General features: G+C 46.9%; 3 protein-coding genes and 3 pseudogenes across 5 annotated transcripts; all 6 read left to right on the top strand.

Moving 5' to 3' along the window:
- Window positions 1–6,160: 6,160 nt before the first annotated feature.
- KDM4A (lysine demethylase 4A) lies at window positions 6,161–50,600 on the top strand. Of its 2 annotated transcripts, none has more exons than XM_008151249.3 (22): window positions 6,161–6,219; window positions 9,016–9,193; window positions 9,866–10,041; window positions 13,036–13,150; window positions 15,259–15,452; window positions 17,527–17,576; window positions 18,309–18,412; window positions 19,260–19,397; window positions 20,328–20,575; window positions 21,826–22,025; window positions 23,107–23,489; window positions 32,885–33,005; window positions 37,228–37,409; window positions 39,129–39,333; window positions 40,022–40,098; window positions 40,732–40,787; window positions 42,418–42,526; window positions 42,878–43,063; window positions 45,096–45,266; window positions 48,915–49,034; window positions 49,312–49,404; window positions 49,539–50,600. In XM_008151249.3, exons 2-22 carry the CDS (start codon window positions 9,056–9,058, stop codon window positions 49,677–49,679), a joined length of 3,207 nt encoding a protein of 1,068 aa, XP_008149471.2. In that variant the 5' UTR covers window positions 6,161–6,219; window positions 9,016–9,055; the 3' UTR covers window positions 49,680–50,600. The 2 variants fall into 2 exon arrangements, with proteins under 2 accessions (XP_008149471.2, XP_028016005.2); XM_028160204.2 differs by lacking the exon at window positions 6,161–6,219 and adding an exon at window positions 6,435–6,498.
- LOC114235069 (U6 spliceosomal RNA) lies at window positions 21,115–21,214 on the top strand (annotated as a pseudogene).
- Window positions 50,601–52,701: 2,101 nt separating the features above from the next.
- On the top strand, window positions 52,702–214,975 carry ST3GAL3 (ST3 beta-galactoside alpha-2,3-sialyltransferase 3). Of its 2 annotated transcripts, XM_008151240.3 has the most exons (12): window positions 52,702–52,901; window positions 72,368–72,512; window positions 117,193–117,240; window positions 130,812–130,854; window positions 150,501–150,593; window positions 189,756–189,850; window positions 191,030–191,093; window positions 191,973–192,068; window positions 192,359–192,545; window positions 210,086–210,232; window positions 210,436–210,582; window positions 213,939–214,975. In XM_008151240.3, exons 2-12 carry the CDS (start codon window positions 72,398–72,400, stop codon window positions 214,026–214,028), a joined length of 1,125 nt encoding a protein of 374 aa, XP_008149462.2. In that variant the 5' UTR covers window positions 52,702–52,901; window positions 72,368–72,397; the 3' UTR covers window positions 214,029–214,975. The 2 variants fall into 2 exon arrangements, with proteins under 2 accessions (XP_008149462.2, XP_008149463.2); XM_008151241.3 differs by lacking the exon at window positions 117,193–117,240.
- On the top strand, window positions 65,805–69,066 carry LOC103294914 (GTP-binding nuclear protein Ran-like; annotated as a pseudogene).
- On the top strand, window positions 95,717–96,391 carry LOC103294815 (60S ribosomal protein L15-like; annotated as a pseudogene).
- Window positions 214,976–219,271: 4,296 nt separating the features above from the next.
- On the top strand, window positions 219,272–220,926 carry ARTN (artemin). The gene is made up of 3 exons (XM_054721158.1): window positions 219,272–219,354; window positions 219,686–219,824; window positions 219,903–220,926. Exons 1-3 carry the CDS (start codon window positions 219,295–219,297, stop codon window positions 220,382–220,384), a joined length of 681 nt encoding a protein of 226 aa, XP_054577133.1. The 5' UTR covers window positions 219,272–219,294; the 3' UTR covers window positions 220,385–220,926.
- Window positions 220,927–227,913: the final 6,987 nt, after the last annotated feature.

The following is a 227,913-nucleotide window of genomic DNA, read 5'->3' as shown; positions in this document are numbered from 1 at the left end:
CCAGTCCTAATTATCCAAACAAGAGAAATGAAAACATACATTTACACTAAGACTTGCACATAAATGCTGATAGGAGCTCTGTTCATAATAGCAAACATGTAGAAACAACCCAAATGTCAATCAATACTACAATGGGATACTATTCAACATTAAAAATAAATGAAATACTGATGCATGAGTAACTCAAAAATATTATGTTAAGTGAAGAAAAGCCAGACACAAAACAGCACACATTGTATGGTTCTATTTTTATGAAATGCCCAGAAAAGGTACATCCATATAGACAGAAAGGAGGTGAATGGCTGCTGGGGGCTGGGAGTGGGAACAGAGAGTGATTGTAATTGGGCACAAGGGATCTTGTCCAGGTGATGGAAATGTTCTAAAACTGGATTGGGTGATGGTTGCATGACTTGGTAAATTATTTAAAATCATTACATTAGCCCTGGCCAGGTAGCTCAATTAGTTGGAGTATCGTCCAGATGCATCAAGTTTGCAGGTTCGATCCCTGATTGGGGCGCATATAAGAATCAAACAACAATGCCCTGGCCCATTGCTCATTGGTTACAGCATCCGCCCACGGACAGAGGGGTCTTATGTTAGATTCCCGGCCAAGGGCATGTACATCGGTTGCAGGTTCAATCCTGGCCCCAGCCAGGGCATGTGTGGGAGTCAACCCATTGGTGTGTCTCTCTCACATTAATGTTTCTCTCTATATTTCTCTCCCTCCCTTCCACTCTTTAAAAATCAATGGAGCCCGGCCAGCGTGGCTCAGTGGTTGAACATCAACTTATGAACCAGGAGGTCCTGGTTCAATTCCCGGTCAGGGCACATGCCCGGGTTGCGGGCTTGATCCCCAGTGTGGGGTGTGCAGGAGGCAACCTATCAATGATTCTTTCTCATAATTGATGTTTCAATCTCTCTCTCCCTCTCCCTTCCTCTCTGAAATCAATAACATAATTTTTTTTTAATTAAAAAAATAAAAATCAATGGAAAAAATATCTTGGGGTGAGGATTAAAAAAAAAAAAAAAGACTCAACCAACCAATGAATACATAAATGAGTGGAACAGCAAATCAATTTTCCTCTCTCTCTCTCATCAATTGAAAAATAATTACAGTATACCCTTAAAATGGACCACTTTTATGGTATGTAAATTATACCTCAATAAAGTTGTTTTTATAAAAAGAAAAATGTTAATGACAATGTAAACACCTTTTGTGTATATAAAGTATTTAGTATAATATCTGGAACATAAAATGGCTGAGCACATATAGTTAACTTTGAAAGCCAGAAATATTGCCTTTTTTAAAAAATTATTTTTATTGATTTTAGAGAGGAAGGGAGAGGGATAGAGAGAGATAGAAACATCAATGATGAGAGAGAATCATTGATCAGCTGCCTCCTGCACGCCCCCTACTGGGGATCGAGCCCACAACCCAGGCATGTGCCCTTGGCCGTAATCGAACCTGGGACCCTTCAGTCCACAGACCGACTCTCTATCCACTGAGCCAAACTGGCTAGGGCAGGAATATTGCCTTTATAATTACTGATGTAATGTTTACTGTGTGCGGGGTGCTGGATCAAGGGAAGCTCCAGGAAAGCATCCTTGAGGTAGGAGCATGGCATGAGCTTTATGACATAATGACAGGGTTTTATCTCCAAATCCTGCCACCATTGCTAACAAGTCACTCTAAAAGGTGTTCTCCCCTGTTTTTTTCTTTCATAGCAAGCACAGCTGTTGTGGTTTTCTTTCTTCTTCTTCTTCTTCTTTTTTTTTTTAATATATTTTTATTGATTTCAGAGAGGAAGGGAGAGGGAGAGAGAGATAGAAATATCAATGATGAGAGAGAACCATTAATTGGCCGCCCCCCTGCACACCCCCCACTGTGGATCGAGCCTGCAACCGGGCATTTGCCCTTGACTAGAATCGAACCCGGACCCTTCAGTCTGCAGGCTGATGCTCTACTCACTGAGCCAAACCAGCTAGGGCTGTTGTGGTTTTCTTCATGTGCTTGAGCACTTGTTTCAGGTCTGTCCCCCTCGCTAGATTGTAAACGCCATGAAGGCAGGGAAGGGACTGCTCCGCTCCTTCGGTGACGGTGGGCAGGTGCTCCTGATACGGTTCCTTTCTTCCTCATCCCCATGAACGTGGACAGGATGCCAGGAGCTGCAGCAATCACCCTACAACCAGGAGGTGCATACATGAGGGCCAAAGCCAGGTTGTGAAGTATGATGGAGAAAGCGGGAAGGAGCCTGTATCTTTGGTGCCTTCGGTAAACACTGAGACCTGCCAATAAATGTCCCCCTTCAGACTTCTTATTACATGGAAAAATAATGTTATGTTCGTTCAAGCCACTGTTGCCCGGGTTATTTCCGGCAATGAAACACATTTTTACATGATACTGCCAATAAGACTGATGTGATACTCTGGAGAGATTTTGTCCAGTGAAGGAAGATAGGCATGCAAACAAACCACATGTTCGTAAAACACTTCCTTTGTGGAACTCAAAGATGAGGTAATAGACCCATGAAGGAGTTCCTAGTTGTATACTGGTTTCTGGCTTACTGGTAGGTGATTGGGTGGGTGGCTGCCCCACTAACTGAGATAGGAAACGTAGGCGGTGGAATTCACTTGTGAGGCAGAGAGTAGTTCTTCATTGGGCACGTGAGTTTTAGGTACTTGACTCCAGGGGGAGGAGTCTAAACTTAGGAGGATCTATGGATCTGAACTGCTGGCGTATAGAATGGGCGTCATCAGTGTGCACATGAGTGGAGCAGAGTGAACGTGTATTGAGCTCTTGCTTCAAACTTTATGCTAAGTGCTTTGTATCATTACCATCATCATCACCATCATCACCATCATCATCCAGCAGTGCAACTAACATTTACTAAGCACTTACTACATGCCAGTTCAATGTCAAAGTGCTTTGCCTGCATTATCCCATTTAATTCTCACAACCAAGACAGGGAAGTACTGTTCAGGTTTACTTATTAGATAGCTGAGGATTGGAGAAATGAAGTAACTTGACCTTAGGTGATACTGCAGTGAGTTGTGAAACTAGAAACACCTAAGGAGACTTTGCAGAATGAGAGAAGAGGACAAAGGACACAGAGAGCATCAATGTGATTTTCTTTCTTTTTAAAAGAATTTAAAATAAAATTATTAATTTTGTAAGTAATTTAAAAATTAAGGTATCATGTTATGTACACTTACATATTCAAAGAATATTTATTTTAAAATATATGTATATATTTTATTGATTTCAGAGAGGAAGGGAGAGGGGAGAGAGACAGAAACATCAATGATGAGATAGAAGCATTGATTGGCTGCTTCCTGCAAGCCCTACAACCTGGGCATGTGCCCCGACCAGGAATCCAACCATGACCTGCTGGTTCATAGGTCCACACTCAACCACTGAGCCATGCCAGCTGGGCTCAAATAATTTTTACAATGTGAACACACCAGTGTAATAACCAACATCCAGATTAAGAAATAGTACAGTACCGACACCCCAGAAGCACTATTTATGCTCCCCAGGCTTCCCTTCTCTTTGTCACCTACCCAAAGGTAACCACAACTTTGACTTTTTGCTTTGAACATCAACATTTAAGGAGTGGAAAAGGAAAGCTGAGCGTAAAAAGGTAACTGAGAGCCCAGCCGGCATGGCTCAGTGGTTGAGCGTCCACCTGTGAACCAGGAGGTCACACTTCAATTCCTATTGGGGCACACGCCTGGGTTGCAGGCTTGATCCCTAGTATGGGGCGTGCAGGAGGCAGCCAATTAATGGTTCTCTCTCATCATTGATATTTCTATTTCTCTCTCCCTCTCCCTTCCTCTCTGAAATCAATAAAAAAAATTTTTTTTTTTTTAAAAAAGGTAACAGATAAACTGGTCAGAAATGGGAGGATATCAAGAGAACTTAATCTAAACTCCACCTATCACGCACACACCAGTTGAAGGCTGGTGATACAAAGTAGCACTGATTTTAGAAAACCCTCTTTGGCAGCAGCAGGAAATGTAACAAGATGATCACGAAGTAGATGGTAGTGGCAGCAGTGCTAGTTTTACCAGTATACCCATGTGCAGGACAGTGGAGTCTGTGAAGCGAGATGAATCTTGTGCTTGGTGGCAGCAGCAAGGACAGTGGTGGGTGATGATTTGGTGCTATTTTCCTCATGATGTAGGCACCAAGTTGGGTTCTTCAGACTTAGCGATTTTGTGAGCTATCCAACATAATCTATTTTTTTAAAAAATCCTCACCAAGGGTATTTTTCTCCATTGATTTTTTTTTAGAGACAGTGGAAGGGAGGGGAGAGATAGAGAAACACTGGTGTGAGAGAGACGATTCTTTGCCTCCCGCAAGCGACCAGGCTGGGAAACCTGCAACTCAGGTACGTGCCCTTGACCAGGAATCGAACCCATGACACTTTAGTCTGCAGGCTGATGCTCTAACCATTGAGCAACCGGTAGAGCCCCAACATAATCTATAATAACAAAAGTGTAATATGCTAATTAGACCGGACCTTCCAGACGTCCTTCCAGACGTCCTTCCAGACAAAGCAGGGGCTGCGAGGGCAAGGCAAGCTGCGAGGCTGAGGGGGCCAAGCCCTTTGCAACAATTTCATGCATTGGGCCTCTAGTCTAATATATTACCTTAATAGGTCAAGAGAGAAAAACCTTAGAATTGTGAAAAACGACTGGTTGACTACCTAACAGTCATTTCCTTGTTTTTCTGAAAACAAGGGAGGAGGGAAACATGGGATATATTATGATTGGTCCAAATCCATTGCATTGTATGTAATACCATCCTTTTTGCCAGCATATATTAGCTCTCATCTACATAACAATCTTGCAAGGGTACTATTATCTTTTCCATTTTACTGATAGGAAATCCCAGACTCAGAGGATCACTGGTTTGGAACACAAATCTGACTCCATAGCTCTCTCATTTAAAAAAAAAATATTTTATTGATTTTTTACAGAGAGGGAGAGGAGTGGAGAGTTAGAAACATCAATGAAAGAGAAAGATAAGCCGCCTCCTGCACACTCCCTTCTGGGGATGTACCTGCAACCAAGATACATGCCCTTGTCTGGAATCAAACCTGGGACCCTTCACCCTGGGACCCTTCAGTCCGAAGGCGGAAGCTCTATCCACCGTGCTAAACTGGTTAGGGCTGACTCCATTGCTCTTTCCAGCGCACTACAGTATTACTCATCTATGGATAATTTTGTACACTTTTTGACTGGTTGTGGGTATTCTACTTTTCTATTTGACCCATCAAAGCGTCACGTACGCCTCCTTCCCCATCAATCTGGGAGCTCCTCGATTAAGGTGCTTCACTCACTACCCCTCAGGAACTGCTCCTGAAGACTTCTAGGAATCTCCTCCCCCCCTCTAACCCCGCGTGTCTAAAGACTCCCAGGATCTCTTCCCCAAGAGCTGCTCCTAATGACCCCCAAATCCTCGCTCACTGGGGAACTGCTTTTTAATGACTCTTAAGGACATCGCCCCTTAGGACTGTCCTAATAACCCGCAGAGCTTCTTCCCATTCAGGAACTGCTCTCTTCAAGACGTGTCAGGGTGTGCCAGCGAATGAGGGGGTTCCCAGAGCACCGGACTTTCGGTTTTAAAACCGAGACATCCCGGGCAAATTAGGACAAGTTGGTCACCTTCTCAGGAACTCCTTGACCTCGGAAGCGGCCCCTTAAGGGCTCCCAGCAAGCACCCTTCTACCTGAGGCAAGGGTCTTCCAAAAGCCTCTGCCCACCCTTTCGTGAGCAGCACCCTACAGGAACCTCCTCGCCCTTCCCCGGCCCGACTACCCCATTCCTGGGCGCTCGCCCCTTTGCATCCTGATTAGCTACGGGCGGCCGGGAGCCTGCCTATGATAGGCCAGCTCCGCTCTTAGCCGAGATGCTCAGTGGCCGCGGTCCCGAGTGGGGCCGCGTTTCCTCCTGGCAACAGCCCGAGCGGGTGCTCATAGGCAGAGCCGATTGAAACGCCCAGACTTTGGGGCGCTTGCAGCGCGTGCCCATTGGTTGTTTGAAGGCTTAGAGTGGCCCTCGGATTGGTTCACTTTGTGGGGCGCTGTGCGGCTGCGCCGAGGCCGACTTTAGGGGAGGCGGAGCTTCGTTCCTCGCTAGAAGGAAAAGCAGCGAGATCGGCTGGTGGCGACGGCAGAAGCCGGGTCTGAGCCCTGCCGGGCCGGTGGGCTTTCGGTGAGAGCCGTAAGGTTTCGGGATCTTTTTAGAGTTGTGGCAGCTGTGGCCTTGACCGTGAGATCCGGTGGGGGAGGGGGGGAGGAGGGAGTGATGGGCACGGTTCTCACCCAATGGGAGCAGGAGCTTCTGAAATGCACCCTGGGATTGGTTCTTTCCAATTTCTTAGGGCCAATGGCCGTCGGGAAGGGGGGCGGGTGTACTGGGCAGTATTTTCTTCCTGCGGCCGGGCCCCCCTCGCCTGGGCGGCGGGGCCAGGAGGGGCTGGGCCTCTGCACGGTGAGGTTTGGGGATCTTGGGAGCGATACCCGCGGGAGCTGCTGAGTGGGGAGGGGGCGGGAGTTTGGAGTGGTTCTTAGCAAGAGCTACCTTTACGGAGTGGCTAAGTACCGGGCCTAGTGCTTAGCATTTTGCTTGCATCATCTGAGTTAATCACAGCAACCCTGCCAGCAAGGAGGTTGGGATCCCCTTCTTACAGTGGGGAAACTGAGGCTCTGGCACCTCACACCAGCCAAGGTCACACAGCTAGTAGATGGCAGAGACCGGATCTGGAGTCCGAGTTGCGTTGACTCCGGAGCGGTGCTCTTGAACCGCCAGGCTTTGTTGCTGGATGGGAGCAGGAAGGTGTTAGGGAACAGGAGCTTTCCCCAGGGGATAGGTTGGGGGAAGGGAATCCGAGGGTTGAAGAAAGGAAATGGGCAACAGGGGGTGAGGGCGAGGAAATCAGTTATTCAAGTTACTGAGTGCCTGCTCTGTGCGTGCATTGTTCTAGGTTCGAGGCATACAGAAATGAGTGAGTCCAGAGGCGATGGGCCACACTGGGGATGGGCCTTAACACTGTTTTCACGTGATTGTGTGTTTTGTTGAAATTTGCAAAAGTAAGGCATTTTGTATACTTTTTAAAAGAGAGGGTCTTCAAAATTGAGTAAACTTCAGGTTCCTCTACCATTGGATCCGCCCTTCTAATGGGTTTAGTCTAGGTGGAGATTATTATTATGTAGGCAGCATAGAGCGATGGAGGAGCACCCAGGAGTACATTACCGCACTGTGGGCGAATTTCCTGGTATGTAAATCAGGGATAATAGTATACTGCCATGCAAAGGTTTGGCAAGGTACGTGAAGAGCAAATGGAAGCCGGATAGGTGGGGGGGGGGGGGGGGGAAGAAGGAGGGAGGGGTTTGAGTTGTCTTCTCTCTTACCTTAGACACTTCTGCTCCATGCTGTCTCCAGTCTTTCACTAGATTGCTGGCAGGTTGGAGGCAGTTTCCTCACTTCTGAGCTCTCTGGCTCCCAAGGGCACTCTTCGAGCTGAACTGCCATGGCTTTGGGGCCCAGATTGGGGGAGTTCTAGAATTTCCTTTTGCTTCTTAACTGGCTCGTTTGAGCTGATATGCTTGGTCCTTATTCAGTTGTAATAGCCTTTTGTAGTGCCTGGTAATGGGGATGTACCCACTTAGCTGGAGGCTTCATCTAAAAACAAAGTATTTCCCCTTTTCTAGTCAGTTATGAAGTTTGCCCTGTGTTGCCAGTTTATTGCCTGTTTAAATTTTGTCCTTTGAGTTCTGGGTACAGTGCGATTACACCGGTCTCTAGCTTGACTTCATTAAGTACTGCTGAAACTGCATTTTGGTTTAGATATAGTTTTAAAAATCATAGTTCATGCTACTAATATCAGAGAACTTTTTTAAAAAAAACTTTTAAAAATTTTATTTATTGATTTGAGTGAGAAACATTGGTTTGTTGTTCCACTTATTTATATATTCATTGGTTGCTTCTTATATGTGCCCTGACCGGAGATGTATCAGGATGATACTCTAACCAGCCCCAGCCAGGGCTCAAAGTACTTTAATTACATTAAACTTTATTTTGTAATCTTGTAACTAAGTAACTTTTTTAAGGAATCTATAATCCTATTTTAAAGCTGTACCTGAGAAGGGAGCCAGCCCATAGGTTGCTTTTTAAATCTGGTTATAATAGATTATACTTAATACTCTGAAAAGCATTTAGCAAGGTGTGTATAAGGGAGCCACTTGAAAAGATAAGGGTAAAATATGGGCGGGGCGGCCGTACTGTTAGATAGGACCAACAATCAGATAGTTACCATTTCACTTTATTAGCTTAAACAGTGTCTCCATTTAAATAAGATTTGAATACATGCAATGTTGATACATCAGGTTCTTTTTTTTTTTTTTAATGTATTTTATTGATTTTTTACAGAGAGGAAGGGAGAGGGAGAGAGAGTTAGAAACATCCATGAGAGAGAAACATCGATCAGCTGCCTCCTGCACAACTCCTACTGGGGATGTGCCCGCAACCAAGGCACATGCCCTTCACCGGAATCGAACCTGGGACCGTTCAGTCCACAGGCCGACGCTCTATCCACTGAGCCAAACCCGTCAGGGCCACAGGTTCTTTTAAGCAGAGCTTTGTCTATCTGTATTTCTGGTTCATTTAAATAATGTATCTAGAGGCAGATTCCAGGTGTGAAGTCTTTTTTTTTTATCTTCACCCTAGGATATGTGTTGTTGTTTTTCTTCATTGATTCTAGAGAGGGAGGAACATTGATGTGAGTGAGAAACAGTGATAGGTTGCCTCCCCTTTGCACCCTGACTGGTAATTGAACCCAAGACCCTTTCGGTGCACGGGGACATGCTCTAACCACTGAGCACACGTGCCAGGGCCAGGTGTGAGGTCTTAATACTTCAGAATTTCTAAGTTATCGTTTACTGTTTTCAGCACTGACATTCCCAGCATTTAATTTTAATTGCAACTTTATGCTCTTACGCATTTCTTCAGATTCCCGTCTGACCAAAGTGACCTCAAAAAAGGAGGGAAAATGGCTTCTGAATCTGAAACGCTGAATCCCAGCGCTCGGATAATGACCTTTTACCCGACTATGGAGGAGTTCCGGAACTTCAGTCGATACATTGCCTACATTGAATCCCAAGGAGCTCATCGGGCTGGGCTGGCCAAGGTGAGGGGATGGGCTTGTTCGGCAGTGGCTTCTGTGACAGGGCAGCAGAAGGCTTCCTGAGTGAATGTTGGAAGAACCGAGTTTTACGAAAGCCAGGCAGGGTGATGAGCTGAGCGCGCTGTCCTATTTGCAAGTTAATTGCTTTCGTTAGCATCTGAAGCATTTCTTTCAGGGAGGGGGAGAGCTGCCTGGAATCTGTGAAAGGGCCGCTCAGAGCCGGCGTGTCAGGGCCACTGCGGTGGTGCCCCCCCTCTGGTGGAGATGGTGCTTGAGTGTGTTTATCTGTCATTGAGTGCTTATGCCATTGAACTTCCCTGTTCTCATTTCACTCTCAGCCAGCACTCTGGTAGTAATTGGGCTTCCCGTGTGGACGCTCTGTTCAATGAGAGAGAATCAGCTCTTCAACCTCCTCTCTTGGTGCCCAGATAAGACACTGAGGCTGAGAAACAAGTATTACTTACCTTAGTGCATGGCCACCAGGCAGCTAGTCGGTGGCAGAACTGGATCAAGGTTAGCATGACAGTGTGACTTGCTGCATTTGGGTGCGCGTGGTTAAAGCAAAGTAACTTTCTAGTAAAATGGACTGTTAATGTTGGATAGCAGCCTACACACTCCCTGGACGCTGACCAGCTCGCCAGGTGTCTGACCCGTCTCTGTCTGTGTTCCCTACAGGTTGTTCCTCCTAAGGAGTGGAAGCCTCGAGCGTCCTATGATGACATTGACGATCTGGTCATTCCTGCTCCCATCCAGCAGCTGGTGACCGGGCAGTCTGGGCTCTTCACTCAGTACAACATACAGAAGAAAGCCATGACTGTTCGAGAGTTCCGCAAGATAGCCAATAGCGATAAGTGAGTGGAAACACGTTTCTCCCTTTATCTGTCCTAGTGTCTAGTACTTAACGTCTCCTCACAGCCGTCTTCAACACCGCTGCTGTCCGGCTGGAGACCAGTGTCCCAGCTCCATCTAGCTTCTGTCTCCCTTTCTGACCTTTTACTGGAAGCATCTCCTCCTCTCAGTACTGTGTCACGGTCTACACTTGTCCATATTCTCACATCAAGTAATCCCATTGTTTTTCCTTCAAAAGTAGAACCATTTTCTGACTCCCGGTAAGTTGCAGGTTTCCCAAGGAGAACGCTGGAGTTGGTTCAAAAGGAGCTTTTGCCAGATGTATTGATATCACTTGCTTATCTAAAAGTGGCCTCAGTGGTTTAATCTCTTCCTTCTGGGTCCTTCTGTCTTTAATCATGCTCAAAATCCTCCCTACCCATAAAACTGCTATCTCCTTTCCACTTTTTGTTTGTTTGTTTGTTGTTAATGCTCACCCAAGGACATTTCCCCATTGATTTTTAAAGAGAATGGAATGGAGGGGGAGAGGCAGAGAGAGAAATACTGATGTGAGAGAGACACATCTATTGGTTGCTTCCTGTGCCCTGACCAGGACCGGGGATCGAGCCTGCAACCCAGGTACATGCCCTTGACTGAAATCGAACCCGGAACCCTTCAGTTGACGCTCTGTCCACTGAGCCAAACGGGCCACGGCTTCTTTCCACTTTGACATTAACAGGATGTGAATGAACTGCCAAGCTAGTTGCTGTTTTCTGACTCCATTCCTCCTCCTGTGTACATTCTTGTCTGTGTTAGAAACGTCTTTCTTTGTGTAGGCCTGCTGTTTGTCAGTTGGTTTTGTAACGTTTAGCTCTCATTTGATCTCAGCGAATGAATTTTGTCTTCCCCTCATCCGCTCTCACTGCTCTTTCTTAATCCTTTTCCTTGGATCTTCTCCCTTCCCGTGCCACTCCATAATTTTGAGTTTCCACAAGGGATTCCTTCCTTTCCCCTTGCGTTTTCTCCTGAGCCGTATGGATCTACGCATGTCTGATTTCAGCCAGTCAGACATGTTGTGCCTTCGCTGTGAACGAGCCCAGAGCTGGATCTGAAGCTTGCCAGTCTTCACGCTTTGGGGACGTGACTTCATGCGCTTTATCATCTCTCTCTCACATCAGATGTCACTCTTTCTATTTCTACGCTTTGCCTTCTTTTCCATTGGCTTATCACGATTCTAAAATATGGTCTTCCAGTTTTATTGACAGCTTCACGCTTGAACATCTACTAGGATAGTGCTGGCCAGCTGCTGTGTACTGTGATAATTTATGTGCAAGCATGTTGAAGAAGCGTGACATGCTCTTGGACGGAAGGCTGTGTCACCCTGTGTCTGATTTCTATCTGTGCAGTGTGTCTGTGGGCTGGCGGCACCAAGCACACCTGCTTTCTGTTTCACATGGGCTTCAGCCTCCTGTGCCTGTCTTCTCTCCTTGTCAACATATGGTAGGCCTTTTCTCCCTTCACAATACCGCCTTTCTTTTTGAATGAACCGTTCCGGGTCTTTTCTTTTCATCTGAAATACAACAAAGTCTTACCCTTGATGGCTGTCTGCATGGTCAGCAGAACCCAGTGGGTGAAAATCTAAATTTATAAAGCAGATCAGTTGGAGGTGGAAAAGTTATTTATATTTAAAAGGGAACTTCAGAGGTCTAAACATTATTATTCACTAGGTTGGCATTGACATGTAAGCCAGTATTGAAAGTAAGATTTGTTTTTCCTCACTCATCCCGTTATCTCCAGACAATTTCATTTTGGTCTCTGCTTCCACTCTTTATCCACTCACGATATGTTTTTGCCATTCCAGTTATAACGTGCGTTTTCAAATACCTTTTTAAAATTGCTGTGTAATCATTTTTAAGTGGCTTTGAACTGTTTCGTTTGTAAGCACGGTTATTGGTTGAATGTTGGCCGCTGCATTGGGTGCTGGAAGTGCGGCCATAACGGTCCACTCCAGCCTCCGGGGGCCGCCTCCGTCACAGACGTGCAGGGAAGCGAGCCGTGGCAAGGCCTCCGCTCTCCCCAGGCTGTTGGGTTTTGGTTGTCTGTGGATATGCAGTTGACCTTGATCAATGTAGGATGGGGCGTCAACTCCCCATCCTCTCCCCACCCGGTAAAGTCAAATTTGCCTATACCTTTTGACTCCCCCAAATCTTAACTACTAATAAATAGCCTCCTGTTGACCGGAAGTCTTATGGGTAACATAAATAGTCTATTAACACATTTTGTATATGTATTGTATACTTTATTCTTTTTTAAAAAAAATATATTTTATTGATTTTTTACAGAGAGGAAGGGAGAGGGATAGAGAGTTAGAAACATCGATGAGAGAGAAACATCGATCAGCTGCCTCCTGCACACCCCCTACTGGGGATGTGCCCGCAACCAAGGTACATGCCCTTGACTGGAATCAAACCTGGGACCTTTCAGTCCGCAGGCCGACGCTCTATCCACCGAGCCAAACCGGTTATGGCTGTATACTGTATTCTTATAACAATAAGTAAGCTAGAGAAAAGAAAATCATAAGGAAGAGAAAATACATTTACAGAGAAGTAACCCGCATGTAAGTGGGCCTGCACAGGTCCAACCCGTGTTGTTCACGGGTCAGCTGTATAGGGATTTGCGGTTCTTGGATCTCACACATTTGTAAGCTATTTTCTCCATGAGTGGCCAGGCCACTTCTGATTCTGGCGGGGTGTGTAGCTTTAGTCGATTCTCTCCAAAGACCTGAAGATGCCATGCTTCTTAAGGAAGGTGCGCTTCTGTCTTCATGCAGTCACCTTCCGTGTCCCAGAGCTCGTGGAAGGGATATTGGGGGAGGTACTGTCTTAAAGCCTTGAAGGCCGAGGTTGTGTCATATTTGTCTGAAATACCTTGCTGTTTCTGGAATAGGAGATTGTGTCTTGTGCTGTTCGAGAATTTAGTCCCTTCTAAGTGGTTAACACTTCTTTTACCTTTGAAAGGTACTGTACCCCACGCTACAGTGAGTTTGAAGAGCTTGAACGGAAATACTGGAAAAATCTCACTTTCAATCCCCCGATCTATGGTGCAGACGTGAACGGCACTCTCTACGAAAAGGTGAGACTCTCCGGCAACTCCCTGTGCTGCATTTTTTTTTTTTTTTTAATATTTTTATTGAGGTATTATATGTGTACATATCTTACTATTACCCCCCCCCACCCCACACCCACACATGCCCTCCCCCCCCCAGAGTTTTGCGTCCATTGTTTATGCTTATATGCATGCATACAAGTCCTTCGTTTGATTTCATAACTCCCCCACCTTTCCCAAACTTTCCCCCTGTACTTTGAAAGTCTGTTTGATGCTTTACTGTCTCTGTATCTATCTTTTTGTTCACCATTTTATAATGTTCTTTACTATCCCTAAATGAGTGAGATCATGTGGTATTTTTCTTTCATTGACTGGCTTATTTCACTTAGCATAATGTTCTCCAATTCCATCCAGGTTGCTGCAAATGATGAGAATTCCTTCTTTTTTATGGCAGCATAGTATTCCATTGTGTAGATGTACCATAGTTTTCTGATCCAGTCATCTGCTGACGGGCACCTAGGCTGTTTCCAAATCTTAGCTATTGTAAATTGTGCTGCTATGAACATAGTGGTGCATATATCCTTTCTGATTGGTGTTTCTAGTTTCTTCGGATATATTCCCAGGAGTGGGATTACTGGGTCAAATGGGAGATCCATTTTCAGTTTTTTGAGGAAACTCCATACTGTTCTCCACAGTGGCTGCACCAGTCTGCATTCCCACCAGCAGTATGTGCTGCATTTTTGTAATTTTGGAATGTAATGACATTTGTATCTGCCCAGCGCGCAGTAGGCCCCTAAAAGCTGCTTGCTGAATGGGTGCAGTGATCCACCACCAGCTGACGTGCTGTGCTCGCTTCATTGGGGGTAGTTTTGCACGTGACTGCCTGTTACTTCTCCCACGCGACATGTGAATCGGGTGATGTGGTGTTCTTTGCAAGGGCTGTTAGAATCGTCTGTGGGTGGTAGCTGATGAGTTCTTGAAAGGGTGGGATCACAGTAAATGAATTGTTGGGGGAGAGGCAGTGTGGTTTCGGCAGAAAAAAGATCACTGACTATAATCTAAGAAAAGTAATATATATTTAAGAAGTGAAACTTAGATTTTCAGAACCAGCAAAGAAGATTCTGTAGCAAAAGCTGTTTTTTTAAGAAATATATTTTATTGATTTTTCACAGAGAGAGGAAGAGAGAGGGACAGAGAGTTAGAAACATCGATGAGAGAAGAACATCAATCAGCTGCCTCCTGCACACCCCCCACAGGGGATGTGCCCACAAACCAACGTACATGCCCTTGGCCAGAATCAAACCTGGGACCCTTCAGTCCGCAGTCCGGCGCTCTATCCACTGAGCCAAATCAGTCAGGGCTGTAGCAAAAGCTGTTTTAACCAGTTGCACTGGCTTGGGATGTAAAAGGAAGGAATGTTTGGAAGTTTTTTTTGGATGATTAAAAATTTTGTAGCACATTTTCAAGGATTATCACTCAGATGAATTCCAGTGTTTTTGTAAATTATTGGAAGGAAGGGGTTTAGAAAGTGGATTCCAAGTTTGTTGATGAGTGTTTTTGGGTGGTGGGGAAGGGAAGGGAAGATGCTATAAGGACCTGGGGTGGGGAGACACAAGCAGGGAATAATAATCCATAACGTGCCATGGGAGGTGGGCGCCTCGCTGACCGTCACGACTCAGAAAAGGACTTGGGTGACACTTTTTACCGAAAACACTGCTCAGTGGAAAGTGGGGCTAGAAAAGTCACAGACTGATCTAGTTCATTCTCATGTTTGGTATTTTTTATGGTGTAAGAGTTTTTTTTTTTCCTATTTTGACATAAGTTTCTTTAGCTTCAGTTCAAAACTCTTTATTGTGGGGTTTAGAACAGGTGGCTGTCACCTCTTTTATCCATCTTTCATAGACGAGTGCGCACCGAGTGGTGTTTGTCCTTCAGAGGTACCACGGCACCGTTTCCCGGGGTGGCGGGAAAAGTGGGCGAGGGATGCTGTGGTCTTCATGGCCCTGCTGTTTTGACATTATTCCACCTCTGTGTTAGAGGTGCCAGCTCACCTGGGACCTGCTCCGTGATGTGTAGGTTCGGAGCCTCGGTCTATAGTCACTGTCACTTGCCCTGGACTGTCGTTTCCTTTGCAGCATGTGGACGAGTGGAACATTGGCCGGCTGCGAACGATCCTGGACTTGGTGGAAACGGAGAGTGGGATCACCATCGAGGGTGTGAACACGCCGTACCTGTACTTCGGCATGTGGAAGACATCCTTCGCCTGGCACACGGAGGACATGGACCTGTACAGCATCAACTACCTGCACTTCGGGGAGCCCAAGTCCTGGTACAGTCAGCCTGCAGCACTGGAGCTTCTCGGGAGGGAGGGGGCTTCTCGGCTCTCCTGTGCCCAGGAAACGCCTCCAGAGCTTGTTAAAACGCAGACTCGGGTTCAGTAGGCTTGGGGTGGGAGTGGCATTTTACATTTTAAACAGACTTCCAAGTGGTGGGATGCTGCTGGAGCTCTGGTGCTCAGACCGCCTTGTGAGTAGCAGGCTCCAGAGGGCAGGGCACTTGGTACCACTGCGTGCAAGTGTGCGTTGGCTGAGTGACTGCGAGCCACGGAGGCTGTTCCCACCTCTCCCACCGCTTTCCGGTTTCTTTTTCTGAGCAGGCCCGAGGCATTGCTTAGAGGCAGACTTCCAAGGCTAGAGTCCCGCCTTCAGACGAGAGAAAGCTTTCTTTCCCTCGTGGGAAAAAATATTTGGTGAGCAGCAGTGTGTGCTTAACGCAAGAGGGGATGCAAGGCTACTCAGCAGATGCTTCCTGCTCTCCAGGGTGTCCTTAGTCTAGTTGGGGAGACAAAGATGAGTTCTCTCTTCTCCCCCTCCGCTGGCCCCTCACTCCGGCTCAGCACTCAGTGAAGGTGCTGCATTGCACAGCAGTGAATAAGGCAGGTGAGGTAGCTCCCCTCGAGGACAGGAGATGCGAAGTGTGAGGAAATAGCACGGGGTGAGGAGAGCTCTGATGGGAGACGGTGGATGCTGTAGGTCCGTGTGGGGAGGGCCCATGAGGGGTGGTGATCAGAGCGGTTGTCCCTGAAGGAGGTGACAATGAAGCTGAGACCTAGCAAATGAGAAAGAAGTAGCTGGGTAGCTGGGTGGGACAGTGGTGGGTTCAGGAGAAGGGAGGCTGAGGGAAGTGTGTCTAAGTGGTTGGAAGACCCGTGCAAAGATCCTGAGTTGAGAGACAGCACGATGTCTTGAGTGAACTAGAGGAAGTGCGTAGTGGTTTGGGTGCCGGGTTCTACGATGGAAGTGAGTGAGGAGGCCAGAGGAGCAGCAGGGGCCAGGCCAGGAGGAGTCATGGACACTGGAGCCATCTTCCTGCCCTTTTCCAGCATCTAAAGCCACATCCCTTCCCAGGGGTTTTCCTTTCTTCCTTCAGATACTTTTGAGTTTCTAATCTGGGGGCAAAATTTGTTGACCTACCGCCCCATTCCCTTCCTTCGGTGGCCAGAGGTGGACACTCTGTCCGTGTAGCTCTTGTGTCTTCACCGCGTTGACGCCCAAGTTCGCCGAGAATGGGTTTCTGTTCTCACGTCGAGAGCAGGCTTCCTGGTTGTCACACACCCTCTTCAGGTCCGCAGGTGGGACCTCCAGAGGTCCGCGTGCAAGGCGGCCCACGGTGCTTTCAGGGACAGACGTTCCTCCGCTCCTCGTCTGTGTTGTTTCATAATGAAGCTTTCGGGAAGTTTTCGTTGTGGAATAATCTTTAGACTTGATTATAAAGGTTAAAAGAGACTTACTGTGCGTTTCAGGATATAAAAGTTTAGCAAAAGTTTTGACTAGTCTTACATGGTTTTTTGGCCCTTTTTTTTTTATGAGGAGCACTTTCTGTGGTGTCTGGATGGAGGAGTAACTACTGGGTAATCAGTATAAATGGAGAAAACAGCAGATATGGGGCCAGGTCTAATCCATTTTTGCCTTGTTTTCCATTCTTTATCCTGTCACTGTTAGGCCATCAGGTCTGCCAGGAGCACTTTAATGCCATCCTTCTTTCATTTCATTTCATTTCATTTCATTTCATTTCATTTCATTTCACTTCATTTCACTTCATTTCATTTCTGACGTCATAAAGGAGAGCAACATTGAGTGCACACCTAAATCCTGGCTCACAGTAAACATTCAGCACTGTCTCATTAATGAATCTAAAGGAGGAATTCACTCACACTTCTCTGTGGGCTCCCCACTGCTCTGCCCAAACTGTCTAGTTTTTCATTTCTCCAGCTTTCTCTCTCGTTTCTGTAGTTGGGAGGTTGAGGAACCTGATACCTTTGAGCTGTTTTGAGAGTGGGAACGAGCCCCTTCCGCTCCTGCCCTGTCCTCTGCTCAGCGTCCAATGCTTTTATGTGATTGCAGGTACTCCGTTCCCCCTGAGCACGGGAAGCGGTTGGAGCGCCTCGCCAAAGGTACTGTGTCTCCTCCACGGCTGGCTCAGCCCCTCCTGTGAGCTGTGCTCATTGCTCTGACGCGTCCATTCTCTGTGGTCAGATCCCCCCTGTCCTTTCTCAGGCCTGCAGGGGGGGTGGTAAGCCAGACTGCCAGGTTGGTTATCCTAATGGAGCAACTCAAAGCAGAGCCTTTCCCCACTTGGTCCTGGGAAGGGACTCAGTAATTCCTTCTTAGTCTGTCTTTGCCTCGGTTTTATCAAGCATGGATTTATTTGACCGGAGATTCATATTGGGTCTCATTCTTCTGCCAGAAACCCAAACGTTAAAGTCAGGATTGAATTATTTAATGCTTTGACTCTTTTAAGTGGACCTTGATAGATTTATTCCTCCAGAGAGCCCGTTTCAGGAGAGCGTGGGTAGTCTGTTCTGTAGTAGATGTGTTACTAACAAAAGACTGAGGAGGCAGCTGAATGGAGAAAGGTCCGAAAGCGTTTTAAAGCTCTTTATCAGAAAAGCGGCTGCCTGGGTCATCTCAGTCCCCCAGACGATTTCATTACCCACGTGACGGCCTCTGGGAGAGCACAGAGGTTCATCGTAGAGTCTTAGAGCTGGGCTGGAGCTGAAGGGTCCGTAGAGATCACCTTGGTGCTTTATCCCCTTATGGTCCAGACGAGATGCACAGGGGCAGGATGCTGGGTTACAGAGCTCGTGGGGAGCACTGCTCACTTGTGCCTATTTTCAATTAAACAGGCTTTTTCCCAGGAAGTGCTCAAAGCTGTGAGGCTTTTCTCCGCCATAAGATGACCTTGATTTCCCCTTTAATGCTGAAGAAATACGGAATTCCCTTCGACAAGGTGAGCTGATTTTACCTATGGAAGTCCTTAGCCTCACGCGGAATCCACCCTTTCTGGTCTGTGTTTCACAGAGGAGCTTTATTCTAGTTCATTGCCCTGTGCCAGGTGTGGGCCAAAGCTAACATGTATAACAACACTTTGATATCAGGGTGTTAAAGGTGGGACTGCTCTACCTTCCCGGGACCAGACGAGAGTGAAATCCCCGTGAACAGAGTTCCTCTGGAACATCGGTCGGCAAACTCATTAGTCAACAGAGCCAAATATCAACAGTACAACAATTGAAATTTCTTTAGAGAGCCAAATTTTTTAAACTTAAACCTCTTCTAGCGCCACTTCAAAATAGACTCGCCCAGGCCGTGGTATTTTTTTTTTTTTTAAATATATTTTATTGATTTTTTACAGAGAGGAAGTGAGAAGGATAGAGAGTTAGAAACATCCATCAGCTGCCTCCTGCACGCCGCCCACTGGGGACGTGCCTGCAACCAAGGTACATGCCCTTGACCGGAATCGAACCTGGGACCCTTCAGTCCGCAGGCCGACGCTCTATCCACTGAGCCACACCGGTCAGGGCAGGCCGTGGTATTTTGTGGAAGAGCCACACTCAGTGGGCCAAAGAGCCGCAGTTTGCCGACCACTGCTCTGGAAGAATGGTTATTATAGCCATTGCGTTCTAATATGATACGTTAGGGCTTTGCATTTAGTAGAAGACACCAAGGCCCCAGTGGTTTTATGGCTTATCCTTGGCCATTCAGCTAAGTCGAGGCAGAGCTGGAGCTCAGAGGGCCCGTTCTGCGGACTCCTGCAGTTCGATGCAGCTGCTTCAAGTCTGCTCTTTGCTCTCGTTCAGGTCACTCAGGAAGCTGGAGAGTTTATGATCACATTTCCTTATGGCTACCACGCCGGCTTTAACCACGGCTTCAACTGTGCGGAGTCTACCAATTTTGCTACGCGGCGGTGGATTGAGTATGGCAAACAGGCAGTGCTGGTGAGTCTGCTCGGCCTCTCTGTCCCTCTCTGCCTAAAAATGTCTGGCTCTGGTTAGGTGCACTGGCTGGTGGTTAGGACTTTTCTTTGAACTCCTGGAATTCAGAAACCAAGTGGCTGGGAATGTGCAAAAGTGCCCAACATCTTGCGTTCGTTAAAAATTTGTTCAGGCCCTGGCTGGTTTGGCTCAGTGGATAGAGCGTCGGCCTGCGGTTCAAAGGGTCCCAGGTTCGATTCCAGTCAAGGGTACATGCCCAGGGTTGTGGGCTCGATCCCCAGTAGGGGGGGGGGGGGGGGGCGTGCAGGAGGCAGCCAATCAATGATTATCTCTCATCATTGATGTTTCTATCTCTCTCTTCCTCTCCCTTCCTCTCTGAAATCAATAAAAAATATTTAAAAGAAAAAAGAAATTTGTTCAGATTCGGGATGTATAAAGTGAGGTTTTCGTGCTTCAGTCCATTGATCATTCAAACCACACCCACACACATTGATACTCTGGCTTCAGCCACTCGGGGATTTCTCTGTTGAGAAGTTCGGAGGGGTTTATTTTTACTTGAGGGAAGCAGAGGGCTGGACCTTTGATTGGGAGTAGACTCGCTTGTGTGGTCCTGGCCTTGGATAGATATCAACAGGAAGGTGGCTGTTGACCACCTGGGGTCTGAGTGCTGAGCTTCCCATCGATCGGTTCTCATGCATCCTTGTAGTGCCTGGTGGACTGCCCAGCGCCATGCATCCTCCGCCCTTGTTCCCGGCTTCCCTCCCTGTCTGAAGCTCTGCAAGGACAACATGCCTTCACCCTCTGAGCCCAAAACAGTTTGGCTTTAAACTGTCTTGGACCTTTGTCCACCTGGAGGGAGGAGACGGGATATGGGGGTCAGGTGGGGGCAGGTGAAGGGTGCTCACCTAGGGCTCTTCTGGTTACTTGCGACAGTGCTCCTGTAGAAAGGATATGGTGAAGATCTCCATGGACGTGTTTGTGAGGAAGTTCCAGCCAGAAAGGTACAAACTTTGGAAAGCTGGGAAGGACAGCACGGTCATCGACCATACTCTGCCCACGCCAGAAGCCGCCGAGTTTCTTAAGGAGAGTGAACTGCCTCCAAGGGCCACGAGTGAGGAGGAGTGCCCAGAGGAGGACATGGAAGGAGTCGAGGATGGCGAGGAGGGCCACCTGCGGAGAAGGTAAGGCAGCAGCCCGCGGGGCCCCGCTGTTTGAGGGAGGGACGTGTAGGCCCCTGCGGAGAGGCTGTTTCTAAGGAGGGTGTTTGAGCCACAGGTGAGGGAATTTTCTTCTGGGTAAGGGCTCCAGCCTCCTCAGAGGGAGGGCATTCAGGCCGCCCTGGTGGCTGTTCCCAGGAACCATAGCATCCGTTGGTGCGCCTGTGGTAGGCTGGAGCGAGGGTCACACACGTGCCGGGGCACAGCTCCCTCTGGGCCAGAGAAGTCCCAATTTCTCATCTGCATCATGAGAGCTTTTTTAAAAATAGATTTGTATTGATTTCAGAGAGGAAGGGAGAAGGAGAGAGAGATGGAAACATCAGTGATGAGAGGGAATCATTGATTGCCTGCTTCCTGCATGGACTCCTGTTGGGGATTGGACCTGCAACCCGGCATGTGCCCTGACCGGGAATCGAACCCTGACCTCCTGGTTCATAGGTTCGATGCTCAACCCCTGAGCCACACTGGCCGGGCATGAGAGCTTTTTAAAAAAGGAGAGTGTGGTGCTCGCTACGGCAGCACACACACTAAAATTGGGAAGTTTAATTAGCGTGTCCCCTGCGCAAGGATGACATGCAAATTTGTGAAGCGGTTCATGTTAAAAAAAAAGAAAAAAGAGCGTGTGGTAGTGGAAATAAGATTCCTGGCCTTATCAGTGTTTGAGCCAGAGGATCTGTCTCCTAAGGATCGTTTATCCTAGGCCAGTGGTCGGCAAACCGCAGCTCGCGAGCCACATGCGGCTCTTTGGCCCCTTGAGTGTGGCTCTTCCACAAAATACCACGGCCTGGGCGAGTCTATTTTGAGGAAGTGGCGTTGGAAGAAGTTTAAGTTTAAAAAATTTGGCTCTCAAAAGAAATTTCAATCGTTGTACTGTTGATATTTGGCTCTGTTGACTAATGAGTTTGCCGACCACTGTCCTAGGCCGTGTGGGGAAGAAAGGAGAGACATTGATGGGCTCTTACTTTATGCCAGGCGCTTTCGGGTACTCGGCCTACCTTTTCTTAAGCCTCATGGTGGGTGGTGATATCCCTGTTTTCCATTTGATGGGACGGCTCAGAGGCGAAGTCCTTCGTCTCGGGGCCCACAAATGGGGTACTGTAGTGTGAAGCAGGCCTGATGGCTCTGGGGGGCTCGTTTTTTGGGTTGTGTGTGGATGTGTTTGTGTACGTGGATATCTACGTGGGCCCTTAAACAGCTTCCTCTCCTCCTTGCAGCCTCGCTAAGCACCGTATAGGGACAAAGAGGCACCGAGTTTGTCTTGAAATTCCGCAGGAGGTCAGTCAGAGCGAGCTCTTCCCCAAGGAGGAGCTGAGTTCCGGCCAGTACGACCTGACGGCGTGCCAGGCTGCGCTCGCGCCCGTGAGGCCCACCCACAGCTCTGTGCGGCCGGTGGAGGACGGCCTCCCCTTCCCAGGTCAGCTGGTTACTGTGTTCTGTTCTGTGTCGATGCCATGCTGAGTGCTGGATAACAAATAAGAAAAAGCGGGGAGACAGGTCTGAGTGTGAGGAGCACTTTGGTTAGGAACACACCGGGCAGGTGAGGAACGTAGGGGAAAGGCCCCCCCTCCCTTTGCCCGGTGAGGGGTCCAGGAGACCCTGAAGGTTTTGGAGAAGTGACGATGAACCAAAGGGGACAAGGTCAGTAGGAATTTTCCAGGCAGAGTTGGTGACATCAAAGGGCATCCCCAAGAGGCTCAGCGGGGGGAAGGCATGGAGCTGTGAAAGGACGGAGCTGTTTGGGGAGCTGGTAGTGATTTCCTGCATTTGAACATGGGGGCGGAAGACAGGTGTGTTACCAGGAAATGAGCTAGAGAAATAGAAGCGAGAGGATGTAGGGACCGCCTGCCATCTTAGCTTGGCTCACTCGGAGGCCCGAGGAGCCATTTGTATTTTAGGGGGGAGTGGGGTGGTCACAGTGCCCTAGAGCAGCCGTCGCCAACCTTTCGGACCTCACGGACCACCAGTGGGCCGCGGACCTCCGGTTGCCGACCGCAGTTCTAGAGCCGGCCCTCGGGTGGATGGCTGTGAGGGCAGATTGGTTGGGGACGGGCTGTGTCAGTGTCCAGTCAGGCTTGACAGCACTTTGTCGGTACCTCTGCTGAGAGCCAGACAGCTCGATGGACTCGACCTGGGTCTGGGCTGCCTTCATTCAGGTTGTCCAGCCTGGGGGGCTAGGTCTCTCCTGGGCTCAGGCCCTCGTTTCCTGCCAGCCTTCTGCGGACATGGCAGCTGTCACGGACCGAGTGTCTGCCGCGTGTGCCAGGCTGTGCTCCGTCTTACACGGAACCCTGGTAGCACCGTGCATCAGAGAGGATGAAACTGGAGGCCCAGAGAGGATGAGCAGGCCCTCATCACGCAGGGACCCTGTGGGAGACAGCCGGGGTTCAAGGCCAGGCCTCACCCTGCCCCTGTTCTCTGTGTTTTGTCACCGCCTTCCTCGAAGTTCAGATGTGCGGGAGGAAGTTGGCTCTGTCCAATGTGTATGTGTGTTGCAGATTATTCTGACTCGACTGAAGTCAAATTTGAAGAGCTTAAAAACGTCAAACTAGAAGAGGAGGAGGAGGAGGAGGAAGAGGAGGAGGAGGAAGCAGCGGCTGCCTTGGATCTTTCTGTGAATCCTGCCTCTATAGGGGGACGCCTTGTCTTTTCCGGTCCCCAAAAGAAATCCTCTTCCAGCCTGGCCTCCAGTTCATCACAGGATTCTATTTCTTCCGATTCAGAGACCAGTGAGCCCCTGTCCTGCCAAGGCAAAGGGCAGATGGGAGTTCTCACTGCGCACAGCTTTGCCAGAGAGGACGGCAGGGTCGCTGCCGGAGAGCCGTGCACGCGGAAGAAAAGGAGCGCCTCCAGAAGTATCAGCGAGCGGGAGCTGGCGGAGGTAGGGCGGCCTGGAAGGGACCCTGTGTGTGTGTGGGGCGGGGGAAGGGGGGGTGCAGCGGTGTCCTGGATGGCAGGAGTAACCTTCGGGTGGACCTCCAGTCTGCCGTGGTGTGGAGTGGAAAGCCAGGTGACGTTGGCTCACTTCCAGAAAGGAGTTCCTTTCTCTTATCTCTGTGTGACTGTTGTTCCAAAGAATTGCACTGCAGCCTCCGGGACCGTGGCGGATCAGCATCCTCGGACCCTCCTTGCCTTAGAGGTTCAAGGGTTAGGGTGGCAGTGATTGCAGCCCAAATATTTGAGGGTGGGGAATGATGGCCTTTCTTGTTCTAAAATTCAAGTTTTTCCCCCTTAAAAATTATGTCTGCCCTGTAGACTCCCATGAGAATTCCCCCTCCACTCCTTCCCCCCCCACATGATTCTTCATCTCCCAGAATTACCTTGTTGATAGAGTATCCTTTTGGAGCCTGGGATGAATCCCCAAAGCCATCCATGGGACATTTGTTCAGGCTTCCTCCTGGACCACTCTTGGAGGGTCTGAGTGGGATAGAGCAGAGCTGGGCTGGATGCGGCTGGGCTCACACCTACCCAAGTACCTGCTCTTCCTCCCCAGCCTCATAGCTTCTGTGGGTCAAGTTGCAGCCTTGGGTGGAGGGGGGTGGACAGAAGTCAGTGCAGAAGGTCTCCTTTATTCCCCATCCCCTTACCTTATCTTGGAGAATTTGTCTGTTAAAAGTTGTAATTATGAAACATTTCTAAAGTATATTCAGCTCGAATACCATCACAAGCCCCCTATGTATATTCATTGTCTACACATTAACATTTGGCCCACTGGCTTTATCTCTTTGGCTGAAGTACTAACAGTCCGTATTAAAATCCCTCTCTGGTGCCCTTTTGTGGTTGGTTTGTCCCCTTGCCTTTAACATCCATGTAGTTGTCTTTCTGCTGTCTCTGAATCTCGGGGTTCAGTGTCTGTAGACTTTTTCCAGGGGCCCCCTCCCTCCTCCTCGCAGTGGGTGCAGGCTCCTGAGCCCATGCCGCCTCCCCTCCTCCTCATGGCCTCTGATTGCTGCTCTCTGCCTCTGTATGGCAGCTCCCACAAGAGAGGGCTTTTCAGCTTGGAAGCTGGAATCCCTCACATTCCCGTTGCCGCATCCGAGCCATTCTTCCTTCACAAAGCTCTGTGCTCTCTCGTTCATCCTGCTGTCACACCACAGGTCCCGCCATCTTGGCTTCCTTGCCTTCAGTTGCAATCACAACCATAAAAGCAGCTAACAATAGCAAGGACTTCCTGTATGCGGAATACTTCCTATGCATTGCTTAGACTAGCGGTCGTGACTGCTGGTTTCAGGAAACCTTTGGAGCAGCGGTCGCCAACCGGTGGTCCATGGACCACTGGTGGTCCGTGAGGTTCGAAAGGTTGGCAACCTGTGGCTCAGACTATGTATCACTGCTTAATTAATCTAACCACAGGGGGGAGCCCATAAGTAACACCCATCTTTTTTTCTTATTATTTTTATTTATTGATTTTGAAGGAGAGAGAGAGAAACATCTCTTTGTTGTTCCACCCACTCATGCATTCATCGGTTGACTTGTATGTGCCCTTGACCAGGGATCGAACCCACACCCTTGGTGTCTCGGGACAGTGCTCTAACCAACGGAGCTACCTGGCCAGGGCAACACCTGTCTTTTTCCTCCCAAATTACGAACCAGTTAAGTAGTGGGTATAGAAGTGTGGCAGTGGGAGCTCTGAGTGTCGCTTCATTACCAGTTGAAATGATTGAGGAACGTGGGTTTTAACCGGTGGCCAAATGGCCCTGCTGCTCCTTTGCCCTCAGGGAGACCCATCGCCTCCCTGGTCGCCGGCCGTCCTGGAGGACGCAGGCCCGCTCGTTGGGCAGAGTGTTTCCCACTCGTCCCCCAGGTGTCGTGGACGCCGACCAGAAGGCACTCCTGCCAAAGGCAGATCCCAGCTGAGCGATGCTCACTAATATCCCAGAGCTGGGAGGAAAGCCAGGGTCCCCCCCCCCCCCCCCCCGGGGGAAGTATGCCGGGGAAGGAGGCTGCTCCAGCATGCCTCTCTCTTGGACCCCTGCTCAAGAACCATTGCGTGCCTTCCTGCCTCCTTTGGTTTCTGTATCAGCTTCTTAGCTGTGGTGTGATGGTGACACCCTTCTCCACTCCACACCAGCCGTCTCTCCTCTGCCTGCCTCCCCTTGATGTGCTGGGATCTTTGAACAACTTCACCTTCTCTAAAAATTCCTTGGCTGCCTACCTCCTCGCTTTACTCTATCGCCGTTATGGCATGCCTACGCTGGGCTAGGACCGTGCCTTCCAGGAGCTCACAGTCTAGCTGAGTGGACAGATGGGAACAAATAATCCTGATACTCAGTGATCCGTGATGTGGCACAGGCAGAGGAGTTAACAGCCTGCCTGGGGTTGGGGTGAGGTGTTCAGGGACATTGCCGAGAAGGAAGCGTTTTAGGCCTGAGGCGGGCAGGGTGTGCCAGGTGGGCAGAAGGAAATTGGAGAGGGAATCTGGGAGAGGAGAGTGTCCTCCGTGGCGGTGGTAGCTCATGCCAAGGTCAGAGTGTGGTGGGGAGGCCTACGTGGTTCCATTTGCCTCAGGCATATGGGACTGGAGATGCCAGTGAGGGGTGAGTCAGGACCCAGGTCAGGGAGGTTCTGCTGTGTGAAGCAATCTGACCTCAGAGTTGTGTGTGGGAGCAGTGGGAGGTTTTCCGCCATGTGGTTTTGGAGATTGAAGATTTCTATAGTACATTTTAAAAATACATTTTTATTGATTTCAGAGAGGAAGGGAGAGTGAGATAGAAACATCAATGATGACAAAGAGTCATTGATTAGCTGCTCCTGCACGTCCCCCACTGGGGATTGAGCCCACAACCTGGGCATGTGCCCTGACTGGGAATCGAATTGTGACCTCCTGGTTCATAGGTCGACGCTCAACCACTGAGCCACGCTGGCTGGGCTCCATAGTACATTTTTTAAATGCACAAAGATGTGTACAGAATAATAGTGAATGCCGAAACCGGTTTGGCTCAGTGGATAGAGCGTCGGCCTGCGGACTCAAGGGTCCCACGTTCGATTCTGGTCAAGGGCATGTACCTTGGTTGCGGGCACATCCCCAGTGGGGGGTGTGCAGGAGGCAGCTGATCGATGTTTCTCTCTCATCGATGTTTCTAACTCTATCCCTCTCCCTTCCTCTCTGTAAAAAATCAATAAAATATATTAAAAAAAAAAAAAGAATAATAGTGAACCCACAAATTCTCATCATCTGGGTCTGACAGTTCTCAATATCTTGTCACTTTTGCTTCATCTATTTTTTTTTTATTTGCTGAAGTATTTTAAAGCAAATTCGAGATATCATGTCATTTCCCCCTACTTCAGTGTGTATGTCTAAAAAATATGGATATTTTATTATTTTTATTTATTTATTTACTAGAGGCCCCGTGCACGAAATTCATGCATGGAGGGCGGGGTCCCTCAACCTGGTCTGTACCCTCTTGCAGTCTGGGAGCCCTTGGAGGATGTCCGACTGCTGGCTTAGGCCCGCTCCCCGTCAGTTGGATATTCTTAGCGTGGCGGGAGAGGCTCCCACCGCCGCTGCTGCACTAGCCAGCCGTAAACCTGGCTTCTGGCTGAGTGGTGCTCCCCCTTGGGAGTGCACTGACCACCAGGGGGCAGGTCCTGCATTGAGTGTCTGCCCCCTGGTGGTCAGTGTGCGTCATAGCAACCAGTTGTTCTGCCATTCCGTCAATTTGCATATTAGCCTTTTATTATATAGGGTTTTTTTGTTAATCCTCACCTGAGGATATTTTTCCATTGATTTTCAGAGAGAGTAGAAGGGAGGGAGAAAGAGAGAGAAACATGATGTGAGAGAGACACATCGATTGGTTACCTCCCTCATGCATCCTGACCTGGGTGGAGATTGAGCCTGCAACTGAGGTATGTGCCCTTGACCAGAACTGAACCCGGGAACCTTCAGTTTGAGGGCTAATGCTCTATCCACTGATCCAAACCAACTAGGGCCAAAATATGGATATTTTCTTAATCCCTATGCCATTATTACACCCAACAACATTACAAAAGTTCTTTAGCATCAGCTAATACCCACTCCATAATTAAATTTTCCGAATTGTTTAAACATTTACTTTATGGTAGGTTTGTTTGAGTCAAGATTTAACCTAGTCTTACACGTTACATTTGTTTATTATGTCTCTTAAGTCTGTGTTAATCTAGTGAAGTGTCCCCCTCCCTTTTTCCTACCATTGACTTACTCGAGACGTTGCTAGTTCTTTAGATTGTCCAGTGAAGAGGTTTTAAAGCTCTCTCCTGATGTTTTAGAAGATCATTTTGGAATCAGTATAAAGCTCTTTTGAGGGAAACAAGGCAAAATTAGAAATTGAAGGTGGAATCATGGATTATTTTCACTTCCTACATTTATGAATTGCTTGAATATTTTTGTGACTAACATGTTATTTTTACAGTCCAATACTTCTACTTCAGGAAAGGAGGAATAAGGATTTGCAATAGGGAAACCAATTTGGAGTCTGTTCCTGAAAGCAGGATGGGGAGGACCGGAGCCGTGGGGTGGAGGAAAGGATGGGAGTAGGAGGTGGCCTGGAGCTGCTCAGAAGGGAAGAGCCCAGGACTGGGCGCTGGCTGAGGGAGAGGGCAGGCCGGGCTTGACTTGGGGTTCTGGCCTGAGTTACTGGATGGATGGGGGTGCATCAGTGGAAGACAGAGGTTACAAGGAAAGTGAAGGGATACATGGATGTGACTCAGGAGGTGACTTCCGTCTGGGGCATGTGGAGTGTGACCTGCTTGTGAGGCAGGCTGTGGAGGTGTGCACACACCGATCTGAAGCTAAGGAGGGGTCCTTAGGTTTGGGAGTCACCGAGTGGGTGTCAGTGGGCGTGGAAGAGCTCTTGTGTGAAACGGGAGGACCAGTTTTCACAGCGTGGGTGGAGCTGGAGGCCCAGGCCGAAGGGGATGAGAACAGCCAGAGGTTTTGAAGAACTAGGAGAGACTTAGTGTGTGTGTCCAGAGCCAAGGGGGGAGAAAGATTGAAGACAGTGGGAGCTGTGGCCAAGCTTGCCTGTGGTGGAGGAGGAGCTGGAGCAGGGTGGGGGGTTGGGGGAGGGACCAGATCCTTCAGGTCTGAGCTGGAGGGCGGGAGTGGGGCCTCCATCCAGCACAGGTGGAGACAGGAGGGGGTGGCTGAGGTTAGGTTAATTTGTTTTGTAATTGTGATAAAATACTGTGTCCATGACATAAAAATCTTCTCATTTTAACCAGTTTTTAGTGCACAGTTCGGTGGACTTAGCTGCATTCACAGTGCGGTGCAGCTGTCACCGGCTGCAGATGGCCTCGAGGTTGGAGGGACAGGGAGTTGCCTCCACGGGTCTCCTGGGACCGGCAGATACCTTCCTTTGCTCACGGGGCCCAGCCCTTTGCAAAAGCCACTTCCCTTTCATTCTCCTTTGAATCCCTGTAACACGTGACTTCTTTTTCTGACGGGCTTGGTCTCAGTTCAGTTATCGTAGGTTGGGGAGGAAGATAAGCTTCCAGGAGCCAGGCCCTGGGCCACATTCAGCTTTGCTTCCTGAGGGCTTGGCCCATGAGCCTCTGTAGGCGCGGCAGGAAGGGATGGAAGTTGAGTTTTAGAGGCGCTGCCGTGCACATTCATTGACCGGGTGGGATGGGGGCTGACAGTCAAGCTAGGGCAGAAGCTGAGGCACTTTGCCTGGCCCTAGAGAGTTCTCCTAACAGGGCGTCTATATTTGGAAACAGCTGGATTTGTAAGAGCACCCTTGTGTACCCCCCTCCTTTAACCACCCCCCAAGGCATAATCTGGGCCTCTTGGTAATCAGTTTGTGTGCCACGTCTTATGTCAAGGGCCCTGGTAAAAGCGCCTTGATGACTGACTACTGTACGGAAGCACCGAAGCCTTAGGGGTTTCATTAAAGAGCACACTAGGCCACAGCAAGTGCTGGCTGTGAGGGTTCTCGTTAGTGGTCCCCAAACAGGAGAGAACAGCTGGTCCTTCTCTGTAAGGAACATTGACCTTGACCCTGGGTGCCCAATGTTAGAAGGAGGCACAGAGGACGGGGGTGGGGGGTGGGGGGAAGGGGTGGCTTGAGCTCCAGCTCTCATGGGGCAGGGGCCTGGCAGACCCTACATGCTCTCCCCTCCATCCTCACACGGAGCCCATGGGGCGGCACTCCTCACCCCCATTTTATCAGCGGCTTGCTACTTGCCTGAGCTCACTCAGCGGGTTGGTTAAATGGGGCTTTCTGCGTGAAGGAGGGAGTTGAGGAGTCCCAGCACGTTGCCTGGAGAGGCCACCCTGTGAGGAAGGGTGTGGATGCCGTGAGGCCGCCGGAGCTTTTAACCCTAAGATGACCTTGGAATTGGAATAGACCCGACTGCTTGAGTCTGAGGCAGCTTGATGGTAGTGGGAAGGGCACAGACTTGAGACTGGGGCACCAGGCCTCCCTCTGGCTGGGTCCTCGGCTCCTGGAGGTAGGAGGTGACGTCTCACCTGTCTCTGCATGGCCACGTCACCAAGCGTGTGTGCTGGGTACGGAGGCGCTGGGTGTGCAGGAGGCCCCGAAAACACGTGAAGAAAGGCGTCCTCCTCCTCTCCCAAAGCTGCACTCCGGGTTCTTCATCCAGCCCCTCCTCTTCCTCCAGTGCTTGGACCTACGAAGGGATCTGTCTTCACCTCCCACCCCTTATTTGTTTCCTGTTGCTGCTTTAACAACCACAAACTTCAACAACACAGATTTATCTAGTTGTTCAGTTTAGAAGTCTGAGATGGGCCTCACTGTGCAAAGTCAAGGTGTCCGCAGGGCTGCGGCCCCGGCCCTTCCTTCCTGCCGGCTCTCCTGCCGGCTCTCGGTAGAGCCGGGTCCTTGCCCCGTCCCGCTGCTACAGCCCGCCCACACTTCCCTGGCCTGCGCCCTCTTCCACCGTCAAAGGCAGCAGCTTCCGGCCAGGTTTCTCCGTCACTCCACTGACACGGACTCTTCGTTATTAAGCATGTTTGATTGTGTTGGGCCCGCCTGGGTAACCCAGGGTTATCTCACTACTTCCAGGTCATCTAATTAGCAGCCTTAACAATCCTTTGTCATGTTAACACTTTCACCAGGATTAGGGCTGGCCATTTTGGGGGGATCATTCCTGATACCTCTCCTTTCACAAACTTCTCTCTGCCTGTAAGACCTTACTCACATAGCCCCTATCCTAAAATATCATTGGAGGAAATTTCCTACCCAAGCTGTGATCTCATCCCTCCCCTGGATCCTCCAAAATAGCCTCTAGGATGTATTTACTCCTTAGTTCCTCACTCTTTCTGCTGGAATTTCTCTCTCAAAAAAGTTCTCCCCTCCCCCTCCCAGGCCATTGGCCACTTCCTGCTCAGTAGTTCTGTGTTCTTTGACCCTGCGGATTTTCCCTGCTGGCAGCCCTCCCCCTTGCTTTGTGTTCCTCTTACCCACCTACTTCCAAATCTTTCTTTTCTTCCTTCCTTCCTGTCCTGGAAGGCTTGGTCTCCCATCCGTTTATCTTCCATTGAGAATCTTCTCCACTCCCGCAATCCCCGTGAATGTGTTAACATGACAAAGGATTGTTAAGGTTGCTAATTAGATGCTGAGGATTCCCAGATCCGTAGCTCTTACTCTGGCCTCCTTTCCGAACTTGTCTCAATTCTTTTGTTAAGTCTCTGTTGCCAAATGAAGGACCCACAGATAGAGGCTGTATGAACCCCGTGCAGTCAGTTTAACTTGGCCTGTGCAACCCCCCTCCCCCCCCCCGCATCCACGTGAGTTCTCTTCAGTTTCCCCCTTGGTGACTCAGGCTAGGAATCCCCACCACCTCTGGTTCCTTTGCTCTTATTCCTTTACTTCTAGTCTCTGCACTTCGCAGTTTAGGCCTGTTGTCTAGGCGGTTTTCAAAGTGGGGAATACAGGAAGATTAATGGGGTGCAGGAATAAGAGCATGGAACTTAAAAAATCCTTTTACAGTCTATTTTTCTTTTAAAAGTGCATAAGTACCTTAGTGTATATAATTCATTAGTAAATATACATAGGTTTGGGGTGCGGGTCCCTAAGTTTTTTATTTTTATGATAGCACTATCAAATTTGAGTATGGGTTTTCCAGTTTGTTTTAGCCAAAGAACCCTTAAAAGTCTGATCATCTGAGACACGGACATCAGTGGGAAGAGGTCCCTAACGGCCTCACTCTTCCAGCACATTCCTGCACACGGATGGGCATCACTCCTGCATGCAGGGATCGCATTCTGTTAGACCGTTTCCCCACATCTTGCTCCTTTCTTGGGCAGGCCTTTGCACTCGGTCATCTCAGTGAATATTTGTCTAAAACTTGCCCGTTAAATGTATGTGTGGGAGCGCAGGCTCTCTCTGTTCTGTTTGGATGTGGCCTGCTCAGAGTTTTTCCTGACATTCCAAGCGTGGTTCTTAAGTCCGGGGGTTCTGTGCCGTCACAGGGGCGTCTGCAGGCCCTGGCCTCCGCGGTGGCTCTGCAGCGCTGTCCCCTCTCGGCTGCACGTGGGTGTTCCTCACAGTTGCAAGGTGGCCCTCTTCCAGGCCTCACTGGATTTCCTTGCTTAATAGGTTTTGCTTTAACCCCGTGTCTCCTAATGTCAGCATAACCCAGTTTTATAAACATGTGGATTAGAAAGAAACTCTTATGTGCTATTACTGACTCGGCCCTATACGTCTTAAACCTCACCACATTCGCTCTGGCTTTATGTAAATGCAGCGTTAAATCCACCTTTCCCTTTGCAGCGAGGCCAGAATTTAAGATGTGCTCTCTGTCCTGGCTCATGTTCTCTCTCCCCTGGAGAAAGAGGAATGAATGGCGTTAGCTAGAGCTGAGGTCTCCACAGTGCATTTCTTGACAGGCCTCTTTTACTGGGTCAGCTGCTCCTCACCCTTTTAAATGTCCTCTAGCCTTTCACACCTAGGTGGTCAGCTGCGTGGCACTTTGTAACAGGTGCTGCTGGCCTTCGGTCCAAGGAGAGGGGTCCCTGGGTTTCTCTGGGGCTCATGACAGTGAGCTTAGGGGCTGGAGTAGGTTTATTTTTGGTACATTGGTTTCGGGCTGCCAAGGAACCACACTTACTATGTAGAAATGTTGCCGCAGAGTGTTCACGTAATCCTAGTTTAGACTAGTTTGCATCCAGGCACCGTCCTTTTGTTTTTCTAAGACAGGTGTTTTCTGTGTTTGGTTTTCTGTTTTTGTGTGTTTCTCTGTGCCTGCTCTTTCCCTCGGCTTTCATTGTAAGACTGACTTCTGCTGTGTCCCTCAGTGGAGGCAAGACCCATTTGATTTCTTCTGTGGTTTGCCCAGGTTGCGAATGAATACATGTTTTCCCTGGAGGAGAATAAGAAGTCCAAGGGCCGGCGTCAGCCCTTGAGCAAGCTCCCCCGCCACCACCCGCTTGTGTTGCAGGATTGCGGCAGTGATGACGGTAAGTGTTGTCTTCTCTCTTCACCAGGAGGAAAGCAGCTCACCGCATGAGGGCTTGGTCTCACAGGTCATCGGGAGGCCAAGCTGAGGGCCGAGGGGGGGCCTTTGGCTTAGCTCTTCCTCCACATAGTCCATAAAGAGGGCAGGGTTTCATATGGTACCTAATTTATTAAGCGTTTGAAGCATTTTAAGCAGAAGAGTGACATGGTCACATATACAGGAGAAAGATTGCTCCGAGTGCTTGCATGTTGAGAATGGCTTTGAGAGGAGCAGATGGGCTCCTGTCGTGGTCTCTGTGAGATTTGAGGGTCTGAAGGGGACGGTGGAAGTAGGCATGGGGGGAGGGGATGTAATGATGTGGGGATAAAGTCCGCTGGATTTGGCGATTGGATGTGGAGCTGTGAAGGTGGTAGGAGGGGAGAGGCAGGAGTTGAGTGCTTCCCTGGTTTCTAGCTGGGGTTGGGTTCGGACACCTCTAATCAGTGTCTGGAGGATGTAGACTTGGGGTTGTGTGGAGCTGGCCACTCAGGGAGAGGTACAGAGGGCAGTGAGCAGAGGCTGGGGTTCGGAGGACAGAGGAGGAAGAGGAGCCTGTGAGGGAGACAGAGGGGAGTAGGTGGGGACGTGGGGAACCCGGAAGTGTGTTGTTGGAGCGCAGGGAGTGGTTGTCCCTGTGCTGCCTGGAGCCCAGAGGTCCAGCAGGATTAGTGCTGATGAGCCCCTGTCTGTGAGCAGGCCCCCTGTCACTCCTGACTGATGCCAGACCCTTTCCTACTCTGTCCTGTCCTGTCCTTCCTCGTGCCACGGGCTGGGTGGGAAGGCCCAGGGCCTTACCAGCCTTCGGTACAGGCCCCACGTGTCCTTTTTGGTCTAATGTCAGTCCCATCTCGACGGCTTTCCTTGGTAGAAGGGTCCTGATAAGCGGGGTGGGGAAAGTGTCTTGAGATCCTATAGTCAGAAATAGGCCGGACCTTGAGCCAGAGTCTTAGGAAATCCTCTGGTCTCCCCCTCGCCCCGTGGGGGCCTCAGGTTCTCCGGGTGGCAACAGCCTCGCTTCATAATTTCCCCCCAGTGTTCTAACGCAGTACAGGTTGTGGAGGAACAGAAAAGTTATAAGGAGGACAAGAAAATGACCCTGTAAAGGTCATTTTACTGGATACTGAACATTGTAAAGCGTTAATCTTACTGACTTTTCTGGTCAGATATTATGTCCGTGTATGTCTTTATAATAACGTAATTGAGATCATAATATACAGCCCCCCAACTTTTTATAATAAACATTTCAAATGTAGAAAAGTTGAAAGAATAAAAACACGTGCCCGCCTCCTGTATTCAATAGCTGTTACCATTGTGCCGTAATTGCTTGTCCCATTTGCATTGTTGATATGCGTATTACATACATATTCGCCATATTGCTGAAAAGTAAGTTGTAGTCATAGAGCCACTTCACCTAAAATACACTGACAGCTTCTGCTAAGAAGGCTTGTCTCCTATATAAACACTACTGTTAGCACACCTGGGAAAATAGGCACTAATTCCATAATATCCGCCAGTCCTCAGTCCATCTTCATTTTCCTCGGCCTATCCCAAAAATGTGTGTGTGTGTGTTTTTTAAATATATTTTATTGATTTTTTACAGAGAGGAATAGAGAGTTAGAAACATCGATGAGAGAGAAACATCGATCAGCTGCCTCCTGCACACCCCTCACTGGGGATGTGCCCGCGACCAAGGTACATCCCCTTGACCGGAATCGAACCTGGGACCTTTCAGTCCGCAGGCCGACGCTCTATCCACTGAGCCAAACCGGTCAGGGCCCAAAAATGTGCTTTCTAGCTTTCCCCCTTTAAACCAGCACAAACCAAACTAGGGTCACACGTTTGGAAGTTGTGTTTCTTTAGTCTCTTTTAGCCTGGTGTGCCCCTCCCCACTTACATTTTTTTTCATGTGAGGCATCACAGTCAGTGAAATGCACACATCTTAACCGTACAACTCAGTGAAGTTCATATACGTAAACCGTAAACTTTTGAATCCTGCAGTTTTCACATAACACAGTGAACATTTCTCTACATCATTGAATATTCACCAATGGGACGATTTTTGGCCACTTGATGGTTTTGTAAACAGAGCAGATGTCGGTGCGGTAGCTTTTCTCTTGTGATCGTGAGGCTGTTCTGTTTCTTTGGTCCTTTCTCGGTCACTCTTACTTTGGCCAGGAAGCAGAAAATACCTATGCTTTGGGTTGACACCATGGTTCCTGGCTGGGCCCGAGGACGGGGCTCCTGGGGTTGACTTGAATTGTCTCCCTGGGCCTCACTTTGCTACCATTTGCTCCTTCCCTGAGGTCCCACGCGTGGCAGCTGCCAGATCCCTGCAAATTCAACACGAATGTAAAGGTGGCCTAGATGGCGACTCATCTGCACTGAGCCCTGAGCCGGAACTGCAGAGGGAGCAGATAGAGGGCACCTAGTGCACCGGGTACCAGAGGGCCCTTGGGCTGCTCCGCCCGGGTCTCCAGGGCCTCTTGGAAAGCACTTCTGTCCGGGAAGAACCGAGAAGGCCCTCGGAGGGGCTGTCGCTGGGGATTGGTGTCCCACGCAGGGGAGGCGTAGTGATCCCATGAGGCGCCTCCTGTGGGGCTGGCACAGCCGGGCTCCTGTCGGGTGCTCCCCACGGGGACCTTTTTTTGAACGCTTGTCAAAGAGGGGCATCCCGATGATAGTTTCTCATACTTCCCTCACTTGGGGGAGCACATGGAGAAACACTGGGCATCAGTTTATTTGAATTTGCTGCTGCTTCTGGCCATGATTGCCCTCATTCAGCATAATGTTAGAGTTATGGGCTTCCCTTACCTTCTTTTTTGTTTGTTTTTAAATAATATTTTTATTGATTTCAGAGAGGAAGGGAGAGAGAGGGAGAGGAGAGAGAAAGAGAAGGAAACATCAGTGATGAGAGAGAATCATTGATCGGCTGCCTCCTGCACACCCCACACTGGGGATCGAGCCCGCAACCTGGGCATGTGCCCTTGATAGGAATTGAACCCGAGACCCTTCAGTCCACAGGCTGACGCTCTATCCATTGAGCCAAACCGGCTAGGGCTCCTTACCTTCTTGACTTTATTTCTCCTGGGAGCTAGTGCGCTGTGCCATCTTCTCTCGATCATTTGGGGGAACTGGAAAGTGTGCAGCTTGTTCTGTGAGCAGTTTTTTTGTGTTCCATTCAGCCGTGTGACCCTTTCTTTTGGGAAGGTGTGCCCAGAGGGGATTTCCTTTGTAGGCTGTACTGAGGCCCGCTGAAGTATATGCTCTGCTGTCTGGAGTAATGGAGAGCTATGCCTTGTTATCTAGACGGGGGGGTGTGAGGGACCAGACAGTAAGTATTTCCGGCTTGGTGGGCCTCATGTCTCTGTCACATGTTCTGTTTTTCACCCAACCCTTTGAAAATGCAAAAACAATTCTTTTTTTTTTTTATAGAAACAAAGGTGATTTTGTAATTAGAAAAGAAATAAGCCTTGTTTTTAATACAACACCACCATTTGTGAGCACAAACAATTCTCAGCTCCCTGAGTGGGCTGGGTTTGGTCCCTTGCCAGCCGCTGGTCTAGACTCAGATGTTACATCCTGCAGCTGGGACAAGGCTCCATCTTGGACACACTCTGCCTTCCTCGGAGGCAGAGCCCGCAGTGGCTGGTGAGCCCCGTCCAGAAAAGGCAGATATCCCACTGACCTTTCCAGAGGGAGCTGGAAGGTTCTGGCCAAAGGCAATGATCTAAGCCCTCAAGCCTTGGCACTTCCCTGTTGTGTTTTATCCTTGTTTCCCTTCAGTGCAACTAAAGAGAAAACCTGAAAGGTAAGGGCTCAACATGCTGACATTGGAGGCAGCGAGTAACACGGTTTCTAGGCAGCGTTTCACTCCACTGCCCTTGGACAGAGGGGCTGAGTGCTGGCAGCCGTTAGGGGCGGGGAGAGCAGGCCGGACTTCTGCGCCAGGCAGGAGAGCAGAGACCCTGAGTGGTTCTGGCCAGAGAAAGGGCTGCTGCAGGCAGGGCTCCCCGCACCGTCGCCCAGGTATTGACAGTTTATTGAAAATCACTTCTGCCCTTTGCCTTTATCACCGTAGGCTCTTGGGTTTAGTCCAAACCTGGGACCAAGAGTCCTGGCTGAGCTCATCTGCTCCCCAGGCAGAGCCCTGGATGTGCTAACTCCTGCTCTGCTTCCTTCCCTAGAGACATCTGAGCAGCTGACCCCCGAGGAGGAGGCTGAGGAGACAGAGGCCTGGGCCAAGCCCCTGAGCCAACTATGGCAGAACCGACCCCCGAACTTTGAGGCCGAAAAGGAATTCAATGAGACCATGGCCCAGCAGGCCCCTCACTGCTCTGTCTGTATGATCTTTCAGACTTACCATCAGGTGAGCCCACGCCATCCTCTCTGTTTGCCGAGGACCGGCAGTCAGAGGGAAGCTAGGTTCAGTTGTGGGTACAGAGCTTTGTCACTGGTCGCCTTGGGAAGGCACGCGTTGCTGGTGTTCTCTGCCCCGTCCACGTGCTGGTGGTCATCCTTCGCGGGCAGATAACCCCACAATGCGAGTCTTCATCGGAGAAGAGCTGATGACGGGGTTTAGGCTTGGGGGTGCCCCTTGCACGCACCCTGTTTGCAGAGGAATCTGCTCTTTTGTCATCATTCTAGTCAGTGAGTGTTCCTTCCAGATGGTTTGTAGTCCTGACCAGTCAGCCTGGGGGATGAATGTTTCTCTACTATAGTCTGGATTTCAGATGAAAAGCCAGATCCTCTTCTTTCCTGTCCCATCTCCACGGTGGATATTGGCAGCCGTGAAAAGGAACTTGGGAGGGTAGGAGCAGAGGCTTATGGGGGAGAGGGGCTGGGAAGGTGCGGAGGCTGCGCTCGGCTGTGCCCCTCCCGCTCCTGGGCATTGGATGGCGTCACCATTGTGGGTCTCTTTGGGTCTAGCTCTCGGAGGCCGGGAAGGCATCCACAGCAGCATGTCCCAGGTGACCAGCTCAGTGTCAGCTGTGACCTGCCCAGGGTGGCATGTACATGGCCAGTCTTCCGATGGTGGTTAAAGTGGCATGGCTGCCGCTGAGCCTGGCAGGGTGCCAGGTTCATGCTTGCCAAAGAATGGAACTTCAGACCCAACACATTTTGTTGTTTTTTTTAAAATATATTTTTATTGGTTTCAGAGTGGAAGGGAGAGGGAGAGAGAGAGATAGAAACATTAGTGATGAGAAAGAATCATTGATTGTCCTCTTGGGGATCGAGCTTGCAACCCATGCATGTGCCCTTGACTGGAATGGAACCCAGGACCCTTCAGTCCATAGGCCAACGCTCTATCCACTGAGCCAAACCAGCCAGGGCAAACCAACACATTTCGGATTGAACTCGCTGCTTCTTTCCATTGACGAAAAGCAGGACAAAAGGTCTACGTGTGCCCTTGTCTGTGAGGTGACGTGAAAGGCCTGGCTGTACTGTCAGCAGATCTGCCGAGTGCGGCTCAGTTTCATGAGTGGCGTAGGCTTAGGGTTGACGTGTTTCTGGGTGCCATCCCTGCAGTGGGGGTGATGGTGCCACCACCCAGCGGCAGAGCCGGCGGATCTTTGTAGTCGGGATGTTTGCCGAGAGGAGTACGCGGGCATAATGATTTTCTGAAGGGGCCCCCAGGCGGGAATCGCAGGTTTCCCGGCAGCAGGTCCTGAGGACAAGGACCACCCGGGGAAATCAGCGCTGGCCCGTAGGGAGCACCTGCTCTGGGTGAGCTCCCTGGGTGGGCCGCTGTGCGGTGCAGCTCATAGGGGAGCCCGCAGTGGCAGCCTTGCTAACATCTCGGTGCGTTTTATTACCACTTGGTTTGGGAAGATTGAAATCCCAGTTGCTTCTTACCTCGCTCCCGTTTCCCAGTTGTTCCCGAGGGGCCCTTGTTCGGTGCTGCTGAGAGAAATTGAATTTGAGTCATTAGAGGTAACTTCAATTAGCAGCTCGGGGATAATGGCTGCGCACCCGGGAGCCGCAGCCATAGTCACATCAGGGAGGGAGCCAGCTTCCTGCTGAGGGAGCAGGTGGAGGCCCAGCGCGCAGGCATGTTCACTGAGGTGTGCTCTCGCTCTCTCCGCAGGTTGAGTTTGGAGGCCTCAGTCAGAACTGTGCAGATGCTCCAGATCTGGCCCCCCAGAAGCAGAGGACCAAGCCACTGATTCCAGAAATGTGCTTCACCACGACTGGCTGTAGCACGGACATCAACCTTTCCACCCCTTACCTCGAGGAGGATGGCACCAGCATCCTAGTTTCCTGCAAGAAGTGCAGTGTCCGGGTCCACGCCAGTGAGTGCCTCACCTTTTCCCTGTGTCCGGTCCCGGGGGCGTGGGCCTGCTCATCGGAAGTCCTTGCCCCCATTGGCTTCTCCCCCAGCCTCCCCGTGGCCTCCCCAGTCCCCCAGTCTCCCAGAGCAAAGATTGCTTATGTGTCCTTGGGGAGTTGGTTATGATTAAGTTTTTTGTTTTAATATATTTTATTGATTTTTTTTTTTACAGAGAGGAAGGGAGAGGGAGAGAGAGTTAGAAACATCGATGAGAGAGAAACATCAATCAGCTGCCTCCTGCACAGCCCCCACTGGGGATGTGCCCGCAACCAAGGCACATGCCCTTGACTGGAATCGAACCTGGGACCCTTCAGTCCGCAGACCGACGCTCTATCCACTGAGCCAAACCAGCTAGGGCTGTTATGATTGAGTTTTGAGTTTCATGTGACTCCACGTCTGTGCTTTCACAGCCGGCTCTGTGCTGGCCTCTTGGTTCACTTACTAGGAGGGGTTTGTCCTCACTAGGTGTTGGAACCAGTGAACCTATAGTTTCTGACCTTTCGAGGCTAACCTAGCGGCCTTGCTGGAATTCAGGGGTTTCTGTAAAATCTGGTTGTAGCTTTGGGACGTGCTGTATAGAACAGAGTCGCAAATCTTCATTCTGACTCAGGCCTCTGGGTTTCATTTGCTCACCTCGATCTCCCTGTCAGGTTGCTATGGCGTCCCCCCCGCCAAGGCTTCTGAAGACTGGATGTGTTCTCGATGTTCAGCCAACGCCCTGGAGGAGGTGAGTGCGCCCACACTGTTCCTCTCTTCCCTGTGAGACGTGGAGCTCGCTCAGGGCCAGACTTACTTCCTGTGGACTTCCTATCCCCAGCCGCCTGCACGGGGCCTGGGACGCAGCCATGTTAGAGTGAGGGTTCTCAGAATAAATCGCCGTGACAGTGAGATGGGTGCTGCCCACGCATGGCAGGGCCTGGGTGCTCTGTGGTGTCAGGACCAAGTAGAGGTCCTCCTGTGGACGAGCCCTAATCCCCTTTAAAGAACTTAGCCACTGGGTTGGAGCACCAGAATGGGGCTTGGATGGTTCATTTTCTAGCTTTCTCTTCATCACCCCTCCCCGCCCACCCCAAACCTGGCAGTACCCACATAAGAGACAGTCAGAACCCCACAGTGCCTCTGGTTTGAACAGGGTGTCCTTCGTGACTTTGTTTATAGTTGTTATTAACAGTAACAGCGAAGAGGATTATGTTAAGTCAAGCGAATACTTGGTGCACTTTAGCCCCAGTGGCCTCTCTGCCTTCACATTTGGCTGCTGGCTTATGCGGGGGCTACAGCTGCCCAAAGCTAGTCGAGGGGGGAGCAGATCGGGGGCTAATGAGTTGGTGGTAACCATACTCCTCCCCTCCCTTCTTGGCAGGACTGCTGTTTATGCTCATTACGAGGAGGAGCCCTGCAGAGAGCAAATGACGACAGGTGAGTTGCGAGCAGAGCCTGAAACGTGCCGTTCCGAAGCAGCGTGCAAGGCACTCGGGCAGTGGCTGCTCCTCAAAATGACTGGTGAGGATTGGGCAAGCACATTGTTTGGAGCTGGAGTAGCATCTCCAAGACTTGATTTAAAATGAGATGCCAGGGGGAGTCAAGAAGTCCCCTTTCCACGTCCATCTTCCCACGTGAGGAAGAGCTGTGAGCCACGCCGCCTTTGCAGGCGCTAAGATGGGCGCTGGAGGCTGTGAGGATCCTGCTGAGATGGTTGCAGGGCTTTGTGGGCTGGAAGTGAGGGCAGTTATTTTGTTGTGGCCGGGCCCGTGCGGAGGTGCCCCAGCCATGGCCAGTGAGCACTTCCCACAGGCCAGCTCTCCCGGCCTCAGACCTCCTGTTCAGAATGAGGGCGAGTGTCCTTAAGGAGGAGCGGGGGACATGGAGGAGAGCTCAGCCAAGACGACTCACTCCTGAACCAAACCTACAGACCTTTCTGGCCTTAGCCCGGAGCTGGGCTTCTCGCTGTCAGGAGCCCATTTCCACTGAGCTGAGTCTTCGTGCTTGCTCTTCGCTTACTTGTTCTGAGGTGACCGGGGTTTGGAACACACAGGTTGCTGGGCAGCCAGTGCTCAATACCCTGCTTCTAGCTAAAATCCTGTGGAAACTGGGAGCCACATTCTGTCCAGCCTCCTGCCGCACAGGAGCCGCCTTCGTGCTGTTCCGATGGACGCTACTCTGCTTGCTGCTCCCACTCCTTCAAAGGCACTTGCTGACATTACTTGAGGTCATCGTGTTCCTCACAATTGCAAGATAGCGCTACTAAAGTCCTTCCGTATTTGGAGTGGAAATGGCTCTGCTGGACATTGCACCTTTACTTTATAATCCTTGTTCGGCCCTGAAAGGCCATGCAAAAAAAATCTGTTCCCACATAATAGCCCTGTAATAGAGCAGGCAGCTCTGGTAGTCCCAACCACCACTGTCTGTGGTAGGTTTCCACCTGGCTGGTTGTAAGTGCTTTCACCATCTCCGTTCTCATCTTCGGGCATGGCAGTTTCCTGTCATGTCCAGAACTTACTTCACCCTCTGAGGATGTCCGTTGCACAGACCTGTCGAGTAAGTGGGTGCTTGGGCCAGACCTTAAAGAGTGAGTCTGCTGTGGATGAAGGAAGCAGAAGGGAGAGGTCATGTCAGCCCAGGGGCGGGTTTGAGCAAAGGCTGCAGGGGAAAGCTGTGAGTACCGGCAGATGGGGGCACAGTTGGAGATAATTTGAGGACGCACCCAGGTCTTAAAGTAAAGGAGGTGCAGATAGAGCTCTCTAATTTATTCTCACTTCCCCAAACCTGCCACACTCAGTTAGCTCTGCTCACTGTGCAACAGATTGAGAGCGAGCTGGTGCTGGGAGAAGTGCAGCCCTGTGCTAACCCAGGGCAGTGTGGGGGCCGCTTTCCACACTCATGGTGGAGACGCTGTGCTGCTTACCTCACTGGGTCCCAGGAACTTGCTGGTGGAGGTAGCGGTCACGTTGGGTAAGGACGGAAGCACCATCTGCGGGCCAGCCTGAGGTGAGAAGGCCACAGGGCGCTGGAGCCAGACGCGACTGAGGTGGCCTTTCCCTTTTGGCAGGTGGGTCCATGTCTCATGTGCCGTGGCAATCCTGGAAGCGAGGTTTGTCAACATTGCAGCAAGAAGTCCAGTGGACGTGAGCAAAATTCCCCTGCCGCGCTTCAAGCTGGTAAGGAAGTCAAGAGGGGCCTGCAGACTCTTCATCCTTACTCCGTTTATTAGTCACTGAGCACTTGGCCAGCCTTTACCCCTTGGTGATTTTATTCTATTTTTTTATTATTATTTTTTAAAAATTTTTTATACCCCTTGGTTTTGACCAGGGTTTGCGATACTCACCCTGTGGTTAAAGTACTTGATGAGGACACCTAGAATCAGACATGAGATCAAGAGGGTGTGTGTGCCCCCCTGTTTGGGAAGGAGGTTGACTCCCGCTGGCCTGGCGCTGCATTTGGGTCGGGGAAAGCTAGAGGAGACTTCAATGCTACTTCCTGGAATCACCGGCTTGCTCCCTGTGTTGTAGAAATGTGTCTTCTGTAAGAAGCGGAGGAAAAGAACTGCCGGCTGCTGTGTGCAGTGTTCTCACGGCCGTTGCCCAACTGCCTTCCACGTGAGCTGCGCCCAGGCTGCAGGAGTGATGATGCAGCCGGATGACTGGCCTTTTGTCGTCTTCATTACCTGCTTTCGGCACAGGATTCCTAATTTGGAGGTGAGGGAAGGTGCCATTCCAGAATCCTCTTGACAGTTCCCAGGATCGTTTTCTCTGCAGGCTGCTCACTTATGGTGTCAGCAGATATCCCTCACGCATTATGTTTTATGAAGAGTGCTAATGAGTGAGGCATTAAGGGATGGCCCCCGTCCATCTCTACTCCCTGCCTGGCACTTCCTAATTCAGTGGCACCAAACTGCTTGTGGTTGATTTCGTTCTGATCATCTGTTTACTTGTTTGTCTCTCCTCCAAGATAAACTCCTTGAGGTCCATATTTTATTAATCCGAGTGTCCCTACTACTTAACACAGTGTCAGGGACATAGCGGAAGCCCTGTAATGTGAACATACAGTGGAGATTTTGAACTTCTCTGAATGTTGAAGCTCAGAGAAAGGTACATGTAATTTCAGCTAGAGGAGTTTCATGGAAGGGTTTGGGTAGAAAGTAGTATTTGAAGTGGGTCTTAAACAATAAGTAGTAATTGGGAGTAGGAGGGCATTCCAGGCTTCAGAAACAGAACAGATAAGTCTCGGAAGAATGAACATGTAAGACTGGCCCTGAGATCCTGGCGGGGACGATACTGAAGGGCAAGCAGCTCCGTAGGGTGAATGCTGTACTCTGTAATGCCATTAGACAAGGAGTTTTCCAATATTATGATTTTGAGTTGCATTTTAAAAATTTGTCAGTCTGGTGGATTGAAGGAATAATAAGACTTTGAGTCAGGGAGATCAGTTAGCCTGGGAGAGACATGAGGTCTGAAATGGGAACATATAGGTAGAGCTTTGGGGTCACATCTAACCCTTTCCCCTCTACTGAAGTCCTTACTGGCTGACTGGGTTCTTGTCTTTCATAGAAGTATCGTTCTGAGCATGAATGGTGGTCTGTGTTTAGTTAGGGGCTTAGGAAGATGGAAAAATAGTTGATGTAAGAATGAGACTCTGGAGGTAGCATTGAGTCCTGGCTCTGGGAGGGAAGTAGAAGTTTTGTTGTGAAACAGGGCAGTGATTTTGTGATTATCAGTCGCACTTCACATCCTTAAATGGGTGGCCTTAGACTGCTGATGCTATGAGGAAACGGGGGTACTGTTGAGTATTTCTTTTATTAATTCATTCTTCACATATTTATTGGGCATCTACTACATGTCAGGAAACAAGTAAATTTATAGTATATCAGATGGGAGATGTATGATGGATAAAAATGAGGCAGGATAAGGGGAATGGAAGAGAAGGTCATGAGGAATGGTAGCAACAAGTCGACATTTGGATGTGAGGGAACAGCGTGCATATAACTGGGAAATAGCATTTCAGGTAGAGGGAACAGCAGTGCAGAAACCCCAAGGTGGAACATGCTTGGCACGTGTGCTCAAAGAACAGCAGGAAGACCAGCTTGGGCAGTGCATGGGCAGTTTGGGTAGGAGTGGACACGAGGCCACAGGTGCTCTGTGAGCCCATTTACGTCAGAGACAAGTTGAGAATGAGAAGGGTGATGTGCGGGTCCCAGAGTTGGCCGGGCACTTGCAATGGAGAGCCACTTGTCGTGTGCAGCTGGGGGCATCCAGGGAAATGCAGTGTTTGTGCCCTCGCTGCAAGGAACGAGCTAGTGCTAAGGTCTGCGTGGAGCACTGTCGGGGGGCCCTGGGCCTCGGATCACCTGTTGAATGCCTACACTGATGTGTGCTTAAGTTGTGTGTGTTAGTAGGTGCTATTTGGTCAGTTCCTGTCAACAAATAGGGAAGTCACAAGAGTCTGTTCAGGGAGTTTGGGGTAAGACAGTATGGTATGAGGGTAGTTGTGGACTAGGAACTAGAAAGGAGCTACTTTTATACAAGAAAATACGATATTAGTCTCTTCCATTGTCCTAGCTGGGGTGTAGATATCTGGAAAGACCAGTTTCAACTCCCATCTCTTACTCCTTTTTACTATTTCATTCCTTTGTTATCTTTCCCTGGTAAAGAGGGACCAGTTGATTTTGGGCCCCCTTTGCCAGACCTGTCAAGTCCATGTGGGAGTAACTCAAGCATGTTTTTTTTCCAGCGTGCCAAGGGGGCCTTGCAGAGCATCACCGCCGGCCAGAAGGTCATAAGCAAGCACAAGAACGGCCGCTTCTACCAGTGTGAGGTGGTCAGGCTCACCACTGAGACCTTCTATGAAGTCAACTTTGATGATGGCTCCTTCAGCGACAATCTCTATCCTGAGGACATAGTGGTAACTTCTGAAGGGAGCTTCTTGGGCAGTTTGGGACCCGGGTATTTCTAGGTCTGGCTGGGCAGCTGGTTGTGGGCCTTCCTTTTCTAGTCAAGCCCATGGTTTCATCAGTTGGACCCAGAACAAAAAAGCCTTTGTACTGTACTGGTCTTTCCATGCAAATGAAGTTGTCTGCTGCTGGGGTAGGAGCTACCTCTAGCACAGAGGTGGGATGTCTGGCCTGCGGGCCATATAAGGCCTGTGAAATCATTTGGTCTGGGCCTGCCAAGGCTTCAGAGGTGAGGTAATTAAATGTTGGACCAAGTATAGCAGGCTAATTTTAAAAAATATATATATTTTATTGATTTTTTACAGAGGAAGGGAGAGGGAGAGAGAGTTTGAAACATCGATGAGAGAGAAGCATCGATCAGCTGCCTCCTGTACACCCCCTACTGGGGATGTGCCCGCACCCAAGGTACATGCCCTTGACCGAAATCGAACCTGGGACCCTTGAGTCCGCAGGCCGATGCTCTATCCACTGAGCCAAACCGGTTAGGGCACAGGCTAATTTTTTAAGTTGATGATTTTGTAGTGAATGATATAAATATCCAAATGGCCCTTGGCAGAAAAGGTTCCCTGCACCTGTTCTAGGAGCTCACAGGAATCTGCATTTTCTGCATTTCTCTGAAACATGCTTGTATTTCAGTCTAAACTATCCTTGAAGGCATTCTACTGCCGTGAGGGGGCCCAGGCTTTGGGATCAGGCCCACGTTCATGAACCAGAACCATTGCTCAGTAGCTGTGTGGATTTGGGAGAATTACCCAGCTAGCTCTCTCTTTTTTATTTTTTTTTTAAATAAATACTTTCATTGATTTCAGAGAGGAAGGAAGAGGGAGAGATAGAAATATCAATGATGAGAGAGAATCATCGATCTGCTGCCTCCTGCATGCCCCCGACTGGGGATGGAACCCGAAATCATGTACTCTGATCAGGAATTGAACTGTGACCTCCTGGTTTATAAGGTTGACGCTCAACCACTGAGCCACATCTACTGGGCAGCTTTTGGTTTTTTACAGCAGAAGGTTTGGGGCTAAGCAGAAACTGCTTGGAGACACCTCTGGCCTGCTTATCTCATCAACACCTGAGACACCAGCCCTGCCTGGGCCCAATCCTAGCTTTCCTGGCTCCGTGTCAGGACTTGGTTCAGGTTTCCCCTCCCCCTGCCTTGCTTTTTCAGGTGTTAAACTAAGCATCAAGGTAGTGGGACTGAGCCACTTCTTTTAACAAACCCGGTATTTTCCCCGTTTATGCCACATTAACAATTCAGTACTAAAAGCACATTCATTCATTAGTTATAACAAGGTAGTAAAGATGATAGTAACAGTGTTTATGGAAATAAAATAGGTATGGTTTATTAAGCTCTCCAATGTGCCAGGCAGTATGCTAAGTGCTTTACGTCAAGTATTTCTGTCACCTCTCATACCAGCTCTGAGAAGTGGGTGGTATTATCTCTAATTTACAGAACATTGATCTTGGGATTCTCCTCTACAAGTTACTGAGGACCTCATAGAACTTGTGTTTTGTGAGTTATGTCGATCAATATTTACTCTATTAGAAATTACAATCGAGGTTAATTGATTTGAAATAATCCACTATTAATGAAAAATAATTTCCTTTTATTTTATTTATTTTTTAAAAGCTTATCTTTATTGTTGAGGGTATAAATAACTTCCTTTTAAAACAAAAATATTAGGAAGAATGCCATTTTTCTATAATTTTACAAATATCTTTAATGTCATATCTTCAGTCTGTTGCAATTTATTGTTTTGGTTAAAATATATGAAGAAAATTTAGTCTTGCAGACAAATGTAATTGGAAAGGGGAGGAGTATTTTAATAGCCTTTCAGATAATTGAATCTGAAAGCAGGTCAGTGAACTTTGCATGCCTGTTACATTAAAGTCTATTGGTCTGTCTGTAGAATGGATCTGAGAATGGCTCTCTCACCTGTGCATGATTTTATAACATTATACATATTGGAGCAATGGGCTGTGCAGACCTTTCTAACGTTAAATGTTCTTATACACTATGAAAATCACATTCATTTGTATAAGTAATCTCAGAAAAATCTTTAAATTTTGGGAAACTTCAAGCTCAAGTTGGTGATGTAACTTTCCTGAAATCCTAATTTGTGTTTGAAAGCTTCGATTTTTGTCATTGGCAATACTTGATACTGTCAGTTGTTTTCTTTGAAGTGGCAGGTTCACTTCATTCTTTTTTTTTTAAAGTTAGCATTTAAAAAAAAATGTATTTTATTGATTTTTTACAGAGAGGAAAGGCGAGGGAGAGAGAGTTAGAAACATTGATGAGAGAGGAACATCAATCAGCTGCCTCCTACACGCCCCCCACTGGAGATGTGCCCACAACCAAGGTACATGCCCTTGACCGGAATCGAACCTGGGACCCTTGAGTCCGCAGGCTGATGCTCTATCCACTGAGCCAAACCAGTTAGGGCTCACTTCATTCATTTTCAAGACTAGAGGCCCGGTTTATGAAATTCATGCACGGGGGGTGGGGTGGTGGTGGGGTCCCCTCAGCCAAGCCTGCACCCTCTCCAATCTGGGACTCCTTCAGGGATGTACGACTGTTGGTTTAGGCCCAATCCTGGGGATTGAGCCTAAACCGGCAGTCGGACATCCCTTTTACAACCCTGGACTGCTGGCTCCTAATCGCTCACCTGCCTGCCTGCCTGCCTGCCTGGTCGCCCCTAACTGCCCCCCACTGCTGGCCAGGTCATCCCCTACTGCCCTCTCCCTGCAGGCCTGGTTGCTCCTAACTGCCCCCCCTGCTAGCCTGGTCACCTCCAACTGCTCTCCTCTACCAGCCTGGTCACCCCCAACTGCCCTCCTCTGCCGGCCTAGTCGCCCCTAGCTGCCCCCCACTGCTGGCCTGATTGCCCCCAACTGCCCCCCCCCCAGTCGGCTTGGTCGCCCCAAACTGCACCCCCCTGCCAGGCTGGTTGCCCCTAACTGCCCCCCCCCCCCCCGCCGGCCTGGTCGCCCTTAACTGTCCCCTCTGCCAGCCTGGTCACCCCCAACTGCCCCCCCTGCTGGCCTGGTCGCCCCAACTGCCCCCCCCCTGCCAGCCTGGTCGCCCCTCATGGCCCTCCCGCTGGCCTGGTCGCCCCACGCAGCCTGCTGTTCAGTCGTTTGGTCGTCCCTTACTAACCCCCTGTCAGCCTGGTCGCCCCACGCAGCCTGCTTGTTCAGTTGTTTGGTTGTTCCTCACTAACACCCCTGCTGGCCTGGTTGTAGGCAGCCATCTTGTGAGGGTGTGAGGGTTAATTTGCATATTACTTCTTTATTATATAGGATGTCTGCCAATACCCAAGTCTAAATATGTTTGTAACCGTATCCATAGTTAGTTGCTCTGTCATTTTTTCAAGTAAAGCTTATGTTCCATGCAAAAAGCAGCTGCTTCAACTCACAACTCAAACAATTACACAGTATTTTCCCTGACGACCATCATCATGCCTCGGCATGAGCAAGTGCCTTGAGTATTTCCACAGGAGCAGGAATTCGTCCTGGTTCATTCTTTCCTGAGGTAGATGGTGGTTACCACTGTGCTCACATGGACATCCTCTCACTCTTTTCTCTTCCTGTTCCCTCAGAGTCAGGATTGTCTCCAGTTGGGTCCTCCTGCTGAAGGGGAAGTGGTTCAAGTGCGGTGGACAGATGGCCAAGTCTATGGAGCCAAGTTCGTGGCCTCCCACCCCATCCAGATGTACCAGGTAGCCAGAGGTTTGGGGGTTGGGAGAGTACCTGATTAATTCAGTGTTTCCTCTCGGGCCAGAGGTGTGTCTTTGCTCTTTGGAGAGCTAAGGGAGTCCGGAACAACCCTTTCAGAGCTAGGGGCTGCCCTGTGTCCAGTCTGCCAGCTGTGGCTTCAAACATGGCAGACCTTCAGGGTTCTGATTTCTTCCTATGACTACAGGAAGTGGCCAGTGTGCATGGTGGCCCAGAGAGAGAGTCAGGGATATCTTAGCAAAGTCTGTGTTTCCTTGGTAGGTGGAGTTTGAGGATGGCTCACAGCTTGTGGTTAAGAGAGATGATGTATACACGCTGGATGAAGAGCTTCCCAAGAGAGTCAAGTCTAGACTGGTGAGTGTGTTCTGTGTGCCCTGGGTTCCTGACTGGGAGGAAGGGAACAAGGCAAGGATGTGTCCCCCTTTTTTTTTTCCTTCTCATGGTGGTTGGCCACAAAGTGCTCATTTGGCTTGCCTATTCTTCTGTAGTCAGTAGCCTCAGACATGCGCTTCAACGAGATTTTCACGGAGAAGGAGGTTAAACAGGAAAAGAAACGGCAGCGAGTTATCAACTCAAGATACCGGGAAGATTACATTGAGCCTGCACTATACCGGGCCATCATGGAGTAGGTGCTTCCAGGAGCCAAGAGATTCCCAGCCACCAAGGCGAGAACACTCTGGAGGCTCCACAGCACAGCAGACCCTTCGAACTCTGAAGTCTCTAAAATGAAGTTGTAAAATGCAAAGGAATGAAATAACCAACCCCATCATCTTCTCACCCCACCCTCATCGCGTTCACCTCTAGTGAAAGGATAAGCCGTTCTTGGACTTGTGGCAGCAGCCGCTGAGCGCCCACGGAGGGGCTGAGCACGGGAATGCTGTGGCTGCATGGTCTCTAATGGGGTCGACTACGCTAGCTGGACTGGTTGCCCTGTTCTTGGCCTAGAACTTAGTTTCCTAATGATCACCTGCACCCACTAGGAAGAGGTGCCGGTGCTTGCCCCCCCGTCCCTTCCCCCTTTTGTATTTATGTGTGTGTGTGTGTGTGTGTGTGTGTGTGTGTGTGTGTGTTTGGTCTGTACCAGCTTTTGCCAGCCCCTGGCCTTTACTTCCTTCCTTTGCCTATCCAGGGCAAACAAAATGTGAAATTCTGCCCTCAGCTGAGCTGAATAAGGGCCCCTGGGGTTGGCTGGAGATGGTTGTGGCGTCTGTCCCTTGAACTGCCTCCAGGGAATGCTGGCAAAGCTGCAGTGTTGAGATACTAAGGAGCTAAGGCCACCTCTTCGTCCCATCTTGAAGAAGAGAGGGGTAACATGAGTGTGTGCCCACATCTCTCTAGACACAGGGCCCCTGTGGCACAGTATTAGAGGGTGTGGGTAGGGAATACCATGCAGGAGGATCTTAATGATGGGAGCAGGCAGAGCCTGGTGGTGATTCAACAGAAAATTGCAATCAGTGTGGGAGCTGGGAGGGTTAAGATGAATTGGGGCCACTGGTGGCCAGGGGCAAGTTTGCCCCTGGTCTGGGAATGGGAGGGAGTGGATATGGGGGGTGGGGTGGGACTGGGGGGCAACACTGAAGGGGTTAAACAGGATTTTGCTCCTCATGAATTTGTTTGCCTGGGCCCAGGATTGGAGGGCTTCACATCTGTACCCTGTGTATACAAGAATCAGATTTATAATATTTCCCTGGTTTTTGTTACTTATGAACGCTATAAACCAAATTATTTTGAAAACTGGTGCATCACCTTGTCCTTAGCAATAAAATGTCTTGAGCAGAGGATTGGCTGTGTCTGCCCCCAGGAGCCCGAGTGGCCCAGGGTCAGGCTGGGGGTGTGACTAGAGGCGTGGCTCTGGCGCAGGGCCCGGTATTGAGAAGACTCGGTGTGGAAAGATCTACGAGGCTGCCCTGAAGATGGGTTCCTTGACAAGTTCAGGTGCTGTATGTAGCGTGGTGGGACGGGGAGCAGAGGCACCTGGCCTCGAGTGCCCGTTGTTGCCCCTGCTTTAGAGGCTGGAAGGAGGGGTGATAAAGGGAAGACCAGACCACCAGTCAGCCTGTACAACTGAATTTGATCTCCCACTTCTGGCTCATTTCATTGAGCCGGTCAAGTTCATCCCAGAATCTCTGTTCCATACAAATTGTGGAGCCAGCTTGAACGGGAGTACATTTCAGGTGCCAGAAGAGCAAGGGACTTGACCCCCAGAGGAGTCCCAGGGGGTCTTGAAGCTGCTCCGAGCTGTCTGGTTGTTGAGAAGCTTCCCTGCAGGAAGACCTAGACCCGGTGCCTGGTGGGCCCCTGAGGTCCAGGTGGACAGGGCTAGCACAGCAGCAGGCCAGGGAGGCGCCGGGGAATGGGTGCAGGACCTGGGCACAGCACAGCTGCTCCAGTCGGTCCCTGGGTGGCCTCTCCGTTCCACGGCCCTGTCCAGGTGCAGGAGAGGCGTGGGTCAACTCAACAATTAGTGCTTCGGAGGTGGCTGCTTCCTGGTGTGTCATTCTGGGGGGCGGAGCAGCAGGTTTCAGACACTTATTCTATGCCAGCTCCCCTCCTGGGGCCAAGAAAGGGAGGTTGGGTTTTTGTGCAGCACGCACTGATTCCCGGGGGTCACTGGGTAAGATGGCAGAGGCAGGCCTTAGTGGGTTGGTGAGCTGTGCCTTCGGAGGAGAGGAACACCCCTCCTCCCCCCCCAGACTTGGCCGGGTCCCACCACCTCCACGACCCGCCTTCCTTAGAGCACCTGCATAGCTGGGATTCTTGATCTTCACCCAGCGGAGTTCTTATCTATTTTTCTAGAAAGTTGATGCCTTTTATTTTGGTCAGCCTGGGAACGACGGGAAAACAAACGTTTAAAGAGTTAATGAGAGTTTATTTAGATCACACACAAGCCGCAGTTCGGAACTCCCTCACTGTGCCAGCCTGTCAGGCAGGCGGCTGCTCGAGGCCTGTTTGCCAGGGCAGACTGCCCTCCTGTTAGGATATTTGGGTTGGCAACCAAGGATTGCAGCCGGACCCGTGCCTCTTCCCACCTGCTGGGCGGAGGGAGTGGAGGGGGAGAGAGCCAGGACCCCCGGAGCTGCAAAGGCTAAACGGCGGAGTGGTCCCGTCCCCGGACACATCTTTTTTTGCCAGGCTCTGAAATTGATGGGACTGAAGCGCAGCTTGGGAACCCCGTCCACTCTCACCCCACAGGATGGGGCAGGGTCGCCCAGTCCCTGGAGGTGCAAAGCCTTTGGGCCTCGGGAAACCCAGTGGCAGCGTTCCTCTGCCTGGAACGCCCGCGGCCGCCCGGCTGCGCCCACCGCACGGGTGAAGGAGCAGGCCCCGGGGAGGCTGGGTCGTGCCGGAGGACAGCGGGCCCTGCGGGCACCGGGACGCGCGCCTCTGGGCAGTGAAGCCGGGCGAGAAGGCACCCTCCGGCGGGACGTGCTGCTGAGCGCGCACGGCGGCCCCGCGGCACCCCCCGCAGCCCCGCACCGCCCGCAGCCCCAGGCCCCGAGGAGGGAGGGGGGGGGCGGGCCGGGAAACTCGGGGCTCCCGTGCCATTGGGCCACTCGTGCCCGTGCCTGCCCACCACCCTGCCTCCGCGCGCCGATTGGCCGCGGACGCCGACTCCCGGCGAGGCGCTGAGGCGGAGAGCGGGATTGGTGGTCCCGCCGTCCCCGGGTCGCGGCCGCGCGCTCCGCCCGGCGCTGCGTCCCCACTATGGCGGCGCCCATGCCGCCCACCGTGTCCTGGGCGCCCTCCGGGGTCCCCCGCGGCTGCCGCCGCCGCCGCCTCCGCCGTCGCCTCCGCCTTCCCGCCCGCGTCGGGCCGGGCGCCGCCTCTCCGCTGCCGTCCTCTCCGCTGCGGTAAGGGCCCGTCCTGCGTGTGTCGGGGCGCCGCCGCCGCCGCAGCTAACGGTCACCGAGCTCCCCGCTCTCCCCTCCCCCGCGTCCCCGGGCCGGGCCGGGCGCGGAGCCGCGCGCGCTAACGCTGGGGAATAATGGGGTCCGGCTGGGGCTGGGGGTGCGGGCAGGAAGACCAGTCCCTGGGCGACCTCCCCTGGGCAGGGGCAGGGGCTGCCGGGCCTGCGGGAGAGGACGGCTGGACCCAGACCGAATGGCCTGAGGTCATCTGCGCTCGGACCCCGCCGCGCCGCGCCGCGCCGCGCACCTTGGCGCGGAGGGAGGACCCGGCCAGGCGGGCCCCGGCCGTGGGAAGAGGAAGGGAAAGCGCGGGGCAGCCTGAGCGGGCAGCGGCGGCGGACGGCGCTCACTGCCCTCCCGGCTCCAGGTGTTTACTAGTCGGGGGCCGGGGCCAGTGTGATCGGCAAAGTACGCCTCTCTGGCTTCCTTCCCTCCCGACGCTTCTCCCTGCTGTGTTTTCGCTCACGCTTGCAGGAGGAAATGTCTTGGTGATGAGGTTTGGTTAGGATAGTGCCCCACGAATATTTTGGATTCCTTTTTGCAGCAGTGCTGTTTTTATAATTCCTTAATAAACTTCATTTACATGGGTGTTCCGCTGACATGAGGAGGGAGTGAAACGCAATTGAATCATTGTAGTTAATTGAGAGAGGGACCAGGGGAGGCAGCTGTTACTTTGTTAAAACACACACACACACACACACACACACACACACACACACCACTTTCCTATGGATACACCTTGAATGATCTATACCAGCGATTTTCAGTCAGTGTGGCGGCAAGAATTTTTAAAACATGCAGTAACTCACTATTTAGTCAGGGGTACTGACCTCTTTTTCCCTTAGCTTGTAAAATAACAAAGGACATCAGCCAACACAAAAATAGCTATCCGGTGTGAATGAATCAAAATTTCACCATTTTTTTTTTTTTGTCTGATCAGCAGAAAATATAACATTTTCTGGTATGCCCCAGAATTTTAGTAGTTAGTTTATGTGTGCCATGAGATGAAAAGGTTGAAAATTCATAATCTCTCTCTCTATATATATACTTTGGCTAGTTGAACAGGAAGGTGGGGAAAATGCACTTATTAGGATTCTGAAAGTACAATAATCATCATGGAAAAGTAGGTTATTTCTAGGTCATAATCACCCTGGAGTGATGGTCACTGAACTGTGGTATACCTTCAAGTCAAAAGGATTAAAAGGAAGCTGGCACAAAAATTTATGACAAAAGGATATTTTCAAAGAATCTCTTAAGGCAATATAGCAGCTCTTAAGATGAAAGATTCTTAACTGAAGGACATTTTGAAGTATTTAGTGATGAATCTCTCCATTTCACATGTCACATGAGGAAATAAGATGTGCATATTCTTAGAAACTAATTGGTTTTGGATGATCCATAGTGTCTGTTGAGTATATATTGGGTGCAAAGCAATACAGATGTGGGGAACTCAAGACTTATTCTAGTGGGCCTATAAGTTGTGGGAATAAAGAGCACACTGGAAATTGGTTAACTAATGATATGGTCTCTAGAATTCTGAGGCAGTGGATACTATACGACTGCAGGAAAAGGAGTTCAGTTGAGCATGAGTGGGAAGGCCTGGGTGGTTGATGTGGAAGGAGAAGTGAGGAAATGAGAAAGCGAGGATGGTAGAGGATGGTAAGGGATGGTAAAGGCGGCAGGGCAGAACCTGGAATGCTTGTGGTGGTTCCAGGGAGTTGCCTGTTGGAAAAAGCAGGCTGTAAGATAGTATCAAATCAAGAAGCAACTAAGCAACTTTTCCGCCCTGGCGGGTTTGGCTCAGTGGATAGAGCGTCGGCCTGCGGACTGAGGGGTCCCAGGTTCGGTTCCGGTCAGGGGCATGTGCCTTGGTTGCGGGCGCATCCCCGGTGGGAGGTGTGCGGGAGGCGGCTGATCGATGTTTCTCTCTCATCAGTGTTTCTAGCTCTGTCTCTCTCTCTTCCTCTCTGTAAAATAATCAATAAAATACATATATTTTTAAAAAGAAGCAACTTTTCCTAGATGGAGCAAAGGATAAACAGGCAGTCGTTCCGTCAGAAGACACTGCAGCCAGCCATTAGAAAAGAGGCACAGCAACACCTCATTAACCTCAGCTGTGTGTGTTTTCTCCCCCTGGGTTCAGCTGGTTGCTGGGTCTTCTTTTCTTTTCTTACTCTCACCCGAGGGTATTTTTCCATTGATTTTTAGAGAGAGTGGAAGGGAGGGGGAGAGACAGACAGAGAGAAACATCAATGTGAGAGAGACACATTGATTGGTTGCCTCCTGAGCCTGCAACCAAGGTACGTGCCCTTGACCGGAATCGAACCCAGAACCCTTCAGTCCATAGGCTGACGCTCTATCCATTGAGCCAAACCAGCTGGGACGCAGAGTCTTGTGATACTGCCTCTGCACTATTTCTGGCATCTGCTTCTTTCTGTTCCTACTCTCATCACGCTGAGTTAGGGCCTTTGATATACCATTCTATTGAATTACTGCAGAAACCCCCTAACATTTTTTTCTTTCCTCCCATTCATCTTGTGTACCATCGCTTTCGGATATCTCACTTCCCTAGCCAAGGTTTAATGGCTCTTTACTGTCTGTTGAATTGAACACAGACCCAGCCTGGCGTGGGCAGTATGGGCAAATCCATTTTTTGCCATTGCCTTAGATTTCATTATGTTTTCCAGATCAGTGGAACTGTTTGCTCTTTGTGCTCTGTATCTTTGCTCATGTTGCTTTTTCTATCTTAAATGACCCCCCTTCAATCTCTGGTTGTTGGTTCTCACTCATGTTTCAGGCCATTTGATAAGAAATTTCCTTTGAAACCTTTCTGTACTCTTCTCCCCATCTCGATGGGACTTGTCTCTTGTTTAAACCATTACAACACCAGAGTCTGCCATTTTTGGCACAGTTGCCAATCCCAGACTGAAGTTCTTTCAAGACATGGGTTGTCTTCTTTCTCATCTAGCACAGTGTTTTGTACATAGTAGGTGCTGGGCAAATATATTTTATATTGAATATAGCTTTGAACCAGGATGGCTGCAAGGAAATATTCTTTGTGCCAACAATATATTCATCACAAAATCTGCACATAAAGTGACTTGCGTGAGAGAACTGCTTACCGAGAGATCTGGTGTATTGGTTTGGAGCCTGGGTTAGGCTGCGTTAACAAAAACCCTCAAGACTTCAGCGGCTTAACAGAATAAGAGTGGACTTCTCTTCCAGTCCACATGTCCAACACGAGTGCACAGGGAGCGCTGCTCCTCAGTCGCTCGGACCCGGGCTGGTGGAAACTCCATTTGACATGATATTTCCACGATAATTTTGATCGACGGAAAGATGGTGCTCAGGGTAGCTGGCTTTTAAAGTTTCTGTCCCAAAGTGGCATTCACGTTTCATTGGCTGACATGGCCATGCCTAACTTTAGATTTAAATTATTATTATTTTTTTTTTTTAATTTTATTGATTTTTACAGAGAGGAAGGGAGAGGGATAGAGAGCTAGAAACATCGATCAGCTGCCTCCTGCACACTCCCCACTGGGGATGTGCCTGCAACCAAGGTACATGCCCTTGCCGGAATCGAACCTGGGACCCTTCAGTCCGCAGGCCGGCAGGGGGGCGGTGGGGGGGGGGGGGGTGCCGGGAGAAAGAGAAACATCAATTTGACATTGATTTGTTGTGCCTTGACCAGGAATCAAACCCACAACCTTGGGATGATGCTCTGTCCATCTGAGCTACTTGGCTAGGGCTGGCCATGCCTAACTTTAAAAAAGCACATGGAGTTGCAGTCTTAGCATGTGCTTGGGAAGCAAAGAGGCGGAAATGGTTTGTGAATAGCACAAAGGACTATTACATCTCTATGAGTATCATGGCTCATAGAAGATTAGAGGTAGCAAAAGCAGATGGGCTACTAGAGACAAACTTTGACAATAGCAAGAAATAATAGCTCAACTAACGAGGCATGGGCCTGAGGGTGGATTGGGAACTCCATTATGAGCGTTATAAGTGCTCACAGGATACCAGGGCCATCTATTCTTTCCCAGCGCAGTCATTCCTAAGGGGACACTGTGTCACAGCATCCTCAGGAATGAACACAGGAATGGTCATGAGGCATCCAAAAAAGTTAAATTCCATTTAAGATATTCAACTTAAGAAGCCAGGCCAGGCTGGTGTGGTTCAGTTGTTGAGCGATGATCCATGAAACAAGAGATTGCTGGTTTGATTCCCGGTCAGGGCATATGCCTGGGCTGTGGGCTCCATCCCCATTAGGGGGTGTGCAGGAGGCAGCTGATTGATGATGTTTCTCATGATGTTTCTACCTCTCTATACATCTCCCTTCCTCTCTCTCTAAAAATCAAATAATAATAATTAAAAAAAAGCCAGGAGGTGTGTAATAACTTGAGATAAATTTTCACTTGAATGGTTAATATGAAAAGGAATCTTACTTCAACCTTATTGGTTTAACGGGGTTCAATTGAGTCTATCAAACTCTGATAATTGGGGAGGAGATTTCACTTTTGATGAAGAAGAGAAGCATAGAGTGCTCTTTGGAGCCTTGGTTCAGGAGATAAGGCCTGTTTTTTTTGTTTTTAAAAAAATATATATTTTATTGATTTTTTTACAGAGAGGAAGGGAGAGGGATAGAGAGTCGGAAACATCGATGAGAGAGAAACATCGATCAGCTGCCTCCTGCACACTCCCCACGGGGGATGTGCCTGCAACCAAGGTACATGCCCTTGAGTGGAATCAAACCTGGGACCCTTCAGTCCGCCGGCCAATGCTCTATACACCGAGCCAAACCGGTTAGGCAAGGCCTGGTTTGAAATCTTGGCTCTGCCACTCATTGTCTGACATTGAGCAAGTGTCTTATCCTTGAGCCCGAGTTTCCTTATCAATGAAATGCCTATAGCAGTTAGGAGGATTCAGTGAGTTTGTTTATGTAAAGTGCTTCACACAGTACCTGGCTCAGAGTAGGCACTCATGATCATGCTTATTATCATCAGCGGCAGCAGCAGGATTTGAAGAAACTGAGAAATCAGGTAAGGCGACTCCGGGGATGTAGGGAAAAGTTTCCCCCACGGCTTCCTACCGTTTTCCCCTTTCTTGGGTAGCATTCTTGCCATCTATCATACTTTACATAGTTGTATATATGTTTGTGTCTCCCACTAGACTAGGCACTCCTGTCATCCCACAAATATTTATTGAACACGAGTTCTGTGCTAGGCTTGGTCCTGGCATGATAAACATGAAAGGTATGTCCCTGGCCTCAAAGACCCTATAGTGTGGTGGAACCAGAAGCCAGTAAAGTAGCAGTTAGCATATGTTGTAATAAGGGTGTTTGTGGGTCCTGTGGGAATCTCCTGTATTCACACTGGGAATATAAATAATGGTTTTCCCGAAGTTCACACCTAACCTCAGTCTTGAAGAATCACTAGTTATTAGCTAGGTGGATGTGGGTTTAAAAGGCTTTTCAGACAGGAAACAATGTACGCAGTGGCCTAGATACAGAAAAGAGTGACTGCATCCTGAAGATGCTTGAATGGTAAGAGATCAGGCTATGTTTGGGGAGTGTGTGGAGGCTGCAGAAGTCAGATTGTGAAGGCTTTGTAAGTCCTGGAGTTACAGCTCTGTGTTGCAGATGATCAGGAGCCACTTGAAGGATTCAAAGGTAGGAAATTACTTTATCAGCTTTACCTTTTCAGAAGATTACTGCACGTGAAGGAAGCAGAGTAGCGAATATCCTACTTCCCTGACATGGGAAGTTCTGAGGTTTGCAACCATAGTACCATGCCTCCTACACAAGAGTCATAAAATATTTATGTATGAGGAGAGATTAGAATGAGGTGAGACTGGCGGGAAGGATACCAGTTAGGCTGCTGCAATAACATGAGGACTGTGTCCATGTCCTTCCTAGGACTAGAAGAGAGGACTATACACTGAGTGGCCAGATTATTATGACCACCTGACGTTTGTAGGCAAATTAGCCGTACACTGCATCGTATGGGATATGGAAGCCGAAGGCCTGTTCGAACACCTTTGCTGTCTGCAGTTATCAAGATAAAACGTCTCCAATTCGCACAGGAACACAAGGATTGGACATGCGAGCATTGGAAAAAAGTCATGTGGTCCGATGAATCACGTTTCCAGTTGCATCATGCAGATGGCAGAGTGAGAATTTTGCGGAAACAGCATGAAACCATGCATCCCACATGCATGAGTACAACCCTTCAAGCTGGTGGGGGCAGTGTTATGGTTTGGGACATGTTTTCCTGGCATGACTTGGGCCCTTTAATTCGTGTGGAACAACGTCGGAATAGCACAACATACCTAAGTATCATTGCTGATCAAGTTCATCCTATCATGTTGATGGCGTATCCCAATGGAGATGGCTTCTTCCAACAAGGCAATGCGCCATGCCACGGTGCTCGTATTGTGCAGGAGTGGTTTCAAGAACGTGAGGGAGACTATCCTGCTTAGGTGGCCCCCACAATCACCAGATCTCAATCCAATTGAGCATTTGTGGGACGAAGTTAAAAGAGCCATCAGGCAGCTGGTTCCACAACCCTCAAATCTCACAGAACTGGACAGTGCTATTCATCAGGCATGGTGTCAGATTCCTCACATCACCTTTCAACATCTCATGGAGTCAATGCCAAGAAGAATCGCCGCAGTATTGAAGGCAAAAGGTGGCCCAACAAAGTACTGATGGGTGGTCATAATAATCTGACCACTCAGTGTGTGTGTGTGTGTGTGTGTGTGTGTGTGTGTATGTATGTATGTGTGAGTATGCGCCTTCTTGCAATCCGGGACCCTTTGGGGGATGTCGGAGAGCTGGTTTCAGCCCGATCCTGTAGGCCAGGCCAAGGAACCCCATTGGTGCACGAATTCGTGCACCGGGCTTCTAGTACCTCTTATAATAAAAAACCTGGTACTGCCAAAACCGGTGTGGCTCTGTGGATAGAGCGTCGGCCTGCGGACTCAAGGGTCCCGGATTCGATTCCCGGTCAAGGGCATGTACCTTGGTTGTGGGCACATCCCCAGTGGGGGGCGTGCAGGAAGCAGCTGGTCAATGTTTCTCTCTCATCGATGTTTCTAGCTCTCTCTCCCTCTCCCTTCCTCTCTGTAAAAAATCAATAAAATATATTTAAAAAAAAAACACAAAAAAACACACCTGGTACTGTGCTATTAGACACATAAAGTGCTATGCTATTAGACACATAAGGTACCTCTTATAATAAAAGTACTAGCTTTAGGATTCCTAATGTTTAGTATATTACCTGGTTCATAATAAGTGATCATTAGCCTTAAATCCCACCACCTAGAGATAACCACTGCCAACATTATTGTTTTATTTATACATCTTAAGTGATTGACGATGCTGGTTTGGGAGTGTTAGGCATGAGGGAATTATTCTGAGATTGAGAAGAGAAGAATTGATGTGAATATCATACCAACTTAAACATTCTTTAATTGCTAATAGATTGCATATGGCTCTTCAGCTGTCCCAGCCCTCACTCAGAAGTCCCACATGCATGTGTGCAAACACTTGTGACACTGATGTTATTATGTGCTCACGGCTTGGGCTGCTAAAATGTATGCACTTTTCCTTCAGCCTGTCGTCATTGTTATTGTTGCCTGCCTCCCCCTGAAATGTTGCTCCTCCTCAGTCTTCTGAACGTGTTTTTAAAGATGATAATGGGGTTTTAATTTAGATTTGTTCTCCATTAGGTTCCTCCCTGGTCATCCAGGCTGATAGGAATTCCTCCTCTCTGAACTCCTGTACAACCTAATTTATGTTATTCTGATTGAATGTCATCTACTGCCTTATTATTTGTCTACATGTCAGTAAATTTCCCTTTTTCTTGATGTCAGTTTTCTTACAGAACAATGGAAAGATGGCATGTAATGTATTCTTAACATGACTTGAAAAGCCACTGAAACCTTGTGTTTGAAATATGTTAAACATAGGTTAGAAAATTCAGTTACTAAGTTTTAAAGTGTATATCAGTCATTCTCAGACTTCTTGGTCTCAGGACTCCTTTACAAATTAAAAAATTATTCAAGACTCCAAAGAGCTTTCATTTTTGTAGGTTTGTCTATTGATATTTAATGTCCCAAAATTACTGAGAAAATTTTAAATCACAAGAATACACAAGCACACACTACACTCCATTAGCCTCTGGAAAACTCTGCTGGACCCTTGTGAGAGAATGAGAGTGAACATGGCCAATACTGCCTGGTAATTATTATGAAAATGGTTTTAAACCTGTGGACTCACTGAAAGGGTTTTGGGGTCTTGGATCACAGTTTGAAAACTGGCATTCAGATGTGAGAGTTTTTATTTTATTATTTTTTAAAAATTGATTTTAAAGAGAGAGGAAGAAGGGCAGGAGAGAGAGAGAGAGAGAGAGAGAGAGAGAGAGAGAGAGAGAGAGAGAGAGAGAGAAAGAAACAGAGAAACAGAGAAACATCAATTGGTTACCTCCTGTACACACCCCAAACGGGTATCGAACCCGAAACCTATGTATGTGTCCTGACCAGGAATCAAACCCGCCACCCTTTGGTGTGTGGGATGATGCTCCAACCAACTGAGCCACCTGGCAGGGCAGATCTGAGAGTTGTTATGTGTGGTTCAAACAAAAAAACTCTTTTACATCTTTTTGGCAACGAAAACCTAAGGATAGAAAAATTGACACATTTTCAAAATGCACCCAACATAATTTATTTTTTTAAAGTTTCCACCTTTTGTTAAGACCTCCTTTATTTTGAAAGGACAGATATGTGTATTTTTGGAATATCTGCTAGGTACATCTTTCTAATAGACGTTTGTCATCCCAGAAGAGTTCATTGAACTTGAATCACTAGTATTTTTGTAAGAGAAAAATATACAAATGCTCTTTTTAAAAAAAATTTCTTTATTGATTAAAGTGTTACATAAGTGTCCTTATTCCCCCATTACCCCCCCATCCCCCCACTCATGCCCTCACCTCCCTGTTGTCCGTGTCCTTGGTTAGGCTTATATGCATGCATACAAGTCCTTTGGTTGATCTCTCCCCCTTCTCCCCACTCTCCCCTACCTTACAAATGCTCTTTAAGTTCCAGAAATCTTATATACACTTGACCAGATGATAACCAGAGAACTTCTTTGAGGTGCAAGAGTTTCATGGTTGCTCACCATCTCATTGTCAAGTTTAGTTGTCATCTTATTAAAAAGATCCATCTTCTTCTGAAACTGACCACATTGATGTCATTTTGTGGCACATGAACTGCACTGCATCACAACACAAATGGGTGATGGCACCACTGCCCCCATGCTGTGGAGCTTTCACACTTCCTGAACCCCATGTGCCACAAGACAGGTGACATAGGGATTGTGTGAGGAGGCCAGTGTCAATAAAGTTCATAAACAAGAGTTCTGGTATTTTCTTTTTTAAAAAATAATTCTTTACTGTTGAAAGTATTCCATATGTCCCCCTTTCCCCCCGCCTCATGAACCCCTTACAGTGTGCCCGCCCCAGGCCTTCAGCACCCTATTCTGTGTGTCCATGGGTTATGCATACATGCATACAAGTTCTTTGGTTGATTACCTTCCGCCCTCCCACCCTCCCCTGCCTTCCCTCTGAGATTCCGCACTCTGTTCCATGCTCCCATGTCTCTGGATCCACTCAGTTCATCAGTTTATTTTGTTACTTACTAGTAGATTCTACATACGAGTGCGATCATGTAATACTTGTCTTTCTCTAACTGACTTAATTTCACTTAGCTGGTATTTTCTTTTGCTACCATGGTGAATCATTTTGAGTCCCCTTTGAGATATACAGTTGGCTTGCTCTATCTGTGGATTCCATCAACAGAGGATCAAACATTGAGGGAGGGGGGAGTGAAGTGTTATGTTGTTGCTGACATGTACTATGTAGTTACGCCTAGATAGTTGAGTCTGTACTGAACATGCACAGACTTTTTTCTTGTCATTATTCCCTAAGCAATACAGTATAACAACTATTTACATAGCATATACAGTGCATTAGGTATTAAAAAAATTTGGGGTGATTTAAAGTATATGTGGGAATGTGCATAGGTTATATGCAAATACTAAGCCGTTTTAGGTAAGGGACTTGGGCATCCACAGAATCTTGGGGCTGTACATCCTTTGTGAAGGCGAAGGGCCTAGGCTGTTACAGTAGTGTCTTCTTGTTCTGCCTGCGCCTTCTCCAGGCTGCCCTCCATATTGTTACTTGAGTGACCTTTCTAAAATGCAGATCTGACTAGGTCATTTCTCTACTTAATCCCTTACGTGGTTCTTCACTGCCAGTGGGATACATTTCAGACCCCCTTAGCATGGCATCCAAGGCCTTTCCTACCCTTTTGCTGCTTCGTCTTCTTTGCTGAAGCTTTTCCTAAACCTCACAGTTACTAATTTCCACCATCTCCTAATGCCTGTACCTTGTTTATACTTTAGCTGCATGCATCACACTGTGTTCCCACTGCTGTACTCAGGTGCATAACAATGGCTTCCGCCTGCACTGATAAGACGGCATAGCTTCCAGCATAATTCAGTATAATTATTCTGCAATATTAATTTCTTTCCCTGCTTTAAAAAAAAAAAGATAATGGGCAGATAAACAATATGGAACTACTACCTAGGTCTAAGACATCTAAAGTCTCAGAGAAATAATCGCAATGAAAGGGAACATTTATGTCATATTTTCTTATGATATATTTCACACATCCAAGAACAGAACAATATGGTGATACCTATCATTAAATCTTAATATTCCTATTGTGTCAGTTTTTTATATTTTATTGTTTTTTTACAGAGAGGAAGGGAGAGGGATAGAGAGTTAGAAACACCGATGATAGAGAAACATCGATCAGCTGCCTCCTGCACACCCCCTACTGGGGATGTGCCCGCAACCAAGGTACATGCCCTTGACCAGAATCGAACCTGGGACCCCTCAGTCCTCAGGCTGACGCTCTATCCACTGAGCCAAACCGGCCAGGGCTGTGTCAGTTTTTTAAAAAAGAAATAGAATATTACATTTCTAGCAAATGCCTCTTGTGTATTTCCTGCCAGTCTCCTCCCTGTTTCAACCAGAGAATACGCTGTGTTGAATTTAAAGTGTTAAATTTTCACATGTGTTCTTATGCTTTTGCTACATGTGTGTCCATATACAGTACATAGCAGAGGTTGGCCAGCTGGCCTGCAGGCTGTATTGGAACACAGCCATGCCCACCGTTTCAGTATTGCTATTGACTGCTCTCATGCTACAATTTTCTGCTTCTAGTTTTCTGGATATATTGCCATCTCCCTTTAACACGAGCCATCCTTTTATTTCATTTGGCCTGGAAAAGGAAGCTTATCTTTTCTAACATTCCAGTTAAATTTTCTCAAGACCGATTGCATTCAGCATTTTAAATCTTTCACATAGAAGTCACCTTTCTCCAATTAAAAAATAGTATGTCTAGAGCCCTTATCCTCTGAACACCATTAAAAAAATAAAAAAAATCCAATAAAACCAAACCTTAACAGCTCTTATTCAGAAAAGTTTTTTTGTTTTTGGTTAAAAAACCCCACAACCCACACAAAATGAAAACTAAAGGTTTTGTTCCCTTGGACTTTTATTCCCCCCCCCCCCCCCCAGGCTTTTTCTTAGTACTTCTAAAGGGAGCGTCTGATCAGGGACAAAATATTTTTCAGCTTTTCTGTCTTCTATTTTTTAATACATTTTCTTTTGTTGTTTTCAGAGAGAAAAGGAGAGGGAGAGAGAGATAGAAACGTCAATGATGAAAGAGAATCTATCCGCTGCCTCCTGCATGCCCACACTAGAGATTGAGCCCATAACCCAGGCATGTGCCCTGACCGGTAATCAAACTGTAACCTCCTGGTTCGTAGGTCGATGCTCAACCACTGAACCACACCGTCCATGCCTGCCTTCTCTTTTTTAAACCTTGGTAGATGTCTGAGTTCTAGTTAGAAAGTTACTGACTGCCCATATTACAGGCGTCTGCGTCCAATCAGGAGAAAGAAACCACATGGTACTTTGAGCAGGTAAAGTGTAAGAATTATTAGCTATAACAGAATTGGAGCAACACGAGACAGGCTGATAAGAAATAAAGAATTAAGCACATAGGAAGATGCCCAACATCATTAGCCATCAGAGGGATGCAAAGCAAAACCACAATGAGATGCTTGCCCCTCTGCCCATCTCTATCCATTTTTGCATATCTTTTTTGGTTCCATTTGCTTGATTCTGTTTTTCAGATACCAGTTATGCTTATGCTGGGTCTCCTATGACTGCCATTGCTACATGATTTTTGGGGTTTGTTTTGGCATTCCTTTTAAATTTATTTTTCATGTTATCTTGCTCTTTTTTTTTTTTTAAATCCAGCATGGCCTTCATGACTCGTATTTCCAGCAATGTCCACTTTGCTCTCTTCCATTGAAGGTTTTGTTCACTTTTATGAGGGCTAATGGAATTTTATTTTTAAAATGTTGTTTTACTGGTTTTCCCCTGAGCTCTGCCTTTAATCTCTCTCTGCTCTCAGTTTGCTCTTGGCTTATAGAGCCGTTTGGGAGTAGGCCAGCTGGGAGGATCTTCGTTAATGACCTTTATCTGTTCTGTGACAAAATTTTTTTCACTTAAGTGGTCTTCATCTACCATGTTCCTCCTTCCCCTTCCCCATTCCTTTTTTTCACTTTTGTTGCAGTATTTTTGTTTAAATCCTGTACTGATTCCTTTTTACTACTGTTCTGATAAACTCTTGCCTCTTCAAATGAAAAATGTTATATAACTGAAGCCAGGGTCATTTGGATTTTGAATTCTGGCTCTGCCATTTACTAGCACTATGACCTTAGGTAAGATAATTTGACCTTTCTGTGCCTCAGTTTCTTCTCTATATAATGGGAATGATAACTTCATAGGATTGTTGAGACGATTCAGTGAGTTAAATCATACAAAACTCTTAGAACTGTGTAGTTGGTTCCCAGTAATATATGAATATGAGCCGTATGAATTATTTTATCCCTTACATTGACTTGCAATTAGAAAACGCACAGTTCTTCTGCATAGGATAATTTAATATATTGCATATTAATTAACTACTTAAATCTGCTTAGTCATGCAAAAAGTCTGAATAGGAGGTGTGCATTCAACAAAAATGTTATTAAAAAATTGATGAGCTTTTCAGTAACTTGTTTGGGAAGCTGGATAATAAATAGTACGTAATAACTTCTAATTAGCTTGCCTCAAAAATATTCACAGGAGACATGCTCAGGAAATACTTTGTGGTTTTTGCTCTGTGTAATTTTATTATAATTGAGTTCATATCCATTATGGCTGATATTTGAAAGTTGGCAAAATTCTGACATTTCAGACAAAAAGTTGTTGCCTGGTATAATTCTGGAAAAAAAAATGAACAAACAAAACCACAAACCATATTGTAGGATGTTTTAGAAATGACAGGAGTTTGGTGAGTTTGTTTCAGTGAGTTCAAATTTTAATTAGTTTTCTTTTTATGGTTAATTAAAATAACCTAGCTTTATGTACCTTATTGCCTTTTTACCTTTTTTGTGCATACTATTACTGACTGACTATTCGGTCAGTGAACAGATAAATTTTTTTTTTCTTTTTTTTTTTTTTAATATATTTCTTATTGATTTATTACAGTGAGGAAGAGAGAGGGATAGAGAGTTGAAACATCAATGAGAGAGAAACATCGACCAGCTGCCTCTTGCATACCCCCTACTGGGGATGTGTACATGCCCTTGACGGAATCGAACCCGGGACCTCTCAGTCCGCAGGCCGACACTCTATTCATTGAGCCAAACCGGTTTCGGCGAACAGATAATTTTTGAATACCTAGCAGTGATACAATAGACATGTTTCCTGCCTGGACTAGCCAGAATATAAATGTTTAACAAATACTCATCTATATATATAAAAGCCTAAGTGACCATCTGACCAGTAACTATAATGCACACTGACCATCAGAGGTTAGACGCTCAGTGCAGGAGCAGAAACCACAGGCATGGAAACATGGAACAGACTGATGAATCTCAGAGGGAGGGGGCGAGGGAAGAGATTAACCAAAGATCTTATATGCACACGTATAGGCCCGGTGTGAAACCAAACTTTTCTCTACATTTAAAATTTACATACATATAAATTTTATATATATACATAGACATACACAAAGTATACCTTTAGTATATATTACTTTTTGGAATGTGTACAAACTAAATTATGTCTACATTGGGCCATATAATTAGAAGTTTATTTAATTTTAAACACACTGTTGCTATGCATTAGATGCTATGCTATTAAATGCAGATGATTCACAGACCTAAGTTATGGATTCTGCTTTTAAACTGTACACTAATTCTTTGCAAAGACACAAATAAACATTTTTGATAAATGCTACGACAGGTAAGCATGGGGTGTTATGGGAGCACACACGGCCAAAGGAAGGGCTATATTGAAGGAAAGCAGGTTAGACCGAACAGCGTCCTGGGAGGTGGCTCGGCATCGCCCGGCAAAGAAAACAGAGAAAGGGCTCTTGGCCCCATGCGGTAGCTCTTCTCACCGTTTCAGCTGCCAGTCGGAAGCCAGGTCAGATCGTGTTGGGTTGAAGAGTGAACAGGAAGTGAGAAGACCGACAACGCCTAGGGCAGGGGTCTGAGTGTTTGATTGTCTTAGTGCCCTCTGTGCCTTGCACAATCTCTTTCACTGGTGTTTGTGGCATTCGTTTTGGACCGAAGAGAGACACCACCTCTGAGATTAGATGAATTTGTGAGGAGAAGCTGAGTCCAGATTGCTGTGTTCCTTGTGCTTGCTGAGGAGAGCCTCCAGTGAGCAGCCGCCCCTCGTTACCTGTGTGCCTTTATGGCGGTGCAAGGAGGCCGAGTGCATCCCCCCAGCCGGAAAAATCCTCAGCACCGATCTGTTAGCCTTTCAGGTTTTATTCTAGTCTATTTTTAGTTGAGTGTCTGATACTTGTATCTTAACATTATTAAAATATTTTCAAGATGGTTCTAGAAGTGACATCACCAGGGCCGCCCAAAGAAATCCCAAGTTCAGCTCAAACTTGCATTGGTTGGTGACGGTGGGACTGGGAAAATGACCTGCGTGAGACATCACCTGACTGGTGAATGAGAGAAGAAGTATGTAGCCACCCTGGGTATGGAGGTGCACTCTCTCGTGTTCCACACGGGCAGAGGGCCTATGAGTTCGATATGTGGAACACGGCCGGCCAGGAGAAGGTCAGGGGACGGCGAGACAGCTACAGCATCCAAGCCCAGTGTGCCGTTATAACGTTGGATGTAACTTCGAGTTACTCAGAAGAATGTGCCTGACTGGCCCAGCGATCTGGTCGGGTGTGTGAGAACATCCCCAGCGTGTTGTGTGGCACCAAAGTGGACATCAAGCACAGGAAAGTTAAGGCGAAACCAATTGTCTTCCACCCAAAGAAGAACCTTCAGTGCTACGGCGTTCCTGCCAAAGTAGCTACAACTTTGGAAAGCCCTTCGAAGGGCTGGAAAAGGAATCGGAGACCCTCGCTTGGCGTTTGTCGCCACGCCTGCTCTTTCCCCTCCAGAGGTTGTCAGGGACCCAGCGCTGGCAGCGCAGAGTGAGCACGAGCTAGAGGTTGCTCAGGCCACCGCGCTCCCGGACGAAGAGGACGACCTGTGAGGAAGGGAAGCTGGAGCCCAGCGTCAGAAGTCTGGTTTTATTGGCAACTGTCCTGTGATGTCAGTGGTGCCGCGTGTTTGCCACTTGGTCATGTAGCTAAGCAGGGCCTGTGCTTGATCTTCGGGATGCCACAAGAGACGAGTGGGCTTCAGCGTGAAGGTGGCAGTTGGAAATACCTTCACTGTTCGGACCTGCGTATTTAGCTGTATTGGAACGCAGTTGTTTCCTTATAAGAACGCTGCAGTCGCATCACAGTGCTCAGCGGTGAAGGCTTGTTTGTTACTGTCATTCCCGTTCCCTTTCGTTTAGAATCAGAATAAAGTTGTATTTCAAATATCTAAAAAAAATACATATTTTCATAAACATCCAAAGTGGCTACATAATCTCTTATTTGGTTTGAATTTTATTCGAACATTTCTTTGAGCATTTAGTTTAAAAACATTTTTCTTTTTTAACTTTTATTTTAAAAATAATTTTAGACTTAAAAAAGTTGCAAAAATATTACAAAGCACTTCCACATATCATACCTTCAGCTAGTTTATGGTAGTGTCTCTCGGAGTTCTCCATTGTAAAGTTAACTTTTTCCCTCGCTGTAATTAATAAGTATCTTGTGGGGAGATCCTTTAAGACTATACTATATACGAGCCCATTTCTCAAAGTTTTACCCACTAATGTTAGCATCCTTGGCTTTTTTTTTTTTTAGCTGAATTATTACTAAAATGGTTGCTAAATGGTGACTTTTCTAATGACGTTATTCCTTCTGCTTTCATTACTTGACCTTCCACTGTAAAGGAGAGTTCTCTCCTCTCCACATTTATTACATTCTTGGTTAGTGGGTTAATGCTCCTCGAGCTGGCTTCTTTTTCCGTTTTACATGTCCTCACTCTGAGCATTTTCCCACTTTCAGGCACAACAGTTGGTTTTGCTATCTGGTAAAGCAAATCCTCATCTCATTATTTTCACTTAAAAAAATTATTGGCTCCTCTTGGGCATGAAGTATTTGGATTAATTTTAGATTTAAAAAATAGTCATGGATTTTGACTGGAGTTAGACTGAATTTATAGAGAACTGACATTTCAGGAGAACTGACATATTTCCATGATTGAATCTTCTCACTTAAGGAGCCTGTTTTATCTCTGTATTTATTTGGATCTTTTATGTCCTTTGGTGAAAATCTTGCCCATTCCCTCCTAAGTTTATTTTTCGATATTTTATAGATTTTGTTGCCATCATGAATGGAATTTTTCCTCCTTAACATTTTCTAATTGGTTATTGCTGGTACAGTTTTTAAGAAGCTTTTGATTTAATCTTATAATCACCTACTTTCTATTAGTTATAATGTTTTTACAGTCGATTCTCTTGTTTCTAGGTAGACAGATATGTAACCTGCCAGTGATAACTTTTTATCACTTCATTTATAATATTTATACATAATTTCTTCTTTGTATGTCATCTCGTGGCTATGATATCTGAGTGTGGGTGGGGAGGGGTGGTCCTGGGAATTCTTTTTGATTGATGTTCCATTTAAGGGGAGGATCAAAGAATGTGCAACAGGTGAAGCAGGTGGTGGAGAATGTATTCCAGACAGGCCCAGGGGAGAGGAGCCGTACGACAATGTTCAATGAATAGATAGAAAGGCTAGAGCAGAGGACACAGACGAGGTTGGGAGAAGCAAGAGATGGCTGGAGAGTAAATGGGGGCACAGTCTGAAGCTGCTGGATTCTGAGAGCAATTACTTCATTCTAAAGGCAATGAGAATTTAATGAAAGGGATGGTAGGTAGAATGGCCCCCCAAAGATGTTCATGCCTTAATCCCCAGAATCTGTAAATATGTTACCTTAATGGCAAAAAGGACTTTGCAGATAAAATTAAGGCTATGGATCTTAAAATTGGGGGAGGAAATTATCCTGGATTATTTGTTTGTTTGTTTATGGTTAATCCTCACCCAAGGATATTTTTCCATTGATTTTTTAAAAAATATATATATATTTTTGCCCTGACTAGTTTGGCTCAGTGGATAGAGCATCGGCCTGTAGACTGAAGGGTCCCAGGTTCGATTCCGGTCAAGGGCATGTACCTTGGTTGTGGACACATCCCCAGTAGGGGGTGTTCAGGAGGCAGCTGATCGATGTTTCTCTCTCATGGATGTTTCTAACTCTCTATCCATCATTTCCCTTCCTCTCTGTAAAAAATCAATAAAATATATTTAGAAAATATTTTTATTGCTTTCAGAAAGGAAGGGAGAGGGCGAGAGAGAGAGAAACATCAATGATGAAAGAGAATCATTTATCGGTTGCCTCCTGCATGCCCCCTACTGGGGATCAAGCCTGCAACCCAGGCATGTGCCCTTGACCAGAATCAAACCCAGTCCGCAGACCGACACTCTATCCACTGAGTCAAACCAGCTAGGACTCCATTGATTTTTAAAGAGAGTGGAAGGGAAGGGGAGAGACAGAGAACGAGAACCATTGATGTGAGAGAGACACATCGACTGGTTGCCTCCCTCATGTGCCCCAACTGGGGCCAGGGATCAGGGATTGAACAGTAGACCCTTCATTCTGCATGTGCTCATATGCCCTATCCACTGAGCGTCCTCAGGCCGACGTTCTAGCCACTGAGCCGTACCAACTAGGGCACGGATTATTTATTTTTTAATTGACTTTAGAGAGAGGAAGGGAGAGAAGAAACATCGATGTAAGAAACATTGATCGGCTGCCTCCTGCATGCACCCCGACCAGGGATCAAACTGGGATTGAACCCGCAACCTAGATATATGCCCTGAATAGAATTGAACCCAAAACCTTTTGGTGTACGCGCCAACCAACTGAACCACTCCGGCCAGGGCTACCTTGGATTATTCAAGTGGGCCCAATCTAATCACATGAGCTGGAAAAGCAAAAAAAGTTTATCTGCCTGGTGGTAGAAGGGGAAGTTGGAGAGATTCAGAGTCAGAGGAACTTAACCTACCATGGCTGAAAGGGACCACATGGAAAACATGAGAAGGAACACAAGAGCAAGACTGTCTTACCACCGGCAAGGAAACGGGGACCTCGGCCCTTCAGCGGCAAGGAACTGAAGTCGGCCAACAGCCTGAATGAACCTGGAAACAGTTGCATCTCTTGTCTTCAGAAAGCCCGGCCGACTACTTGGTTTTGGCCTTGTGGGACTCTATGCAGAGGACCCAGCTACAAAACTCAGAGAAAATAAATTTGTGTTATTTTAAGCTGCTAAATGTGTGGTACTTTGTAATAGCAGCAGCAGAATACTGAAGGGTTTAGGTAGGGAAGTAACGTCAAATTTTGTGTTAACAGACTACCGCTGTGCTATGTGGGAAATGAGATTTGGGAGAACGCAAATTTGGAGGCGGGGAAACTTGTTCTTGGGAAGTAGTGGTAGCAAGGATGGAGGATCGTGATGGTGGGGAGGGGATCTGATTTGATACTTATTTGGGAGATTGGAATTACCAGAATTTGGTCATTGATTGGATGTCAGGAATGAGGAAGAGACAGGACACAGATGACTGCTGAGTGACTGGCGAAGCTGTTCTAGACACGGATGAGCAGATGGGAACCTGCCGTGTCATGAACTTATTGGTAATTCCAGGTTCTTCGTTTGAAAACTCTTCTATAAATACTTATTTCAAGGTACAGTATACCAGTAAGATGATTGCTTTTTCTTTCAAGACCTAAATTGGTTTTATTTTGTGGTTTTGTTTTTTAGGTCATGTAGGAAGTTGTAAATCATGTGAAGATGGGACTCTTGGTGTTTGTGCGCAACCTGCTGCTAGCCCTCTGCCTTTTCCTGGTGCTGGGGTTTTTGTATTACTCTGCGTGGAAGCTGCATTTACTCCGGTGGGAGGACTCCAGTAAGTATGGTCACTCCAGCCTATCCCCGGAAAAGCCTGCTGCAGATCAGCGATGGGGTTTTCATGTAGCTGCTGAGTTCTCAGATTCTTCAGAGATGGGCAGTGAGAGTCAACTGACCATTTCTGGGATTTAGGCTTAGAAGTTGACTACTTTTGTTACTGTAAGTTAAGAACTTAGAAAAAAAAACAAAAACAACAACAACTGCATGCCATGGCAAACTCTTATATGAACCCAGTGGAAAAGTGCTATTTTTCAACAAAAACTAAAACTGTACTAGTACTTCTAGTCCTTGAATGTTTTTTTTTGTTTTTAATTACTATAGTGTATTGCTGCTCCCATTTGCCATTTTATTGCCTTAGCGCTTGGTAGTGAAGTTGGTTTTCTTTTGCCCTTAAAACTTCATCTTTATATTTTCCTTGGATTTTTCAATGTAATATTATCTTTGTTTTATTTTCCTAAAGAAATTCTGTCTGCTTAGTCTTTGCAGCCTTTGCAGGTCCCGAACTTGTGCTGGCTTTCCAGCCGATAACTCCTAATCTCTTTCTTCCATTTGTACCTCAGGCCTCATGTGTCACCCAGCATGTTCTGTTTACCTGCCTGAACCCTTCGGACTGGGTTCCACTTCACCTAGTGTTGCCTTGTTGTGGTTGTAGGCTTGCAGTTGAAGGCCTGTACTGAGCAACACCAGCTTTGCACATTCTCTTTTCGAACACGAGTAGTTTTCCTTTTGGTTCTTTGGTCTGAAGGCTTGTTGCAGGAAATACCAGGTAGTCTGTTCTGATTCCTAGTGAATGTCTCTTCTCTAAAGTAGTTTTATTTTCCCAATAAAAGTGTAGAATTCACTTGAGAGTAGAGTTGGCCTCTCAATGTGAGGTTAAAATGCTAGAATGAGTTGGAAGAGGCACCTGACAGTTGGCCTCGTGCTGAGACCTTAACATGGGAACTATACCTATGAAGTAGTTCACTTATGTCTGAAGCAGTTGCAAGCCAGTTTTTAAAATACAGTGTTATATCTTCAGTGTGTTATATGGAATGTTTAAGTGCCTCTTAACCGCTTAGCTTATAATTACCAGGAATTACTTTGTGTTTCCGGAGTTTACTTAAATTTGTGTCCCAACTTATTTTTAAAATCAAGGAGACTATCCAAAATAAGGAGTATTTATATCACTTCAGTGCAAAAGTCTGGGGTTAGAGGCATTGTCTGGAGCCATAATGGATAAATTAATCTGTATCCATAAAATAGATGGAAACATGTGCAAGGGATGGGGGTCTCCATTTCCGATAAGAGCTACTGACCTGTAGAAGACATAATCAAGGATTAGATAATATTTTACTAGAGAAGTTAAGAAAGATACTAACTTTATGGAAGACCTATTGTTTGTCAGGTCTCATACATTTAATTTTATTTAATTTACTTCTTACTATAACCATATGAATATGCTGTCATTATCTCTATTTTCCAGTTGAGCAACTGAAGTATTTAGTTTCATTAGTTTATTTAAGTTACACAGTTAATAGCTGTTGGAATTTGTCAAATGCTTTTTCTGCATCTATTGTTATGATTATATGTTTTCATCCTTTAATTTGTTTATGTGGTGTATCACATTAATTGATTTGTGGATATTGAACCAATCTTGCATCCCAGGAATAAATTCCACTTGATTGTGGTATATGATCTTTTTAATGTATTGCTGAATTAAGTTTGCTGATATTTTGTTGAGGAGTTTTGATCTATGTTCATCAGGGATATTGGCCTATAATTTTCTTTTTTTGTAGTGTCTTTGTCTTTGTTATCAGGGTAATGCTGGCCTCATAAAATGATTTTGGTAGCCTTTTCTCTTCTTTAATATTTTGGAATAGTTTGAGGAAAGGTTTTTTTGTGTGTGTGTGTTTGTTTTTTTTTAGAGACAGTAGGAGGGAGGAAGGAAAGGGTGGGGGGGAGGGGGAGAGAGAGAGAGAGAGAGATTGGTTGCTTCCCACACATGCCCCAACTCAGGGGCAGGGATGAGCCTGCAACAAAGGTATGTTCCCTTGACCAGGAAATGAACCCAGGACCCTTCAGTCCATGGGCCAATGCTCTAACCACGTGAGAAGGATAGGTATTAATTTTTCATTGAACGCTTGGTAAAATTGACTTGTGAAGCCATCTAGTCCAGGACCCTTATTTGTTGGGAGTTTTGATTACTGATTTGATTTTTTAATAATTATTCATCTGTTCAGATATTCTGTTTCTTTCTCATTCAGTCTTGGAAAATTGTACAGTCCTAGAAACTTACCCATTTCTTCCACATTGTCCGATGTGTTGTCATATAATTGTTCGTAGTATTTTTTTTATAATGCTTTGTTTTCTGTGGTGTTGATTGTCATTTCTCTTTCATTTCTGATTTTACATATTTGGGCTCTTTTTTTTCTTGATGAGTCTAATTAAAGGTTTATCAATCTTGTTTATCTTTTCAAAGAACCTGTTCTTTGTTTCATTGATCTTTCCTATTGTTTTTAAGTCTCTCTCTTGTTTTTGCCCCACTATGATTTTTATTATTACTTTCCACTTACTTTGGGTTTTGTTTGTTCTTCTTTTTACTATAGTTCCTTTATATGGAAGGTGAGATTTTTATTTTTAGATTTTTCTTGTTTCTCAAGGTGGTAGGTCTGTATTGCTATGAATTTCTCTCTTACAGCTGCTTTGGTTGTGTCCTATAGATTTTTGAGATCGTGTTTTCAGTTTCGTTTGTCTCAAGGTATGTTTATTTTCCTCTTTGATCTCATTTTTAATCTATTCATTGTTTAGTAGCTTGTTATTTAGCCTCTATGTGTTTTTGTGTTTTTCTATTTTCTTCTTATGGTTGATTTCTAGTATCATCATTGTGATCAAAGAAGATACTTGATAGATTTTAGTCTTTTTAAATTTATTGAGACTTGTTTTGCAGCCTAACATGTGGTCTGTCCTGGAAAATGTTTCTGTGCACTTGAAAAGAAGGTATACTAGTATTCTGTTGCTTTTGGGTGAAATGCTCTAAAAGTATCTATTAAGTCCATTTGATCTAATGTGTCATTTAAGACTGCTCTTTCCTTAATTTTCTCCTGGATGATCTATCCATTGATGTCAGTGGGGTGTTACTGTCAATCTCTTCCTTTGTTTGTCAGTGTTTACTTTATATATTTAACTGTTCCTACATTGAGTGCATAGTCAAAACAAATGTTTTACAACAGATTGAATTAGAAACTGGTGAAAATCCAGATTTCTTTTATTAACTTGTAAATTAAAGAGATTTGCAGAAATGTAAAACTACACTTTTCCTACTTTTTCTGTTTTAGAAAAGTTATTTTTTCTATTGTTAATTTTAAATGAATTCATACTTTTAAAATATTTTAATATTATAAATAATAATATAATCATTCATCCACATACACAAACACTCTTTGGAGTCCTTAGTAAGTTTTAAGAGTGTGAAAGGGTCTGATATAAAAAATTTAAAACCACTGTATTCTTGAGTCTTCAAAAAAGTGGAGTTCAGGGATTGGGGGACTTACAGAAGTGAGAGTGTTTAGGGATTGGTTGACCTTTAGCTGTGGATTCCCAATTACATGAATAAGGCTGCTGTTGAGTAGGATGACTTTCAGAACCGCAGTCATTGAAGTGAAGCTGTTGCTGATTGTCTGGTGTTCAGAAGCATGTATAATGGTATGAAGCTGTTGTTGATTGATTTGGTTGGGTTTTAAGTAGTTCTGGTGGTTACTTTTTGCTATAGGAAAAAAACAATCAATACTCTTTTTTTATGGTTAGCAACCTTTTATTCTCAATGGAAAAGATGGGAAAGAATAGAAGGCATAACCCTTATAATTCAACAATAAAAAGACAATCCAATTTTTAAAGTGGGCAAAGGACCTGGATAGCCATTTCTCCAACAAAAATGTACAAATGGTCAATAAGCACATGAAAAGATGTCCAACATCATTAGTCACTAGGGAAATGCAAATTTGCAATGAGATACCACTTAACACCCACTAGAATGGTTATAATAAAAATGACAGATAATAACAAGTGTTGGCGAGGATGTAGAGAAATTGGAGCCCTTATACCCTGATCGTGGGAATGTAAAATGGCGTAGCCATTTTATTTTTTATTTTTAACTATATTATATTGATTTTTTTGGTCAGATTGGCAAGAAGTGTATTTTTTGGTGTGCTGCAGAATTTTAGTAGTTTATGTGTACTGTGAGATGAAAAAGGTTGAAGATCGCTGGTCTATACAATGGGATGTTATTCACCAATAAAAATGAATGAGATACTGATGTCCTACAATATGAATGAAGCTTGAAAACATTATGCTAAGTGAAAGAAGCTAGTCACAAAGGACCATATATTGTATGAAATGTTCAAAATAGGCAAATCTGTAGAGACAGTAGATTCCTGGTCATTTAGGACTGGTGGGCTAGAAGGGAGAAATTAAAGGGTATAGGATGGTTCTTTAAAAAAAAAAAAATTATTGATTTTTTTTACAGAGAGGAAGGGAAAGGGATAGAGAGTTAGAAACATCCATGAGAGAGAAACATCGATCAGCTGCCTCCTGCACACCCCCTAATGGGATGTGCCCACAACCAAGGGTACATGCCCTTGACCGGAATTGAACTTGGGACCCTTCAGTCCGTAGGCCGGCGCTCTGTCCACTGAGCCAAACCGGTCAGGGCGGTTCTTCTTTAACTATTATTTGCCAAGGCCACGTCAGGGTGTGCCATCAGGCAGGCCGTGGGAGGAGTGCCTCTTCTGGAAGTATACAACTTGAGCAGTTCATTTCCTGTTGGTGGGGGTTTGAGACTGGGAATTCTGTTAAGATTTAATAGTCACAGGCTATTGCTGGCTGGGTATGAAATTTCTTTGGCTCTATAGTTTTATTAAAACCTAAGAGGCTCACTGTAAAAAGATTTTTTTTTTAGATAATTGTGAAATATGAATGTGGACTGAGCTAAGAAGTTACTAACTTCGTTAGATAAGATAACGCTATTGGGATCATGGAAGGAAATGTATTTTATAATTATGACCGGAGGAACTATTTAGGGATTGAACAGCATGATGTCAGGGACTTGTTAAAACTATGTAGCCGCCCTACCCGGTTTGGCTCGGTGGATAGAGCATCGGCCTGCAGACTGAAGGGTCCCAGGTTCGATTCCAGTCAAGGGCACATGCCTGGGTTGCGGGCTCGATCCCCAGTGGGGGTCGTGCAGGAGGCAGCCAATCAATGATTCTCTCTCGTCATTGATGTTTCTATCTCTCTCTCCCTCTTCTTTCCTCTCTGAAATCAATAAAAATATATTAAAAAAACAAAACAAAACAAAACAAAACACTATGTAGCCAAAAAACAGAGAAGGAGAAAGAAAGAGGGGCCAGGGAATGCAGGAATAAAATCAGGAAGCCAGTAGCAAAATGTTTTGCATAATTGTTTAATCTGTAGGACAGGGTTCATTACACTCTTCTCTTTACTTTTGTATAGTTAGAAAACTTTCATTAAAAAAAAGTAAAATCAAACAAAAATTTTTCCTACATGACTAACCACAGCTGCTAAAGATCATATTTAGACTCTGATCTTTTACTTATTCACCTCTGCTCCATACTTCCCTCTAGCTCTTGAATTAATTTGTGGCTACTTTCCAAAACCTTTTGAAATAGTAGGCCAGGGTGGGAGACAGTACTTTTTTATTTTTCATTTATTGACTTTTGAGAGAGAGAGAGGAACATCTGTTTGTTGTTTCACTTATTTGTGCATTCATTGGTTGATTCTTGTATGTGCCTTGAGCAGGGATTGAACCCACAACCTTGGTGTTCGGGACGACGCTTTAACCAACCTGAGCTATCTAGCCAGGGCGAGACAATACTTTCTTCTTTAAAAAAAAAAAAAAATTTTTTTTTAAATTGATTTTAGGGAGAGCAAGGGAGAGAGAGAGAAACATCGATGTGAGGGAGAAACATCAAGCGGTTGCCTCCTGCATGCGACCTGACTAGGGTTTGAACCTGCAGCCTGAGTATGTGCCCTGACTTTTTGGTGTACAGGATGATATCCAACCAACTGAGCCACACTGGCCAGGGCAGATAGTACTTTTAATCTGATCTCCTCCTTTGGGTTCACTCCAATTGTCAGCAAATAACTATTGGTGGAAAATGTTTTGGCCACAATTTTATCTCCTGTGATGGTTGCTGCTTGGAGGTACCCCCTTAAAACTTCTTCAATTTGGGGTGGAAATGCTATCCTATATAATAAAAGCCTAATATGCAAATCAACCAAATGGAGGAATGACCGGTCACTAAGAGGCGCACTGACCACCAGGGGGCAGAAGCTCCATGCAGGAGCTGCCCCCAGCCCACAGGCCCCAGGTCAGCCAAGGCAGGTGCCAGAGGGGGCCCCCCCAATTGCCCTGCCGGTCATCCCACAGATGGGCCCTGATTGCTGGCCAGGCCTAGGGACCCTACCTGTGCATGAATTTTGTGCACCGGGCCTCTAGTCATATAAAAAGGCGGGAAGTCTTGTATATGTGTGTTCATATTTGTACATACACAGGCATATGTATTGTATATGTATTTGCACACATGTATATAACATAACTCTGGAAGCATAATACCCAGAAATAATAACTTTGGTTGTCTTCAAGGAAAAAAACTGATAGCTTGGAGAGAACATACAGGATTAAAGAGGACAAGGACCAAATCTTTGGGAGCTACCATCTAAGGGGTGAGCAGCAGCCGAAATCGGTTTGGCTCCGTGGATAGAGCATCGGTCTGTGGACTGAAAGGTCCCAGGTTCGATTCCGGTCAAGGGCATGTACATTGGTTGCGGGCACATCCCCGGTAGGGGGTGTGTAGGAGGCAGCTGGTTGATGTTTCTCATCGATGTTTCTAGCTCTCTATCCCTCTCCCTTCCTCTCTGTAAAAAATCAATAAAATATATTAAAAAAAAAAAAGGGGTGAGCAGCATGTGGTCACTCCTTCGAAGTCACCCTGAATAAACAGTGGTTCTTAAACTTTAAAAAAATATATTTTTATTAATTTCAGAAAGGAAGAGAGAAATGAAAACATCAATGGTAAGAGAGAATCATTGATTGGCTGCCTCCTGCATGTCCCACACTGGGGATCGAACCTGCAACCCAAGCATGTGCCCTTGACCGGAATCAAACCCAGGACCCTTCAGTCCGCAGACCGATGCTCTATCCACTGAGCCAAACTGGCTAGGGCTGGTTATTATTCTTTTTTTTTTTTAATATTTTTATTGAGGTATTATATGTGTACATATCTTACTATTACCCCCCCACCCCACACCCACACATGCCCTCCCCCCCAGAGTTTTGCGTCCATTGTTTATGCTTATATGCATGCATACAAGTCCTTCGTTTGATTTCATGGTTATTATTCTTTATTATCATTGCAGAATACTGACTTTTTTCTCTGAGCTCCAGTATTCTTATTCTTATTATGAGCTTTCTTATTATCAGCAATAGTTGGCACAGAAAAGTGGAAAAATCAGATTTTTAAAAAATATATATTTTATTGATTTTTTTTACGGAGAGGAAGAGAGAGGGATAGAGAGTTAGATACATCTATGAGAGAGAAACATCATTAGCTGCCTCTTGCACACCCCCTACTGGGGATGTGCCAGCAACCAAGGTACATGCCCTTGACCGGAATCGAACCCGGGACCCTTGAGTCCGCAGGCCGATGCTCTATCCACTGAGCCAAACCGGTTTCGGCGAAAAATCAGATTTTTACGTTATTAAATTTACTCCATTTTGAGCCAATCACAGTTGCCTCCTGCTGTTTTGGTGTGACTGCCAAGTGCCTTTATATGGTATTTTAGCTTTTTAATGGAGCTTTGCTATGTAGCAGTCTCATGGAGCCACAAGAGGGCAGAAGAACCTTTGGATTGCCACAGGACAGGCTGTGCTGCGTTTCTTCCTTCTGGCAAAGTCGTGTATGGGATTGTTCTTTAACTCATTCATTAAACCATGTGCACCTATATCTGTCATCAGTGGAAGCAATAGAGAGGTGAAGGAGAGAATACAGATTTTGGAATTACATACAGGGCGTCCCAAAAAATGAATACACACTTTAACAGCTGACAGCTCAATTTCGAAAATGAAATGTATTTTAATGAACATTGCCTTTATAATTATTCAAAGTGTTTGTACACTTTTTGGGGGGACACCCTAATACTGCCTCTTGCTCTCTCTCCACTATTGTAAATTATTTAGTGAACTAGTTATAGTACTTGAACTCTCTCAGAGCTTAAATATGCAAGACATAATGCAATATGCAAAACATACCAGAGAGTTGCTTTTGGAGTAAACTTGTTCTGACTTTGAGTCCTAGTCTGTGACTTGGTAATTTATTTATTCTTTGAATCTGAGTTTTATCACCTGCAGAACGAGTTAAAGATTTAATGAGTGAATGCATGTAAAGCTTTTAGCACTGTGTTGTGGTGAGCACTCAAGAAGTAACTGCCCTAATTATAATACCAGGTACCAGCACAGATAAATAATAGATCCTCAGTAATTTTTGTTACCTGGCTCTTTGTTATATACTTAACTAGAGGCCCAGTGCACGAAATTTATGCAGGGGTGGGGCGTCCCTCAGCCCGACCTGCACCCTTTCCAAGCCAGGAGCCCTTGGGGGATGTCCGACTGCCTCTCACAACCTGGGACTGCTGGCTCCTAAATGCTCACCTGCATTGCTCCTAACCACTTCTGCCTGCCTGCCTGATCGCCCCTAACCACTTCTGCCTGCCGGCCTGATCGCCCCTAACTGCTCCCCTGCTGGCCTGATTGCCCCTAACTGCCTCTGCCTTGCCCCGCACCCAGGACCCAGGATTCCCTCCTCCGGCCGGTCGCAGGCACCTGGGACCCGGGCTTCCCTCCCTCTGGCCGGCCGCAGGCACCCAGGATCCGGGCCAGCCGCAGCTTCAGGGGACCGGGACTGCAGTGCAGGTGGCTTGTCCCTCTCCTGAGCCGCAGGTGCTGGCACCCAGGACCGCAGGGAGGGCAGTTTGTCCCTCTCCTGGGCCACAGCCCCAGCCACTGGTGTCCGGGACCGTGTGGCGGGCGGCTTGTTCCTCTCCCGGGCCACAGGCACAGGTGCAGCCGCTGGTGCCCGGGACCGCGGGGCGTGCAGCTTGTCCCTCTCCTGGGCCACAGCGTGGCTGGTCCCCATTCCTCTCTTGCGAGCTCATTTGTGCCTGGCTGGTCCCCATTTCTCTCTCTCGGGAGCTCATTTGTGCCTGGCTGGCCCCCATTCCTCTCTCCCCAGTGTTAAGTGTCTGAGCCATTATGGTGTGACAGCATGAGGGCGTGACGACCATTTGCATATTAGCTCTTGATAATATAGGATAATTTCTTTATTTGATTACAAGCAAGGTGGTAATATTATCTTTGGGATCATCTCAAAGCTCCTTTTCTCAGAGGGGTTCTCAAAATGTGGTCTCATTTATTTTCTTGCAAAGCATTAGTCTTTTAATAATATAATATGTTCTGAATTTCTCTGAAGAGTCTCAGTTTTAAAGCTTCCATCCCATTGTGATTTTGTGTATGTTCATTTTTGATTGGAAAAGATGGGATTTGTGCCATATACTGAGGCAGAGTTGGGTAACATGATACTGCATCACGGATACAGTGCCTGTCTCAGGTTGGATCATAGGGAAGTGATTCTGAGATAAAGATTAGACTGTGGAAAGCTTATTAAGGAGTGGTTTTGGGGCCAATGATCCTGGAAGGAAACGGATGGAAAGGGAGGAGAAGGAAGCATGATTGTACAGAGGACAAGTTGGACTGGGATTCAGCCCCAAGAAAGGTCTCAGCCAACCCTGTAGGGAAGTGAAGCTGGGATAGTCCTCCTGAGTTAGGGGTAGGGGGCCGTGCCTTTATAGTTTCTCCTTGACCTGGTCATTGGATACCACTAGTCAGTAGAGGAGGCTACCCTGGAAAGTCATGACTCTGGGCAAGACAGCTGTCTCAGCCAAGGCATTTCCTGAAAAGGGCTGACACTGATCCCAGCAGCAGACCGGTCCTTCTAATCTGAGGGGCACACTATGGCTTCCATTGTGCCCACGTCACCTGAAAGGGAAAACAGTAATATGGCTAGTATGCCGTAACAAAAGAGCGCTGTAGACAGAGTTGCTTATAAGTAAAACATAGGAATAATTGTTATTTTTAATTTTAAGAATTCATGATAATGTCATTTCAGTCAGGGTGACTCCCTACTGCTTCAGACTACCCCAAAATGCCAATGGCTTAACAGTGAAGGTTTCTTTCTTTCCTGTCACAATCTAGTGCAGATGTGTGGGGGTTGGGGAAGGAGTTCTGTTCCACCTCATACATTCAGGGACACAGATTCCTTCTATCTGGTAACCCCGCCAACTCCTAAGGCTTTGAATCCTCCACTGGGTCCTCTGATCTAGCACACAGAGGAGAAATGGGCGAGAACTTGGAGAATATGCAGAGGTCTCTCTGGGCCGGGCCTGCAGGTGATGTCTTGCAAACCACGGTTCATTGACCAGACCCCAGTCACGGGATCTTCCTGTCTCCTGGGGATCGACTAGAGCACTAGTGTGGTCAGGAGGAGAATATGACCCTCATTGCTACAGTATTATATTGCTCATACCCTTGTGGTGGCCACATTTCATCATTATTGGTGAATTAAAGACACTTCAAAACTATATGTTTTTTAATTTCCCAGAGTTACATATTTAAATTGCTACCATCATAATATTACGGTTTTCTTTACCTGGGGGTATTTTAACAGACTGGGGAAAGCAAAATTTTACTAGAGAGAAGGGATGGAACAGAGTATTAAAGAACTGAAAACTTAAGGATTCTTAGCCCAGGAAAGGCAAAAAGAGGCAAAATAACTTAAGGTGTGTGTGTGGGGGGGCGGGGGCGGGGGCTATGTTCCTTTTCAGTGGTACAGAAGAAAATTGCAAAGCCTCTGATCCCGTCATGTAGCTATGAAAACAAGTTCTTCTCTCCTCCTTAGCTATAGCAGGAATGTCTTCCTCATGGTGACATGGAGGTAGTCGTGAGATGTGGGATTACAAAGAAATAGCACTGAAAGCTGCTCGCGGGGATTCATGGAAATACCACCCAGGCAGCGCTGAGTTGGTGGGAGGGAAGTCAAGGTAGAGATATCAGTGACATTCTGTCACTCAACAGTACTACTGCTGAGTGACAGCTGGTTACGTCTTCAGCTTTGGTCCAGGCAGTGTGGGGCGTGTAGGAGGAAGGGATGGGGCCTGAGAAGTTTGCACACTGAACGCTGAGGCTCACAGGAAGGAGCCAAGGATGAGACAGGGCCAGATGAAGTGTGTCAGAGATCACAAGGAAGAAGTGAAATCCAGAGAGCCTTTGAGGAAGAGAGGTTCTGAAGCAGGGACCCTGGCAGGTGGGGTGTGGCATTTGGGCACCTGGGGAAGGTACTCCAAAGAAGTAGAACATTGGCAGTATTTCTGAAGCAAGTATGATTGCTGAGAGTGACTTGTGAAGAACGATGTGGGTGAGGGGTAGTGAGACAGAAGATGGGAGAGGCAGGGCGGAGGCAAGTATCGAGGGCTTCACTGTCAGGTATGCAGGTTCATATTTGATGCAGCAGGGCCATTAAAGGTCCTTCCACTTAATAGAGATGCCTGGTGGAAATTCTGGACTTCTGTGTGGAGGAGAATGAACAGAACACAGAAGTTTCTTCTGGAATTTCTATTTGAGTACCTAGGATTTAAAATTGTTATTATTTCCTCAGCGAAGTTATTTCACTGCCACATAATTATACTTACTAAGATAGTAACTGTACTAGTCTCTAAAGATCAAAATTAAATAAGCCTCAGTCCCTACTTTTGAGGAAATTATAACCTGATCTGTTTAAAAAGAAGTGCTCCAGGTGTTACATATGCTAAGACAGAGGGATGTAGAGCTATGCGGACAATGCTCACTAACCTTCTAAAAAGCCCGCACTCTCCTGTGAAAACACTGAAATCTTACAGTCTTCCTTAATATTGAAAAATAAAGTAAATACCATAATTAAAAATTAATGAAGGGGATTGTGGGGCATGTAGGAAGGGAAGAACAGTGTACTGTTATACAAGGAGTGGGTCATTTGATCTTGAAGTGCAATGTTAGGGGATGGGTGTAGGAAAGGCTTCATGGAGGAAGAGACTCTCAAGCCTGGACTTGAAATATGAATGAATAAGGTGAGAAGTGCATTTTAGGCTGAGAGAATCCCCTGAGTAAAGGTGTAGGGACCTGGAAAAGGGCCAGGAGACAGTCTTATATGTAATTCTGAGTTTGGACTTTGTGCCAGAGGAAAGCTGCTGGTGAAAGCATGTTGAGCAGGAAACGAATGTGGTCAGATTTGCATTTTAGGAAGATAACTGGCAGCAGAGTGGAGTATAGATGAGACAGAAATGTGGGCGGTAGGGATACTAACTGCCCCAGTACTTCCCCAACTGGGGAAATTCAGGGATGGAGAGAATGCCTGGAGAGGCTGCTCGGTGAAGGGGATATATGAGCTGAGTAGAGAAGCAGGAGAACACACTTACTTATCCTAATAAAAGAGTAATATGCAAATTAACCATCACTCTGCCACACCCACCAGCCAATCAGGAGCGAGTATGCAAATTAATCCAGCCAAGATGGCTGCGGCCATGGAGCGAGCAGGAGGCTTGGATTTCCCTGGCAATGGAGGAAGCCAAGCTCTCCGCACACCCTGACAGACCCAGACCTCCACTCAAGGCTACAAAGTTTCAATTATAGAAGATAAATAAATCCCAACAAAAATGGTAGCAGTCACGGAGCTGGATAGAGCCGGAGGCTTGAGTTGCCCCTGGCGACGGAGGAAGCCAAGTTTCTGCAGCCCTGGCCTGCCTTGGCCTCTGCTTAAGGCTACAAAATTTCAATTATAGAAGATAAATAAACCCCAGATACCAGGGCCTCCGCTTGGGTTGCTGGGGGGGCGTGGCCGGCCTGCAAACCAACACAGGCCCCTTGCCCAGGCCGCCCCACGCCCCAAGGGAACCCCCATCCTGATCCGGGACACCCTTCAGGGCAAACCAGCTGGCCCCCACCCGTGCACCAGTCCTCTATCCTACCTAATAAAAGAGTAATATGCGAATTGACCATCATTCCAACACACAAGATGGCTGCCCCCATGTGGACACAAGATGGCCAGCAGGGGAGGGCAGTTGGGAGGGACCAGGCTTGCAAGGGAGGGCAGTTAAGGGTGACCAGGCCGGCAGAGGAGGGAAGTTGGGGGCGACTGGGCCTGTAGGGAAGGGCAGTTGGGGGGGACCCAGCCCTGCAGGGGAGAGCAGTTGTGGGGGGACCAGGCCTGCAGGGGAGGGCAGTTAGGGTGACCAGGCCTGCAGGGGAGGGCAGTTAGGGGCAAACAGGCTGGCAGGGGAGCAGTTAGGCATCAATCAGGCTGGCAGGGGAGTGGTTAGAGGGTGATCAGGCTGGCAGGCAGAAGCGGTTAGGGGCAATCAGGAAGGCAGGCATCCTGAGCAATTGGGAGCCAGCAGTCCTGGATTGTGAGAGGGATGTCCGACTGCCCGTTTAGGCCCGATCCTACTGGGATTGGGCCTAAACGGGCAGTCGGACATCCCTCGAGGGGTCCCAGATTGGAGAGGTGCAGGCTGGACTGAGGGACACATAACTCCATGCATGAATTTCGTGAACCGGGCTTCTAGTCCTATATAATAAAAGGCTAATATGCAAATCTACCGAACGGCAGAATGACCAGTCGCTGTGACACACACTGACCACCAGAGGGCAGATGCTCAACACAGGAGCTGCCCCCTGAGTGGTCAGTGCACTCCCACATGAGGAGCACTGCTCAGCCAAAAGCTGGGCTCACGGCTGGTGAGTGCAGCGGCAGTGGCGGGAGCCTCTCCCGCCTCCGCAGCAGCACTAAGGACCCCTTAGGGGATGTCTGACTGCCCCCGAGGGGTCCCAGACTGTGAGAGGGTGCAGGCTGGGCTGTGGGACCCCCCCTCCAGTGCACAAATAAATGTCTTTCACTGGGCCTCTAGTATATACATAAAAATTGGAAATATATTTTACATCCAAAATGAGTGCTTAAATATATCTGCAATAAATAGATTGGCTTAGAACACATAAATTAGGGGCATTTCTGGCAAAGGGAAGATGATAGGCAAAGGCACAAAGTGTGAAAGAGCATGGCATATTTGGAAAACTATGGAAAGTCTAGCATGGCTGGCATGGGAGGTATAAAAGGACTAGACAGTTACTGGAGAAAAAGAAACTATCTTGGAAGTGAGAATAGGAATGAAAGTTACTTGAGAAGTTACTGACTGACTGTTAATACTAAAAACAAAGCATCTGACAACATCTTGTCTTGTTCTTGTGGCTTAGAAGGGAGAAGAAATTATTCAATTTAGCAAACATTTCTCAATGCCGGATACTTTGCCAAGTCCTTGGGATATTAAATCAAATGAAGTTCAGCCTCAGAGCCAAAAGCTCTGAGTTCTGCTCTCTAGCAGGAAGTGTCAGAAACGTCCTCTCATGCTGTGGAAAGCCCTTCATGTTCTGACCTTAGACTGTCCTTGCAGCCCCATCTGTCACAGTAACAAGGCTATCATCCATAGCATTTCAGTGCTTTGCATCCCTGTCTGCTCAGTCAGGTCTTCGCCCTCCCAGTTGTTTACAGTGGTCAAGTCGAGTGGAATTCTTTTGTCCCTCAGTAGTTGTCTCTCACCATCACTTCTCTCTGACTTTTCCATCCTCCACTTTTTCCTGGCTCTTTCCCTTTGAGCAATAAGCATGTGCACTTATTTACCTACTAGGGGCCCAGTGCACGAACTCGTGCACCTTGAAAGGAACTGTGGGCTGTGAGGCTGAGGTGGGCACTGGGGTGGGTCTCGGCCCATCCTCTTCGCCCCCGCCCAGCCCTTCCCGCACGGCCCCCGGTCCCCTGTCTGCTTGCAGCCCCGCTCCCACCGCTGCCACTCCTACGCTGACTGCGCAGAGCAATTGGGGCCAGCGCCAGCAGCAGGTGCGAGCAGGGCCAGTGCCGACAGCGGGTGTGAGCGGTGGCTACTGCCCCGATCACCCCTCAGGAGCAGGGGAGGTGGAGAAGCCCTCAGGGGTGATGGGGGCTGGCAGCCACTGCTTGGCGCTTGAGCAATAAGCATGTGCACTTATTTATATATATATATATACATAAAAATTGGGAATATATTTTATATCTAAAATGGCTGCTGAAATATATCTGCAATAAATAGATTGGTTTAGAACACATAAATTAGAGACCTTTTACCATGTGTTATAAAATAGATTCTTGCCCTGGCTAATGTGATTCAGTTGGTTGGAGAGCCATTCGTACATGAAGAGGTGGTGGGTTTGATCCCCAATGGGGGCTCGTATGCTAGGCCACTGATCGATGCTTCTCTTTCTCTAAAAAAAATAAACAAACAAACAAAAAACAACAACAAAACCCCCCCCACAAAATATATAAAATAGGCTCTTGGAAATCATTTATATTTAAATAAGTGAGATTTTTGGGTGGTATCTTTTTGGAAATCACTTTTGACTCAGTAACCTAAAAATTAGACCAAAACTCAGAAATTACAGTTTTGTTTTTTTTTTTTTGGTACCCCAGGTGGGACAGAAATTACAGTTTTTAATAAAACTGTGTTTGAGCCATTACAAAATAAGGCTCATTTTAGAAAAAACACCTAAAGTTCAGAGGCAATATGAGGTAATTTTCATTTTATATTCTCCCAAACTTTTTTCTGTGTCTTATATTTTCCCCTTTTTGTATATAATGAGTCACATTGATGTATAAGTATCACATATTTTAAAGTTTTTTAAATTGTGTAACTTATATGTTACAGCATTAATAGTCTGAAATTATAGGACACAATGCCTTATATAATAAAATTTGTTATACATGAATGCATGCTCATTTAAATAACTCCAACAAATAAGTATACAGAATAAAATAGAAAAGTTATACATCCCATCCTTAAAAGTTTGGGGTGTATCTTTCTAGGCCATTTTTCGTGGCTGTGTGTTTTGTGTATGTGTGTGTAGTATTTCACCCTTCAGGCTATGGTGGGTATAGTTGCGATGATTATACCATTAATTTTAGGAAAACAAATTTCTTAGACAAATGGACACTGCTTGTTTTACAGAAGATTGTCCGCTTCAAAGGTGTGTGCTCCTAGATTTGGGACATTATTTTTCTCTCCCCCAGGAATGTGGAAGTTAAAAGAAAAAATAAGAAAAGAGGGAATATAGAAGTCTGCTCACTTGAAACTGAAAATATCTACAGAGGCAGCCCAGTTTTTTATCCTCTGTGTGTATGTGCTTTTGCTAATGATACACAAACTTCCTGAAATCTAGAACTCTGACAGAACCAACCTTCCTTTCTGAACTGATTGCTTAAGGCTTACTCTTTCCCAACATTCTCTGTGCCCTTTCCTATTCTACGTGGTTTTTTATTTTAAAGATTTTTATTTTCATTTAGTGCGGTTGGTCAATAGGTTAAAAAAAATGGGAAAATATTCTTTCTCTTTTGGCTAATACTGCCTTTATTTTTGAAACATCACTGTATTAATGAATTTCTTAATTAGCTTCTGCATGCTCTCTTAAGTAGGAAAATGGAAGTGAGAAGGGGGAAGAAGACGGCGTTTGAGTGTTCTAGCTGCAGGTTAATGCCTTCTCAGTGACCTCAGTCTGGAGATTGACGTCTAACTCTACTGGCTATATTTTTGGCTTCTGGTTGCACCCTGCCTATGATTTTTTTTTTTCACCTGAGCATATTTTTCCATTGGTAGAGAAAATGGAAGGGAGGGGGTGAGACAGAGAGAGATAAACATCAATGTAAGAGAGACATTGATTGGTTATCTCTCACACAAGCCCCAAACAGGGCCTGGGATGAAGCCTGCAAGCCAGACCTTGACCAGAATTGAACTTGGGACCCTTCAATCCGCAGGCCAATGCTCTATCCACTGAGCCAAACTGGCTAGGGCTACCTGTGATTTTTTTACATTCTTTTTCCCCAAAGAGTGGAGAGATTTTGGCTCAAGTTTTGGCATCTCAGTGTTAACCTGCATGCTCTGGTCTTAGGGCTTCATTAATCCTTTTTATTTGTTTCACCTCAACCTTTTGCTTTGGACAAATTACAAACCAGTGGAAAAGCTGAAAGAATAGTACAATGAATGTCAGGGTCCTTTCAACTAGAGTCTCTAGTTAACATTTCAAGGCTTTGCCACATTGTTCTATATCTATCTATCTATCTATTTATCTATCTATCTATCGATCATCTATCGATCATCTCTATCATCTATCTATCTATCTATCTATCTATCTATCTATCTATCTCTCTCTCTCTCTCTCTCTCTCTCTCTGGGCAGACAGACACATTTTTCTGTACTATTTGAAAGTAAGTTGCAGAGTTTTTATTTTTAAGACTTATTTTTTAGAGCAGTTTTAGGTTCATAGCAAAACCAAAGGGAAAGCACAGAGATGTTCATTAACCCCCTCCCCCGCTATCAACATCTCTCCAGAGTGATACATTTGTTACAGTTTATGAACCTACAGTGACCCATCATCATCACTCAAGTCCATAGTTACATTAGGGTTTACTCTTGGTGTTAACATTCTATGGCTTTGGAGAAATCCTATCTAATAAAGAGGGAATATGCTAATTGACCCTCATGCTGTCGCAAAGATGGCGGTGCCCACAGCCAATAAGGAGGGAATATGCTAATTAACTTCCCACCCTCAAAGATGGTGGTGCCCACAGCCAATAAGGAGGGAATATGCTAATTGACTGCCCCGCCCTCAAAGGTGGCAGCGCCCACAGCCAATAAGGAGGGAATATGCTAACTGATGCTCCATCCTCAAAGATGGCAGCGCCCACAGCCACAAGATGTCAGTGCCCAGTCCCCTCAGCCCCACTGGGGTGGCAGGCGTGTGGCAAGGCCAGGCCCGCCCCCAGGCAGGCCCAGCTGCTCCGCGCACCTGCCTCCAGAGTCCCCCAGTCCCCTCAGTTCCCCCAGTCCCCCAGTCGCCCAGGGCCAGCCCGAGGCGCAGGCAAGCCTCAGATGGTGGCTGCCCAGCTGTCCAGGGCTGGTCCAAGGCACAGGCAAGCCTCGGATGTTGGCTGCGCAGCCACCCAGGGCTACCTGAGGCTCAGGCAACCAGGGCCGGGCAAGGCTTGCGCTGCTGGCAGTGGCAGCAGCAGAGGTGTGATTGGGCGTCGCCTTCCCCTGATCACCGGGTCGCCTCACCCCTGAAGGCTCCCAGACTGTGAGAGGGGGCAGGCTGGACTGAGGGACCCCCACCTCCAGTGCATGAATTTTCATGTACCAGGCCTCTAGTTCTAATAAAAAACAAAGCATTATAGTATCATACAGAATGATTTCACTGCCCTAGAAATCCTCTGTCCTCCACCTGTTCATCAATTTCTTCCCCCTATCTCCTGGAACCACTGATATTTTTACTGTCTCTATAGTTTTGCCTTTTCCAGAATGTCATATATTGGAATCCTACAGTACATAGCATTTTCAGATTGGCTTCTTTCACTTAGCAATATATATTTAAGGTTCCTTCATGTCTTTTCATGGTTCGATAGTTTATTTCTTTTTAGCATTTATTATTATATGATGATGATATATTCTGTTGTCTGACGGTACCACAGTTTATTCATTCACATACTAAACAATATCTTGGTTGCTTCCAAGTTTTGGCAATTATGAATAAAGCTGCTATAAACATCCGTGTGTGGGTTTTTGTGTGGACATAAGTTTTCAGCTCCTTTGGATAAATGCTAAGAAATGTGATTGCCGGATCATATGGTAAGAGTATATTTAGTTTTGTAAGGAACTGCCAAACTCTCTTTCAGAGTGGCCATATCATTTTGCATTCCCACTAGCCATGAATGAGAGTTCTTGTTGCTCCACATCCTCATCAGCATTTGGTCTTGTTGTGTTCCACATTTTGGCCATTTTAGTAAGTGCGTAGTATCACGTTGTTGCTTTAATTTACTATTCCCTTTTGACATGATATGGGGCACCTTTTTATAGATGTACGTATTTGCCATCTGTATATCTTGTTTCATGAGGTCTTTAAGTCAGTTGTGTTTGTTAAGGTCTTTGGCCTATTTTAAAAATTGGGTTGTCTTTGTCCTCATTGTTGAGTTTTAAGAGTTCTTTGTATATGTTGGATAATAGTTCTTTATCAGATGCATCTTTTACAAATGTTTTCTTTCATACTGTGGCTTGTCTTTCATTCTCTTCACAGAGCAAATGTTTTTAATTTTAATGAAGTCCAGTTTATCCATTCTTTCTTCCATGGATCATGCCTGTGGTGTTATATCTAAAAGTCACCACCAAGCCCAAGATCAAATAGGTTTTCTCCTCTGTCTTCTAAAAATGTTACAGTTTTGTGTGATACATTTTGAGTTAATTTTATGAAAGGTATAAGGTCTGTCTCTAGAATCCTTTTTTTTTTTTTTTTTTTTGCATTTGGGTGTCCTGTTGGTTCAGCATCACTTTTTGAAAAGACTGAACCATGTTCAGCACGCCCAGGGGTGAATCTGAGGAGAGGTGGTGAAGGATTAGAGAAGACAGACAAGAGAATACAGTTGGGACCAGGTGGATCACTGCCTGGATGAGGAAACAGTGACACAGCTTGTAAGCTGAATCTTTATTTTATAGTCAGATTACCCAAAGCAAAGTGGTCAACATGTTTACAATGTTCTTGCCAGTTTCAAATCTATTTTGTTACTCAAGCCTTGTTTTGGCAGCACTTGCTGCACCTCCCACAGCCCATTAGCTACCTAGGAACAAGGGAGGACTATAAGGTCAAGCTTAATTGTGCTAGGAGGGCTCTGCCCTCCAAGCTGGAACTTGTATGTGACTCTGCCACAGGTCAGTCCGAGGCTTGACCCTATAGCCACTCCCTACAAAAGTCTATCTTTTTCTCCATATTATTGCCTTTGCTCCTTTGTCAAAGATCAGTTGACTATATTTATTTGAGTCTATTTCTGAGCTCTCTATTCTGTTCCTCTTATCCATTTGTTTACTTTTTTGCCAGTACCACATTATCTTGATTTTACTGTAGCTTTATAGTAAGAATTGAAGTTGGGTAGTGCCAGTCTTCCAACTTGGGCCTTCTACAATATTGTGTTGGCTATTCTGGGTCTTTTGCCTGTCCATATAAACTTTAGAATCAGTTTGTTGATATCCACAAAGCTACTTGCTGGGATTTTGACTGGGATTGCCTTGAACCTATGGATCAATTTGGGAAGTACTGACATCTTGACAATATTGAGTCTCCCTACCCATTAACATGAATATCTCTCCATTTCTTTTATTTGTCTTTGATTTTGTTCATCAGAGTTTTGTAGTTTTCCTTATCTAGATCTTGCACATCTTTTGTTAGATTTATTCCTAACTATTTCATTTGGGGAGGTACTAATGTAAATCATATTGTGCATTAAATTTCAAATTTCACTTGTTCAGTGCTGGTTTATAGGAAAGTAGTTGACTTTTGTCTGTCAACTTTGTATTCTGCAACCTTGCTATGATTGCTTATTAGTTCCAGGAGTTGTTGTTGTTGTTGTTGTTGTTGTGTGTATGTGTGTGTGTGTATGTGTGTGTGTGTGTGTGTGTGTGTGTGTGTGTGTTTTGTCAGTTCTTTCAGATTTTCTACATAGGTGATCATGTCATCTGCAAAACAGTTTTATTTCTTCCTTCCTACTAGTATGCCTTTCATTTCCTTTTCCTGTTTTATTGCATTAGCTAGGACTTCTAGTACCGTGTTGAAAAGGACTGGTGAGAGGGGACATCCTGGCCTTGTTCTTGATCTTAGAGGGGAAGCTTCTAGCTTCTTTGTAATTATGTGATGTTATCAGTAGGTTTTTTTGGTATATAATTATTTTTCAAGTTTAGGAAGTTCTTCTGGTTTACTGAGATTTTAAAAATCATGACTGGGTATTAGATTGTGTCAAATGCTTTTTCTGCATCTATTGATATGATCATATAATTTTATTCTTTGGCCTGTGATGGGTTACATTAATTTATTGTCAAATGTTGAACCAGCCTTGCATACCTGTGATAAATCCCACTTGGTTGTGGTGTATAATTCTTTTTATACATTGCTAGATTCAATTTGCTAATATTTTGTTGAGGATTTTTATATCTATATGTTCATGAAAGATATTGATCTGTAGTTTCCTTTATATATTTTTGGCATTAGTGTAATGTTGATCTCATAGAATGAATTGGGAACTATTCCTTCTGCTTCTATTTTCTGAAGGATTGTAGAGAATTGGTTTAATTTCTCCTTAAGTGTTTAGTAGAATTCACCAGTGAACCCATCTGGGCCCGGCGTTTTCTGTTTTCAAAGATTATTAATAATTTATTCAATTTCTTGAATAGATCTAGAACTATTTATATCGTCAGTTTCTTCTTGTGTGAGGTTTGGCACATTGTGTCTTTCAAGGAATTGGTCCATCTCATCTAGGTTATCAAATTTGTGGGCAACGAGAGTTGCTCAAGTATTCTTTATTTGAAAGTAAGTTGCAGTTTTTGACATTTTCTTATAAATATCTCAGCTTGCATCTCCTAAAAATAAAAATATTCTCCCACATAGCCATGGACCATTATCACACTAAGAAGATTAACTTAAAATTTTTGTATTAATATTTAATTATTAACTTACTAGTCACAAGGGGAAAGAATATTTTGAGGGTTAGCACAAACAAAAGACCAAATTTAAATCATCAGTGTGGGAGTCTGACATTCTACACCTACTGATGTGATGCAACAAGAAATACTAATCATTTACAGTGTTTGTGTAAAAAATGTAAACCTGAATCTAATCATGAGGAAATAATCAAATATAAGCCAGCTGCCCTAAACTCTGAAAAAAAAAAAGTTAAGAGACATGAGGAAAAATGGAAGAGGCGGGCTGTTCCTAGCGAAAAGAGGCTAAAGAGACAAAATTGCCAAATGCCATTTTGAACTTTAATTGGAATCCAGATATGAGGAAAAAGAGAAGACATTTGGGGGGCAGTTGGGAAAATTTTAATGTGGACTGTATATGATGATACTGAATCCTTGTTATAATATAAAACAATGTAGTTGTGATCCCAGTTCTGACTTTTTCTTTTGATATTTTCATTCTGGTTTCGCTGAGGAAATGGAACTCTGTACCTTAAAATATACTTTAATAAAAATCAAAGCTGTTTTCTGTCCCATCCCCTGTGGAGAGTTTTGCAGTGACTTTCCAAAAGGCTGCACCTCGCTACGCGCGCAGGTGTTGTGTGGGCCACCGCGCCCACAGCACCTCTCTGGCAGATTCACCGTCTTTGCGTTGCTGATCAGGAAATGGAACTTTTAGGATGGGGCCAGAGAAAGGGCTGGAATAGTAAAGGCTAAGTCTGGGGAAGCCCTATCTAAAGCAGTGAATTAATTATCTCCTTGAGGGTGGCGGGACCAAGCATCCTGTGGAGATTCCAAACCTACAGGCTTCTAAATATTTGTAGTAACGCTATACCAATTCATGTGCTCCTTTCTTTTACAGCGAGAAAGGGCATTGTAGGATTTTTTGTTTCCTAAAGATTGCCTGTTTCCTGATCCCTTTCCACTTCATTTGTTCATTTGTTTATTACCATTCAACAATATTTATTGAGTGTCTGCTGTGTCAGGTACTGTGCTAAATGAAGAGTATTGTGAAAAAGACAGTGTGTGTCACCTGGGGTTTTAATCTAGATGGAGGAACAAGCATGAAACACAAGTACCAGGTGTACCGGTTAATAATGCGGGTTTTGTAATAAAAGAAAACACGATAATTTCAAGAGGAACATCAAAAGTGCTTTATTCAAAATAATGTCCATCGCTAGCTACACATTTCCCCCATCTTTCATGTAATTTGTGGATACCGTCCCTATAGAACTTTTCTTGTTTTGAGGCAAACCATTCAGAGACCCAATTTTCCACTTCTTTGTACGTTTTGAAGTGCTGCTCAGAAAGTGCATGCGCCATCCATCGGAACAAGTGGTAATCTGAAGGAGCAAGGTCTGGTGAATACGGCAGGTGGGTTAATACTTCCCGGGCAAGATCTTTTAACGTGTCTTTAACTGGTTTTGAAGTGTGTGATGGTGCGTCATCCTGAAGCAAAATTACTTTGCTGTGTCTTCTGGCACATTCTGGTCATTTCATGATCAAAGCATGGTTCAAGCTTTCCGTCTGGCCGCAGCCATCAGGTAAACCAAGATGGGCGCTTACAAGTACATCCAGGAGATGTGGAGGAAGAAGCAGTCCGATGTAATGCGCTTCCTTCTCAGGGTGCGCTGCTGGCAGTACAGCCAGCTCTCTGCGCTCCACAGGGCCCCCGCCCCACCCGGCCCGACAAAGCGCGCAGGCTGGGCTGCAAGGCCAAGCAAGGTTATGTCATATATGGGATTCGTGTGCGCTGTGGTGGCCCAAACACTCTGTTCCTCAGGGTGCGACCTATGGCAAACCTGTCCATCACGGTGTTAACCAGCTCAAGTTTGCTGCAAGTCTTCAGTCTGTTGCTGAGGAACGAGCTGGATGCCACTGTGGGGCCATGAGCGTCCTGAATTCTTACTGGGTTGGTGAAGATTCCACGTACAAATTCTTTGATGTTATCCTCATGGATCCATTCCATAAGGCTCTCAGAAGAAATCCTGACACCCATTGGATCACCAAACCAGTCCACAAGCACAGGGAGACGCGGGGGCTGACATCTGCGGGCCGCAAGAGCTAAGGCCTGGGAAGGGCCGCAAGTTCCACCACACTGTTGGGGGTCCTCACCCTGCAGCTTGGAGAAGGCGCAGTACTCTCCAGCTCCACCGTTACCGCTAGCACAAGTAATGTTTGTAAAATTCTTACCTAATAAACAATTTAAGACAGTCAAAAAAAAAAAAAAAGCATGGTTCAAATTGATTATTTGTTGTTGGTAGCGATCAGTATTAACGGTTTCACCTGGTTTTAGAAGCTCATGATACACCACACCTTCCTGATCCCACCAAATGCAGAGCATTGTCTTCTTCTTTTTGTTTTTTTTAAAATATATTTTTATTGTTTTTTTACGGAGAGGAAGGAGAGAGAGAGAGTCAGAAACATCAATGGGGGAGAAACATCGATCAGCTGCCTCCTGCACACCTCCTACTGGGGATGTGCCCGCAAACAAGGTACATGCCCTTGACCGGAATCAAACCTGGGACCTTTCAGTCTACAGGCTGACGCTCTATCCACTGAGCCTAACCAGTTAGAGCGCATTGTCTTCTTTCCGAAGCGATTTGGCCTTTCCGAAGTGATATTGATGGTTGACCTGGATCAACCTATGATTTTGTGCATTTGGGATTCTCAAAATAAATCCACTTTTCATTGCCAGTCACAATTTGATGCAAAAAAAGACTTTCTTTTGTGCCATTGAAGCAACATTTTACTGATGAACTTTTCGGTTTTCCATTTGTCTTTCGTTCAGTTGATGTGGCACCCATTTTCCTTCCTTTAAAATCTTTCCCATTGCTTGTAAACAATCAGAAATTGTTTTCTGACAAATGTTTAATCTTTCTGCAAGTTGTTTTTGAGTTTGACATGCATCTTCATCCAATAATGCTTGTAATGGTTGGTCTTCAAACTTTTTCGGTTGACCTGGACGTTCTTTGTCTTTCACATCGAAATCATCACTTTTAAAGTGTTTAAAAGGGGTGAGGTAGGGGATCAATTGGGAGAAAAGGAGACATATGTAAAACTTTAGACAATAAAAATAAAAATAAATAAAATAAAGTGTTTAAACCAGCGTTCACAAGTATCTTGAAATGGAGCATGTTCACCATAAGCTTCCCGAAGTATTCAGCAGCACCTTTCTTCAAAATAAAGTAATGAATTATAACTTCCCGCAAATGCTCTTTTTTTTGGCACGAAATTCGACATTTTTAAGTATAAAAATATCTATGATGTTAAGACCTTCAGCAAATTTGGCATATGAAGTTTTGAAGCTTGTTGTCAATACAACAAAACAGCATACATATCAAATCACATAGATATCAACATATGTGTAACTCCATCTATTGAAAAAATTCCACATTATTAACCGGTACACCTAATAAATATTCAGTTACATCTGCTGTAAGAAAAGTTAGAGGTGCCATGAGAGGGAATAATAGGATTTTTAATATACTTTGTGGGCTAAACATCACACATCTGTGAACCTCTGGTTTGCAACATTGTCTTGAGAGGACACAGCAGTATACTAGTAGGTATAGGAGAATTCTAAGTCAAAGATCGGATAAACTCTATTCTGATTGTCCAAACCCCACCCCGCAAAAAAAAATTGCTGAATAGCTCTCTGCTGGTGAGATTTCTTTCTTGCTTTCATTAAAAAAAAAAAAAAAAAATTCCAAGCAATCAAGTTTCATCTACTGGAACTTTACAAGAGGAAGACAAAAGAGATTTGTCCATGGTTAGCCTCATGATCATAGGGGTCCATGTTTCCTTAGAGGTGTGGTGACCAGCTTTCTACTCTTTTTTTTTTTTTTAAGGTAACAGCCCCCCTCCCACCTCTTTCTATTTTCATTTAGTTAGCTATTATTGAGGTATAATTGACATATAACATTATATTTCAGTTATACAGTGTAATGATTTCATATTATATATTGTAAAATGATCACCACAATAAGTCTAATTAACATCTGTCACCACATATAGTTATATAATTTTTAAAAATGTTTTTATTGAATTTATTGGGGATGACATTGGTTAATAACATTATCTAGGTTTCAGGTGTACAATTCTATAATACATTATCTGTACATTGTATCGTATGTTCACCACCCCAAGTCAAGTCTCCTTCGATCACCATTGTCCCCCCTATACCTTCTTCTACCTCCCCCACACCCCTTCCCCTCTGGTAATTACAATGCTGTGCTATTGTCTGTGTCTATGAGTTTTTGTTTGTTTGTTCTTTGCTTAATCCTTTTACCTTTTTCATTCAGTCCCCCAACCCTCCTCCCGTCAGACAGCTGTCAGTCTGTTCTCTATATGCGTCTTTCTACTAGTATATTTACTTATTTTTTCCCACTGTGCAACCTGCTTCACTGTCTTCAGCCTATGGGCAGAGACCCGGCAATAGTTCAAGGCCATGGTTTGCTCTGGCATGGGGTACTACGAGTAAGGTGACCAGATTTTAACATTGGTAAAGCGGGACACCATTGACCGGGAGGGAGGGGCGGTTCTTGATTAAAAATTTGGTCTATATGGAGCAACAAAAATTTTCATAGAATGCAAAAATAGTATTGTAATATATTTTTTAAAATTTCAACATAAGTACAATTTACAAATAAATAAAAAATTATGTATAGTATTATTTTATTCTTTGGCATATTTCTCATTTGAGTGAATTTTTTTTAGTAGATTGCTGTCGTCGTTTAAAAGGTCATGAATTTGCCGTAACGTAAGTCGTAAGTGTCACTTTCAAGGCCGGCGCTAGACTTTTTGCCGCCACTATAAAATATAAATAACACGAGTACTGTCTGCTAAATTCAAGAACATTTATGTATTTATGAAATAAATAAATAAATTACTTACCTAAATTATCTGAATAGCTGATTTATAATGACATCACTTGTTTAACTAGCTTACTAGCACGCAGTACGATGTGTATCGTCTGAGAGACAGTTACAAAATGTTTTCGTCGTTGCCAATCCCAAAAAATGCCATTGTTCATTAAGTCCAAACAATGGTGGTCGAATTCTAACAACTGACCAACAATGCGAACTTTGATAAGCAGTTCTCGATAATCAGTTCTCAACAATTATTTGTTATTATTAAAGTTTAACATTATAAAATTAACAAAAATAATATAAAACTCATATCCTGGCTAAATAGCCACATGGCCGCTGAAAACCGTATATTCCCTTTCCGTTCTCCCGCCGTTCCCTAGCTTGTCGTGCATTCTTTCCAAAAATCGGGACTTTTTTAAAACGCCACGGGACGCGGGACAAATTGTTAAAAATCGGGACTGTCCCGCCAAAAGCGGGACGTCTGGTCACCTTAACTATGAGAGACTCAGGAGGATGAGCCTGCCATAAATCCAAACCCATACATGTGTTTCTATTTCATTTGTTAGTTTATTTTGTTCATTAGATTCCACATATGAGTGAAATCATATGGTACTTGTCTTTCTCTGATTGGCTTATTTCACTAAGCATGATACTCTCCAGGTCCATCCATGCTGTCGCAAAAGGTAAGATTTACTGTCTTAGCAACTTTCAAATATGCAGTACAATATTATTAACTACTATAGTAGTCGCTATGCTGCATATTACATCCCCATGACTATAGATTTGCCTATTTTCTATAGACATTGCATATAAATGGAATCATACAATATGTGGCATTTTGTGACTAGCTTTTTTTGTTTTACATAATATTTCAAGATTCATCCATGTTGAATCATGTATCAATACTTTATTCCTTTTTGTGGTGAAATAATATTTTGTTGTATGGATATACCACATTTTATTTATCCAGTCATCAGTTGATGGACATTTAGGTTGCTTCCACTTTTTGGTTTTTATGAATAAACTGCTATAAACATTTACAGATGTCCCTCATTCCCCCTACCCTTGGTCCCTCTCCACCCAGCCCTTGCCCCCTCCCCCAAACCTTCATCACACTACTGTGTGAAATTTTTATTTCTCAGTAGAATTGCTGAGTCATGTGGTAACACTATATTTAACCTATTGAGGAACTCCCAGAATGTTTTCCAAAGCTGCTTCATATTTTACATTTCTCTCCATGCCTTCCACTCTTAATACTTAAGATGAATGACAGTGAAGACAACCAATTATAACTTTTCCTTTCTCAGTATAGGTCCTGAGAGGTGTATGTCCTCTTTTTAAAAATAGAAATATTGCAAAGTAGTAAGGATACAAACTTTTTCATGACAGTATAAAAGCTTTGTTCATAAACTAAGTTATTTCTTGAGAATGGAATGGTACCATGTTCTTTTAATTATAGCCTATCAAGTACATCTTTTTCCCAGATGAAGGAAAGAATGTCATATGGCAAATGACTTAAGAATCTTATCCTGTCCAAGGGTCTCTGGCACATGTGAATAATCCAAGCCCTGCTCCCACAGAGATTCATATGTTTTTTTTATTATTTGGGTTTTTAAAATTACATTGGATTTTAAAGTAAATCCTAGACATCATGTCATTTTAACTATAAATACTTCAGTATGCTTCTCTAACAGATAAGAACTTTTAAAAATGTGACCATCACATTATTATGTCACATATAGTTCCTTAATGTCTTCTTTTTTTAAGCACATTTTGACATGGGAATTTATTTTTTTAAGTTGATTTAAGAAAATATTTACGAATTTTATTCACCACAGCTATATTTATATGAGCACTGATTTGCAATGAAATCTCGATTGTGGGCAAACAGTTAAATGATAGAAATATATATAATTCTTTTAGAGGGTTAGTGTTGAGGCATTAAAAATTACGATATGACAGAATAGGTCCAGAAACATGGATACATGGAATAACTGACAGAACTCAGAGGGGAGGGGAGGGCTTGGGGCGGATAGGAAGAGATTAACCAAAGAACTTATTTACATATATGCATAGCCCTTGGACACAGACAGTAGTGTGATGAAGACCTGGGGGAGGGGGCAGGGGCTGGGTGGAGAGGGATCAAAGGTGGGGGGAGGTGGGGGACATCTGTAATACTGTCAACAATAAAAAAATTACAATATGAAACATTTTTAATAACCCAAGGAAAAGGTAATGCTAAAATGTTAAATGAAAAAAGGCACAATACACCAATACTAGTATATAAAAAGTATTAATATGATAGATATTTCATTTACACACATGCATGTATACATAGATGTATGTATTCATACATACCAAAAGAACTGACTGAAATGAAGACACCTTTGCTAAAGTTTTAATAGTACTTAATTCAGCTGATTATTATATTTTTAATTAAGTAAAGTCCATACTTTATTCAGATTTCCTTAGTTTCTACCTATTGTCCTTTTTCTGTTCCTGGAACCTATCCAGGATCTCACGTTACATTTCACTGTCACTTCTCCTTAGGCTCCTCTTGGCTATGGCAGTTTCTCAGACTTCCTTTGTTTTTGATGATCTTGACAGTTTCTTTTAATTTGTCAATTACAGTTCACATTCAATATTATTTTATATTGATTTCAGGTGTATAGCATAGTAGTTAGACATTTATGTAGTTTACAAGGGGATCCAATAAGTCTAGTACCCACCTGGCACCATACATAGTTATTATAATACTAGAGGCCCGGTGCACAAATTCGTGCACTAGTGGGGTCCCTCAGCCTGGCCTGTGGGATTGGGCCGAAATCGGCTCTCCAACATCCCTCGAGGGGTCCCAGATTGTGAGAGGGCACAGGCCAGGCCAAGGGACCCCACTGGTGCACAATCGGGGACGGGGAGGGACATGGGAGGTTGGCCAACTGGGGAGGGACCGTGGGAGGGCTCCAGGACGTGTCCAGACTGTCTTGCTCAGTCCTGATCGGCCAGACCCCAGCAGCAAGCTAACCTACCAGTCAGAGCTCTGCCCCTTGGTGGCCAGTCATAGTGAGCGGTTGAGCGGCCTTAGCATATCATTAGCATATTTTACTCTTTGATTGGTTGAACAGCTGACCAGTCGACTGGACACTTAGCATATTAGGCTTTTATTATATAGGATTATTAACTATATTCTCTATGCTGTACTTTACATCCCTGTGATTATTTTATAACTATCAATTTGTACTTTTTAATACCTTCATTTTGGTTTACCCAGTCCCCCCAACCATTTCCCCTCTGGCAACCATCAGTTTATTCTCTGTACCTATAGATCTTTTTCTGTTTTGTTAATTTTGTTCTCTAGATTCCACATGTAAGTAAAATCATCATATTTGTCTTTCTCCAGCGTATTTCACTTAGCATAATACCTTCTATATCCACACATGTTGCAAATAGTAAGATTTCATTCTTTTTTATGGCCGAGTAATAGTCCATTGTTTATATATTTACCATATCATCTTTATCCACTTGTCTATTGATGGGCACTAATGTTGCTTCCATATCTTGGCTATTATAAATAACTAGAGGCCTAGTGCACAAAATTCGTGCACGGGGTGGGGGGGCCTGTCCCTCAGCCCATCCTGCACCCGTCTCCAATCTGGGACCCCTTGAGAGATGTCTGACTGCCCGTTTAGGCCAGATCCCACTGGGCCTAAACAGGCAGTCGGACATCCCTCTCACAATCCAGGACTGCTGGCTCCCAATCGCTTGCCTGCCTGCCTGCCTGATTGCCCCTAACCACTTCTGCCTGCCAGCCTGATCACCCCCTAACCACTCCCCTGCCAGCCTGATCGACGCCTAACTGCTGCCCTGCCAGCCCGATTGCCCCTAACTGCCCTCCCCTGTTGACGTGGTCACCCCCAACTGCCCTCCCCTGCAGTCCTGGTGTCCCCCAATTGTTCTCCTCTGCAGGCCTGATTCCCCCCAACTGCCCTCCTCTGCAGGCCTGGTCCACCCCCAACTGCCCTCCCCTGCAGGCCTGGTCCCTCCCAACTGCCCTCCCCTGCTGGCCTGGTCACCCACAACTGCCCTCCCCTGCTGGCCATCTTGTGGCGGCCATCTTATGTCCACTGGGGTGGCCATCTTTGACCACCTGGGGGCAACCATCTTGTGTGTTGGAGTGATGGTCAATTTCCATAGTAGGCTTTTATTACATAGGATACTGCAGTGATTATAGGGGTGCATATATCTTTTTAAATTAGTGTTTTGGATTTCTTCAAATAAATACCTAGAAGTGGAGTTGCTAGGTCATAGGGTAGTTCTATTTCTTATTTTTGAGACACCTCCATACTGTTTTCCATAATGGCTGGACCAATATGCATTCCCATCAATAGTGCATGAGAGTTCCCTTTTCTCCACATTCTTGTCAATACTTGTTCGTTGATTTATTGATGATAGTCATTCTCGAAAGGTGTGAGGTCCTATTTCATTGTGATTATAATTTGCGTTACTCTGACAGTTAGTGACATTGAGCATCTTCTCATTTGCCAATTGGCCATGGGTATGTCCTCTTTGGAGAAATGTCTATTCAGGTCCTTTGCCCATTTTTAAATTAGATAGTTTGTGGTTCTTTTTTTTTTATGTTAATATGCATTCTTTATACATTTTGGATATTAACCCTTTGCACTCGCTTTTTTCGATTCCTTTATTCTACTGCTAACTGTGTCGAGTCATACTCGACATCCGAGTGCAAAGGGTTAATCCCTTATTGGATGTATCATTAGTGAATATCTTCTCCGAGTCAGTAGGTTGTCTTTGTCGATTGTATCCTTCATTGTCCAGAAACTTTTTAGTTGCTTCCATTGTTTGAGGAGATACATCAGAAAAAAAAAATTACAATATTACTAAGAGCAGTGTCAGAGAGTTTATTGCCTATATTTTCATGCACTGGGCCTCTAGTACAAGAATAAACTCAAAATGAATTAAAGACTTAAATAAAAGACTTGAACCTCAAAAAAAAAAAAAAAAAAAAGAACCACAAACTATCTAATTTAAAAATGGGCAAAGGACCTGAATAGACATTTCTCCAAAGAGGACATACCCATGGCCAATTGGCAAATGAGAAGATGCTCAATGTCACTAACTGTCAAGAGTAATGCAAATTATAATCACAATGAAATAGGACCTCACACCTTTCAGAATGACTATCATCAATAAATCAGCGAACAAGTATTGACAAGGATGTGGAGAAAAGGGAACTCTCATTCACTATTGATGGGAATGCATATTGGTCCAGCCATGAAAATTCATGCACTGGACACGGGGGTGGGAGGGTCCCTCAGTCTGGCCTGCCCACTCTCACAGTCCGGGAGCCCTCAGGGGTGGAAGGCGACCCGGTGATCAGGCGAAGGCGACGCCCCATCACACCTCTGCTGCTGCCACTGCTGGCAGCGCAAGCCTCGGCCAGCCTGGTTATCTGAGCCTTGGGCGGCCCTGGGCGGCTCTGGGCGGCTGGGCAGCCACTATCTAAGGCTTGGCTGCACCTCAGGCCGGCCCTGGGCGGCTGGGCAGCCGCCATCTGAGGCTTGCCTGCACTTTTGGGCCAGCCCTGGGCGGCTGGGGGGCTGAGGGGCCTGGGGGACTCCAGAGGCAGGCCCTCCTGGGGGCGGGCCCAGCCTTGTCGTGCGCCTGCCCCGGCGTGGCTGAGGGGACTGGGCACCACCATCTTGTGGCTGTGGGCGCCACCATCTTTGAGGGCGTGGCAGCAATTAGCATATTCCCTCCTTATTGACTGCGGGTGCCACCATCTTTGAGGGCAGGGCAGTCAATTAGCATATTCTTTCCTTATTGGCTGTGGGTGCTGCCATCTTTGAGGGCGGGGCAGTCAATTAGCATGTTCCCTCCTTATTGGCTGTGGGTACTGCCATCTTTGAGGGTGGGGCAGTCAATGAACTTATTCTCTTCTTATTGACTGTGGGTGCCGCCATCTTTGCGATGGTGCGAGGGTCAATTAGCATATTCCCTCTTTATTAGATAGGATATGGAGTAAGAAGGTAGTTTCATTTTTTACATGTATCTGACCTGTTTTTCCAACACTATTTATTGAATAAACTGTCTTTACCCCATTGTATATTCTTGCCTCCTTTGTTGTATATTAATTGAACAGATAGGCATGGGTTTATTTATTGGCTATCTATTATGTTCCATTGATCTGTGTGTCTGTTTTTAATGCCAGTACCATGCTGTTTTGGTTACTATAGCCTGATCATACAGTCTGATAATAAGTAAGATGATACCTCAACTTTGTTCTTCTTTCTCAAGATTGCTGTGACTCTTCAGGGTCTTTTGTGGTTCCCTGTAAATTTTAGAATTATTTGTTCTGTGAAAAATTCCATTGCTATTTTGATAGGGATTGCATTAAATCTATAGATTGCTTTGGGCAGTGTGGATATTTTAACCATGTTAATTCTTCCTATCTATGAACACAGTATGTGTTTCCATTTATTTGTATCCTCTTCACTGTCTTATAGTTTTCTGGTATGGGTCTTTTACTTCCATGGTTAAATTTATTATTATGTATTTTTGTTGTTGTTGTTAATCCTCATCCAAGGATATTTTTTCCATTGATTTTTAGAGAGAGTGAGAGGTAGGAGCGGGGTGGGAAGGGAGGGAAAGAGAGAGAGAGAGAGAGAGAGAGAGAGAGAGAGAGAGAGAGAGAGAAACATCATTGTGAGAGAGACACATGGATTGGTTGCCTCCCACATGTGCTCTGACTGGGGTGGGGATCGAACCTGCAGTCCAGGAGCATGTCTTTGACAAGAATCAAGCCCAGGACCCTTTGGTGCACAGGCCAATGCTCTAACCATTGAGCACATCATCCAGTGCTCCTGTGTATTTTTTAATACAGTTGTTAATGGGGATATTTTCTCAATTTCTCTTTCTGATAGTTTTTTCGGTGTACAAAAATGCAACTGTATTTCTGAATTTTAATTTTATATCCTGCCACTTTATTGAATTCATTTATCTGTTCTAATGGTTTTTTGGTGGAATCTTTAGGGTTCTCTCTATAGAGTATCATGTCATCTGCAAATAACAGTTTTACTTCTTATTTTCCCATTTGAATGCCTTTTATTTCTTTTTCTTGTCTGATTGCAGTGGCTAGAACTTCCCTTAATATCTTCTAACTAGAGGCCCGGTGCACGAAAATGGTGTACTCAGAGTCTGTGTGTGTGTGTGGGGGTCCCTCAGCCTGGCCTGCACCCTGTCACAGTCTGGAAGCTGTCAGGGATGTCTGACTGATGGTGCTGGGAGTGGGCCTAAACTGGCAGTCCGACATCGGAGGTGGGAGAGGCTCCCGCCACCACCACTGTGCTTGCCAGCAGTGATCCCGGCTCAGGGCTTCTGGCTTAGCACACTGACCACCAGGGGGCAGCTCCTGCATTGAGCGTCTGCTCTCTGGTGGTCAGTGTGCATCATAGCAACTGGTTGTTCTGCCGTTCAGTCGATTTGCATATTAGCCTTTTATTATATAGGATACCTAATCCATATTCAGATGTCCCTAATTATCTTTTTTTTTTTTAATATATTTTATTGATTTTTACAGGGAGGAAGGGAGAGGGATGGAGAGCTAGAAACGTCGATGAGAGAGAAACATCGACCAGCTGCCTCCTGCACACCCCCTACTGGGGATGTGCCCGCAACCAATGTACATGCCCTTGACCGGAATCGAACCTGGGACCTTCCAGTCCGCAGGCCGATGCTCTATCCACTGAGCCAAACCGGTTTCGGCCCTAATTATCTTAAATATGCCTTTTCACAGGTCCAAACAAGGTCTGCATATTTGATGGCTTTGTCTTAGTTTTTTATTCTAGACTAATTATTTTTACAAATTTAGATCATTTAGATTTGAAGCCTCAGCCCTGTTACCTCTGTCGGTTGTGTAATATTGTGCAAATTAATTTAGTGTTTGTTCTTCTTAAAGTTATACCTGTGCCTAGTTCAGAGAGACAATTCTTCAAGGCTTGTCACCAACAAAAACAAACAACGAGAAAGCACTTCCCCGTTACCACCACTACTTGACTTCCTACCTCTACTAGGCATCTATTTTCAACTCTTTTAACCTAATTTGTTTGGTATTTTCCTCTCAATCTCTAAATAACATACTTATATTGCCAGTTCTTGATATTTCTATTTTGAGTATTATTTATTGATTTTATATAGTGTAAGATGAAGATTTAGTACTCTGTCACACTCACTACTTTTCTACCACATATGTGAAGTCTAGCATAATTCTTCTAATATAATTAGAACAACATTCAGTCTGTTTACTATGACCATAAAAATGCTATTTTTAGATGCCATGTTTACAGTGTTTTCATTGTACATTCTGTTTTTTCTGAAGTCCATAATAGTTTTACTTGGTTTTCAATGTACTTATCACTATGCAACCCTAAATGCTCCCCTATTATATGAGTCTTTTCTCCATGTGTTTGAATACATTAGAGTGTCTGTCAGTTCCATTTTCTTTTTTCCCCCCATTTTCTTTTATTTTTTAGAGGTTTTATTCTAGAAGAAAAGACAGATAATAAACTAATAAATAATTACATGGCATGGTGATTTTAAAACATTTGTGATAAACATTAAGATGATGAAGTCCAGCCCTAACTGGTTTGGCTCAGTGGAGAGAGTGTTGGCCTGCAGATCGAAGAATTTGTCCGCAGTGATTCTCTCTCATCATTGATGTTTCTATCTCTCTCTCTCTCTCTCTCCATTCCTCTCTGAAATAAATTTTAAAAATAAAATAAAATAAGATGATGAAGTCCAGGGTATTCGTAGAACATGTATAGCAGACTTGAAGGGGTCTGGGTGAACTTTCTCTTCTATGCCCCAAGAAATAATGAGTTGCCCAATGTTAATCAACCAGTACATAAAAGAGGGAGAACCAGAATCTTTTTTTTTAAAATATATTTTATTGATTTTTTCACAGAGAGGAAGAGAGAGGGATAGACAGCTAGAAACATAGATGAGAGAGAAACATCGATCAGCTGCCCCCTGCATGCCCCCCACTGGGGACGTGCCCTCAGCCAAGGCACACACCCTTGACCGGAATCGAACCTGGGACCCTTGAGTCCGCAGGCCGACGCTCTATCCACTGAGCTAAACCGGTTTCGGCAAGAACCAGAATCTTGTCTTCCTACTTAGGCATTCTGTGGTCTTTGGCCCAAACTTTAATGTACCTTATATTTAGGCCAATAACCCTGATTTCACTATTTATATACAGAGAGAGAACTAACTGGAATTTGGATGAATAAACATACCTGAGATTTTAAAAATATTCAAAACACAAGTATCACTAAAATTGGGTCGGTGAAACCATTGCTGTTCCTGAAGACTGATGGCATAGCCTTGATTTTCATAAGCATAGCAAAGTTAAAATAGTCAGCATACTCAAGCTGGGCCACAAACAAATGTCCTGCCTCAGAAAAGCACAGTAACAGCAACACAGCCCACTGCATACTTTCCTTACATGGGTTGAAACATTTTATCTGAAAGTGATAATCTTCAATGTTGCACTTTTGCCAAATTTTTTAATTTTCCCACTAGAGGCTCGGTGCATGAATTAGTGCACTGGTGGGGTCCCTCGGCCTGGCCTGCAGGGATTGGGCTGAAACTGGCAGTCTGACATCCCCTGATGGGTCCCGGATTGCGAGAGGGCGCAGGCCAGGCCGAGGGACCCCACCGGTGCATGAATCCGTGCACTGGGCCGCTAGTATGCATATAAGATCTTTGGTTAATCTCTTCCTGCCCTCCCCCCTCCTTCCTTCCCTCTGAGATTCATCAGTCTGTTCCACATTTCCATGCCTATGCATTGAGCATCTGCCCCTTGGTGGTCAGTGTGCATCATAGCTACCAGTCAAACGGTCGGACACTTAGCATATTAGCCTTTTATATATATAGATAATCTAGGAATTATTCTAATTTGGCATTATTCAGTTCTAAAGAAGTTTCCTATGCAATTACTATGTACCTAACGGTAGGGATACAGGGAGAAATAAAACTCAGTCTCTGCTCCTAAGGAATTCACAGTCTAGTAGTGAAGTCATTAACAAATGAAGAACTGCTTGATTATTGGCCAGTTATTGGCCTATCAGCTGACACAAGGAATCAAGAAAAGCCACCTGAGTGTGGTGTCTTGTTTTCAGTGTTGTCTTCTCTCCCACTTTCAGTGATACCTGGTGCTGCCAGCAGTTGAGTCTTTGTGGAACTCTGTAGTGTATTTAGGTTGCTTTCCCCACTACTAGCATAGGATTCAGCCTTAATGGGTTTCCCGAGTCAGTTCCACTTGTTTGCTTTCCAGCTTCCAAACTTCTGTTCCTGATGTCTCCTCTCCTGTTTTCTTTGTCCTTGTGTACTTTGACTCTACAACAAACGATCTTATCTGTCATTTAAGGGTTTTAGAAAAGATCAGAGGTGTGGGTGTAATCTAAATCTGGATTCAGCAAGCTATGGTTCCCATGCAAAATTCATCCCTTTCTTATTTCTAGGGCATCAGTACTAAAACTTCCCCATGCCCCCGAAAGTTCCCAAGCTCATCCTGTCATCCTGCTGTCAGTTTCAGCACATGCCTCCTTCCATTTTTATCCCAGCTGCTTCTGTTGCACACACAGGTATTTGTAGGCATTGCCACCTTCCTGCATTGCCCCACCTCCTAGAGGGCAGTGGCTAGTAGGATGGCAGCTACTCCCAGCTTCTTGGTCTCCCTGTGGGTACTGATGTCCCAGGGGGTGTCATGCCCCTGATCCTCAGCCAAGTGCCTTTTGTCTCCTGAATGACAGAGCAGTTTCTTTCTCAATGTAACAGTGACTCACTTTTTAAAAATAGTCTTTGATGTGTCAAGGCCTTTTTTGAAAGTCTAAACAGATTGTATTGACTAGTTCCCTTTTAGTCAGATGCATTTTTACCTTCTGAAAGTGGTGATATATTGCTTAGGTATGATTTTACCTTCCTGAAACCACACAACCCTCACTTTCCATGCTTCAGTGCTTTTCCTTAGATGTTCCCACCCTACCAGCACAGCCTGTCCTATCAGGTCATCCCATACCCACTCACATACTCTCTCCTCCTTGTCTCCCCAGGTTCTCCCAGCGAAAATTCTTTCTCTTGCATCTGAACTCCTATCGCAACTTTAAAGGCTTGTGATGCCGTTACTTCTATCTCTCTGTGTTACCCTCTTAATAGTTCATAAATTCATGCCAGGGACCATGCTTAATCTTGTCATACAGTCTCTTGAGCTTAGTAAGAACTCCATGTATGTTTGGTAAGTTAAATTAACGAGATAAATCTAAGGAAAAACGTCTTGAAAAAAGTCTACTATAGCAGTAGCCTCCACTTAACTCATTCATAGCTGCTTCCCCAAAGTCTGATCATTGTAGAGAATTGTTCCCACTAACGTTACAAATGCCTTTCTGATGAATAATTCTGGGATCTCTTTTCATCCATCAGCTTCTTCCACCTCTTTGCCACCTTTGGATATAGCTTTTTGTAACCAATTCTCACCACCCCTGGCTTCCTCTATCTTTTTTATTATTATTACTTCACTGATTTTGTTCTTTATGCCACATTCCCATAAATTAATGCTTTTTAAATTTTTTCTGCCCTCTCTTTTCTCTCTCTCTGTGTATCTTCAGGAATCTCATTACTCAGGTTTTGTTTGTTTGAAATTGGGGTTAGGGAAGAAATTGAGGGGCTTAAATGAGCGGTTAGTTTCTCTCGGGATCTAAGCAATGGAGAAAGTAAAATAAGATGGCTTCTAATAAACTGTGTTGCCAGGATAGTCAATTTAGTTCCCACACAGCAATCAAAGTTTATATTGAAAAATATAAATCAGATTATGTTACTCCCCTGGTTTTAAGCAGAAGTTTTTCACTGCTGTTGAGATACAATGCAGACATCTTTCTCTGGCCTCCTCGACAAGGCCCCCTGTGGATCTGGTTCCTGTTTGCCTCTCTCATCTTATTTCCCACCCGGTCTTCTGTTTCCCCGCACTCTGTGTTCCAGCACCACTGGCTGCCTCTCTCTGTTCCTTAAATGTACCACAGCTTACTTTTCCTTCTGCACAGAATTCTTTTACCCTTGATCTTTTCTTGGCTGGCTCCTGTCTTCAGGTCTCAGCCTGTATGTCACTTCCTCAGAGAATCCTTACCGAAACACCGTCTAGTATTGCCTGTACTTCCACCCTCGGCCACTATTACATTGTTGAATAGCCTTCCTACTTATCACTGTCAGAAATTACTTTATTCATTTATATGTTTACTTGTGTTTTTTTATTTTTATTTTATTGATTTTTTAGAGATAGAGGAGGGGAGAGGGATAGAGAGATAGAAACATTGATGAAAGAGAAACATCGATCAGCTGCTTCCTGCGCGCCCCCCACAGGGGATCAAGCCCGCAACCTGGGCAAATGCCCTGACCGGAACCGAACCGGTGGCCTCTTGGTTCCTGGCTCGATACTCAACCACTGAGCTACACCAGTCGTGCTGTTTGTTTTCTTAACCTCCCTGACCAAATTATACATTTCTTGAGAGTAGGAACATTCTTGTTCTTGCTCACAATTGTATCCCTAAGTCTAGTGTGAAGTACAGTAGTTGCTTAATAAATATGTTAAATGAATGAACAGAGAAATATCTCCTTCATTACTTCCATCCATATATATTATACATAGCTTTTCTCTCCAGCTTTATTGTGATATAATTGACAAATAACATTGTGTAAGTTGAAGGTGTACAATGTGATGATTTAATATACAAATATATAATAAAATGATTACATTACCACAATAAGATTAGTTAGCACAGCCATCACCTTACATTGTTACCTTTGTGTGTGTGTGTATACGTGTGGCAAGAACATTTAAGATCTGCTCTCTTAACAGATTTCAAGTGTACAATACAGTGTTGTTAACTATAGAATGCTTAGCTTTGTATGTGTTTTTATTTTACCTGTTGGCTACTTGAGGGGACTTTTTAAAAATTCTTGCATCTCTAAGTCATACACACATGGTAGCTAGCAGAATATATGTGTTGAATGTGTACCATGACAGGTGGGATCTGAAAATGTAGCTTGTTCACTGCATAATTGGAGCTTTGCAAGCCTCTCCAATGACTGGAAAGACTGAGCCCCATTCTTCATACTTTCTTTATATTCCTTTTACCCGCTTCAGAAACCAGACACAGGAAACATCTGACCATAATAAAAGATTTCCAGTAAATGCTAGGTTTCCTCGTTGGACAGAGTCATGTGCAGCAATGCTCCGTTGGACTCTGGTCTGGAATTCTGCTCGGTCACCTGTACAGCACACCACATGGCCACCTCTGGCCCGTGAGCCAGGAACAGCCGGAGCCTGGACTGCCTGAGTAAAAACGACATATGCGTTACCTGAGAAGTCTGATGATCCTTGCTCTGTTTCTTGCAAAACAAACTTCTCAACTTGTTGAATACTGAGTTTTCTCTTTCGTTGTCAAAGTGGTTTATAACTAAAGTGATCGTACATCCTTTAGAATAAGCACAAATAATAATCGGCCAAACGGATTCTCAAGTCTGTGGCTTTAATGCTCAAAGTGACACCAAAACTTACACAAAACGTGAATATGTCACTAACTTCCTTCAGAAATTTCTACTCTCTTATTTGCAACTTCTGCAGTTTAAAGACACAACCCACTGCCGCCGGAAATGATACTTGTGAAAACTCTGACTTTTCTTCCAGGAAGGCTGTCATCTGTTTGGTGTTTGCATTCCCATGTCACACTTTAAGTGGATATTAACTTGTCTGTCTTCCTTGGCTGGAAGGCAAAAACTGTCTCTTCCTTGGCTCCCTATCTCTGTTACAGGCATACCTCAAAGATATGGCAGGTTTGGTTCCAAACCACTGTAATGAAGCAACATCACAATAAAGCAGGTTGTAATCTTTTTTGCTGGTGGAAGGACTTGCCTTCAATTTGTAAAAAAAAAAACCCAACACAGTAGCCCTTGCCGGGCGGCTCAGTTAATTAGAGCATCATCCCATACACCAAAAGGTTGTGGATTGGATGTCAGGGTGCATATCTAGGTTGTGGGTTCCATCCCCAGTCGAGAGTGTACGGGAAACAACTGACCAGTGTTTCTCTCTCACATAGATGCTTCTCTCTCTCTCCCTCGCTCCCTTGCTCGCGCTCTTTTTAATCAATAAATAGTGCAATAAAATGAGGCATGTCTGGCACATAATAGGTACCTGATAATATTTGTGGGAAGGAGGGAAGAATTTTTGAAAAGCTCAGTCTATTTAGGAATTGGTGTAGCTGAGGTATATTTACTAGTAAGTGGCATGAAACAGGATACCTCAGTAACTAAGGAGAAGAGCTGCACAGTGAAAGTGGTCGAGAACCTTCCATCCTTCTGCATGATACCAGCGAGTTAGAGGTTAAAACCTAGAGCTGGATTAGAGTTCTTTTTTTAACTTTTTCCCCGATGATATAAGTAATGTATGTTTACTGTAGAAAAATTTCAAGAGTACAGAGAATAAACACCACCTATAATTCTTAACATTTGTTAACATTGTTAACATTGTCTTTATTCTTTTAGTCTTAGTTAAGTTTTAGTCTTTTAGTTAACTTTTAGCCTTTTTTCTTTACGATTAGATGGAAAAGCTTAAGACTTTATTTCATGACTGCTTGTGAGTACAAAGTGGATAAAATACCATTGGAAAAATACTTGTCAAGTGCAATAAAAATTTGAGATGCTGTTTTTATTGTTGTTAATCTGGGCAGTGAGCTCCTCAGAAAGCCTTTCCTAATCTTCTGGTGAGTGTGATCTCTCACCTAGAAAGTTCCTTGGACACTTTTCTTATCCCCCCGCACTGATTTGTGGGAATGTTTGTACCTTCCTGGATGAGGCCAGGCTTGAACCTCTGAAGGCCAGTTCAAGGTTGACTTGAATGAGAATTTATATGCATCATGGATTTCCCCTCAACCTGTGAAATATCACTCAGGCGATATCACCTTTGAAAGAAAGCAAAGGCATTTACTAGTTTATTCCTTTTTTTCCCCCCCCAATATATTTTATTGATTTTTTATAGAGAGGAAGGGAGAGTGATAGTTAGAAACATCGATGAGAGAGAAACATCAATCAGCTGCCTCCTGCACACTCCCCACCGGGGATGAGCCCGCAACCAAGGTACATGCCCTTGACCAGAATCGAACCTGGGACCCCTCAGTCCGCAGGCCAACGCTCTATCCACTGAGCCAAACCGGCCAGGGCTAGTTTATTCCTTTGTTCAATAGACATACTGACTACTTTCTGTGTGTGAGTCACTGAGCTAGGCACCAAAGCCTCAAAAGGAACAGACAATGCTTATCCGCAGGGAACTTGCAGTTTAATGAGAGAAAAAAGAGAAGTAAACAAGGATTATAGCACAATATAATAATGCCACAGTAGCAGCTCAGTGATGGCCTAACGAAGAGAATGCGCAGAAGTGATCAGAGGAGGCTTCCAGATGAGGGATGATTGCGTTGGGTCATACTGGAAACATGGGTGTTGTTGTTTTATCCATGCAAACAGAACAGTATGTCCCATGTAGAAAATATGAGGTACATATCTCTTCGGGGAAATGGAAGTCGTTTGGCATATCTAGAACATGAGGTCTATTAGAGATAGCAAGTGAGGCAAGGTGGTGAAGAACTTGAACGTTAGAGCTTGGACTCTCTGTGTAGGCTGTGGGGAACCGTTCACCGCAGCATTTTAACCAAAAGCAAAGGCACAGTCAGGTATACCTTTTAGAAGAGCCATGCATCAGCGTAAAGGATGGTGGAAGTGGGCTAGGTTGACGGTAGGTGAGTGGTTAGGAGGCTATCAGAACAGTCCCAGCAAAAAAATAGGCAGATGTCTAGAAACAAATCTATAGAGACAGGAAGGAAATGAGTGGCTGCTTGACGCGAGAGGTGGGGGAGCAAGGCGTGACTGTCAGTGGGTACAGGGTGAAGGAAATGTTCTCAGTCTTCATGTGGCGGTTGCACAGCTCTGTAAATGTTCTAAAAGTCATCGAATTGTACACTTAAAACGAGTGAACGTTAGAGTATGAAAATTATCCCTCAGTGAAACTCAGAGAGAGCGATGGTCGGGGGAGAGTCAAGGGCTTCTTTTCTGAAACAGCAATAGCATTAAGAGGAGACAGATGTGAGAAACGGTGATAAAGAAGTAGAATTTGTAAGAGTTAGATGTTGATTGTATCCATATGATGGTCACCTATCTGTTCAGCTAAGTGTCCTAATTGTGCTTTTACAGTTTTATAAAAAGATGTGGGATTCTAAGCATATGGATCTGCCCTTACCTAGCAATACAGAATACCTGCCTCTGGATTCTTATACAAATCATACCCTCTAGTTCTCTGCCACCCACTTCTTTATAAACAGTTGGTTATGGGGGGTGGGGGGCGCGGAGTGTGAAAGATTGCCTGAAGGATATATGGTCCATTCATTTCTCTGGGATTGTTACTCAGCAGTAGTTATTGAGTGCCCGATCTTAGCCTGGTAACGTAGCAGTGAAAAAAGCAAATACAGTGTCTGTCTTAATGGGGCTTATGGTCTAGCAGTGGGGATAGATGTTACTGACAGTGATGGTAACTATCGTGTCATATTTCCACATGCACTAAGAGATCGTGACATACTAATTGAGATCTGAAGAACAATGCTGGGGTGGGGTGTGGCTATAGACACTGGTCCTATATCCATTCAACTCCCATTCTTTTGTAGAGAGTGAACCTTTTGAGTGTGATCTCTTTTAAGTGTGGAGTCTCTGAGTTATCCTGGCCCTTAAATTATCTTGGTGTCCCTTATAATTGTTTTTATTGAACTGTACACTGGCTTTATGCCATCATTTCTATTGGTTCATGTTATAAGAAACAGCCATTCAAGATTCACAATTACTTATTATTATAGGAATGTTGTAAAAGATACAGTCTTTGACATCATGTTTCATCTCCCTTTGTTAAGGCCCAGAAGAGAGACTTCTTTCTGATCACTGTAGAGTATTTGCTTTTATGTTTTGGTCGTTCAGTTGCTCTGAAGCACCCTGTTACATCTGCTCCACTTCTCCACAAGGGACATTCTCTCAGCCTGGAGTGCCCCATTCCATTCTCGGTAGGGTTAACCCTTACTTCTTCAGCTGTTAGTTCAAGTGTCACTTCTTTCTAACCAGCATCCATTCTCCTTCTAAACTAGGCCTGGTTCCAAACAGAAACTTTCACAGCATTCTTTCCTTTTTTGCTGAATTAGTTTTTAGTTGAGTGATTTGTTGTTTGGTAACTTTTTCTCTCTTCTAGACTGATGGCAGGTAGATCCATGAGGGTAGAGACCGCGCTGCTTTTGCTTGCTGCTGTATCTCAAAGTATAGTATCTTGCACATAGTAGATGCCCAATAAATACTTCCTGAACAGTTGAATGAATGAATGTGGGCACTGAATCTTGTAAGTGTTTGTATTCTCCTTTGGCTGTTTGGAGCTCAGGCCTCCTTGATTCTAGCTAAAGGGTTTGTATAGGTCCTCATGGCATGCATTTTGTGCACTAACATTTCCCAGTTATTTAATGTTTTTCCTTTCTTTGACTTCATTTTTTAAATTCCATTGTGTACTATAAATTCCTATGGGCCACTTTAAGCCTTTTGGAGAAAAGAAATAATAAACAATTGGAAAAGAAAGGGAGGATTCACAGGGAAATGTTAGTGTCTAACTAGATGCAGGAGGGAAGTTTCCTTTTGCTTTTTGAAATTTTATTTTCACTGTGAGAAAGAAAAAGAAGTAAATGTGTCCCCTGATCTGGCAGAAAGTGCCTCTCAAGAACTCAGGGCCTGTCTCTGCCCTGAGATGTTCCTCCCTGCGGCAGGAGGCTCGGGGCAGGGCTCAGCAGGGCCTCCGGACCCAGTGAACGGGTGGGCATGGACCTGCGGAGGCTGTCTGTGCAGCTGAATTCCATCCCAGTTGATTTTCCCTTGGGGAGGGTTTGGGCAGAGCCCGTGGGAGCTTGCTTTCTAACTGTGAGAAGGAGAAAGAAATGAACTTGTCCTCTTGTGTTGCAGATTCAGTGGTTCTATCCTTTGACTCCGCTGGACAAACTCTAGGCTCAGGTACCAGTTCCTCCTTGCCTTCTGTCGCCCTTTCAGCACTCAACACTGGCCACGTTTGAAGTGGAGCCTCAAGAGGTGGGGGGTGTCTGGGGGTGGGCAGGGGAATATCTCAGGATTGTGGGGAAGTCTCAAGGAGCCTTTCTTAGGGAGACAGGGTCTGGGAAGCAGAGTGGGATACAACACCCAGAAGACTTTGCTAGTGGCTTTAAAGGGTGCACTGCAGCGTTTGTAGGAGATGCTCTTTCCTCACTCAGAGTGGTCCAGGCGTATACACAGGTATGATTTCTGTCACAGAGAGTGGAGCAGAGGGCGCAGAGATGCCAGGCTCTGGGTGTGCTGGAGTAGATAACCACCAGGGCTTCCAGCAGAACGCCCGGCTGGTGAGGGCATCACAGCTTCCTGAGGACACACACCTCACTGCACACTTCCACGCACACCCTCCAGGAGGCGCACTCTGTTGTGCACTTTCTTTACTTGCACTCGGGCCAAACTCAGGCAGGCCACACACTCCCGCTCTTCCCTGTATCTACAGTGCAGGACACACAGATTGGCACACCTGCCCCTTTTACACAAAGTCACCAGGCGCATGTGGGCTTGGCTGTCACACGACCGTGCTGTTGGCAGTGAGCAGAAAGAGAGGTTACTGGGATTCTTCAGCTTGCTGCCATGGTATCCCTGTGGGAGCCCCGGAACGACATTACTTTGTCAGAAAAGCATCTCCGCATTAAGCCTGTGTTTAGTTGAAGATGGTGGTAGGTGCTGCTTACAAACAACAGTGTTACTTTGCTGGCCTACTGAGAACAGTTAAGCCTTGGATGAAATAGATACATGTTTCACAAAGCAGCCATGAGGTTCAGGCAATTGTGGCAGAGGATATGGTCACAGCTACCACTGTTTACTGAGGACCTCCTGTAAGCCAACAGTGTGCTGAATGCTTTACACACATCTTGCAAGGTAGACAACATATCTTTAGTTATAGATAAAGAAACTAATGCTTAAAGAGGTGAAGCAGTCTGTCCAGGGCACTGATCTCTGTCCAGCTCTGGAGCCTATACTCTCTCCTTTGCCATCTTTTTTTTTTTTTTTTTAACATATTTTTATTGATTTTAGGAAAGAGAAAGGGAGAGGGATAGAGAGATAGAAACATCGATGAGAGAGAAACATAATCAATTGGCTGCCTCCTGCACGTCCCCTACTGGGGACCGACTGGGAATCGAACCAATGAACTCGTGGTTCATGGGTCGATGCTCAACCACTGAGCCACGCTGGCCAGGCTCTCCTTTGCCATCTTGCAGTCTCATGCCTGATATACTTGAGGTGTCCCCGATCAAAATGCTGAGACAGGTGAAGTCACTTTAAGACAAAGTGGGCAGATAATGGTTTTATTCATATAGGAAAAAGTAATCAATTTTATTACATTAAAGTTAAGAACTTCTGTTAATTGGAAGATCCATTAAGAGTGAAAAGGCAATCTAGAGTGAAAAAAGGTATTTACAGCACCAATAACCAATCAAGGGCTTGTTTCCAGAATAAAGAACTACAAAAATCAATAGGAATAAAGAAACAGTGCAGTATAGGAACAAGTAAAAGAAAGAATAGGCACTTCACAAAAGAGGAAATCCGCATGGCCAAAGACCTATGAAAAGGTGTTTGATTGAGTTAGTATGTAGGGGAATGCAAATTAGAATTACAGTGAGATACTATGACACATATACCAAAATGGCAAAACTTAAAAGGCTTGATGTTCCAGTGTTGGTGATGATGTGGTACAGTGGAAACTGAGTTTCTACTGGTCAGAGGATAAATTGGTTACAACCACTTTGGGAAAGACTAGCAAAATTTGAATATACCCCATGACCTGGCAGTTTCTCCCCTAGGTATGTTGCCTGCATGAATGATGCTTATATCCACACCAGGGTATATGGTCAAGATACATGTACTAGTATAAGAATCTATCTCTGTCATTGAATGCAGCTAAAGGCCTGGACATAAAGCATTTAGCAGCTATTTGAGGACTTCCAAATATAAATAGTAGCAGATAAATTGAGGGAAATGACACTGGCAGTGAATTTCTCATTTTTCTTCTGGGTCCCATGTCATGGACTTGAGAAAGCCCAAAACCCCGCAGTGGACACCAGGGCACAGAGAGAATTCCAGAAGACCTCTAGCTATGACTGTGGGGCAAAAAGGGGGCTCTAAGGCTCGAACAGAGGGGGAAATCCCAGAGTTTTTTGTTTTTTATTTATTTATTTATTTTATTTTATTTTTAAATATATCATTGATTTTTCACAGAGAGGAAGGGAGAGGGCTAGAGAGTCAGAAACATCAATGAGAGAGAAACATCGATCAGCCGCCTCCTGCACACCCCCCACTGGGGACGTGCCCGCAACCAAGGTACATGCCCTTGACCGGAATCGAACCTGGGACCCCTCAGTCCGCAGACCGACGCTCTATCCACTGAGCCAAACCGGTTACGGCGAGTTTTTTGTTTTTTAAAAATATATATTTTTATTGCTTTCAGAGAGGAAAGGAGAGGGAGAGAGAGAGAAACATCAATGATGAGAGAGAATCATTGATCAGCTGCCTCCTGCAAGCCTCCCACTGGGGATCAAGCCTGCAACCCAGGCATGTGCCCCTGACACGGGATCAAACCCTCACCTCCTGGTTTCCAGCCGGGCCTGTAGGTTGTTTTTTGCTCTGTTCTCTCAGACCCTAGTTCCCAGGCAGTCCCACGGTGATGGTGGAAGTGCCATTGGCAGCCATGGGGCCTTCAAGCATCTAAAACAGGGAGGGAAACCTTTCTCTATAATTAAAGGAGCTGTAACCTTAAGAGGGTGACGTGAAATCTGGTTGCTTTTTTCTCTCTCTGCCTTCTTGCTGCTTGCCCCAGATTTGGGTATAGTTCAGGAAACAGGTAGCAGAATATGGTAACGAAAATCCCAGCTTTCTGGCCAGAGGACTGGGAAGGGGAAGCCCAATAAATTGGAAAGTACAGGAGGAAACAGAGGGAGGATATCAGGAAAGTGACTCCAGGAAGTTGTTGGTGAACTTTCAGGCTAACCCCTGAGCTGTGCATGTGATTCTCAAGAGTGCATTTGATTCTAACCAACCGAACAAAGACTTCGAGAACTGAACTTAGGAAGAGACCACGGCCTGAGTCCCAGAGTGGACGCTGGTGGTGCATACGGAAGATACACCTGAACAGGTTTTGAAAATGGAACTGGTATTGAAACCACAACCCACAGAAGGCTGGTCAGAACTTGCCACCTAAATCCAACCTGGTTGGTTGATTATCTGGTAAAACAAAAAATAACATTCTCCACCAGATTTAAATAAGAACTAAGGTTGCATAACGTAATATTCAAAATATCAAAAATTAATCATCAAATGAAGAACCAGGAAAATCTCAACTTGCATAGGAAAGACAATCAAGAGATGCCAATGCTGAAATGATACAGATGTTGGAATAAGCGGACAAAAACTTTAAAGTAGCTGTTATAAAAATGCTCCCAAAAATTAAGGGCAAACACTGTTGAAATGAATGGAAAAGTAGAGTGTTAGCCAAAAAAAAAAAAAAAAAAAGAAGAAAGAAAATAAAGAACCAAATAGAGATATAAGAAAAAATACAATAACCAAAATTTTTAAAATTCAACTGAATAGGCTCAATAACAAAATGGAGATGACAGAGGAAAGTACCAGTGAACTTGAAAATAAAGCGATAGAAATAACCAATCTGAACAACAACAGCAAAAAGATTTAAAAAGTTGAACAGAGCCTTAGTGACTTGTGGGACAATATCAGAAGGTTTACCATCTGTGTCATTGGACTCCCCAAAAGAAAGAGTGCCGTACAGAAGAAATATTTGGTGAGATAATGGCTAAAAACTTCCCAGATTTGTTGCTCAAGTGGAGTTTATCCTGGGAATGAAAGGTTTAACGTTAAAAAAATCAGTCCATGTAATCTAACGTATTAACTGTCAGAACAAAAACAAATGGTCATGTCGATTGGTGAAGAAAAAGCATCTGACAAACATATAATTAAAAAAAAAAAATACCCACGAAAAACTCTCAGCAAGCTTAGGAGGGAATTTCTTTAGCCTGATGTAGGGCATCTATAGAAAGCCTACAGCAAGCGTCATACTCAATGGAAAAAACTGCCCTCCGCCTAAGGGCAGGAGCACTGCTGAAAGTCCTCGCCAGTACAAAAAGAAATGAAAAGCATACATTATTGGAAAGAAAGAAATAACATTAACCCTCCTCATGAGTGACATGATTGTCTACATAGACAATCCCAAGGAATCTTAAAAAAACACACCCATCAACCTCCTACAGCTAATAACTGAGTTTAGCAAGATGACAGGATACAAAGCCCAAACACACAAAAAATTAGTTGTATTTCTATACACTAGTGATGAACAATGAAAAATCGAAAATTAAAAAAACATTTTAAAGTATCCCCCCAAACCATAACACTTAAGCATAAATCTAATGAATTGTGTAATATCTGTATGTTGATACTTGTTCCTTTCCCATTTTTTCTTCCTTATTTACCCAACTCTTGAAGCCACGACCTAGGAATCTCCTGGTGGTTCCTCTTCCTCACCCCTTTCTGCTTTTAAAATCTTCACTGGGCGTCCTTGAGCAGCCACTTCTTCCGGCACCCCTGTCCCGGTTACCACCATCTCTCCCTTAGACAAGTGGACATCTAACTGGCTGGTCTCTCTGTGTCCATTTGTTGCCTCCCAGCAGTCCATGCTCCACATGGTAGCCAGAGTGATCTTCTTAAAATGTAAATCAAATCGTATCTTGTTCACACTGAAATCTCTCCAGTGACTCCATGGTTGCCTTCAAATAAATCCAAACTCTGTGACATACAGGGCCCTCCCTACTTGCTGGCTCCTACTTCAGTATCTCTCTGCGTTATCTCTTTGGCCCTACCGACCTCAAACCACATTGGCACTCCCGCTCTTCCCTGACTGTGCTGGGCCTCTTCCTGCCTCGGGGGCTTTGTGGTCACTGTTTCCTCTACCTAGACTGCTCAGATCTCCTGCTTTGCCTGACTCTCGGGTTTCTGTTCAAATGTCACCTCTGCAGGAGGGCCTTCCCAGACCACTTTATCTAAAGTCGTCTGCTTTCTTGACACCTACACTTTCTCTGAGAAGGTAGGTCTTTATTCCTTCTTAGCCCTCGTCCTTCCTTCAGATTGCCTGTTTATATACTGTATGCTGTCAGTCTTCCCTCCTAGAATGTAGGCTTCATTTGGCCAGGGACCTTGCCTAGCTTGTTCATCACGGTGTCCCTGGTACTTAAAACAGTACTAGTACATAATACTGGTAGATACTCAGTAAATATTTGTTGAATGAAGAATAGAAAAGTAGAAACAATAATGTCCATTGCTTAATGAATAAAAAAGGATTACATAAATAATAGCACATCCATGTAGTGCAGTGATGGCGAACCTATGTCGATTGGTGAAGAAAATGAATGGATATCAGGAAATGAATGGAAAAGTAGAGTGTTAGCCAAAAAAAAAAGAAAGAACGAAAATAAAGAACCAAATAGAGATATAAGGAAAAATACAATAACCAAAATTTTTAAAATTCAACTGAATAGGCTCAATAACAAAATGGAGATGACAGAGGAAAGTACCAGTGAACTTGAAAATAAAGCGATAGAAATAACCAATCTGAACAACAACAGCAAAAAGATTTAAAAAGTTGAACAGAGCCTTAGTGACTTGTGGGACAATATCAGATGGTTTACCATCTGTGTCATTGGACTCCCCAATGGCTACGCGTGTCAGTACATCAGCACTGACACGCGTAGCCATTTCTGATGACACGCGGCCGCATGCCGAGGATGAAACATTTGCTGCTCCTGAGGAGGAAACATTTGCGACTAGAGTCTTGGAGTTAGTTTTTTCCTCGAAGTGACACACTACCCGAGTTATGCTCAGTTTTTTGGCGAAGTTTGACACACCAAGCTCAAAAGGTTGCCCATCACTGATGTAGTGGAATACGATGGGGCCATTGTAAATGATGCGATTTTATTTTTATTGACACAGAAGAGGATATTGTTGAGTGAACAAAACAGGAACACACCATGTATATTGAGACCACATGTAAGTGAAATTATATATGCACCTTCACACACGTATTTTTAGAAAGATTTTTGGGAAGATGTTCACCAAAATGTTTGTAGCAATTAACTTTAGAGAAGAGTTTCACTTTATTCTTTGTGAGTTTTATACATTTCGATTTTTACAGTAAGCATGTGTTACTCCTACAGCTGGGAAAAATAAAGTTATTTTTGTTTGGAGAGAGGGACACTGTCTGGTTTTATGTAAGAATTGCTTGGTGGTTATTTATACTTACCTACCTACTAGGAGGCAAGCTCCATGAAGTTTAAGGTACAAACTATTTCCTGGCCCAGCTGTTTGTTGTTGTTTAATCCTCACCTGAGGATATGTTCATTGATTTTTTTAAATTCCTTTTTAGAGAGAGAGGGAGAGAGAGGAACATCGAATGGCTGCCTCTCATATTCACCCCAACTAGGGACCAAACCTGCACCGAGGTATGTGCCCTGGCTGAGAATTGAACCCAGGACCTTTCAGTGACGGGATGAAGTTCCAGCCAACGGAGCCACGCCGTGCAGGGCCCAGCTGTTCTTTTGGCGTGCTCTTCCTCATAATTCTCCTGCAGGACGCCCTGGCATGTTCTGGACGCACTTGATAATCAGGAATTGAATTGAATTGAGATCACTGCATGCCCAGCTCTAAACAGCTGCTGTTCTCCCGGGATAGCGGGGAAACTGGTGCATGGCCACTTTGCCTTCACCGGGATGGGCTTCTCCCCTCCACTGCCATTGGCCCCAGCAGCGTCACACGGCAGAAGAGCTGTGCGGTGCTTGGATGGAGGGCTCCTCGTCACAGGGGACCCGGTCTTATCAGGGACTTCTTGCTAGGCCTCTCCCTTCCCCCATGCCAACACCCATCCATTTGAGGCTGGGTTTCAGTTTGTGAGCCTCCACGTTACTTACTAGGTCAGTTAATTTAGTCTAGGTCAGTGGATTTTTCTGTGTTTATTTTATAAAACTGCTTTTCCTATTTTAGTTTGTCTTTGATTAATTGATCTTACGTTATGATTTATTTCCCTGACTTGAGATGATGTGGGAGCTGTTTGCACTTTGGCCAGCCCCTCTCAGGCCACTGTGGATTCCCACAATTCACACGTGGGCAGGACTAGGGCCTTTTGACACCACCCTGGGGTGGGGGTGGGAGATAAATAGGAGGTGATCGCTCTCATGGGAGCTGCTCTTCTAATATGAGGGTCCCCTTTGCTTTCCTCTGAGTGTCCGTGTGGCATAACATAAAGACGCTTCAGAGTCAGACCTGGGCTGGATCAGCAGCATCCCAGCTAGTCCACTAATTGGTTGGGAATATAGAGCTGTTATTTCCCCTCTCTAATTCTGTTTCCTCATCTGTAAAACGGAGATAATACCTACCTCATAGGGTTGTAAGGAGTAAACTGAGAGTGTAGGCAGAGGTCATGACTACACAGCACGTTCAACAAATAGTAGTTCCCCTCAGTTTTTCCCTTTGTCCGGCATGTCTGACAGTCCATTTGTAACTGTCGCCAACTTCCTCCTCCACCCAAACCATGACATACATTGTTTATGTTTAATATAGCTCATGACTTCCATCAGAGACTGTGCAGTGCCATTTCTTCAGAAATGAGGGACCTATTTTGGTTAAGATAGGTCCACATTCTTTTGCCCTCTGCCCTTTGCACTTAGCAATTCATCATAGCTCGGAGGTTGGAGCCAGAGACCCTTTTCAAGAAAATCTGGCAGCAGAGCTTCTCCTGCCCGGTGGCCTCTCCTGCCTCCCTGGCTTTGTGTACTCCAGTATGAAGCACTGCAGTTTTCCGATAGAACCAAGTCCGTAGTTTTAGCCCGTAAACGAAACTTCATATACCTCAGTAAGAGTCTTCAGACTGGTCTTCGTGGGACATACTCATTGTTGTCAGCAGCAGTGGTTGTTTAGTAAGCACCTGCTTCGTGCAAAAGCACAGTGGAGGGAGGTGATGGTGGTTCTTTAGGACAAAAAAAGGAAGTAGATCCCGGGGGACCAAAATTGCCAGTAGCACTGTTGGCTCATGACGTACACATGGAGTCCCTGAAATTCCATTTTGGGACTCAGTGGCGTGAAGGTGAGCCTAGAATAGGACCCTGGGCTCAGGGAACTTGCAGGGGCTCCTTTCATCCTGGAATAGGATCTCACTGTGTTACAGTGCTCCCCGCTGTTGACATGAGAGCATCGGTAAAAAGGGTAACATTTTCCACCATGCTGAGAGGAGCAGGAGGGGACTTAAGCTATCTAACTAGGGCATTGTGAAAACATTTCTAATCTTCTTTACATTGTAGAATTATGATGAGCAAAATGCAATACAAAGTTTTACGGAATATAGTAAATATTGAATTAAAAGCTTATTTTTATATTCATAAATTTGTATGTCAGGTTTTATGCCTCACAGGTGGTTAGTTTTCAAAAAGGACATGAAGGGCAGTGCCAGGAATCTAGATGGCAACAGTGGTCCATCTCTTCAGCACAGTTTCCTCCCGGTGTCGCTCAGCTTAAGAAAGAGTCCAACCAACCTAGCATTTGCCACACATCTACGCTTTGAGTAGGGAAAACTCATGGACAGTCTCGCCAGTTGCCAGCAATGATAGAAGAGTAGTCCCTGAAAGAAGTTTAAGGGGCTTATTTCTAAAAAGAGGACATAAACAATAGATGTGCACGACAGACTCCTGAGCAACTAATGGCAGAAATGCATTAAGTTCCAAACATTTGGTGATGAGCACAGACATGGGGCTCTTGGGCTAACAGAGAAGGTGCTGTTCATTCACCAGTCTTTCGACACGGCAAGCACAGTGTTAGCGATGATGCCTCAGTAGAACTTCTAGTCCCGTGGGGGAGGAACACGAGTCAGAGTCTGAGAAACGTGTAATTCCGGACTGGAGTTTAAGGGCTCAGCTGATCGGTGCGTCTGTGTGAGGAAACAACTGGAAGTCAGGGAAAGAACCACCGGGAAGGAACAGACAGAACAATCCCGGCAACAGTATTCCAGTCACGCTGAGTCATCCCGGAGCTCTCTGCACCTGGCCCTTCCCACCCTTTGGCTATGTGAACCATTCAATGGTCCTGTTTGCCTAAGTTAGTGCAACCACTATATTGAACGTGGGAGCATTAGAGGGGATAAAGCACAGACAACTTCACTTTGTCTCCATCTGTGCCCTTACACTGTTTTCAGTGTAGGAAGTCCAGAGAATTGTTGTTACCTTTGAGGTAATAAGAATCCCTTGGTCACATTGAGTCACCACGTCCAAAATTAGAATGTCCAGACGTTTGTAATCGTCATAGCTTTCAATTTATTCAGTTATAGTAACTTCCCCTCCTCGTGTTAGGGCTTCGTACCAGTGGTGCCTGACCCGGGAAAGGGGTGTACCCTGCTTGTGTTTCTCCTTCCACTCCTCCCCCATTGCTGGCTACTGTTTCTGGTCTCTTTGGAATTGGTGGGGAAGGGAAAGAGAGACTGTGAGCAGAAAAGACAAAAGCTAGTGTTGGCACTCTCTGAACTGGCTTTCCTGTGGGGTGTTATGTAGGCATTTGGAAGACCCCTCCAAGTTGGGACCTCCCCTCTGCAGTTCCCGATGTGGGTAATGCACGCACCAAAGCCTTGTCACTCGCTCCTTCTGCAGCTCCTGGGACTCCCTATGTCTTCCCCTGTTACTGTCACCGAAGACCTGTCAACCCACTGGGCAGACCTTTTGAAAAGGACCTAAAACAACCCCACTAGCTCATTCGTGCATCCTTTTCTGCAGCAAATTCTGGTAGTGCCGGCCAGTTCCAGTGCAGCTCGCTCCTCCGCAGTCAGCTCGTCTCGTGGCCTTTACACTTGTCAGGGAGAAGCCAGACAGCTGGCAGTCCATTGTGTCCCCTTTTCTTCAATGGTCATGTTCCGCTTCCCTCACCAGGCTTGACTGAGACACGTGTGTGTACTATCCATTCTGCCCCTTAGGAGAGGTGGCGTTCAGGAGGGCGTACTGATCTACAGAGAGGGCGTACTGCTCTCTCCAAAGAAACTCTTCAAATCCTTTTTCCCTTCATCTCACAACCAGTTACTTTTATACTTGATGTGGGGAGGGCCTTTGGACTTGTATAACAAGTATTCACATATTTCCTTTGAAAATTTGCATCTTAGTCTAGCACCCTACTGTAGTGTCTGAAACCTAACCATTCTAGAGGCTTGGTTGAAACTTTTCTTTTTGGCATTTGGGTAGACTAATTTGATTTGGTTTTGAACATTGTGACCAAATAATCCTGATAACAGTCGACAAATATTTACTGACCGGGTACTGCGTGCAGCCACAAAAGAGAAGTGCTTCCAGCCCTCGTGAGCTGCCCGCCTAGGACAGACTTGGTCAGTGGTTAGCCTGCTGGCTGTGTTCTGCCCACGCGCATATTCTCAGCCTCATAATCTTTAAATTCCCCTGGCATCTGTTGCCAGTATTTACAAGTGGAGAGATTTTATCTTAAAAGATCCAGATTCTTGGCTTTGAAAAAACCAGAAGATGTGGCATTGCTGGGCCCGCATCGCTGCCTGGCACAGTTCGCTGTTAGCTGGAGCTGGTCAAGGCTGCCACTTAGACAAGGCGTGCGGTCTCCAGATGGACGCCCTTCCCTCTTGGCTGAAGCCAGTGTCAGTTCCCATTTATCATCATTGAGCCACACATACCTTTTCTTAAAGAGTAAATGAAATGTTTCTGGTCATCATGTCTCTTAAGAGAGAGAAAACAGATAGTTTTCTCTTAAGAGAGCCATGGAGGGGACATAATTTCTTTAGAAATGCATATTAAACACGTAAGAACACTTTGCAATTTGTGTGCGTGCATATGTGTGTGTGTGTGTGTGTGTGTGTGTGTAACACAACTTAAGATGCCATAGAAAACTAAACCACTGATAAGATTACGATACAGAAAATATGTGGTTTAAAATAAGACATTTCAACAATTTGTTTTTAAAGCAACCAAAATAAATAATGTGAGCTGCTATGGAATGGTATTACATTCTCCAACTTCCCTCCTTTATCTCATGTTCTTCCTTGGCCCCTGACATTTGAGTTTGCAACAGGGAGAAAACATTCTCTGGCCTCTCCGGAAGGAATCAGCCAAAGTGTGGATTCATCCTACATCCAGTGGGCCCAAGGGGTTCAAAGCTCAAGTCTGAGGAACAATAGCAGGACAGTTGCCACAAGGTTATGATTATCTAGGGCCGTGGTCGGCAAACTGCAGCTCGCGAGCCACATGCGGCTCTTTGGCCCCTTGAGTGTGGCTCTTCCACAAAATACCACGGCCTGGGCGAGTCTATTTTGAAGAAGTGGCATTAGAAGAAGTTTAAGTTTAAAAAATTTGGCTCTCAAAAGAAATTTCAATCGTTGCACTGTTGATATTTGGCTCTGTTGACCAATGAGTTTGCCGACCACTGATCTAGGGGAAAAGCGACAGGTGTTTGGCAAGTTGATGAAATTTTCTTTTCCGTGGAATGATACCACAGGATTGTTGAGAATGTTCAACTTTGGAAACTAACTTTTTGCAAATTTTGTTTTTAGTTTAGTTTTCAATTAAAACCTTTTTTTGTTTTTCTTATTAGTTTAAGTTCTGATTATTATTGAGCTAAGCATCTAGTCCATTTATCTGATTTAGAGCAAAACCAGAATTATTTTGAGGAAAGGATTTCATTTGCCCAAGCCTGTGCTCTTGAAAGGCAGGCCTTCTGTTGAGTTGTGTCCTAGTCAGTATCTTCAGTTGTAAGAAGAGGAATTATTCTCTCACCACAGCTGAGCTGCTTATGAAAGCACACAAGTGTGGCCTTAATCAGGGTTGCAGAATGACTCGGGGAGGGACTTGCCAGTAGGTGTGATTTTCCTGTCTTGGTCATTCATTGCTCACTGAAGTCTGAGTTCCTCGAAGGCCTTGCTGCCTAGTCTTTTCCATGTAGTTGTTTGGTCTTGAGTGTTCTGTTTTATCCTCATATGAAGCTAGGTCAGCTGAGAACTGCATTCATAGAACCCTTATTTTGATGAAGCCATTCTATACACACACACACACACACACACTGCAATCATTGAACAAAGTTATAAGAAACAATTCTATGGCACTTCCTGTATTTTCTGTCTACAAATATTTTTGGGGACACAGAGGGATTCCTTCTCAGGGGTCCTCAAACTTTTTAAACAGGGGGCCAGTTCACTGTCCCTCAGACCGTTGGAGGGCCGGACTATAGTTTAAAAAAAACTATGAACAAATTCCTGTGCACACTGCACATATCTTATTTTGAAGTAAAAAAACAAAATGGCAAAAATATCCGCATGTGGCCCGCGGGCCGTAGTTTGAGGACGCCTGCTTCAAGTCTTAGTATCAGGAATAACTGTTATTCTCCGGGTTTATTTGTGGACACTGTAAACCATTTACATCAATTCTTTGCATTTAGTTTTAGCTGTGAGAAATCTGGGGGAACAGATCTTTAATCCTCCTCTGGCAAGCACAGAGGACCTTAGGACATCCCCTTTGGGTATTTTTGTCCTGGCTGCATTTTATTATTTTTTCCTATGCTTATTTACTTTTTGGCTCCCTCATTTCTTCTTTTTAAAACCTTGTACTTCATACAGTTTGTTTGTTTTTTAAAGCTACTTCAACTTCATTTTAGAATGAGGCAAGATATAAAGAATTAAATAAAATATTAACAATTTTTCATTTCTTACAAACATCAATTTGTTTTTGGATTTTATTTTAGATTTCCTATTTCTTATGTAATCAGATATATCAATTCTTTTTTATTGATTTTTAAATTTATTTTTAGAGAGAGAGGAAAGGAGAGAGAGAGAGAGAAACATCAATGTGAGAGTGAAACACCAATCAGCTGCTTCCTGCACACCCCCTATCGGGGCTCGAGCTCACAACCCAGACTGACTGGGAATCGAACCAGCAACCTTTCAGTGCATGGGACGATGCCCAGCCAACTGAGCCACACTAGCCAGGGCAGATCTATCAATTCTTTGTGATTGTCATGAAGAGAATCAGTGACATGGATTTGAGAACCCCTTGGCTGCCACATCTTCTCCCCATAGTTAATGTGGCTGATTGAGCAAAAATTGTGCTTAGAGCTTAGAGGAAGCAGAGATTACTTCTGACCCTCTTACTTTTCCAGGGGTCCGGTTTTGTGGTTTTCTTAATTTAAGTTTCAAGCCCTACATTTAAACAGGAAGGCAATTATAAACCAGCAGAGGACTGGTCAGCCGAGGCGTCCTGGTAAACACCTGGCTTGAACCTGGTCCTTCACAAAACAGGTGGTCAGTAAGGGTTTTGTGACGTAAATTTAGTTGTGGCTGTGTATTTGGATCTGTTCTCTGAAGCAGTTGTCTGTCCCCATGGCCTAGGTCTGGGGGAGGCCGTCTGCTCGTGTCAGCAGGGGCTTGCCTTCGGTGACATTTTCTGCTTTCTTTTCTTTTTCAGAGTATGATCGGCTGGGCTTTCTCCTGAAGCTGGACTCTAAACTGTGAGTAGACTGAGAAAACGCCTGTGGTTGTTGGGTTCCCAGGGGCCTCTGTCCTCAGTCTGTCAGCAGAATTTTGGAGTATGTTACTGTCTGCAGGGACCTGCGGAGGATGGGATTGTGGGTGTACAGGAGGCCTTAGACTTGGCTGGCACAGGCAGCCACTGCAAGGTGTTTGAGGGACAAAGAGGCCCCCAGAAAGGCTTCTGCTCCCAGACTGGAGGGCGATTGGGTTGCAGCAGGAGTCAGTGGCCTCTCAAAGATGCCCTGCAGCCTGGTCTGCAAAGCCTGCCGTGATCAGGCCCCTGTCTTCCTCCTATTGTTCTCCTACAGGTATACCCTCCGTTTTCCAGTACCGCTGCATATGTTTATTATGTGTGCCTGAAATTTTCCTTCCTTGCTTGTCCACTAGGAAAACTCAAAGACTACCTCCTTTTTATACAAAATTATCTCTTTCTCCATGCTTCCTGTGAATTTTCTACCTCTGTCACCAATTATCTCATTATACTTAATTAACTGTGTAATGATTATTATTTTATTAAGCGCACAGGCTCAGAGCCAGGCAAAGCTTCATTCAAATCCCAGACTGCCACTTTCTCTCCCTGTGATTTGGGACAAGCTACTTAACCACTCTGAGTCTGGTTTCTTCTGTCATATGAGGTTTTAATTGAAATGAATTGATTCATAGTGGCTTTCAAGTAAATGGTATCTAATCCTTCCAGATCCTTCCCTGTTCTTGCCTTCTTGGTCTCCCTAGCGCCTAGCTCAGTAAGCACTGCCCACTTGGCTGCGAGGATGGATGACAGGTGGATGACGAGGTCAGGAAGCCTTGAAATCAGGCCCTGTCCGCTATGTGTGTCTGTGCCCTGCACAGGACCTCTCCCATGGTTGATGTGCAATACATGGTTGCAAAACTGCCGGTGGCTTTTCTCTGTTGTTAGTCATCTGAGGATACCTATGGCCCCTGTCCTGTATGAGACAAGACAGGAAAGATCAGACTGTGTCTCCTTTTCCTCCCTCGCGTGAGGCCTTGACCACACCTGCTATAACACGTCGGGTCTGGGGCTGCTTGGCTTTCCCACCGAATTGTCTGGCATCTGGCCCTCTTTTCCTGGCATCTGGCTTCTTGGCTCTGGTGCCTTGTACTGTGAGTTCAGGAGTTGTAATCCTCCCAGCCTTTATCCGTCATGCAGGCAGCCATGAGGGAAGAATGGTCTGCTCTTTATACCAAGCTAATAGAGAGATGTCAGCTACATGCAACACCCTGGGGAATAGGGCTTTATTTCGCTAGAAGCCACAGTCTTCCCTTTTTTATTTTATTACTTTTATTTTTTGTTAATCCTCACCCAAGGATATTTTTCCATTTTTTTAGAGAAAGAGTGGAGGGAGTGGGAGATACAGAGAGAGAGAGAAACATCGATGCGAAAGAGACACATCGATTGGTTGCCTCCTGCACACACCCCGACCAGGACCAGGGATCGAGCCTGCAACCGAGGTACGTGCCCTTGACTGGAATAGAACCCGTGGACTGCAGGGTTCGATGCTCTATCCACTGAGCCACTGGCTAGGTCAGTCTTCACTTAAAAAAAGCCTTAATTTAGTGCTCTGGGCAAAAAAACAAATCAAGTATAAGCTAATAAGCCAGTGAAATGCCACCAGAATGGAAGCTGTAGTAATTACTCCCGATGAACAAAAGACATGCTATGTAGGATACATTAACTACAGTATTTAAACTGCCTTCAAGAGTGCAAGGAGGGGGTTAGGAGGACACTTGTGCCCTGCTCTCCTGACCGTTGGATTAGGACAGCAGGGCACAAGTGTCCACACAGTAGGCTGTGTGTAGCTTTCTGTTGTGTATCAGGCTGGTTCCATGAACCCTTTGAGTCAATTTGTCTTCATTTGATTTAAACCACAATTTAATGTACAAGATAGACTTTTCTTTCTTACTACTAAGGCTTTCTCAGCCCAGTGCTGTCTGCGGAGAAAGCGCAGATAGGTGGGAAAGGTTTTTACATGCTTCCAGGGAGAAGTTTCCAAGTTAGGGGTTCTGTTTTTGAGGGAGATAGTCCCTTAGCAATATTCGATCTACCCTTACAAATTCTTTCTCTGCTGTGTTGTGTTGTTTCTAATGTGTAGGAAAGGATTTGAACTTGGATCAGAACTGAGTTGGACTTTTGCCCCTGCTGCTAATTTAAAGGACCTTAGATAATTCACTTTAGATGTCTGATCCCAGTTTTTCCTTATGAAGAATAAATAACGATACCTAGTGCTAAGGTTTTATGAAGAATAAAAGGAAGAGCTCTATAAAGTATGAATAAGTCTGCAAATCTAAGAATTGGCTTTCATTTATTTTGATTGGGTTTATTTAGCTTCTTAGATATAAGAATTCATATGTCCTGAAATTTTTTTCACCATTTCTCTTTAAATATTGCCTCTGCCTCACTCTCTCTCAACTCCTCTTTTGAAACACTGATGAAATGTTAGACCTCGTTCTAGCCTCCAGGTCGGTTATATTTCATATGTCCATCTTTGGTCTATTCCACATTAAATTGGAATCCCAAAGGACTCAACATAAGGATAAACTAGAAATAAGCCTGCACACCCAAACCAGGACAGCAGGAAAGATTGCCAGAGCACCGAGACAATCAGGGCAGTAAGGTAAAAGAACAGAAACACGTGGCATTCGCAGCCAGCGTTCTCATCACTCGGGTGATCCATGAACTCTAAGTTTAAGATGTTTCAGACTGGCATTGCCTCCAAATCCTGGCGGAAGCAAACTCAAAACCTTTCTGGGAAAAGACATGACTTTCTCACTGATAACTTTTCAAGGAAATGAGACGCTGACAGTAAAAAATAACTAGCACACAAGGAAACCAGGCTCCATTAGTGAGAACCATGAAAGATAACAGACAGCAGAGAGGGACTCCCAAAGACTTATGACATTGGAGTTACCAGACACAGTTTATAAAGCAATTATAGTTACTATAATTGTACTGTATGTACGATAGTTAAAAAATAAAAGACAAGATTAAACTATATACATGGAATATGGAACTATAAAAAGTAAAATATTAGATTTGAAAGAACTTCTAACCAGAATTAACTCAATAAGATTTATTAATTATTATTTTTAATCCTATTTTTTTAGAAAGAGAGGAAGGGAGGGGGAGAGAGAGACAGAGAGACAGAAACAGAGACATTGATGTGACAAAGAAACATTTATCAGTTGCCTCCAATATGTACCCCTACCAGGGACTGAACCCGTAACCTGGGTATATGCCCTGACTGGGAATCCAACCTGCAACCCTTTGGTGTATGGGACAACACTCAAATGAACTGAGCCACCCAGCCAGGGCAAAAAAAACGCAATAGGATTTAGCAGTAGATTAGATACAACAGAAGGCAGTTACTGAACTGGAAGATAAATCAGAGGAAATGACCTGTCACAGTGGTTGGTCAGCTTTTTACTGGAAAAGGCCAGATGGTTAATATTTTAGGGTTTGGGGGGCCTTATTATCTCTGTCCCAACTACAGTGCTCAGCTCTGCTGCTGTAACATGAAAGCAGCTATAGATAACATATAGGCAAATGAGAATAGCTGTATTCCAATAAAACTTTATTTATTGACACTGAAATTTTAATTTCATATAATTTTATGTCATGAAATATACTCCCCAACCATTAAAAATTTTAAAAACATTATTTTCTTTTTCACTGTTAAAATGTTTTAATATCAATGTAAAATGAGATCAGAGTTTCACAAGCAAAAAGACATTCTTAACTCAAGGGCCATACTAAAAACAGATAGAGGTTTGGATTTGACCCACAAATCATAGTTGGCTGACCCCAATTAAGAATGCAGCACAGGTATAGCTGCATGAGAATCGTCTCTCCACCTCAGGTGCTTTCTATTCTTGAGATCCTATTATATATAAAAATGGTCTTAAAATATCTCTATATCCTATGATACTCACCAAAAAAATCTAGAAATAGATGTTTCGGATTTTTTTATCTTTACGATACTCTTTTAATTATATCTTTGTGGAATAAATCATTTTCTGTTTCCTTTGAGACTTCCCTGCTGCTTCTATCTGTATGACAGAATCACTTGTGAGCGCCGTGAAAATCATTCAGGCTACTTAGATGCAGTGAGCTGTACAAACCTTGCCTTTTAACTGCAGGCTCTGTTGTTCTGGGAGGCAGTGGTTTTTGGAGGTTAAAACCATGGGCTGTGAAGTCAGACATGAATTTTTAAAGCCCATTTCCCTATCTTACTAGCTGTAATCTTAAGTGAGTTGTTTAACTCCTAAGCCTCAGTTTCCCACTATAAAATAGGATTAACAGTAATCGCCCAAGGATGACATTCAACATGTCCTGTACCCTTTTCAGTGTCTGGTAAACTGGGAAGGATATAGCCCCAAAATGAGACTTGAACCTCAGCTTGCCTCTTGTTCCATTCCCCAGATTTCATTTTCTCACTTACTCATTTAGTAAATATTTCTTGAGCACCAGCCATGAGCAATGAACAAGTTTTTTAAAAAATATATATTTTATTGATTTTTTACAGAGAGGAAGGGAGAGGGATAGAAAGCCAGAAACATCGATGAGAGAGAAACTCCGACCAGCTGCCTCCTGCACACCCCCCACCGGGGATGTGCCCGCAACCAATGTACATGCCCTTGATCGGAATCGAACCTGGGACCCTTCAGTCCGCAGGCTGACGCTCTATCCACTGAGCCAAACAGGTTTTGACAACGATGAACAGGTTTTTGTTTTGTTTTTAAATAGGTTGGCTTGGAAGCCTTAATGGAGTACCAAGAGTTCACAAGGGGTTTTCAGGTGCATAGTAGAAGGAGCAGCCTCCATTGTACAGGGCAGTAGAGAATCTGGTGTTTTCAGGGATACCAAGGTTACTATGAACGCAGAAGGTAGGAGGAACATTCACTGAAGAAGCTGAGGATGTAAAAGAGCAAGGCTTCAGAGGACACAGTGGAAAGTCAGAGTACGGTTCAGGGGGAGAGAAGTGGGAGAGTGGGCCACAAAGAAGAAGCAGAGAGCAGTGACTTACGGATGAGGAAACTGACGGATGTAATTGAAGGAATGAGCAAGAATAACCAGGATGTGAGGCTGGTGAGTTGGATATTGCTGGCCTGTAGGCGCCTAAGAATTAATCTTGTATTCCCTTGGGGGTGGGCACCCAGGCTGCTCAGTGCACTCAGGGACAGCCCAATTGGATGATGCCTCCAGGAGGTTCAGGTCTGGTCCCTGGGGAGGCTCTGGGATCTCTGAAAGAGTTCAAAGTTGAGGGACCTGGGGAAAGGTTCAGGGCTGCAGGCTGCTGCCCCAACATTAAGGTAAGCACTTCCTTATTCATTCAACAGATTTCTTGAGCAATTGCCATGCATCAGGCCGTAGTCCATGCTCTGAGGATATACCAGGGCATAAGATGGTTAATAAACAAAGTGTAATAAATAAGTAATGTTCTCACTGTCATGGAAGATGATAAGTGCTATGACAAAGGAAAAAGGAATGCTGGAGAAGCGAGTGCAAGTTTAAAGGGGGGGAGTCAGGGTAGGTCTTACTGAGAAAGGAACATTTGAGCAAAGAATCAAAGGAAGAGATGGGTTAGCCTGCCATTATTTGGAGGCAGAACATTCCAGACAGAACCCTAAGGGTATCTCAGTCTCAGTTGTGAAGAGGAATATGACCCCATGAGCCAGGAATGTGCCCATTAGTCCAGCAGAGAGAAGAGCCATCTGGAGCCATGAAGGAGCCAGACCCTGGTGTCCGGGTGTGCGTTTCCTGAGCTGATGTCAGCCTTCTGGGAGCTGATTTTACTGAGTGGAGGTTTCATCTGTCTCAGCGGGGTGTGGGTAGCTGCTCCGTGCTCCAGGGAATCTCTGGTCCGCTGTGATAGTGTGGTACCTTATAGTCGCCATGTGGGCAGATGCAGACATGGGGAGTTTAATTCTCAGACTCATTTCATAAGGAATTACATGTGAAGATACAAAGCTGAAACCAACATCTTTTAACTCCCCAAAGGCTTGTGAAAACTAAAATTGTGAAAGGCCTAAATACATGGGGCAGTGCAAGTTATACCCTAAGCCTTAGGGCCTAAGGTATCGCTTCCTGTTTCCCGAAGAGCCTGCCAAGCTCCCTGCAGCTGCAAGGGGAAAGTGTTCATTGAGTATGTATTGTGTGCTAACGCCTTCCTAGGTACTTTCTGTGTTACTTATGCCTCACCACAGCCACTTATGATCTCATTCAGTCTCATGGCTTTAACTGTATCTGGGTTGATGACTCCCAAATTTATAGTTCAAGCCTAGTCCTCTTTCCCCACACTCCAGACTCATTTATGCAATTAATTGCTTTACTTGAATGTGTATTAGGCATCTCATACCTAACACTAGTGGCCCAGTGCATGAAATTCGTGCACATTAAAAGGGAATTAATTAAAGGAAATATTTTAACATTGCTATTTGCCCTTTCTCTATAATAGAAGTGTCAGAGATGAAAGAAAATTAGTAAAATGTATAGGAAATCTTCCTCCTGTCAGAGTCTGGGGCGTGCCTCGGGACCTAGAGTCAAGTCCCCTCCCACCACCTGCACAAGCATTGAAAACGCAGGAGACCCAGACCCGGCTGGCCCCACCCCCATTGGGTGAGACCCAGACCCGGCCGGCCCCACCCCCGTCAAGCCCCTCCAGGCAGGGGGCGCAGCCTCAGGTCGCCCAGCGCTGTGGCGGGGGGTGTGGCCTGAGGTCCCCTGTCAAACCCTGCCTGACAGGGGGGTGCAGCATAAGGTCCCCCAGCCTGGCACTGGGGCTGGGGGGGGCATGGCCTGAGGTCCCCCGTAAAGCCCCACCAGGCAAGGGGCATGGCCTGAGGTCCCTCTTCAAGTCCCGCCGGGCGAGGGGTGTGGCCTGAGGTCCCCCTTCAAGCCCCGCTGGGCGGGGAGCACGGCCTGAGGTCCCTCACCCTGGCCAGGCGCCATGTAGCCTCAGGTCCCTACTGTCCGATTGTGACGTTACAGCACCCGGGCTAATTTGCATATTCCTCTATTATATAGATAGATGTCCAAAACCCAACTCTGGATTTATACCCCCTGCCTCCCAGAATCTTTCCTACCCCAGTAAATGGCAATTTCATACTTCTTGTTGGTAAAAGATCTTAATAGCCCTGCTGGTGTTGCTCAGTGATTAGAGTGTTGGCCTGCACACAGAGGAGTTGCCAGTTCGATTCCCGGTCAGGGCACATGCCCAGGTTATATAGTGGAATCACTTGAGAAGCTTAAAAATTTACTGATTCCTTCATCTACCACCGAGAACACGAGTGGGAAACATCTGGCCAGCTGCATACGGCCGCGAAATCATTTGGTTTGGCTCTGCCAAGGCTTTAGGAGTGAGTTAATGAAATGTTTGGCCAAATATAGCAGGCTGATTTTTAAGTTAATAATTTTTTATAGCCTGCAAATGATGTTCTAAATATCCAAATGGCCCTTGGCAGAAAAAAGGTTCCCCACCCCTGCCCCAGAGATTGTAAAGTTGGGTTGAGGAGTAGCCTGGGCATTGGTTTTTTAAGCTCCCCAGGTAAGTCTGATATGCAGTTGAGAACCACTGCTCTTAAAAATTCCCTTTCCTGTCTGAGAACTCTCCACTTTCCCAGGTGATTGATATTAAGAATAAATGCACCTTTGAGATAAGGCCCCTGCCTACATGTAGGAGTATATATTGTGTTTCTCAACACAGGACCTCATCACCCAGAGATTCTGATTTAGTTGATCAGAAATCCAACTCGAGCCCTAACCGGTTTGGCTCAGTGGACTGAAGGGTCCCAGGTTCGATTCCGGTCAAGGACATGTACCTTGGTTGTGAGCACATTCCCAGTAGGAGGTGTGCAGGAGGCAGCTGATTGATGTTTCTCTCTCATCAATGTTTCTAACTCTCTATCCCTCTCCCTTTCTGTAAAAAATCAATAAAATATATTTAAAAAAGAAGAAGAAGAAAAGAAATCCAACTCGAGTACCTTAATGTTTGAAAGTTCCCCCAGGTGATTCTAACATGCCAGGGTTTAGAATAATTGGGGGTATAGCCTTCAAGCCTGTTGTCATAATTATATCTGAATATAGCATAATAACTACTGCAGAATGTAATAGCAGTTATGATAGTGGGATTGTGGGTACTTTTTTTCTTTTGAGTTTACATTTTCTGTATTGTCCTTATATACCTTTAAGTGGAAAAAATATTTGGATGCACCCTTTTTCTGTGTTTTTTTTTCATGATTTCATTTTCTCTTGATCTCTAACACTATTTTTTAAAATCTATTTTATATTAAGTTTTGACTACTAGCCCTTTTTTTTTTAGTGTGTTTTTTTATGGTCTTTTGACATGTAAATCAATTGAAGAGTTTCCTGTACATTCTATTGGCCTATTTAAGTATCCTTTTCTTATCTACAATTGAAATGCATGTTTGTGTAGAGACTTTATATTTGTTTTTTCTGTGTTGTCGAAGTTCTAAGAGGCCTGAGGGTGAAACATGGTACATCTGAGGAATGGACAGACCAAATCATTCAGGGCTGTGGTGATAATAGTAAGATGTGGGCTTCATCTTGAGGGCAGAAGATGCCACTGGAGTGTTGTAAGCAGGTGAGAAACCATCAGTTTTGACCTATAGGAAAATGACTTCAGCTGTGAGATGATAGAAGGATTGGAGAGGAGCAGAAGTGGAAAGGAAAATAGTACCTAAGAGGCTGTCATAGAAGTCAAGAGCAGAAATCAGTAGAAAAAATTCCAACAAAACGAAAAGCTGATTTTTTGGAAATATTAATAGAATTGAAAAACCTCTTGCTGGGTTAACCAAGAAAAAAAAGAGAAGATACAAATTACTAATATCAGAAATGAAAAAGAGATCATCACTACTGATCCCATGGATCAGTATGTTATGAACAACTTTGTGCCTACAAATAGTAAAGGAATATTATGAATAACTTTATGCCTACAAATTTTATAACTTAGATGCAATGGACCAATTCCTTAGAAGATACAAACTATCAAAATTCACACAGGAAGAAGTAAATCATCTGAATAGGTCTATATCTATTAATGAAAATGAATCCATAATTAATAACTTTCCAAAACAGAAAACATTAGGCTCAGATGGTTTCACTGGTGAATTCTATCAAACATTTAAGGAGAAGATGATAGCAGTTCTCTACAGCCTTTTCCAGAAAATGGGAGCAAAGGGAACACTTCCTAACTTGTTCTGTAAAGCCTGCATTACTGTAAAACCAACACCAGATAAAGAATTGTAAGAGAAGAAAACCACAGACTAGTATCTCTCATGAGCATCATGTAAAAATCCTCAATAAAATATTAGCATATTGAACACAACAATGTATAAAAGGAGTCACACACCACAACTAAATGGGATTTGTTCCAGATATACAAATTTTAAATGCAGTAATTATAAAGTCAGTTGCTGTATTCTATCACATCTACAGGGCTAAAAAAGAAAAATCATATGATTCTATCTATAAGTTACAGAATAAGCATTGATACAGTCTACATCCAACTGTTTTTTAGGAAAAACTCTCAGAAAACCAGGAAAGAGAGAAACTTTCTCACTTTGATAAAGAACACCTACAAAAATCTATAGCTAACATTACACTTAATGATGAGAAACTAGATGCTTTTCCCTAAAACTGGGAAAAGGCAAACATGTCCCCTTTCACCACTCCTATTCAACATTATACTGAAAGCTCTAATTCAATTGTAAAAGAAAGAAAAGGTATAGAGATTAGGAAGGTAGAAATAAAACTCTTTGTTCACAGACAACATGTTGTCTACGTAGGAAATCCCAGAGAATTGGGATTTCGTGAACTAATTAGCAATTATAGCAAGGTTGCAGGATATAAGGTTAATACAAAAGTCAGTTGCTTTTCTACATACCAAGTGAACAATTGGAATTTGAAATTAAAAACACAATATTAGCCCTAGCCAGTTTGACTCAATGGATAGAACATCAACCTGTGGACTGAAGGGTCCTGAGTTTGATTCCTGTCAAGGGCACATGCCCAGGTTGCGGGCTTAATCCCCAGTTGAGGGCAGGCAGGAGGCAGCCAATTAGTGATTCTCATCATTGATGTTTCTATCTCTCTCTCCCTCTCCCTTCCTCTCTGAAATCAATGAAAATATATTTAAAAACAAAACACAATATTATTTACATGAACATACACAAAGAAATACTTAGGTATAAATCTGACAAAATACACTTTCATATATATATGGAAAACTACAAAACTCTAATGAAAGAAATTTTAAAAAAACTAGATAAATGGAGATATATTCCATGTTCATGGATTAGAAGACTCAATATTGTTGAAATGTCAGTTCTTCCGAACTTGATCTGTAGATTCAACATAATTGGTGTTGCTCAGTGTTAGAGTGCACCACAGGGTTGCAGATTCAACTCCTGGTCAGAAGCATATACCTAGGTTGCATGTATTGAATGGCCCTGATTGTGGTGTGTGCATTAGGCAACCAATTGATCTGTCTCTCTCACATCAATGTTTTTTCCCCGCTCTCTCCTCCTCCTCCTCTTTCTCTCCCCCTCCCCTCCCCACCTTCCCTTGCACTCCCTCTAAAGATCAATGGAGAAAATATCCTCGGTTGAGGATTAACAACAACGAAAATCCCAGCAAGTTCTTTAGTGGTTAGCAACAAACTTATAGTTTATTAGAGGCCCGGCTCATGAAATTCGTGCACGGGAAGGGTACCTAGGCCTGGCCTGCAATCAGGGCCAATCTTCCCCAGCTGCCAGTAGTCAGCCCCACCCCCCGCTGGCAGCCTTCTGTGTGGGGGGCAACTGGCAGGGTGATCATGATCATGATCAAGGCAGTTACACTGCCTTGGCTTGGCGCCGCCCATGTCTGCCAACACCCATCCTCAGTTTCCCATTCCCCATCAGGCGATCAGAGTCTGCTGGCAGGGGGAGGGACCAAGAGGTTGGCCGGCAGGCCCCGATCAGGCAATCAGGGCCTGTGGGCTGGGGGCAGCTCCTGCGTTGAGCATTTGCCCCCTGGTGGTCAGTGCGCATCATAGCAACTGGTCATTTTGCCGACCGATCGATTTGCATATTACGCTTTTATTATATAGGATATGGAAAGGCAAAGACCCAAAATAGCCCATGTAATGCTAATAAAGAACAAAGTTGAGGGACCGATGCTACATGACTTCAGACTTTAAATAATGCTACAGTAATCAAGTATTCTGTTCCATGGTATTGGTAATAGAATAGAGAGCATAGAAGTAGACATACACAAATATACAGATGCTCCTCGACTTACTGTTGAAAATATTGTTAAGTCAAAAATGTATGTAATATACCTAACCTACCAAACATCATAGTTTAGCCTAACCTAGTGGTCGGCAAACTCATTAGTCAACAGAGCCAAATATCAACAGTACAACGATTGAAATTTCTTTTGAGAGCCGAAAACCGACTTCTGCGCATGGGCCACGAAGTTTCAATCGCGCTGTACGTGCGCGCCCGCACGTGGTATTTTGTGGAAGAGCCACACTCAAGGAGCCAAAGAGCTGCATGTGGCTCGTGAGCCGCAGTTTGCCGACCACTGGCCTAACCTATCTTAAACGTGCTCAGAACACAATATCCCCAAAATGCTGGTACATAGTACATCTTAGAGTATCAGTTACTTACCGTTGCAATCACCTGTCTGACTGGGAGATACAGCTTGCTGCTGCTGCCCAGCATCAAGAGAGAGCGTCATACATCATATGGCTAGCCTACAGCTGACATCATACTCAGTGGTGAAAAGCTGGAAATTTGTTCCTCTATAATCAGGAAAAAGATAAGGATGCTCACTCTTACTTATTCATCATAGTACTGAGTCCTAGTCAAAGTAATTGGGCAAGAAAAAAAGAAATAAAAGGCACCCAGATCCAAAAAGAAGTAAGACTGTCAGTAGTTGCAGATGACAAGATATAAAAAACCCTTAAAAATCCACCATAAAACTGTTAGAAGTATTAAACAGATTTAGTAAAGTTGCAGGATACAAAATCAATACACAAAAATTAGTTGCATTTCTATACACAAATAATGAACTATAAGAAAGAGAAATTAAGAAAATAGCCCATCCTATTTACAATTTGCATCAAAGAGAATAAAATACCTAGGAATAAGTTTAACTAAGGAAGCAAAAGACCCAGACACTGAAAACTGTAAGACATCCATGAAAGAAACTGAAGAGGACACAAATAAATGGAAAAATACGCATCTCATGGATTGGAAGAATATTGTTAAAATGTCCATACTACTGAAAGTGATCTACAGATTGAATGCAATCCCTATTAAAATTTATCATTTGCAATTTTATAGTTTAGACATGGAACAGCACATCTTTTAACTATGTCCTCTGGGTCTAAGGGCTATACTGTCTCAGAGGATTATTGTAAAGCTAAATTAGATAATTAGGTCAACTGTCTGGCACATGGTTTATGCTCAATAAATCTTAGTTTCTTTGCTCTTTTCAGTACCACCCAGAAAGAGGATGTGTCTTAAATTTCAAAGAAACGAGATTGAATTGGAGTGGTCACAACAGGTCCCTGGCAGAGAGTCTGTGAGAATTGCCTACATAGCTCAGGCTAAGCAAGAGCTTACTGGGTGGAGAGCATGCTAACCAGTCAAAATGAAACATATTGCAAGACCTGGAGATGAAGTTAAACTGCAGTCATCACTGAATCAAATAGTAGAGTGGCCTGGTATGTTGAAAAGATGTTGCTGTGCCCAGTACCCAGAGATGGAAAGCAGGGCCTCCAGCGCTGAGAAATACCACAAATTCCAGATGGCTCAGATCAAGTAGTTTCTCTTAAAGTGATGGAAGAAACATGAGAGCGTTGTTGAGTTTATCACTGATCGCCGTGAGGCAGAAACTGTATAGAAGCCCAAGTATGCTCTGGAGTTCACAGAGAGCAAAGGGTCCGTGGTAACTCAGGGTAGGATTGATGGACAGCACCCGAACGTGAGTGAATGAAGAGACTCATGATCTTACAACAAGAGCCAGCAGACCTTTAACAAGGGGGCCATGGGCTTGGAGGGGAGAGGGAGTCAGAGGAGATAAAATTGTCCTTAAGAAGAAAAGTTTCCATCTTGGAGCTTAAAAGGATCTCTGACAGTATTACTTTTTCTTACATAAAAGCTATTTCAGAAAATAAGTTAAAATAAAAATGCTTAGTAACAGAATAAGCTTACTAAATCTAACGTAAGCAGCTTCTTTCATTTCTGAAGTAATGTCATTGCCCCAGCAACAACCCTCTAGTTATCGGAGAAAAGCGTCTTCATAAGGAAGGTGAGAGGGGACAGACCTGCAGAAGCAGCTGGAGGTGAGGTCTGTGCTGAGCCTTCTTACCTGTGTTCGTGCCGGCCCTCCCAGCACAGTAATGTTGGCTACCTTTAAGTTGCTATATTTGCTTGAAAGGAAACTGATTTTTATTCACTATTACTTGCCAGGCAGTGTGAATGGTATCTTACTTACATTACTTACATGGTCTTACTTCACACTCACCATCAGTTTCTTGACCTCCACATCAGTAAACTAGCACATAGAATGAGGGAGAGTGCATAGAGGGGGCTGATCTGAGTTCAGTCCTCTTTGAGAGGATCATAGGAATTAGACTCTTGGTCACAAGATGCCCATCACTGATCTATAGAGTCCTCAGGAATAACTGTTGAAGTCCCTTCTCCATTTTCCTCGCTATCACCACCTCTCCCCCACACTTCTTCTCAATTAATTTTCAAGTCAAGTTAACCAGTTGGGTTTAGTCTGACAAACATTTTGTTGGGTACTTATGTATTCTGTGCTATGCACTGTGCTCAGTTTTCATGGTCTAGGACAGTGGTTCCCAACATGGGGCACACCCTCCACAGGGGGGCAGTTTGATTTTTAAGGGGGGCAATTCGAGAATGAGTTACTAACAGTGAATTTTTTGCATTTCTTATGGTTCTAGGGGCCTCATATACAATATAATAGAGGCCCGGTGCACGAAAATCGTGCACGGGGGGCGGGGTGTCCCTCAGTCCAGCCTGCACCCTCTCCAATCTGAGACCCCTCGAGGGATGTCTGACTGCCCGTTTAAGTCCGATCCCAGTCCTCTCATAATCCAGGACTGCTGGCTCCAAACTGCTCACCTGCCTGCCTGCCTGATTGCCCCTAACTGCTTCTGCCTACCAGCCTGATCACCTCCTAACCACTCCCCTGCCTCAGGAATAACTGTTGAAGCCTGATCGATGCCTAACTGCTCCCCTGCTGGCCCGATTGCCCCCTAACTGCCCTCCCCTGCTGGCCTGGTCACCCCTAACTGCCCTCCCCTGCCAGCCTAGTCACCCCTAACTGTCCTCCCTTGCAGGCCTGGTCTTCCCCCAACTGCCCTCCCCTGCTTGCCTGGTCACCCCTAACTGCCCTCCATTGCCAGCCTGGTTGCCCCCAACTGCCCTCCCCTGCAGGCCTGATTACCCCCAACTGTCCTCCCCTGCCAGCCCGATTGCCCCTGACTGCCCTCCCCTGCTGGCCTGTTGCCCACAACTGCCTTCCCCTGCTGACCATCTTGTGGTGGCCCTCTTGTGTCCACATGAGGGCAGCCATCTTTGACCACATGGGGGTGGCCATCTTGTGTATTGGAGTGATGGTCAATTTGCATATTAGTCTTTTATTATATAGGATACTAATAAATACATATTGTGATATATTTATGCATTTCAGTTCTCTTATATGTTTTGCTTTATTTGTTATTTTTTCATATCACTTCATATTATTTTTTTAACAATTTCTTCTTCAGTACTTCAACTGTCCTTTTGTTCTTTTATTTTTCTCTTTCATGGATTCCATGTTCTTTGGAAGCTTGTTTAAACCACGTTAATGGCCTTTTAGGCTCCCTACACATGACTAGGAGTTTACTTTTTGAATAATAATAATTATGTATCACAGGGTGGGCATCAGGATTTTAGAGATGCTTAGGTGGGGGATGGCCAACAAAATGTTGGGAACCACTGGTCTAGGAGAAAAAGGTAAGTAGATGCCCTGGCCAGCATGGCTCTGTGGTTAGAGTGTTGACCTGTGTACTGGAGGGTCATAGGTTCGATTTCTAGTCAAGGGCACATACCTGGGTTGCAGGTTCATCCCCTGCCTCCTCCCTTCCACTCTCTTTAATAATCAGTGGAAAAAAATATCCTCACTCCTTGGGTGAGGATAAAGAATTTAATTAATTAATTTTTTAAAAATACATGTAAATGGATAGTTACTTCTCAGTGTAATGAGTGCCAGGCCATGACTCTGTCCTGGTCATTTTATCCCTAATCCCAGGCCAATGTCTGGCAGATAACAGTAAGATTGTCACTGTTAACATGTATTTAGAAAGAAACTGTGTGCCAGGCATTGTAGTAAGCCCGTTTTTCTCAACATAATCCTCACAACAACTTTATGAAGTACTACTATAATCCCAGTTTTGAAATGTGGAAATTAAGGTACAGAGTAATTAAATCACGTGCCCAAAGTCACACAGCCAGTAAGGGATTGAGTCAGGATACAGATTCAAGCAGAGTCACTCTGTTGCCTCTACATATTGGTTGAGTGAGTGAGTGAATGAATGAGAGGAAGGAAGGGAAGGAGGTGGGAGAGAAAGAGAGTGTGTGGAGACAAGTGGGCAAGCTGAAGGTGGAAGTTAGCTCTAGGTAAGATGGGGTCCACAGGCAGAAAGGGCTGTTTCTACTCAGGAAGGGAAGTAATCATGAAAAGCTTCATAAAGGAAGCGGTGCTTAAACGGAATATTGCAAGATGCACAGGTAATCACAGGGAAGGGCAGGTTGAGCAGAGATAAGACCAACCCTTTTGGATTAAGTCCTTTCCCCTCACCTGCACAAAGGCATTTTTCCTACAACTGTCCCATCTCGACTACTCATGAGTTTTTCTCTTATTCTAAGCAGCTTATAAACATGCTAAAATATTTCCTTGCTTCTCTCCTCCAGCTAATTGCCCCATTTCTCTGTCTTCCTTTATAGCAAAACTCCAGTTTATATTCCATGTCTCCAGTTCTTCCGTTTCTCTTAAGTCCAATGAAATAAGCATTTCGTCCCCTCGCCCTCACCCCACCAGTGAAACAGCTCTTTTCAAGGTCAGGAGTAACCTCATGTTGCCAAATCCAGCTGTCAGTCCTGGGCCACACCTGGCCTACCCCTATGTTTGGCACAGCTGGTCCCTCTGTCCTTCTTGAGATACTTCCTTCCCTTGGCAACTGAGACATCACACTCTCTCCTCTTGCAGTGCTACTCTTTGTCTCCCAAATGTTGAGCCTCACAATGCACTCTTCCACTGGAAATCACTCAGCGACGCTCCCTGGTGACAGGACCCAAACTTGAGCCAAGTGTTCAAAGCCTGGCTGCCTGCTGCTGCCACCTCATCTCTCACAGTACACGTGTGGTGCTACCGTCCATGTGGGCTTTCTCACCACATCCCCCCCAAGATCCCTGGGAACTGAGTGGTTCTCATTTGCAGATGAGGAAGCTGAGAGTCCGATTTTCCATCGCTTGCCCAAGGCCACACAGCTTGCCAGTGTCCTCTGAGAACGGGTCTGAGTCCAGATCCTACACTTCTTATTTATAACCCACTGCTTGGCCTGACTCCTTCAACTTGGTGCTTGTGAGTGAAGCAGGGGAGTGAAGTCTGGTTCCGTCTTTCAGATTCCAGTCTGTCCATCTGGATTTCCTCTTGAGAGCGCAGTGGTCTACACTCTTCACCCCAGGGTCTTGGTAGTCACGTTTGTAGGACAATGGGTGCTCTTACTGTTTGAAATGCTAAAGCTCCCGAAATGAAAGGCCAGCTGCAGGGTATGAGCAGAACAAGGGCTGCATGATTTGATCAGACATCTGTGGGGGCCTCCTGGCATTTGGAGTGTGAGTGCCTTAGAGAAACTAACTATTCTGGCCCTGGGGAGTTGGCGACTGTTAGTCTTGGTGGTTTTGACCGCTAACTGCCCCAGGGGTCCCAGCCTGCTGTATGACTCAGAGTTCCCAACACTCCCCCTATTCTTCTCGTACTGGGATAGTCAGGAGGCCATGTCTAAGGCATTTTAATTTGGTAATAATTTCACCCACCCACTGTACCCAGGGCCCTGTGTTTTGGAAGTTACTGTTGCTTTTTGAATTGGGCAGGGGCATGGAGGGTGTTCAGAGCCAACCATCCTTGATGTGTGACCACCTCGCACTGCCATGGGAAGAGCCTTTCCTGCTGGGTCCTGGCTCCCTGTGCTCCATCTTGCCGGTGCTCCCTCCTCTCTGCCATAGATTACCTGAGCCCATGGACGCTGGACTGTCCCATAGCCCTTATTCTTGAAGCACCTTGCCAAAAGTTGATGGTGTAAACTAGAGAGGAGAGAGGTGGCCAGAGGTGTGTCTCTTACTCTACGTGTATTCATGCAGTGCACTGTGCTAAAGAGGCAACTGCCATTCATCTTTCATATTCTTTGTGAAACTTTCTAGAATTCAGAAAGACCGCAGGGACCCACTGTACAAGGTGGGCAGGCAGGTGGTGGGGGGTTGGGAGACAAGGGTATGAGGAACTCATGATGCCTTGCTGCTCAGATACACACTTCTGACCCTCTTCCCATCTCCAGTTGCACTGCCACTTGTGCACTGCCCTCGGCTCCGCTTCCCTGTGATGGCACTTGCTGTGATCCACGCTGGTGGCAGTGCCATGTTAAGAGCTCCTGCACTGGTGTTAGAAACAGGTTCAAATCCAGTACCTGCCGCTTACTAGCTGTGTGATTTTGGATAAGTCTCTTCATCTTCCTGAGCTTGTGTAGAAATTAATAATTAATAGCACATGGCTATTAAGAGGAGTAATTAAAAAAATCTATAATGTTGTCATCACTGTGCCTAGTCCAAAAGCTTCCAGTAAGTTTAGTAATTGAAATGTAGTTTATATTTTGTTTCTGAAATACTGTTGTTTACATTAAAAAAAATATTGCTATGTAAATTTTCTTGTTAAGCCTTTGACTTTCTTTTGCCTACCAAATAAAGTCCCTGCCCTGGCTTGTCACTCATCATTTGCTTTTGCATTTCAGGCTTTAAATTTCATTGGTAGGGATGGCTAAAAAATACATGGATTTCTAGAAGAAATTGCACATGGATACAGATGAGTTTGTCTAAATTCACTGAGCAGTTATTCTGTGTACGACCCTGGGCTAGGCCCTCAGTGGCACATGAGTAAGTCACACATGACACATGATAGGCAGTGCCCCATGGTTTCTGGCTATCTAGTGCAGGTGCCAGCCCCTCCCCCTCAACACCACCACCTTATATGACCCCACCCAGTCCCTGCGGAAGGCAGCCCTAAGGGAAATTTGCCACAGGGCCCCAGCACAGTAGAGCAGCTGGGCATCAGAGTGATCAGTTTTGGCAGCAGGTCCAAAGGGGGAGGCGGGGGAGGCTGGGACTGGGGACTGGCAGTCAACCGGGACTTCCTCAGGTTCCCCAGCATGCAGGGCCTCCAGCCCCAGCAGTCACTGCAAGTATCCTATTCTTCCCATGTAGTTTTCTCCAGACTACTCCAGCCCCACACTGAACACATAAAGGCACTGAAGCCCAAAGGTATGAGGTGACTTGTCTACAGTCACACGGCAACAAAGCCAGGGCTGAAACACACAAGTCTTCTGAAAAATTTTTAGCCATCTCTGACTTGTGGGTTCCCAAGACTGTCTTGGTTCCAGTCCAAGTACAGTGAGACGCTCAGGGTCATTTTGTTCCTTAATAAAATTATAAGGATCTTTGCCCGTTTCTGTGTAAGGTACTGGGGTGCAGGGTTCAATCAGACTGAGCTCAGGAAATTACAGTGTAAAGAGAGAGACGTGCTACCAACAGTTACAGCACAGCACAGTGAGTGCTGATGGGAGTTAGCATGTAGTGTGGGTGGCGGGGGGCAGTCTGGAGGTCAGGGAATTACTCCCAGTGAAGTTGGCATCTGAGCTTAGTTTTGAAAACCCAGTAGGCATAGCCAAGTAGAGAAGGACAAGGAAGAACACTCTAGGCAGAGAGAATAGAAGAGGACGAGAACTTTCTCAACTAAATGTCTGATGGTCGCAGTAAATAGCCCCAGCGTTCATGTGATCTGTATTCAGGGCACCCTGAGCGGCTCCCATGGCTGGAGCGCATCGAGGCAGATGAGGCTGGCCTGTAGGATATAGAAGGATGTGGAAAGGGCAGTGCCGCTGACTTGATCAAAGCCTGAGCAGCTCTCTCTTCAGAGGTCCAGGCTCTACGTTCCCAGTCTGGGAGCCTGGATGGAGTTCCTGATTTTCTCGGTATCAGAGTTACTGCAAGAGAATCTATGCGAACCCAGTGAGTTCTTTTTACTAAGTTCCATGGATGGGCCTTGCTTATTTATCTACCTAGTCTTTTAGGGCTTTTTGATTTGGGGGGTTTTGCCCTCCCCCGAACCCCCAAAGCCTTGGTGTAGAAGAAGGACTTAAGTGCTGATGGTAGGGAATGAAGCTTTATTCAAGGTTTAACACCTACAGTTCTTCACAAACCAGTAACCCCCTGACTGCGGAATGCCTGGCAGGCTGTGACTCTCCTTCTCTTCCCACAGGCCTGCGGAGTTAGCCACCAAGTACGCAAACTTCTCAGAGGGAGCTTGCAAGCCTGGCTATGCTTCAGCCTTGATGACTGCCATCTTCCCCCGGTAAGTGCCCCTCTTTCTTCCCACCACCGAGACAGCCTGCCTGGTCCATGGAGTGGGAGTCAGAAACCCTGCCCTAATGGCAAGTGATGTGCTCCAGAGAAAACAAGATTCTGTCGGAACTTCCCTTCTGTGTCCTTGAGTCTGTGGGTACCTGGAAAGGACTTTGCTTTTGGTTGGTTCCCACCCCAGTCCCACTCTGTGCCCTTGCTATATCTCATCCCCTGTTCACCTACCAGCACAGCTTGTTCTGTGGGAGAGAGGCAGGAGGTAGAACCTACGTGGTTGCCCTGTGGAAACCAGGCATGCAGAGGCAGCCAGGCAAGGGTATCCAGCACAGGAGAGCCTAGTCAGAGTATCAGTGGCCAAACTTCTTTTCTTTTTTTTTTTAATTTTTAAGTTTTTTGTTTGTTTTTTTTACTGAGAGAGAAGACAGGAGAAGGGGAGAGAGAGAAACATCAATGTGAGAGGGAAACATCCATCGACTGCTTCCTGCACGCCCCCTACTGCGGATTGAGCTGGCAGCCCGGGCAGGCATGTGCCCTGACCAGGAATTGAACTGGAATGATGCCCAACCAACTGAGCCACACCAGCCAGGGCAATGGTCAAACATTTTTGGAAACTAGGAGAGGCACGGCCAAATAAAGCAGGGATCAAAGAGGAGTTTCTGAGGCTGGCTGTTCTGACACCATCTCCTTGTCCGCTTTGCGTTCTGGATTCCTGATTCTCTTGATAACAGGCTTGCTGAACAAAGCTGTGCCAAACCCTGGGAGTTCCTTTTACCAAAGGCTGCTGAAGGACCTTGGTTGCTTATCTTGCCTTTTCCTTCCGGGTTTTCTTTTACGGAGGCCTTAGTGTGGAGCAGGGCCTGCCGTGCTGAGATGGTCTCGTCTGCAGCCTGGAGTGCAGGGAGACTGTCGGGGTTGTTTCGTTCCTTCAGAAGAGTAGGGGAGTGTCTGACCTGGTGGGGCAGGGGAAAGGCTGCTCAGGACCCTCTGGGCATAGTGAATAGCTCTTGGACCACCGGAGGAGCCCTGGGGTGCGCTGTGCTCCCTGGGGGAAGGGCTTGCACCCCATCCCTTAGAAGGCTGAGGTGAGGGCTCACAGTGTGCTTGCACAGGAGTGCTGAGAAACAGCCTGCCCAAACTTAAATCCAGGATATGTGGGTTTTATGCTCCTTTTCTTTTTCTAACTGAGCGATGCAAACTCAGCTACTTGTGTAACAGGGGCTCGTCTGGCTGAAAATCTGGTGTTCAGATAGAGCTCTCTTTGTCCTGGATTTGCCTCTGAATTGATCCCAATGTTTTGCTTCCCCAGCTGTTTACTGAGCACCTCGTAAGTATCTGGCACTGTGTTCCATATTCTTACAGTGTTTTCTCAGGCCTACAGGACTCAGTCCTCTGGGCAGGCACCTGTGGGTTTTCCTTGACCTCTAAGTAGTTTCTTTTACTTTTTCTAATTGAAAGTAATGTGAGCATGCGATTTAAAAAAATAAATAACTCAAAACAGCCCAAAGGGTATATGCTCCCACTCTAGGTCCCTTCCCCAGAGATAGTCAATATTACCGTAAATGGGAACATACTGTATTTATTGTTCTGTATCTTGCTTTTTACTCCTAATAGTATATGTTAGAGATTATCCTGCTACCAGTGTAAATGGATCATCTTATTTTTAAAAATGATTTCATGATATATAATTGTAGGGATGTATCATACTTTTAGTAAAAATAAGGTTTATTAGAGTGTAATTGGGATCGGGCCTAAACGGGCAGTCGGACATCCCTCGAGGGGTCCCAGATTGGAGAGGGTACAGGCTGGGCTGAGGGACAACCCCCCCTCCGTGCACGAATTTCGTGCACCGGGCCTCTAGTATATTTATAATAGCTGCTAATCCCATCATCTCTGTCATTTCTGGGATAGTTTCTGTTGATTGATTTTTCTCCTGCTTTTGGCCTATATTTTCCTGATTCTTTTTATGTCTGCCAGATAATTTTTTATTGGATTCCAGACAATGCAAATTTTACATTGTTCTGTGTTAGATTTTGTTGTATTGCTTTAAATTGTGTGAATTTTCAACTGGCCGCAGTGGCTCAGTTGGTTGAGCATCATTCTGTGCACTTAAAAGTTTGTGTTGCCGGTTCAGTTCCCGATTAGGGCATATATCTCCGTTTCGGGTTCAATCTCCAGTTGGGCAGGAGGCAACCAATCTATGTATCTCTCTCACATTGATGTTTCTCTCTCTCTTCCGTCTTTTCTCTGAGCATATCCTCGGGTGAGGATTTAAAAATAATTTTAAAATCCAAACACTGGAATGTAAGCTCTATAAGGGTAGAGATTTTATTTTAAAAAATTCTGTGACTTTTCTTGGACATTCAGTCAAATTACTTGGAATCAGTATATCCTTTTGCAACTTGTTTTTAACATTGTTAGTACGTGTCTTGAGCAACCCTTTGTCTATGGCAAATTTATCTCCATTACTAATGTGGTACCCTTCTGAGGCCTACACAGTGCCTCGTGCAGTAGGAGGTATTTCCATTCTGGCTGACTAATTTGCACTCTGGTTTGTGTGAGTCCAAACAATTCCCAGCCCTTGTGAACACCAGGAATTGTTTCATCTACTGCTTCCTGGTGGTCTCTCTTCAGCCTCAGAGTTTCCACTCGTGTATGCACAGATCGGTACTTGGCCAAACATCTGAGGGACCTTCTTGCAGATCTCTAGAGCTTTCTGTGCAGCTCCGTCCTCTGTGGTCGCCTTCTCCACAAGTTCTAGCCTCCTTGGCCTGCCTAAACCTAGATCTCAACTCGGAAAGACTGCTGGGCTCTCTCTAGGTTTCCCATCTTAGGTTTCACTGGTCTGAAAATGATTGTTTCATATATTTTGACTTGTTTTCTAGTTGTTTAAGGTAGGAGGGTAATTCCCATCCCTGTTATTCCATCATGACTGGAAATAGAAGTCCTTTGCTTTTTTTTCACATAGCATTCCATTATAAAGATGCACTGTGCTGTAGTTTATCAGGCACCTTTCTGTGGACATTTAGGCAATTGCCAGTCTTTAAAACTGAAAGATTAATTCAGTGAATAACTTTTTTTGTACAATGTTAGTGATACTTCTGGATCAAGACTAATTTTGAAAGTTATTGGCAAATTACCTGTTATAGCAGGTTTTGAATTTACATCCACTTGTAGTAGTTTGTAACGGTGCCTTCCTCTGTGTTTTCTTCCAGTACGTTTTTAGCTTTATTTATATTAGAATTATTAATCCACCTGGGTTTTGTCTTGTTTTGGTGTTAGGAGTGATCCCTGGTGTTGGGATCTAGGTTTGTTTGGGGTTTTTTTCCTGGTAGTTAGCTAGTGTTTCTTGATATTTTAACCAAAAATTCTAAGTAAATTCAGAATTTTTAATTTTATAGCAACAATATTTTGACACAAAAGTTCTTCGGGTAACTCTTGATGTGTTAGTTTTGACATGCTCTAATAAAAACAAACCATTAAATCTTTCTCTCTTTTTTTTTTTTATTACCACGTGCTATGTTAAGCATACTCTCACTCCATTCCTAAGCCTCATTCCTCCTTGTGCTCACCTAGTCACTGACACCCACACCTGCGCACAGGCAGTGGATCAGGCAGTGGTCATGGAAGGGATGCTGATGTGCCGTCTGGTCCAGGCTGCAGAGTCCTGCTTCTCTGGGAAGCCAGCTTGTTCCCTCTCACACATTTGTGCTATCTGTTGGGAGATCCTCCTTTCATTCCTTATTCTTGAAACTTGTCTGCCTGGATACATATTTTGGCAGAAGATCCAAAGGAACTCAAATTTATTGAGCATCTCCTCTGCTCTAAACATTGGATTGGGGCCTTTTATCTGTTGGTCTCGTGGAATGGAAAAGTCTTCTGCGACCTCCACCCCTTTGCATGCACCCAGTTACTCTTTCCTCAATCTGTATTATCAGTGCTACACGCATAGCTGTTATTCTATTTGTAATTTGTTGATGTTTCTTCTACCATAGTAGGCTCTGCACTTCTTAGAATAGAGACATTCATGGCTGCCGACACTTAGCAGAGCCTTTAGCACATAGTAGGCACTTATTATTTGTTTTATGAATGGATATTAATATCTGCCCTCAGGGAAGTCTGAGGGTGTGAGGAATGTTGATAAAACACTGTTCCCATGGAGAGAGCTACTAGAAAAAAGCAATTATTTTGACACATACCAATGCACAATAGATTGGAAAGACTTGAGATTTGGAGATGGCAAGTCCTCATATTTTACTTAACAGGCTGTGTGATCTTTGGAAAGTCTGAGCATTACTTAACTCATTAGTCAAGAGGATGAAATGAGATGATATATCTTGGGGCTATAAATGTTAAATCATTTTAGCATAATTGTTAGACACTTACTAAGTAAATTCTCATCTTCTCAATGACTTTTTTATAATCAGGTAAGTTTTTCAGAAAGAAATAAAGATTTCAGAATAGGTCATGGTAAACATTTACACTGTGGGTTTAAAGAAAAATAATATAAAACCTTAATCGACATAAAACCTTCATCGACACACCCATTTTCCTGGCAGTGCTTTGCTACATACGTTTGAGTGGCTCTTTTTGTGCTCTGGTGAAAGATTGAGTATCATGTCTTATAGATGGTGGCCAGTGGAGCCACTCAATTATCATCTATCATGTCTTATAGATGGTGGCCAGTGGAGCCACTCAATGGCAAAAAATGGCAGGAAGCAGAACCCAACCCCAGACCACGGCCATGCTGCGGAGCAGTGCCAGCAGCAGCGACCAGGATAGCTAACACCTCGTGATGTATCAGTATTGATGTATCAGGTCCTGTGCTAAGACCTTTTCCTATTTTTTTTTTCTGTTTTAATCCTCCCAACAATCATATGAGATAGGTATTGTTATTAATCCATTTTTAAATAGGGGGAAATAGAGGGGTAGAGAAATCAAGCAATTTGCCTGAGGTCACACAGATAGGAAATGACGAAGCCAAGTTTTAACCCAAGCACTCTAACCACAGACTGCACATGCTTACCTGCTGCATTCCGCTTCCTCTCCCGGCTGCTATCTCATGGGCAGGCTGGCTAGTCGTCACAGTGCAGAGGTCTACCAGATGCCTGGTGGTGGCAAATGAGGTATCAATGTAGAATTGCTACAGCTCTACAAAGGAAAGCCTCACTTCTCCTAAGACACACTTTGCTCTAGGAAGCCCAGGGCGCATGGTGTTTATCTGTGATTGTGTGTGTCTGTGATTCTCACTGCTGAGGAGTCAGTGCATGGTCCAAACCGGATGAATTCCCCAGAGCACAAGGATGGCCTTTGAGACCTTTCTGAGCTCTCTGAGGCAGCACGTCTGGAGTATTGACAGAGTCCCAGCTGCCTGTTTTAGGACCCTCGCGTGAGAAGGTACAGGAGGCCTATTACACTGCCCTGGGGGCTTTGAGAGCTTGTGGGCTCCTGGCCAGGGTAGCTGGGTGTCTGGTATCCCCACATTCCAAAACCCCTCCCTCTCTGCCATTCCAGAGAAGGATCCTGGGACTTTTATCACTGCAACGGGGTGGGAGGGGAGAAGGGGGCGCAGCTAAGATTGAGAGGCATCCTTGCTAAGCTTGTCCTGTACCATAAATTACAGAGGATAGCAGAGCACTGTCCACTTCTACAGAATCACTGTCCTTCCATGCCAGGAGCAAAGTGAGCCCCACCCCTGCGTGTGCAGAAGGCTTGCTATAGTTGCTTTCTCCACTTCCTCACATCCCGCTAATGCTTCATCTCTGTAGTCTAGCTTCCTCTCCCACTCTCCCCGCCCTGCAGTGCTCTAGTCCAGGTCACCAAAAGGACTACCTGACCAATCCAGTGGATAGACCTTCTCCTTTTTATTTTGACGTCTCTGAGCATGTGACAGTAGTGATCTCTTCCTCCATTTTGAAACTCTCCTCATAAATTCTTTGTCCAAACTCCCTTCCAGTTCTACTACTTCTCTGATTGTTCCTTCTCAGTCTCTTTTGCAAACAATCTCCTTCTTCTGTGCCCACCCTGAACTGTTGATGTCTGCCAGGGTGCATTATGGCTCCCTTCTCACTTCACTGCTTCAGCTAACACATGTGTGCTGATGACTCCCAAATCTGTTTGAGCTCAAATCTCTCCTGATCTGTAGACTCAAGTACCTAACTTCCTGCTGGACAGCTCCACTTGGATGACTCTCCAACATCTCAAAATTAGTATCTCCAACTCATTGACTTTTCAGTAAATCAGATTAGTCCAAGCACGTTGCCTATTTCAGTGAATGACACCACTATCCACTCACTCTGTCACCTGAGCCAAAAATCTGAGAGTCATTCTTTCTCCTTCCTTTCTCAAGCAAATATCCAATTAGTCATTGAGTCCTCTCACTTCTACCCTCTGGAATATCTCTTCTCCGAGGTCAGTCCCTTCCCTGTGCTCTGATTTCTCAACCTCTCCTGGAACTTGGACCTGAAGATCCAGAAACCTAGATCTTCATTCTCTTTACTGACTCCTTCATATCACTATTTAATCATACTCAAGTTTCTCCCATTCCTTAAGTTGCCACATCAATTCTACTCTCCTATAAACCTAGTGATAATAGCTACCATGTCATTCATTCAACACATCTTTTTTTTAATATGTTTTTATTGATTTTAGAGAAAGAGAGGAAGAGAGAGAGAGAGACAGAGAGAAACATCAGTGGGAGAGAACCACCGATCCACTGCCTCCTGCATGCCCCCTACTGGGGGTCAAGCCTGCAAGCTGGGCATCTGCCCTGACCAGGAATTAAACCAGTGACCTCTGGGTGCATGGGATGACATTCAACCAACTGAGCCACACTGGCTGGGGCTCATTCAACATCCTATATAATAAAAGCCTAATATGCAAATTGTCCCCTTGACCGGGAGGTTGACCAGGAGTTTGACCACTCGCTATGATGTGCGCTAACCACAAGGAGGTGGCGCAGAACATGGCAGGTGTCAGTGATGCAGCGCTGGCAGTGGGCAGCAGTGGAGGCGCTGCTGGCCCCAATGAGAGCGGGACCGCGGCGGGATGGTGGATCAGGTGAGCGGATGGCACCAGGCCAAGGTGGGTGCGAGCAGGGCCCGATGACTCAGGCGGAGGGGGGTGCGCAGGGATCCAGGGGCCCAGGTGCTGCCCAGAGGTCAGCTGGGACCTGCCCTTCCACGCCAGACGCTCGCACTTCGATCACTGGCCAGGCCTAGGGACCGCACCCGTGCATGAGTTTCGTGCACCAGGCCTCTATATCTTTATTGAGCACCTTCTATGTGCCAGACAGTTTTTTAGGGCTAGATGCCCAAACATTGTTTAAGATACATTGTATACAAAGAGCCTCCCTTTCATTGGGAAACAAAGATAGCCTGTGTGTATAAAATGTCACCGTTTTATAGAGCACTGACTATGTGCCAATCACTGTGCTAAACACCATAAATTCATTATATCATTGAGTCTTTTCAACAGCCTTGTGGAGTAAGTGTTGTTATGCCCCACTTTACAGATGAAAAGAAAGCTGTAACTTACCCAAAGTCACAGTAGCACAGAACCAGGACTCAAACCCACCAGTCCCACTTTATGTCCTGCGTCAGGCTCTGAACCATGAGCCTATAGGGGAATGCAGATCCCTTTTGCTCAGAGAACATTTTACTCTATTTTTTTTAATTAAGGTATTATATGTGTACATATCTTACCATTGCCCCCCCCCGCACCCCACTCCCATGCCCTCACCCCCCAATGTTTTGCATCCGTTGGTTATTCTTATATGCATGCATATAAGTCCTTCGGTTGATCTCTTATCTCCCCCACCTCTCCCTAACCTTCCCGCTGTAATTTGACAGTCTGTTTGATGCTTTACTGCCTCTGTATCTATCTTTTTGTTCATCAGTTTATAATGAGATAATGTGGTATTTTTCTTTCATTGACTGGCTTATTTCACTTAGCATAATGTTCTCGGAGAACATTTTAAATATTTTCAGTAGGTACCCCCTAAAGTGAAATCCGTGGGTGCTGGGCCTTTCCAGGAAGAGCAGAGAGCTCCTCTCTGCAGAGTGTTCAGGGCTGACAGCCCTGTGTGGGCTAGACAGACTAAGTGCCTGTCCTTGGAGGAATGGCCATCTGTGTCCTCTTGATTGCTCAGCCATCAATTTTTTTTCATGTGTTCCTCAGTGTTAGTTGTTCTGACCTCTTCCGGGAACTGATCCATGTTCTGCTTTTAAATTAATTTCACTTGTTGTCTCAGCCTCCCTCTTCTGCCTCCCCCACCATTCAAGGAATGCAGCCCCAGAGTACCTGATAGTTTTATACCCTATCGTCTTCCTCTTTTCTCTGTGCTCCAACCCTCACAGGTGGGTCTGCAGTGGATGGCCAGAAGTTGTGTTTTCTTGGAACAGATCTCTTTCCCTAGATGACTAGGGACCCACACTTGTTTGCACAGGTAGATACTGCAGGCTCACCTGTTGGTTTTTTCCTGGTTATAAATTCACCTGCTACTGGCGAAGTGCGAGGCCTCAGTGTGCTAACTGCCCCTGATGGTGTGTCTGTTCTCCTGCCCCAGTTCGGGACCTGAGGAGCTATGTCTAGTCCTTTCTCTAATTTTCCTGAACGTGAGCACTAGGCATACCTTGAGAAAATTCCCCTGCAGGGCACCTGTCAGTTGGGAGCCTGTTGTGTGCAATGAAATCAAAAGTGATGTGAGCTGGTCTAATTTTTGAGAAATTGATAATAAAGTTTTAGAAATGTCTATAGCAATTAGAGAAAGTAAATGTATGTCAATTGACCCTAATAATTTAAAAATAAAATTTTATGTTTTAATTTTTCTAGTTATTTTTTTTAAAATATATTTTATTGATTTTTTACAGAGAGGAAGAGAGAGGGATAGAGAGTTAGAAACATCGATGAGAGAGAAACATCGATCAGCTGCCTCTTGCACACCCCCTACTGGGGATGTGCCCACAACCAAGGTACATGCCCTTGACCGGAATCGAACCTGGGACCCTTGAGTCCGCAGACTGACGCTCTATCCACTGAGCCAAACCGGTTTCGGCTCTAGTTATTTTTTTTATACTTTTATGAAAGTATCACTCTGTGACAGAGTTGAAATTTAAAAAGCCAAACAAACTGGCCCTTCTTCACAGATTGTGTGATAAACATTGGACTGTAGTGATAAGAGCGCAGGCTTTGGGTTGGCTTAACCTTTCCCAACCTCCCTTTCCTCGTCTGCACTTGGGGTTAGGGAGGCAGCGCATGGACACAAACACATACCCAGGCATCTGTGCTCTGGAAGCGGTGAGGACAGAGGAGGCCCTTAGCGGGAAGGGGTGATAAGAAATTGATCAGGGCAACTCCCTGGTGCAGGTGATGTCTGAGCTATTCCCGGAAGGATGGGACTTCAGTAGCAAGGTCAGACACGTGGCAAGTGAGGTGGGGGGGGGGGGGAGCGATGGGGGGAAGGGGGGCCAGTTTCTTGCCTTGCAGACACAGCTCCAGGCACTATGGGAGGTAGGAACCGCAGATGTGCTTAGAGGCAGATGTGCTTAGAGCTGAGCGTAGTCTCGTATGGAAGCAGGCAGTCAGGCTGCATTCCTGTGGTATTTGAAGATTGATCTTGTCAGATTAGCAGCTTTGCTTTTCTTGGTTCAGGTACAAGATCCCCACGTGGGGAGCTCTGCTGCTGGGGAAGAGCGAGAGCTGAGGAAAGCAGGGAACGTGATCCTGGCCCTTCTCCCAGTCTGTGCGAGGCTCCAGGCCAGGAACCGCCCTGCACCGGCTCCTCAGTGAGGGAGCGCCCAAGTCTGAGCTCCACTCACACAGTTCCAGAGTGAGGCAGGAGCGCTGCAGAAAGGAGGATGCTGGCATTTGGGGACTTGGTCCTGCTCTCTCTACGCTGTCTGCACAGGGGCAGGGCAGGGGGGCCACAGCTGCATATAGGTGCCTCCCCCCAAAAACAGCCAGAGCTGCAGGAGAGAAGCAGGGCTGCAGCCTCACCTCTCCCAGATGCAGGCAGGACAACCAGTCCTTGCCCGCCTCCTGCCACCTGAGCTTTCTGCTCCCTGCTCCCATTCCATTCATGGAATCATGAATTACTCGTAGGCAAATGAAGGAGCCAGAGGGAAGCCACGGCCCCACCCAGGAAACCTGAGGTCGGTGAATCTCTCAGGAGAGAGGTCTGGCTGGAGGGAAAGCAATTGGAGATAACCCTTGTGGAAACCTCAGAGGATAGATGAGATTGTCCAGGGTGATGTGGAGAGGAATGTGCGACGTGGCCCCTGCTCTTAGGAGACCCTGATGGGGGAAATGCAAGCCTGACCGCTGGCAGCATGACAAAGGCAGGCCTGTTGACAGCTGGCCGGTGACATCTCTGTGCCTCTTGTGGTGGGATCAACCCATTCTCCCTTTCCGTGTTCTGTGGGCTTCGCTGGGGAAGTTTCCCGTACAACTGGAGAACACGGTTTGAAAACAGATGGTTGGCAGACACTAAAGGACACCTTGCACTCTTGCTCAGCCCTGAAGAAAGAGTGTGTAGGCTAGCGGCCAGCTGTAGAGCTTGCTCCACGAAGCATACCCCCAGTGGAGCAAGATCCCCCACATGGGCCAGGGCATGTGCATGGGGCTCAGAAACAGCTCTGCGGGGCCTGATCAGAGATGGTTCTGTGACTGCTGTCCCCACTGGCCTTGCTCCCACATGTCCATGGGGGCTGTGATCAGCGAGGTTCCAGCCGGATAAAGGGCTGTCTCCACCTCATTCCCTATCCCCTCCATCCACCCCCCTGCACACCCTCAGGACAAGCAAGAGGGATTAAGGGCGGGACTTTGTTCAGCTCTGTGTTTGTCCTTAGAACCTTTTGTGCCCTCTCTGAAACCACTGCCCACACACCTGTGCCTTTGTCTTTCTGCTCAGAGGTTGCCGCGTGCACAGGTGCCCCTGACATCCAGGTCCCTTCCCCCATGACGGGCTTGTCTCCCCTCCTCCCCTACACCTGAGGGAGGATGCAGTGAGAATGAGCACTGCTTTGATTACTTTCTCCTGGCGGAGAGAGTCCTTCCTCAGAGGCAGTGACCTTGTGAACATACGGCGTAGCCAGCTCTGCTACGGCCTAGTATTCCCGAGTAGGATGAAGAGCACTACAAGCGGCAGCAGGGCAGCGCACAGCAGACCATGCCCCGGTGCTGGCGGCTGCGGGGAAAGACTGCTCATCCCAGGGACTTGGCCCTTGACCCAGCCCTGTCTCCAGCGGGCTCCGGCAAAGACACCCTCATGGAGATGCATTCCTTTGCTGCCACTCAAATTATTGGGAGGAAGCTAAGAGCTCAGGGGCTGCAGTCTGGCCCGGGAGAGCTGCATATAGGGTGCAGGTTCAGGAGTGAGCCTGGCTCCATCCACCTCTGTCCAGTACTCACTCAGGAGCTCCCTGGAGGAGTGTTTGCTGAAGGGAGAAACGCAGGACCGGCCATTCTCTGCCCTGCATCTGGATCCCCAGGGCTGACCTGGGTGAACAGCAGGTCTCGTCACTATTCAGCCTTGAGCCCTTTTCAGGAAGGACTTGGGAGTTGGATGCAGAGAGAGTAGGATAGGAACCAGGTTACAAGGCTCCAGCCATTGTGTTCCCTCCAGCAGGAGGCTGTTTTCTTTCTTTAAAAATAAATAAATATATATATATATGTTTTTATTGACTTCAGAGAGAGGGAGGGAGAGGGAGAGAGAGATAGAAACATCAATGATGAGAGAGAATCATCAATCAGCTGCCTCCCGCACACCACACACTGGGGATGGAGCCTGCAACCAGGCATGTGCCCTGACCAGGAATCAAACTGTAACCTCCTGGTTCATCAGTCGATGCTCAACCACTGAGCTACACGAGCTGGGCACGGCTGTTCATTTTCTTTGCAGGCCGTGGCTGGGCTAATTACGGGCTACCTTTCAGCCCTTTCCTGAGGCTGGCGTGGATTTCAGGAAGTGGAGTGCTTTGTAGCTGGGGCAGAAGTGGTCCAGCCCACTCAGACAGTCATTGCTTGGTGCTGGGGTGAATTTGGTCGGGGGGTGGGGGGTGGAGAGGGGCTTCTCTGCCTCCTGACTTGACCACTGGGTCAGGGATCCTTGAGGTCGAGGCCTCGCCAGTGCACGCACCAGGTTCACAGCGCCTCTTCATGCCATCTTAGCAGAGATTGAGTGGGGCTGGGACTCGCCTTCCTCAGTCTGGGCAGGTGAAAGAGCTGGGTTTTGGAGTCGGGCGAACCTGGGTTTGAATCCCAGCTCTGCCACTTAGCCGAGTGACCTGGGACAGGTCCCTTAGTCGAGCCCAGCTTCAGCTTCCCCACCTGCAGCGTGGGAGTGACAGTCCCTGCTTCATGGCAGCTGTGGGGGCTCCACCAGCTGACGTCCCCGCAGCCCGTGGCCTGGTACTGACCTAAGTGATGCTAGGCAGTGGCGGTGCTTGTTGCCGCCGTTCTGTCTCCTCACACCCTGGCGGCCTCAGCTCTTATCGAGACCTTCTGGTATGTGTGTGTCTTGACGGGAGCCGTCAGGACTTGTGTAGACGGTGCTTACAAACCCCAGTGATTGGCGTTTGTTGATACAGGAATGCCTCCTCGTATCGGGAAGTGTGACTTTTGGAAAATGCAGCCACCCAGGATGCAACCGATATCTTGTAATTTAGTAAAAAAAGGCTTCTGACCACCCGACAGAGCCGCAGAGAACTGATGCCTCCCAGTGCCCTAACCGCTGGGTGGCCTTGCCCTGCAACCCACAGTCTTTTACACCCGTGTGCTGCTTCCCAACCTGGAACGCTCATCTCCCAATTCCCTGCCCATGGACCCACTGCCTTTACTTGAACAGCAGCTCACATGTCACCTGGCACAGAGCAGGGCGGTCTCTGATCAAAGAGCTGCTTGTGGCAGGCTCTCCCTCAGAAGGGGCCTGGACGGGGCATGCACTCGACTTTGGGGGCACCGTGTGCATGTGCTACCTGGAGCGTCCCTCCTCACAGTCTCCACATTTCAGCTCCAACTCAGATGTCCCTCCTCAGTGGAGCTTTTCCCCGGGTCCCCAGGCAGAGTTGGACTCGGGGCTCCCACAGCTCTTTGTGCATCTCTCTCAGCAACACTTCACACGTTGCATCGTGGCTCCCTCCCGAGTCCTCCACTAATCCTTGTCTAATTCTCACCTTTAATTTACCCCGTGTCACTTACTGAGAATGAATTGGGACAGCTCCCATTTCCCTTGCCTTTGTCTGTCCTGCCAGCACGCTTGTCACAGCAGCTTTGGCTTGGAGAGGGAAATACAAGTGGGGCATCCGCTGACCTCGTCCTACATCCAGGCCCACCCTGCTGCTCGGCCCAACTCGCTGGGCTTCCTTCCAGCAGCCACACCACCAGCATCAACGGTGGGAAGAGTCTGAAGGATTCTAAGATAGTAAATTCTAAAGAATTTTCCTGTAGGAGCTTTTAGTTTGATGGGCTCCTTCAGTTAGCTCAGATAATTAGGAATTGCATATCTGTTCACTTTTTTAATGCATTTTTATTAAATGCCTGTGTTGGGCACTAGGGAAATGGTTTTGAAAAATGTAGGCATGGTGCCAGATCACCATCTGGGGGGTGTAAATTCAATTTGTCCCTCTAGGTCCTAGTGACATTCAGACCAAGTGGAAAAGGGAGATACCTGACTGAGGGTCCCCACTCCAGGCCCTGGGGTGGCAATAGCACGCTCCGAGGCCGAGTAAGCGTCACACAGTAGCTCTGTGGGCTGTGGCGGGCCTGAGAGGGTGACCGCCTTGGAGCCCCAGAAAAACTGAGTAGCTTTCACGGAGCAGGGTTATAGAGAGACAGAAAGGACATCTGAAAAGACTGAGCAAGACTTCTTGGCATGTTCCCCCAAGTCAAGCCCAAACAAAAGGCTGTTGATGGCATGTCTTCCGCATAGTCACGGAAAGCTTCAGACGAAGGGTGAGCAGTTTCTGCTTCTGCAGTTCAGAGGCCCTAAAGAATGAAGGGGAAATCAATGGCTTGGGGAAATCATGGCTTCGTCATTAAGCCAGCATCCGCTCCGCACAGCCTGTGATCTTAATCCCTGTGCCCCTGCAGAGGCTCCCATGTGGCAGAGAGTGCCCGCGGGCATGGGACAAAGCCTCCCACACCCTCTACCTCTGTGGGGACCAGAACCAGGCCTCGCAGAGCCCCATTTAGACCTTGCCCGGGGTGACTGCTTGCCCCACTCCTGACCCCAAGGGACCCAAGTTAGATTCTGCCCCTCCCGCTCCCCGTAAACACCCCCACTCTGCCAAGCCTTTTACAGAGCTTTTGGGGGACTGTGATAAGTAACAGTTGCTCCCCCCCCCCCGCCCCCGGCCCCGACCCCAGGGGCTGAGAGGATGAGAAAGACAAGCAGAACTTGTGATGACTGCAGTAACAGAGCAAGCCAGGACGTAATGCACACCGGCTTAGGGCCCTGACCAAACTGAGGGCAGGGAAGGCTTCCTAGAGGAGGTGCCACCTGTGCTGGCTGTCGGGAGACAGGTAGAAGCTGCCAAGCAGAGAACCTAGGAGAGGGAAGGAGACACACTGGCAGGTCGTTCGGGCTGTCCCGAGTGGGGGCTGGGATGGGAAGAGGCCGTGAAGGCCACGCCGAGGAGTTTGCTATTTCATTTTGTTTTCCATCACAGTTGATAGTCAGTGTTGCTTTATATGCACTTCAGGTGTTTAACACAGTGGTGAGACATTTATATAATTTAGGAAGCGATTCCCTCATAAGATCTTACCCACCCACCTGGCGCCGTACATGGTTACTGCAGTATTATTGACTATATTCCCTGTGCTGTACTTCACATCCTGTGACTATTTATTTTATAAAAACTCTTTATTATGAGGGCAACGCTTTAGAAATTTTAGGAAGGTCATTACCTGACGTGGAGGAGAAAGGGTTAGAGGAGGTGACACTGGGGAGGGGGATGCCGGGAGGCAGTGATACGGCAAGAGGGGCTTGGAGAGACGTTAGGGAAGGAGGAATGACATTCGGTGGCTGGTGTAGAGATGAGGGAGAGGGAGGGCTAAAAACAGATCCCCAGATTCTGGCTCACGCAGTTGGGTAGATGGCTGTACCACTTCCTAACCTGGAGAATAAAGGGGCGGCAAGTTTGGGGGCAGCTTTGAGTTCATTGGGGGAAATGCTGACCTTGAAGTTCCTGTGGAGCATCCCGTAGAGAAGTGAGCACCACTGTCCTTTTGATTTTGTTTCCCAATTTCTTTCTGTTATAAACAACATTGCTTTAAATAAAATATTCATGTAAATAAGTCATTATGAAGTTCCCTGACAATTTCCTCATGTCGCTGGCATAGTGAAAGAAATGTTTTCTTGATATTGCCCTGGCTTGTTGTATCTATCCCTCTTTATCACCAGACATCTCAACTTGAAATGTATTTGCCTAAACTTCCTTCCCACTCCTTCCCCTACCATTTATCTTATAAGCATTTCCATATAGTGGGTACCATGCTAGGTACTAAGGATGCAGAGTAATACATCATTTTTACCCTAGAACTTCAGTCTGGAAGGGGTGTCAGACACAAAAACAAAATTGTCACACAGAGTGTTGACGTTATGGTAGCTGAAAGTATAGGATGCTGTGAATACACAGAAAGGAGGCACCAAATTAAACTGAGAAAGCTTTTGTTTTTCTAAGGAGGATTCCTCTTCTATCATTATTGACAGTACCTCTTGATCTTCATTGTAATTATTTGCTTCTGGCATTTAAAAGCCAGAGATGATCCTCTCATTGGTTCATTGATAAGTGATGTCTCACCATCATTCAGTTGAAAACTTTTTTTTTTCTGTTTTGGTTTTGTATTTAGCCAGGGTAGGTGCTACAAGTGTCAATGGATGGGATAGATTATGTCAGTAGTTACTCAGTATATGTGGTCTGTGGACCTGAAACGTTCATGGCCCCTCAGGGCCATACCCAACCAGAGCCAAAGAACTATGCCTTTTCCTGGACTCCTGGCCTCTTCTGGAATCACTGTGCCCCACACCCCTGTGTTCTCTCAGCTCTGCCTGTTCTCCAAGACATCCAGGTAAGGGCATTGTCATGGCCCCCGTCAGCAGCCTGGACAACATGCCGGAAGTTCCTTTTCCTCCCGACTGTAAGCCAGCAGCACCGGGAGTGTGTGTAGCAGAGAACACCTTGAGAAGCCATCATTTTGGGGCGAAGTGGTTAGAGGAGGGTTTTTGAAGGAAGTGGTGTTTTATCCAAGTCTTAAAGGTTTCATAGGAATTAGGCAGTTGAAAAATTATAGGGGTGTTCTAGACAGAGGGAAGGTATAAACTAAGAGCATGAGAGCCACAGGATACTCAGAGAACTGCAAGGGTTTCGGCATATTCGGGGCACAGTGTCATGTCCCAGAATGCTGAGAGACAAGGCTGGAGAAGTCATCCAGGGCCTGGGACCCTTTTACAAGTCGCTCTAAAAGGATTTTTATTATGATCTGAAGAAAATGGGAAATTATTGACATGTTTTAGACAAGAGTCAAGAGAGTCACGTGATCAGATTTGCTCTTTGGAGAGACTGCTCTAACCTAATAATGGAAGATGAATTGGAGGGAACTTGGGAACATGAAGGCCCGTTAGGAGACTGTTACAGTAACTGCTAAAGGCAGTCCCTTAGGGATGGAGAACAGACTTGGTAACACGTAGGAAATACAATCAAAGTGTCCCTTCTCTCTTCCCAGAACATCTTGTGTGGAATTTCTCCCTCCACTACCACATATACCCCTCCAGGACAGGAGCCTGTCATTCCTCTTTGTGGTCAAAACTCGCACCTATTTCGCCTACTGAATTGATTTGATGATTAACTGGGTGAGGAAGGCTGGGCAGAGGGAAGCATCTGCAATGACTCTCAGGTTTCTGGCTTTAAAGATAGAAAAAAATAGGGATGCCATTCATTGAGATTGGGAACCCAAAAAGAAGAGCAATTGTTTCTGATTTTGTCAGAAAAGAGGAAAGGGCAGAGATTGTGAATTTGGTTGTGGACATAATGATTTGAGATGTCTATAGAACACTGAAAGAGAGAGATGGGAGTGATCACATGCTTGTGTGAGCCTCGAATCCAGGAAGAAAGATCAGAGCTAGAGGCAGGCAGTGGGAGCTGTCAGCATGTAGAGGACTCTTTGACAGTGGGTGAGGCAGTATAGGGTAGGTGTGTAGACTGGGTCCCAAACTGGCAGCTTATAAGCTAAATCCTTTTTAGGGATTGAGTCCATTATAGCTTGTCATAACCCTCCACTTCTTGTTGTCTTACATCTGGTCCAACTAATGTATTTATAGTATCTTCTTGGCTCTTGTAGGCATTTGAGGTTATACATTTTAGAGGGAGAAGAAGAAAGCAGGAGGACATAACTCTGGGGAATACCAACTCAAAAGGGATTCATAGGAGAAAAAACTAATGAAGGAGAATAGGAAAGAATGGCCAGAGAGATTGGAGGAAACCATGAGAACAGTATTTTGTTCTCTTCAAAGTTATGGGAGGCAATGTAGGCAATATGTAATAAAGTATAAAATGTGGATTCCATTTGATGCAACAATTCCACTTCTAAATATTTCACATGAGGAAATAATCATATCTGTGCACGCAAGTTATTGTAATATGATGCTTGTTGCAGCATGTTTATAATAGCAAAAAAATTGGAAACAACACCAGTGTCTCCTAGTTGAGAATGATTAAGTAAATGTTGCATATCCATATGATGAAATAATATGTAGTCATTAAAAGTGATGATGTCAGACTACATTTACTGACATGTCCCCACAATTTTTTTATTAATTTTTCAAGAGCAAGTTATGGAACAGGACTATAATTCCACTTATGTGAAATGTCTAGTTATAGAAGGAAATGTCTGGAAGCCTTCACACACAAATTTCCTAATAGCTAAATCTAGTAGAACTTGCTCTGGGGGTCTGTGTCTTTGACCTTTCTGTGGCTTATGACATTGTTAAGCTTTCTTGGCTTCTGCTCCTTGTCGTCTTTCCCTGACCTTTGTCCCATAGGCTGGCAATCAGGACTGAAAAATGGCAGACTCGGTCCTGGGAGAATCCTTCAAAACTGGCAGCTTGTTCGAATCCGAGGCACACCCAAAATAGGGCAGTTACTGGTCAGTTCTCTGGAAAGGAGCGGTTATGGACAGTATTTCCCTGGTCCTTAGTCCCTTTGAGTCTACATAACGCTTCAGAAATGAAACCCTTCCCAGGGTCTCTGGGTACATGTTTCCTCTCCTTACCCACCTCCCACACCCTCTAGCAAAATGGCCCAGCTATCCCCTCTCTCCCATGCCTTCTGTTCAATCAAAGGGTTATTTTTAACAGTGTTGTGTATGTCATGCTTGAATCCTGGCAAAACACCAGAACTTTGGAATAGACACCCGAGATAGAAATAGTCTCCCACAACCCCTCTCTTTTTAAAGTGTTTCCTTTTAAAGAGAGAAAACAAGTTGTCTAAACTGTAGGCAGCCCTACCAGTCAAGTCCCCAGACACTAGCACTGAGAGGCTGCACCTGCTGCCACTTTGGGACTTGCTTCAGCCCAGGGGGAGACGGTTCCTGCCACTCTCCTGGGCTTGGTGGGTCTGGAATCCATGTGTCTCAGAATCACAGAGTACCTAGTCCATCCCCCATGCCCAACAGCCAGAGGCTCTTAACTTCCAGGAGCAGCCCATCCACTTCAAGATACTCAGTAACTGGAGAGTTTTAACTAAGAAAACGCCAAAATCTGCCTTTCTATGACTTTCACCTGTGGGCCTAGTTCCGCTTGCCTGAGACACAGAACAAGTCTAGTCCCTCTTCTCTCTCAGATTTCAGAGATTGGAAGCTGGTGATCATGTGCCTTCAAGTCCTCCCTAGCCAGACATCTCTGCTCTTGAAGGCCCTCCCTGTCGTGTTGGTTCTCTTCTGTGGGTCAGGCCCACTTTATTACTGTTCCTTTAGGGGGCACCCAGAGTGGAGTTCAGGCTTGCTCAGAGGGGGCCTGCCACGTGCAAAGCATCAGGATAAGCTGTCCTCCCATTTTTAATGTGCCTCATAGTGACACTACTTTAGTGGTCATGTCACATTGACCGTAAGCCTGTTCTTGACGTGCTGTTGTCTAGTCCCCATCTCCTTCCCACTCAAGACTGGGATAGAATTTATGGGCCCAAACCAGGCCTGCCTGTTTAGCTGCCTATTCAGAGCTCTTTGGATCATCCTTGGATTTCCAACATAAGCTTGTTTCTTTCCTCTCTGTTGATTTGATGATTAAGCCATTCTATCTTTGTACAAACAGTATACATAAAACAGAGACCAAGACAAGCCTAGAACTGACCTGGTAGGCGTGAGCAAAACGGTTCACCAGCTACCAAACTTGCAAACCATCGTGCGATTAGCCCACATTGCTGTTCCTCTCTCATACCTCCAAGACATTTTCTACATGCTCTTCAACAGTCCACGGTAGTATCTGAGAGCTTCATGCACAGTTTCCTCCTTAAAGTAAGCACCACAGACTTTGAAATCAGAAATCTCAGGTTTCAGACCTGGTTTGTCCCCTTCTCACCTAGGACGAATCACTTCAACTCTTTGAATCTCAGTTTCTGCATCTGTAAATTAGGGAAAATACCCGTCATGCTTATTTCAAATGGTTTTTGTGAAGATGAAAGGATTACAGTGTAATGAGAAACAGTAGGTAAGAGTAAGCTGATGATAATTCATAAACATTTATTGAAAACCGGAGTGCTTACAAATGTCTGGGGGACGGGGAGTCAGCGCTCAGGGACCTGGGACAAAGCAGAATAGGGCTTCCCGGGAGGGTCTTAAAGCAGGGTGAGAACTGCCAGCCTTTGCTAGTCGGGTCTGCTGTCAGGATACATGCTGAGAGGGCTGTCAGGAGGCAAGGCAGATGGGACCTCAGAGTTTGGACCTAGAGGTGGAGACGTCCTTGGTGAGAGCTGTGTCTCTGCAGTGGTGGGGGTGGAAGCCAGCTGACCTCAAGCTGAATCACAAGGTGAGGATCTGTGGTCGGCGCGTGTGGACTGTTCCCAGGGAGCGTGCCTGTGAAGGGAGAATAAAGACAGGCTGGAAGCTCGGCCAGTGTGGCCATGAGGGTAAAGTGGGTGTCTGGACGGCCAGTGGGAAGGATCCTGTACACAGCCAGGAAAAAATGGAGCTACAGAGAAGAACGCTGGCATAAATGATATAACGGGTCCTTAGAACAGGGAGGGCAGGGGCTGGCCTTTGATCTCCAGAGGGACACTTCTTCCATTTGACAGCAGGGTGCTGAGAGAGAAGCTTGAGAAGGGTGGCCGTGTTTGTAAGACCACTGTGGGGAGCGGAAGAGACTGCTTACCAGGGCGGCCAAAGACTGTCAGGCAGCAGAGCAGGCCATGTGGGAGACATGACTCTGCAGTGGCTCCAGCTCATGCACGGGTGTGAGTTTTCTCCAGCAGGCTTAGTCCTCCAGGTGTAGGGACAAGGATTCTGAAAGAAGTAACTCCAGTCCAGAAATTCCGCCCCAGATTAACCGTGCTTCCTAGAGGATTCATCTGTAGGAAACCACTTCTGTTCCTAAAGTGAGGAGAAAGGTGCTGGGCTTTGGGGTAGAGACAGGACTCAGGCCACTCCAGGGGGAGCAGCCATGGCCGGACAAATTGCTGCCAGACAAACAGCTGGCCAAGGACGGTTAGTTCCCAGGAGCCTCCCGGCATGCGGAGACAGCAGTAGTCTGGTGGGTAGACCACTCTGGCTTCCCTGTGATGAGGTGGCCAAGTCCTTGTCAGGTTGTACGCTGAACATGGAGGGGCCCAGAAGAACCCTGGTAGAGAACCCTGGAGAGGGGCTAGGGAAGCAGTCGGTCCGTGTTGCGGCATAGCCCGTGAGACTAAGACAACACATGGGTGAGGGCTGCTGGAGCTGTGTCGGTGGAGTATATGCAAGAGGCTGGGGTAGGAGGCACAACAGTCCCTGGGCCCTTGATACAAAGATCTGGTCTGAGGACAGTGCTTCTGAATGCCTCACGTCATTCTGGAGCCTTCAGCTTCCTGAGTTAAAGCAAGGTGGCTCACCTCTAACCAGAGGAATCAACGTCTGAGAGCAGGGCCCGGCCTGGCCCAGGGCTGAGGGAGTCCTGGGGGTGCTGTTGGAAGTTATTGGTAAGTCAGGTACTACCATCCACCCTACCTCTGACCTGGCACTCCCTCTGGGAGAAGGAGGGCATGGCTGATACCAAAACTGGGAGTGGGGGAGGAAGTAAGGAATGGACAGTTATTGAGCAACATGGCGCGCCACGAACTTTGCATGCTTATCTCTTTTCATCTGTGAGGTAGAGGTATTATTAGCCCTGTTTTTTATTCATTCATTAAACAAATATTTATTGAGTGCTTGCCAGGTGCTGCTCTGTGTGCTGGAAATACAGCTGTGAGCAAAACAGACAAACATCCCTGCCTTTGTGGAGCTCATAATTGAGAAGCCAGCCAAACCCAGATATATAAATAAATTAGATAGTACATGAGACTGTAGGGAGTGCTGGAGAAAACTAAAGCAGGAATGGAGAATAGAAAGTTGGGGAGGGTAACTGGGAAAGGTGACATTTAAGTAAAAACCTAAAGAAAGTTAGGGAGGGAGCATGCTGATATGTGGGGGTGGGGGCGGGAGGAGAAGAGCCTTCCAGGCAGAAGAAACAGCCAATGCAAAAGCTCTGAGGTAGGATCCACAAACAGAAAAGAAGCCTATGTTGCTACAAAATAGTAAGAAATGAAATCAGAAAGTTAAGAGAAGTCTAAAGCACACGGACATTGTAGGTCATTATAAGGATGGAAGATTTTGAGCAGAGGAGTAACAGGTGTTCAAGGATCACTCTGGCTGCTTTGATGAGAATAGACTGTTGTGAGGCAGGGACTCCAATAGGAGGCTTTTGTAATAATCCCTGACAGAGATGACAGTGACTTGGACCACAGTGGAAGTAGTAGAGGTGGTGAGATATTGTCATGTCCAGGATATATTCTGAAGGTAGAGCTGACGGGTTTGCTGACATCTCAGAAGTGGATATAAGAGAAAGAGAAGAATGTAGGCTCACTTCAAGAATTTAGCCTGAGCATCTGGAGGAATAAGGTGCCACTTACCAAGAAGGAGAAATGACTGCAAGAAGAACAGGTTTTAGGGGGAGTATTAGGAACTCAAGTTTAAACGTGCAAAGTTTAAACTTAGACATCCACATGGAGATACTGATAGAGAAGGCAGAGGACTGTGGGAGTCTGGCATTCAGCAGAGAGGTCTAGTCTATGAAGTGAGTGAGTGTAGATGGAGAAGAGTAGCAAGGACTGAGCCCTAGGGCAGTGGTGCAGGAGAGGAGAAAACAGCAAAGGAGGAATGCCCAGTGTGATAGTAGGAAAATGTGGTATTCTGGAAACCAAATTAAAGAAGTATTTCAAGAGGAGTAATAATGTAATATGTTGCTGGTAGGTAGGGTGATCATATAAGTTATTGTCCAAACTCGACACTTTTGAGAGTAAAAGTGGGCATTATTAAAAATTGCTTCAGGATAAAACACATAAACCAACATCGTCCCAGGCAAATCAGAGTGTTGTATGGTTGCTTTACTGATAAGTCAATAAGAATTGGCCATTGGGGAATAATCCTCGGCCATAAAAAAGAGTGAAATCTTACCTTTTGCAGTAGCATGGATGAACCTAGAAGGTTTTATACTAAGTGAAATAAGTCAGTCAGAGAAAGACAAATACCATATGATTTCACTTAAATGTGAAATCTAAAGAACAAACAAGATGAACAAACAAAACAGACTCATAGATACAGAGAACAGACTGGTTGTTGCCAGAGGGAAGGGGTGTTGGGGGACTGGGTGAAGAAGTTGAAGGAATTGAGAAGAACAGATTGATAGTTATAGAATAGTCATGGGGATATAAAGTACAGCATAGGAAATATAGTCAATAATCCTACCTAATAATAGACAAATATGCAAATTGACCACACCTCCGACACACCCACAAGCCACGCCCACCATCCAGTCAGAGCAAGCATGCAAATTAACCCAAACCAAGATGGCTACAGCCACAGAGAGCAAGGTTTCCTAGGTAACAGAGGAAGCCAAGCTTTCAGCCTGCCCTTGCCAGGCCTAAGCCTCCACTCAAGCTACAAAGTTTCAATTATAGAAGGTAAACAAATTCAAACAAATGGGGCAGAATGGAGCTTGAGAGAGCAGGCCAGGGTTGCCGCTGGCAACAGGGGAAGCAAAGCTTTCTGCACACCCTGGCCGGGCCCACCTGCTTAAGTCAACAAAGTTTCAATTATAACCCCAACAGAAATAGCTGCCGGCCTAGAGGGAGCCCCAGGCTTGGCTCCTCTCCAGGCTACAAAGTTTCCATTGTAGAAGGAAAATAAATTCCAGATATCAGGACCTCCGCTTGGGTTGCCAGGGGGCGTGGCCGGCCTGCAAACCACCACAGGCCCCTCGCTCAGGCCGCCCCATGCCCCAAGGGAACCCCCACCTGATCCGGGACACCCTTCAGGGCAAACCAGCTGGCCCCCACCCCTGTATCAGGCCTCTATCCTATCTAATAAAAGAGTAATATGCAGATTGATCATCACTGCAACACACAATATAGCTGCCCCCATGTGGTCAAAGATCCTGTCCCCATGTGGACACAAGATGGCCACCACAAGATGGCCAGTAGGAGAGGGCAGTTGGGAGGCACCCAGCCTGCAAGGGAGGGCAGTTGAGAAGGACCAGACCTGCAAGGGAGGGCAGTTGGAGGTGATCAACCCTGCAGGAGAGGGCAGTTGGGGGTGACCAGGCCGGCAGAGGAGGTAAGTTGGGGGCAAACTGGCTGGCAGCAGAGTGGTTAGGAGGTGATCAGGCTGGCAGGCAGAAGCAGGTTAGGGGCAATCAGGAAGGCAGGCAGGCAAGCAGTTGGGAGCCAGCAGTCCTGGATTGTGAGAGGGATGTCCGACTGCCCGTTTAGGCCCGATCCCAGTGGGATCGGGCCTAAACGGGCAGTCGGACATCCCTTGAGGAGTCCCATATTGGAGAGGGTACAGGCTGGGCTGAGGGACAACCCCCCTCCATGCATGAATTTCGTGCACCGGGCCTCTAGTATTGTAATAACTATTATGGTACCAGGTGCATACTGGAAATATCAGGGGAACACTTTGTAAAGTGTATGATTGTCTAACCACTATGCTGTACACCTGAAACTAATACAAAATAATAGTGAATGTAAACTGTAATTGAAGAAAAAGTATTTCTTGTTTTTCAGATAATCCAGTTAAGGGCAGTTAAAAGTACAGTGTCTATGCTATAGTCTTCCCAAACCAGCAACATGTTGTAGGTGGGAAAATCATTTTGAGAGAGACACCACAGTAAATTTTCCCAGCAGCGAATACATACAATGCAGGGGGGAAAGTGAGACAGTAAGTAAGGAAGGAGCTAAGGGGGCCCGCATGTGCTGTCCCTTTTTGGAGATACCCAAAAGTCTAACAAAGCACATCACGATGAGTTGGCTCTCCTTTTCCGAGCACATAACTACCCCATTGGATGCTCTTGCTTTCTGTTGCTATTGTGCTTTCCTCTGTTTCTGTATTTCCTTCTGTTAATTGCTCTAAGTTATTATACTAGACGTAAGATTGGTTTTAAAGCTTTCTCTGGCATGTTCATAAAAAGAATGAGATGGGGGTACCATGAGAAGCTGTTAACAGTGTTTGATCAGGACTCTCTCATCTTGTCCCTTCCATGATGTTTGTCATTTTATGCAAAGAACCTGTTAATCTGATAATGTTTTAAAAGATATTTTAAAGAAATAAGTTTCATTTCAGGATGAGGATGGTTGGATCCAACTGGATCATCCTCACTGTAGGGTTTGAATATAGAGAATATTTCATTAAAAAAAAAAAAAGAATTGACCATTGGATTTAGCAACATGAAAATCTTTGGTGACCTTAAATGATTAATTTAGGAGTCAGAATGGATTTGTGAGAAATGGGAGAGGAACAGTCAGCAATGGCAAGTGTGCATAACTCTTTCAAGGCGTGTTTCAGTAAAGACAAAGAATTGGGTGGTGGCTGAATCAAGGTGGCAGGTGTTTAGGTTATCATTGTACTGTTCTTCCAACTTTTCTGTGTGTCTGAATTTTTTTCATAATATAGAGTAGGAAAAGTGAAAAATTTAAAGCTTTAATGAAAGGGAGTGTTTAATATGAGAAAAATAACACATTTGCATGCTAATGGGAAGAGATAAGGTCCTGGGAGCAAACGTTCACCTTAGTTACAAATATGAGCAGTTTAAATAGAAAGGAAAGTAGAGAATGTAGTCACAATGCAGGCAAGTGGTGGTGTGGAGCGTGTGGAAGTTCTGTTCTGATGGTTTCAGTTATGTCAGTGCAGTGGTAAGCGAAGTCATCTATTGAGATAAGAAGGAGGAAGGAGGTGTTGGAAATGTGAAGAAAAAGGAGAAAGTATGAATAGTTTTCTAAGAGAATGGGAGAATAACTGGGCTGGTAGCATATGGTACAATTTCCAGGTAGCATAAGGGCCTCACTCACTTGAAATTTTTAAAAAATATATTTTATTGATTTTCCACAGAGAGGAAGGGAGAGGGATAGAGAGTTACAAACATCGATGAGAGAGAAACATTGATCAGCTGCCTCCTGCACACACCCCACTGGGGATGTGCCCACAACCAAGGCACATGCCCCCAACCAGAATTGAACCTAGGACCCTTGAGTCCGCAGGCCGACGCCCTATCCACTGAGCCGAACCAGTTAGGGCACTTGAAATATTTTTAATGTCTTTTATTGATTTCTGAGAGGAAGGGAAAGGGAGATATAGATAGAAATATCAATTATAAGAGAATCTGCTACCTCCTGCACACCTCACACACACACCCCACACTGGGGATCAAACCTGCAACCCAGGCATGTGCCCTGATTGGGAATTGAACCATTGACCTTCCAGTTCATAGGTCGATGCTCAACCACTAAGCCACACCTGCTGGGCTCAATTTAATTTTTTAAAGAAAATTTTTTTCTGGCTTTATTGAGATTTTTTAAAACTAAGGCATACTTGCTATGTAAAATTATATTAGTTTCAGGTGTACAACATGATTCAATACTTGTATACATTGTGAAATTATCACAGTAAGTCTAGTTAACATTCATCACCATATAGTTATAGAATTCTTTATAGAGTTTTTTTCTTATGCTAAGAACTGTAACGGGAAGTTTGCACCTTTTGATTCCCTTCACTCATGCAGCTCACCCCCACTTCTGCCTCTGGCAACCACCAGTCTATTCTCTGTATCTGTGAGTTTGGGGTTTTGTTTGTTTGTTATTAAGATTACACATACAAGTGAGATCATATGGTACTTGTCTTACTGTCTGACTTATTTCACTTAGCATATTGCCCTCAAGGTCTATCCACGTTGTCACAAATGGCAGGATTTAATTCTTTTGTATGGCTGAATAGGATTCCAGTGTGTGTGTGTGTGTGTGTGTGTGTGTGTGAGTGTGTGTGTGTGTGTGTGTGTGTGTGTGTGTGTGTGAGACATTTTCTTTATTCATTCACTCATCAATGGACACTTAGATTGTTTTCATATCTTTCACTTGAATCTAAGGTGAGATGAAGGAGCACTTGTTTTTTTCTAGCCAGCTGCATTTTTCTGTGCAGGTATATGCCCAGAGTAGGTAGGAAGTTGAATTTAACCAGAGTTGTGTTTTAACCAAGTGAGAGAGGAACAAACAAGTTGAGGATGAATGCAAGGAAGTGATTATAATGATTGATTTGGAATTTAAGGTGGGTAATAATTGCAATAAGAATATAAGGAGGTGAAGGACACTGAAAAGATGAGGGACTGTTGAAGTTTAGCTGCAGGAGCAGGTGAGCTATCAATATATGGATAGGTGAAGGCAGTCAGAGTGGGAGATTGAGATTTGAGAAGGTTTTTGTTATTAGTAATGACCCAGTCTAGAATATAATCCTATATAATAAAGAGCTAATATGCAAATGGTCATCGCACCCTCACACCAGAGCCGAGGGACCTGAGACTGCATCACCCACCCCGGCGCCGGGCCAGGGGACCTGAGGCTGCATCACCCACCGTGGGACTTGACGGGGGACCTGAGGCTGTGCCCCCTGCCCTGCAGAGCTTGACGGGGGTGGGGCCAGCTGGGTCTGGGTCTCATGCAATTTTGAGGTGCACACGGGTGGGCGGGGACTTGACTCTGGGTCCCACGGCGCACCCCAGACTCTGACAGGAGGGAGATTTTCATATACATTTTACTAATTTTCTTTCATCTCTGACACTTCTATTATAGAGAAAGGGCAAATAGCAGTATTAAAATGTTTCCTCTAATTCCCTTTTAATGTGCACAAATTTCATGCACCGGGCCACTAGTTTAGGAATAAATAGCTGAGGTAGGATAGAGAATAAGATCACTGACGAGGGGAGGGTTGGAGGGGGAGTGGAGAGGCGGGGGCGTGGTAAAGGCAAATCTGCTTGGAGTTACCAGTTTCTAGGTATAGAAGGAACCTCATCTCTCCTATTTCCTGCTTTTTGAGAAAGGAATACACTAAAAATATTGAGACTGGTGATCATTGCTTCCAAATTTCTCTTCTTCACTTTTTTTTCACTTGAGCCTGTACTGAGGGGAGAGGGACCTGCCAAGGAAGGTGGTGCTGGACTTTGCCAAACACAGGGATCTATATCCACAGGCTGGCAGAGATCAGAAAGGCAGCTAAGGGCATAGAGCAGAGCCTGGGGACAAAAGCCAGTTAAGCATCAGAATTGAGAGTCTTGGCTGTCAGGTGTGAGTGATTAGGTCATAGAAGCCCTCATAAGGTACTGAGGGCAGGAAAGGCTAGGGATTTGAGCCTAAGTCAATAATAACAATATGGTGCTTATGAAGATCTTCCAAGGAAGGAACAAGATGGGATGGCGCTTGTTTGTTTCCAGAATCCTTCACTACTAGACATAGGCATTGTCAAGGGAAGATGCCTAGAATGACCTATAGCAAGTCTCTGGTCCTCTTCTTGGTGGTTAGTTGGAAGGCCCCGGGATGTTGAGTATGGCAGGGAGCTCAAAGTGGATGGCGTGAAAGAGGAAATTGAATGCCACAGCTCAGTGGTTTAAGGCTGTGGCAGGTCCCTGTCCCATGTGCAGGGCCCATTGTTGTGGCTGTTTATTCATTTGTCCATTGATTATCTGTAATATGCTACATGCAATTATGAGTATTAGGAATGTGATCATAAAGATAAGACACAGTGATAAGACCATCTCAGAGTGACTCTTAGCTTGTCATGAGTTCAGATATAGGACCTTTTGGGTTGGCAGGGGCCAGGACATCTGTGTAGAGGAGAGAAATGGCCCAAGTATCTCCTAAGGATACTTGTGAAGTAGCAGCATCTGAGTTTGTCCAGGGGCTGAATTTTTACTGTAGGACAATTCTTCCTATGCATCTTAAAAATAGGATTGAGCCAGTAGGGTTAATCCATCTACCACGAGCTTGACCCATTCTATTTGGCAGTTCACCTGGTATTTGGGGAGACAGAATTCTGCTCCTGCAGCCTCACCCCAAATTTCCAAAGTCAAGAAAAATCTGGAGCCCCTGAATTAAAGACGGTAGCTGGAGTATTTCCTGTAGGAACAGAGTGCACAGCTAGGGAAATTCCAAGGCCAGTCTTCAGTAATGCATTGCTCACTGGGGTGGTGAAGAGATGTGTGATGTAATCCACCTACGTGGTTCAAGGGCTTCAGACTTCCCTGGGCAACGCAGTAGGCACACCCGTCACACTTCCCTACGGAGAGAAGCAGTTAGGCCACACTAGGGCCCCAGAGGTAGTGAACAGCCAGATGGTTTGTCCCCTAGCCTGTGACTTGGATACTCTTTGTTGGAAAAAAATAAATAAAAAGGAGAAAGAATAGGTTTAGGGGAAGATAATGGACTTCTTTTAAAAAAATGTTTTGAGCTAACATGCCAGTAAGACACTGGGCAAGATGGTCCAGATGCAGTTGTGTATGTAATTCTTGGATTCAGAATATAGGCCTGAGTTTGATAGGAAGACTTAGCAGCCACCAGCTGGTCATATGCATCTGAATGTTTAGAACTTGAACCCTTCTGAAACAGTCATATTTTTCAGTCTTTTTTTTTTCCCCAGTCCTTCCTGGGACTGTACACAGTGGTGGGATACAGAGCAGATGGTGGTCAGCAACGACTGCCCTTGTGCCCTTCACCAGGGCTGTCTTCCTCAACCCCCTCCTCTGAAGGCAGGTGGTCTTATCTGACAGGTCAGTTTCTGCTCATTCACTGACTTTTTGTCTCATTCCTAAGCAGAGGAAAAATATGGCCTTCCCCTTTCTCTGGAAATTCTATTTACCTATGGGGCTCAGAAAATAATATAACTGTATTAGTTACCTGTAGCTCTGTAACAAATTATTCTCTCACAGTTCTGGAAGGCAGAAGTCAAAATCGGCATCCCCGGATTGAAATCAAGGTCAGCAGGACCATGCTCCCTCTGGATGCTTTGGGAGGTTATCTATTCCTTGCCCCTTTCAGCTTCTAGTGGCTGCTGGCATTCCTTGGCTTGTGGCTGCATCACTCTAGCTAGTCTCTGCTACTATGGCTACGTTGCCTTTCCTTCTGTATGTGGTAAAATCTCCCTCTGCCTCTCTCTCTCCTAAGGACACTTGTGAATGCATTTAGGGTCCACTTGGATAATCCAGGGTAATCTCCTCATCTCAAAATCCTATCTTTATGAAGCTTATGTTCTAACAAGTAAACACAGACAGTAAACAACTAATTAGTAAATTATCTGGTAAATTAGAGTAAGATAATAGATGGAAAGAAAGAGTATGGCAAGGTGATTGGAGCAGGTTGCAATGTCATAGAGGATGATCAGAGTTCAACTCATGGGAAAGGTGAAGTCTCAGTAAAGACTAGAAGGAGGTGAGTGAGTCAGCCAAATGAATATCTGGAAGAAGAATATTTCAGTACAGACTGCGTGGCTCATCAGTGGTTGAGCGTCGACCTATGAACCAGAAGGTCAAGGTTCGATTCCCAGTCAGAGCACATGCATGGATTGTGAGCTCGATCCCCGGTGGGAGTCATGCAGGAGGCAGCCGATCAATGATTCTCTCTCATCATTGATGTCTCCATCTCTCTCTCCCTCTCCCTTCCTCTCTGAAATGAATAAAAATATATTTTTTAAGAAAAGAATATTCCAAGTTCGTTTAACAGTTCAAGTAAAGACCCAAAGGCACAGAGGAGTGTGACTGATAAAGTGAGCAGGGGGAGAGTAGTAGGAGATGAAATTAAAGAAGAAACGGGGAGTGGGCTGTCAGGTTCATGGATGGCTTTATAGGCCATTGTAAGGACTTCACGCTTTACTCTGATTGAGACAGGAAGGCATTGCACATGTGGAAAGATTGATCTTTCATAGAAAAATGGGCAGTTTCTCAGTTTTATCAAGAGGGAAGGAGGAGGAAGTAGAGTAGATGTAGGTAGTTTGCGGACTGGGTATAAGATAGACTCTAACTCACTTAGCACGTATTTGTTCAGCACAGTTCTAGGTCCTGAGGAATATGGCAGTGAACAAATTAGGCAGGTCCTATTCACATAGAGCTTACATGCTCCATGTTATTATAAACCTAGTACACACAGAGGGACTAAGCAAACGAACAAGGTCATGTTAAATAGTGCTAAATGTTGATGAAGAAAATGAGTGATAGTGACAGGAGGAGGAACCCCACATTCAACACAGGAGCTAGAGAGGACCACTCAGAGGAGGTGACATTTGAACAGAGATCTGAATGAAAACAAAGAGCCAGCCTTGGAGGGATCCAGAGGTGTTCTGGGAAGGTCTAGGTGCAGAAAAAAAGTTTGTAGTATTCAGGGACTGGACCGAAGTCCAGTATACTGTGGCAGAGTGAGTACAGGGGAGGACCTGAAATGAGGTGAGAGGTAGGCGAGGATTAGGCCATGTAACCTGTTGTTTGGTTTTATTCAGAGGGCAGTGAGAAGGTTTTAAGCAGAGGAATGGCACAATATGGTTGATGATTTAGGAGTACCATTCTGACCTTTCTAGATAATGGGTTGAGGGGCAAGAGTAGAAGCTGGTCACTGATTATTGCAATAGTTAAGAAGTTATTATTTGGGCCCTGCCAGGTAGCTCAGTTGGTTAGAGCATCATCCTGATACACCAAGGTTGCAGGTTCGATCCCCTAAGAATCAACCAATGAATCTATAAATAAATGGAACAACAAATCAATCTCTTTTCACCCCCCTCAAATAAATTTTTTTAAATTAAGAGAAAAAAAAAAGAGGTGATGAATTGGATCTGGGTGGTAGCAGTGAAAATAGAGATAAGTATATGGATTTAAAATATAATTAGAGATTAACAGGATTTGCTGATGAATTGGGTGAAAGGCAGCCAAGAAAAAGAGATGAGTCAAGGATGACTCCAGTTGGTTTATTTGTGAAATAGGTGTTCCTCTTTGTAGAATGTGATGATCCTGGGCTAATGGCTAAAAAGGAAAAGAATGACTCCTGGGTTTTGCTTGATCAACTACATTAGCCCAGCCTTGCCTTCCTCGCCATCAAAGCCAGAACCTCCACCCCTACACATGGTCCTATGCACCATTTGGTATTCTTACCATTTCTTCGAGTCTCCATCGCACTCCTGTCCTTATAACTAATCTCGTATAGCAATGCCCAACAGTACAACCTATCCAGCCACCGTTTTTGCTTCTGGGCTGCTGGACTGTTAACAGAGACATATAAACATATGCACTGATCCCTCTAAGGCTTCATAGTCTCCAGCCTCTGCCAGGTACTCAGCATTGCTCAGCAATCCTGGTCCCTGGTTGACTTAGCATGGTGACTGTTGCAAACCTTTACCACTCATAAATTACTGCAGTCCACTCTTTCACACCCCCAATCCCTAACCCCAGAGATTTCCCAGAGAAAAGAGGCAATCTGGTGAGCATCCTCTCGGGTTCCTCCTCTCTCCAAACACACCTGTCAGAGTTAGCCATCTTCACATCCTCCCTCTTTTTTCCAGGGAAAAGGCATCCTGCCCTCCGTGTCCCTCCACTTACATTCTGACTCTGTCACCTTCCGCTCCTTGGAGCCTCGCTCTGCTGTTACCTCTGTCTCTTGCACCCCTCCCCCTTCTCTGCTTGTCTTCATCACACCGGAGTGCAAACACGCTCAATTCTCCCTTCTCCCACTCCAATCTCCAGCTACCATTCCATTTCCAGCCTTTCCTCCACCACCAAGTTTCTTTAGAAATTGTCTGATCTCTCTTGAACACTTACTTTCTCACTTCTCTTTCTCCTCAACCCCCTTCACTCTGGTTCTGTCGCCTCTCCACCCCTGATAGTATGCTCCCTAAGGGGCCGTGACTTCCTTGTATTCCCAAACGCAATGCGATAAATAAAAATATGGATGTAAATTGTGTTGATCCATGAGAATATTGTGAGGGTGAAGGAAGATAATGTGCATAGAGTACTTAGAACAGTGTCTAGGACATAGTAAGAGCTCAATACCTGTAAATTACTGTTGTTATTGTTACTGTGGCATACATCATATATTTCACAATTGCCTCTGTCTGTATTTGGCTGCCTTGACCATAATCTGTGAAGGCAGGGACTCAGAGCTGTTTGTTGTCATATTTTCAAAGACTAGCACAGTGCCAGGGATAAGCTGAGCTTACCACATATTAGAGAGATGAATGGTGGGCACTGGAGACAGATGGAACCATGTCCCTGGGCTTTGGGTTCTGCGGCCTCTGTCGAGAGTCCAGCTACCATCTAGGCTCTCAGTGGGGGAGGGGCACTCGCCTCTCATAGCATCTTCTCAGCTCATAGTTCTCTCTTCCACCTCCCTTCCCTCCCCTTACTAGGAAGTTTGGGCCCCTTTCCTTCCTCCTCTGTTCACACTGGGTACAGGCTGTCAGCAGTCAGTGGGAGCCCTGTCAGTGGGAGCCGAGGCACTGCCCCCTCGAGGGCCTCTGTCTCAGCCTCTCCATTCCTCCTTCAGCACAGGCCTCCCTGCCTGTCATACATGTCATGCATGTGGCTCCAGCCTGTCTGGACACAGATGGGGCCACAGTCCCTAAGCAGGCAGTGGGGCAGCAGCTGCCAGTATTTCTGACCTGGAAGGGGTTTGCTATGAAACAGTAGAGACATCATTGGAAGCCTGGCCCTTTGGAGCAGGGAATTCAAAGTGTCGTGAAGAGCCACACGAAGGCAGCCCCCGACCCCCGGACCTCCACAGGGGAGCAGAAATTTGACCACACTATGGAGCCTGCTCCTCCCTCTCCCAGCCAACTGGCATTTACTGAGCACCTGCTGTGTGCTTGGCTGTGTGCTAGGGGTGGAAGCAGATGGGTATATCAGTGTGTGGCAAGTACTGTGAGGACAGAGTGCATGAAGAAGAGTGGAGACCTGAGGAGGGCTTAGTCAGCCCCGTGTGACCCAGGAAGACTCCTACCTATAGCCGTAGAGAGACTGGAGTCGTTTGAAGAATGGGCAGAAACTCAGCGTGTGGACGAGAAGGCAGGAGAATTCCAGGCAAAGTGAACAGCGAGTGTAAAGGCATAGGAGTGTTAAGAAGCTGGCAGAGCCTAGAATCTCTAGTCGTTGGATATGGCTAGAGCTTAGGGAAAGGGGGGAGGGAAGAGGGGGCGTCTGAGGAGGGAGAGGTGCCACACCACACGTGCCGGACTGGGAGGTGAAACGTGGTCCTCTAGTAGCAGGTGCAGCTGGTAGAAACCCTTACAAAACTGTTAAGTTCAGAGCTAAACTACCTGTCTCTAGGACTCGGAGTCTTCCTCCCCATATCTTGGCTCTGCTTCTCTCCAGGTTTGACTGTTCTGTAGACAGTTTCTCTGTGTACTCACAGAAGACAGCTTCAGCAGTTTCAGGCCCAGGTTTGGCAAATTTTCTCCGTAAAGGTCCAGATAGTAGGTATTTCCAGCTTTGCCGGTCACAGCTACTCAGTTCTGCTGTTGTAGCATTAAATGAAGCAGCCATAGGTAAAATGAATGAGTGTGGCTGTGCTTTAATAAAACTTGATTTATAAAAACAGGCAGCTGGCCTATGGACTGTGGTTTGCACAAGCCCTGTTCCAGGCTTACATGATCTGTACAGCTCGCTATCTCAGAAAAATAGAGAGACTCCCACATCCCCCATTGCCCAAATAGTAAATCTCGGAGAAGAATTTGATTTGTTCCACTTGGGTCAGGTGTCCATTGTTGAGCCAATTGCTATGGTTCCGAGGGCCGAAGTATCTCGATTGGCTAGCCTGGGACATGCGGCCATCCCAGTAGTAGTGGTGGGGTCCGCTCAACTGGGACCATATGGAATGAAAAGTGGGATGCACTTACAGAGAAGGAGAAAGAAATGCAGATATTCACTGCAGTGTGTCAACAAGAAAGAGCATGAACTGAGTGCCCCAAGTTGCCAGCCTTGATCCAGCTTGAAATTGGTCCTGACACAGTCTCAGGGCACCACGCCAACCCCGACAGCGCTGATGCACGCCCTGCCCTGGCGTTTCCCTCTGTGCAGAGTTTGCTCTTCCGCTGCTTGATTTACACCCAGTCAGAACGCACTTGCCCACTCGCTCCTTCACACTTTGCTCCACCTGCCTGGGTGGGACTAGGGGGAAGATTCACCCGGAGGGGGTGCCTGGCAGAGGCTCCTCTGCCCTGGGCGGGTGCTGCTTCACTCTGTCCAGCCTCAGCAGTCTCATTCCTTGTCCTGATGAGAAAGTTCTCTTCTCTCTTGTGCCTTCGCCCACACTACCCTTGTCCTTGAATACCCTTCCCAGCATTATCCACAGGCTCACATTTACCCGTCTTTCAAGGCTCAGGTCTGTCTTGTCATGTCCTTCAAGATTTTCCTATACCCCTGAGTTTGTGTAAGACCTTTATATCCCTACCTATTCCAGAACACAGGATGTGCAGCCGTTTTATGATTACTTGTTTACCTGTGCCTACCATTAGCTCCTTAAGGGAAGGCCCACGGCTGATTTACCTTTAGGTCCCCAGCCAGCACTCAGCACAGGACCTGGCACTGGGTAAGCAAGTCGTTTTGGACGGGGCAGGAGCTTCGTGCTCATGCTTGGAATGGTACTTGTGGGTGATGCCTGCAGTTTGTCTCCTCTATCTCTGGGCTGCTTCCCCCAGACATATGCCCACCTGCCCTTCAGATCTACCATCCTTTCTCCTCAGGCGCCTGCTGTCCCATGGGATTCATTGAGGTGGTCAGCAGGGGGAGTGGCAGCAAGGCGTTAAACTTGACAAAGCATTTACAGAGTGCTCACTTTGCTTGAACATGTACCAAGGTCTTACTGTGCAGGGCTATTTATGGTGGGGCTGCCGTAGCAAGATCCCAAATAAGACCAAGGTAGATTCCAGAAACCTCCGACCCTCTGTTTTGTCCACCTGCCACTTCCCAGAGCCGGTTCTAAGAAGATGGATCTGTGAGGCTTGGCTTTTACCCCATTGAATGACAGTCTCACTTTTGGAGGGACCAAGGCCTATGGCTGAATCTGATAGGCTAATTGCTGTGGCCCTGTTCTCAGGACCCACTGCTGGGCTCTGCCTTCCCTTTGTCTCTTGGGCGTCTTGGGCTGCTCACACTTGCTAGGCACAGTGGCTAGAGGGCTAGAGGCTATGCAGGCTCTGAGCCCCCTCACGGGGGCTGAATAAAACATGGTGGAAACACTAGAGGAAGAGCACGGTGGCTAGAGGGCTGGCCACTCAAGCGAACAGGCGCAGATGGAGAGCTGAGGCTGTGTTACCCTAACACAGCAGACCCACATCTGGAGGCACCTTTTTCAGTTGGGTTGGTGGGATGAAGACCTTACTGTGAGGCTGCTGGTGCCCACATGCAACTAGTCCCCAACCTCTAATAAGACCCAGTCAGCTTTCCTGCTGCTCTCTCGGTGCAAGCTGATGTCCTGGGCCTTAGGGAATGGTTTAGGTCGATGAGCTAGAGCTGGAGACAGTACCTTCTACACAGCACCTCAGCCTTACCATTGGAGCTAGAAGACCCTTTTGCCCTTTCTGACTGGTCAGAGTCTGTAGGTACTATGGGCAGGTCAGCCTCTTGGGTCCTGAGGACCCAGCCTGGCTGTGAGAGGCACGGGGCTAGACCCACCCACAGCACATGCCTTTCTAAAGCTCCAAGTCCCCAAACTACTATTCTCTAGGATCTAAGGGGGAAAGACAGGCAGGTCCCAGTGCAACTTCCGTCTTCTCCTTCCCCTGTTCCTTCTCACGCACTCACACACGCCCTCCTGAAACCTAATCCTGGGGCTGCCTCTCGTGCTGGTGCTCTCCGCAGGGCTGGCGGGCTGAGGCCTGCCTACTGGAGCCTGCCCCACCCTGCCCTGTTACCCCCTAGGCCAGGGCAAGCAGGTCAGGCATCCCACACCCCGCTAGTCTGACCAGTCATTCTGCACCTCAGGGGCCACCTCCGCCCTCACCAGGCTCCCAAACTGGCACCCTAGTCTGGACAGAAGCCCCTGGATTCTATTCCAGGTGCAGCGTGAGGCTCTGCCCAGGCCACCTGCAGAATTAACACAAACATACACACATACACCACCTCTACCATCACCCCACCCCATTTCCTGTTGTTTACTGCCAGGCTCAGCTTCCAAGGCTCTGCAGGCTCTGAGCCACCTCATGGGGGCTGAACAAATTGTAGTGGAAACACTAGAGGGAGAGTACAAGTCTGTCTGTGGGAGTCAGGCAAGACTGTCCAGAGGAAGTAGCATTTGGACTTAAAGAAGGGATTTTCCAGGCAGAAAGACAGGGAAAGGTGTATCCTTGTACATTTGATTTTTGGAGGGTTGATTTGTGACGGATTACCAGCAACTTATGGTTATTTGGCCTATTGTGAATTAGGAGAAAGTTGTGTCCATTTGCATAGCAGTGTTCTTACGATATTATAAAGTGGAAAAAATTAGTCTACAGAGCTGTTTAAAAAACAGTATGGGAAAAGGAAAATCAGTACAGATACATACCAAAAAGTTAATTGTCTCTGTGTTGTAGGATTATGGATATGTTTCACTGAATTTGTGTGTGCATGCACCTATCTGTATATTTCTCCAAAATTAACGTATAAGTGACATCAAAAAATGAGGGTATTTTAGCCCTGTCTGGTGTGGCTCGGTTGGTTAGGCGTCAGTCATCCTGTGCACCGAAAGGTTCGATTCCAGGTCATGGCACATGCCCTGGTTGCCTGCTTGATCCCCCAGTAGGGGGCGTGCAGGAGGCAGCCAATGGATGTTTCTTTCCCTCTCCCTCTCTCTCTCAAAATCAATTTAAAAATCTTTTTTTTTTAAAGGTGTTATTTTTTTAAGTGAAAATTAACATCATGAACTTTCTTATCAGCTGAAAAAGAGGGAAGGGAGAGGAAAAGGGAAAAAATTGGCTAGATCGTAAGAGATTTCATTAGCACATGACATCCAGTACATATTGGAAGCAGATAAAATCCTGTCCAAGCCTGACTGAGAAACTTGGTAAAACTTTTGTCAGCTCGGCTCCAACACAGAAGGAGAGGTTCTTGCTGTAGGCTTTTCTAGAGACCTTGTTTCCTTTGCTCTTACACATGGACTACGGCCAGGATCCTCAGTGCCTCTAGTGTAGCCTCAGCTCTATCCATTCATTCAGGTTTTATATGCTAGGTATGAGAAACACGCGTGACCCTTGACACCGAAGCGAAGTGTGCTAACTCAGAAGTGCAAAGGAAAGCTGCGGTGCGGGGGTGGGCAATGGGGAAGGAGCAGGAGTGAAAGTTTTCTGCCTCTTTCAAGTTCACTTCAAAATCTCTTAACATTAGAGGTCCAAGTGATTACTGACGTAATTTCTCCTGGGCGTGGAGATCATACCGGTGTTAGTGATGGTGGGAACGGGCAACGTAAACTTGAGTTAGAGAACATTGGAGGGTAAGTTCTAGCTCCTGAGCTGACAGGGCCTCCTCTCCAGTCTTCAGTTTTCCAGTGGCTGATTCCGTTGAACTGGAAACGAGGAGACAGAGTCACCAAGGCCTAGGCCTCCACACATTCACTCTTGGCCGGGGAGGCCCTCAGCCTGCCCCACAGCAAGACTTGGCACATAGTAGACGCCCAGGCGCTGGCCACCTTCCAAGGTGCTGGGTGCCCTGAAAAAGGTCTCGTAGGCAGGGTGCTGGGTTCCATGTGAAGCCGCTGTCCACGCATCTCTGAAGAACTTGTTCCTCCTGTACCTTTGCACTCTTCCCTCGCTCCCTTCCGTGTCCTGTGACCGTCCTGTCCTCCCCAGCCCTGCACCCTGCCCTGCCCACTCTCCGCTTTCCCAGGAAAAGTGAAATTTGCCTTTTCCCTTCCCCTCAACTCAGCATCACTTCACCCTTCCTCCTTTCTCTTTTCCCTCCCATCTTTCCTCCAGGCCAAATCACCCCTCTCCTTAAGCTCCATAACAGTCCCTCACCTCCCGAGGAGCTCTGCGTTCCTGCTGTCCTTCTCTCTGCCAGCAAATGTGCTCAGGCTCCTGCTTGTCTGCAGCCTCCCCTCGGCCCTGCCTCCCAGCCTCCAGATACAGCAGTTTTTCTCTTCTCTTCCAAATCTCTGTCTCCGGTGGCTGTTCACCAGCTTTGCCCTCTCATCATGAGTTCCCCTTCCTCCTCACCCTGGGTGGCCCACCTCTCAGGATTCTCTCCAGGATTCTGTCTCCCGGCATTGGCTGTTCTGGGTTGTTTTCCTGCTGCATGGGACCGTGTCTCGTCTCTTGTGTTCCCATGTTGCAGGCACGGTGTGGGCAGCAGTGACTGTTTGATGGGTGGCATGCCTGGATAACCTGCCAGGGAGCTTCCAGCTCAGAAATACTGATCCCTGATGCGGGGTCTGGGCTCTCCACTCCTGTAGCTGGCCGCATAGGACTGGCCGGACCCGCTCCTTTAGACTCAGGCTCTGCTGAATACAATCTGTCAGACCCACACAGCAGCGACCCAGTGAGCAGGCGGGGATCGGAAGGGTATGCTGAGGTGTGAACAGGGCTTCCAGCAGAGCCATTGGCAAGACGCGTGTACAGAAGAGCCAACCAGCGCTCCAGCCTATTGCATTTGGGAATCCTCAGCAGCCCTGTTGTATTCCAGGTTCTCCAAGCCAGCACCCATGTTCCTGGATGACTCTTTCCGCAAGTGGGCTAGGATCCGAGAATTTGTGCCGCCTTTTGGGATCAAAGGCCAAGGTATGTTGAGAACCCTGACCCACTCTACGTCTTCCAGACTATCTCCCTACATTTCAGGCAGGGCTGTGTCCTCAGAAGTGCCCATGCTGGGGGTCCACCCCCTCCCCTGCTCTCAACAATGCCTCACATTCTCTTCCTCTTTCCATTCCTGCCTTTTTTCTTACTTCTTTAATGGAGTATTTCCTCAGAGCCCAGCACTTTGTCAGGGCTAGGTATACAACAGTGGAGTCGACAGATATGGTCCCTATCTTCAGAAAGCTTCAGGCTAGTGGAGATAAGACATTCAGAGTGCAGGACAGTAAAGGGTCTGATGAGGGAAGAACATGGTGCTGTGAAAAGGTGGTACCAGAGATACTGGTGCTAGAGAACTAGGTATAAGATGGAAAATGCCAGAGAAAATAGAAGCCATCCCCCACGAATGCCCTCAGGCTCCTCCATCATCCCCTCCTGATGTTTTTCACCTAGTCCCCTGTGCAGCCCTTTCCTAGCCTGTCCAAAGCCAGTCTTTCCCCCTATATTCTCAGAACTATCTGCCTCCATTGCCTGAGGGTCCGCACTCATGTGGTCCTCTCCTGACTTAGACTTTCCCATCCTGATAGTTTAACAGTTGTGTTTCTTTGTCTGTTTCGTGGCATGATAGAGTATGAGCTTTAGGGTCAGATACAGAAGGATCAGATCCCACTACTGCCTTTTTACTAGCTATGACCTTGAACAAGTTACTTAACCTGCCTGTGCTTTAGTTTCTTCATCAGTTAAATGGAGAGAATAATACCATTGTATTGGGATGTGGTCAGAATTAAATAAGATAACTGTTAAATGGGAGTTATCATGTGGCCAGGGGACCCAAGAATACCTCAACCCTCTACTGAGCCAGCCCAGCCCTTCCTGGGCAAGTTCCCGGCCTGACTTCAGCACCTCCCAAAGCCAAATGAGACTGCCAAGGAAGGGCTGGGGAAGCACCTGCATGCCGGTGCTGGGGACTGGCTCCAGGCAGAGCTGAGTGTGTCTGCCTGTTCTCCTGCGCCCTCTCCTTTTTTCAGGGAGAAAGGAAAGCCAGCAGCCCAGCCCTCCGGTGCCCAGATCTCCCTCTCCCCACCTCCACCTCCACCCTACCTCCGGAAGACATTTCATGGGAACTTAAGTGATCCTCTAACATTAGCCTCCCTCTTCTCTCCACAGATAATCTAATCAAAGCCATCTTGTCAGTCACCAAAGAGTACCGCCTGACCCCTGCCTTGGACAGGTGAGCTACTCACTGCCCTGCCCCTCAGCTGTCTTGTGCAGAGATGTTGAGGCCCAGCTGGCCTTTCCTGGACATGAGCAGATTCTCCAACGTATCCATATGTGCACACATAGTACACATGCTGGGATGGGTGAGCAGAGAAGTGGGGCCATCTAACTGGCTTGCACCCGTGGGCTGTAAGCACTTGGCAAGACATCTCAGTCCTCACACAGCAGAGGTCTGAGGGTGAAAACTGAAGACACTGGGCTGGAATGTGCCTGACATTGGGACTGCAGAGCTAGGTGGTGGGTACAGCTAAAAGGGCCAAGGCTTACACTCAGGAGGCAGTAATACCTCCGAAGCTATCAGAACCCGGATAGGAGGACCCCCAGGGTCAGGAGCTGGAGAGAAAAGTGAGTAGGGTTCCCTCGTGGCTTTATGGGAACAGGGGGGCTTCTGGATTGAATATAAGCCCAGCCCTAAGTCCTGGAGCCTCCAGTCCATATCTCTGTTCTTGCTTTTCTGGCATAGCCCTCAAGCTCAGCCCACTTCCCTCTCCTGAAAGCTGCCTAAACCCCACCAACTCTTGGGTAATCTTTAACCCAGAGTGCCATCTTACCGGAGCCTCCTTTCTCACCTACACGGAGCTAGTGTCCAAGCCCTTTCCACACCCATGTTTTCCTGGAGAAGTGTCAGGGACTAGGGATGTCTGAGAGTTCAGGTGGCCCAGCTACCTGCAGTTTGTTTCTGGCCTCTTCTCAGAAAAACTGCCAGAAGCCCATTCGTTTTCTTCTGTCCCAGCCTGTGCCTGGTCCAGGGCATGGGGTCAAGGGCCAAAAGGGTAGGGGAGAAGGATACCTGGTGGACAGCTCTCCAGAGGTCTCTGCCTTTCTCCCTCAGCCTCAGCTGCCGCCGCTGCATCATCGTAGGCAACGGAGGTGTCCTTGCCAACAAGTCTCTGGGGTCACGAATTGATGACTATGACATTGTGGTCAGGTAAACTCCCCAAAGCAGTGCCTCGGGCACCTGCATGTCCTGGCCCAAACCCTGGTGCCTGCGCCCATTGAGAATTGTCTGGCCATCTGGCCAGTGGGCTGGAGGTCAGCAGAAGCCTGAAGAAGAACCTGGGTTGGAGGATTTTGGATCAGAAAGCTAGATGGCTCCTGGTGACTTGGGCTCCCCATTCTCTGTACCGGGGGTATTCTGGGGTCAGAGTGCTTCCCCAAACATAAACCACAGACCACATGCAGTGAGCCCAAGGCTCTGACTGGGGCTGCTCTCTGTAGACTGAACTCAGCACCAGTGAAAGGCTTTGAGAAGGACGTGGGCAGCAAGACTACACTGCGCATCACCTACCCTGAGGGCGCCATGCAGCGACCTGAGCAATATGAACATGATTCTCTCTTTGTCCTCGCTGGCTTCAAGTGGCAGGACTTCAAGTGGTTGAAGTACATCGTCTACAAAGAGAGAGTGGTGAGCTCCCTGTACACCAGCTCCTTCCCTTCTCTTCTTGCCCTGGCCTTGCCCAGCTTCCAGGTCAGTCCCTTCCTCTGAACCCAGTAAAGAACAAAGAGGACCCTTTCAAAGGAAGCATTAATGACCCAAAGTTGAAAGACACTCAGACTCAACCAAGGGTGGCTGTCCCAGGCTTCTGGAGTTGTTATGCCTGGCATCTGCTCCCTGCCTCTAGATACCCAGGCTGTAGGGCCTTTCTCAGCCTTCCCTAGCCACACCCCCAACCCAGCTCCCAAGTCCCTCCCCAACAGCCCCTGCAGGCCTTCTCTGCTTTAGATCCTCTGGTAAGGAAAACTAGTATGTGGCTAGCTCTAGCGTTACTCCTGATCTTCGTATTCTCCTGCCCTGACCTTGTAGCTGCCTCCCCGAGTCCCTCTTACTCGCTGTGAGGTCTCTCTGACTCTGATCAAATGGGTCCACCCTCATTCCCAGCCAAAGGAGGAAGGCCTGTTTGGACCCTGGGGCCATTCTGCAGGGACAGCAGTGCCCTCAACTTGAGAGTGCTCATTCCCAAACTCATGTCTAATGGTCTCTCTCTACTTTGAACTTTTACCACTGACCTGCAGTTCAGTCCCCAACTTGCCATTGAGTCTGGTTGCACTCTGGGAATAATCAGATTCTATAGTCATGTTCCAGGCAGGCAGGGGTCAGGACCCGTTTCTTCAGGGAGCTTATGTGGCCAAGTAGGCTCCGACTGCTCTTTAGTGGACCACACACCAAGTCCCCTCCTGAGTCCTCTGTATCTCAGCTCTGGGCCTATAGGGACGCCTGCCAACTTGTGCAGGCCCATTCCCCCTCTCCCCTCAACCAGCTGTCACCAGCCACCCCAGGGGAGGGGCACTGCAGAGCTCAGGCCATTCATCTTCCGATACCCATGCCTCCTACCAGAGAGAATGGTGACAGACGGCCTCTGCCTTCAGTAAGAAGCTAGTTCTTTCTGGACGTTTAGAGGAGAATTGGGGGGTGGGAACAGCTTAACCTGCCTATGGAGGTCTCAGTGCAATTTGGTTTAACTCCACAGCCCTTTTCCAGGCAAGGCCAAGTACAGGCAGTGTCAAGTAGGTAGCAAGCGAGAGAGAAGACAGAAGTCAGGTCCAGAAATTCAGGTAGGTGGGACAGTGGGGAAGGGGGACCCACCTCAGTGCCAGGCTGAAGGAGGCAGCCGGGCTCTGCTGGTCCAGCCTGGCTCCCAAAGGGGAGGAAAGGGTTTGGCTTCAGCTAGCCCCAGCTGCAAGCAGGCCCACCCACTGCCACGCAAACCAGGTAGAGAGGGGGCCGAGCGACCACTGCTCTGGTTTTAGGACCCTCGTGTCCTCAGAGCCCTTCTCTTTGTCCTGAAGGCAATAGCCTTAGGATCACAGGTAGGTACTTTTAAGGGAGAAATGGGAGCAAATTGGGTCTGCGGTGGTGAACCCTAGGGAGCCTGGAGGCTGCTTCCTCACTCTGGCCTTCTGACCATCAGCCCACCCCACTCCTGGCACATCCTTTCCTCTGCCCATAGACACCTGTCAGAGGAGCTCCCAGAGGGCAGGACCCTGGTCCCATTTGCTTTTTTTACCCTCAGTGCCCAGCCACCATAAATGATCTGGAATTGGCTCACATACCAGGTCTTGCCTCCTGCTAGGATAGGACAGGCAGCAGGGTGGGCCAGGGCCAGCCAGGTGGGTGTTTATCATATGTTCCTTCCAAGAACATCAAGATCAGTTAATTCAAGGTTCTTACAATTCATCCGAGGGAGTAAGGGAAGAAAGAAGAAAAGGAAGGAAGCCAACTAGAGTCAGAAAACTCACGGTACTCAGGGAGCAGGCGGCAGGGCCTCCCTTTTCCCAGGAAGACTCTGAGGAGCTCGCGCCTAGCCTGGCCTTGGCGGCAGGATGATCAAAGGTACTGGAGCAGTTGGGATGAAGACGTGTGGGCTGTGCGCAGGCACACGCTCACCCGTGCTGATGTCTGTGCCCTGTCCTTTCCAGACCATGCCCAGGGATCTGGGACCAGACTTGTGTCAGTGAGAACTCCTTTGCAGGGTTGGTGGGGTGAATGGGAAGGAGAGAGAAGAGGCCGGAGGGACCCTCTGAAGTTCCATGAGTCTTCCCAGGCTCTAATGTCAAAGATAATGAGGGTCTTGAGATGAGCTGCCAGAGGGAAGCCAATGATGCCCAGGGCCTCGTCAATCCCAGCACTAGAGCGGACCTGCCTGGGCCCTTCTGGCTACCCAGGAAGCCTTTTCTTCGGACCCTTTCCCACCCCACGTCCAGGGCTAATGCCTTCCGAGCACCGCTCTGCCCTTCTTCACTTCTCTGGGCTCCAAGCCCCAGGTAAACCTGGGAGAGGCTGCTTCCCCAGGCCCCTCCCATCTGGTGCCCAGCCACAGGCTGGTCCTGCTCCTGCAGCCACCGGAGAGCTCTCTACACCTGTCTGGAGCCTCACCTGCAGAATTCTGGCAGGAGGCAGCTCTGTGTTCAGGAGCCAAGGCCAGGCTGGGCAGGGCTGGAACAGGTATTAGGTCTCCGTCATGGCTGCTACCTGCCGCTTGCTATGTGAGCAGTTGCTCGTTGTGTATAACTTTCTGGTACCCAGGAGTCCTGAAGACTAAACCCAAAAAATAGCCTGTGTTAGGACTGGCCATACTTACTTCATCCATACTCATCTCTTACTTCACCTCTACTCATCACTGTTTGTGGTCATTTGGTTCCCTGTTCACTGAACAGTAGCACCGAAAACTCCAAATAAGTTACCCAGGGCCTTTTATCTCCCAGATCCCAGGAGCCCTGAGCAAGCCGGCAAGCAGGTGGAGGAGTTCCCAGCAGGTCATGTGTGCTCAGAGCACCAGTGGACTTTTGAGGGGGGAAGCTGAGGTTGGCAGGGAGGGTGGAGCCTGGGACATACGTAGGTATATGAAGATGTAGGCATATGTAAGTCCATGGTGAGAGGGGGCAGCCTCCAGCTCTTGTGAAATTCTCCGAAGTATACCTGGCTCCATCTTGCACACAACTCACTGGTTGGCCAGGTATCGTTGAGCTGCTCCCTAGGAAGACAAAGACGAATGAAACACGGTCTTTGACCTATAGTCACAGTCTGATGGGAGAGACAGTCCTGAAACTAGAGATAGAATGCAGTGTGGTGGGTGCTGTGGCCTACGCAGCCTCCTCCTGATGTTTGATGAAGGCTAGAGACTCCCCTCCCCATTTACGTCCTGAGGCCTGGAGAGGACAGGACACGTGAGAGGCAGAGCTTGCCATGCAGTCACTCAGGCTCCATTCCTCCGACCTCTGCCAGCCTCCCCCACCCCACCCCCCTTCCCAGGAAGCCAGAGGCCCCCGGGAGCTGCCTTCCCAATCCCCTTGGCTGCCTCCTCTTCCTGCATTTCCCTCATCCTCACTCCTGAAACTGGGAAACTGACCTCACTGCTGAGGGGCCTCTGGCTGGTGACCAGTTCAGTGTGGTTTAGAGACCTGGGCTGGATTGGTATGGGAGTGGTTCCAGCCTAGCAGGGAGAGGGGAGGGGATAAGGGTTGGGGGTTGGCCTCTGGGTAGTCTTGACACAGGCCTGACCTTCCAGCTGTACTTCAGTCCTTGGGTAAAGAGGAAGGAACTTCAAAGGCTGGCCAGGACCCCATATTCATACAAAGGGGGACTGAGCCCTTGAATTTGGGAGAGACAAAATGGTTTAAGAGGGAAAGGCATTATGGATTTATGTAGACTTAGCTTGAAATCTGGACATTGTCACTTACCTTAGGCAAATGACTTAGTCCCCTTAGATTTAGTCCCATCTGTGAAATACGAGTGTTACTGCCCATCGTTCAGAGTTTTAAAAATTAAACCAGGTGAAATATAGAAGTACCTAGCACAGCCCTGCCGGAATGGCTCTGTGGTTGAGTGTCGACCTATGAACTAGGAAGTCACAGTTCGGTCCTAGTCAGGACACATGCCCAGGTTTCAGGCTCAATCCCCAGTGTGGGGTATGTAGAAGGCAGCCAATGAATGATTCTCACATCATTGATGTTTCTATCTCTCCCTCTCCCGTCCTCTCTGAAATCAATAAACATTTTTTTTAAAGTACCTAGCACAGTGCTTGACACAGTCAGTGCTATCTATGCCAAGTATTAATGCTATTTGTTATTTTATGATTATTGGTGGTGTTGCTGTTAGAACAGTCCTATTGCACTAGGGAGTGAAGCATTTGTCTATCTAGGCTGTAGAGCCTGACCTGGGAAGTGACCTAAAAGTAGAGGTCAGAGGCCAGGCCTAGAGGAGGGAGAAACTCGGGACCTCCTGGGAAAGGCAGGGGGTGGGAAATCTGCAGGGCAAAGAGGCCACCAGGTCCCCGTAATAGGAGGCCTTATTGGCCCAGGCCCAGGATGGGGATTGAATGTCCATCTTCACCTAAGTGTATATTCTGACCCAAGCCTGAGAGGGATGCAGAGCCTTGGGATGGGCTCTGCCCAGAAGGAGCTCAGCATTCACACTGCCTCACCTCTGGGGAGACTCAGTGCAGGGCACGTAAAAAGGGTGATGAGGCGGGGACACACCACAGCCTCTCCTGCTTGACGAGGGTTCTGCTGGGGAACCAGCATCTCCACCCACCACAGTCTCCTTTCCAAACCTCTGAGACAAGCTCTCCTGGGATTCCATTCCCTTCGCAGCCACCTCCAGTGGATACTGCTCTTTACGCATACCTCTTACCCCATCTTTATTCCCCTTACCACACCCTGACCATTGCTCCTCCACCCTTAGATAAAAAATGCTCAGAAATTGGGGCTCATGTCAGCACTTCCCTCTGCTCCTCTTCGTCACTCTCATCTGTGACCTCTTGGTTACTCTATTTTGTAATCAGCAGCAGTCGTCTCCTCTTTCTCTTCTTCCTGCCTCTCTCCCTCCTCTTCATCCTCCTCATTCTTCCTCCTCTGTCCATCATCCTCGTAGCTGTCATTTATTAAGCTCTTCAGTTTACTAGCCTTCTTTGAATTCCTTCATCCCATTCTCATAGTGACCCTACTAGATGGGTACCGTTATTATCCCCATTTGTGGGTGTTAGGAAACTTACGCACAGAGAGGATGAGTTACATGCTCAAGAGCACAAAACTAGTTAAGTGATAGAGCTAAATTCAGACTCAGCTCTGACGGTCCCAGGGATCTTCCTAAGAAATCAATGTGATCACATCACCCTCCTGCTTAGAATCCTCCATTGATTGGCTCCTACCTGCCATGGCCTAGTGCTAGAACAGGGTTTTGGACCAAAGCTGTCCCACTTTAACCACCGCACTATAACACCTCTCATTTATTCACTGAGTCATTCATTCAGCAAGTCCAAGTCAATCACCATAATCACGTGGAGCCCCATGCTTCAAATACTGTCTTTCTCACTTGACCACTTTCTCTTCCCATGACTTCACATCCAGCCATTCCAGTACCAGGGAGTTACCATGGAGAGAGAAACTATAGCTGAGGTGGCAGCGCTTGCTGGTATTACCTTCCTAGCATCTTGCTGCTGCTTGCCACTCCTGTGTCCTGTCCCTGGTAGTTCTTCTCAGAACCTACTCTCGCCATCTTCAGTTCTGCTATACCTCCATCCCTATTTTAAGCAAACACCTCACATCCAGCCTGCAGAGGAAATAAAGGTCATCACCAGTCAAGAACTCAACTTCCCAGCCTTCAGTCCGCAACCTTACCTGCATCCCCATCCACCCCTCCGTCCTTCCTCTGCCTCTCCCGTTCAAAGCCAGTTGTCTCCTGTGCTCTGGATGCCTCTCCTCCCACCTTCTCAGGAGCTGTCCTATTTTGTTTATCTCTTTTGTCACCTGTTTACTGGATCCTCCTCTCACATCTATAAATCTGTCCAGGTCTCTCTCTCCTTAAAAATAAAATCCTGCCAAAACCGGTTTGGCTCAGTGGATAGAGCGTCGGTCTGCGGACTGAAAGGTCCCAGGTTCGATTCCGGTCAAGGGCATGTACATTAGTTGCGGGCACATCCCCAGTAGGGGGTGTGCAGGAGGCAGCTGATCGATGTTTCTCTCTCATCGATGTTTCTAACTGTCTATCCTTCTCCCTTCCTCTCTGTAAAAAATCAATAAAATATATTTAAAAAAATAAAAAATAAAAAAAATAAAATCCTTCCCTTCAGCTTGTGTTCACCCTCTCTCCTTCCCTTCTCTTTCAGGTTTCTAGAGAGAGGCATCACCTGTCCATGATGCGTTTCCATGTTTTTTCCTTCTGTTTCTCAACCCTTTCCAGCCTAGCTCCCAGGCCTCTCTACTAGCAGTGACCTACTGGTTCTAAATCCAGTGAACTCTCTCTCTGTCTTCCTTTAAAGCAGGGGTGGGGAACCTTTTTTCTGCCGCGGGCCATTTGGATATTTATAACATCATTCACAGGCCATGCAGAATTGTCAGCTTAAAAATTAGCCTGCTGTATTTGCTCACACATTTCATTAACTCACCTCTCATGCCATGGCAGGGCCAGACCAAATGTTTTCACCAGCCGATACGGCCCGCAGGCCAGACGTTCCCCACCCCTGCTTCAAAGGAACAGCTTGTGAGCAAATACTCAGTGAGCATTGACTGTGTATAGTGCTTAGTTCTAGGGATGGTCCTTGATTCTTAAAAGCTCATGGCCAAAATCTGGGAAGCATGCTCAGTTCCTCTGATTCTCTGTAACAGCCCTTACTCTCTCTTATACCTGAGGGTTTTCTTACCTGTTAACTCTTGCAAGCCCCTGGAGGGCAGTAACTGTCCTGTTTATCTCTAAGTCCATCACCTCCATAGTTGACATATATAAATGAATAAATAAATGTGGAAACTGAGGCCCAGAGTAAGCAGTAACTCCTGGCACAGTCGGTATTCCAGCCCAAATCTTCTGCCTCTCAGTGAGGTCTCTTTGCTCTTTCGTTGCCCTGGGAGATCATTCCTTTAGATTCAGCCTCTTCCTTGTGTCCTTTTGCTCTCTGCTTGCCTCTCCCAGGCATCTCTTTCCTCTTAGCCATGTTTGATCTCCTTTCTGCGGTTCCAAGATCATTGTCCTTGATAACGAAATGAAAACTAAACAGTCCCTGGCGCTCTGCCTCTTTCACTTGTCTGTCAGCATCACAAAATCGGCCCCAAGCCGGCTCCTCTTTTTGTTCAGTGCATCTTCCAAATATAGCTTCGAAAAAGGTTTTTGACCCTCCTCGGAGTGAGTGTACATCAAAATAAATTCCAAACAGACTAAAAAGTGGAACATACAAATACAACCAAAGGAAATTTTGAAGAAAGTAGAATAGAAATTGAATCCCTGGAGGGAAAAGAACTTGTAAGGGACAGAAATGCTAGGATAAAACAGATGTATGAAATATAAAAATATAAACTAAATTAGCAAGAACAAAAAGAACGAATACCACCAAGATGCTTAAGAGTCTAGGAAATGTGACAGACATGGTTATTATTGGGAAAGTTGACAAGAAAACCATTAGGACCCCAGCAGATAACGGGCAGGAGACTAACCAGATCACAGAGAAGTAAATAAAACTAATAAACAACAGAAATACGTTTAACTTTCCTTGCAACCAGAGAAATTCATGTGAAGGCAACAGGATGCCATTTATCACCCACCACATCTTTAAAGTGTGTTTAAGTTGTGATCTTGGCAAGAGTGCAGTGACAGATGCACTCAAAGGCTACTGGTCAGGGTGTAAATGGGGACAAGCTTTTTGGAAAGGAAATGATAACTTGGTACCAAGAGCCATCACCCAAAGGAAGGAAAAACCTGCATGCAAAGATTTTTATTTTTATTTTTAATTTTTTTTAAAAAAATTTATTAATGTCAGAGAAGAAGGGCAAGGAAGAGAGAGAGAGAAATGTCAATGATGAGAGGGAATCATTGATCAGCTGCCTCCTGCATGCCCCCCACTGGGGACTGAGCCCACAACCCAGGCATGTGCCCTTGACCGGAATTGAACTCAGGACCCCTGAGTCCGCAGGCCTATGCTCTATCCACTTAAGCCAAACTGGCCAGGGCACAAAGATTTTTATTTATATAGTGTTATTTGTAATGGCCAAACCCAAATGTAACCTAAGGAGTTTATTATGCCAATTATGGTTCTATCTGCTGGACTGTAGAGCGGTGTCCGGCGGCCCTGCAGAGAGTGTGGGCTCTCGGAGCAGCCATCACAGCCATTCTCGCCCTTGTCCTTTGATGCAGGTAAAGGTGTGGAAACAGCACAGGACTCAGTATTTTGTTAATATGTTTTTATTGATTTTTACTTACTGATTTTTTTTTTTTTTAATCCTCACCCGAGGATATTTTTCCATTGGCTTTTAGAGAGAGTGGAAGAGAGAGTGAGAGACTGAGAGAAATATTGATGTGAGAGAAACACATCGATTGGTTGCCTCCTGCATGCAGCCTGCAACCAAGGTACGTGCCCTTGACCAGAATCAAACCCAGGACCCTTCGGTCCACAGGCCGACACTCTATCCACTGAGCCAAACCGGCCAGGGCTGGACTCAGTATTGGAAACAGAAACCAGTCTCTTGCTCTGCCTCAGCCCATGTCTTTGAGGTTCATTTTCTCCTTCTGTACAATGGGGAGAGTAAAAGCTTCCCTGAGTGGCTCCCCATTGCACCACTGAAAGGAGTGAGTGCGATAGTGCACGAGACGGTGCTCATCTGCAGATGACGATCACCTTCAGAGAAGTGAGATTCAGCAAGGCAAGCGTTGCCTGCCCACTGGGCAGCATGCCCCGCCACAGGGCCCGGGAATGAGCGTGGAAATGAGATCAGCAGCACCTGGCACCGAGGAGCACATGCCACCTCACTCCAGAGGTGCAGGCACCCACTTTTGGGCTCCAGGACACTTATGTAAGCCCTGATCCCTATCAAGCTGCTTGACCCAGTTTCTTATAGTTGTTGGCCAGATGATGAAGTCTCAGGAACAGAGAACAGCTTTGGCAATAAGTGGTAGATTTAGTGAATTAGAAGTAATTGAGTATAACTGCTGCCCTTAGACCTGGGCAATAAGGGTGCTTCGCTCTCCACCACACTCTTTGCCGTGGAGTGAAGAGGAATGCGCAGAGTCCAAAGGGAAATGCCCACTCCAGGCCCACCCTCCCTTGCTAGACCATTACCAGGTACTAGAGACCTCAGAATTTCTTGCCCTCACAGCCAGTACCAAGTTCATTTCCATCCTCCCGAGGGCAGAATGCACCTCCCTAAGCCCAAGGAAGGCTGTCTGCAGAGGCTGTGGGTAGCACTTGGATGTGCGGGCTGGGCAATCCACACACACATGCACAATACTTGGCATGGTGTGGGCTGGGACCAAGAAGGGAAACAGAAGGGAGGCAGGCTGGGCCTCGCTCTCCATACACCACCGTGGTCCAGCACAGATCTCTTGGAGGCAGAATTCTAAATTCAAACCTGGCCTTCCAGGTCGTTTTTCAAGGGAGGATAGAATATGTTTCATTTAACAGTTTGATACCTTGATTTGTAACTTTCAGATATTTAGAATCTAAAATGTAGACAGGTGATACATGGACTTCCATTTGTAATTTTGCCCCTGGCTGCACAAATACTAAGGATGAGCCTACATGGATGTGGGGGTGAGGGCTGGAGATGAGGCTGGGTCGGCAGGGAACAGACAGTGAAAGGTCTTACAAGCCAAAGTCACATCAGTGAGCTTGGACTTTATCTTGAAGACCAATAATAGCCGAAGCAAAGGGGCTAGCTTTGTGCCAAACATGTTATGTGTCTGACTTCTAACTGTCATAGCGCACACGCGCGCGCGCACACACACACACACACACACACACACACACACACTGCAGGATACAAATAAACTAGTCTTGTTGTCTGCATTTTGTAGATGAGGATAATGAGACTTAGGAAGGGTCGAGAACTTGGCAAGGGACACAGAATTGGCAGTTAGGATATCAGGGTTCAAAAATAATTACTGGGGCAGCCTGATCTGCAAGCAGAGGTGGGCTGACGGCGAGCATGATGGTGGGATGGGTCCATGCAGAAGCCATAGCCACAGATGGGTATTTGCTTGGTTCCTGGGGACGAGGGAAAGGGAAAGGTCAAAGGAGAATGAGGACTCCAGTCTGAGTTGTTAGGGGAAAATGGTGGCTAGCTCCCTCATAGGAAATAGATTTCTTAATGAAACAAGCCTATTGGGCCTTGGTTTCTTTAGGAGACTGGACAAGACATTCTTCAAGGTCTCTTTTTGTATTACTGCAATCCATGTTTTGAGGGTGGTTCATTGTCTACAACATTATAGCATGTATTTGTACAAAAAGTAAATGGCTTATTGTAACAGGCACTCAGGTATTTGTTGATGGGTTGATCCAGGTTAATCCTTAGCTCTGAAACATTTACATCTGTAAGTAGCCTTCTTTTAGAGCTCTTCTTCATTTTGCTTATATTTCTCTTAGTGTGTTACCTGGCTCTTCCTTCCAGTTCATGTACTATGCATGTGAACACTTTTAAATAAGTATAGCAGATATTTAAGCCTATCTTTGTTTCTTTCTCACTTCATAATAATCATACCGTGTACTGAGATATTTGTACACAACCCTGTCTTTTCTACTGGATTACAACTCCTTTGGGATAAGGAAAATAGAAACCAGACCTACACTCTTTTTTTTATTTTTTTTTATTGATTTCAGAGAGGAGAGAGAGAGAGAGAGAGAGAGAGAGAGAGAGAGAGAGAGAGAGAAAGAGGAGAAAGAGAAAGAAAGAAATATCAATGGTGAGAGAAAATCATTGATTGGCTGCCTCCTGCACGCCTCACACTGGGGATCCAGTCTACAAGCCGGGCATATGCCCTGATCGGGAATCAAATCGTGACCTGGTTCTTAGGTCAACGCTCACCCACTGAGCTACACTCTTAATTATCCAGACAAGCTGTCCCAGTGGGCAGTGGAAAGCCATGGAAGATTTTGGCCCTGAGAAGGTCAAGATCAGATTTGTGTAGGGAAGTGAAGGAATTGAAGGAAGGCATGATGGAGGCAGGGAGAACTGGTGGCTGCTAGGGTGAGAGTTGGTGACCTGTCCTAAGGTGTGAGCAGCAGGGAGCAGAAGGAGCAAGCCCATCTGCCCCCCTCGTGGCTGCAGGAAGCCGGCCCTGGCGGCCCTGACAGCAGGAGGAAGAGGCTGCAGAAGAGCTGGCGGGGGCCAGGGAGACACTGCAGTGCCGGGCTGGGAAGGCACTCTCTTCCCAGATGCCTTCCCCCATGGCTCCCGGCTGTTCTGACAAGAGCAGAACAAGTTGCATCAGCAGGAGACTGGCGGCTGCACACAGATGAGCTGGGTCCAGACTTGACTGAGGCAGGGACATTCCTGGAGGAGGAGGGATTCAACAAAGAATGCAGTCCACAGCTGGCCGTGAGGAGGGGTTTGACCATTCCAGGGCCAGTGTCGCTGGCGGCTTTCCAGGCCTCTGTGCTGTGTCCTGTGGGTCAGGGGAATGAGTTGTGAGAGGCCCGGGGCCGTGTGTGATTAGGCCTTCTGGGGCAGGGCTGTGTCCTGGGGGCAGGCTGGGCAGTGTGGCCCAGCAGCAGGAAGGCCTCCGGTGCCCACCGCCCCCGCAGGGGCCCAGAGGCAGAATCTGGCTCCCCATTTGAATATGTCTGTTTGTGGACTGGCCTCCTGCTGGCACCTGGCATCGCCAACCACACCCTCCGCTTCACTCTCTTGGCTTCTGTGACACTCACTCATGACCATCACAGATATGATTTATTGAGCTCTTACTACATGCCAAATGTGGTGTATAATCTTCACAACTGCCTGGGAAGTAGGTCTTGTCATTCCTGTTACGTATGAGGAACATGAAGCCTCAAGAAATTACAGGACGTGCCCAGGTCACACAGATGTGGGATCCAGATGTGACCCAGGCTTTCCAGACTCCAGGACTCATGGTCTCCCCTGCACCACACACTCCCCAGTGCCTCTGACCTCTCTCTCTGTTCGTCCTCAGTCTCCTCTATCGGCCCCTCTGTGTCAGCCTACCCCTTACATGGGGGTGTTTACAGGATTCTGTTCAGGGTTCCCATCTCTTCTCGCCCCATACCAGAGATTCTTAATCTGAAGTCAGCAGATGCCCTTGACTTCGGGGATTCTGTGACCTTCTACAGTAGGGTGCACACTGTAATGTGTGTGTGCCTGTGTGTGTTTCTGAAAAGAGAGGCCATAGCTTTTCTTTTAGGAGACAGACTGAGGTTTTGTTAGTACCTGATTTTTTTATTTTTTTTTTTATGGCTGGGGAAACATGGAAACGCCCAAATCATAGTGTGGTCCTACTGTTCCTCCTTTCCCTTAAATTCCTGAAGGGGCTTTGCCTCAGGACAGTGACAGGTGGGGAAAATAAAACAGAAACCCTGGGTTGTTCACTGCGCCCGTTCCCACTGCTCTAATGCAGGCTGACTGGTCAGGGCTTGAGACCCAAGCGCAGGCCTGCTGAGCTCCCCGCACAGTGAACGAGGCAGAGACCAGGATGCTGCTCCAAGGGGGCTCCATGTACTCACTGCTTCATAGGAGGAGTTAAAAAGTGTGTGTGTGTGTGTGTGTGTGTGTGTGTGTGTGTGTGTGTGAGAGTGAGAGAGAGAGAGAGAGAGAGAGAGAGAGAGAGAGAGAGAGAGAGAGACTTTCGACCTCAGCAGTAAATGTGGCCCCCTCAGGACACCCACATCTAAGCAGTCTGATCAGTCATTTCTCCTCCCAGGAAAGAGTGAAGGGAGAGGCGGAAGCTTTACCCTCCCCACTGAAACCTTTGTCAGATTCTCAGAGAGAGTAACCTCCTACAGTTTCACATAGTGATGACTTACGGGACTTTTAGCACTTGGGAAAAGCCGAGAGACATGGTTTCAGAGATGGCATCTCGTGTCATGGAAACAGCCAGGTTCTGAGGTTGGATCCAGCTCTGATTCTCCAGCCGTGTGTGCATCGTGGCAGGTCCCCTCTGTGAAACGGGGTGTGGGACCCTTACTCACCTTGGGCTTCTGAGGTGGGAACAACAGTGACGATAATATATGTTGTGGCCGAATGCGCACCCGTCTTGGGGTCACGACGCTGTGTTTGAATCTTGGCAGAGCCACCTGCATCACCTTGAACATATTGCTTCATCTTGAGTCCGTACCTGTGAGTTGGTGAAGGTTGATGAGATGTAAATAATGTCTGTGAAAACTAGCCTGGAGCCTGGCACACCCCCAGCTGTGCCCATTCCTGGCTCTCCCTCCCTCTCCCAAGCAGCCCCTGCGCTTTTTCCTCCTCAGGTGTGTGGGGCACGCATGGGCAGGAACCCCAGCTGGGGCACTGTTGGGGCCTGCCAGGCCCTGGAGAGGGGACAGGGGCTGTGCCTTACCTGGCACAGGCGGCACCTGCCATTCCTTTCGGTCCGCATCTGGGCCTCACAGGAGGGGCTTCTCCTCAGTTCTGTGTCAGAACTTGGCCATTTCCCTCCCCGCCCCTTTCCTACTGGGTCCTGGGATCCCTATCCTTACCCCCCTTGCACACGCACCTCTCCTGGACACAGAGGGAGACACGGGAGCAAGACGGACTGGGGTCTGCTCTCAGTCTCACCGGGGCTGGGACAGAGGGAATTTGTTCCAAGAGCCTACGCTGGGAGGACAGACAGACTTCACCAGAGAACGAGATGTCGCCACAGCGGTGGGGAGACATGCGGAGGTGCAGCTGGAGCAGAGTCGGCCCCCTGACGGCAGTGGGAGATAAGCTGAAGGGGTCCTCCCCAGTGGGGGGCTCTTTGTTGCTGCTGAGAGCGATGGAGGAGCCTCAGGTGGACTTCATGTCCCCTTAACACTCACTGCCAGGGGCTGTGCTGAGCGACAGACATGGATCAGTTGTGAGCCTCGCCCTGCATGGTTTAGGGTCGCAAAACACCGCTAATGACGGAGATGAAAACAGCCGGTCAGGTGACTGTGAGCTGGCACTCAGCCTGAATTATCTAATTCTCACAACAGACCAGAAGATACATCCTGATAGCATCCTGGTTTATCCATAAGGAAATGGTGAGCTCCTTGCCCAGGGTATCCCTACAGTGAGGGACGAGAGCTGAAGTTGCATCCAGTCCATTCAGGCTCCTAGAACAAACAAAACACCACAGACTGGACGGCTTATAAACAACAGACATTTGTTCCCACCGTTCTGGAGGCTGGGAAGTCCAGGATCCTGGCGCTGGCAGAGTTGGTATTTGGTGAGGGCCTCCTGGTCACAGACTGCCTTCTTTTTGTAGTGTCCTCACTTGGCGGAAGGGGCAGGGGATCTCTCTGGGACCTCATTTATAAGGGCATCGATCCCACTCATGAGGGCTCCCCCCTCACCACTTCCTAAAGGCTCACCTCTAATACCACCACGTTGGGCATCAGGTGTTCAACATGACTGGGGGCGTGGGAGGTGGGGGGGGCGGTACATTCAAACCATAGCAGATGTAACTATATTCTATCACTTCCCAAAGGTTAGAGGTCATTTATGCCTTGGGAGGAATGGGGCCAGGAAAAACATGAGGAAGAAGGAAAGGATATGCTGAGTTTTTGTTTTGTTTTTAAGTGGGTTGGATGAGGTGGATAGATGTGGGAAGGCCATTGGAGACTGAAGGAGCAGCTCAGCAAAAGCATGGAGCCGTGAATGAGCAGGTGGGGGCCTCGGGTGGGTGGAGTGGAAACGAGCGGCAGAAGGGCCTGCTGGCTGAAAAGCTCCGCTCTGTGGGCAGCGGTGATGTGATCTGCTTTGTATGTAGAGAGAGCATCTGGCAGAGAGAGGACAGTGGCTTCGAGGCAGAGGCAGCCCATCCTAGGCACTCATGACATGTTGGTTCACTAAACGGATGGAATTTAACAATTATTGTATGTTCCAGTCACTGCTGGACGCTGGGCTCGGAGCGGGCAACAAGGCAGGTGCTGTAAATGGCCGGTTGTCAGGGTGGTCCAACGGGACGGTGACGAGGCCCGGACTTCCGTGAAGCAGTGTGTGTGGGAGGAAGGGGTGGGTCTGTGGGATTCTAAGAAGGTAAAATCAAAAGAACTAGATGGCGAGTGGGACAGGGTTTGGCTGGAGAGATGAAGAATCTGAAGTCAAATCAGAGGTTTCTGGTTCATGGGCGGGAGCACAGGAGGAGCAGGAGCAGATGTGGGGAAACATGTGAAATACGTCATGTACATCCCTGTGACAGAATCCTTAGGAAACGTAAATTTGATGTCTGTGATTTGATTTATTTCGAGAGATGTATCATTTAACCAAATCTCTGTTATAAACTTTTGTATTTTTTTTTCAAGTTTTTCACTCTTATAAATAACACTGTATTAAACAGCTTTTTACAAAGGTCTTCGCCACTCTGATGGCTTTTAGGAGAGAAATTCGCAGTCATGGGGTATGAACAGCCTTGAAGCTTTTGGTTCATACTCAGATTGCAGTGTAGGCGAGTTCTACCTCAGCTCAGCACCACAAGCACCTGAGAGACACACGCACGCACACACACAGGGTGGGGCAAAAGCAGGTTTACAATTGTGAGTACACAAAACGGAGTTTATTCTTGTATTATTAATAATTATTGTCTTTTCCATACAAACAACTGTAAACTTACTTTTGCCGCACTCTGTATTTTAGAGGATAAAAATAGCATCTGGTTACCCAAATTTGCATTTTTATCAATACTGAGTTTTTCATGCTTACTAACCTTATTTTATGTTCTTTTCCCATTTTCAGGGGGTCTCATTTTTTATGAATTTTTAAAATATGTATTATTTGTGACAGTTTTTCCCACTTCTTTGTTCCCTTCCTAATTTTGCTTATTATATTTTTTATGAACCAAAGCACTAAAAGTGTTTACAAAGTCAGAATTCATTGACTTTCTTCATTTCTAACATTATACTAATGTTTAGGAAGCTCAATGATAATATATGCATCTAAATTTTCTTTTCCTTTTCCTTTTAGCAGGAGAGGCAGTGAGTGGCTCTTTTTTTTTCTACGTAGCAAATTTGCAAATGTCACTTGCTAGGAAACTCACCTTGTTCCCACCGACGGTGCAGCTTCCTGTCGTACAACCTAAGCGCGTGCAGGCAGACTGATCTCTTCCGGGCCATCTTGTCTCATTGATCTTGGTGTTGGTTCTTAGACATCTGTCAGTGTTTTAATCCTTGCAAACTTATAATATACTCTCATATCTAATTTTTAAATGTATCTGTTAAATATTTGGATGGGTTTTTAGAATCCTTTTGGTACATTGCAAAAAAATAAATCCTATTGGGATTTTTCTTAGAATAAAGGTAAGCCTACTTTAATCTGGGAGGAAGTGGCATTGTGTTAATATTCGGCCTTCTCATCCAAGATATGGCTTGTCTCCCATTTTTTTCTCAAGTAACTTTTTAGATCTCTCAAAGGATTGCAGGTTTTGTTTTTTTTCCTTTTTGCTACAGATCCCACATACTTAAGTTTATTGATCAGTATTTGATTATTTTTTTTGTTCGGATTGCAAATAGGATCTCTTTTGTATTATATCTGGTGACTTTCCTATTGGAGTACAGATCCTATTACTAAATTATTTTACCCATTAAGTTTAGTTGATTCTTTTAGGTTTTCTGGGCAAATAACAAACTCCCTGCAAATAAGAGGCTGGAGCCCCTGGCTTGGTTGGTCTGTGAGTTCCTCCAGCAGTCCTCAGGAGCCCAGTTGTAAGGGTGGTAAAGAGTGGATGCCAAGCTCAGGGCTTCCCTGGGCTGGGGCCATAGGGAGGCAAGGGGTGGAGAGTTGAACTCATGAGAGAGTAGCTGAAGTGTATGCTTCAGGGTCTTGAACAGAAAGGCAGGGCTGAGGACTAGAGGGAGGGAGAGGGAGAAGAAGAAGTGGTGGCCCTGGACTGCACACTGGGATGCCAGGTTTCAGAGCGGATGCCTTTCCTGTCTGGTACTGAGGTCACTGAGGGAAGAATGGTCCCATTTTGCAGTTAAGGGAACTGAAGCTCAGAGAGCTTGCCACGTGACCATTCACCAGCTCTAGTCAGTGGCCGGACTGGGACTGGAGTGTTGCTCTGGGTTCCCGGACTAGCTGACATTCTGTCTTTATTTTTCAGGTTCACTTTAGAACAGTTGGCTGAGAGCCAGGAGAGACAACAGAAGGGGAAGGAGGCGAGCCCAGCAGAGCAGATAGGGGAGAGAGGGCAGGCTCCTCCGGGGCCCCTTAGTAGCTGCGCAGGGTGGCGGCCAGCTGGGCCGTTGGGTCTTCCTGGTGACCCAAGAACCCCCTCAGGCAGAGCAGCTCACGCTGGATCCTCATTACACACTGTGGCCCCACCATTTGTTCACTGTTCCCACCACACACCCTTGTCTCTCACACATTCTGCGTCCCCAGCACACACCAGGTCCTCCCGCTACCCGCTGTGTTCCCACGTGCCCCAGGTACCTCCAGTACACGTCACGCCCCTCACCTTGTTTCTCATTTGCTTGTAAACACTGTGGGTCCCTGCCCCTCACACAGTCCCCTCGCAGCTGTGTGCCCAGCTCACGCCCAGCTGTGCTGTGTCCACAGAGTGCATCGGACGGCTTCTGGAAATCTGTGGCCACTCGAGTGCCCAAGGAGCCCCCTGAGATTCGTATCCTCAACCCGTATTTCATCCAGGAAGCTGCCTTCACCCTCATCGGACTGCCCTTCAACAATGGCCTCATGGGCCGCGGGGTGAGAGGCTAGGCCAGGAGCGGGCGGGGAACTGGGTCAGAAGGACCTTGGGAAGAAAGAACAGACGGATGGGAGGGGGGACGGGAGGAGGGACAAGGCGGGTTTCCAGTCCTCAGGAATGGAGCTCAGCTCTGGGGAGCTTATCTGAGGATCTCAGCCTCGCTCAGCCCTCCAGCTGAACTCTGCACCTGCCCCTCCTCCAGAACATCCCGACCCTGGGCAGCGTGGCTGTGACCATGGCACTGCATGGCTGTGATGAAGTGGCAGTCGCAGGCTTTGGCTACGACATGAGCACACCCAACGCACCCCTGCACTACTATGAGACCGTGCGCATGTCAGCCATCAAAGAGGTGAGGGGCTGGGTGGGCAGGGCCGCGGGAGGGCACTTCCAGCACCGAGGACAGGCTCCGACTGTTCACCGTGAATGGTGAAGAGAGGAGCCAGCGGCTGCTCCGGCTGCCCAGAGCTCCAGGAAGGTGCCACTACCCCAGCTAAGGCCCATTCCTGCCTGCGGGCCTCTGACCACGAAGCATCCTCTGTGCCCCTCCCCAAGAACCCAGAACCCTGTCCCGTTTCCTTCCTGAACCTTCCCTCTCCGGCTCTCTCTCTGCCCTGGTCCCGCACCTGCCTCCTTGCTGTTCCCCAGCCGTCATACGCTAATCTTGGCACCAGCTCAGAGCCACCCTCTCTACCTCAAGTCGTCTTTCTCCCAAAGGACTCCTTGCCCCCTCAGACAACCCACAAACATTGCCTCCGGGTCTCAGGACACCCCCGTACCTCCTCCACCTTCCCCGTGGCCAAGCCCTGGAGCTCATTCTAACCCAGAATTACCACCCAGGTGATCCATGTGCTCAGGCTCCTTAAAGTTGAAGAAGCATTACAGTTCTCCCAGCCTGTTGCCACCTCCTACATCTCCCTCACAGCAAGAGCCCACGTGGAAAATCAGCCCCTCTTCTACCTTCACTTCTCTCCTTCCTCTTTGAAACCCACTCCTGCTGAGACTTCTGAGTCAGTAGTTTCTGGGGTTCCAATTCACTCGCCAGTCTCTCTCGTTCTCTTGCTCAGTGTCCTTGATTGTAGTCCACCCCTTAAAAAGTGGCATCAGCCAGGGCTCCATCCCGGGCCACCTCTCCTCACACTGCAGGTTCTCCAGGAGACTGGTATCCCCAGCCATGGCTTCAGTTACCATCTGGACTGTCTGTCTTAGGCTCTTTTGGTTCATTCAGGCTACCTCAAGTCATGGGAACTTATTTCAAGTTTATAAGAAAGACTTGGGAGTCTCATGGAAACCAGAAACGGTCTTCCCCGGGCCTCCTGTTGCCAGGAATGGGATTCAGGAGTGGAAAGCTCCTCCTGGTCGGTTCCAGAACCGCCTTATCCTGCCCAGCGGCTCCTGCCTCCTTGCCCCGGCCCTGTTAGTCGTTCCAGCTCTGTCTCTCTTGATGTATCTTCTTGCTTCTTCATCCCCTGCCAGCACCCACTCCAAACTGTTCTCACAGCTTTTACCTGCTCCCGGCTTCTGTTTACCTATGTATTTGCTCTCTTACACAAATATTGTGAACACTGTCAAGCATACTCATAAACATAGAGAATAATATAATGGCGAGGAGTTTGGGCTTCGCTCTGAAGGCTGGAGGGAGCCACAGAGGTAGAGCATTTTAAGCCGAGGATTAGCATGTAGTAGGCGTACTGTGGCTGCAGCGTGAAATAGAGGGGTGCAAGGCAGGAACAGAAACCAGTTAACAGGCTGCCCAGCAGTCTAGGCAAGAGATGAAGACTCCTGACCCGGACACAGCAGAGAAATCCAGGCTGGAAATGTACATCTGTGAGTTGTGAGCACAACTGCATGTTCAGACACAGGCCAGGCGCGTGTGAAATTTCCCAGGGAGACGGTAGACTGGGAAATGCAGGTGGTCGGCACCCTAGGAGCACCAGCATTTAGTGACGGGGTGAGGGAGGAGGAGCCGGACAGGAGGCAGAAGAAGAGCTGTCGGAAGGAAGGCTCTCTGAGAGCTGCCGGTGAGTGGGAGGGACATCTGCATCCCAAATCAGAGGTCCTGGTGAGGCTGGGGACACGGGACCAGAATGGCGCCCCAGGCCATAGACGGAGCAGACAGTGTAGTGCCGAGGGCTCCGGTCACCTCCTGTGTGTCTGCCCGGAGGAGGAGTTGAGAGAGCACCCGAGAGGTGGCATTGCCTGGGCCAAGAGAGCTACACCCCAGGCAGACTTTGGTGTTTACTCTTACACTGTCAAACCTATTCATAAACACAGAGAACAATGTACCGAATTCCATGTAACTGCCACCTGCCCCCTGGCCGCCCCCCCCCCCACCCCCACCCCCCTGCCCCGTGAGCAGCACACAGCCAGTGTCGTTTCATCTGTTTCTTCCTCGTACTTGTACTCCCCACTGATTATTTGGAAACAAGTCTCAGATATATCATTTCAGCCAAAAACATTTCAGTAAGTTTTTCAAAAAGATAGTATTTTCTACTATCACAATACCGTGATGACACCTAGGAAGATTAATAATAATTCCTTCATATCATCAAATATCCAGCCCTTTGCTGACCTTTCACACCTCAGTGACTCCCAGGGGGGCGCCCTTGACGCTGATCTGTCAGACTGTCACTTCTCCCTGGGGGTGGTGAAGGGCTGGGTAAGGAAAGAGCTGTACGAATATCTCCATTTGCTTGGATCCTGGCCCTGCCGATCCTCCAGGCCTCCATCTTCTTACCTGTAAAATCTAATTCCATTCGACACATATATATTGAGCACCCACTCTGTGCCAGATGGTCCCTGCCTTCAAAGAGGTGAGACAGGTGCTTGCATCTTTAAGAAATGAGGGCAAATCACCCAGGGGTCTGCAACAGCAAGGGCAACGCGCTGAAGGCGGAGTACAGTGACAGGTTGGAGAGAGTTACTGGATCAGAATTAGGACCAGACAGAGCGGTGAGTTCTCAGCACCGCTATGTCGTGGCTGTAATATCACTGTGGTGAGGCTCAGTGCTGACAGATGCAACAGAGCAGTCAGGTGGGTACAAACTATGCACCCGACTAGGGGATGAATGCCAAAACAAGGCTATTGGTGTTCATTCATTCATTTAATCCTTTTTCTTTCTTTGAGAGACTTAGTCACCTAAGCTTCCTGATGAGTCCTGGGGATTGGAAAGAACCTGAGCCTGGGTGCAGTCTCACCCAAGGAGAAGGCAGCATCTGCCCTGTAATTTCCACATTAACAGTGAGATGGGCCTCTCGCCTTCTGGCCTCCTGGGTCCTCTGACCCGAGAGGCAGGATTTCGTCAGCGGCCCCCAGGCCTGGAGAAGTGGATTGCATCAGGCCAGAGAATGACTAAGCCGCCCCACTCTTTTCAGCTCTTTTCAGCAGGTCCACCCCCAGGCCTGGGCAGGATCTGGTGACTCACATTGCCATCCTAGGGTGCCTAGGACTTAGGTGCCCCAGACGTGCGGCTGGACAAGGAGGGTTGAAGTCTTTGTGAACAAGATTGGAAAGCCTGTATCTCCTAAGGTTACAAGAAGTGAAGAGGCAGCTCTGGGGAGGGAGGAGCATGAGCTGTGGCACAGAGCATCGGAGGGTGGTGGTCAGAAAGAGGGCACTGAACTCTGGGAGACACATGGTAGTGGGGCTGTGTCCTAGCAGCCACCAAGGCTGCCCCACTGACCGCTTCTCCATCTCTTCCCTCCCAGTCCTGGACACACAATATTGAGCGGGAGAAAGAGTTTCTGCGGAAATTGGTGAAAGCGCGTGTCATCACTGACCTAACCAGTGGCATCTGAGATGGGCCCAGCACGTGGCACGGAGGTCCCGGCACCGCCGCAAGCAGGCAGCAGCCACCGCCACCTGCCCACTGCATTGGCCTTGGTCTGGCTCTGCCCGAGAGGCACAGGAGTGCTGAGACCCGGAGAAGGACAGTGCCAAGTGGCCCCAGGGGTGGCGAAGCCTTGGTAGGGCCGCCAGCGCTGGGTCCGCCCAGAGACCGGCGCTCGGCCTCACTCTCAGCCTGGATCCTGGGAGCCAGAGCGCCAGGAGGCCGCTGGCCGTGCCCGGCAGGCCCAGCATGCCGGAGGTGGACGTTAGGCAGCGAGGCGGCTGCGGGATTATTTCTCCAATCAGTGTTTGGTGTATTTTCATTTTGTGAATTTGGGTGGGGGGGTAGGGATAATTTATTTTTAAATCAGGTTGGAGATGGCGAGTTTGGTCCACTTGCCGTGCAGGAGGAGGCCCGGCAGAGGGCCCATCAGGCGGGGGTGCCAATGGGCTCCCTGTAGAGTGGGAGTGCCGTGACGAGCCTGTACTCTGCTCCAGAGCCGCAGGGAGGTGGGCAGGAGCTCGTGCCAGCCCCCTCCAGCTCATGACACTGCTTGGCCTTTCTTGGGGAGAAGATGGGATACTCCCACTTACCAGCTGCCCACTGTCCCACAGGGAAACCCCGGAGCCATCCTTTAAGCCAACAAGACAGCCCCTGGGCTAGAGCAGAGGGAACTCGGAGCTCAGGAGGCGAGGCCTGGCCCAGCCCGGAGGGAATGGCCGCTCCCCAGCTGCTACTGATCCATAGGACAGTGCCCAGGCCTGGACTGACCAGCTTGGCAGCTGTTCTGGGTTTCAGCGAGACTGCCAGGTCCTTGGGTTCTGCCTTGAGCCTGGACCAGAGGGAAGTGAGGCTTAAGGACCTTACCCAGGCCGCGGCAGCCGTCCTGGGCAGCCACCATGGAAGCAATAAAGCTCTTCCCTGAACCTGGCCTCTGCTTGCTTTCTCTTACTTTCCTGGAAGAAACAGGAACCTGGGGCCCCAGCAGCTACACTAAACCCAAGGGTCATCTCTTCAGCTCAAATTCCTAGGTTCCTTTCACTTCTGTGTCAGTTGCAGGCCCGGAGCATTCTGGAGCCTCTCTCGTCCCACACAGTCCTGCACCCTCTGCCTTAAAAGAAGTAGACCAGGGGCATCAGGGCCTGCCCAGAGGGCAGGGGATTGAAGCCCACGTTCTAGGACAGTGCCTCTGGGCCCCACAGCCCCATCACTGCAGGGACAGGTTCCTGCAAGTGCAGGAAAGATACCCTCTTGAGCCCCCAACACAAGCCCACAGATCTCACCCATTCCTGGCACCCCCGGCTGAGCCTGGACAGGACTTCCTACCCCCACCTTAGCACACAGGCACACCCTCTCTCCTCACTCAGCTCTAGGCACTCTGGCGAATATTAGAAAGGATGTCTCTTCCCATCTTACCCCCTTAGAGCCCTGGAATCTGACCCCCGACCCTTCACTAGAATCCCCATGCCGCCCTGAGGATGGGCCCAACACAGGCCAGCACCTGAGACCATGGAGTGAGCTTCCGGCCAGAGCTGCCACCTTGGCTGGGACCCTTGCCTCTCACCTGCCGTCCCCATCGAAAAGTCCTAGCCACTCCACCGCCTTCCCACGTGTGCCCTAACTGCTGTGGTGTGTTCTCAGGCAGAAGCCTCCTCCGCTGAGGGGAAAGCAAGGCCCTGACTGAGGGACAGGCAAAACCGGAAACTCCCTTCGGATTCTGCTGGGCGGCTGCGAAGCACTTCCATGCACATCGTATTCTGCGTGAATAGTGCCCCCTAGAGTTGTACAGGACACAGGCAGCGTGTCTGCAAGCCCCAGCCAGGGCTGATAAAGCCCCAGGGAAGCCACCCCAACTGGGCAGCCAGTTGTGAGAGGCAGCAGACGGTGGGGCTGCTCACCACCTGGCCTCCTGCCCCCCCAGGGGTCCTTCAGGCCCGAGGACGGCCCCCAAACCACCCGCAGTTCTCTGCAGTCTGGCGCATGGTCTCACCTGTGCCCAGAAACTGCTCTGGCAGAACCAGTGGTCTCAGCCCTGGCCGTGCACCGGAAGCACCTGTGCGGACCTGGAAAACGGCACATACCCACACCAAGGTTCTGAGTCGGGGCTGGGGTGGAGCCCGGAGGCGGGTGGTTTTAAGAGGTCCATGGGGGTCCTAATGCACAGCCAGGCCATAGCTGGTCCACACGCATTCCCTGAGCACTTTCACTTCCATCCACGGTTTCCCACTGTCAGTTGGTCGACGGTTCCCAAAATGCCATCTCCAGCCCAGCTCCCTCCACTCCACGCCAGGCTGCAAATTCAGCTGCATCCTGAACTTTTCCCATAGGGGCATCCACAGGTCCTCCTGACGCAGCATGTCCATCCCTGAACTGAGCTCCCGGCCCTCGCCCAGGGAGGGAGTTCCCCTGCCAGAATGCATCCCCTCCACCTGGTCACCCGGCCTGAAGCATGCCAGCGTCTGCCCTCCCTCAGCCCATCAGTCCGGCACCAGCTGGGTTCTCAAAGAGCTGTGATCCAGAAAGACCCGTGAAGTGGCCCCCACTCCCCCCACCACTCTACTTCCCGCTCACTCCCTCAGCAGCCTCCTGACACTTCACCCCTCGTCTCCAAACCACCCTCCCCACTGCAGCAGTCAGAGCAACGTACTGCAACGTACGTCTGATGCACCATTATTCTGCCTGAAACCCTTCGGTGGTCCCTGGTGGCATTGGGATAAAGTCCAGACTCGCGGGTATGACACAGCATCTGGCCTTTCTTACCTCTATCCATGTTACTCACCCTACTTCCACCCCACCTGCCAACTTGCCATAATTAGGCTTCTGAAACACTATCCCCCAGCTCCTACCCAAGCATGAGCACATGAAATACTCCTCCTCCGTGACCCTCCCTTCTTCAGCCCTGGGCACCCACTCCTAGCGGCGGTGTTTACAGGTGTGTCTACTCCAAGCCCCAGGCTGCCAGGATGAAGGGCGGTGGGGCGGCTGGAGCAGGGTCAGACTTGAAAGCCCCAGCACCGTGCCCGGCCCGCCCCAGCAGGGCTGCTGAGAGAAGAAACTAGCCGCGGCCCAGAGAGCAGAGAGCGGTCCCTGCAGGGTGGCCGGCCAGGGCCCTGAGCCGGCGCCAACCGGAGGGCCGGTGGCCCAAGGCTGGGACTCTCCGGTCTCCTCCCTCTCCCGCCCTCAGCCCGGCCCCCCAGCTCCCTGCTTCGCGTGTCTATAAAACTGAACGCCCACTTTCCTCGCCTCTCCGCCGCTCAAGTTCTCCACGCTGCGTCCTGGGTTTTCCACTTCCCAGCGTCCTCCCCTTCACCTTGGGGGACTTAGCTGAGCCAGGGGGGGGGACCGAATCCCAGCGGGTGGAGCAACCAGGTGAACCCTGAAAGGTAGGGCGGGGCGGGGGCGCTCGGGCCCCACCCCGGGATCCGGTGACGCCGGGACTGGAATTTGACACCGGTCGGCGGCAGGCATGAGGCTGCCGAGGGATGGAGTTGGGCCCGGCCCCCAGACACGGCCCACGGGCTCCACAAGCAGCAGGTCCCTCGGGCCCCAGCCCTGGCTGCATCCTGGACCCAGAGCCCTGCACTCGAGGTAAGCCGGCCTGTTGGCCCACCCTCCTCCCAGCCCTGGAGTTAGGGGGAGCGGGCAGGAGAGTCCCCACCACTTTCTCACATCCTCCCTCTCCTGGGCCCAGTGTGCAGCTCTTTGCCCCTCCCAGCCCGCTCAGTCCCTCTGGCCGCTTGTGGGACTGCTAGCCCTGCCAGCCCACTGTAATGTGAGGCTCCCGCTGCCGCTACTGGGTGCAGGCTGGCCGCCAAGGCCACGCTTTGGGCTGAAAGAGGCACTGCCAGGTGCATAGCCCTGGGCATGAGCCTTTTCAGCTGCGGGGAAGGTCCAGCACTGGTCCCAAGGACGGTGCCTAGAAGGACAGGGTGCAGGACCCTCATGGTGAGTCTCTGGCTGCAGATGGGGAGGCAAAGGCTGGGGGACCAAGTGGCCCCAAACCACCAGAAGGGAGAGAGGGGCTAGCTGCCCTCAAGAGACCTGCTTCTGGGGTCCCCCTAGCACAGGGGGTCCTGACGGCTGCCTTGCCTGGCTTTCCCTCAATCAGTGAGAAAAGTCACTGGCCTGGCCCCTCAGTGCCCCTACTCAGTTAGTTGAACATACCTGGACCTGAGATGGACCACACCAGGACGGCCTGGGGAGGTCTGACCCACAAACATGCAGGTGACAGTTGGCACCCAACAGCAGGCCAGCTAGTGGGGCCCCAAGGGTCTCTGGGAGTGCCAGCCAGGGTGGGTTCACGAACTCTGGTGGGGCTCAGGAAGGCTGGCTGGGCTCAGGAAAGATGGCTCGTGGAGGAAACTTCTAAGAGTGGGCCAGCTGTTAGATCCGCGGGAGAGTGGAAGGGGACAGACCTGGACCAGCGCTCGGGGCAGCTCAGCTCTCAGACCAGGCTGGAGTGGAGCTTTGGCTGGCCCTCCTGGGAGCTGCTCAGGCCCGAGTCTGGCTGAGGGTAGGGAAAAGCCCACCCCACTTTGAGTCTGCATGCTTGACAGATGCTGCCCCCTGGTGGCCATTGGGAACCATGGCGCAGGCCCCATGTTCTTAGAGGGCCCATCTGCTGGCTCTTGAAGGACATCTGTGATCAAAAGAGAGAACTCATGTGGCTCTGGGTCCAAAGACCACAGAGGAACAAGGTTCAGCAGCATGGGGTGGGCAGCACAGGCTGAGGCCTGAACCTCACGATGATAAGAAAACTTGGACCAACCAGCAAGCACCCTAATTCTTCTTTAGGCCACAGCTTCTTCTTGTGTGGCATGGAGAGAAAGCTGTCTGTGGGATCAAGGGGGTCCAGCTACTCCCTTCTCGCAGCTCCAGCCCTGCAGCAGGAAGACTGGGGAGGGGGTAGGACATTTCCAAATACCCCCTTAAACTTGTTGAACTTCTCTGAGCTCATTTGGAAAATGGGGATGATACCATTTACCTCATGGAGCTGTAAGGACAGAGAGAGAAGAGAGAGCGTGCAAAGGACCAACACATAGTTAAGTTCCTGGTGCAGCTACTTCTCCGGGGTTGAGTCCGCCTATCCAACCCCTTGTTCCTCACCTGGAGAAACTGAAATGGAGGGATGACCTTCTCAAAGATAACTCATCTCTCAATGTTCCAAGCTGCCTCAAGAAGAGGGTGGGGGAACAAGTCCACTAGGCTGATGGGAGATCCTGGTATTGACAGAGATGGAGCCTGGACGCGGAGGCCCTTCTGTGCTGCCCCGCTGGCCCCGGCCTAGGCGGCAGGTGAGTGGTTCTCCCAGTGACTCCCACCTGGTATTGAGGAAGGTGGCTCGCTTGGGAGGGAGAGCAGGGTTTGCCCTGGGCAGGAGTGGGAAGTGAAAAGGAAAGCGGCCAGGGAGGGGCCAGGAGTTTGGAGGAAGGTTGATGCCCTCGGGTGATGTCTCCTCTTGGCTCCCTGAGGCGGCAGACTCCAACCTCAGCCCTTCCCGTCTCTCCCCACCCAACTAGAAGCCCCTCTCTGATCTCTGCTGCCCCACCTCCTGGGCTCCCTCCACCCTGAGACCACCTGGGTGCCCTCTTCCTCCCTGAGGCTCCACCTTGTCTCTCTGCGCAGCTTGCCCTGTGGCCATCGCTGGCCACTCTGGTGCTGCTGAGCAGTGTTGCTGAGGCCTCCCTGGGCCTTGCGCCCCGCAGCCCCGCCACGCTTGACGGCCCCGCGCCAGCCCCGGCGCCCCCCGCCGGCCCCCTGACCGGTAAGTGAGAGGGTAGGGGGCGGGGTGGCTGCGGGGCGGCCCGGAACCCCGCGCACGCGTGACTCCGTCTCCTTCTAGGTGGCCGCGCTTCCCGTTTCTGCAGCGGAAGAGCCCGGCGGCCGCCCCCGCAGCCGTCCCGGCCCGCGCCCCCGCCGCCCGCGCCCTCGCCCGCTCCCTCCCGCGCGGGGCGTGCCGCGCGGGCCTGGGGCCGAGGTGGCCTCGCGAGCCGGGGGAGCCGCGCGCGGGCCGTGGGGGGGCGGGGCTGCCGCCTGCGCTCGCAGCTGGTGCCGGTGCGCGCGCTCGGCCTGGGCCACAGCTCCGACGAGCTGGTGCGTTTTGGCTTCTGTAGCGGTTCCTGCCGCCGCGCGCGCTCCCCGCACGACCTCAGCCTCGTCAGCCTGCTGAAAGCTCGGGCCCTGCAGCCACCTCCGGGCTCCCAGCTGGTCAGGCAGCCCTGCTGCCGACCCACGAGCTACGAGGCTGTCTCCTTCATGGATGTCAACAGCACCTGGAGGACCGTGGACCAGCTCTCAGCCACTGCCTGCGACTGCCTGGGCTGAGAGCTCTCCCCAAGGATTTGCGGATGGCACCCTTACATGGGGAATCTCCCTGGCTGGAAGGGACCACGGGCCTCAACCAGAGATGGACACCACCGGCCTCAACCAGAGATGGACACCACCGGCCTCAACCAGAGAGGGACACCACCGGCCTCAACCAGAGAGGAACACCACCGGCCTCAGCTGGGCTTGTGATGGGCATCAGCCCTGGAGGATGAGGGATGGCAGTCCTCCCCTTCCTAGTCCCAGCCCTGCAGACACCAGAGGCCTCGGCTACGGAGACCTTAGGACCACTCCTCACGGACTCTGGCACTGAGCAGGCCACAGAGCCAGGACTCCTCCTCTGGAGAACCCAGCAGAGTTTGAGGTCTCAGCCTCCGCCCAGGCCCTGGGGGCACAGAATGGGAGGAGGCACACTGCCGTCGCATTGCTGAAGTGCCTGTGGTGGAGTGGCCTGGTACTCACTCCAGAGACCTGGACCCCTATTTATTATTTCTAAGTTATTTATTTACTTCTGTGGTTTGTCAGATCCTTTCCTGGGCAGTGGGGGCTGGATGGGTAGCAGCCACTGGCCGGAGATCATGCCACTGACCTTCCCACTCACAACTGCAGGCTGACTCAGCCATCACAGGCCTAGCCGCGATCTCCAGCTGCTTCCTCCGACGGGCAGCTCTGGGACGCGGGGCCATGGGACAGAGAGTGGGTGGCAAAGGTTCGTTCACCAGTCCTGCCAGGTTAGCTTACAGCCCCTTGCGCAATCTCCAGCACTTGGGGTTTGGGGTTACTGGTAGAGAAAGCCCTACCCTTGTGACCATAGGCATCCTGGGGGCCTTGCTTAAAGGGTAATGACACAGAAAACCACATATTAACCACTCCCCAGTCACTGATCAGTGCCCTACCCTCAGGGCACTCTGACAGGTGTATTCACTGCCTCTGATGGCAGATGGTCCAGTCTGGGGAGCTCACCACCCACATTGCATGAAGCAATCCAGGACAAGAGAGCATCTGAAAAGGCCAGTGGGAGGCTACGTTGGGGGCATGAAGCATAGAGCATCAAAGGGCTCGGAATGCAGGAAAAGAGTGAGGGCCCCCAGAGGGACCTGCATCTTGGGTGATGAACAAGAACATTCATTTATTCATTCTACAGATATTTATTACGTATCTCTTATATGTCAGACACGGGGTAGACATCAGGGACACGGAAGAGAAGGGGACATGATCTGTGCCCTAAGCTTAAACTAGGAGAGACTGACATTAAATACTTACATAAATAATTATTTCAGTGCAGTCTGGCAAATAGTTTGAGAAAGGACAAGAAGCTAAGGGTCACACACCTTCATCTGGAAGGAGGAAGAGGTTAATGCTCACCCTGGCCTTCCACGCTGTCCCTGAGTTGCCTCCAAAAGGTCAGTGCAATCCCTCTGAGCTTCTCTGCATGTCCCATGAAACCTTGTTTCCTGGGTCCTGTTCATTTGTCCTGTATGATTTTCTCCTTTGGGAATAAGATGGGGGCATGTATTTGGAAAGGATGCTGAGTCTGAGGAACCATGGGACATCCAGAGGGGCTGTCAGGAGGCAGTGGGCTATGCTGGTCTGGGACTGAGGAGGGAGATCTGGGCAGCTGTGAGCACAGAGGCAGTAGCTGCAGCCAGGGTGCAGGAGAGCATCATGAGAGTGAGGCGGGTTCCGGGTGGGATCCCTCAGGCATTGGACACTGCTGACCAACATTCCTTCCAGGCTGCCGACGTGCCTGCCTGCTTTGGCACAGGTGCCCCTTCGGCCAGAGTGTGGAGCTGGCAAGAGCTCTCTGGGGGCTGTGCTCATTCTGGGTCAAGGAGGAGAAACCTGTGCTTCCACTCTTCTGTGTTCACTGCCCCAGTTCTAGGTGCTCCCTTGCTACCCTCAAACACCCCCTTGGCCCCTCTCTCTACCTCCAAACTGGTTCAGGATCCTCAGTCTCCAAACACCCTTGCACCTCCCAACCCCTCCCCACCCCCCACCCCTCTCGCAAAGAAAAGGGCACTAGTGCCACACAGTTAACACACAGCTCCGTGGCCCTGGTTGAGGGTAAAGGGGGACATCCTGTTAATTCCAGGGTCAGTGGGGCCAGGGAGTCCCTGCTGGAAAGATTTGAATGCTTGGCCTAGTTCCCATATCCCCCAACCCCCGCCCCCCAGTGGACATTTCTGCTCTCAGAGCCACTTAAGGAGACAGATTAAAGCCATTTCTGACAATGCTCACAGCAAGAGGCAGGTTTGAACTCAAGCCAAAGGTGCTGGCTCTCAACACCCCCAAATTGCCAGTTCTTGAGGGAGAAGGGTCCCCCCAACTCAAGCCTGCATCGTGGACCCCAGGGAGGTTGTACCCAACATCTCACAAAGTCCCAGATGAAATGGCAACTTCTCCAAGAGGAACATTCCCACAGAACTAGTCTCAGTTTGCAGCTCGCAACAACTCAAATCCCTCTTTTAAAAAAGACACAAAATAATAAAGCCGTTTTCCCCAAAGAAAACAAGAGCTGCACTTCTTGTCATACAACTTAGCAGAGGGCGCCTGGCACATGACCTCCCCAGGCAGAGAACTTTCACCCCCGGGGCCACAGGTGGCTTTAGTATCTGCGTTTCCAACTGTAGTCCTTGTTTTACATTCAAAACGACATTGCCCATTTGAGTGCCCTCCCAGAACAATGGTGTGGTCTCCAAAGGGTATCAAGTCACTATCACTTGTGAGACAGAAAACTACAGATGTCTTTGAAATGACTGTTTTTCCATTTCAAGGAGCACCCAAAACTTCCCTCTAGGTTTATTTCATTCAAGAATCAAGGTTCAGGGTTCCATGCGCTCCTTCTACACTTGCCGACTGCTTTCCTCCTCTCTTGCCCAGGGATTGCCATATTTCCCCGGGCTGAAGACCCCTGTGATTGAGTGTAAGTGGACTGGGTGACTGGGGTCTCATCTTGAAAAGCATAAGATGGGTAGAAAGTTGAGAGATCAGAGAACAATCTAGGAGAATTGTGCCATATGAGATCACCTTTCTTGTTCACAGGAGTGCTTCTTAACTTGTTTTGGAGTTGGAGAATCCTTAGAGAATATGATAAAAGCCAAGGATCTTCCCCTAACCCCTGCAAAGGCTCGATCCCCAGAGTGAGACCTGCAGGAGGCAGTCAATCAATGATTGACTCTCATCGTTGATGTTTCTGTCTCCCTCTCCCTTCCTCAATGAAATCAGTAAAAATATATTAAAAAAAAAAACATTCCCCAAATTAGATGTGCATGGCCCTTGAGGTGTCATACCCTGTTCTAGATACTATTAGTAATGTCCTCCTGTAGCTAGAATAATTCCTCCATCTGTAGTCAGGACTCCTTATCAGGGCACTCGGTCTCAATTATTTACAAGCCTCCCCATTCTTCACCCTTTTAAAATTGAGTATCTCCTTTCCCTCTTAATTTAAACCTGCTCAAATATAACACAGCATTAAACAAAATTGACACTGTGATTTTACATATATATACTTTCACCTCTCCTCCTTCACCAAAAGAGCTCTTGCTGAGGTCACCAGTGACCTCATCATTACTAAACCCTTGTCCTTGGAACTCTCAGAAGTACTCAAATTTGTCATTCCTCCTTGAAAACTTGTCTTGCATTGACTGTCTTGATCCCATGCTCTCTTTTTCTTCCACCCCTCCAGCTGCTCATTCTCAGACTACTCTTGGGCTTCTTTTCCTCTCTCTGCCTCTCAAGTGTTCCTCGAGGCTTTGATATAGGCCTTCCTCTCTTCCCATTCTACTCTCTCCCTGAGCAACATTATCTACCCCCATGATTTCAGTTACCACTTCCATGCCAATGGTGGTTACATTATATCTCCAGCCTGGACCTTTCTCCTGAGCTCCAAGTCCATATTTCCAATACTTCTGTCTGAATATCCTCTGAAAACTCAAACTTAACATATTTGTCCTGGGAATCTTCTGTTCTCTCCTTCAGATTCACTCTCCACACTTTTCTACACATCAGTGATATTCCCTGCTCTACAGCTTCCAAACCTCCTCCAGTGTTCCCCTGTGTGTGAATGGCACCAACTTCCATCCACGGACACAAACCAGACACTTGGGCAGCATCCTAGACTCCTTGAGCTGTGTCACTTCCCATTAGTTCTCAGATCTTTAGATCTCACAAGACCATCCTCTATTATGTTGAGGCCTTTATGATTTGGGGAATGGTTTATTGCTCATCCTCCCATCTGGTCTCTGTTTCCCATCTCAACCCTGTAGCCAGAGAAGTCACTATTCTCTTTCCATTAATTGAGCACTAACTGTAATGCATTGGGCTAATTATGGGAATTCAGAGGTCAGCCAGGAACATGTTCTGCCATTAAGGACACCATAGTTGGAGGTGGAGGTGGAGGAAGGGTGTTAAGCTTGGCAAATAAAAATACAGGACATCCCATTAAACTTGAACTTCAGATAAAAAATAAACACTTTTTAAAATAAGTGTGCCTCATGCAATAGACTATATTCAAATTTAACTGGGTGTCCTGTGTATTTTTTCTGGTAACCCTAGGTGAGGGTAAACAAGTAAATAAAAAAATGCAACTAACCATCATAAGTCCCCCAATGGAAGTATGACTAGGGTATAGTTATGTATGTCAGGGTGGGCAAGGATTCTACACACAAAGGGTGAAGAATCAATTCTACCTGAATGAAAGAGGAAGAAGAACCACAGAAGTCTTCATGGAGTAGAGTAGGTGGCACTTGAACCAAGCCTTGAAAAATTAAATATTTGCACAAGGTGGATGAGGGACATTGGGCCTTTACTGGTTATCCTTTATCGCCTCATTGTCTCTCAGCTATAAATTCACCCTTTTCACTGTCTACCAAGGTCTGGATCTCAGCCTTGGGCAGGGGTATGGATGAGGGCCTTCCTGGGCTCTCTTGTCTCAGACCCAGGATTCTTCTGCTCCTAAATTCTTTAGAGTTCTTTTCACTCCTTACCAGCCAATCCCTCTTTACTTCAATGCCCTGTTATAGTTCAAAATTCTTATATTAAACTGTCCCTGTGTGCTTACTGGGTGGTTTCTCCTGATTGGCTCCAACCTGACACAGAGCCTTCTCAGTAGAGGCAGTAGCATGAACAAAGGCAGGGAAATGTGGCACAGCCTGGTGCGTCCCAGGATAGCCAGCAGTTTCATATAGAATTGGAGTAGTGCCCTCATCAAGACAAAAGGCTGAGAGATTATGAAGGTCCTTGAATGCTATACTAGGAGCTTGGACTTTGTCCTGAGAGGAGTCACTGGAGGCTTTTAAGTGGGATTGGCTAGAGATGTGTTTCAGATGGATCATTGGCTGCTGTGTCTAATATGAATTAGAAGGGGCAAGGCAGTGGACACCAGTTACAGCTGCCACAATGAGAACTGTTCAGGAAACAAATGCTGGTCTTGATCTAGAGCAGAAGCAGTGTGGAAGGACAGAAGAGAGGTAAGACTCAATAAACAGAACTTGGTGATGGACTGGTTGTGAGGGCTTGATGAAAGGGACAGTTTCCAAGCTCTCGCTTGGGTGACTGGCAAGGAACTTAGGGGATGTTGTATTTTTAGCATGTGATGGGAGTAAGGTGGGAGGGGGAGTCATGAGTTCAACTTGAGGTGCCGAGGACACCTTCAGAGGGCAAGGAACCTGGTGGCAGCTGGATATGAGGGTTGGGAACTCAGAAAAGTCTGGGCAAGAAGGGACCTGGGCATCACAGCTCAAAGACAAAGGAGTGGTGAGATATTGGTGAAGAAGAGGAGAAGCAGAGGACAAAGCCTGGAGAACCAACATTTAAGGAACAGGGAGAGGCAGAGAGCAAGCCTGTGAAGGAGACCAAAAAGAGCATCAGAGTAGAACAGGGGGGAGGAGCGGTCAACAGGGCCAAGTGCAGCAGAAAAATCAAATCACACAAGAACTGAAACTGCCCATTGGGTTTTCTTGCAACATGGTGGCCTAGGGACTCAGGCTAACCTTCTTGCTGAAAATGACTAAAAATCTTAGATAAAACATATATTTTAAAAAGTTTAATGCATCTGTGAACTGGCAAACACAAGAGATATTCAGGTTAAGAATAATAATCTATACTAATAAAAGGGTAATATGCTAATTAGATCAGGAGACCTTCTGGATGTCCTTAAGGACAAAGCCATGGTGACAGGGCCGAGGCAGAGGTGGTTAGGGGCAATCAGGCCGGCAAGGGGGGGCGGTTGGGGGTGATCAGGCCGGCGGGGGGGGGGGCAGTTGGGGGTGAGAAGACTGGCAGGCAGAGTGGTTAGGGGCGGTCAAGCAGGCAGGCAGGTGAGCAGTTAGGAGCCAGCAGTCCTGGATTGCAAGAGGAAAGTCCGACTGCCAGCAGTCGGACACCTCCCAAGGGGTCCCAGATTGGAGAGGGTGCAGGCTGGGCTGAGGGACATCCCCTCCCCCCGTGCATGAATTTTGTGCACCAGGCCACTAGTAATAATAATAATAATAAGTGAACATAGGAAGCTTAGCTTAGTAGTTGGCTTTCACCTTGAGGGCATGTTTTTTTCCCTTAGATAAAAATATTTAATCTACCTTCCCTGTACGTTATTGATGTGCTAGTTAATATGCAATATGACAATACAGTGAGGGCATGTTTCTTACCTGGCGAACCTGAGCATTGGCTTGTGAGGGCTCCTGAGCTTATGGAGTCTACCCAAAACTTCTCCATAAGGCCAGGACCCCAAAGGCTACACCCACACTTAAGGATGAACTAGAAATAAATTGGCCACTCCTCTACCCAACCTCTCTCCCTCAAACCAAGGGACTACAGAGAAAATTGCCTTTATTTCACCTTGGTGCTAAGTGGAAGTGGGAAAACCTTCCCTGAGAGTGCTTAACTACCAGTATAAGCACTCGTTATTTGGTTTCGCAGACCAAATTCACACTATTTTGGAAGGCTGAAAAACTTCAAACTGAGAAGTTAATTTGTCGTAGATACAGCTTTAGAATGCTCTCTCCTGAATCTGAGGGCCCATCCCAGATTTGTCACAGGTTCTATCTCCTGTATATCCTACTCTTGTCCCTCAGAAGAACCCGCATCATTCTCCACTTGGCTCTAAGTTATCCTGGATTGCTATCCCCATCTTAGATGTCCCTTTTGGTCTGGCACCTAAAAGTATTCCCAACATCCCCAGGCCTATTTTCAATTCCTAGGTGGTGTTTGTGAAACATGTTCAGGAGCCATTGTTGATGAGATTGGCATTTTTCTCTCCAGGGGAGCTCCCAGGGGTGAGGAGAGCCCTGGATTGGAAGCAGGAAGAAAACTAACGTTCACCAAGTTGGGTCCAGCCCTATTCATATATCATCTCAGCTTTCCCTTCACTGGATGAATTACTGTTCTCATTTTTATTTTTATTTGAGAGAAAGAGAGAAGAGAGAGAGAGAGAAGAGGAGAGAGAGAGAGAGAGAGAGAGAGAGAGAGAGAGAGAGAGAGAGAGATTTGTTGTTCCACTTATTTATGCTTTCATTAGTTGATTCCTGACCAAG

The sequence above is a fragment of the Eptesicus fuscus genome, chromosome 9, assembly GCF_027574615.1.
Source record: "Eptesicus fuscus isolate TK198812 chromosome 9, DD_ASM_mEF_20220401, whole genome shotgun sequence".
Classification (NCBI taxonomy): domain Eukaryota; kingdom Metazoa; phylum Chordata; class Mammalia; order Chiroptera; family Vespertilionidae; genus Eptesicus; species Eptesicus fuscus.
Note: the sequence above shows the minus strand (reverse complement) of the source record. Positions and strands in the feature narration are given on the sequence as shown.

Bases quoted from the DNA above. Each gene is read 5' to 3' on its own strand.
- ST3GAL3 (XM_008151240.3), top strand. From the start codon at position 72,398: ATGGGACTCTTGGTGTTTGTGCGCAACCTGCTGCTAGCCCTCTGCCTT. The intron at 72,513-117,192 runs GTAAGTATGGTC...CTTGTGTTGCAG, and splicing joins ACTCCGGTGGGAGGACTCCA to ATTCAGTGGTTCTATCCTTT. The intron at 210,583-213,938 runs GTGAGGGGCTGG...CTTCCCTCCCAG, and splicing joins GCATGTCAGCCATCAAAGAG to TCCTGGACACACAATATTGA.
- KDM4A (XM_008151249.3), top strand. From the start codon at position 9,056: ATGGCTTCTGAATCTGAAACGCTGAATCCCAGCGCTCGGATAATGACC. The intron at 15,453-17,526 runs GTACAGTCAGCC...ATGTGATTGCAG, and splicing joins TTCGGGGAGCCCAAGTCCTG to GTACTCCGTTCCCCCTGAGC. The intron at 37,410-39,128 runs GTGAGCCCACGC...CTCTCTCCGCAG, and splicing joins TCTTTCAGACTTACCATCAG to GTTGAGTTTGGAGGCCTCAG.
- ARTN (XM_054721158.1), top strand. From the start codon at position 219,295: ATGGAGCCTGGACGCGGAGGCCCTTCTGTGCTGCCCCGCTGGCCCCGG. The intron at 219,355-219,685 runs GTGAGTGGTTCT...CTCTCTGCGCAG, and splicing joins GGCCCCGGCCTAGGCGGCAG to CTTGCCCTGTGGCCATCGCT. The intron at 219,825-219,902 runs GTAAGTGAGAGG...GTCTCCTTCTAG, and splicing joins CCCCGCCGGCCCCCTGACCG to GTGGCCGCGCTTCCCGTTTC.